Raw genomic sequence first — 288,358 nt, 5'->3', positions numbered from 1 at the left:
ACGCCCAATCTACTGCATAAGCCTGTCTTAATTCTTCAGGAGCAAGGACCAAGAAAGATGGCTTAGTGATGGCTTCCTCTAGTGCAGAGGTCTTCAATCTGGGGGTCGGGACCCCCAGGGGGGCCGTGGAGACCTGGAAAGGGGGTCGCACATTCCCCCAGCTGATCCTTAAAATGCCTCAGCTGAACTTTAATTTGAGTCTCCTTTGCTGTGAAAGCTGCACAGACAGCTAAGGAGACTTTCAGCCCAGGGCTTCTGCTTCCTGAATGAAAAGCAAATGTGCTCTACGAGCTGATCTGCAAATGTAAAGGGTGCTTGGGAGCAGCTTTAAATGATCAAAGCTTTGTGAGGACAAACATTTATTTTTTTGAGGGGTAGTGCGAAGAGTTAACAACTGAGCTGTAAAGTGCATGCTTTTAATTGTAATTGTATTTACACAGCGCTTACTTCACCTGGAGGGGTTCAAGGGACAGCTATTAAAAAAAATGGTATTGCATATGCTCTGATATTACTTAAATCCACATTCTGGAAGCACAGTTTTATAATAAACCTTTTTGTAGTGGCCTATATTATACTGCGTGCAATGCAAGTATAAAATAATGCCTTATTATATATTCACAGTGCTTTCTGTCACAGGCTGTGACCTCATGGCACAAAAAATACACAAGTCACTATTCTCAACTGTACTAACAAAGATTTAGTTCTGTTGCTCTCTGGTTAAACACAGACCTCTGCAGTGCATTAACTAATAGAGGTTTCATAATGCACTACAGTGCTTTTCCCAATGAGTAACAACTTTATTTTATTTATTTTTCATTTCAGCTGGCTATTATTTTATATGTAGCTACCTGGCGGTGAAAGACTTAAAAAAATTTAGAGAATATTTTGGGTTTATTTATGAGAGGCTCGTGCTGCTGGAGCATCACTTTTTTTGATGCTCCAGCATCACAAGCCTCTCAATCGTACCTATGAGCTGACTCAAAGCCAACCTGAGTGGATTGAATGGCCTTGTAGACATGGAGTAAGGCAAGGCAGTGCAAGTCGCTGCATTGCCTTACTTTGCGTCAAGGAGGTGTTCCACAGGTGTAGTGGTGGGTGTTCCTATGCAACACAGATGGATTTTGACGCTGCCCCAGATTTTCAAAATCACGTAAACTGGAGCAGTACCAAAACCTTACGTCTCCCCAGAGCACGCATAATGAGGAGAAATGTTTTAATTTCTCCTTGTTTTTTTCTCTTTCCATGTGTGCTGCTATCTGCCACACATGTAGAAAGAGGTACAATGCCTTTCTGGATTGTTTTTGTGCAGGAAGGTGCCCCTTCCTGCACAAATACAATCCTGCCTATGTTGGCACTAGGCAGCAATTGTGCGCCAGCGCAGGGGGAAAGGACAGAAATGTACTGTATTTCATAAATACGGTCCATTCCTGCCCTTTTGTATTGGAGTGTGGCAGTGTAGCAAAAAGACTTGCAGCTCTGCCCCATGTCAATTCCTAATAAATGAGGACCTTTGTTTTTAGCCACACCCTTGACTACGCCCCCACACTCACTGATCTTTGATTTGCTAAACACTGTTTAATATTATTTCCTCACAGTAAAAATGATTTGCTGTGTGAAATGGGGATGTTTATTATTGTTGATGATGAGGAGTACCAGGTTCTAGAAATTTTTATCAGGAGGGGGTCCTTACACCTAAAATGTTTTAAGAGGGGGTCCCGGCATCAAAAAGTTTGAAGACCTCTGCTCTAGTGGGAGTTTACGTAGAAATTCTGGTGGACAATCTTTTTCTGCCACTAAGATGTCATACCATAATTTGGAAACTATCTGGAGGGAAGACCTGCATGTCCGCGGTTTCAACTTCTGAAAAATTGTTTGTTGCTGTCACATCCAGAAGCTCTTGAAGATTCCGGCAAAATATTGGAACCTCTGCCACGCTGTCTAGCAGAGTCACTGCCCATGTCCTGTTCTTCAGTAAAGTGCTCATTATGTGTGGCATTTCTAGACGAAAATGCTACCACTTTTTTCTTTATAAATTGTAATTTCTGTTCAGGTAGTTTCTCTTCCTTTTTTATGGAAGGTTCAGATTAGCATTGTGAATCTTTTCTCGGTTTCACATACTCAATTGTTTTTTTGAAACGCCTGCCTCTCCCACTGCGTTTATCCGGTGAGTCCTGAAAGGAATGAGATTGGTGTGTATCAATATAATTGTATCTATCAGGAATTTTTAAACTAGCTCCATTTCTTAAGTTATAGTGTTTCTCAGAGATTCTCCTCTTTGCTTTGCATTATCTTTATTTTGTTTTTGTTTTTGTTTATCCCAGCGTTTTTTAGAACCCTCTGCAGCTTGCTTCGTAGAATCCTTATTGGATTTACCTTGTAGTTGTGGTTTACTTGGTCTGGCCCCCCAGACTATCCCGACCTAAAATAAAGAAGGTCTCACCGATAATCTTTGGCAGCTCACATTCTTGATCCTGTAAAGGAATATTTCAGAGCCGCTGGCGTACGGCCAATGCTACTGCTTCCTCTTTAGTTTCTTAATTTTATTGAGGATACTGTAGCAAAGTTGCCCATTAATTGCATCCCCAGATCAAGGGCCGTGGCAGCCCCATAATTTTCTTGAATTAGTTTTAACACAATCCGAAACATTCACAAGCGTCAGTGTACTGTGTGCGGTAGTGTAGAATGCAGCAAACACTGCACCCCAAGTGGCACAGTTGTCCACTGAGGGAACCATCCCAAATGGCAAGCACATGATGAGAAATCTATGTTGATCCCCGTATGGGGAAACACTGCTTCCAACACACTCATTTATTTCGTGCTAACCAAAACAGAATCTATTCACACTTGGTGGGTACTTTACCCATAATTGAATGCCCAGTCGCAGGATTAATTCCTACTATGGCCACATGTGGTTGCGCTGGAGCTACCCTTGCTGTGGCGGTGTTTAAGGTCTGCATTACAAATTGTATTAATCGTCTATATATTTCAACTAACTTAGTATATATGCAGCATATGTCTGCCATTGTACCTATATTAGGGTGCTGTCTATAGTGAGCCAATTTTGGCCATGTAGGTCCATCATTACATAAAGGACCCAGTCTAACATTCCGTGGAATGTGTGGTAGGGCGCTATCAAGCCACTTTTGGTGTCCTTGATAAGATAGTGGTATTTCTAAGTAAGCATAAGGTCTATATTGTGCAGGTGCATTTGCTGAAGTGTAATGATGAAATGCATGTGTGTGCCCATCTGCTGCTGGGTATGCCTCAACCACGAATGTAGCCTCTTCTCCCTCATCTGTGTAGTATTATTTTGCAAGTGTGTTGTGAGGGGGAGTCTCATGTTTGCTGCACTTACAACCCTGTTATGGCCTGCCATTTTTTTAAATGGAATTAAAATGTTCAAGAGATAGAAACACTAATTGGAAAATCCATTTAAGGGTTCAAGCTTGAACAACCTACAGCATCAAATAGGTACTACCTATCTAGCTGAGGAAATTCCCTAATACCACGGACGTCTCCATACACGATAATTAGGGTGCCTTTTGCACTTAATGAGACAAAAATATTTGGGAGATCTGTAAAGTCAGTGCCTAACCAACGTTAGCTGCGCCATCTTGTAGGACTCCTGTTGTAGTAACAAGATTGCTGGATTTTAGTAGCAGCACCACTGAGCATGGGGGACTGAGTCGGATTCCCACACCGTGTGACAACTGTCAGCCTAATGCTTTCTGACTAGCTAGCAGCTCTTCACAAGTACCAGAGGTAAAAGTGATTTCTGGCAGCCTATCATATGACACTCGGACCTCCTCAGGGAAGTCGTGGTGGAACAGATCTTACCCCTTTCTCTCAGTTACATATGTCTCATGCAGACAGTAATGCTCCGGAGGTGAAGATGGGCGTATCCATTCACTGCAGCAGGCTGTCACTCTGGCCCAGCGCAGACAGTTATGCTCCAGAGGTGAGGATGGACTTCTACATTCACAACAGCAGGCTGTCACTCAAGCCCGGCACAGACAGCAGTGCTCCGCAGGCGATGGATGTGTCCATTCACAGCAGCAGGCTGTCACTCAAGCCCGGCACAGACAGCAGTGCTCCACAGGCAATGGATGTGTCCATTCACAAAAGCAGGCTGTCACTCAAGCCACACACAGGCAGCAGTGCTCCACTGGCAATGGATGTGTCCATTCACAGCAGAGGGCTGTCACTCCGGCCCGCTCAGACATTAATGCTCTGTAGGTGAAGATGGACGTGTCCATTCACCGCAGCAGGCTGTCACTCAGGCCCCACACAGACAGCAGTGCTCCACAGGCAATGGATTTGTCCATTCAGAGTAGCAGGCCGGCACAGATAGTAATGCTCTGGAGGTGAGAATGTTTTATTTATTATTAAATACACAGTATTTTGAAATGGTTTATGTTTCACTCTTACCTCGTTTTACATCTACCTACCCCTAAACCCTAAAATCCTCTTCCTTTAGCTCTTTCCATCCCTAAATCCTAAAATCATTTTATAAATAACATAAAAAGTTTGTTATTAAGAAAAATACTTTCCTGTGTGGTATAGGTACAAACTCCTGCATGGCCAAGGCTGCGTGGTAGAGGCTGTTTCCCCTCAAGCAGGACACGTCCCTACCCCCTCCTTAACCCCTTCGCTCCTAGGCCTCTGACCCCATGCCACATCTAGCCTTCCCCCTCCCCCTCTGCCCCAAGGTGTGTTAAGCCTTTTATTGGCTATTTGGGGTCGTTCACGCTTAGGCACCCATAACCTTTTGTCCACATAAGCTCTCCACGCCACATTTGTGTCCTTTTTTTTTTAATCAACATCTGGAGAATTCTAAAGGTACTCAGGGTTTGTGTATTCCCCTGGAGAGGACCGAGAAAATAGCCAGACAACAGCTAAATTTGGGGAGTTTTGGGAAAAATGGGGAAAAGTGCTGCAGAAGAAAACGACGGTTTATTTTCCCTGTAAATGGCATCAACAAAGGGTTTGTGGTGCTAAAATTACCATCTTACCAGCTTTCAGGAGCAGGCAGACTTGAATCAGAAAACCACATTTGTCAACACAGTTTGGCATTTTACTGTGACATGGCCCATTTTCCTATTTTTGGTGCTTTCAATCGCCTTCCAGTTAGTGGTAGAAATGGATGTGAAACCAATGGTGAATCCCGGAAAGCTAAACATTTCCGAAAAGTAGACAAAATTCTGAATTCAGCAAGGGGTCGTTTGTGTAGATCCTTCAAGGTTTTCCTACAGAAAGTAACAGTTGAAACAAAAAAATATTGGCATTCTGTTAATAAAAAACAGCCATTTGTTTTTTCATCTGTAACTTTTTCTAACTATGGCAGATTTTTTAAAGCAATATACCATTACGTCTGCCGGACTCTTCTGGTTGCAGGGATCTATAGGGCTTGTAGGTTCATCAAGAACCCGAGGCAACCAGAGCCACTAATTGAGCTGCACCTTGCAATGGAAACCTTTGTATTTTCAAAATGGGCACAAGATATGGAGATTAGAAGAAGTGGTTATTTGCACATCTTCGAATTTGGAAGTCCCCATACTAGCATGTGAATTACAGGGCGTTTCTCAAAATTACTTATTTCTTACACACAGTCGTACTTTTTGGAAGACACAAATGCAGAGAAAATAGGTAATAACACTAGTTCTACTATTCTGTGTTCTACCAAGTCTATTGATACAAATGGTACCTCACTTGTGTGGGTAGGCCTAGTGGCCATGACAGGAAATGGCCCAAAACATAATGTGGACACAGCACAATTCTCTACTGAAAACTGACCATTATTTTTTGCAATGTGCTCTGCTGTGGATTTTGGGCCCTAGCTCAGCAGCCACTTAGGGAAACCTAGCAAACCTGTACATTTCTGAAAAATAGACACCGAAGGGAATTCAGGAGAGGGTGACTTGTGTGTCTCTGGCCAGATTCTGTCACCCGAATCCTTTGCAAACCTCAAAATCTGTCTAAGAACACATTTTCCTCACATTTCTCTGGTGGAAAGTTCTAGAATCTGAAGGGAGCCACAAATGTCCTACAGTCGTTCCCCTCGGTCTCCTGATAAAAATTACACCTCACTTGTGTGGGTGGGCTCAGAGCCTGCAACAGGGAACGGCCAAGCACGTGTTATGTTTGAGGGAGAACCAAAGGGGGTCCAAAAGGGCAGGGTTTTTTTAATATGTTTTTAGGCTGACTCTGCTTTGGGCAGCCACACAAGTGAGGTATAATTTTTATTGGGAGACCGTGTGGAACGCTTGGTTGTTGGACATTTGTGACTAAGTTCTGTTTCTGGAAGACTATGACATGGAAATGCAAGATTTTTTTTTAATTTTGGTCACATTTTTAGATTTTGAGGGCATTGTGGGTAAGAAAACTTGCTGGGATCCATGAGAGGCCCACCACCCTGTACTCCCCTGGATGTCTAGTTTTCAAACATATCTAGAGTTGTTGGATTCTCCTGTTGTAGGAAATGTAAAAAATAAGCGCAATACCATGAACATGAAATGTGAAAACACCACACAACTTCCAGCACCAGTAGAGGAATGTATGTCGGAACAACGCATGCTAGAACCACGCATGACTGAACAACGAGGTCAGAACAACGACCGCGTTGTTTCCACTAATGCCTTTCCCACAAATACCTTAACAATGATTTATCGCTGTAAATTCATACCTGGTAAAGGCATGCGTGGAATGGCATGCATGGTTCCAGCATGTGACTCTCCTGACCCCGCCTCTAAAACCACCCCAACCCCGCCCCTAAAATTACTGCAACCCCCACCACTAAAACCACCTCAACCCCCTAACCCCACCCCTAAAATGACTGTGACCCCACCCCTAAATCCACCCCAACCCCACCCCTAAAATTACTGCGACCACCCCACCCGTGCCCTTAAAACCTAAAACTACTCCCCACCCTCCCCTAAAACTTCCCCGACTGCACCCCTAAAACCACCCCAACCCCCCACCCTGCCCCTAAAATTACTGTGACCCACCACCCCGCCCTTGAAACCTAAAACCACCCCTGCCCCTAAAATTACCGTGACGCCACCACCCTGCCCCTAAAACCACTCCAACCCGCCCACCATGCCCTAAAATTACTGCGACCCCTGCCTCTAAAACTTAAAACAACCCCACCCTGCCCCTAAAATTACTACAACCCCCACACCCTGCTCCTAAAACCTATAACCACCCCAACCCCCCACCCCGACCCTAAAATGACCGCGACCCAGCCCCTAAAACCACCCCAAACCCCCACCCCGGGCCTAAAATTACCACGACCCCCCACCCCGCCCCTAAAACCACCTCAACCCCCCACCCATGCCCGTAAAACCTAAACTACCCCAGCCCCCACCCCTAAACCATAACTACCCCAATAACCCACTACCCCTGCACCTAAAATTACTGCGACCCACCACCCCACCCCTAAAATGACCCCCACCCCTGCCCCTAAAATTACTGCGACCCCACACCCCTGCCCCTAAAACCACCTCAACCCACCCATCCCCACCCCTAAAACCACCCCCACTCCCCACCCTGCCCCTAAAACCTAAACTACACCAAACCCCCTCCCCTGCCCCTAAAACTACCTCAACCCCCACCCCTAAAATTACCCTGAACCCCCCACCCCTGCCCATAAAAACTAAAATTACCCCCACGCCGTGCCTAAAACTAGCCCTCAACCCTACCCCAGCTCCACTTACCTGACCTGACTCCGAACCAGAGTCTGTTTTCCTCTGCCTTAACCACGCATATTTGTTGTTCCGGACATGCATGCTTAAGGCAGAGAAAAACAGGGTCGTTGTTCACGAAAGTGTTGTTCTGCTTTCATGGACAACGACCCTCGTTGATCCGGCATCGTTCTTCAGGCTGCTTCCCCCAGTAGAGGCAACACCACTGTTCACAATCAAAAACCAGTTTAGGCCAAACCCCCACACTGACAGGGGTATGGTGAAAGGTTCATGCAGGGATGTAGTGGAATGAAATAGGGAACACGAAAGGGTCACCTGTTAAAGGCCAACTCATGTCTGACCGACTTGCAGGTATTTACAACATAAGCACATGAGTCCCCGGCACACTGTACCTACAAACAGGATCGCGGACAGATTAGACACTAGGTGCATAATTGAATTAGCCCAAAGCACACAGGTGCGCAACTTACAATGGGAAAAGGGAAGATACCAAATTTTTAACACCCGGGAGTCTCGGACACACCATGCCGTCAGCACACACTTCAAACAAATTAGATTCACAAAAGAGCACATACACATTCGTAGGTCGAAGAATGCTCAGTCATAAACCTTTGTCAAATGTACAATAAGGAGCGAGTAATGTCTTAACCTAGGAATTCAGGGTTATGGGGTCACATGTTTTCGAGTGTTTTCGAGGGTAATCTGTAAATTGCAAGTTATTTATTGTTAATCGTGTAATAAAGTATTGTACAATTTCGTATAAAAGGGTCTGTCTGTGAACAGGCATTTGAGAAACTGTAGAGGCAGGTTGTGCAGGGCTGAGATGCAATCCGCATTTTTTTTCTTCCTGTTGCAACAGTTAGTAAATACTGTCTTTGGAGCATTAATGCGGGGAAATGAAACTCATTTTGAGTAAACAGTACAAAAAACGTTTTCTTACCAAACACATGCAACTACACAAATTGCAGAACAACCACAAGCAGGATTTGCAGCAAAGGAAATCAAAATCTCTGCACTGATATAAAAAGGAGAAATAAAACATTACACTCACAAATGCAAAGGCTGACAAGAAACAAAACTGTCAACATTATAAAACGCACAGAAACTTTCCCTGGTCTCTAGTGGATTTCTGCCCCCTTGGGAGCACATTGGCCTAAAAATATGGCCAATCTGCCCTGGGGGGGGGGGGGGGGGTAATGGGGGGCAGAAAACAGCCATAAGCATAACAATTCCCCACAAAAGGGTCCGATGGAGCCACCCCCTGACATATCAAAAAGAAAACCCCTGGTGTCCAGTGGGCTTGCCCCAGGGCTCACTCTGCACAAATTTACTTAATAAAGTCCCGGGCGTCTCGTGGGTTTCAACCCTCCAGGGCAGGGGGAGAACAGATCAGCCCACAAAATGGCTGAACTACACCCATGGAAAGGCAAAAATATGGATAAATGTTTCCCCCCAAAGGAGCAACCCTTGCATAAGAGGTCGATCCCATAAAAAAAATGCAGAAATCAATCCCTGGTGGTCTATTGGCTTTCAGCCCCAATGAGGGGCAGATCGGCTGGGGGGGAAAAAAAACCCAGCTGATCTGCCCCCCAGGGGGGCGAAACATGGATAGCATTATTGGCCCACTACGGGAGGGACCCTAGCTCAAGGAATCGCTCCCCACGCAAAACAAAAATCTCCTGGTGTCCCAGTGGGTGGATTCATGCTCTACAATTGTGGCCTCAAAGTGATCATGGAGCAGGAATCCACTCCAAACAGGCACGGGGGGAAGGAAATTATTGCCTTTCCCCCCCATCTGCTCCTCCCCCCTCCTCAACCAAACCCCCCTGGAGAAGGACTCACCTGAAATACTTCCTCTCCTGAAGACGCAATGAAAGCAAATGGCTTACAGTTCGCTGCGGCTGCATTTGATGACGTCGTGCACGCACCAACTTCATCAGCTCACTAACTGGGTTAGGTTGGCAGTGGAAATGCTTCCACTGCCATCTCCTTTGGTGGGGGCGGGGGGGGTTGAAATGGGCGGCCCATGGGGGAGTGCCAGCGCTTCCCCCGTGGGCAGGTGCGAGGGCGGAACGGTTTTGTCCTCAGCACACGCCCACCGCGGCTGAAGACAAAACATTTCCGTCCTCGGCACACACGGGGTTAAACACTCTCCTGCCTTCACTGTTGCTGCCCTAAATGTATATGGGACACAGCCTGTTGTTTTATACTCTTTCATAGGTTTGGTGGGCACCTTCACCTCTGACAGTTTGCTTCCTCACTTCCTCCCCATGCTTTGTACTTTAGGTATTGCCTGAGACAGTGCACTTTCTTGCAACACATTTTGTTTACAAACAGGAGGCTCAAAGCCCACCCACTGCTTACCTTTGGTTGGCTTCATTGTCACTCCCATTAACTTGTGGTGGTGGTGGTTATTGATTTTTTTTTTATTGCTTAATTTGTGTTTAGCCCAGCACTTTCAGCCATTGATTCAGCCATTGATTCATCTCTCCAGCCCACATTTAAATAAAAGATAGATGCATTAATGTGTAGTTTACTTTCTTGATGGTACACGTTTGCCAACAAGTTATTGACATTTTTTCATGAAAATGTTATTTTTGGGTGGGGTGAAGGCACAGAACAATCCACTACTTATAAAATAGATTGCTGCCCCTCGTGGTCAGTGCTGGCCATTTCATAGCAATTTTTATCTAACTTTCAGTCAGCTGCGTTGCTGTACAACATGGCTAAAAGACATTGACAAAGTCAGTATCTCTGGCATGGGTGAGACTGCTTGGCTTTGCCAATGCTTGTTTAAAAATACTTCTTGCTTTTGTGGCAAAGCTGAGGTTGTGCAATACTCTCCTGGGCCCATGGGAGCGCTCAGGTTCTTAAAAGGGAGAAGAATAAGGGTCAGTACTCAGTACCTGGGAGTACCAGGCCTTAACACTGCATTTTTCAGCTTCGTAAGTCAACTTCATTTATCATGTAATGTGTATTTATTTAATGCAATGCACTGATTTAGCACTTCAGTGAAGTAAGTGCAAAGCATTAATTATTAATATAAAAGGGGGCAAGAGATACCCATGTAGTGGCTGAATTGCACAATGTGAAACCAGAAAATCTGGCCCCAATCCCGGCTTCCCTATTTGTCCACATTGTGTGATCCTAGCCAATTACTTTACAGAGTGCCCCTTTCCTTCCTCGACATATCTGAGAGCATTTTGCAATTCACTTCCGGGTGTGTGCAGCACAAAAGCTCCACTAGCTCATGCTTTAGTTGACTGTAATGTTCCTTCCTGGAGACCCCCACTGGATCATTATTGGAATCTGGGAACACCCCGACTGACTTATTACTGAAACCCAGGAACCCCCACTGAACCATTACTGGAAGCCAGGGACTCCCCCACTGAAATATTATTAGAGCCCGGGGACCCCCCAACTGAACCATTACTGGAAGCCAGGGACTCCCCCACTGAAATATTATTAGAGCCCGGGGACCCCCCAACTGAACCATTACTGGAAGCCAGGGACCCCCCAGTGAAACATTATTAGAACCCAGGGACCCCCCACTGAACCATTACTAGAAGCCACGGACCCCCCCACCGCACCATTACTGGAAGCCACGGAACCCCACTGAAACAGTATTGGAACACAGGGACCCACCACTGAAACATTATTAGAACCCAGGGACCCCCCAACTGAACCATTACTGGAAGTAAGGGACCCCCCAGTGAAACATTATTAGAACCCAGGGACCCCCCAACTGAACCATTACTGGAAGCCAGGGACCCCCCCACTGAAACATTATTAGAACCCAGGGACCCCCCACTGAACCATTACTAAAAGCCAGGGACTCCCCCACTGAAACAGTATTGCAACACAGGGACCCACAACTAAAACATTATTAGAACCCGGGGACCCCGCTCCCTCCCCCCCCCCCCACTGAACCATTACTGGGAGCCCGGGAGCCCCCACAGAACCATTTCTAGAAGCCAGGGACCCCCACTGAAACATTTTTGGAACCCGGGGACCCACCACTGAAACATTATTAGAACCCGGGACTGCTTAATGGAAGCCAGGGACCCCCCCCACAGAAACATTATTAGAACCCGAGGACCCCCCACTAATTCATTACTGGAAGCCAGGGACCTCCCACTGAAGCATTATTAGAACCCAGGGACCCCCACTGAAACATTATTGGAACCCAGGAACCCCCACTGAACCATTACTGGAAGTCAGGGACCCCCACTGAAACATTATTAGAACCCAGGGACCCCCCACCGCACCATTACTGGAAGCCAGAGACCCCCACTGAAACATTATTAGAACCAAGGGACCCCCCCAACTGAACGCTTACTGGAAGCCAGGGACCCTCACTGAAACAGTATTGCAACACAGGGACCCACCACTGAAACATTATGAGAACCCGGGCCCCTCCCCCACTGAAGCATTACTGGAAGCCATGGACTCGCCCACTGAAACATTATTAGAACCACGGGACCCCCCACTGAACTCTTACTAGAAGCCAGGGACCCCCACTGAAACAGTATTGCAACACGGGGATCCACCACTGAAACATTATTAGAACCCAGGGACCCCCCCACAACCATTACTAGAAGCCAAGGACCACCACTGAAACATTATTAGAACCCGGGGACCCCCCCCCCATACTGAACTATTAGTGGAAGCCCGGGACCCCTCACTGAACCATTACTAGAAGTCAGGGACCCCCACTGAATCATTATTAGAACCCAGAGACCCCCCAACTGAACCATTATTAGAACCCCGGGACCCCCACTGAATCCTTATTAGAACCCAGGGACCCCCCCCAACTGAACCATTATTTAGAACCCAGGGACCACCCACTGAAACATTATTAGAACCCAGGGCCCCCCAACTGAACCATTACTGGAAGGCAAGGTCTCCACCACTGAAACATTATTAAAACCCAGGGACCCCCCACTGAACCATTACTAGAAGCCAGGGACCCCCACTGAAACATTATTGGAACCCGGGGACCCCCGACTGAAACATTATTAGAACCCGGGGACCCCCCCCCCCCACTGAACCATTAATGGCAGCCCGGAACACTCCCCCCACCACTGAAACTTTATTAGAACCCAGGGACCCCCCAACTGAACCATTACTGGAAGTCAGGGACCTCCCACTGAAACATTATTAGAACCCACGGACCCCCCAATGAACCATTACTGGAAGCCAGGGACCCCCCACTGAAACATTATTAGAACCCAGGGACCCCCCACTGAAACATGAATGGAAGCCAGGGACCCCCCTACTGAAACATTATTAGAACCCGGGCACCCCCCCAACTCCCCACCCCCAACTGAACCATTACTGGGAGCCCGGGACTCGACCACTGAAACATTATTATGGCGCTGGCCATCACAACATGACATTGCACAGCGTCACATAGCGTGTGTTAGTAAGGCGCACACTCAGGCGCTGGCAGGTGGACTGGCCATCACAATATGACATTGCACAGGTGGACTGGCCATCACAGCATGACATTGCACAGCGTCACATAGCGTGTGTTAGTAAGGCACACGCCCAGGCGCTAGCAGGTGGACTGGCCATCACAACACGACATTGCACAGCGTCACATACCGTGTTAGTAAGGCGCACCCTCAGGCGCTAGGAGGTGGACTGGCCATCACAACATGACATTGCACAGCGTCACATAGCGTGTTAGTAAGGCGCACGCCCAGGCGCTAGCAGGTGGACTGGCCATCACAGCATGACATTGCACAGCGTCACCTAGCGTGTGTTAGTAAGGCTCACGCTCAGACGCTGGCAGGTGGACTGGCCATCACATCATGACATTGCACAGCGTCACATAGCGAGTTAGTAAGGCGCACGCCCGGGCGCTGGCAGGTGGACTGGCCATCACAACACTACATTGCACAGCCTCACATAGCGTGTGTTAGTAAGGCGCTCACTCAGGCGCTGGCAGGTGGACTGGCCATCACATCATGACATTGCACAGCGTTACATAGCGTGTTAGTAAGGCGCACGCCCAGGCGCTAGCAGGTGGACTGGCCATCACAACATGACATTGCACAGCCTCACATAGCGTGTGTTAGTAAGGCGCACACTCAGGTGCTGGCAGGTGGACTGGCCATCACAACATGACATTGCACAGCGTCACATAGCGTGTGTTAGTAAGGTGCACGCCCAGCCGCTGGCAGGTGGACTGGCCATCACAACATGACATTGCAAAGCGTCACACAGCGTGTTAGTAAGGCGCACACTCAGGCGCTGGCAGGTGGACTGGCCATCAAAACATGACATTGCACAGCGTCACATAGCGTGTGTCAGTAAAGCGCATGCCCAGGCGCTGGCAGGTGGACTGGCCATCACAAAGTGACATTGCACAGCGTCACATAGCGTGTGTTAGTAAGGCGCACGCCCAGGCGCTAGCTGGTGGACTGGCCATGACAGCATGACATTGCACAGCGTCACATAGCTTGTTAGTAAGGCTCACACTCAGGCGCTGGCAGGTGGACTGCCATCACACCATGACATTGCACAGTGTCACATAGCGTGTGTTAGTAAGGCGCACGCTCGGGCGCTGGCAGGTGGACTGGCCATCACAACATGACATTGCACAGCGTCACCTAGCGTGTGTTAGTAAGGCGCACGCTCAGGCGCTAGCAGGTGAACTGGCCATCACACCATGACATTGTACAGCGCCACATAGCGTGTTAGTAAGGCGCACGCCCAGGCGCTGGTAGGTGGACTGGCCATCACAACATGACATTGGACAGCGTCACATAGCGTGTGTTAGTAAGGCGCACGCCCAGGCGCTGGCAGGTGGACTGGCCATCACAACCTGACATTGCACAGCGTCACACAGCGTGTGTTAGTAAGGCGCACGCTCAGGCGCTAGCTGGTGGACTGGCCATCACAGCATGACATTGCACAGCGTCACATAGCGTGTTAGTAAGGCGCACACTCAGGCGCTGGCAGGTGGACTGGCCATCACACCATGACATTGCACAGCGTCACATAGCGTGTGTTAGTAAGGCCCATGCTCAGACGCTAGCAGGTGGACTGTCCATCACAACATGACATTGCACAGCTTCACATAGCGTGTGTTAGTAAGGCACACGCACATGCGTTGGCAGGTGGACTGGCCATCACAACATGACATTGCACAGCGTCACATAGCGTGTGTTAGTAAGGCGCACGCTCAGGCGCTGGCAGGTGGACTGGCCATCACACCACTACATTGCACAGCGTCACATAGCGTGTGTTAGTAAGGAGCACGCTCGGGCGCCAGCAGGTAGACTGGCCATCACAACATGACATTGCACAGCGTCACATAGCGTGTGTTAGTAAGGCGCACGCTCAGGCGCCGGCAGGTGGACTGGCCATCACAACATGACATTGCACAGCGTCACAGAGCGTGCGTTAGTAAGGCGCACGCTCAGGCGCTGGCAGGTGGACTGGCCATCACACCACTACATTGCACAGCGTCACATAGCGTGTGTTAGTAAGGAGCACGCTCAGGCGCCAGCAGGTGGACTGACCATCACAACATGACATTGCACAGCATCACATAGCGTGTGTTAGTAAGGCGCACGCTCAGGCGCCGGCAGGTGGACTGGCCATCACAACATGACATTGCACAGCGTCACATAGCGTGTGTTAGTAAGGCGCTTGCTACGGGCGCGAGCAGGTGGACTGGCCATCACACCATGACATTGTACAGCGACACATAGCGTGTTAGTAAGGCGCACACCCAGGCGCTGACAGGTGGACTGGCCATCACAACATGACATTGGACAGCGTCACATAGCGTGTGTTAGTAAGGCGCACGCCCAGGCGCTGGCAGGTGGACTGGCCATCACACCATGACATTGGACAGCGTCACATAACGTGTGTTAGTAAGGCGCACACCCAGGCGCTGGCAGGTGGACTGGCCATCACAACATGACATTGCACAGTGTCACATAGCGTGTGTTAGTAAGGCGCACACTCAGGCGCTAGCTGGTGGACTGGCCATCACAGCATGACATTGCACAGCTTCACATAGCGTGTTAGTAAGGCGCACGCTCAGGCGCTGGCAGGTGGACTGTCCATCACAACATGACATTGCACAGCGTCACATAGCGTGTGTTAGTAAGGCGCACGCCCAGGCGCCGGCAGGTGGACTGGCCATCACACCATGACATTGCACAGCCTCACATAGCGTGTGTTAGTAAGGCGCACGCTCAGGCGCCGGCAGGTGGACTGGGCATCACAACATGACATTGCACAGCGTCACATAGCGTGTGTTAGTAAGGCGCACGGTCAGGCGCCAGCAGGTGGACTGGCCATCACACCATGACATTGGACAGAGCCACATAGCGTTTTAGTAAGGCGCACGCCCAGGCGCCGGCAGGTGGACTGGCCATCACAATATGACATTGCACAGCATCACATAGCGTGTGTTAGTAAGGCGCACGCCCAGGCGCTGGCAGGTGGACTGGCCATCACACCATGACATTGAACAGCGTCACATAGCGTGTGTTAGTAAGGCGCACGCTCAGGCGCTAGCTGGTGGACTGGCCATCACACCATGACATTGCACAGCGTCACATAGCGTGTTAGTAAGGCGCACGCCCAGGCGCTGGCAGGTGGACTGGCCATCACAACATGACATTGCACAGCGTCACATAGCGTGTTAGTAAGGCGCACGCCCAGGCAGGTGGACTGGCCATCACATGACATTGCATAGCGTCACATAGCGTGTGTTAGTAAGGCGCACGCTCAGGCGCTAGCTGGTGGACTGGCCATCACAGCATGACATTGCACAGTGTCACATAGCGTGTTAGTAAGGCGCACGCCCAGGCGCTAGCAGGTGGACTGGCCATCACAACATGACATTGCACAGCGTCACATAGCGTGTGTTAGTAAGGAGCACGCTCAGGCGCCGGCAGGTGGACTGGCCATCACACCATGACATTGTACAGTGACACATAGCGTGTGTTAGTAAGGCGCACGCCCAGGCGCCGGCAGGTGGACTGGCCATCACACCATGACATTGAACAGCGTCACATAGCGTGTGTTAGTAAGGCGCACGCCCAGGTGCCGGCAGGTGGACTGGCCATCACAACATGACATTGCACAGCGTCACATAGAGTGTTAGTAAGGCGCACGCCCAGGCGCAGGCAGGTGGACTGGCCATCACAACATGACATTGCACAACGTCACATAGTGTGTTAGTAAGGCGCACGCCCAGGCGCTAGCAGGTGGACTGGCCACCACAACGTGACATTGCACAGCGTCACATAGCGTGTGTTAGTAAGGCGCACGCTCAGGCGCCAGCAGGTGGACTGGCCATCACAACATGACATTGCACAGCATCACATAGCGTGTGTTAGTAAGGCGCACGCCCAGGCGCCGGCAGGTGGACTGGCCATCACACCATGACATTGCACAGCGTCACATAGCGGGTTAGTAAGGCGCACGCCCAGGCGCCGTCAGGTGGACTGTCCATCACAATATGACATTGCACAGCGTCACATAGCGTGTGTTAGTAAGTCGCACGCCCAGGCGCCGGCAAGTGGACTGGCCATCACAACATGACATTGCACAGCGTCACATAGCGTGTGTTAGTAAGGCGCACGCCCAGGCGCCAGCAGGTGGACTGGCCATCACAACATGACATTGCACAGCGTCACATAGCGAGTGTTAGTATGGCGCACGCCCAGGCGCCGGCAGGTGGACTGGCCATCACACCATGACATTGGACAGCGTCACATAACGTGTGTTAGTAAGGCGCACGCCCAGGCGCCGGCAGGTGGACTGTCCATCACAACATGACATTGCACAGCGTCACATAGCGTGTGCTAGTAAGGCGCACGCCCAGGCGCCGGCAGGTGGACTGACCATCACAACATGACATTGCACAGCGTCACATAGCGTGTGTTAGTAAGGAGCACGCTCAGGCGCCGGCAGGTGGACTGGCCATCACACCACTACATTGTACAGCGACACATAGCGTGTGTTAGTAAGGCGCACGCCCAGGCACCGGCAGGTGGACTGGCCATCACAGCATGACATTGCACAGCCTGACATAGCGTGTGTTAGTAAGGCGCACGCCCAGGCGCCGGCAGGTGGACTGTCCATCACAACATGACATTGTACAGCGTCCCATAGCGTGTGTTAGTAAGGCGCACGCCCAGGCGCCGGCAGGTGGACTGGCCATCACAGCATGACATTGCACAGCCTGACATAGCGTGTGTTAGTAAGGCGCACGCCCAGGCGCTAGCAGGTGGACTGTCCATCACAACATGACATTGCACAGCTTCACATAGCGTGTTAGTAAGGCGCACGCCCAGGCGCCGGCAGGTGGACTGGCCATCACACCATGACATTGTACAGCGACACATAGCGTGTGTTAGTAAGGCGCACGCCCAGGCGCCGGCAGGTGGACTGGCCATCACAACACGACATTGCACAGCGTCACATAGCGTGTGTTAGTAAAGCGCACGCCCAGGCGCCGGTAGGTGGACTGGTCATCACAACATGACATTGCTCAGCGTCACATAGCGGGTTAGTAAGGCGCACACCCAGGCGCTGACAGGTGGACTGGCCATCACAACATGACATTGTACAGCGTCACATAGCGTGTGTTAGTAAGGCGCACGCCCAGGCGCTGGCAGGTGGACTGGCCATCACAGCATGACATTGCACAGCCTGACATAGCGTGTGTTAGTAAGGCGCACGCCCAGGCGCTAGCAGGTGGACTGGCCATCACACCACTACATTGTACAGCGACACATAGCGTGTGTTAGTAAGGCGCACGCCCAGGCGCCGGCAGGTGGACTGGCCATCACAGCATGACATTGCACAGCCTGACATAGCGTGTGTTAGTAAGGCGCACGCCCAGGCGCCGGCAGGTGGACTGTCCATCACAACATGACATTGTACAGCGTCACATAGCGTGTGTTAGTAAGGCGCACGCCCAGGCGCCGGCAGGTGGACTGGCCATCACAGCATGACATTGCACAGCCTGACATAGCGTGTGTTAGTAAGGCGCACGCCCAGGCGCTAGCAGGTGGACTGTCCATCACAACATGACATTGCACAGCTTCACATAGCGTGTTAGTAAGGCGCACGCCCAGGCGCCGGCAGGTGGACTGTCCATCACAACATGACATTGTACAGCGTCACATAGCGTGTGTTAGTAAGGCGCACGCCCAGGCGCTGGCAGGTGGACTGGCCATCACAGCATGACATTGCACAGCCTGACATAGCGTGTGTTAGTAAGGCGCACGCCCAGGCGCTAGCAGGTGGACTGTCCATCACAGCATGTCATTGCACAGCCTGACATAGCGTGTGTTAGTAAGGCGCACGCCCAGGCGCTAGCAGGTGGACTGTCCATCACAGCATGTCATTGCACAGCCTGACATAGCGTGTGTTAGTAAGGCGCACGCCCAGGCGCTAGCAGGTGGACTGTCCATCACACCATGACATTGTACAGCGACACATAGCGTGTGTTAGTAAGGCGCACGCCCAGGCGCCGGCAGGTGGACTGGCCATCACACCATGACATTCTACAGGGACACATAGCGTGTGTTAGTAAGGCGCACGCCCAGGCGCCGGCAGGTGGACTGGCCATCACAACACGACATTGCACAGCGTCACATAGCGTGTGTTAGTAAAGCGCACGCCCAGGCGCCGGTAGGTGGACTGGCCATCACAACACGACATTGCACAGCGTCACATAGCGGGTTAGTAAGGCGCAAGCCCAGGCGCCGGCAGGTGGACTGTCCATCACAACATGACATTGTACAGCGTCACATAGCGTGTGTTAGTAAGGCGCACGCCCAGGCGCTCGCTGGTTTACTGGCCATCACAGCATGACATTGCACAGCCTGACATAGCGTGTGTTAGTAAGGCGCACGCCCAGGCGCTAGCAGGTGGACTGTCCATCACAGCATGTCATTGCACAGCCTGACATAGCGTGTGTTAGTAAGGCGCACGCCCAGGCGCTAGCAGGTGGACTGTCCATCACACCATGACATTGTAGAGCGACACATAGCGTGTGTTAGTAAGGCGCACGCCCAGGCGCCGGCAGGTGGACTGGCCATCACACCATGACATTGTACAGCGACACATAGCGTGTGTTAGTAAGGCGCACGCCCAGGCGCCGGCAGGTGGACTGGCCATCACAACACGACATTGCACAGCGTCACATAGCGTGTGTTAGTAAAGCGCACGCCCAGGCGCCGGTAGGTGAACTGGCCATCACAACATGACATTGCACAGCTTCACATAGCGTGTTAGTAAGGCGCACGCCCAGGCGCTGGCAGGTGGACTGGCCATCACACCACTATATTGCACAGCGTCACATAGCGTGTGTTAGTAAGGCGCACGCTCAGGCGCCGGCAGGTGGACTGGCCATCACAACATGACATTGCACAGCGTCACATAGCGTGCGTTAGTAAGGCGCACGCTCAGGTGCTGGCAGGTGGACTGGCCATCACACCACTACATTGCACAGCGTCACATAGCGTGTGTTAGTAAGGAGCACGCTCAGGCGCCAGCAGGTGGACTGACCATCACAACATGACATTGCACAGCATCACATAGCGTGTGTTAGTAAGGCGCACGCTCAGGCGCCGGCAGGTGGACTGGCCATCACAACATGACATTGCACAGCGTCACATAGCGTGTGTTAGTAAGGCACACGCTACGGGCGCGAGCAGGTGGACTGGCCATCACACCATGACATTGTACAGCGACACATAGCGTGTTAGTAAGGCGCACACCCAGGCGCTGACAGGTGGACTGGCCATCACAACATGACATTGGACAGCGTCACATAGCGTGTGTTAGTAAGGCGCACGCCCAGGCGCTGGCAGGTGGACTGGCCATCACACCATGACATTGGACAGCGTGACATAACGTGTGTTAGTAAGGCGCACACCCAGGCGCTGGCAGGTGGACTGGCCATCACAACATGACATTGCACAGTGTCACATAGCGTGTGTTAGTAAGGCGCACACTCAGGCGCTAGCTGGTGGACTGGCCATCACAGCATGACATTGCACAGCGTCACATAGCGTGTTAGTAAGGCGCACGCTCAGGCGCTGGCAGGTGGACTGTCCATCACAACATGACATTGCACAGCGTCACATAGCGTGTGTTAGTAAGGCGCACGCCCAGGTGCCGGCAGGTGGACTGGCCATCACACCATGACATTGCACAGCCTCACATAGCGTGTGTTAGTAAGGCGCACGCTCAGGCGCCGGCAGGTGGACTGGGCATCACAACATGACATTGCACAGCGTCACATAGCGTGTGTTAGTAAGGCGCACGCTCAGGCGCCAGCAGGTGGACTCGCCATCACACCATGACATTGGACAGCGCCACATAGCGTTTTAGTAAGGCGCACGCCCAGGCGCCGGCTGGTGGACTGGCCATCACAATATGACATTCCACAGCATCACATAGCGTGTGTTAGTAAGGCCCACGCCCAGGCGCTGGCAGGTGGCCTGGCCATCACACCATGACATTGAACAGCGTCACATAGCGTGTGTTAGTAAGGCGCACGCCCAGGCGCTGGCAGGTGGACTGGCCATCACAACATGACATTGCACAGCGTCACATAGCGTGTGTTAGTAAGGCGCACGCTCAGGCGCTAGCTGGTGGACTGGCCATCACACCATGACATTGCACAGCGTCACATAGCGTGTTAGTAAGGCGCACGCCCAGGCGCTGGCAGGTGGACTGGCCATCACAACATGACATTGCACAGCGTCACATAGCGTGTTAGTAAGGCGCACGCCCAGGCAGGTGGACTGGCCATCACATGACATTGCATAGCGTCACATAGCGTGTGTTAGTAAGGCGCACGCTCAGGCGCTAGCTGGTGGACTGGCCATCACAGCATGACATTGCACAGTGTCACATAGCGTGTTAGTAAGGCGCACGCCCAGGCGCTAGCAGGTGGACTGGCCATCACAACATGACATTGCACAGCGTCACATAGCGTGTGTTAGTAAGGAGCACGCTCAGGCGCCGGCAGGTGGACTGGCCATCAAACCATGACATTGTACAGTGACACATAGCGTGTGTTAGTAAGGCGCACGCCCAGGCGCCGGCAGGTGGACTGGCCATCACACCATGACATTGAACAGCGTCACATAGCGTGTGTTAGTAAGGCGCACGCCCAGGCGCCGGCAGGTGGACTGGCCATCACAACATGACATTGCACAGCGTCACATAGAGTGTTAGTAAGGCGCACGCCCAGGCGCGGGCAGGTGGACTGGCCATCACAACATGACATTGCACAACGTCACATAGTGTGTTAGTAAGGCGCACGCCCAGGCGCTAGCAGGTGGACTGGCCACCACAACATGACATTGCACAGCGTCACATAGCGTGTGTTAGTAAGGCGCACGCTCAGGCGCCAGCAGGTGGACTGGCCATCACAACATGACATTGCACAGCGTCACATAGCGTGTTAGTAAGGCGCACGCCCAGGCGCCGGCAGGTGGACTGGCCATCACACCATGACTTTGCACAGCGTCACATAGCGGGTTAGTAAGGCGCACGCCCAGGCGCCGGCAGGTGGACTGTCCATCACAATATGACATTGCACAGCGTCACATAGCGTGTGTTAGTAAGTCGCACGCCCAGGCGCCGGCAAGTGGACTGGCCATCACAACATGACATTGCACAGTGTCACATAGCGTGTGCTAGTAAGGCGCACGCCCAGGCGCCAGCAGGTGGACTGGCCATCACAACATGACATTGCACAGCGTCACATAGCGTGTGTTAGTATGGCGCACGCCCAGGCGCCGGCAGGTGGACTGGCCATCACACCATGACATTGGACAGCGTCACATAACGTGTGTTAGTAAGGCGCACGCCCAGGCGCCGGCAGGTGGACTGTCCATCACAACATGACATTGTACAGCGTCCCATAGCGTGTGTTAGTAAGGCGCACGCCCAGGCGCCGGCAGGTGGACTGGCCATCACAACATGACATTGCACAGCGTCACATAGCGTGTGTTAGTAAGGCGCACGCTCAGGCGCCGGCAGGTGGACTGACCATCACAACATGACATTGCACAGCATCACATAGCGTGTGTTAGTAAGGAGCATGCTCAGGCGCCGGCAGGTGGACTGGCCATCACACCACTACATTGTACAGCGACACATAGCGTGTGTTAGTAAGGCGCACGCCCAGGCGCCGGCAGGTGGACTGGCCATCACAGCATGACATTGCACAGCCTGACATAGCGTGTGTTAGTAAGGCGCACGCCCAGGCGCCGGCAGGTGGACTGTCCATCACAACATGACATTGTACAGCGTCCCATAGCGTGTGTTAGTAAGGCGCACGCCCAGGCGCCGGCAGGTGGACTGGCCATCACAGCATGACATTGCACAGCCTGACATAGCGTGTGTTAGTAAGGCGCACGCCCAGGCGCTAGCAGGTGGACTGTCCATCACAACATGACATTGCACAGCTTCACATAGCGTGTTAGTAAGGCGCACGCCCAGGCGCCGGCAGGTGGACTGGCCATCACACCATGACATTGTACAGAGACACATAGCGTGTGTTAGTATGGCGCACGCCCAGGCGCCGGCAGGTGGACTGCCCATCACAACACGACATTGCACAGCGTCACATAGCGTGTGTTAGTAAGGCGCACGCCCAGGCGCTGGCAGGTGGACTGGCCATCACAGCATGACATTGCACAGCCTGACATAGCGTGTGTTAGTAAGGCGCACGCCCAGGCGCTAGCAGGTGGACTGTCCATCACAGCATGTCATTGCACAGCCTGACATAGCGTGTGTTAGTAAGGCGCACGCCCAGGCGCTAGCAGGTGGACTGTCCATCACAGCATGTCATTGCACAGCCTGACATAGCGTGTGTTAGTAAGGCGCACGCCCAGGCGCTAGCATGTGGACTGGCCATCACACCACTACATTGTACAGCGACACATAGCGTGTGTTAGTAAGGCGCACGCCCAGGCGCCGGCAGGTGGACTGGCCATCACAGCATGACATTGCACAGCCTGACATAGCGTGTGTTAGTAAGGCGCACGCCCAGGCGCCGGCAGGTGGACTGTCCATCACAACATGACATTGTACAGCGTCACATAGCGTGTGTTAGTAAGGCGCACGCCCAGGCGCCGGCAGGTGGACTGGCCATCACAGCATGACATTGCACAGCCTGACATAGCGTGTGTTAGTAAGGCGCACGCCCAGGCGCTAGCAGGTGGACTGTCCATCACAACATGACATTGCACAGCGTCACATAGCGTGTTAGTAAGGCGCACGCCCAGGCGCCGGCAGGTGGACTGGCCATCACACCATGACATTGGACAGCGTCACATAACGTGTGTTAGTAAGGCGCACGCCGAGGCGCCGGCAGGTGGACTGTCCATCACAACATGACATTGCACAGCGTCACATAGCGTGTGCTAGTAAGGCGCACGCCCAGACGCCGGCAGGTGGACTGGCCATCACAACATGACATTGCACAGCGTCACATAGCGTGTGTTAGTAAGGCGCACGCTCAGGCGCCGGCAGGTGGACTGACCATCACAACATGACATTGCACAGCGTCACATAGCGTGTGTTAGTAAGGAGCACGCTCAGGCGCCGGCAGGTGGACTGGCCATCACACCACTACATTGTACAGCGACACATAGCGTGTGTTAGTAAGGCGCACGCCCAGGCGCCGGCAGGTGGACTGGCCATCACAGCATGACATTGCACAGCCTGACATAGCGTGTGTTAGTAAGGCGCACGCCCAGGCGCCGGCAGGTGGACTGTCCATCACAACATGACATTGTACAGCGTCCCATAGCGTGTGTTAGTAAGGCGCACGCCCAGGCGCCGGCAGGTGGACTGCCCATCACAGCATGACATTGCACAGCCTGACATAGCGTGTGTTAGTAAGGCGCACGCCCAGGCGCTAGCAGGTGGACTGTCCATCACAACATGACATTGCACAGCTTCACATAGCGTGTTAGTAAGGCGCACGCCCAGGCGCCGGCAGGTGGACTGGCCATCACACCATGACATTGTACAGCGACACATAGCGTGTGTTAGTAAGGCGCACGCCCATCTGCCGGCAGGTGGACTGGCCATCACAACACGACATTGCACAGCGTCACATAGCGTGTGTTAGTAAAGCGCACGCCCAGGCGCCGGTAGGTGGACTGGTCATCACAACATGACATTGCTCAGCGTCACATAGCGGGTTAGTAAGGCGCACACCCAGGCGCTGACAGGTGGACTGGCCATCACAACATGACATTGTACAGCGTCACATAGCGTGTGTTAGTAAGGCGCACGCCCAGGCGCTGGCAGGTGGACTGGCCATCACAGCATGACATTGCACAGCCTGACATAGCGTGTGTTAGTAAGGCGCACGCCCAGGCGCTAGCAGGTGGACTGTCCATCACAGCATGTCATTGCACAGCCTGACATAGCGTGTGTTAGTAAGGCGCACGCCCAGGCGCTAGCAGGTGGACTGTCCATCACAGCATGTCATTGCACAGCCTGACATAGCGTGTGTTAGTAAGGCGCACGCCCAGGCGCTAGCAGGTGGACTGGCCATCACACCACTACATTGTACAGCGACACATAGCGTGTGTTAGTAAGGCGCACGCCCAGGCGCCGGCAGGTGGACTGGCCATCACAGCATGACATTGCACAGCCTGACATAGCGTGTGTTAGTAAGGCGCACGCCCAGGCGCTGGCAGGTGGACTGTCCATCACAACATGACATTGTACAGCGTCACATAGCGTGTGTTAGTAAGGCGCACGCCCAGGCGCCGGCAGGTGGACTGGCCATCACAGCATGACATTGCACAGCCTGACATAGCGTGTGTTAGTAAGGCGCACGCCCAGGCGCTAGCAGGTGGACTGTCCATCACAACATGACATTGCACAGCTTCACATAGCGTGTTAGTAAGGCGCACGCCCAGGCGCCGGCAGGTGGACTGGCCATCACACCATGACATTGTACAGAGACACATAGCGTGTGTTAGTAAGGCGCACGCCCAGGCGCCGGCAGGTGGACTGGCCATCACAACACGACATTGCACAGCGTCACATAGCGTGTGTTAGTAAAGCGCACGCCCAGGCGCCGGTAGGTGGACTGGTCATCACAACATGACATTGCTCAGCGTCACATAGCGGGTTAGTAAGGCGCACACCCAGGCGCTGACAGGTGGACTGGCCATCACAACATGACATTGTACAGCGTCACATAGCATGTGTTAGTAAGGCGCACGCCCAGGCGCTGGCAGGTGGACTGGCCATCACAGCATGACATTGCACAGCCTGACATAGCGTGTGTTAGTAAGGCGCACGCCCAGGCGCTAGCAGGTGGACTGTCCATCACAGCATGTCATTGCACAGCCTGACATAGCGTGTGTTAGTAAGGCGCACGCCCAGGCGCTAGCAGGTGGACTGTCCATCACAGCATGTCATTGCACAGCCTGACATAGCGTGTGTTAGTAAGGCGCACGCCCAGGCGCTAGCAGGTGGACTGGCCATCACACCACTACATTGTACAGCGACACATAGCGTGTGTTAGTAAGGCGCACGCCCAGGCGCCGGCAGGTGGACTGGCCATCACAGCATGACATTGCACAGCCTGACATAGCGTGTGTTAGTAAGGCGCACGCCCAGGCGCCGGCAGGTGGACTGTCCATCACAACATGACATTGTACAGCGTCACATAGCGTGTGTTAGTAAGGCGCACGCCCAGGCGCCGGCAGGTGGACTGGCCATCACAGCATGACATTGCACAGCCTGACATAGCGTGTGTTAGTAAGGCGCACGCCCAGGCGCTAGCAGGTGGACTGTCCATCACAACATGACATTGCACAGCGTCACATAGCGTGTTAGTAAGGCGCACGCCCAGGCGCCGGCAGGTGGACTGGCCATCACACCATGACATTGGACAGCGTCACATAACGTGTGTTAGTAAGGCGCATGCCCAGGCGCCGGCAGGTGGACTGTCCATCACAACATGACATTGCACAGCGTCACATAGCGTGTGCTAGTAAGGCGCACGCCCAGGCGCCGGCAGGTGGACTGGCCATCACAACATGACATTGCACAGCGTCACATAGCTTGTGTTAGTAAGGCGCACGCTCAGGCGCCGGCAGGTGGACTGACCATCACAACATGACATTGCACAGCGTCACATAGCGTGTGTTAGTAAGGAGCACGCTCAGGCGCCGGCAGGTGGACTGGCCATCACACCACTACATTGTACAGCGACACATAGCGTGTGTTAGTAAGGCGCACGCCCAGGCGCCGGCAGGTGGACTGGCCATCACAGCATGACATTGCACAGCCTGACATAGCGTGTGTTAGTAAGGCGCACGCCCAGGCGCCGGCAGGTGGACTGTCCATCACAACATGACATTGTACAGCGTCCCATAGCGTGTGTTAGTAAGGCGCACGCCCAGGCGCCGGCAGGTGGACTGGCCATCACAGCATGACATTGCACAGCCTGACATAGCGTGTGTTAGTAAGGCGCACGCCCAGGCGCTAGCAGGTGGACTGTCCATCACAACATGACATTGCACAGCTTCACATAGCGTGTTAGTAAGGCGCACGCCCAGGCGCCGGCAGGTGGACTGGCCATCACACCATGACATTGTACAGCGACACATAGCGTGTGTTAGTAAGGCGCACGCCCAGGTGCCGGCAAGTGGACTGGCCATCACAACACGACATTGCACAGCGTCACATAGCGTGTGTTAGTAAAGCGCACGCCCAGGCGCCGGTAGGTGGACTGGTCATCACAACATGACATTGCTCAGCGTCACATAGCGGGTTAGTAAGGCGCACACCAAGGCTCTGACAGGTGGACTGGCCATCACAACATGACATTGTACAGCGTCACATAGCGTGTGTTAGTAAGGCGCACGCCCAGGCGCTGGCAGGTGGACTGGCCATCACAGCATGACATTGCACAGCCTGACATAGCGTGTGTTAGTAAGGCGCACGCCCAGGCGCTAGCAGGTGGACTGTCCATCACAGCATGTCATTGCACAGCCTGACATAGCGTGTGTTAGTAAGGCGCACGCCCAGGCGCTAGCAGGTGGACTGTCCATCACAGCATGTCATTGCACAGCCTGACATAGCGTGTGTTAGTAAGGCGCACGCCCAGGCGCTAGCAGGTGGACTGGCCATCACACCACTACATTGTACAGCGACACATAGCGTGTGTTAGTAAGGCGCACGCCCAGGCGCCGGCAGGTGGACTGGCCATCACAGCATGACATTGCACAGCCTGACATAGCGTGTGTTAGTAAGGCGCACGCCCAGGCGCCGGCAGGTGGACTGTCCATCACAACATGACATTGTACAGCGTCACATAGCGTGTGTTAGTAAGGCGCACGCCCAGGCGCCGGCAGGTGGACTGGCCATCACAGCATGACATTGCACAGCCTGACATAGCGTGTGTTAGTAAGGCGCACGCCCAGGCGCTAGCAGGTGGACTGTCCATCACAACATGACATTGCACAGCTTCACATAGCGTGTTAGTAAGGCGCACGCCCAGGCGCCGGCAGGTGGACTGGCCATCACACCATGACATTGTACAGCGACACATAGCGTGTGTTAGTAAGGCGCACGCCCAGGCGCCGGCAGGTGGACTGGCCATCACAACACGACATTGCACAGCGTCACATAGCGTGTGTTAGTAAAGCGCACGCCCAGGCGCCGGTAGGTGGACTGGTCATCACAACATGACATTGCTCAGCGTCACATAGCGGGTTAGTAAGGCGCACGCCCAGGCGCCGGCAGGTGGACTGTCCATCACAACATGACATTGTACAGCGTCACATAGCGTGTGTTAGTAAGGCGCACGCCCAGGCGCTGGCAGGTGGACTGGCCATCACAGCATGACATTGCACAGCCTGACATAGCGTGTGTTAGTAAGGCGCACGCCCAGGCGCTAGCAGGTGGACTGTCCATCACAGCATGTCATTGCACAGCCTGACATAGCGTGTGTTAGTAAGGCGCACGCTCAGGCGCTAGCAGGTGGACTGTCCATCACAGCATGTCATTGCACAGCCTGACATAGCGTGTGTTAGTAAGGCGCACGCCCAGGCGCTAGCAGGTGGACTGTCCATCACACCATGACATTGTACAGCGACACATAGCGTGTGTTAGTAAGGCGCACGCCCAGGCGCCGGCAGGTGGACTGGCCATCACACCATGACATTGTACAGCGACACATAGCGTGTGTTAGTAAGGCGCGCGCCCAGGCGCCGGCAGGTGGACTGGCCATCACAACACGACATTGCACAGCGTCACATAGCGTGTGTTAGTAAAGCGCACGCCCAGGCGCCGGTAGGTGGACTGGCCATCACAACACGACATTGCACAGCGTCACATAGCGGGTTAGTAAGGCGCACGCCCAGGCGCCGGCAGGTGGACTGTCCATCACAACATGACATTGTACAGCGTCACATAGCGTGTGTTAGTAAGGCGCACGCCCAGGCGCTGGCTGGTTTACTGGCCATCACAGCATGACATTGCACAGCCTGACATAGCGTGTGTTAGTAAGGCGCACGCCCAGGCGCTAGCAGGTGGACTGTCCATCACAGCATGTCATTGCACAGCCTGACATAGCGTGTGTTAGTAAGGCGCACGCCCAGCATGTCATTGCACAGCATGACATAGCGTGTGTTAGTTAGGCGCACGCCCAGGCGCTAGCAGGTGGACTGTTCATCACACCATGACATTGTACAGCGACACATAGCGTGTGTTAGTAAGGGGCACGCCCCGGCGCCGGCAGGTGGACTGGCCATCACACCATGACATTGTACAGCGACACATAGCGTGTGTTAGTAAGGCGCACGCCCAGGCGCCGGCAGGTGGACTGGCCATCACAACACGACATTGCACAGCGTCACATAGCGTGTGTTAGTAAAGCGCACGCCCAGGCGCCGGTAGGTGAACTGGCCATCACAACATGACATTGCACAGCTTCACATAGCGTGTTAGTAAGGCGCACGCCCAGGCGCTAGCAGGTGGACTGTCCATCACAGCATGTCATTGCACAGCCTGACATAGCGTGTGTTAGTAAGGCGCACACCCAGGCGCTAGCAGGTGGACTGTCCATCACAGCATGTCATTGCACAGCCTGACATAGCGTGTGTTAGTAAGGCGCACGCCCAGGCGCTAGCAGGTGGACTGTCCATCACACATGACATTGCACAGCGTCACATAGCGTGTGTTAGTAAGGCGCACGCCCAGGCGCTGGCAGGTGGACTGGCCATCACAACACGACATTGCACAGCGTCACATAGCGTGTTAGTAAGGCGCACGCTCAGGCGCTGGCAGGTGGACTGTCCATCACAACATGACATTGTACAGCGTCACATAGCGTGTGTTAGTAAGGCGCACGCCCAGGCGCCGGCAGGTGGACTGGCCATCACACCATGACTTTGTACAGCGACACATAGCGTGTGTTAGTGATGAAGCAGAAAATGAAGGTTTTGATTTATTAATGCATAAACGTAGTGTGAAACAATCATGTGCGATATTAACCGAACTAATAAAGATTGTACGGGGACAAAATGTGCCCTCAGAGTAGTTTGCCATCATTCATACGGGTGCTTTTTATAACGTGGTGTATTAGAATTGCACTAATCCGACATAATCATAAACGTGTGCTACGATTTGCTTATTTGAAATACCTTAGCTTAGCATTACTTTAGCGGAGGCTTTGGCCTAGTTGCCTGGTCTCACGGTTTAGATATTCGTACTTTTCCACTGTGCTATTAAACGTGTAGTTCTGCTTGAAGCTGTATTTTTCCACAGAGACTGTTCACATGCTTATCTTAAAGTTAGTGCCAGCATGGCATATTTTCTCTTTAATTCAAGGTCGACTTGCAGGTGCGGACAATGGAGGCTCTGAGAGTAAGCTAATCGAGAGACAATGTTGCAAATTACGTACCCATCCCCAAGGATAATGTATGCTTAAGTAAAAGCTTGAGAACTGTCGTTTTTGATTGGTCAATTTGAAGCTAACCTATGAACCCTCCAATGGAGACCCTACTGGACTTGAACTGTTGTCTATAAAACCCAGGTGCACGAGAGGGAAGCTCTCTCTCTATCTTCGGACATCCCGCCATTTTGACTTCGTAGCTACTATGACCCATTTTGCTGCGACGCCATTTTGAGAGACTTTGATGCTTTCTCTAATCGAGAGAAAGAGACCTTAATGATTCTTGCCCTAGAGACTTTAACTTTGATTTGCCCCTTTGCATGAAGTAGTAATCTTATCTTGCCGCCGTGAGGCAATTGCCCCGTTCACCCTGCCCCTTTGTCCCGGTCCCATGCTGATCGAGAAACGGTACCTGTGAGACGAAGAATTCATTGATTGCTGATCGGAATTGGTAATTATGAAAGGAAATTGTAAAATTGCATTGTGTTTCTTTTAGGTAACCAACTGCTGATTTTGATAAGGACCCTAGCTAGGAGTTTTCTAAATTGATGTTGCTAAATTGTTTTTTTGCATGAAGTCCCACATGCTGATGCTAATTTGAGGTTAGACGAGGATTCCATATGTCGCACGATGCAATTTGAGATCTTGTTATGCTGACTAAATGTACGCAATTAGCCCATTGCAGATTATCGTATTAGTGCTTGGCATTGCCATTATCGAATGCCTTGTGATTCAAATGCTACACAGATTACACTTGTTTCGACGATATGGGCAGCTATTAATGTTCATATATGTTTATCATTTGGTGTTGAGACACATCTATATCGTGCTAGCTTTGTTAATATAGGGAAATAAATTCACTAACTTTGCAATAAACTGGTGTGGTTATTCCTGGCTGAAAGGTCAGGGTTCGCCGAAACGTATTCTGGATTAATTGTTAAGTGTTATGTTGTTCAAGGTGTTGCTTATGTTCGTTATTGATTAGCGATATAAGGTGATTGATCGATTAAGAGTACAGAGAGTTCCCACTTAGTCAAAAGATTCATCGACCTAAAGAGCGTCCGAACGCTGGTAAATTGTTACCACGTGCCGCTCTATCAGTAGATGGTAGCAGAGGACGGTTTCGTCTTTTGGGGCCCTGTACCATTAGAGTACATGGTGTTGAAATAACAGTTACGCATTTTGAGGCCTCATTCGAACAGTTGAATTAGATTTTTGGGATGAAAATAATTGACAAGATGATGATGGGCTAGGTCCACCGCGACTTTCCCGGGATCTCGGAGCTTGCGAATGGAGAGAAAGGAGATGTGGAAACAGCGTTGGCGGTACTAGTGATGGTATGAGTGAAGTTAGGGTTTTGCGCTTGCACAGCTTATTGCCGCAGAGTGTGTGAAAAGGTTGTGAGGATTTTTCTTTTTTGGGATAGCGGAGGTGCGACTCCGAGTGTAGAAGTAGTGAAGTCGTCGAACTTCATAGAGATATCGGAGGTGCGGCTCCGAGTGTGAGAGTAGGGAAGTCGTCGAACTTCATGTGCGTCTGGCGCTTTGTGCAAAAAAAAAAGGTCCACGTGGTTGTTGTTGTTGAGACGGGCCCTGCGAGGTCAAGAGACTCCGGAGTATGTTGATCCATGTTGTGGTCTGGGCGGTTTAGTAGGTTGATCGGGCGTGGTCAACGAGTCGGTACGTGTGTTAAGGAGTGTAAGAAACTTCGACTTCGGGCTTTGACAAGATTCTAAGTGCACTAGAACAGATCATTGACAAGTTGAGAGTAAGTCTGCGGGTCAGATTTGCTTGCGAATGTGGGGACTGAGAAAGACCGAATAGCGGCCGAGGCTGGTGAAAGAGATCGAATAGTGGCCAAGGTTGGTGAAAAGTCCCTAAGGTCCTGAAGCGATTGTGTTACCCGTCCTGTAGTAAACCGACAGATCTGTTTTATTTTTTGGTAGCTCGCAATATATGCAAAAAGTTGTTACGAGAGGAGGTGAGTGAAGGAGGACTAGCCGCGAGGCTTTGTCAGCCGCAGTGTGTGTGAGTGTGACGTCACTAAGAGCCGCGCTGGGATAGGTTGGTTGAAGAGAAGGGTCGCGCACGGATTGGACGCAGTCCGTGGGACTCGATTGGAAGGGGAAAGGCAGGTGAAGAGTATTCCGGGAATTAAAGTCACCTATTGATTACAAATTTTGTGGAATAAAAGTGACCTATTGATTATAAACTTTGTGAATTAAAAGACGAGAAAATGAAATTCCTTAAAGCATTCAGGAGCGCGATGAAGGGAGAGTCTTACATTAAAGCGAGTGTAGGAGAAGAGACGCCGCCCGAGGGCACACCAGCTTACATTGTAATGGAGGAAAAAGGGGTAGCTCCGTGTCTTTCTCTAAAGCAATGGCACAAGTGGACAGAGAAACATGGGAGCGTAGCATTCCCGATACATGGGACATTCAATATAAGGGTCCTAGAGAATTTGAGATTTACGATGTATGACATGAAGGTGCCTCCAAGGCCAGCACAGTTTGAGGCTCTAGCAATCTGGGAACTCATGGCTAGACAGCAACAGAAGAACAAGTTTGAAACAAGGATGAGGAAGGTAGAAAAGACACTAGCGGATGCTAGGTGGGATAATGCGCAGAAGGTGTGGAGGTCAGATGTATTGCAGGGAATAAAATTGTTCCCCGCAATTACTAAGGATGAAGAGGAGACAGGTAAGAAAGCTACCTGTAAGACAGACAGGAAGTGTTCCAAGGACAGAGAGGACGAGGGAAAGTTGAGAAGAGAAGAGGAGTTAGAGGATGAGGAGTTGATAATGCAATTGCTGAACGACCGTCCACCGCCTTATGCAGAGAATGGACAAGGTCCAAGTACCAGTTCTGCCCCTCCGGCATCGGTACAGAACAGTGAAACGCAGAATCCAGGAGCACCATCGGGATCTAAGGACCCGAGTTTACTGCTCACCCCACAGATACCGCAGGTCAGGAGAATGTATCCAGATGTGCCCGTGTTGAAACCAGCAGAACATTATCAGCCGCAGATGCCAGGGTACTACAGCAGTGATAACAGTGGAGGAATGATTCTAGATCCGACCGTAAGGGGCGTACAGAATGGTTACAACCCAACAATGGCACAAGCTGAATCAACTCAGTTTATGATGCCTCAAAAGCAGATGCAGGGAGGAAACGCTCATGCTCAAATGACGGGGAGTCAGATGGGCATGCCGGCAATGATGGCCCATAATATGGGGATGAACATGCCTCAGAATATGGGAAATGGACAAAATCCAGATGCGATATCACTGCCCATTACCGTAGGTCCAGTGGTACCTCTGTATAGTCAGCCTAACTTAGGCATGAACAGTCAGGGACCAATGCTGCAAAATGGGACAGAAAGAAGGTGCATAGAAAACATTCCGGGAATAACTCCGATAGCGACTCAGCCCAATGGGTCTGGATCCTTGATGGAGTTTAGTCCCATATGTGCTCAGTCAACATTGGTGAGGTCGAGCCCCCCACTGATAATACCTCTCACATCGAACACTGAGAAGCTGCCGCAGCCATCGATGGCAGTCGATGTGAATGCTACACTGATGGGGGTAAATGCGCAACAGTTGACACAGTGGTTCAACAGTCTAAATTCCACACAGAGTTCAGACAGTGGGAAGGGAGACGATTACTTGAGCAGGATGAGGCTGAACATGGAAGCACAAGAATTGGTGGAAGGAAATATGGGTGTGAACAGGTTGGAGTCCTACACGGAAGAGGAGTTGAGGTATCTATGTCCAAAGATCACGAAAGAGGTAAACAAGGTACATAAAAGTTTGCAGGAAGTAGCAGACAGGAACGGGATTGACATAGGCAAGACGAAACACTTGAGCAGGAGCTATAGGTTGGATTTTGGGACCACAGATTTTGAACACATGAGATCAGCAGGCATGAAGGCACACCTTAGAGAATTGTTGCAGAGTGCCCAAGTGTGGAGGTGCTTAGACAAGTGGGAAAGCAGATGGGTAAAGAGGAAGGATAAGAGGAGGGACAGTGTTACAGAGCATAATGAGAAAAGACCGCAGAGCAGCGAAACAGTAACAATGTTACCAATGAGGGAGACAGCAGGGGGAAAATTAGTACATGTACCATGGCACAGGAGTGATATTCAGTCTTTTACGAATGATTTTCCCAAACTAAGAGAGAAGTCGATCGAATGGTATCAACAAACTGATAGGTTTGTGAAACTTGCCAAATGTCTCTGGGAAGACCTGAACACTTTATTCGAGATTGTGGTTCCGGCAGATTTGTGGGAGGATTGTAAAAGAGCTGTAGGTTGGCCGACAAGTGAACCAGAAAGAGACAGAGAGACGGGTGCACCATCACCTATGGTGATGTGTCTGTACTATAAGGTGATTGAGCATTTGAAGACGAAGGTTGCCGCGAAAAATGTGGATTGGCAGAAAATTGATCGAACTGCCCAAGAGGCTAAAGAATCGATTCATAGTTACTATGAGAGGTTGTTGAAGGCGTTCAAGAATTACAGTGGCACGGAAGCAATCGAGGCGAAAGATATGCTTCATTTTGTGTTCAGATTTGTGGAAGGGCTGAGACCAGAGATAAGTCAGATGATAAAATCGCATTTGATCTGCTGGCAGTCGAAACCGATTGATGAAGTCTTGACTTATGCGAAATACTGTAGCGACGAAATTGAGGTAAAACAGAAAAAGCTGAAAGAGAAGGTGATGATGATGCAGCTTAAGGCGGCTCAGACAGGCTTGCAAGGTCTGCAAGGACTGCAAGGGTTGCCAGGGATGCAAGGGTTCCAACAGCAGGTACCGCAACAGCAGCCGCAGTTGCAGGGAAACATGGCGTTTCAGCAACAGCAGCCGCAGTTGCAAGGAAACATGGCGTTTCAGCCACAGGGCAGAGGCAGAGGCAGAGGAGGTTTTGTGAATAATGGTCCGGATTTGAACACTGTTGTGACAGGTGTGCAGGCAATGAAGAAAGTGATGCCGTGTCACGCGTGCGGAAACGTAGGTCATTGGAAACGCGAGTGCCCGATGGTGGTGCAGGAAGGTGCAGGTGTAGGAGCAGGTGTAGGTGCAGGTGCAAATGTAGGTGTTGGTCAGCAAAACAATGATGTCAATGCTTTTCAGACAATGAGAGGACCAAAATTGAGAGGTCCAAACCCAAATTTTCAGACCATAAATCAATTGCAGGGATTACAACCTATGCAGCCGCAGCAGATGCAGATGCCCCGTGTGCAGATGACGCAGATGCAGCCGATGCAACAGCAGTTACCTATGGTGCCTAATCAACAAATGCAAATACCTTTGGCACCAATGAGTCAGCAGCAAGTGATGATTCCTCCACCGGTAACGGGTCAGGTAATGAGCACAAACGGCACAGTACAACAGTTCCCATTACACAGTGAGAGTGGAATAAACAACGTATGGGAGAGTGAAAGTTCAGGAGAAGAAAGAGACTGTGTGCTTGCGGCATCCTTGGAAGTCGATCAAAGGGGTCCGTACGTAGAGGGAAGAGTAATGGGTCATCGGGTCTCATTCTTGGTTGACACGGGAGCCACACGTTCAACAGTTAAGAGCAGTGAAGTTCCAAATTTGCCTCTCTCTGGGAGGACAGTTCAAGTGGTGGGAGTAGCAAACAGACACCTGACGAACCCAATTACAGACCCGGTTCCAGTCAACATTGGTAACTATCAAGGGGTACATCAGTTTGTGGTGTGTGACTCAAGCCCGATAGCACTGTTAGGAAGAGACCTATTGTGTAAATTGGGTTGCTCGATCACGTGTTCAAACGAAGGAATAACAATAGAGACGAGCAATGATGGGGAAGACGAGGACAGTGTAGAGGGGGATGAGATAGAAACAGTCGACGAAGAGTATCCTCTGATTTGTCTTTTACCGATGATAACTGAAGAAGATATCCCAGCAGAATTACGGGAGACAGTCGGAAAGGAAGTGTGGGACATGACAGGGAAAGAGGTGGGATTGATGAAAGGAGTGGAACCAGTAAAAGTGATGGTAAAGCCCAATGCGATCTTTCCCCAGACCCCACAATACCACATGCCACAAGATACTCTCATGAAAGTTGCCCAACTTATTGACGAATTCGTGAAGCAGGGCGTACTGAAAGAAGTATTAAGCAGCCCATGTAATTCACCGATAATGGGACTAATAAAGCCAAGTGGGAAAGTCCGACTTGTACAGGATTTGAGAAAAATAAATGACATCATAATCAAGTGCTGCCCTGTCGTACCGAATCCGGCTGTGATAATGTTTCAGATCCCTTGCGAAGCTGAGTGGTTCTCAGTCATCGATTTGTCACAAGCATTCTTTTCTGTGCCTCTTCATGAGGACAGCCAATTCCTCTTTTGTTTCAAATTCCTAGACAGAGTATACAGTTGGTGTCGAATTCCTCAAGGGTTCTCTGAGTCACCGTCGATATTCAATCAGGTTCTAAAGAAAGACTTGGAAGAGTTAGAGTTACCATTTGAGTCAACCTTAGTACAGTACATTGACGACTTACTGGTTGCATCAAAGACAGAAAGTGGCTGCACAGCCGATACCATTGCTCTGTTGAACCATTTGGGAGGGAATGGACACAAGGTGTCTCCTTCCAAACTGCAGTTCTGTCAGAAGAAAGTGAGATACTTGGGTCACCAGATAGAGAAAGGATCACGGAGAATAATGAAGGAAAGAATTACAAGTGTACTTCAAATGAGTCCACCAAAGACAAGGAAGGAGGTGAGGAAGTTTTTGGGAATGGTGGGATATTGTCGCCAGTGGATTCCCAACTTCTCGACTCTAGCGAAGCCTTTGCTGAAATTGACCCAGAAGGATGCCTTGGATCAGATCGAACTGAAAGGGGATGAGATGGATGCTTTTGTTGAATTGAAAGAGTGCATGTGCAGGGCTCCAGCTTTAGGTATGCCTGATTACACGAAGCATTTCACATTGTTTTGTCATGAACGTGATGCATGTTCTTTGTCTGTCTTGACTCAAGCCCATGGTGGCGTAAACAGACCAGTAGCGTATTTTTCAGCTACTCTGGATCCGGTTGCAGCAGCACTCCCAGGGTGTTTGCGCGCCGTAGCAGCAGTTGGTATCAGCCTCACTCAGAGTGAAGGAATAGTGATGGGACACCCAGTAACAGTCATGGTCCCTCACTCAGTTGAGATACTTTTGACCCGCTCCCGAACGCAGCACATGACTGGAGCAAGACTCACAAGGTATGAAACGACTATTCTGGGCTCACCGAATGTGCAGCTGAAAAGGTGCACTACGTTGAATCCAGCTACCTTGCTTCCTGGAGAAAATGCTGAAATTGAGAACGCTGAAGACGTCGAGCATGACTGCCTTCAGGTGACTGAATTTTGCACAAAACCCCGACCGGACATCAAGGATACAAAACTTGATGAAAATGACCAAATTCTTTTTGTTGATGGTTCATGTCTAAGAGATGGGGTGGGAATTTTGAAAGCAGGATATGCTGTATGTACTGTGACAGGGGTTTTGGAAGCGGGATGGCTCCAAGGAGTCTATTCTGCACAAGTAGCAGAACTTGTAGCCCTTACTAGAGCATGTCAATTGTCTGCATTGATGAAAGTCACCATTTACACTGATAGTCAATATGGGTTTGGGATTGTGCATGACTTCGGACAACTATGGTCACAGAGAGGTTTCCTGACTTCTTCAGGATCCCCAGTGAACAATGGGGAGAGAATAAGGGAATTGTTACATGCCATTCAAGTGACAGCTGAAGTTGCTGTGGTAAAGTGCAGTGCTCACACGAAAGGACAGGATTATGTGTCTCTGGGAAATGCATATGCAGATCAAGTCGCAAGATTTTGCGCTTTGAACTGTATATTGCTAAGGGATGATTGGAATACAATAAGTGAACCAGAACTCGAACCAGCTGAAGCATTTGCCTTGAAGGTCGTAGATACAATAGAAGAACTAAAAGCACTACAGAATAATGTCAGGGAGGATGAAAGAGATTCCTGGATTAAATCACAATGTATAAAGAGACAAGACGAGCTATGGGTTTCACATGAGGGAAAATTTGTTTTGCCAAATAGTCTCTTATCACAGCTTGCGCGGTTCTATCATGGGCAAGCTCACCTAGGGAGAGATGCCATGATAAGATTGTTCAAAACCGATTGGTTTAACCCCAGATTTCGTCAAGCTGCAGAAGCAGTTTGCCACCGATGTGTCACTTGCCAGCAGATGAACCCAGGAAAGGGAACAGTTGTGAACGCGAGTCACATTGGTAGGGCAAGCGGTCCTTTTAGTCGTATGCAGATGGACTTCATTGAGATGCCTGTGCATGGAGGTCTGAAATATGTGTTGGTGATTGTGTGTATTTTTAGTCATTGGATTGAGGCATACCCCACACGTAGAAACGACAGCCTTACAGTTGCCAAGCTATTATTGAGGGAGTTAATACCACGTTTCGGATTCCCGATCTCTTTAGAATCAGATAGGGGAAGTCACTTCAACAACGAGGTGATGAAGTTACTTTGCGAAGCACTGAACATTGAGCAAAAGCTGCACTGTAGCTATCGCCCTGAGGCATCAGGACTGGTGGAGCAGATGAATGGTACGCTGAAATCGAGAATGGCAAAAATATGTGCATCAACAAATTTGAAATGGCCTGACGCATTGCCCTTAGTGCTAATGTCAATGAGAAACACTCCGGATAGAAAAACTGGATTGTCTCCGCACGAAATTCTCATGGGCAGAGCTATGAGACTTCCTGCAGTTCCCGCAAACATGCTTTTGAATATTACAGATGATATGGTGTTAGACTACTGCAAAGGTCTGGCTGACGTGGTTCGCTCTTTCTCTCACCAGGTGGAAGCGACCACCTTGCCACCGATCCAAGGTCCAGGACACGCACTGAAAGCAGGTGACTGGGTCGTGATAAAGAAGCACGTGAGGAAGTCGTGTCTGGAACCCCGTTGGAAAGGCCCTTTCCAAGTGATCCTGACGACAACTACCGCTGTGAAGTGCGCGGGGGTTCCCAACTGGATTCACGCCAGTCATACAAAGAAGGTGTTGTGTCCCACAGATGAGGAAGTTGAAGCGCTGAAATTACCAGTGCCTGATAAAACAGTGCCGAGTGTTCAGACAGAACAAAAGCGAACTGAAAGCGAACAAGCAACAGCAGGAGAAAAAGAGATATTATTGGAGAACGAAGAGTCCGACTCACTTGGGGAAGACCAAGGAGAAAGTTCAGACAGCGACGACGAAGCTGCAGGTGACAAAGAACCTGAGGCAGCTGAGGGTAGCAAAAAGCCTGAAGCAGCTGAAGGTGACAAGGAACCTGAAGCAGCTGAAAGTGATACAGAGCCTGAAGAAAGTAACGGTGACGAAGGGCTCGAAGAAAGTGAGAAAGCAGGAGAGCCTGAGCAGAAGGGGGCTTTCCCAGAAACAGACGATACAGAAAAGGAAAAAGAGAACGTGACCGATTCCCCTGAAGGTGGGGACAAAGAAGAGCAGAACGAAAGAGTTCAAACCTCTACAGAAAAGATCGCAGGTCCATCAAACGGACACGGTGCAAAAAGAAGACTAAGGGCCTGATTCTAACTTTGGAGGACGGTGTTAAACCGTCCCAAAAGTGGCGGATATACCACCTACCGTATTACGAGTCCATTATATCCTATGGAACTCGTAATACGGTAGGTGGTATATCCGCCACTTTTGGGACGGTTTAACACCGTCCTCCAAAGTTAGAATCAGGCCCTAAGTATCTCACCGATAAAAGAAAAGGGTAAAGAAGGTTTGAACGAGGGAGGAAGGCCAAAAGTGAAAGAGAAAAGAAAGGAAGTCACTGTCGTGGAACAATCGTCAAGTGAAGAAAAGGACTTGGCGAAGGAGGAGAGTGCCAGCGAAGCAGAATCGAAAAGAGAAGCAAAATTGAAAAGGAAAAGGATACCAAACAGGAGGTATTCCGGTCCTGAATGGGCATATGCAGTAAACGATGATTGGACTGATGAGTTTGTATCTCTAAGCATCGAGAACGAAGAAGAAGAAGAGATACCAATAGAAAAGAAAAGTTTCATAGACTCTGTTGATTGAAAAGGTAGTGAATGGTATTGCTTGCTGCAATCTAACGTGAGACAAACAACCAGCTGAGACATTGCTAAACCGAATTGAGACAAATGCTGCTAACCGATAAGCGACTGGCCTTTTGAAGAAGACGGTGTGAACATTGTGCTCGTTCAAGCTTTGTAACTGAATTGCTAAGTAGTTTCATTTATAAGTGCTTCTAGCTTTCTGATTCTATACAGATCATGCCTGGGTACGCTATGCAGAATAATAGAAAGAAATATTGTAAATACGTGTGTATAGGCTTGGTACTAACATGTGTACTAATAATAATGGCAATTGTGTTTGGAATGCATGGAAAGGGTGAGAATGAGACTATTGCTGCTTCTACTATTGCTCCTGTTACTGTCACTGAACTAACCCCATTGAAAAGACTAGCACTGGATGAGAGGCTCTTGCATGATAAGAAAGAGCTTTCGTATAACGTTTTCTATCGCTTACTAACAGAGTATGTCGAGACTATGGATGCGAAGGATTGTTATGTGTGTACCCAGATACCGACATCAGTAAAGGAAGGGGTGACTTATCACCACATGCCTCTTACATATGGGATTACATGTAGTATAGTAATGTCTAGGTTTTATGGTCAATCTAACATACAGTATTTTTTCTCAAATTATGATGTTACCTTTGCTTATGTTCCTATAATAGCGCAGCTAAGCGAGACTGCAAAATATTGGGATTACAAAATTATGAGGGACTTTTTCGAGCCAATGCAACCTTTTGAAACGGCTCATGCTCATAGGGAGAACCTTACTTGCTCCGTCTCTGCTGTAGAAATAAGCTTTTTAGATCGCACAGATGATAGAAGGGCTCAAATGAAGGCGAAATTAGAAAAAGAACTACATAAGAGGACTTCAGTAGATAATTATGACTTTGCTGCTATAAAGACACAAGGGAAAATTGCTTTAGATGCTTGGCATGTAGGGAAGTTTTGTATATATCGAGGTGAATCTTACTATGACAATATTTTTGTAGGCGCGAGTGAATGCAAACATACGTTTATCTTTAAGGCCAAATGGACATTCATGATGGACGGACTTGACCCTGTCATTCCAGGGGTGTATTACATTTGTGGGCATAATGCCTATTATCGTCTTCCAAAGGGATGGTGGGGAAGATGTTATTTGGGTATAGTGTTTCCAAAGGTTTATCAACTGGATGACATATCGATGATTCAAAAGACATCTGGATCCCATCGTATCCAGAAGAGAGAGACCGCAGCTGCTGTGGTAGGTGATATATTTGGAGCCATGATTCCTTCATTGGGAGTTGTGCTGAATTCCATCAAAATAAGAAAGTTGTCTACTATAGTGGATAACATGTTGACAAAGTTTTCAGGTGCTATAATCCTGATAGATGCTGAACTTGCAGCGGAAAGAGCTATGACTCTTCAAAATAGGCTTGCTTTAGACATTCTTTTAGCAAAGGATGGAGGCGTTTGCAAAATGATTGGTGCACGTCACTGCTGTACCTATATACCGGATAATAGTGTGAAGATTAAAACTATGCTTGCTAATCTAACCAAAGAAAGTGCAGATTTGAAAGAACTGAAAGAACCAGGAGTGTGGGAGAAGGTTGGAAAGGGACTTGCTTCAGTGGGACATTGGATGGGGGGAATTTGGAATGGAATATTATTGAAAATAATAGAAGGGATATTAATAGTGATAATTTGTGTATTTGGAATTTGGGGAATAAAAAGGGGAATAATAATGATTATGGAAAGAATTAAAAGAAGAAAGGAGGAGAAAATAATGAAAAGAATGGCAGAAGAATATAAAGCGCAAACTAGGGGAACTAAAAGGAAAAGGGAGCTGACAGAATTTTAATGGGATAAAATTTGTGGGCTAAATTTGTGTGATGACAAGTAGTCATCAGAGGAGGGATTGATGAAGCAGAAAATGAAGGTTTTGATTTATTAATGCATAAACGTAGTGTGAAACAATCATGTGCGATATTAACCGAACTAATAAAGATTGTACGGGGACAAAATGTGCCCTCAGAGTAGTTTGCCATCATTCATACGCGTGCTTTATATAACGTGGTGTATTAGAATTGCACTAATCCGACATAATCATAAACGTGTGCTACGATTTGCTTATTTGAAATACCTTAGCTTAGCATTACTTTAGCGGAGGCTTTGGCCTAGTTGCCTGGTCTCACGGTTTAGATATTCGTACTTTTCCACTGTGCTATTAAACGTGTAGTTCTGCTTGAAGCTGTATTTTTCCACTGAGATCGTTCACATGCTTATCTTAAGGTTTCGTGCCAGCCTGGCATATTTTCTCTTTAATTCAAGGTCGACTTGCAGGTGCGGACAATGGAGGCTCTGAGAGTAAGCTAATTGAGAGACAATGTTGCAAATTACGTACCCATCCCCAAGGATAATGTATGCTTAAGTAAAAGCTTGAGAACTGTCGTTTTTGATTGGTCAATTTGAAGCTAACCTATGAACCCTCCAATGGAGACCCTACTGGACTTAAACTGTTGTCTATAAAACCCAGGTGCACGAGAGGGAAGCTCTCTCTCTATCTTCGGACATCCCGCCATTTTGACTTCGTAGCTACTATGACCCATTTTGCTGCGACGCCATTTTGAGAGACTTTGATGCTTTCTCTAATCGAGAGAAAGAGACCTTAATGATTCTTGCCCTAGAGACTTTAACTTTGATTTGCCTCTTTGCATGAAGTAGTAATCTTATCTTGCCGCCGTGAGGCAATTGCCCCGTTCACCCTGCCCCTTTGTCCCGGTCCCATGCTGATCGAGAAACGGTACCTGTGAGACGAAGAATTCATTGATTGCTGATCGGAATTGGTAATTATGAAAGGAAATTGTAAAATTGCATTGTGTTTCTTTTAGGTAACCAACTGCTGATTTTGATAAGGACCCTAGCTAGGAGTTTTCTAAATTGATGTTGCTAAATTGTTTTTTTGCATGAAGTCCCACATGCTGATGCTAATTTGAGGTTAGACGAGGATTCCATATGTCGCACGATGCAATTTGAGATCTTGTTATGCTGACTAAATGTACGCAATTAGCCCATTACAGATTATCGTATTAGTGCTTTGCATTGCTATCATCGAATGCCTTGTGATTCAAATGCTACATAGATTACACTTGTTTCGACGATATGGGCAGCTATTAATGTTCATTTATGTTTATCATTTGGTGTTGAGACACATTTACATTGTGCTAGCTTTGTTAATATAGGGAAATAAATTCACTAACTTTGCAATAAACTGGTGTGGTTATTCCTGGCTGAAAGGTCAGGGTTCGCCGAAACGTATTCTGGATTAATTGTTAAGTGTTATGTTGTTCAAGGTGTTGCTTATGTTCGTTATTGATTAGCGATATAAGGTGATTGATCGATTAAGAGTACAGAGAGTTCCCACTTAGTCAAAAGATTCATCGACCTAAAGAGCGTCCGAACGCTGGTAAATTGTTACCACGTGCCGCTCTATCATTAGTAAGGCGCACGCTCAGGCGCTAGCAGGTGGACTGTCCATCACAGCATGACATTGCACAGGTGGACTGGCCATCACAGCATGACATTGCACAGCGACACATAGCGTGTTAGTAAGGATCACGCTCAGGCGCTAGCAGGTGGACTGTCCATCTCAACATGACATTGCACAGCGCCACATAGCGTGTTAGTAAGGCGCAAACTTAGGCGCTGGCAGGTGGAATGGCCATCACACCATGACATTGCACAGGTGGACTGGCCATCACAGCATGACATTGCACAGGTGGACTGGCCATCACAGCATGACATTGCACAGGTGGACTGGCCATCACACCATGACATTGTACAGCGACACATAGCGTGTGTTAGTAAGGCGCACGCCCAGGCGCCGGCAGGTGGACTGGTCATCACAACATGACATTGCACAGCGTCACATAGCGTGTTAGTAAGGCGCACAGTCCCAGAAGCGTATCTCGGCGCTGAACGTCAGGTGTCTATTGTTACCCAACTCCGTGGTATTCATCTACCCCACCTCCCCCCCTGTCCCCCCTGGGGTGGGGTCTCAGAGCGGCGCTGTCCGGGGGGCTCTGCACACTGACCCTGATGCAGTCTGACAGCGCCGAAGCCCCTCCCCTGCGCTTCTGTGGGTCTGGATAGCGCTGCGATGCCCCCGGCGCTGCGACAAGGTCACCCTGGCCCTCCCGCTGCCATGAGTGTCAATACTCCTACTAGCAGGCCCTATTTATAGTGATGCACTCACTCATCCGTAATCCCTGCCTGAATGTCGTGCGTGGTGTCGCTCAGGGTTTTAGGCGCTTTACGTAAATTAAGGTTACTGCATTCTTGGAAGGCAGATCTGGGGCGTCACGATAGCACCATGTAGCGCTTCGTGTTAAATCTGGTTGTAAAACCGTGGGGCGCGGTGCCCTGCTGCGGTCTAGCGCTTTGAAGGCAGGACAGAAGCAAAACACGTCTCTGCAACTGGATTCGAGCTTTAAACTCTGGGTAAACCGGAGTGAACTCAAGGAGTGAGAACCGCCTGCGCTTTACTCACACTGAAGCGGGTTAAACATTATGCACAGCCGCCTCGAAGCCCGTGTCTGGGCGCCCCTCAGTGACACTCATGGGAACAGAGAGGACACATGGTGCACCTACAAACCTTCGTTGACTGTTTCGGGGGTTCTCACAAGTTAGGATGTATTCGGCTGAAGGCTTCTAGTGACGTCATATGACACGTACAGTCTCGAGAGGGCGTTTATGTGGTGAAGTCAGAGGAAAAGTCTGGCAGAAAGAACTTGTGCCTTTCAAAAAAGACTTTACACACCTACATTGTGCTTGGAGAGACATCAACCCTCTGAATTACTGTCACCGTGGAATAGCGTCCGCGTGGGACTGAGCTGAAGGCTTCAGCAGCACGAGGCCCGTACCTCATTCCCTGCTTCCAGTTCACCAGATTGTGTGATCTTGGGCCGACGTTTCATTCACTTTGCACCGTGTGCCACATAAGAACATTCACAAATGCACACTGATAGTACTGAGCATTATTAGCACTCCGTGCACGAAGGAGCTCAGCTGGACTCATTAGAGAATGAGTTGTCGATGCTCTTGTGGTATGCCACAGGACCTGTGCGATTATGTGGCCCCTGCGTTTTCTGCATAATTATGGATTTGCCACATGACACATAGGGCCTCATTACAACCCTGGCAGTCAAAGACCGCCAGGGCTGCTTTGGAGATTGTACCGCCAACAGGCTGGCGGTACAATCTTGCAGATTACGACCGCGGCGGAAGCACTGCGGTCGCACCACCGGGACCGGCGGTTTTAATCCGCCAGGGCAGCGCTGCTCAGGGGATTACGAGTCCCCTTCCTGCCAGCCTGTCCGTGGCGGTAGAGACTGCCATGGAAAGGCTGCGGGAAGGGGAGTCACGGGGCAGTGCAGGGGCCCCCAGATACAGCCCCACACTGCTTTTCACTGTCTGCACAGCTGACAGTGAAAAGCTCGACGGGTGCAGCTGCACCCATCGCACGGCCACAACACCGCCGGCTCCATTAGGAGCCGGCTCCCATGTTCCAGCCGACATCCCCGCTAGGCCGGCGGGCAGAAACTCTGTTTCCGCCCGCCGGCCCAGCGGGGATGTCAAAATGGGGCCGGCGGCAGTGCGGCCACATTGGCAGCCACACGGCGGTTAAACCACCGCCGCCTGCCAAGGTTGTAATGAGGCCCATAATCCACTATCGGATGCATTATCTTCAGATTTTAACAACAAAATTGTTTCTATTTCCAACAGATCAAAAGTTACTAAAAACACAGCGACATCTGTTGCCGGGCAGTGCAAAGCCCTCCCAAGGGTGAACTGCTCAATCCTTATTGCTGTATTTGGATATTAAATCGGTACTAGTATAGGTGAAACCTTCATTGTCCAGATAGTGTAACGTGTAAAAATGATACAATGACGGAGTACTGCTATCTCAAAATGTGCTCCATTACGCCGCATAATTTGCCTTTTCGTGCCCATAATTTAGTCCACCCTGCCACATAATTTCTTCCTCCCCTGCTGCATACTTCCAGTGACCCTGATTTACGGCCTCGCTAGTCCCACTTCCATGTGCAAATAAAAACCTCCTTGTATATGAAAACAACAGGTAGAAAATGTGTATATTTCTTCTCCTGCCATTGACATTACGATAAAATTGGGAGCATTTTTTGTTTATAAAATTCACGGGATTCTGCATTGTCTCTAATTTCTTTATAATCGATGAATTGTGATGCATGCGGTCGCCTATTGCAAAGAAATGATCAGAACTCAATTGTAATAATAATTGTTATTACAGTTCAGTTCTAAAGTCACAATACCACTGCCGGAACCAGCACCCGAGGGCAAGACAGGCCAGGACGTTGCTTTTCTTTCTTTTGATTGTAAGCAGAGGATCTGGACCTCACAGTGATCAAGGCAGTGAGCCTCAGACTTTTACCGCCCTTGATAGGCAATCTCTTGACCCCCCCCCCCCACTCGAGGACAAAGCCCTTCCCTCCCTGTCCAGGTTGACAGGCGGGAAAATTATTCAGGAGGCGTACACCCTCAAAAGACAAGTCACTCCTCTAGGGTGGGCTAGGCGGTCTGCACAGCCAAGGGCAGGTTCTGCCTGTTTTTGCAAACCTTAGGAATAGTGGGTTCTGGGTACAAAAGTGATGTCCTCCCACAGGAAGTCGCCACTTGAGGGGCAGACTAGCCGCAGGGACCAGTAACCGCTTGCCCACTGTCCCCCACACCTGTAATGCCCCCTAAACCCGAATTTAAGGGGCTCCCCTGGCACCAGAACCTCAGTTCTGACTCTGAATCCGAGAAGAGGCACAGAAAAGATGCTGTCACCAACAACAGGACTTTATGCTGGAACTGTGTGATTGAGGTGTGCCAGTGGTGAAAACTGGTTGCTCCCTGCAAGAGGGACCCCAGTAGAAGCCAAACGTAAAGCAGACTCCCCTGAATGTTGATACCAGTAACCTGCAACCAGCAGAAGAATCGTTGAACTGAAGGCCCAAGAAGTGCAACCCGTCCAGTCCCTCTTGAGTGAGCCCAAAGAAAGTCGATGACCTGCGTCCTAGGAATGGTAGTGAGGCTCTCACCAAGTTTTGAGTCGCTACCCCCTTCCGGACAACCTTCAGCCAACGAAGTAAACATAGACTACTTTTGCTGCTGCCAAATCTTGTCTGTCGCCAGACCAGTAACCGATTACTTCTCGGACATCACCAACTCCAGAGCAGTTCCCAGCATAGTGACTGCCGTCAGTGGTGACCATGCTCCTGAGATCCTGCATCCTGACAGAGGCGACGCTAGAGAAGTGTGGCACAATGGTTAGAGCGGCAGACCCTGATTCAAAGATCGTGCCTGGGACCAGGGTTCAATTCCCACCTCGGCGGGTCTTGAGCTCAATTCCCTTGGACCAGATAATTCTCACCTCGGTGCCTAATCTGATTAATGGGTCCCACTCTGTAACTCTGGGCAATAGCTTGCTTAATCTCCACAACGGCCCTCACAGCGCTTGGATGCCTGGCTTCACCCTAAGGTTGTCCAGGAGTGGGTGCCTCACAGGGAAAAGCCAGGAGGGGTTCCACAGCGGTATGCGTACAGCGCCTTGAGACCCTAATGGGTGTGTAGTGCGCTATACAAGTGCGAAGTTTACAGTTTTTTTACTTTGCGGGGAGCAGCAAAGCATCTTTGGCGCAACCAGCCCGTGATTGACAGCTGCAAGGCCACCTCTGACGTCGTGGCGAAGTTCCAGCTGTGGACTCCAGGTCCTGGTACCCCAAAAGCTTCTACTCTCTGAGGGTAGAGTGCGAGTCCACCCTGAAGTGTGCATTTGTCAGGTGCTGCAGTTTTGACAGCGCCCGCGGATTCCGTCAGCATCAAGGGCAGCCAGAGCGCCGGTGCGCCTGGACCCCCGGGCAAAGTAACTAGAGACTGACTGTTGAGGCCTGGTCTAGGGACCCGCACGACCTTAACTCCAAGTGGGGTCCGCGGAGCTCACTGCACAAGTGACCAATTGCACCCGGTGACTTTCCCCGTTGACTTCAATGATAGTCATTTGACCATTAAAAGTACTCTGTTTTTCAACGCTTTCAAAATTCACAATTCCTGTTGACATAAGATACAAACTTCGTTTTGGTGTCTAAATTAAGATGAAAATCTGCTTTATTTTTCTAAATTGGTGTTGGATTTCTTTTGATTCGTGTCATTTACTTATATTCCATGTTGGTACTGTGAAATGCTTTACGCATGTTCTTCTAAGTAGCCTGACTTCTCTTTGCCACTCTACCAGGACTGAGCTAAGGTTTACTACTGTGAACCCGAGGTCCACTTCTGGGCAACGTGTTAGTATTACATGGGAAGACTCCCCAGTCATACCACAAAATGCTACCACATTGCTACAGCATACGTTAATCAAATCGCTGCTAAACATGGCTCAAGGCCGTGCACGTGGAGGGTTGGCCGTGGGTCGTGGCCTATGGGCAGGCCCTGCAGCCATCCTTTGCATGCAGCCAACCCCACACTTTTCACGGCCTTTGGCTGTACGCAGTGGGGAGTTGGCTACAAGGCCTGAACAGATTCACACCACATTACAAAAAGAGATCTTCATGGACCAAGATCTGGATTTCTGCCAAATTTGGTGTAATTCCTTTCAGTGGTTTGGGCTGTAGTTGTGTCTAAAATCCCTATGTGAAATTGTGTGGGAAAAATGCGTTTAGGAACACCCCCCCTTTTTTGTCAACCCTCCCCCACAGTTGACAACTCACCCCAAAACGTTCCAAAAAGCAGTTGAGGTGGGTGGCAAACTAGTTTTGAAAAATGTTGTGAACCTTCGTCAAACGGCAGTAACATTATGCACAAAACAAAAAACGCTTTCCTATGGACACTAGATCCTAACTACCAACTGCGGACTGCCAGTAGGTACTAAATTTATTATATGTATATATGTGTATATATATATATATATATATATGTGCACTAAAAATCCAAAGGTTACAGTGACGTTATAGTTAGGATCACATTTCACACACACAAAACCATAGAAATTCCGCTGCTGTATTTAGGTTTACTTCAAGTAACTTTATCTCGTGCCCTAAGGTAACTATAACTCACACCTCCGCGTGCACTTCTACTTACCGCACAAATTACATCAGTCATCTCTATCACCATTGATAATATCACTGTAACATTTACAATTACATTATTTATGAGAAAACTGTGCACGACGGGAGTGCAAGTTATTGTTACCCTATGACTGTTCAATAAGTGCAAGAATGTGCCAAAGTCTCCCCACCCCTTCTCCTTTCGATAAGTTTCTCAGCAAGCAATGATCCCCAAAAGCTCATCCACAAAAGATAATACAAAAACCCTCTTCTTCCTCAAGAGAATCTCAGTGTCCTTCCTTGATGTCAGGCTTTTCCTCTCCATCAGAGCTGATCATGACATTGAAAAAGATGGGCTGTCACTGCACAGGCCGAGGCCTTGGGCCCAGCTATGTTGACTCTCTCCAGGATGGCTCCATCACTCCCGGGACACTCTCCAAGGGTCAACTCAGTCTTTTGTGTTTGATGACTCCGAGAGCACTGATGCCACCATACTCCGTTCCTCCACAGGCTGCAACCTCAGTGGCACAGCTCTCCACAACGCCCCATGGCAGAGGTACCATCTCTGCTGCCAATCTTGTGATGCCCTCCAACCCACTTTTGACAAACTCTTGAAAGCTCTTGAAAGTGTCTGAAACTATCCGAAAGCAAAAGAGAAATTTAAAGCAAGTCTTGATAACAAGCTATTTGCACATCTCCTTTGAGGGTGCTGAGACGCGCCCCGGTGCGTGTAGGCTTTGAGTCTGTCTCTGGTCCTCTTGTCATGCCTTATAAGGATTGTAGCTGTCCAGAAGATGATGACTTCTGTGGTTTGTAACCTTCTCCCATCGACCAACACTGGCATCCATCTGGATTCACAGAATGCAAGCCATTTGAAGACCTCTTTAGAAGGGGCTCTCTCCTAGCCCTGTGGCTCTCGGGGTTAGTCCCTCCGTTTACTTCAGTGGGTTTAGGAGGAGCTAAATCAATGAAGCTGATCTTGCCCTCTGCAGGGGCAAAAACTAAGGGGCATATTAATGAGAGGCTTGAGTTGCGGTTTAGTGGCACAGAGGGTGCACAAAGCTCTCAACCATATCTATGAGGCCACAGAAAGCCACTTTACTTGGCTTTTCATTGCCTCGTAGGTATTGTGTAAGGCAACACTATGCCAGGGAGGCATTCCACAGGTATTGCAGTGGGTGTTCCCACGCAACACCCATGGATTTTGACGCATCCCCAGATTTACAAGTGCAATGCGTCAGAAGCCTACACCTCCCCAGGGCAGGCATAAGGAGAAATATATTTTCCTTGTTGTTTCATCTTTCTTTGTGTCCTGCATTCTGCAGCACACATAGACAAAGAAAAATGTCTCACAGGATTGCTTTTGTGCAGGAAGGTGTCCTTTCCTGTACAAAACAATCCCGGATGCAATGCAGACACCCTTGCACCATGGTGCAGGGGTGCCTGTGTGGGCGATAAGCTGCTGAAACGGCGCCAGCGCAGTGGAAGGGACAGGAATGCGCTGGATGCCATAGATATGGCGCATTCCCGCCCTTTCACCTTGACGCAGGGCAGCACAGCAAGGTGACTTGCATCGCCCCGCACCAAATCCCCATAAATTTGGACCTAACATTTTAACAATAATGTTACAGCCCTCCTGTGGAGTTTGAGAACATCTGCTCCTACTTAACGAGGAGCTCTTCCAGACGCTACAGGCTGCCTGGGAAAAATCTTTCTCAAACCCACCACATAATTCGTGAGAGGCCACAAAACTGCCCAGTGTGATCAAAAAGTCTTGACCTCACATTGTGACCAGGAAGTCCTTTAGTCCAAGCTTACTCAGCAAAATTGATCTTTGCTACGGAGGGGCCTACAGACTAAGAGGTTGGCCTCAATGGACTATGAAATCTTTACCTCTGGCAGTCTTGCCCTCCGCCTGGCTAACACGTCGGGGCATATTGATAAAACTATGGCGAAGCAGGTCGTCTAGCTGGGCTGCACCATAGAGAAAGGGCAGGAATGCACGGTTCTTAAGGCAGTACGGCGCATTCCTGCCTTTTCGTCTGCATGGGTGCACTTTAGGCAGCCTAGCACCAACGCAGGCAAACGTATATCATCGTGCAAAAGCCACTCTTTGTCTGTACATTATGTATACATTTTGGGAAAAAGAATAGTTCTGCAAGATATCTAAAGCTGTCTCAAAGGCCAGACCTAAACAGTCATTGCAATCTTGCCAAGACCAGACCTATTGGTTTTGCCAGTGCTTGTTTTGCTGCTGGTGGTCCATGCTTGTTGTTTGGTGTGCCCTGGTGTCGGCTGTTTGCCCATATGAGGAGTAGATGCATATGGGCGTTTGTTTAATGTAAATATGTTGTTGCTGCTGAGGTGAAGGGTCAGTCTCTCATGTCACCAGGGCAGAGGTTACAAGATTCAATGCTCCCTGCTGTTGTCTGGGTTCCAAGGGGGCAGGAGGTGCAGGCAGTCTTGTGGGCAGGCCAGGGGGTGGGCAGTAAGCACAGTCCACGAGACCAAAGGGGACTAAACGCATCAGTAGGTAAAGGAGGGCCAGAGGAGGGCTGCTAGCTCCTAGCAGGGCAGAACGGCAGCAAGAATGTAGCTGAGAGTATTTAACAGGGCAGTAGGCAACACGAATGAGGACCAGTAGTATCTAACAGGGCAGTAAGTGGTAGTGTGATGTGGGACTAGTACTATGTAAGAGCCAGTAGGGCAGTATGAATGAAACTGGGAGTGTCTATCAGGGCAGTTGTCTAACATGAATGAGGACCGGTAGTACCTAACAGGGCAGTGAGGGGTAGTATAATGTAGGACTAGCACTTTGTAAGAGGCAGTAGGGCAGTGTGAATGAGAACTGGTAGTATCTGACAGGGCAGTAGGGTGCTATGAGGACTGGAAGTACCTAGCAGGGCAGTAGATTACTCTGAGGACTGGTAGTACATAACAGGGCAGTAGGGTACTAGAAGAACTGGTAGTACATAAGAGGCAGTAGGACAGAATGAATAAGGAGTTCCAGAGAGGGCAGTATGCAACAAGAATGAGGACCTGGTAGTACCTAGCAGGGCAGTAGAGCACTAGGAGGACTGGTAGTACCTAGCAGGGCAGTAGAAGGACTGGTGGTATGTAAGAGGCAGTACAACAGAATGAATGAGGAGTTCCAGAGAGGGCAGTATGCAACAAGAATGAGGACTGGAAGTACCTAGCAGGGTAGTAGGGCACTATGAGGACTGGTAGTACGTAAGAGGCAGTAGGACAGAATGAAGGAAGAGTTCCAGAGAGGGCAGTATGCAACAAGAATGAGGACTGGTAGTACCTAGCAGGGCAGTAGGGTACTAGAAGGACTGGTAGTACGTAAGAGGCAGTAGGACAGAATGAATGAGGAGTTCCAGAGAGGGCCGTATGCAACAAGAATGAGGACTAGTAGTACCTAGCAGGGCAGTAGGTCAGTAGGGCAGTAGGGCAGTAGGAGGACTGGTAGAACGTAAAAGGTAGTAGGACAGAATGAACGAGGAGATCCAGAGACGGCAGTATGCAACAAGAATGAGGACTGGTAGTACCTAGCAGGGCAGTAGGGCACTATGAGGACTGGTAGTACCTAGCAGGGCAGTAGGGCACTTGGAGGACTCGTAGTACGTAAGAGGCAGTAGGACAGAATGAATGAGGAGTTCCAGAGAGGGCCGTATGCAATAAGAATGAGGACTGGTAGAACCTAGCAGGGCAGTAGGGCACTTGGAGGACTCGTAGTACGTAAGAGGCAGTAGGACAGAATTAATAAGGAGTTCCAGAGAGGGCAGTATGCAACAAGAATGAGGACTGGAAGTACCTAGCAGGACAGTAGGGTACTAGGAGGACTAGTAGAACCTTACATGGCAGGAGGGCAGTCGGAGGACTGGTAGTACTAAGAGGCAGTAGGACAAAATTAATGAGGAGTTCCAGAGAGGGCAGTATGCAACAAGAATGAGGACTGGAAGTACCTAGCATGGCAGTAGGGTACTATGAGGACTGGTAGTACCTAGCAGGGCAGTAGGGTACTAGGAGGACTGGTAGTACCTAGCAGGGCAGTAGGAGGACTGGTAGTACGTAAGAGGCAGTAGGACAGAATGAATGAGGAGTTCAAGAGAGAATAGGGTCTGGTCGTTCTTTCATCAGGGCAGCAGGACTTTAAGAATAATCACTGATATTATCAGTGGGGTAGCAGGTTTAAGGACTGGTACTACCTAACAGGGCAGTAGGCGGTAGTATGATTTAGGACTAGCAGTACATAAGAGGCTGTATGGCAGTGTGAATGAGAACTGGTAGTTTCTGACGGGGCAGTAGGATGCTTTGAGGACTGGTAGTACCTAACAGGGCAGTAGGGTACTATGAGAACTGGTAGTGCCTAACAGGGCAATAGGGTACTATGTGGACTGGTAGTCCCTAACAGGGCAATAGGGTACTATGAGGACTGGTAGTACCTAATAGGGTAGTAGGGTACTACGAGGACTGCTAATACCTAACAGGGCAATAGGGTACTATGAGGACTGGTAGTACCTAACAGGGCAGTAGGGTACTATGAGGACTGGAAGTACATAACAGGGCAGTAGGGTACTAGAAGGACTGGTAGTACGTAAGAGGCAGACAGAATGAATGAGGAGTTCCAGAGAGGGCAGGATGCAACACAAATGAGGACTGGTAGTACCTAACAGGGCAGTAGGGTACTACGAGGACTGGTAGTACGTAAGAGGCAGAGGGACAGTATGAATGAGGACCGGTAGTTCCTAAGAGGGCAGTAGGAGTGTAAGAATGAGCACTGATAATATCTAACAAGTCAGTAGGGTAGATTGACTGAGAACTGCTACCATCCAACAGGGCAGTATGGGGCAGTATAATGTAGGACTAACAGTACATAAGAGGCTGTAGGGCAGCGTGAATGAGTACTGGTAGTATCTAACTGGGCAGCTGGGCAGTATGAATGAGGACTGAAAATAGGACAGGGCAGTTTGAATGAGGACTTGCAGCTCATGGAAGGGCAGTAGGACAATATAAACTGTAGCTCATAAGAGGGCAGTACAGCAGTATGAGTGAGGACTGGTAATTCCTGAGAGGGCATAAGGTCAGTAGCAACAAGGGCTTGTTGTTCGTAAGAGGACAGAATAAATAACAACTTGTAATTTGTAACTGGGCAGTAGGACAAAATGAATGAGTACTGGTATTATCTAAGAGGGTAGCAGAGGTAGTTTGTGAGAGAACAGTAGGGCAGAATAAATAATAGCTCTTAAGAAGGAAGTGGGACAGTATGAACGAGGACCAGTAGTCCCAAACAGAGCATTAGAGAAGTATGAATGATGGTTGATGATACCTAAGTGGGCAGCATGGCAGTATGAATGAGGGGCGGTAGCACCTAGGAGAGCAGTACAGCAGTATGAAAGAGGACCTAGGAGGGGTTTAACACAGTGTGAATGAGCACCGGTAATTCCTAGCAGGGCAGTAAGACAGCATATATGAGGACTGGTATTTCCTAGGAGGGCAGTATAGCAGTACGAATGAGGACTCGTAGCTCCTAAGACCGCAGTAAGACAGTACGACCAGTAGAACCTAAAAGGACAGGAAGACAGTATGAATGAGGACTGGGTGCTTCTAAGAGGGCAGTAAGAGAGTATGAATGAGACCAGTAGTTCCTAACAGGGCAGTAGGACAGTATGAGTTAGGACCGGTAGCACCTAAGAGGGCAGTAAAACAATATGAAAGAGGACCGGTGGTTGCTAACAGGGCAGAAAGACAGTATGAATTAGGACCGGTAGTACCAAAAGGGCAGTAAGACAGTACGAATGAGGATCGGTAGTATCTAAGAGGGCAGTAAGACAGCATGAATGAGAACCCGTAGTTCCTCCTAGTGCAATAAGACAGTATGAATGAGGACTGGTAGTTCCTAACAGGGCAGTAAGAGAGTATGAATGAGGACCTGTAGTACCTAAGAGGGCATTAAGACAGCATGAATGAGGACCCATAGAACCTAAGTGGGCAGTTTCTTAGTTACGGTCAAACGCGTACCTAAGAAAGCCAGCTGTTTCACCACCGAACTCCAAGAATCAAAGTGTGCCTGCAGACGTTTAGAGAAAAAATGGAGGGACAGCCAAACCAGCGAAGAACTCGCCTCATTCAGAGCTGCATCCGCCACCCACCGCCGAAAAATCTGTAACGCAAGGAAGGACGCACTCCGGGAGCGCATCAACTCCTCCGCACACAACTCCAAGGATCTCTTTTCAGTCAACGAGTTCACAGATCCCCCCTCCGAAGCCACCAGCATCCCCCGTCACAGGACCTCTGCGACAAACTCGCCTCCTTTTTCCACCACAAGATCCAGGACATCTACAACAGCTTCCTCCCAGAAAATCCTGGCACCGGAACCTGCCACCGATCCACCAGCCCCCCCAGACCTCGTCCAGACCATCTACGACTGGTCCACGCTCACCACAGAGGAAACAGTCAGCATCATGATCAGCACCCACTCCGGAGCCCCCACAGACCCCTGCCCGCACCACATATTCATTAGAGCCAGCGCATCCATCGCCCCCAAGCTCCGTAACACAATCAACTGCTCCATCAACACGAGCACCTCCCCCGAGGACTGGAAACACACCAAAATACGCCGTCTCCTGAAGAAACCTTTGGCCAACCCATAAGAACGAAAGAATTTCCGGCCCATAACGCTGCCACCCTACCCCGCCAAAGTACTGGAGAAACCAATAAACGTACAACTACGGAATTTCATCGAGGCCAACAACTCCCTGGACAGCTCCCAGTCCAGCTTCTGCAGCAACCACAGGATGGAGGCAGCCGTCCTGACAGCCACCGATGACATCCGATTACTCCTGGACCGCGGCTACACTGCAGCGCTCATACTCCTTGACCCCTCAGCAGCATTCAACACAGTCTCCCACAGCACTCTGAGCACCAGACTCCACGACATAGGAATCTGCAGAAGAGTCCTGGAATGAACCCACTCCTTCCTCTCCGGGAGGACGCAGAGGGTCAGGCTCCCACCCTACACTTCCAGACCAACAGAAGTCAACTGCAGAGTCCCCCAAGTATCCTCACTGAGTCCCACACTGTTCAACGTATACATGGCCCCTCTCGCTGCCATTGTCAGAAGCCACGGTATAAACATCGTGTAATATTCCGATAACACACAACTCATTTCCCTCACCGAAGATCCAGACACGGGCAAAAGGAATTTCCACTCAGGAATGGAAGTCGTCGCCACCTGGATGAGAGAAAGCTGCCTTAAGCTCAACTCCGACAAGACTGAGCTTATCATCTTTGGAACGCGACCTCAGCTAGGGATGGCTCCTGGTGGCCCACATCCCTCAGTGCCCCCCCTGCACTGACTGAGCATGCCCACAACCTAGGAATCATCCTCGACTCCTCCCTATCCATGACCCACCAGGTAAACTCTGTCGCCTCCTCCTGCTGGCACACACTCCGCAAACTTCGGAAGGTCTTCAGATGGATACCAGCAGACTGTCACAGGACAGTCACCCACGCCTTAGTCACTAGCAAGCTCGACTACGGCAACGCCCTGTACGCCGGCACCTCCACCAGGAAAATAAAAAAACTAAAACTCATCCAGAACACCGCCGCCAGACTCATTCTCGACCTCCCTCGCCGAGAACACATATCCCAACACCTGAGGACCCTCCACTGGCTACCAGTCGAAAAGCAAATCACCTTCAAGCTACTCACCCACACGTACAAGGCCATACACAACGGAGGACCAGCCTTATTAGTAGAATAGAGGTGTTTCTAGCAGCTTAGGCTGATAGAAGGTAGCTATGGCAAAGCAGCTTAGGCTGAACTAGGAGACATGCAAAGCTCATACTATACCACTTATATCATATAACACAATATCATAAGAAAACACAATACTTAGAGGTACTAAAAATAAAGGTACTTTATTTTTATGACAATATGCCAAAAGTATCTCAGTGAGTACCCTCAGTTAGAAGGTAAGTAATATACACAAGTCATATGTACACAAACCCAAAACAGGTAAGTAACAGTAAGAAAAGTAGTGCAAACAATGTAGAATTACAATAGGATGCAATAGGTGAACATAGGTCTAGGGGCAACACAAACCATATACTCCAAAAGTGGAATGCGAATCACAAATGGACCCCAGACCTATGGGAGCTTGTAGAGGGTCGCTGGGACTGTAAGAAAACAGTCAGGGTGTCCAAGATACCCCACCCCAAGACCCTGAAAAGTAGGAGTAAAAGGACACAAAAGGACACAATAGTCGTGATAGGGGGATTCTGCAAGAACCACAAACACCAGCAAGGCACTGAAGACGGATTCCTGGACCTGAGGACCTGCAAGGCAAGGGGACCAAGTCCAAGAGTCGCGATAGTGTCCAGGGGGGGAAGGAGCCCAGGAAACCCCGGATGAAGGTGCAAGGAAGCTGCCTCTGGATGGAAGAAGCTTAGGATTCTGCAACAACAAAGCAGACTAGGAACTTCTCCTTCAGGTGGAAGATGTCCTATGTCGTGTTGAAGATTGCAGAGGTGTTCCCACACAGAAATCCCCCAAACAAGCCTTGCTAGCTGCAAGGGTCCTGGTAGAGGTTTTTGGGTGCTGCTGGGGACCAGGAAGGACCAGGATGTCGCTCTTTGGAGGAGGAGCCAGAGGGGGCGCTCAGCAACTCAGAGAGCCCCCACAGAAGCAGGCAGCACCCGCAGAAGTACCAGAGCAGGCACTTAGAAGATTTGTGAACCAGAGCTGGCTCAGAGTCACAAAAGAGGGTCCCACGACGTAGGAGGCCACCTCAGAGGGTTGAGCACTGCAGAACAGAGTGCTGGGGACCCAGGCTAGGCTATGCATGAAGAAATCCTTGGAGGAGTGCACAGGAGCCGGAACAGCTGCAAATCACGTAGTACTCCGGTTTGCAGTCTAGCGTGGGGAGGCAAGAACTTACCTCCACCAAACTTGGACTGAAGGATCACCGGACTGTGGGAGTCCCTTGGATAGAGTTCCTGTGTTCCAGGGACCACGCTCGTCAGGATGAGAGGGGACCCAGAGGACCGGTGATGCACTGTTTTGGTGCCTGGTTAGCAGGGGGATGATTCCGTTGACCCACAGGAGATTTCTTCTTGGCTTCCAGTGCAGGGTGAAGGCAGACAGCCCCCAGAGCATGCACCACCAGGAAACAGTCGAGAAAGATGGCAGGATGAGGCGCTACAATGTTGCTGGTAGTCATCTTGCTACTTTGTTGCGGTTTTGAAGGCGTCCTGGAGCAGTCAGCGGTCGATCCTTGGCAGAAGTCGAAGAGGGAAGTGCAGAGGAACTCTGGTGAGCTCTTGCATTCGTTATCTGAGGAATACCCCAGAGGAGAGACCCTAAATAGCCAGAAAAGGAGGTTTGGCTACCAAGGAAGGAGGATTGGCTACCAAGAGAGGTAAGAGCCTATCAGAGGGGGTCTCTGACGTCACCTGCTGGCACTGGCCTCTCAGAGCAGTCCAGTGTGCCCCCAACACCTCTGAATCCAAGATGGCAGAGGTCTGGGACACACTGGAGGAGCTCTGGGCAGCTCCCCTGGGAGGTACTGGTCAGGGGAGTGGTCACTCCCCTTTTTTTGTCCAGTTTTGCACCAGAGCAGGGCTGGGGGATCCCTGAACCGGTGTAGACTGGCTTATGCAGAGATGGGCACCATCTGTGCCCATCAAAGCATTTCCAGAGGCTGGGGAGGCTACTCCTCCCCAGCCATTCACACCTATTTCCAAAGGGAGAGGGTGTAACACCCTCTCTCAGAGGAAATCGTTTCTTCTGCCTTCCTGGGCTGGGGCTGCCCAGACCCCAGGAGGGCAGAATCCTGTCTGAGGGGTTGGCAGCAGCAGCAGCTGCAGTGGAAACCCCAGAAAGGCAGTTTGGCAGCACCCGGGTTCTGTGCTAGAGACCTGGGGGATCATGTTACATGGCCATGTTCGGAGTTACCATTGTGACGCTATACATAGGTAGTAACCTATGTATAGTGCACGCGTGTAATGGTGTCCCCGCACTCACAAAGTCTGGGGAATTTGCCCTGAACGATGTGGGGGCACCTTGGCTAGTGCCAGGGTGCCCACACACTAAGTAACTTGGCACCCAACCTTCACTAAGTGAAGGTTAGACATATAGGTGACTTATAAGTTTCTTATGTGCAGTGAAAAATGGCTGTGAAATAACGTGGACGTTATTTCACTCAGGCTGCAGTGGCATGCCTGTGTAAGAATTGTCTGAGCTCCCTATTGGTGGCAAAAGAAATGCTGCAGCCCATAGGGATCTTCTGGAACCCCAATACCCTGGGTTCCTAAGTACCATATACAAGGGAATTATATGGGTGTACTGTAGTGTGGTTAGTTTTACGTATTCATTGCGCTTTAGCTTCAGGCTTTAGGCCTTTGTGCATTTTGCCCTGAATATATTTTATTCATTTGCTAATAGCTTAGAGCCTCTGTGCACTTTGCTCTACATGCTTTTTATTAGGCTTCGTACTGTTATTTTTCAAATAGCCAGTTCTACGGTGTTGTTTTTTTATTCATATCACACTGTTTTGCCTACTCTGCACTGGAGTTCTCCATAACATATTTACTCTGTGCTTCAGTCAAGGATACAGTCTGGTACATTGCCGATAGACGTGGTAAGAGTTTAGACTCGGCATTCCTGCGTAGGGACATTTTCTGATCTCGCTGACATGTTAGTTATAAAATCACTTCCTTGTCCCAGTACACGCAAGAGGGAGATTCCGACCAGGGAACCACAACTTGACGCTGACTGCCTCGTTGCAGATGCTGAACCAAGATCACAGGTCTTTGCTCAGGTATGAGGGCTGATATCCCCATAGTGATTCTAATAGGCAAGCTAGAAGCTTAACATGCTGTGCTCTAGATAGAACAAGCAGAGGGAGAGTAGAAACTGTTTGACAATATGATAGCTTTGTTTTTATTTTTTACTCTCCTGGTAACTATCACAATCCTACTGTGTTGTATCGTTCTGGTTATTGCGGCTCACGCCTTAATATCTAAAATACAGTCGTTTTATTAAAACATTATATAAAACTTATACTGTCTTTGTCATTTGTATATGAGATCATATTGGAAATAAGGGAGTTGGTTTGGATCTGAGTAACCACGACTTCCCTGAGAAGTTCCAAAGATGTCATGCGCTCGGCTGCCAAATCATTCCTTCCACATGGGAGAAATGAGGCACTGCTAGTTAGCCGGAGCAAAAACCGGATTTAGGGTGACAGAGTTCTTTACACGTGGGTCAGACTCAGTCCCCCACACCGTTATCGATCCTGCTACCTAGAAATCCAGTAGTCTCATTTAGAATAATGAGAGCCCACGCGACATGGCGCAGCCAACGTTTGGTCTGGCTCTAATGATTGGGTCCGACTGACTCTCTTGGTCTCATATATATTTTGACTCCTCGGTTCCGTATACGGAGACGTCCGTGGGGCTGAGGGTTTCCGCCGCCACGGCATAGGTGCTTCCTATTGCTTAGTGGTTGGTTGTTCAAGCTTGAACTTTGAAAGGAATAAAACCCCGATATTGGTGTGCCTTCTCTGACCTGTAGCTGTTTTTTATAAAATGGCGAATCCTAATGTAGTGAACATAGAAATTAATATGCGACATCCGCTCACGGGACATCTATTGACACATGGACTGACAGTCCAGGGGGGTCCGGTCACTTTTGTGGTGGACGCCCATGCAGCCTATAGAACGGAACTTTTTTATTCTTGGGTCGCTTTTCCAGCAGTGGATGGGGGAACAAATACTTTTCACGAATACACAGTTGCGAATGCCCCTGGACAATACAGGGCTTACGCTTATTTAGAAATACCTCTATCTTATCAAGAACACCATAATTGGCTTGATGGCGCCCTCCCACACACAATAGCACAAGTACGGTTAGGTCCACTGAGTAATGATGGTCCTACCTGGCCTTTATTGGCTACATATACACCACATCCTGCGGTTGCTCAATTGGCAGTGGTTGAAGTTCGTCGTTTATATACAGAATTAACGGCTACATATAGACGATTAGTTCAGTTTGTGATGCAGACATTGAACACGAATGCAGCGCGTGCTGCTCCAGCGCACCCACAGGCGGTGGTTCCGGGTCTTAATCCGGCCACTGTACACTCGGTTATGGGTAAAGTACCGGCTAAATGAGAGGAGACTCCGTTTTGGCTGGCGCAAAAAATTTATACGCTGGAAGCAGTATTTCCCCATACGGGACCTCAGGATAAACATAGAATTTTGACAATGTGTTTGCCGTACGGGATGGTTCCTCCGGTGGACCTTTGTAATACCTGGGGCACGGTGTTTGCCGCGCTCTACACTACGGCACATGGTACACCGACATTAGCTAATTTACCGGACGTACTTAAACAGATTCAGGATGAATATGGGGCTGCCCCTGCCTTGGATTTGGGCATGCAGTTGCTGGGCAATTTTGCCACAGTTTCTTCTATTATTTTGAGTAATCTCAAAGGAGAGGCGGTAGCACTAGCAGTGCGTATGCGTCTTCGGGATGTTCCGCTGCCTCAACAGGAACGGGAGCTTCCGAGAATAATAGCGGAAACATATTCTAGTATTGGTCGTGATAGCCTAGGGGCTAGACCACAAAAACCCCAGTTACAGGGTAAAAATAATAAAGATAATGCTAAACAGCAACAACCTGAGGGTTCGAAAAAGCGCTGGGAAAAGAAACACCAAACACCTAAGAAGGATGATGGGCAGTCTCCGCAACCGGAGACCCCACAGAATAAGTATAATCTCAGGAATAGGGATACTTTGAAGACGCCTGATAGATATCAATATACTGATACACGCCAATCTCGTTCCTTTCAGGACTCCTCGGAAAAGAGAAGTGAGAGAGGTGGGCGGTCAGAGCGGAGGACGGAGTACGTGAAACCGAGACAGGATTCACAACGCTCAGCGGAGGTTTCTATTAAACAAGAAGAGAAACCGCTGCAACAGAAACAGCAATTCAAAAAGAAGAAAGTGGCAGCTGTCTCAGTTAGACATGCCGCTCAAGAAGAGAGTTCTCTTGACGAACAAGACATGGGCGTTAGCACTGTTAGACAGCGCGGCAGAGGTCACAATAGTTCGCCGGAGTCATCTAGAGCATCTGGAGGTGAAAGCAACTGATGACTTCATACAAGTAGAAACTGCGGATATGCGAGTCTCTGATCCTGATAGAGTATATGAAGTAACTCTGCGATTGGAAGGGGACATTGACCGTGTTATAAACGCCATTTTTTGGGACCATGTGGTAAAATCATATGATGTTCTGTTGGCCGAACAAGATTGGCCACCTGACTTTGTTCGCGACTGTCCAGTTGGGGAGGAGGTTATTACACCTTCCTTCTCACTACTTGTTCCGAAAGAACTTGCGGAGTCCTATAGTAAATCATGGGCTCTAGCACAGGCTCCCGCCTTGTATAGAAATAACGTGGGGTGGGACAGACAATCACCTTATCATGTAATACCGATAAAAGGCGAACCTCAGCCACAACCGCAATATCCTATCAAATTTGAAGCTAGGGCATCGGTTAGGAAAATTCTTACACAATTGGAGTATCAGGGTGTAATTGAGCCCTGTGTCTCGCCGATGAATAATTCCTTGTTTCCGGTTGCTAAACCGGACCATTCATATAGGATAGTGGTGGATTACCGACATTTGAATAGTCATACACGCACATATGCAATACAGAATTCACATAGCGCAGCGCTTATGAATAATATAGTGCGTAAAAAATACAAAACAACATTAGATATCTCGAATGGATTTTTCTGCCAGAATATAGCGCCCGAGAGTCGGGACTATACCTGTTTCAGTGCGTTTGGCTCTCAGAATTTTTTTTGTCGTTTGCCTCAGGGGTATAAGAATAGCCCAGGACTATTTTCGGCTCGTGTAACTGAAATGCTGCATGAGCTCGACCCTGAAGCATTATCATATGTAGATGACATATATCTGACAGATGATGAGATTCTGCAACATCTAAGGCGTGTATCGCGCATTGTTGTGGGGTTTGCTGATATTGGCTATAAGTTTAATTTTAAGAAATCAAAGATTGCCTTCCTCAGCGTCATTTTCCTGGGATATGAGTTGTCGAGTGAGGGCAAGAGCTTAGCGCCACATTTTTTGGAGAAATGTGCTTTATTGCAGCCTCCTAATACGGTTCGGAAGCTCCAGTCATTGTTGGGGTTTCTGAATTTTGGCAGAACTTACATTCCTGATTATGCAACGCGTATAAAACCCTTATACGAGTTGATTAGCCCGAATTTTTCGAGTAAACTTTGGACGATTGAACATACACACATTCTGCGAGAATTGCAGAGTGATCTCTTAGCAGTTAAACACTTACACACACGGGACAATAAAACACATTTAGTGATCAGGGTGATACCTGGGGCTGTTGGGTTTACTTATGTCACCTTTAATGAAGGGGAGACTGTCCCGATTGCATACAAGTCTCACTTGTATTCAGCTGCAGAGCAACGTTTTGCACAAACTGAGAAGATTCTCACTGCAGTACAGATGGCTGTTATTAAAGAAAGACCGCTGGCCCAGGGTCAACGCATAGTTGTCGTTTCCCCGGTTCCGGCCTTAGAGGCTGTTACAAAAGCGAGTGTTCCTCATTCAAAAGCTTTACACCCGCGATGGATACAATGGGCTACGTCTTTGACAGCCACTGATGTAGATTATATATTTGACCTTAAACTGCAGACTCAAGAATTTCTTCAATACGAAATAGAATACCCTGTTCCTGCTGGTACATTGCCTATTGACCAATATGAAGTGGTCATGTATACAGATGGCTCTGCGCAACCGGCGGTTGGGACTAAACAACAGTATTCTGCTGCATGTGCGGTGGTGTGAGAAGGTAGCCTCTTTCTAGCCTTGTTACCCCCACTTTTGGCCTGTTTGTGAGTGTATGTCAGGGTGTTGTCACTGTCTCACTGGGATCCTGATAGCCAGGCCTCAGTGCTCATAGTGAAAACACTATTTTTTCAGTATGTTTGTTATGTGTCACTGGGATCCTGCTGGTCAGGACCCCAGTGCTCATAGGTTTGTGGCCTATATGTATGTGTCACTGGGACCCTGTCACACAGGGCCCCAGTGCTCATAGGTGTGCATGTATATGTTCCCTGTGTGGTGCCTAACTGTCTCACTGAGGCTCTGCTAACCAGAACCTCAGTGGTTATGCTCTCTCATTACTTTCAAATTGTCACTAACAGGCTAGTGACCAATTTTACCAATTTACATTGGCTTACTGGAACACCCTTATAATTCCCTAGTATATGGTACTGAGGTACCCAGGGTATTGGGGTTCCAGGAGATCCCTATGGGCTGCAGCATTTCTTTTGCCACCCATAGGGAGCTCTGACAATTCTTACACAGGCCTGCCACTGCAGCCTGAGTGAAATAACGTCCACGTTATTTCACAGCCATTTTACACTGCACTTAAGTAACTTATAAGTCACCTATATGTCTAACCTTTACCTGGTAAAGGTTGGGTGCAAAGTTACTTAGTGTGAGGGCACCCTGGCACTAGCCAAGGTGCCCCCACATTGTTCAGAGCCAATTCCCTGAACTTTGTGAGTGCGGGGACACCATTACACGTGTGCACTACATATAGGTCACTACCTATATGTAGCTTCACAATGGTAACTCCGAATATGGCCATGTAACATGTCTATGATCATGGAATTGCCCCCTCTATGCCATCCTAGCATAGTTGGCACAATCCCATGATCCCAGTGGTCTGTAGCACAGACCCTGGTACTGCCAAACTGCCCTTCCTGGGGTTTCACTGCAGCTGCTGCTGCTGCCAACCCCTCAGACAGGCATCTGCCCTCCTGGGGTCCAGCCAGGCCTGGCCCAGGATGGCAGAACAAAGAACTTCCTCTGAGAGAGGGTGTGACACCCTCTCCCTTTGGAAAATGGTGTGAAGGCAGGGGAGGAGTAGCCTCCCCCAGCCTCTGGAAATGCTTTCTTGGGCACAGATGTGCCCAATTCTGCATAAGCCAGTCTACACCGGTTCAGGGACCCCTTAGCCCCTGCTCTGGCGCGAAACTGGACAAAGGAAAGGGGAGTGACCACTCCCCTGACCTGCACCTCCCCTGGGAGGTGTCCAGAGCTCCTCCAGTGTGCTCCAGACCTCTGCCATCTTGGAAACCGAGGTGCTGCTAGCACACTGGACTGCTCTGAGTGGCCAGTGCCACCAGGTGACGTCAGAGACTCCTGCTGATAGGCTCCTTCAGGTGTTAGTAGCCTATCCTCTCTCCTAGGTAGCCAAACCCTCTTTTCTGGCTATTTAGGGTCTCTGTCTCTGGGGAAACTTTAGATAACGAATGCATGAGCTCAGCCGAGTTCCTCTGCATCTCTCTCTTCACCTTCTGATAAGGAATCGACCGCTGACCGCGCTGGAAGCCTGCAAACCTGCAACATAGTAGCAAAGACGACTACTGAAACTCTGTAACGCTGATCCTGCCGCCTTCTCGACTGTTTTCCTGCTTGTGCATGCTGTGGGGGTAGTCTGCCTCCTCTCTGCACCAGAAGCTCCGAAGAAATCTCCCGTGGGTCGACGGAATCTTCCCCCTGCAACCGCAGGCACCAAAAAGCTGCATTACCGGTCCCTTGGGTCTCCTCTCAGCATGACGAGCGAGGTCCCTCGAATCCAGTGACTCTGTCCAAGTGACCCCCACAGTCCAGTGACGCTTCAGTCCAAGTTTGGTGGAGGTAAGTCCTTGCCTCACCTCGCTGGGCTGCATTGCTGGGAACCGCGACTTTGCAGCTACTCCGGCCCCTGTGCACTCCCGGCGGAAATCCTTTGTGCACAGCCAAGCCTGGGTCCACGGCACTCTAACCTGCATTGCACGACTTTCTAAGTTGGTCTCCAGCGACGTGGGACTCCTTTGTGCAACTTCGGCGACTACCGTTTCACGCATCCTCGTAGTGCCTGTTTCTGGCACTTCTCTGGGTGCTACCTGCTTCAGTGAGGGCTCTTTGTCTTGCTCGACGTCCCCTCTCTCTTCAGGTCCAATTTGCGATCTCCTGGTCCCTTCTGGGCTCCAGCAGCGTCCAAAAATGCCAAACGCACGATTTGCGCCTAGCAAGGCTTGTTGGAGTCCTTTTGGCGGGAAAACACTTTTGCACGACTCTCCAAGGCAAGAGGGATCCGTCCACCAAAGAGGAAGTCTCTAACCCTTTTCGTTCCTGCAGAAACCTCAGCTTCTTCTGTCCAGTCGAAGCTTCTTTGCACCCGCAGCTGGCATTTCCTGGGCATCTGCCCATCTCCGACTTGCTTGTGACTTTTGGACTTGGTCCCCTTGTTCCACAGGTACCCTAGATTGGAAATCCACAGTTGTTGCATTGCTGGTTTGTGTCTTTCCTGCATTATTCCTCTAACACGACTACTTTGTCCTTAGGGGAACTTTAGTGCACTTTGCACTCACTTTTCAGGGTCTTGGGGAGGGTTATTTTTCTAACTCTCACTATTTTCGAATAGTCCCAGCGACCCTCTACAAGGTCACATAGGTTTGGGGTCCATTCGTGGTTCGCATTCCACTTTTGGAGTATATGGTTTGTGTTGCCCCTATCTCTATGTTTCCCCATTGCATCCTATTGTAACTATACATTGTTTGCACTGTTTTCTAAGACTATACTGCATATTTTTGCTATTGTGTATATATATCTTGTGTATATTTCCTATCCTCTCACTGAGGGTACACTCTAAGATACTTTGGCATATTGTCATAAAAATAAAGTACCTTTATTTTTAGTATAACTGTGTATTGTGTTTTCTTATGATATTGTGCATATGACACTAAGTGGTACTGTGGTAGCTTCACACGTCTCCTAGTTCAGCCTAAGCTGCTCTGCTAAGCTACCATTATCTATCAGCCTAAGCTGCTAGACACCCTATACACTAATAAGGGATAACTGGGCCTGGTGCAAGGTGCAAGTACCCCTTGGTACTCACTACAAGCCAGTCCAGCCTCCTACAGGTGGTGAGCGGCACTATGGAGGGGGAAGTGTTCTGCCCCCGACATACTTATACTAAAACCTTGGGAGATTGCACGGCACAGCTGGCTGAGCTCAAAGCTCTATTGTTAGCGTTGGAGCATGCGGATCCGGCACTTTTAACCTTGCTGGTCTGTGACTCCTACTACTTTGTGCAGTCTTTCAACAAATATTTACACTATTGGAAGATGAATGGGTTCAGAGATTCTAAAGGCAACACCATTAAGCATAAAATGTTGTGGGGTAAGGTTGCGGATCTAAAGGAAACGCTTCCTAATGTCCATGTTGTGCATACACTTGGACACCAGCGCGTTGGAATACACGTTGCTGGGAATACTTTGGCTGATGAAGCCGCGAAATCGGCAGTGGCTGTCGCCACTGTGGCCGCAGTGACTCGTTCGAGTTCAAAACCAGACACAGAAATATCAGCTGCCATAAAAGCTACTGCTGATGGCACGCCCTTTCCTAAAGGATTTCCTTCAAAATATAGTTACTGCTTGAATGGTGCGCTAAATGCTACTGTTACAATTCCAGGCATTGGTGTACGTGAAATTCCCAATAAAATTGAGAGACCTCGATTGATTTCTGCAGCACATGAGGGGGTGGCTTCTGCACATGCTGGGGTGGCTGCCACAATTTCACTTTTACAGGCCCGTTACTGGTGGCCTGGTCTCTATAAAGAGACGAAGCAGTATGTCCTTTGTTGTAACATTTGTCAACAAATTAAGGCATCGTCGGCTAGACGCCCGCAGCAGACGCCCCTTCTGATTTCAAACAAACCATTACAGTGTGTGTACTTGGATCATTGTGGTCCGCTGACGCCAGATAGTGCATACAAGTATATATTGGTTGCTGTAGATTCGTGCTCCAGATTTGTATGGGTATGGCCACAACGCTCGGCTGACGCTTGCACTGCTATTAAAGATTTGCGCATCTTTGTCGATATATTTGCAGTTGCGGCTTTTCATTCGGACCAGGGCCCTGCTTTTGCCTCTAAGGCATTCAGGGACACCATGGCTTCGTTGGGGGTCCAACTCCAATTCTCGTCTCCATTTCATCCCGAGGGAAATTCTGTCGTGGAGCGTTTAAATCGTGATTTAAAGCAGTCCTTAACGGCCAGAGTTATAGGTACGGGTCGTGGTTGGCTAGCCCACCTATATGGAGTACAGAGAGCACTTAATAACTTGCCTAGAAGGTCACTGGGGGGTCGTACTTCATATGAGTGCCTGTTTGGAACACGAATGTATGTTCCTGATCTAGATGGTCCTGGTGTGGAGGCGGCAGATACGCCCTTTGACATAAATGATCGTGTCACTGTTTTGCAGGATTTACAACAATTCCGTGAAGATAACTCTTCTGCCAATGCTGCCTCCTCAGGAATTAAGGATGAGCCAGTAACACCTACTGGTTGGATACCCAGGATTGGGGATCTGGTGCGTGAAAAGGTCGCAGTTAAAAAAGAATTTGGTCCTTCTTATCGAGAACCTGTCCCTGTGTTGGGGGTAAGCGGCTCAAGAACTGTGATTTTACCGCCGCTGCGAGGGGCCAAAGGAAATCGCTTTGTTTCCATTGATAATGTCAAGTTACAACATGTGGCCGATTCTGCACAGCAGACCAAGAGGGACACCCAGTAGTTCCGGAATCCCTCTCACTACTGGGGATGAGGTCCCGCTGAAGGTGATTTTCACCGACACTGTTTCCTCTCCGAGCTTGGGGAGGGTGGATGATGATCTTGCGATTGTTCCACCGACGGCGATTAATATGGAATCTTGTGATCAAATTGCTGTACGTTCTACTGACGTTTCTGAACATGTGGTTTATAGCGTGCCACGGCGAGAGCCTCCGTCTGCTTCTTCGTTCAGAGTTGCACCCTTTGCTAGAACTACTTCTGGCTGCTTCAACGACGCTGATAATGATGGGTCCGGCTCCTCGTCTTCGATGTCTTCTGTCCACGGTCCACGACGGCTGCTGGGATGGCTTAAACGAACATATTTTGTTTTTCCTTGGAACTATTTTTGGCTGTTTTTTGCCGTGATGACTATTTTATTATGGTTGGGATTTGTGGTTACTTTTTTTCTGATAATACATGGTCATTTTCTTCCTGATCATTCTGACATTGAGCACGTGGAGACTGTGTTGAAACCACATTTTTCGTCTCATATGGTTCGAAGAGACTTGTCCACAGTGAACATTTCTGCTATAACAGTTCCGGATGGAATTGTGTGGGATAAAGTAATGTTTGATATATATGGTCCCACTGAATTGATTCAAATACCGTATGTCCTCAAATTATCAATGAGTGATATTGTTATACCTGGCATTGTTTCTGATGATTGGGATGTGAAGACAGTAGATTCTATGCTAACGGATTTGCAATATTATACTGTCTATGACGATGAAGATGCTTACCAGTTTAGAGATAATCATGGTGACATGTTTTGTTACAACTATTATGGACACCACTTTATTCATAAAGCTAGTAGCCCTAAGTCCATGTTTAGTTATGTGCAATGGGAACATTGCTCGACTCCTCCACAAGGGAGTTCAAAAACGTATTATGACAAATTTGCATATTTTACTGGGCATGATCAGCGTAATGCTAGGTCCTACTATTTTAAAGTTACACCGTATTCTAATAAGCAAATGTTATTGACCGATACTAAATTACTGTATTCTAATTTGTTTGTATCTAAACTGTCGGTCGAAGGATATGAATACTGGTTGAAAACTGTTGACTTGAAAAGTGTTTGGGGTACGAAAAATTGGCAAATGCGAGACAGGGACACGTTATTTAGAGCATGTATTATCCCTGTGCAGATCATTTTCCTCAATGACACAGTACAACAGACTAGCTGTTTGGGCTTAGCGACGATTAAGGAGTTAACTTTGCCTAGTATACCTGTCCCTTCTAAATTAAAAAATTGGCAGCACTATGTGAATGCTACTTTCAGTGACTTTACACATTGGGTCCAGAATGGTACACTTAACACTTCATCGTTACATCCAGGCGGGTGGTTATTATGGCCTGTAGACACTAATATGTGTCATCAACGTTTTGTCACCTCTTCAGGGGGGTTCAGGACTAGTAGGGCAGACCCTTGTTACGTTTCACCAGAACATGCTGATATTATAACTACATACAGTGTGGGGAAGCTTTGTCAGCAATGGTTGAAGTCCTCCACGCTGGATGCAGTTAAGTCACATCTCATGTTACTGTCTAATAATACTGATTTACAAGATTTTTTGTCAGGTCCCAGAGTACCACGGAAGAAAAGGTTCTTATACGAGGTTTATAATGAGATTTGGAAGCTTTCACAACAAGAGGCTGCAGCCCGGTTGAGGCAGATTGATCAAGAAAATCTGATGCAGACTTTGTCTGTTGTTGATAATGGCATGCATACCCTTTCTGAACGTGTTTACACGATTGACAGCATTGTGTCCTCTGCTATTGACATTATTAAATCGGACATGTCTTCTTTATATCATGGGCAGAGTCAGACGCGATCCATCATGCAGCTGGGTTGGACTCTTCAGACCTTGAAGGCGGGTCGCGTTCCATGGCAGCACGTTCGTGCCAGGGAGATCTTTATCTCTTTTAATTTGACTCGTCAACAACAACTGATGGCTAAAAAGGAAGCGACATATGTTATGTTAAATATTGAAAAATTAGAGAAACTGCCTTTCACGGTAGCTGAGATTCCGTCAGCTAAATGGTTGATCCATGGGGTTATTAATTTGCCTATCTCTACTTTGCAATTTACTTCGTGTTTGAAGCATATTCCGGTGGGTAGATATGAACTATTGGGAGACAGTTACATACACGAGGTGTGGGACCTTCCCTTTCAGTACAGATGTGTTAATGGTTTGAAGGAGGTTTTTCTTAGCGGCAGCGAATGCGAAGCTTCTGTCAGCCATTCAATGGTTTGTAAACAGCTGTCCTTGCACGGGGCGTGTAATGCTTCGATTGCTAACTTAGCTTGTTATCTGAAGGGAGTTCCAGTCCCGGTTATTAAGAACACTTTCCAGGTGCTTTCTAACGGCAGTTACATTGTTCTTAACAGCGAACGCTGCTGTGGCATGCGTGCCGGAATAGTTTACATCGTCGTTGTCAACAAGGCCGTTACGTGCTGCGGGAATGTGTTGTTTCCCCCCACTCAAATTAGGGAGGTAGCGGACATCTGGCCTCATATTGCTACTTCCAAGGTTGATTTCGACAAGTTGAGTCGGCTAAAAGCTTTATTGTTTCAAAAGCATGTGGCCCTTACATCTGCTAGCGAGACCTACGCACTTCAGGTGGCAAGGTCATCGGCGGAGATACAGTCCCTTTTGAATACTAACTTTCCGACTCACTTCGGTGAACTTGTGGGACGTATATTTAATGCATCCAGCACTGCTGGTATTGCACATTTTTTCAAAGTCGTTGGTGTTGGTTTTGCTAATACCTTCTCTTCCATATTCGGTTTGATACCCTCGGCTATACATTCTATTTTCGGAAGCATTTTTGGGGGTTTCCCGATTACTTTGGCTTTATTGGCTGGAGTCTTGCTGTTATTGCTATTTTTTCGCAATGGCTGTCCCGTCACGACGAGATCCTGTACTGCTGCTCCCATCAGCGCAGCTGTGTCGTGAACGCATGATGCAGCATTTTGGAGCAACACTCCTGGGACATTTGGAGTGCGACTGGTCTCTGTCATTCAGACCGGTTTTGGATTGTGTGCAACCCTTTGTTTCGGTGCCTTTGGTGCTCGTTTGAACATGCACTGGCTCTCTGTCTCTCATTGCAGCGCCCTCCAATGGACGATGCTGATCTGTTGATGTTCCCGATGAGGGCTCATTCCCAGACTTGTGCACTACGGATGCGCTTGCTTCGTGAGGCAGTTTATGAGATTCCCTTCCTGGAGGAAGATGGTAGTGTCTCTTTCATAGGCCCTGCACGGGGTGCCGCCCTGAATGGTTTTGGGGCTTTGGATCACACCTGCTCCATGGTACTTTGTGGCGTGGATCTTCCGATATTGACATATATCGAAGTGGAGGAACTCCTACGTTCTATTACTTCTGTCTGATGATTGGATTTTTACAAAATTGACACTATATTGGATTTGGTTGTGCTCACATGTTACCTAAATTTATGACTTTGTTGTCTTCTCACCTTGTCGAAATACTTGTTTTAGATATTGTTTATATTTAGGGCATCCTTTTATGTTATTGGAACCACTTGCTACCGACAAGGGGAGGGTGTAGTGTGGTTAGTTTTATGTATTCATTGCGCTTTAGCTTCAGGCTTTAGGCCTTTGTGCATTTTGCCCTGAATATATTTTATTCATTTGCTAATAGCTTAGAGCCTCTGTGCACTTTGCTCTACATGCTTTTTATTAGGCTTCGTACTGTTATTTTTCAAATAGCCAGTTCTACGGTGTTGTTTTTTTATTCATATCACACTGTTTTGCCTACTCTGCACTGGAGTTCTCCATAACATATTTACTCTGTGCTTCAGTCAAGGATACAGTCTGGTACATTGCCGATAGACGTGGTAAGAGTTTAGACTCGGCATTCCTGCGTAGGGACATTTTGTGATCTCGCTGACATGTTAGTTATAAAATCACTTCCTTGTCCCAGTACACGCAAGAGGGAGATTCCGACCAGGGAACCACAACTTGACGCTGACTGCCTCGTTGCAGATGCTGAACCAAGATCACAGGTCTTTGCTCAGGTATGAGGGCTGATATCCCCATAGTGATTCTAATAGGCAAGCTAGAAGCTTAACATGCTGTGCTCTAGATAGAACAAGCAGAGGGAGAGTAGAAACTGTTTGACAATATGATAGCTTTGTTTTTATGTTTTACTCTCCTGGTAACTATCACAATCCTACTGTGTTGTATCGTTCTGGTTATTGCGGCTCATGCCTTAATATCTAAAATACAGTTGTTTTATTAAAACATTATATAAAACTTATACTGTCTTTGTCATTTGTATATGAGATCATATTGGAAATAAGAGAGTTGGTTTGGATCTGAGTAACCACGACTTCCCTGAGAAGTTCCAAAGATGTCATGCGCTCGGCTGCCAAATCATTCTTTCCACATGGGAGAAATGAGGCACTGCTAGTTAGCCGGAGCAAAAACCGGATTTAGAGTGACAGAGTTCTTTACACGTGGGTCAGACTCAGTCCCCCACACCGTTATCGATCCTGCTACCTAGAAATCCAGTAGTCTCATTTAGAATAATGAGAGCCCACGCGACAGTACCAGTGTGCCAATGAGAATTGGTACATTTAGTCACTAGCCTGCAGTGACAAATTTAGAAAGCAGAGAGAGCATAAACACTGAGGTTCTGGTTAGCAGAGCCTCAGTGAGACAGTTAGTCATCACATAGGGAACACATACAGGGCACATACTATGAGCACTGGGGTCCTGCCTAGCAAGACCTTTTGTCTTTCCATGACTTCCTCTTCAGGAAGGCTGATGACACCCAGTGCAGAGACTTCACATGTCACTGTGCTCATGTTTGGATACCTGCTCGGGCCTCCATCACCTCTAACTGCTGTGAGAGCCATCACCTTGCACCAGGGCTGTGTCTGAGCTACAACAAAGAATTACACTTGAAAGGAACCACCCTAAACTGGTTCCAGGGCCTAAGGACAATAGACTCACATGCCTTGGCTGTTAAATGAGCATAAAGATGGGATCAAAACCTTGTTCCAGTTTTAAATTATTCTTGATCAAGGAAGGAAGTGCTCCACGGAGTACTCAGAGAGCTGCTTCGGGGCCAGGGATGGTGGCTACATGACAGTCATTCACAGAGAGGTGAGGAGACATCACCTGAAGTCTGTGCAACTTGTTGGAGAAGCTGTGGCTTTGCCTCGCGCCTTGAAGCCTGTCTGCCTGCTCAGCGAGGGAAGTATAGTGCCAAGCTCTGGGGCGGGGAGACTGCCCACCAGGAGCAGCCCAGCTGTGTTCCAGGCATGTGAAGCACCTAGAAGAAGCCAACTGACGTCAGGAGTGAAACTGGTGCATCCCAATCCGTGTGATATCAGTCTCTCTGCACTGATCATGTAGTGAACAGCATGAAGAAATGGCAAGCCACCGCTAGAGTGTGCCTCCGGGCAGCATGGCTTTAAGATGGTGGTGCCATTGGCCAACATATCACGTATCCTGCTGGAGCCATCGTCATCGCCACAGCAGAGGACGTGCCCCACTGCCCAGAGACTGCAGATGCTGGAGACGTGCACCTTTCTGTGAGGCCTACTGCACTGTCCTCCCAGGAGCCTGAGGGAGGAGGGAGGCTGCAGACCTTGGTCACTGAAGAAGATGATGCTGGTGCGTACCGCCCAGTGTGCACAAAGACACGCCTCTGCTGGGCGGGTAACAGAGGGCCTGAGATCCAAAGACTGAGGGTCTTAGGGCCCGATTTAGCTCTCGACCGAAGGGTTACTCCATCATAACAGTAACGGATTTCCTGTGCGCCAAAATCTAAATCCCATGAAATAGAACGGGATTTAGAATTCGGCAAATGGGATATCTGTCACCGTTGTGACGGAGCAACCCGTCCACCTACTTCTAAATCAGGACCTGTGTGCTGAACAAACAAAGATAAACCTGCTGTTAGAACGCTACCATTTCACTCTGTGTACTTCATTCCCCAAGAACTGATTGCACTGACCTACGAATTACCTGACATGGTAATTGCTTAGTGAACTCGCACCTGTGCCAAATCTTTGCTGAAGCTTGCATCTGATACGTGACTGTAAATCCTCTGGAGGGGAGTGTAGGAAGCTGGCTCTGTACATACTATATCAAAATGAGTTATAGTGTGCAGAGTTCAGGGGTTCCCCAAGAGGCTTGACCGGGGCATTAATAGATAATACTAATGCTCTATTTGTGGTAGTGTGGTTGAGCAGTTAGGCTTATCAGAGGGGAGAGTTAAGCATTTGTTGTACACACACAAACAATAAATGAAAACACTCAATGACTTAACTCCAGGCCAATAGGCTTTTATATAGAAAAATATATTTTGTTAACTTATTTCTAGAACCACAAGATTCAGTTTGCAGATAAGTACATTTGCAAGTAAATAGCAAGCATATGTATCAACACCACTTTGTTTCAATTTGGCAAATCATACGGTTTTCAAATAAATAGCAATAATCTGTTTTTAAAGTTGACACTGCAATTTTCAAACACAGTTTGGGGGGTGGAAAGAAAAGTTAGTGCAGTTTTGAGGGAAGTACAAGACTCACAGTTCCAGTCTCTGGTGGTTAAGATGTCCACAGGTTGGAGTTCAAGTTAACTCCAAACACCCACCACCAGCAACACCGGGCCGGCCGGGTGCAGAGGTCAAAGGTGAGGTTGATTTAACATGGGCTCCTATGGAGACTGGGGCCACTCGGAATTGGATCTGCCTGCACGTAAGTACCAGCGTCTTTGGAGGGCAGACCTGGTTGGTTTAGGAGAGCACCGGGGGGGCACAGGTCAGCACCAAACACACAACATCAGAGGCCCAGTGGCGGCCGGGTGCAGGGTGCAAACACAGCGTTGGGCTTCTAATGCTTCTCAATAGGGGATCCCGGGGGACACAAAGATGCTGCAGGCTAGGTCCAGGGTGTCAGTTCTGGAAAAACCACAGACTAGACAAGGAGGAGGGCTGCCTGCTGAAAGTTGCTGGACCAGTGGTCGGATTCCCCAAAGCCAGGGGGCTGTGGGTGCAGGGGTAGTTTTAGGCGTTGGGAATATTTGTCTGATTCTCTTGCGGTCAGGGGGGTCCTCCGCATTTAGACTGCAGGTGTCATCGTGTTGGCCAGTAGGGGTCAACCCAGGGTGGACACTCAGTTGGAATCGCCTTGGGTCCTGCTCTGGACTGGTGGGCCACTTGGACACTGGCCATGGGAGTCGGGTGTAGAGTGGGCAGGACTCAGGGATCTGGGCCAGTTTTGGAGTCCTTTGCTGGAGTTTCTTTCTGGACAGGACCTCTGTCCACAGGAGATCTTAGTCCTCTGGGGTGCAGGCAGTCCTCTTGGGGCTCACTGGTCCTGCAGGATGCATTACCTTTTTATAGCAGGGGTTTCAGAAGCTGGAGAGAGGCCGGTAGGGCTGGGGCCAAATAAGTTGGTGTCTTCAGTCTTCTCTACTGGGGGTCAGCTTAGCAGTCCTTCCTCTTTTTTCTTGTCATCTTCTTGAGGTTGCCAGGAATCTGACGAGCTAGGCTCAGGGAAGCCTTTAAATCCTAGATTTAGGGGTATTACAGGGGTCAGAGGGCAGTAGCCAATGGCTACTGTCCCTGAGGGTGATTACTCCCTTCCGGTGCCCACTCCCTTTGGGGAATAAGACACATACCTAACCCTACTGGTCCCTGTCCTCCAGACCAAGATGGAGGATTCCGCAGGGAGTGGGTCACTTCAGCACTAGACACCTTAGGGGTGGCCCTAGCCGAAGTCGTCACTCCTTGTTTTTACTAATTTTCCTGCTGGACTTGCCGCCAAAATTGGGGCTTTGTCTGGGGGGCAGGCATCTGCACTAGCTGGAATGCCCTGGGGCACTGTAACAAGAGGCCTGAGACTCTGATGCTCACCGCCAGGTGTTACAGTTCCTGCAGCGGGGAGGTGTGAAGCACCTCCACCCTGTGCAGGCTTCGTTTCTGGCCACAGAGAGCACACAGGCTCCCGTGCAAGGTGGTCAGAAACTCATCTGAAAGTCGCAGGCTGGCACAGACTGGTCAGTCCTGCACCAGAAGTTTGGCTAAAATTACAAGGGACATCTTCCCTCTGGTTGCATTTTTCAATAAATCCCACACTGGCATCAGTGTGGGTTTATTGTGCTGATAAGTTTGATAACAAACTTCCCAGACTTCAGTGGAGCCATCATGGAGCTGTGGAGTTCGTGATGACAAACTCCCAGACCATATACTCAGTATGGCTACAAAGCACTTACAATGTCTAAGAATGGGCTTAAGCAACACAAAAGGATGATGGACGGAGTGCTGAAACTTTTCAGCCACTCACCCCCAGTCACAGATCTGGGTTTAATCCATCGTTCAACACTCCATCCATCATTTTATTTTGTTTTGTGATGTTGCTTTGTGCGCCCTAAGTGGCAGGGGAATGCCCAGACGTGGGTCCCTTGCTCGCTGCACCACTGGATTCAAGCTAGCCTGGCAGATGAAGGGTGATACCCTGAAACCAGTCCCAGGATGTTTGCTTTCTGTCCAGGGAGGACCTGATCTGGAAGTTTGGGCTGGACTGTTCCCATGGGGAACAGAGTCAAGACTGATTTGCATATGGCTAGGTCCAAACTAGGGTGATGTGGCGAGCAAAATAATGATGGATTAAACCCAGATCTGTGACTGGGGGGTGAGAGGTTGAAAAGTTTCAACACTCCGTCCATCATTTTATTTTGTTTTGTGATGTTGCTACGAATGGACTTAGACACTGTAGGGGCATATTTCTCATGCAGCTATGCCTTCACCTGCGGTGTAGTGCACCCTGCCTTAGGGCTGGAAGGCCTGCTAGAGGGGTGACTTACCTATGCCACAGTCAGTGTTTTGTAGGCATGGCACCCTGAGAGGGGTGCCATGTCGACTTTGTCTTTTTCTCCCCACCAGCCCACACAATCTGCAATGGTAGTGTGCATGTGTTGAGTGAGGGGTCCCCTGGGGTTGCATAATACATGCTGCAGCCCTTAGATACCTTCCTTGGGCACAGAGCCCTTTCTACCATGGGTACCTTTTACAAGGGACTTAGCTGTGTGCCAGGGGTGTGCCAATTGGGGAAACAATGGTACAGTTTTGGAAAGAACACTGGTGCTGGGGCCTGGTTAGCAGGGTCCGAGCACACTCTCAGTCAAGTCATCATCAATATCAGGCAAAAAGTTGGGAGGTAACCATGCCAATAGGGGCACTTTCCTATAGGGAGCACCCTCAAACTGGAACAGGACACTGTAGATGCCGTGGCGATGAACTGTAGGTGGGATCAGTGGGGTAATATGATCCCCTGCAGCCTCCGCGGTGCGGGGGAGCCTGAGCTCCAGGGGAGCCTCTCAGCAAAAGTGGTAGGTGGGTGATTGGAAAGAACCCCCCCTCCTTCATGTACTTTCCAAGGGGGGCCCTCAAGTTTCGTCACGCCCTTTGGTGGGTTGGTGGGATGGTAGAACCCTCTATCTTGACCAACCCTAACACTGGGAAAGATTTTATTTTGCTATGGCATTACAGAACTTTCTTTTTACTAAGATAAGCTCCGGGTTGGACAGCAGATCTTTGTGTCTGTTGTTTGAGTTCTGTCCCCCCTTCACGTCACACTCCCTTCCCGAGAAGCCTGTGACTGCCCACCTGCACCACCCTGAGAGTCAAGTGTCAACATGGGTAAACGTGGACTAGGTTGCAAAGCCATATGAAGATGGACTCCTGGGTTCCAGAGGCAAACAACCTTAATCCCTATGGTTATGGCCCACTTGCCCATAACTTCCCTGTGCCCCTCATCAAATACGGGGTCTGACAAGCGCTCTCTCTGCCCGCTTCTGCTAGCTCCCTCCAGTGTCTCTCAATGCACTGGACTAATGCTGCCTACGTTAGCACATTAAGCCCAGGCCTATTGGCTTTGCCAGTGCTTGTTTGGATATGTTGCCCTTAAGCAAGGCTACTGGAACTATGCAACAGGAGAGGACCAAATTATGCGTCTTAGCTGAGTAAATTACACTGCAAGAAAAGACAAATTATGCGGCACAATGCAGCACTTTTGGTAATAGTATTACTTCATTATTTCGACCATTTTTAGGTCAAGCCTAGACATCGCATGCGCAGTCTCTCAGCATGTAATCTATTCTGTGGACTTTAACCACGCCCATCTCATACCCATCACTTTCATTCGTTCCTTGGCCTGCCTTTCACAATTCCGTTAATGTCGTAGGTAAATGCTTTATGTTTGTCCCGCCTGGAGGCTGTTTTTTTACCACCTTGGACACTGACCCTGTTACATGGATTATTCCATGATCGACCATATACATTAGTGTTGGTGCACTACGTTTTTTCTTTTGCCTCTCCGCTTCGCGCTCCGTGTCCATATGTTGTTTCTTCCTCTTCCTTGTTTTTGGGCATGCCGCTGTTTCTTTGTGGTGCCTGCGCCCAAAGGCTGCAAGTTGGAGGGAAGGTCTTATTTATTTATTTATTTATATGTGTATTTATTTATTTTTGAAGTTTCATATAGCGCAAACTCGATCAGAAGAGCGCTTTACATGAGTACCACGTATGTACAAGTTTGCAATTGAAAAATATGCAAACTGGCGCATTTTAAATAGAAAAAACGTTGAAATCCTCAATGCGGCTCCCTCTGGCACAGCGGAGAGCCGATACTACAATAGCTACTGCACTCAGGAGACCCGCCCCGTAATGCTTTGCGGGGCATTCTTTTACAACTATTTTGGCCCATAATTCTGCCTGTGGTGGTCCTAGGACAATGGGTTCACCTTCAAACCATTCAGCATGACACGCTCTTTCTGTCTAGTTATCTCCGGGTCCCCACACTACGTTAGGTGGACCCCAAGATAGTAACCTCTCCCACCATTCAGTGTCTTTTTGAGTTCTCATGGCTGTAACTTTTGTTTTATGGCTTGGGGTAGTTTGTCTTTTTAAAGACTTTGGCCCATATTTATACTTTTTTTAGCTCTGCATTTGCGTTGTTTTTTGACGCAAAATCGATGCAAACTTACAAAATACAATTGTGTTTTGTAAGTTTGCGCTGATTTTGCGTCAAAAAATGACGCAAATGCGGTGCTAAAAAAGTATAAATATGGCTTTTGTTTGTAATAATATTGCAGTAGGCTTGCTAGGCCTGAAAATGTTTAAGGCACCATTCCCTCTAGAGGCTAAATATATGGTTACACTACATTACTTTCTGCTGTTCTGTTTTCGCCGTTAGGTCTTCTAGGGGCTGACTATATGGTTACATGACACTGTTTCTTCCAAATGCTATATTTATTGTGGTGCCCTCTAGGGGCTGTTCTTAGCATTACAATCAAGATACCACAATATTCGCTGCACTCGGAAACTCAACCCATAATGCTTTGCGGGGCATTCTTTTACAAAAGATGTTTTCCCATAACTCACAGTGTGGCGGTCCTGGGACAATGGGACTACCATCAAAACATTCAGTATGAGGCACTCTTTCTGTCTAGGTCATCTCTTGGTCCCCGCACTAGGTTGGGGGGGGGGGGATAATAACCCCTCTCACCATTCAATGTATTTTTTTAAGTTCTCTCATGGCTAAAACTTTTGTTTTACAGTGGAGAGTATTTTGTGTTTTAGGGTCCTTGTTTGTAATATTATTCTATTAGGCCTGAAAATGCGTATGGCACTATGCCCTCTAAGGGGGGTTACACTGCATTATGCTATCACGTTGTTATGCCCTCTAGGGGCTGGCTATATGGTTACATGACCATGTTTGTTATAAATGTTATTTTTATTGTGGTGCTCTCTAGGGGCTGTTCTGAGCATTACAATCAAGATACTACAATATTCACTTCCTCCATAATGCTTTGTGGGGCATTCCTTTTACAAAACAGTTTTGCCCATAACACACCGTGTGGTGGTCCTAGGATAATGGGACCACCATCAAAACGTTCAGCACACTGCTCTTTCTGTCTAGGTCATCTATGGGTCCCACTAGGTTGGGGGCAAAATAATAACAACCCCCCACCATTTTGTGTCTTTTTAAGTTCTCTCATGGCTGGAACTTTTGTTTTACAACTGGGAGTAGTTTTTGTTTTAAGGGCCTTGTTTGTAATAGTATCGCAATAGGCTTACTATGCCTGAACATATGTAAGGCACTATGCCCCATTACGTTCTGCCATTCTGTTTTCATGTGGGTATGCCCTCTAGGGGCTAACTATATGGTTACAAGACCAGGGGGCATATTTATACTCTGTTTGTGTCAAATTTGCGTCATTTTTTTACGCAAACTTAACTCCATATTTATGTTTTGATGCTAGACACATCTAAGTGGAGAAGTGTGGCTCAATGGTTAGAGCGGCAGACCCTGAAGCAGAGATCTGGCTCAAGACCAGGGTTCAAGTCCCGCTTCGGCAGGTCTTGGGCTCAATTCCCCTTGACCAGATAATTCTCGCCTCGGTGCCTAATCTAATTCATGGGTCCCACTCTGCAACTCTGGGCAATAGCTTGCTTAATCTCCACAACGGCCCCAACAGCTCTTGGATGCCTGGCTTCACCCTGGGGGTGCTCAGGAGTGGGCGCCTCACAGGGAAAAGCCAGGAGGGGTTCCATAGTGGTATGAGTACAGCGCCTTGAGACCCTAACGGGTGAGTAGTGCGCTATACAAGTGCTAATTTACATTTACATTTTAACATCAAAATATTGGAGTTTGCGCCATTTTTTGGATGCGTGCACGTACCTTGCGTCAATGAGATGCAAGGTAGGCGTTCCCATCTAAAAAATTGTGCTAACTCCATAGCCCCATATTTATCCCCGTGCTAAAATGACACACGGGTGGGAAGAGGGGCTAAATAATGCCATTAAGCTTGCTTTGTACCATTATTTAATGCAAGGTTCAGACTCGGCGTAAGGGTACCTGTAGACCCATTTCTATGGTTAAACACCATGGAATAGGTCCATAGGTGCCCACCCCAAGCCCAGGAACATCCCCACCCACACCAGAGGGACACCGGAGGATGGGGGACCCCATCCCAGATTAGTAGGGTAAGTATTGGTAAGTATGTGTTTTCTTTTTTTTTTTAAGTGCCATCGGGGGCCCTAACATGGGGCCCCTTGCATGGCACAGGGTGCAATGGCCATGCCCAGGGGACACTTGTCCCCTGTGCTGCCCATTGGGGTGGTGGTCGTGACTCCTGTCTTTCCTAAGACAGGAGTCATGTTCTTGGTTGTTGTGCTCCTGGAAATGGCACCAGTCTGGTTAGAGCCATTTTTTTGCCTCTAACCAGGCTAGCACCATTTTTTGAGGCAAAACCTCCTCCTTCCCTACCGCCACCCCCACCCCCACCTGGCTAGCATCATCTTAGTTGACGCTCGCCCAAGCTGAGCGCCGGCCTGTGCCATTCCATTAATTTGGTGCCCGGCTGGCGCAAGCCGGCGCTATACTTTTTGGTGCAATACTGCAGTTTTGCACCAAAAAGTATAAAATGTTCGCTGCACTCGGAAACATGCCCCATAACAGTTTGTGGGGCATTACTTTTACAAAACATTTTTGCCCATAACTCTTGCAGGATGTGCTCTTTGTGCCTATGTCATCTCTGGGTCCCCACACTAGGTTGGGGGGGGGGGGCTCAAAATAATAATGTAAATAAATATAATAAATAATAGCAATATTTTCATTTTTTGTAGGAAGAAGGTAAATGGAAGTTCTTTAGTTATATGCAGGTCCACTGGAATTATGTGGCAGGGTTGACCAATTTACGTGGCAAGAAAAGTCCAGTTATTAATTTACAGCTCCAGCAGCTCTAACTCAAGCAAATATGAGACCCATTGCATTACAAATGCTTGTTAAACTTGGTAACACTGTCTGGGCATTGGTTGCACTTCATTAGTACGAGTTTAATACCCAAATATATCAATAAGCAAAACAAAGGTGACCAGTCCAGCTTTGCAAAGGACCTTCCACTCCGTTGTAACACATGTCGCTGTATTTTGGCAACTTTTGAACCGTTTGGGTTAGAATTTTTTTTGCCAAACTCTGCAGATTATGTAGGAGGTGGTGGAATATGTGGCAAATGCGGCAAATCTATAATTCTTCAAAAAATCGCTGCAGCTGCACAATCGCATAATTCCAGTGGCCCTGCCCTTGAGTCCACGTGTGTGATCGCATGAGACGCACCTGACCTGTGTATCGCTGTACTCGGCTCCCAACCCCAGCTGGTGCTAGCATCAAACTCAGGATCATCCTATAGCGCCCAAAAAGCTCCTGGTGGGTCAGGGGTCTTGAGTAACTCCAAAATCTAGCGCCTCGTGCCGACCTTCTAAGACTCTGACCTTCCATTCCGGTCTTTACATGCCTCCTCGGTAACACCGCCCGCGCTGCAAAGCACCACAGTTAGGCCCATATTTATAATCAGTTTGCGCTGAATTAGCGTCTTTTTTTTTAACGCAAATTCAGCGCAAACCTAACTCCATATTTATACTTTGGCGCTAGACACGTCTAGCACCAAAGTTATGGAACTAACACCGTTTTCTGGAAGGGAAAACCTACCTTGCGTCAATGAGATGCAAGGTAGGCATTCCCATCCAGAAAAGGACGATATGGCTTGTGCGCCGTATTTATCCCCCCTGCTAAAATCCAGCACGGGGGAATAGGGGCCTTAAATAATGGCGCTAAGCCTGCTTACCGCCATTATTTAACGCTTGGGTATGGGCAGGCGTAAGGGGACCTGTAGGCATATTTCCATGAAGCAACATCACAAAACAAAATAAAATGATGGACGGAGTGTTTAAACTTTTCAAACACTCAACCCCAGTCACAGATCTGGGTTTAATCCATTGTTATTTTGCTCGCCCACGTCACCCCAGTTTAGACCCAGCCATATGCAAATCAGTCTTGACCCTGTTCCCATGGGAACAGACCAGCCCGAACTGCTAGGCCAGGTCCTCCCTGAACAGGACACAAGCATCCTGGGACCGGTTTCAGGGTTTCACCCTTCATCAGCCAGGCTAGCTTGAATCCAGTGGCGCAGTGAGCAAGGGACCTGATTTGCATATGGCTGGGTCCACACTGGGGTGACATGGTGAGCAAAAGAACAATGGATTAAACCCAGATCTGTGACTGGGGGTGAGTGTTTGCATTGTTCAGCACTCCGTACATCATCCTTTTGTGTTGCTAAAGTTGCCCTAAGTGGGAATGGTATGCTCAGACATGGGTCCCTTGCTCACTGTGCCACTTGATTCAAGCTAGCCTGGCTGACGAAGGGTGATACCCTGAAACCGGTCCCAGGATGCTTGTTTGGCAGTTTGGGCTGGACTGTTCCCATGAGGAACAGGGTCAAGACTGATTTGCACATGGCTGGGTCCAAACTGGGGTGGCATGGTGAGCAAAAGAACGATCGATTAAACCCAGATCTGTGACTGGGGGTGAGTGTTTGCATTGTTCAGCACTCCGTCCATCATCCTTTTGGGTATGCCCAGACGTGGGTCCCTTTCCCACTGTGCCTCTGGATTCAAGCTAGCCTGGCTGATGAAGGGTGATACCCTGAAACCGATCCCAGGATGCTTGTTTCCGGTCCAGGGACGATCTGGCTTGGCAGTTCAGGCTGGACTGTTCCCATGAGGATTTGCATATGGCTGGGTCCAAACTGGGGTGGCGTAGTGAGCAAAAGAACGATGGATTAAACCCAGATCTGTGACTGGGGCTGAGTGTTTGCATTGTCAGCACTCCGTCCATCATTTGTGTGGCATATTTCCACGGTCAGAGATCATGAAAAGAGCCCACAGGTGCCATTCTCTGTCCCCAGGGACACCCGCACCCACACTAGGAGGACACCTAAGGATGGGGGACCCATCCCAGGTAAGTCCCGGTAAGTATATATATTTTTTTAACTCCAACACCGCTCTACGACCCTGACTTGGGGCCCCCTGCACGGCGCTGGCCCCAATGGCCATGCCCAGGGGACATTGGTGCCCAGGGCATGGACATTGGGTTGGTGGGCATGGCTCCTGTCTTTTGTAAGACAGGAGCCATGTCCATGGGGGTTGTGCGCTTGAAAATGGTGCTACACTGCTTAGAGGCATTTTTCTGCCTCTAAACAGTGTAGCGCCATAATGCGGCACACAAGTCCCGGTTCTCCCTACGCCTCCCCTGCCCTGTTAGTATCCTTTCCAAGGACGCTCACAGGGCATTAGCACCGGCTAGCACCATTCCATACATATGGCGCCAGGCTGGCATCCTGGAATGACGCTATACTTTTTCAAGCAAAACTGCGCGTGAAAAAGTATAAATCTGCCTCTTAGTGCTTTAAAAAACTTGTAAATAAATAGATATTTTGTCCATACTTTTTGAATGTTTAAATCCATATTTATATTGTATGCACTTGCGTGAGGCTTTCCAAGTAGCCCCGTCTTACACTGTGGGGGTCACCAGAAGGAACTTATCTGACCAGGAAAACTGATATTCTTAAACTTAGGCCCATATTTATACATCTTTAGCGTCGCATTTGCGCCTCTTTTTGACGCAAAATTAGCATAAAAAATTTACGCAAATGCGGCGCTAAAAAAGTATAAATATGGGCCACAATTGTATTTTGCAAGTTTGCGCCGCTTCGGCGCTAAAGAAGTATAAATATGCCCTGGTTGTCAATGTTAGGGTGGGATCCGTGCGCGGGGCATGCTGGGACCCCCGCCGCCCCTCCGGGCTCAGTCCCGCGTGCGCTGGAGCAGAAGCGTCGGAGCCGATCGAAGCGATCGATCACCGGAGCCCCCGCTGCGAGGTCCGTCTGTGGCCTGTTTACTGTAAAGAGACAGGGTGAGCGCGTGTTTACTGCCAGCAGAGCCACCAGGGAGGGACGGGGTGAGAAAGGAAAGGAGAGCAGACAGAGAAGCAGAGGCAGACCGGAGAGAAGGGAGGGATACACGAATCAGAGAAAAGAAAGATAGATAAGCAACAGAATCCAAAAGAAAAGAGATTAAACACAGTGAAGGAAGAATACAAAAACAAAGGAGAGGAGGCAAAGACAGAGAAACAGAAACAGACAGGAGAGAAAGAAGGGATACAAGAACCAGAGAAAAGAAAGATAGATAAGCAACAGAATCCGAAAGAAAAGAGATTAAACAGAGTGAAAGAAGAATAAAAAAGGAAAGGAGGGGAGGCAAAGACAGAGAAACAGACAGGAGAGAAGGAAGGGATACAAGAACCAGAGAAAAGAAAGATAGATAAGCAACAGAATCCGAAAGAAAAGAGATTAAACAGAGTGAAAGAAGAATAAAAAAGGAAAGGAGGGGAGGCAAAGACAGAGAAACAGACAGGAGAGAAGGAAGGGATACAAGAACCAGAGAAAAGAAAGATAGATAAGCAACAGAATCCGAAAGTAAAGAGATTAAACACAGTGAAGGAAGAATACAAAAACAAAGGAGAGGAGGCAAAGACAGAGAACCAGACAGGAGAGAAGGAAGGGATACAAGAACCAGAGAAAAGAAAGATAGATAAGCAACAGAATCCGAAAGAAAAGAGATTAAACAGAGTGAAGGAAGAATAAAAAAGGAAAGGAGAGGAGGCAAAGACAGAGAAACAGAAACAGACAGGAGAGAAGGAAGGGATACAAGAACCAGAGAAAAGAAAGATAAAAACAGAAAGTGAACGAAAAAGATAAAGGACAGTGAAGGAAGAAAGGGGTGAAGAAAGTGAAAAAAGAACAAAAAGTCAGAGAGAAGTAATAAAGGAGAAAAAGAAAAAGGTTTGAAGAGAAACAAAGAAGGAAATAAGGAGAAAAAGACGGTCAAAGCGACGAAGACGGAAGGTCGGGAGAAGAGGAGGAGAGGTAAGTGGCATTGTGAGCAGGATTATGAAAATTATAGTTCAAAAGAGAAAAAGACAGAGAGAGAAAGGGGGAAGGAGAAGGAAGCACGGACAACGAAAGAAGAAAATATTAAAAAATAAAATAAGAAAAATACAGAAAAATAAGATGTCCCCAGAGCTAGAAAGAAAACATAAATAAGAGAAAACGAAAGGAGAGGACCACCAGGATAGAAAGAGAGGGAGAGAAACAAATAGAGGAAGAAAGAGAGGATTAAAGACAAAAGAGGGACAGAGAGCGTGAAAGAGAGAGAGAGACAGAGAGAGGGGGTAGAGAGAGGGAGGAGAGAGCCAGAGACAGAAAACAGTAGAGGGATGGGGAGAGGAGTGAGAGACAGAGGGAGAGCGCAGAGAAGGTGAGAGAGGAAGACAGAGGGGTGGAGACAGAGAGAGGAGGGAGAAAGAGAGAGAGATAGAAAACAGAAGAGAGATGGAGAAAGGAGTGAGAGACAGAGAGAGAGAACAGAGAAGGTGAGAGCGGAAGACAGCGAGGAGTAGAGAGAGAGAGACAAAGAGAGGAGGGGCAGACAGAGAGGGAGAGGCAGAGAGAGAGATAGAAAACAGAAGAGAGATGAGGAGCGGAGTGAGAGACAGAGAGAGAGAGCGCAGAGAAGGAACGAGAGGAAGACAGAGAGGGGTAAGAGAGAGACACACACAGAGAGGAGGGAGAAATAGAGGGACAGAGAGAGAGACAGAAAACAGAAGAGAGATGGGGAGAGGAGTGACAGACAGAGAGAGAACAGAGAAGGTGCGAGAGGAAGACGAGAGAGGGACAGAGATAGAGAGGGAGAGAGGGGCAGAGAGCGAGAGAGAGTGTGTGAGAGAGAGGGATAGAGAGAAGAGACAGTGTGTGTGAGAGAGAGGGATAGAGAGAAGAGACTGGGTGTGTGAGAGAGACAGAGGGATAGAGAGAAGAGACAGTGTGTGAGAGAGAGGGATAGAGAGAAGAGAGTGTGTGTGAGAGAGAGGGGGATAGAGAGAAGAGACAGTGTATGTGTGTGAGAGAGGGAGAGAGAGAAGAGACAGTGTATGTTTGTGAGAGAGGGATGGAGAGAAGAGACAGTGTGTGTGAGAGGCAGGGGGATAGAGAGAAGAGACAGTGTATGTGTGTGAGAGAGGGATAGAGAGAAGAGACAGTGTGTGTGAGAGAGAGGGGATAGAGAGAAGAGAGTGTGTGTGTATGTGTGAGAGAGGGGGATAGAGAGAAGAGACAGGGTGTGTGAGAGAGAGAGAGGAATAGAGAGAAGAGACAGTGCGTGAGAGAGAGAGGGATAGAGAGAAGATAGAGTGTGTGTGAGAGAGAGGGATAGAGAGAAGAGACTGTGTGAGAGAGAGAGGCATAGAGAGAAGAGACAGTGTGTGTGTGAGAGAGAGGGATAGAGAGAAGAGACAGTGTGTGTGAGAGAGAGGGAGGGATAGAGAGAAGAGACAGAGAGTGTGCATGAGAGAGAGGGGGAAAGAGAGAATAGACAGAGTGTGTGTGAGCGAGAGCGGGTAGAGAGAAGAGGCAGAGTGTGTGTGTGAGAGAGGGGGTAGAGAGAAGGGACAGTGTGTGAGAGAGAGGGATAGAGAAAAGAGACAGTATGTGTGTGTGAGAGAGAGGGATAGAGAGAAGAGACAGTGTGTGTGTGAGAGAGGGGGGTATAGAGGAGAGACAGAGTGTGTGTGTGAGAGAGAGAGAGAGGGATAGAGAGAAGAGACAGAGTGTGTGTGAGAGAGAGGGGGATAGCAGGAAGAGAGAGTGTGTGTGTGAGAGAGGGATAGAGAGAAGAGACAGTGGGTGTGTGAGAGAGAGGGGGATAGAGAGAAGAGACAGTGTGTGTGAGAGAGAGGGATAGAGAGAAGAGACAGAGTGTGTGTGAGAGAGAGGGGGATAGAGAGAAGAGACTGGGTGTGTGAGAGAGACAGAGGGATAGAGAGAAGAGACAGTGTGTGAGAGAGAGGGATAGAGAGAAGAGAGTGTGTGTGAGAGAGAGGGGGATAGAGAGAAGAGACAGTGTATGTGTGTGAGAGAGGGAGAGAGAAGAGACAGTGTATGTGTGTGAGAGAGGGATGGAGAGAAGAGACAGTGTGTGTGAGAGGCAGGGGGATAGAGAGAAGAGACAGTGTATGTGTGTGAGAGAGGGATAGAGAGAAGAGACAGTGTGTGTGTGAGAGAGAGGGATAGAGAGAAGAGACAGTGTGTGTGAGAGAGAGGGGATAGAGAGAAGAGACAGAGTGTGTGTGAGAGAGAGGGGGATAGCAGGAAGAGAGAGTGTGTGTGTGAGAGAGGGATAGAGAGAAGAGACAGTGGGTGTGTGAGAGAGAGGGGGATAGAGAGAAGAGACAGTGCATGTGTGTGAGAGAGGGATAGAGAGAAGAGACAGAGTGTGTGTGAGAGAGAGGGGGATAGAGAGAAGAGACTGGGTGTGTGAGAGAGACAGAGGGATAGAGAGAAGAGACAGTGTGTGAGAGAGAGGGATAGAGAGAAGAGAGTGTGTGTGAGAGAGAGGGGGATAGAGAGAAGAGACAGTGTATGTGTGTGAGAGAGGGAGAGAGAAGAGACAGTGTATGTGTGTGAGAGAGGGATGGAGAGAAGAGACAGTGTGTGTGAGAGGCAGGGGGATAGAGAGAAGAGACAGTGTATGTGTGTGAGAGAGGGATAGAGAGAAGAGACAGTGTGTGTGTGTGAGAGAGAGGGATAGAGAGAAGAGACAGTGTGTGTGAGAGAGAGGGGATAGAGAGAAGAGAGTGTGTGTGTGTGTGTGAGAGAGGGGGATAGAGAGAAGAGACAGGGTGTGTGAGAGAGGGAGAGAGGGGCAGAGAGCGAGAGAGAGTGTGTGAGAGAGAGGGATAGAGAGAAGAGACAGTGTGTGTGAGAGAGAGGGATAGAGAGAAGAGACAGAGTGTGTGTGAGAGAGAGGGGATAGAGAGAAGAGACTGGGTGTGTGAGAGAGACAGAGGGATAGAGAGAAGAGACAGTGTGTGAGAGAGAGGGATAGAGAGAAGAGAGTGTGTGTGAGGGAGAGGGGGATAGAGAGAAGAGACAGTGTATGTGTGTGAGAGAGGGAGAGAGAGAAGAGACAGTGTATGTGTGTGAGAGAGGGATGGAGAGAAGAGACAGTGTGTGTGAGAGGCAGGGGGATAGAGAGAAGAGACAGTGTATGTGTGTGAGAGAGGGATAGAGAGAAGAGACAGTGTGTGTGAGAGAGAGGGGATAGAGAGAAGAGAGTGTGTGTGTGTGTGTGAGAGGGGGATAGAGAGAAGAGACAGGGTGTGTGAGAGAGAGAGAGGAATAGAGAGAAGAGACAGTGCGTGAGAGAGAGAGGGATAGAGAGAAGAGACAGAGTGTGTGTGAGAGAGAGGGATAGAGAGAAGAGACAGTGTGTGTGAGAGAGAGAGGCATAGAGAGAAGAGACAGTGTGTGTGTGAGAGAGAGGGATAGAGAGAAGAGACAGTGTGTGTGAGAGAGAGGGAGGGATAGAGAGAAGAGACAGAGAGTGTGCATGAGAGAGAGGGGAAAAGAGAGAATAGACAGAGTGTGTGTGAGCGAGAGCGGGTAGAGAGAAGAGGCAGAGTGTGTGTGTGAGAGAGGGGGTAGAGAGAAGGGACAGTGTGTGAGAGAGAGGGATAGAGAAAAGAGACAGTATGTGTGTGTGAGAGAGAGGGATAGAGAGAAGAGACAGTGTGTGTGTGAGAGAGGGGGGTATAGAGGAGAGACAGAGTGTGTGTGTGTGAGAGAGAGAGAGAGAGAGAGGGATAGAGAGAAGAGACAGAGTGTGTGTGAGAGAGAGGGGGATAGCAGGAAGAGAGAGTGTGTGTGTGAGAGAGGGATAGAGAGAAGAGACAGTGGGTGTGTGAGAGAGAGGGGGATAGAGAGAAGAGACAGTGCATGTGTGTGAGAGAGGGATAGAGAGAAGAGACAGAGTGTGTGTGAGAGAGAGGGGGATAGAGAGAAGAGGCTGGGTGTGTGAGAGAGACAGAGGGATAGAGAGAAGAGACAGTGTGTGAGAGAGAGGGATAGAGAGAAGAGAGTGTGTGTGAGAGAGAGGGGGATAGAGAGAAGAGACAGTGTATGTGTGTGAGAGAGGGAGAGAGAAGAGACAGTGTATGTGTGTGAGAGAGGGATGGAGAGAAGAGACAGTGTGTGTGAGAGGCAGGGGGATAGAGAGAAGAGACAGTGTATGTGTGTGAGAGAGGGATAGAGAGAAGAGACAGTGTGTGTGTGTGAGAGAGAGGGATAGAGAGAAGAGACAGTGTGTGTGAGAGAGAGGGGATAGAGAGAAGAGAGTGTGTGTGTGTGTGTGAGAGAGGGGGATAGAGAGAAGAGACAGGGTGTGTGAGAGAGGGAGAGAGGGGCAGAGAGCGAGAGAGAGTGTGTGAGAGAGAGGGATAGAGAGAAGAGACAGTGTGTGTGAGAGAGAGGGATAGAGAGAAGAGACAGAGTGTGTGTGAGAGAGAGGGGATAGAGAGAAGAGACTGGGTGTGTGAGAGAGACAGAGGGATAGAGAGAAGAGACAGTGTGTGAGAGAGAGGGATAGAGAGAAGAGAGTGTGTGTGAGGGAGAGGGGGATAGAGAGAAGAGACAGTGTATGTGTGTGAGAGAGGGAGAGAGAGAAGAGACAGTGTATGTGTGTGAGAGAGGGATGGAGAGAAGAGACAGTGTGTGTGAGAGGCAGGGGGATAGAGAGAAGAGACAGTGTATGTGTGTGAGAGAGGGATAGAGAGAAGAGACAGTGTGTGTGTGTGAGAGAGAGGGATAGAGAGAAGAGACAGTGTGTGTGAGAGAGAGGGGATAGAGAGAAGAGAGTGTGTGTGTGTGTGTGAGAGAGGGGGATAGAGAGAAGAGACAGGGTGTGTGAGAGAGAGAGGAATAGAGAGAAGAGACAGTGCGTGAGAGAGAGAGGGATAGAGAGAAGATAGAGTGTGTGTGAGAGAGAGGGATAGAGAGAAGAGACAGAGTGTGTGAGAGAGAGAGGTGTAGAGAGAAGAGACAGTGTGTGTGAGAGAGAGGGATAGAGAGAAGAGACAGTGTGCGTAAGAGAGAGAGGCATAGAGAGAAGAGACAGTGTGTGTGTGAGAGAGAGGGATAGAGAGAAGAGACAGTGTGTGTGAGAGAGAGGGAGGGATAGAGAGAAGAGACAGAGAGTGTGCATGAGAGAGAGGGGGAAAGAGAGAATAGACAGAGTGTGTGTGAGCGAGAGGGGGTAGAGAGAAGAGGCAGCGTGTGTGTGTGAGAGAGGGGGTAGAGAGAAGGGACAGTGTGTGAGAGAGAGGGATAGAGAAAAGAGACAGTATGTGTGTGTGAGAGAGAGGGGTAGAGAGAAGAGACAGTGTGTGTGTGAGAGAGGGGGGGTATAGAGGAGAGACAGAGTGTGTGTGTGAGAGAGAGAGAGAGAGAGGGATAGAGAGAAGAGACAGAGTGTGTGTGAGAGAGAGGGGGATAGCAGGAAGAGAGAGTGTGTGTGTGAGAGAGGGATAGAGAGAAGAGACAGTGGGTGTGTGAGAGAGAGGGGGATAGAGAGAAGAGACAGTGCATGTGTGTGAGAGAGGGATAGAGAGAAGAGACAGTGCATGTGTGTGAGAGAGAGGGATAGAGAGACGAGATAGTGTGTGTGTGAGAGAGGGATAGAGAAAAGAGACAGAGTGTGTGTGAGAGAGAGAGGTAGAGAGAGAGAGAAGAGACAGAGTGTGTGTGAGAGAGAGGGGGATAGCAGGAAGAGAGTGTGTGTGTGTGTGAGAGGGATAGAGAGAAGAGACAGTGGGTGTGTGAGAGAGAGGGGGATAGAGAGAAGAGACAGTGCATGTGTGTGACAGAGGGATAGAGAGAAGAGACAGTGCATGTGTGTGAGAGAGAGGGATAGAGAGAAGAGACAGTGTGTGTGTGAGAGAGGGATAGAGAAAAGAGACAGAGTGTGTGTGAGAGAGAGAGGTAGAGAGAGAGAGAAGAGACAGAGTGTGTGTGAGCGAGAGGGCGTAGAGAGAAGAGACAGAGTGTGTGTGAGCAAGAGGGATAGAGAGAAGAGACAGTGTGTGAGAGAGAGAGGGGTAGAGAGAAGAGACAGAGTGTGTGTGTGAGAGAGGGGGTAGAGAGAAGAGACAGAGTGTGTGAGAGAGAGAGGGATAGAGAGAAGAGACAGAGTGTGTGTGAGAGAGAGGGATAGAGAGAAGAGAGAAGAGACGGAGTGTGTGTGAGAGAGAGAGGGATAGAGAGAAGAGACAGAGTGTGTGTGTGAGAGATGGGTAGAGAGAGAAGAGACAGAGTGTGGGTGAGAGAGAGAGGGATAGAGATAAGAGACAGAGTGTGTGTGGGAGAGAGGGGTAGAGAGAGAGAGAAGAGACAGAGTGTGTGTGTGTGAGAGAGAGAGAGAGAGGGATAGAGAGAAGAGAGAATGTGTGTGAGAGAGAGGGATGGAGAGAAGAGTCAGTGAGTGTGAGAGAGAGGGATAGAGAGAAGAGAGAGTGTGTGAGAGAGAGAGAGGGATAGAGAGAATAGAGAGAGTGTGAGAGAGGGGGATAGAGAGAAGAGAGAGTGTGTGAGAGAGGGGGATAGAGAGAAGAGACAGGGTGTGTGAGAGAGGGATAGAGAGAAGAGACAGTATGCGTGAGAGAGAGGGGGATAGAGAGAAGAGACAGTGTATGTGTGTGAGAGAGGGAGAGATAGAGAGAAGAGACAGAGAGTGTGCGTGAGAGAAGGATACAGAGATGAAACAGTGTGAGAGAGAGAGAGGGATAGAGAGAATAGACAGAGTGTGTGAGTGAAAGAGGGATATAGAAAAGAAACAGTGTATGTGAGAGAGGGGGGTATAGAGAAGAGACAGGGTGTGTGTGTGAGAGAGAGGGATAGAGAGAAGAGACAGTGTGTGTGTGAGAGAGAGGTATAGAGAGAAGAGAGAGAGTGTGTATGAGAGAGAGAGGGATAGAGAGGAGAGACAGATTGTGTGAGAGATATGGATGCAGAAAAGAGACAGAGTGTGTGTGCGAGAGAGAAAGACGGGTAGAGAGAAGAGACAGAGTGTGTGAGAGAGAGAGGGATAGAGAGAAGAGACAGTGTATGTGAGAGAGAAAGGGGTAGAGAGAAGAGACAGAGTGTGTGAGAGAGAGGGATAGAGAGAAGAGACAGTGTGTGTGTGTGAGAGAGAGGGATAGAGAGGAGAGACAGATTGAGAGATATGGATACAGAAAAGAGACAGAGTGTGTGTACGAGAGAGAAAGAGGGGTAGAGAGAAGAGACAGAGTGTGTGAGAGAGAGAGGGATAGAGAGAAGAGACAGTGTATGTGAGAGAGGGGGGTATAGAGAAGAGACAGGGTGTGTGTGTGTGAGAGAGGGATAGAGAGAAGAGACAGTGTGTGTGTGAGAGAGAGGGATAGAGAGAAGAGAGAGAGAGTGTGTGTGAGAGAGAGAGAGGGATAGAGAGGAGAGACAGATTGTGTGAGAGGTATGGATTCAGAAAAGAGACAGAATGTGTATGTGAGAGAGACAGAGGGGTAGAGAGAAGAGACAGTGTGTGTGAGAGAGAGAGGGATAGAGAGAAGTGAAAGTGTATGTGAGAGAGGGGGGTATAGAGAAGAGACAGGGTGTGTGTGTGTGTGTGTGTGAGAGAGAGGGATAGAGAGAAGAGACAGTGTGTGTGTGAGAGAGAGGGATAGAGAGAAGAAAGAGAGAGTGTGTGTGAGAGGGAGAGGGATAGAGAGGAGAGACAGATTGTGTGAGAGATATGGATACAGAAAAGAGACAGAGTGTGTGTGCGAGAGAGAAAGAGGTATAGAGAGAAGAGACAGTGTGTGCGAGAGAGAAAGAGGGGTAGAGAGAAGAGACAGGGTGTGTGTGAAAGAGAGAGGGATAGAGAGAAGAGACAGTGTGTGTGAAAGAGGGAGGGGGATAGAGAGAAGAGACAGTGTGTGTTTGTGTGAGAGAGAGATGGATTGAGGGATGAGTGTGTGTGTGAGGGAGAGAGGGATAGAAAGAAGAGACAGAGTGTGTGTGAGAGAGGGATAGAGAGAAGAGAGAGTGTGAGAGAGATTGATAGAGAGAAGAGACAGAGTGTGTGTGAGAGAGAGGGGGATAGAGAGAAGAAACAGGCTGTGTGTGTGTGTGAGAGCGAGGGATAGAGAGAAGAAACAGGGTGTGTGAGAGAGAGAGGGGGATAGAAAGAGGAGACAGTGTGAGTGACAGGGAGGGATAAAGAGGAGGGACACAGTGTGTGTGAGAGAGAGCGGGATAGAGAGAACAGAGAGTGTGTGTGTGAGAGAGGGATAGAGAGAAGAGACAGTGTGTGTGAAAGAGGGAGGGGGCTAGAGAGAAGAGACACAGTGTGTGTGTGAGAGAGAGAGGGATGGAGAGATGAGTGTGTGTGTGACGGAGAGAGGGATAGAGAGAAGAGAGTGTGTGGGGGAGGGATAGAGAGAAGCAAGACAGAGTGTGTGTGAGAGAGAGGGATAGAGTGAACAGACAGGCTGTGTGTGTGAGAGAGAGGGGCTAGAGAGAAGAGACTGGGTGTGTGAGAGAGAGGGAGATAGAGAGAAGAGACAGTGTGTGTGTGAGAGAGGGATAGAGAAAAGAGACAGAGTGTGTGTGAGAGAGAGAGGTAGAGAGAGAGAGAAGAGACAGAGTGTGTGTGAGCGAGAAGGGGTAGAGAGAAGAGACAGAGTGTGTGTGAGCAAGAGGGATAGAGAGAAGAGACAGTGTGTGAGAGAGAGAGGGGTAGAGAGAAGAGACAGAGTGTGTGTGTGAGAGAGGGGGTAGAGAGAAGAGACAGAGTGTGTGAGAGAGAGAGGGATAGAGAGAAGAGACAGAGTGTGTGTGAGAGAGAGGGATAGAGAGAAGAGAGAAGAGACGGAGTGTGTGTGAGAGAGAGAGGGATAGAGAGAAGAGACAGAGTGTGTGTGTGAGAGATGGGTAGAGAGAGAAGAGACAGAGTGTGGGTGAGAGAGAGAGGGATAGAGAGAAGAGACAGAGTGTGTGTGGGAGAGAGGGGTAGAGAGAGAGAGAAGAGACAGAGTGTGTGTGTGAGAGAGAGAGAGACAGAGAGAGAGAGAGAGAGAGAGAGAGGGATAGAGAGAAGAGAGAATGTGTGTGAGAGAGAGGGATGGAGAGAAGAGTCAGTGAGTGTGAGAGAGAGGGATAGAGAGAAGAGAGAGTGTGTGAGAGAGAGAGAGGGATAGAGAGAATAGAGAGAGTGTGAGAGAGGGGGATAGAGAGAAGAGAGAGTGTGTGAGAGAGGGGGATAGAGAGAAGAGACAGGGTGTGTGAGAGAGGGATAGAGAGAAGAGACAGTATGCGTGAGAGAGAGGGGGATAGAGAGAAGAGACAGTGTATGTGTGTGAGAGAGGGAGAGATAGAGAGAAGAGACGGAGAGTGTGCGTGAGAGAAGGATACAGAGATGAAACAGTGTGAGAGAGAGAGAGGGATAGAGAGAATAGACAGAGTGTGTGAGTGAAAGAGGGATATAGAAAAGAGACAGTGTATGTGAGAGAGGGGGGTATAGAGAAGAGACAGGGTGTGTGTGAGAGAGAGGGATAGAGAGAAGAGACAGTGTGTGTGTGAGAGAGAGGTATAGAGAGAAGAGAGAGAGTGTGTATGAGAGAGAGAGGGATAGAGAGGAGAGACAGATTGTGTGAGAGATATGGATGCAGAAAAGAGACAGAGTGTGTGTGCGAGAGAGAAAGAGGGGTAGAGAGAAGAGACAGAGTGTGTGAGAGAGAGAGGGATAGAGAGAAGAGACAGTGTATGTGAGAGAGAAAGGGGTAGAGAGAAGAGACAGAGTGTGTGAGAGAGAGAGGGATAGAGAGAAGAGACAGTGTGTGTGTGTGAGAGAGAGGGATAGAGAGGAGAGACAGATTGAGAGATATGGATACAGAAAAGAGACAGAGTGTGTGTACGAGAGAGAAAGAGGGGTAGAGAGAAGAGACAGAGTGTGTGAGAGAGAGAGGGATAGAGAGAAGAGACAGTGTGTGTGTGAGAGAGAGGGATAGAGAGAAGAGAGAGAGAGTGTGTGTGAGAGAGAGAGAGGGATAGAGAGGAGAGACAGATTGTGTGAGAGATATGGATACAGAAAAGAGACAGAATGTGTGTGTGAGAGAGAAAGAGGGGTAGAGAGAAGAGACAGTGTGTGTGAGAGAGAGAGGGATAGAGAGAAGAGAAAGTGTATGTGAGAGAGGGGGGTATAGAGAAGAGACAGGGTGTGTGTGTGTGTGTGTGTGAGAGAGAGGGATAGAGAGAAGAGACAGTGTGTGTGTGAGAGAGAGGGATAGAGAGAAGAAAGAGAGAGTGTGTGTGAGAGGGAGAGGGATAGAGAGGAGAGACAGATTGTGTGAGAGATATGGATACAGAAAAGAGACAGAGTGTGTGTGCGAGAGAGAAAGAGGTATAGAGAGAAGAGACAGTGTGTGCGAGAGAGAAAGAGGGGTAGAGAGAAGAGACAGGGTGTGCGAGAGAGAAAGAGGGGTAGAGAGAAGAGACAGGGTGTGTGTGAAAGAGAGAGGGATAGAGAGAAGAGACAGTGTGTGTGAAAGAGGGAGGGGGATAGAGAGAAGAGACAGTGTGTGTTTGTGTGAGAGAGAGATGGATTGAGGGATGATTGTGTGTGTGAGGGAGAGAGGGATAGAAAGAAGAGACAGAGTGTGTGTGAGAGAGGGATAGAGAGAAGAGAGAGTGTGAGAGAGATGGATAGAGAGAAGAGACAGAGTGTGTGTGAGAGAGAGGGGGATAGAGAGAAGAAACAGGCTGTGTGTGTGTGTGAGAGCGAGGGATAGAGAGAAGAAACAGGGTGTGTGAGAGAGAGAGGGGGATAGAAAGAGGAGACAGTGTGAGTGACAGGGAGGGATAAAGAGGAGGGACACAGTGTGTGTGAGAGAGAGCGGGATAGAGAGAACAGAGAGTGTGTGTGTGAGAGAGGGATAGAGAGAAGAGACAGTGTGTGTGAAAGAGGGAGGGGGCTAGAGAGAAGAGACACAGTGTGTGTGTGAGAGAGAGAGGGATGGAGAGATGAGTGTGTGTGTGACGGAGAGAGGGATAGAGAGAAGAGAGTGTGTGGGGGAGGGATAGAGAGAAGCAAGACAGAGTGTGTGTGAGAGAGAGGGATAGAGTGAACAGACAGGCTGTGTGTGTGACAGAGAGGGATAGAGAGAAGAGACTGGGTGTGTGAGAGAGAGGGAGATAGAAAGAAGAGACAGTGTGAGTGACAGGTAGGGATAAAGAGAAGAGACAGAGTATGTGTGATAGAGAGAGAGAGGGATAGAGAGAAGAGAGAGTGTGTGTGAGGTGAGAGGGGGATAGCGGGAAGAGACAGTGTGTGTGTGAGAGAGAGAGAGAGAGAATGAAAGAGAAGAGACAGTGTGTGTGTGAGAGAGAGGGATAGAGAGAAGAGACAGAGGCCCTCATTTTAACCCTGGCGGTCTTTTGAGCCAACAGGCTGGCGGGACGTACCGCCACATTATGAGTGTGGCGGGTTGGATGCAGCCAACTCGCCACTTCACCACTCATACGATGATGGCGGTATGAGCAGCCAGGCCGGAGATGTCAATCTCCGACCAGGTGGCCCACGGAGTACCGCTGGCGGCATTATGAGCCTTCCTTTCGCCATGGTTTCAGTGGCAATAGCAATGCCATGATAACCATGGCGGTAGGCCCTACCGGTGACAGGGATTCCTTCCCTGTCACCAGTAGTCGGCTCCCCCACCCCGCCAACACTCACCTAAAAATCCTCCACCCCCCTCCATTGAAACACGTCCCCAACTCCCCCCTGATTCGAATACCCACACCCCTCCGATACACGCATTCACTCCCCCATCCCCCATAAACGCACACATCACCCTCCCACCCCCACTACAGTCAGAGCACCCTTGATCCCCCACCCCGCATACACGCACACATACACCCACACACACCATGCATACACCCATTCACGTACGCTGGCATACACGTATTCACTCATTCACTGGCAGACACGCATTCACATACACATTCGTCCAGACATACTCACAGACATTCTTACACACAGGCACACTGACATGCGGACACGCACTCACTCCACCATTCTTAAACGCATTCACTCACACGCATACAACACAACACACAGACGCATTCACACACGCACTCAGACACACACACAAAATCCCCCCCTCCCCCTCCACTGTCGGACGCCCGACTTACCTTAGGCGAGGAGGTCGTCCGGCAGGGAACAGGAAGGGGCGCTGCTACCTCCAGCAACGCCCGCTAGCAGAACACCGCCCGGCCGTATTGCAGCTCAAAATACGGCTAACAGCGCTTCTACTGGCGGGCGGTGCTGGTGTTAGCAGCGCCAGGTCACCACCGTCTACAAGTATGAACACTGCCGGATTTCCGCCCTTATTGTGGTGGAAGTCAGACAGTGGTCATAATCTGGCGGATGGGTAGTTACCTCCAGAGTGTGTGTGAGAGAGAGGGGGATAGAGAGAAGAGACAGAGTGTGTGTGTGTGAGAGAGAGGGATAGAGAGGAGCGACAGATTGTGTGAGAAAGGAATAGAGAGAAGAAACAGAGTGTGTGTGAAAGAGGGGGGATAGAGAGAAGAGACGGAGAGTGAGAGAGAGGGGGTGGAGAGAAGAGACAGAGAGAGAGAAGGGGGATAGAGAGAAGAGACAGAGAGTGAGAGAGGGGGGAGGAGAGAAGAGACAGAGTGTGAGAGAGAAGGGGGATAGAGAGAGAGTGAGTGAGAGGAGGTGGAGAGACGAGACAGTGTGTGAGAGAGAGGTGGATAGAGAGAAGAGACAGAGACAGCTCTGGGATGCCTCGGCCCTCACAGCCTGGGGTGAGAGAATCCTAGAAGTGGAGCATCCTCAAACCCTCAAGTGGGCCTTTTATGTCTTCTCTGCTAGAAGCCTCTGAGTGTCGATCAAGGCACTAGGGCTGTGTGTCCGGCTCTTCCCAGGCCCCAGCTCCGATGTTTGGGAGGGAGGAGCGCCAGGCCATGAGAGGCATCACTGAGGAGGACCTGGAGAGCTTCCTCCACAACAAGGTGAGGAGAGGGGGGGGAGAAGCCTGTCTGTGGGGCTGCGTCTGTCTGTCCTCTCAGCGCCTCCTGAGCCTTTGCCTAGCGGTCTGTCTCTCTGACTACCCTTTGGCCCCTTTCTCACTCTTTGTTTTTCCCTATTTGTCTCTCCCTTTTTGTCCCTGTCTTTCTATCTCATTTTGTCCCAGTCTGTTTGTCTCTGTTTGATCCAGTCTCTTTGTTCCTTTATTTCTGCCTTAATTTGTTTGTGGCTTTCTGCCTCAGTTTGTCCTAGTTTGTTCTTATCTTTCTGTCTCAGTTTGTCCTAGTTTTTTCCCTATCTTTCTGCCTCAGTTTGTCCCTATCTTTCTGCCTCAGTTTGTCCTAGTTTGTCCCTATCTTTCTGCCTCAGTTTGTCCCTATCTTTCTGCCCCAGTTTGTCCTAGTTTGTCACTATCTTTCTGCCTCAGCTTGTCCTAGTTTGTCCCTATCCTTCTGCCTCAGTTTGTCATAGTTTGTCCCTATCTTTCTGCCTCAGTTTGTCATAGTTTGTCCCTATTCTTCTGCCTCAGTTTGTCATAGTTTGTCCCTATCTTTCTGCCTCAGTTTGTCCCTATCTTTCTGGCTCAGTTTGTCCTAGTTTGTCCCTATCTTTCTGCCTCAGTTTGTCCCTATCTTTCTGCCTCAGTTTGTCCTAGTTTGTCCCTATCTTTCTGCCTCAGTTTGTCCCTATCTTTCTGCCCCAGTTTGTCCCAGTTTGTCCCTATCTTTCTGTCTCAGTTTGTCCTAGTTTGTCCCTATCCTTCTGCCTCAGTTTGTCCTAGTTTGTCCCTATCCTTCTGCCTCAGTTTGTCATAGTTTGTCCCTATCTTTCTGCCTCAGTTTGTCATAGTTTGTCCCTATCCTTCTGCCTCAGTTTGTCATAGTTTGTCCCTATCTTTCTGCCTCAGTTTGTCCCTATCTTTCTGGCTCAGTTTGTCCTAGTTTGTCCCTATCTTTCTGCCTCAGTTTGTCCCTATCTTTCTGCCTCAGTTTGTCCTAGTTTCCACCTATCTTTCTGCCTCAGTTTGTCCCTATCTTTCTGCCTCAGTTTGTCCTAGTTTCCACCTATCTTTCTGCCTCAGTTTGTCCCTATCTTTCTGCCTCAGTTTGTCCTAGTTTGTCCTTATCTTTCTGTCTCAGTTTGTCCTAGTTTGTTCCTATCTTTCTGCCTCAGTTTGTCCTAGTTTGTCCCCATCTTTCTGCCTCAGTTTGTCCCTATCTTTCTGCCTCAGTTTGTCCTAGTTTGTCCCTGTCATTCTGCCTCAGTTTGTCCCTATCTTTCTGCCTCAGTTTGTCCTAGTTTGTCCCTATCTTGCTGCCTCAGTTTGTCCTAGTTTGTCCCTATCTTTCTGCCTCAGTTTGTCCTAGTTTGTCCCTATCCTTCTGCCTCAGTTTGTCATAGTTTGTCCCTATCTTTCTGCCTCAGTTTGTCCCTATCTTTCTGCCTCAGTTGTTCCCTATCTTTCTGCCTCAGTTGTCCTAGTGTGTCCCTATCTTTCTGCCTCAGTTTGTCCTAGTTTGTTCCCATCTTTCTGCCTCAGTTTGTCCTAGTTTGTCCCCATCTTTCTGCCTCAGTTTGTCCCTATCTTTCTGCCTCAGTTTGTCCTAGTTTGTCCCTGTCATTCTGCCTCAGTTTGTCCCTATCTTTCTGCCTCAGTTTGTCCTAGTTTGTCCCTATCTTGCTGCCTCAGTTTGTCCTAGTTTGTCCCTATCGTTCTGCCTCAGTTTGTCCTAGTTTGTCCCTATCCTTCTGCCTCAGTTTGTCATAGTTTGTCCCTGTCTTTCTGCCTCAGTTTGTCCCTATCTTTCTGCCTCAGTTTGTCCTATTTTGTCCCTATCTTTCTGCCTCAGTTTGTCCCTATCTTTCTGCCTCAGTTTGTCCTAGTTTGTCCCTGTCTTTCTGCCTCAGTTTGTCCCTATCTTTCTGCCTCAGTTTGTCCTAGTTTGTCCCTATCTTTCTGCCTCAGTTTGTCCTAGTTTGTTCCTATCTTTCTGCCTCAGTTTGTCCTAGTTGTCCCCATCTTTCTGCCTCAGTTTGTCCCTATCTTTCTGCCTCAGTTTGTCCTAGTTTGTCCCTATCATTCTGCCTCAGTTTGTCAGTTTGTACCTGTCATTCTGCCTCAGTTTGTCCCTATCTTTCTGCCTCAGTTTGTCCCTATCTTGCTGCCTCAGTTTGTCCTAGTTTTTCCCTATCTTTCTGCCTCAGTTTGTCCTAGTTTGTCCCTATCCTTCTGCCTCAGTATGTCATAGTTTGTCCCTATCTTTCTGCCTCAGTTTGTCCTAGTTTGTCCCTGTCTTTCTGCCTCAGTTTGTCCCTATCTTTCTGCCTCAGTTGTCCTAGTTTGTCCCTATCCTTCTGCCTCAGTTTGTCCTAGTTTGTCCCTACCTTTCTGCCTCAGTTTGTCCTAGTTTGTCCCTATCCTTCTGCCTCAGTTTGTCTAGTTTGTCGCTATCCTTCTGCCTCAGTTTGTCATAGTTTGTCCCTATCCTTCTGCCTCAGTTTGTCCTAGTTTGTCCCTGTCTTTCTGCCTCAGTTTGTCCCTATCTTTCTGCCTCAGTTGTCCTAGTTTGTCCCTATCCTTCTGCATCAGTTTGTCCTAGTTTGTCCCTATCTTTCTGCCTCAGTTTGTCATAGTTTGTCCCTATCTTTCTGCCTCAGTTTGTCTAGTTTGTCGCTATCCTTCTGCCTCAGTTTGTCCCTATCCTTCTGCCTCAGTTTGTCCTAGTTTGTCCCTATCTTTCTGCCTCAGTTGCCCTAGTTTGTCCCTATCCGTCTGCCTCAGTTTGTCATAGTTTGGCCCTATCTTTCTGCCTCAGTTTGTCCTAGTTTGTCTCTATCCTTCTGCCTCAGTTTGTCCTAGTTTGTCCCTATCTTTCTGCCCCAGTTTGTCCCTATCTTTCTGTGGCAGTTTGACATAGTCTGCCTTTGGTTTTCCCTATCTTTCTACCTCAGCTTGACCCAAGCTGGACCAGTTTGTTGCTGCCTTTCTACCCTGTTCTCCCAGACTGACCCTGTTTGTCCCTATCTTTCTGCCTCAGTTTGGGCCAGTCTGCCTCCTTTGTCCCTATCTTTCTGCCTCAACTTGACCCAATCTGGACCCGTTTGCCGCTGTCTTTTTTTCCCCTGTTGTCCCAGTCTGGCCCTGTTTGTCCCATCATTCTGCCTCAGTTTGTCTCATTCTGCCCCTGTTTGTCCCTATCTCTCTTCTTCAGTTTATCTCAGTCTCGCCCTGTTTATCCCTATCTTTCTGCCTCAGTTTGTCTCAGTCTGTTTGTCCCTCTTTGTCCCTATCCTTCTGAATTAGTTTCTCCCAACCTGCCCCTGTTTGTCCCTATCTTTCTGGATCCGTTTGCCCCAGTCTTGCCCTTTCTGCCCGTATCTTTCTGCATCAGTTTGTCCCACTCTGCCACTGTTTGTCCCTATCTTTCTGTCTTAGTTTGTCCCAATCTGCACCTGTTTGTCACTCTTTTTGTGTCTTAGTTTGTCCCAGTCTGCCCCTGTTTGTCGCTGTCTTTCGGCCCCGTTTATCCCAGTCTGTCTCTGTTTGTTCCAGTCTGTTTGTCCCATCTTTCTGCCCCTGTTTGTCCCAGTCTACCCCTGTATGTCCCTATCTTTATGCCTCAGATTTTCCCTTCTCTGTTTGTTTCTGTTTGTTCCAGTCTTTGACTCTAATTTTCTGCTTCAGTTTGTCTGTCTGCCCCTATCTTTCTACCTCTGTTTGTTCCAGTCTGCCTCTGTTTGTTGCTGTCGTCCTGCCTCTGTTTGTTGCAGTCTGTTTGTCTCATCTTCCTGCCCCATGTTGTCCCCATCTGCCCTTCTTTGTCCCTAAGTTTCTGCCTCAGATTTTCTCAGTCTGTTTGTTTCTGTTTGTTCTAGTCTTTGTTGCTATCTTTCTGTCCCAGTTTGTCCCTGTCTGTCTCTGTTTGTTCCAGTCTGTTTGTCTCTATCTTTCTGCCTCAGTTTGTCCCAGTTTGCTGGTCTCTTGTTGTTCTAGTCGGTTTGTCCCTGTTTATTTCTATCTTTTTGCCTTTGTTTGTTCCAGTCTGCCTCATTTGTTGCTGTCTTTGCGTCTCAGATTTCCGTCTGTCTCTGTTTGTTCCAGTCTGTTTGTCCCTGCTTGTCCCATCTTTCTGCCTCAGTTTGTGCCAGTCTGCCCCTGTTTGTCTCCATCTTTCTGCCTTGGATTTTCCCAGTCTGCTGGTCTATTGTGGTTCCAGTCTGTTTGTCCCTGTTTGTTCCTATCTTTCTGCCTCAGATTTCCCCAGTCTGTTCCTATTTTTCTGCCTCATTTTGTCTCAGACTGCTCCTGTTTGTCCTGATCTTTCTGCCTCAATGTATCCCAGTTTACCTCTGTTTATTGCTGTCTTTCTGCCTCAGTTTGTCCCACTCTATCTGTGTTTGCTCCAGTTTGTTTGTCCCTTTTTGTCCCATCTTTCTGCCTCGGTTTGTCCAGTCTGCCCCTGATTGCTCCTATCTTTCTGCCTCGGTTTGTCCCAGTCTGCCCTGTTTGTAGCTGTCTTTCTGTCTTGGTTTATGGCAGTCTGCCACTCTTTCTCCCGATCTTTCTGCGGCAGTTTATCCCTATCTGCCTCTGTTTATCACTGTCTTTCTGCCTCAGTTTGTCCCTCTCTATATATGTAGGTTCCAATCTGTTTGCCCCTGTTTGTCCCTATCTTCCTGCCTCAGTTTGCCCCAGTCTGCTGGTTGTTACATACACACACTCACATTCTTGTGGCGGAAATCTGGCTGTGGTCATAATACAGCGGACGGCTGGTAGCCGCGGCAATGGTCTTTTGGCGGCCGTTGCCGCGGCAGTAGGCGGTTTTTACCACCGATGTCCAAATGAGGGCCTAAGTGATTTGCCTAGGATCACAGGATGTTGAGCCGACGCTGAGACTCAAACCTGGTGCCCCAGCTCCAAAGTCGGCAGCTCTGACTGTTACGCCTCATCCTTACTTCAAAGGGTATTAAATATGAGTCATAAAATCGGCGTGCTCATGCAGTCTGGGCAGAGCGTTTTTTGTGGTCATTTTAGGGCCGTGCAGCTTGCAGTTGTGGCTGTGTTTTGCATGGCATTGGTGCCTTGTAGCAGCTACTCTAACAGAGTCATCTCTCACTGTGACCCTCCCAGGGTTTTGCCAGTTGCCTTGCTCCCCAGTCAGGCCATGCTGCCCATGTTTGTACTAGAAGTGGGCAAGCCACTGAAAGCTCGAGTGAGGCATCTGAGAACCCCGAGCCCAGGACGAGGCGAGCTCTCAGTGAGGTGATGTGGCCAAGCGGCCACACCTGACACCCATGTATCGTCAGGAGCCGGGACTGAGCCAGGCTTTGGCTGACCATCTTGCGAATCCCACCAAATCTCTGTGTGCGTAAAACAAACATGTAACGTAGTCTGTGTCTGTTGTGAAGCTCTGCTAGGTCCGTGGGCAAGGTTTGCACTATGTAAAACTGACTGCAACGTAATGTGGATTCTGCCTGTCACCCATGCTCTAAGCTGATCAGACAAAATGTTAACCTTTGAGGTCAGAAATAGACACCCATCTACTGGCTGAACTGCAGTGTGAAATTGGAAAATCTGGGATCAATCCCAGCTTCCCTGCTGGACCAAATGTTGTGATCTTAGACAAATGTTTTATTTCACAGATCCTTCTATTTGTTCATTATCACTTATGCGAGCATCTTCAAATATGTGACTGCGGGATGTGTGCTGTACAAAAAACATGTTCTGAGTTAGATTTAATAGCCTAGCAAATGCTGCCATCTATAATAACAATCGAGGCAACATTTAAGGTTTACATGAAAATTGCTTAGCCTTCTGATTCTCCAATAGTATTGTCATTAGAGCGGGCAGGAATGTGGGCCGGTTCAGCTTTAAAAAGTCACTGTTTCAATAACTACTTTTCAAACAATCTAGGCCCGTATTAGGGATTAGTCGCACTTTCCATGTTTGCGCCACGGCGCACCTTAAAGCAGGTTTACCCGACTCGGAGTTCCATAGCGCTGGGTAGAAGAGGTGACTTTGCCCCCTGGAACCAGAAAGACTCCAAATGTCAAAAATATCACTAAAACAGTTGCTGGGGGCTAGAAATGGGCCAGAGGCACTGCTGACTCGGAACTGACACTGGGAATGAGTTTGGAGCCTTTTGGAGTATGGGAAGCTGTCTTTTGTTTGCCTGTATCCAAGAGAAGATCCTGGAATCTTACTCGACTCGGAGTTCCATAGTCCTGGGTAGAAGGAGTGACGTTGTCCCCTTGAACTCAAAATGTGGCAAATGATACTAAAACAGGTGCCTGTGGGCTAGAAATGGGCCAGAGGGACTCCTGGCTCAGTACTGACAATGGGAGGAAGTTTGGGAGCCTTTTGGACTATGTGCAGGCACCCTTGCACCATGGTGGAAGGGTGCCTGCGTTGCAAGGAAAATACCTTCCTGCACAAAAACAATCTCCCAAGATATTTCCTTCTTTCTATGAGTGCTGCAGTTTGCAGCACACATAGAAAGAGGAAATAATGAGGAGAAAAACATATTTTTCTCCTTGTTACGCCATGCTCTGGGAGGCGTCGCAATTTCACACAATCCCAGGTTGACAAACCTTTGTAAATCTGGGAATGAGTGAAACCATGGGTGGATGCATGGGAGCGCCAATGTACCACCCATGGGACGCCTCCCAGAATCCAGCCGCTGCAATACGTTACATTTTTTTCATATAGCCAGGCAAGGTGGCGCAAATAGCCCCTTGCATGTCTTTGTATATATCTACTGGCATTTTGCGTAATGGATGCGTCACAACAGGGGTGCAACCATGACGCAAAATGATAGCAAATATGGCCCTTGTCTTCTTTCCTGCTCAGCACAGGCTGAAGCTCTGGGATCTCAGGGCAAAGCTTGTATGTGTTGGGAGGATAAATTATGAGCTGTTCTTTCTGATGAACAATGACTCTACTGCTGTTTACAGACAGGTTGCATATCTGCCAGTACTAGGCTCAGAATTATCCATTATAAGCTCCTTCAGTTGGCGTACTATACCCATATCAAACTGCCTAGATTCAGTCTTTAACCGGATGACCGTGTGACAGATGTGGTTTAAATGACACAGATGTTTCACACCTGGCATGGCCATGCTGGCCGGTATACTCTTACTGGTTGCAGCTACAGGAGGCCTGTTCTCTTACAACAGAGGAAAGGATATTACTGGCTTCCCTTTTGGCTGTTCTGGGATATATTAAAGATTTATCTGCTTCCTTCAGGAAATATGTTGCGCTAGCCTTACATCTTGCCAAGATATGGATTGCTTGCCGCTGTGGATGTGGGCGGGCACCTATCTTCAAAGACTGAATCGGAGATCTCATATTTTGTTTATAATTGTATTGATATAGCGCTTACTACCCCAGACGAGGTGTTGAAGCTCTTTTCGGCGAGTAGCACACTACTCCGTAACCCAGAAGGATTAGTGGTGGATTAGTATGGGGAAATGTTAGTTAATTTGAGCGGTGGACATCTGAGTCTGTCAGTTGGATTGAATTGAGCAGTTATCGGTGTATGCTGAGCGTCTACCTATTTCTTCATGTCCCAGAGATATTTGGCGCCCCCTCCACACCCCGTTGACTCCGCCCTAACGGCATGGCGTCCCCTGAGCACACACTTCTACCATTCGGTGCTGCAGTCTGTCTATGGGCGTTCTGACTCCTGATGTACCTGGAGTTTATACCTTTGTTAATGTTGTGGCCATTTGCCGCCGTGCATTGATTGTACCCGCCTGCTTCGTATGTGAGGGTTGTAGCAGAATATGGTTCTGTATGAGATGCTTTGTTGTACGTGGGGATGGGCAGCACAGTTCGATGGAACTCTGTCGCCACTCTTGTTTGCTTTCACTTGTCATAATTAAAGCTAATTAAAAAAGTAGTACACTTTCTGCAATTCTAAACACACCTTATCATATTCTAATGCGATGTTTGTTGCATGAGTTATATGCAAAATATTTTCAGGGCTGGGTTCGTGCACAGGCTCTTAGAGCCAGAGCCGACCCTTGGCTGGGGTCTGGCACGGTTTTCGCTGTTAAATTGTTGGCTGGCCCACCTCTAGTTTGCACCTGCCATTGTGCCTGTGTGTGTCTGCCTCGTTCGTCTGTCTCTGCCTGTTGGTCCAAGTATCTCTGTTTATCCCCATCGGTCTCTGTTGCCCCTGTGTTCCCTAACTGATCTTCACTGACTCTCTATTACCATTTGCCTGTCTGCCACTATCTTATCAATCAATCAATCAATCAGTAATTTGTTAAGCGCGCTACTCACCAGGAAGGGTCTCAAGGCGCTGGAGGGGGGGGGGGTGCTCCTGCTCGAAGATCCTGCCTGTGGGTCTCACAGTGCTTGTGTGTTTTTCATCTGTTTATCTCTCCCTATTTCTGTTTGTTCCACTTTCCCTCTCTGTCTGCATTTGCCCCACTCCTTCCATTTCTCTTTGTCCCTGTCTGTCACTTGGGAACAGTAGCCAGACTGGCAAAGTCCCTTGATGCCAGCCCACATGGTAACAACCGACTCAACAATTAATACCCCAGTTTCGAGGATAAGAAGCATAGGCACCAGAAGCAGGAATGTGGGGGTGCTGCAGCTCCCCCAGAATAACCACAACAGCATTCAGAATGAGCAACAAAGATACCCTTAAAGTTTACCTTGTCACAGAGGTCAAAGGTCAGGCTCTGTCTTCTGACAACTGCTGCTTATTCTTTTAACATGTAGACTGGTGTTTACTTTTCTTTCTCTGACTGCAAAGTGAGAGTATTTTATGATACAAAGCGTGTAACCAACTTGCTGAGTGTAAAAGGAAAGGCTGTATGATGTTATTTGTTTCTAACAGAACAAAACTTGACCTGTACAATTATTTCAAAATATATAAACTGTTTGGAAAACACAAATGAAGAGATTTCTTTTGTAATTCTGAAGTGTGATGGAAACAAACATTGTGAGAGGATTAAAACAATGCAAGACACTTCATTTGGTGATGCACAAATCACAGCTGTTCCCTGAAGTCCTATTTCCACACATTATCAGTTGTGCAATTGCATGTTGCAAATTTAGTAGCCATTTCAATGGAAAATGTGTTGTCTATAAATGATAATGGCTACCACGTGGTGCGTTGGTAATATTTTTGCGACAGCGTGTCCCAAAATGCACCACCGGCTACATTCCACACCCTTACCTCTCCTGACGAATGGGTACGGCTCATCGGCTACAGTGGTTCTTTGAGTGATGCTTAGAGTTTTCACAATCCCTTCATCTTCAGTGATGGAACTGATAGCACCCTCCCACTTCGAGGATTGTTCCAGCTCCACTGCTAAAAGACACAAGCTTTGCAGGCAGTTCCGAAGGAAGACTGGGCCAGTACCAAGATTTCTCTCCAGCAGCAACTCATGTATGTGCCTCTGAGGCAGATGAGTGTCCAAAGCACTGGGCACACAGCAGGAGTTCAGTGTGGCTGTACTCTTCTTAGAGTAGCTCCTTCAGAACAGGGAGAATACTGACTGATCTACTCAAGAGGCACCTTGCTATCAGTGGGAGCCTGCAGAACAGAACTGGCCACATAATGCTTTTTGAGGTGATCGACTAACACCTTTCTGTTTTTCTTTGGATCAGGCAACAACAGCAAAATGACTGAGTGCCTTCTGCCCCAAGAACTGGAACACGTGGTCTGTAGGGCAGTCTGAATACTTGTTCGCCAAGGATGCTCTCCTGAACTAGCTCTCATACTTTGGAGAGACACCCACCAGCAGCTTTAGGAATCTCATCTGTGTTGGTGGCAGTCAGAGTTCTTCATGTTAGACAATTTAGTTCTAGTTTATTGAACAATTTGCCACACAGGGAATCGTGTTAAAGAGGTGGGTGTTTTCCTTTTCAGGGACCTCAAGATCAGGCACATACATGGGTACTCCAAAGAGTAATTCATAAGGAGTGTAAACACTTAACATTGCTCGGGGTCATTTATATGGTGCAAATGATTTGGTGCTCTCTGAACAGGTTATGCAGCCAGCTCAGTCCTGCATCCAACACCCCAGCAGCCAGGGCTCAAGCAGACTATGGATGCTGTACCTATTGTTTTCTAAGCTTTGGTAAGTGTTGCAACCAGTATTATTGCTGTCACATTGATCCCCACCAATCTTAGGTTGAGACCGAGTTCCAGGAGCCACTTTAAAGGTCCGCACCACTGCTTTTGGAGCCACGTCTGCTGCGCAGTTTTCTTTAGCATCAATGTCTGCACTTCTATGCGCTATGATATGCGAACAATGGCTAAAGGGAGTTTGTTCTGGGAAAAGCTACCTTTCCCCAGAGTTGCTTCCTTTTTGTTCACTCCCTTTGAATCTCTGAATTAGTTCAGCCACTAGTGCATTGTGTCCTTGGACACAGTGTGCTGAATCCAACACAATCCAAGAACTGCCTTCTATTGTGCACCTAACAGTGCATGTATTTCTGTGCACAGTAGAATCTTTTGTTTCTGTGGTGCCTTGAAGTCACAGGGTATTTCTGTTTAGTGCCAACCACTGACTGTGCAGAACTATCCATGGAAAACACACACACATACTCGTGCTTGGGTAGATCATTCAGGGTTTGTGAATATTTTGTGTGTATCGAAAAAATTATTGCATGAGAAATGTATGGACATCTTCAAACTTTGTCATTAAAAAAAAAACTGTACCAAACAGAGGTGTAGAATAGAGTCACTAGTAATACTAGCTTTGTTGCTGCTTTTAGAGTAGTATGGGAGAAACTATGGTGATTTGTTTTCCCTGCACCGGCCGCTCTTTTAGTATAGGTGTGTGTACGGAGGTGAGAATTTTCTAAGCAGGAGTAAAGTATTTCTTGGCAGAAGAATAGAAGTGAGATCTGAAAGCTATTGGAGTTGCCCGTCCTGCATTGTACACTGGGTACGTGTAGCCCTAAGTGCTGGCAACAACCCTGATTACTAGGTTAGTTCTGTTGTGCCATTCCTCTAAATGTTTAATCCTTAACATCTCCGTTTGCAGTCCATGTACGATAGCTGTGTGCTTTTTTCTGATGTTTATCAGAAAACATGAGCCACTACATTATACTAGGACCTAACTTGCTTTGCCTAATTTGTTAGGAAGCCCCATTAGGGCTTGGAGCATTGTGTTCATGAGTTCTACGGCAGCACACTCAAGGATGTCAGATCTAAAGCCTTAACCCTCCCTGGATAGCTCACATCACAGACAAATCACATTAACATATGCAATTCTGTATTTCCTAAAATTGATTTTAGTCCCATGTTGGGCCAAAAGTGTCACTATTTTGTCAACCCTAGCCAGGTGTTTAGTCGAGTCATTACCTGTAATTTGTGTATCATCATTGTATGACAGCGCCTTTAGATCCTCTTGTAAGATGTTTTTGTAGTTGTTAGAACTGGGGTCTCTGGTTGGCAGCCAGTTTACACCCTGTCCAAGTTGGGACCATCACTCTACTCAGGGTAAGGGAGTCACATACCTAAAATAACCCCTGCTCACCCCCTTGGTAGCTTTGCACAAGCAGTCAGGCTTATCTTAGAGGCAATGTGTAAAGTATTTGTAACTCCAAACACAGTGAAAACACAACAAAAGTACTCCACAGTACTCCACACCAGTTTAGAAAAACAGCCAATATTTATCTAAGTTAAACAGGACCTAAATGACAAAAATCCAACATTCACAAGAAAAGATATACATTTTAAAAGTTAAAAGTCTTACTCTGCAGGACTCAATGGATGTGCTGTTTTAGCACAAAGTACCGTGTATGCATCAAAATAAAGCCATAGGAGTGGTGATGCATCAAAAAAGCAAATGATGCATCAGTTCCTTACTCGCAAGTGAGGCAGTGCGTTGAGTTGACGATGCATCGATTTCCTGCTGTGCAGCCTCGGTTGCTTGCGCTGATGTTGAAGCTTTGATGCCCAGAGACGATGGATGGAAAATCCAGATGCGCAGCAATGATGGATCCGTGCTGAAGCAGGCGATGCATCGATTTTTCTGCAGCAACTGCCACAAAAACTGCAGATTTTTCTTTGGGTCACCAGCTTCCACTTCCAAGGGCACAGTGACTGGATTTGGCGCCACTTGGCAAGTCAGGGCTCTCAGCAGAAGAGCCCAGGCTTTCGCAGATGAAGTCTTTGATGCCCCTAAGAATTCACAACAGGAGACAAGGTCAGTTCAAGCCCTTGGAGAACCTTGGAAAACAGGATGTAGAAAGCAACGTCCAGTCCTTTCACTCCCAGGGCAGACGTAGCAGCAGCAGGCCAGCACAGCAAAGCAACAGGCAGAATGGCAGGTCCTCCTCAAGCATCCAGCTGTTCTCCCTGGCAGAACGGCCTCAGTCCAAAATGCTCTGAGGTTGTGGGTTCAGCAGTCCAATACTTATACGCATTTCTGCCTTTGAAATAGGTAAACTTCAAAGGAAAGTCTTTGTAGTGCACACAGCCCTGCCTCTCCCGGTCCTGGCCCCAGACGCACTCCAGGGGGTTGAATACTATTGTGTAAGGACAGGCATACCCCTATTAAGGTGCAAGTGTCAGTTCCTCCCTCCACTCTAGCCCAGGAGGACCCATCAGGATATACAGGAGACACAGCTCATCCCCCTTTGTGTGACTCTCTAGAGTGAATTCACAAACAACCCAAATGTCAGCCTGATCCAGATGTGAATTCCATAGCCAGACAGAGGCACAGAATGGTCAAGCAAGAAAATGCCTACTTTCTAAAAATGGCGTTTTCAAACTTCAATCTAAAAACCATCTTCACAATAAGATGTATTTTTAAATTGTGAGTTCAGAGAACCCAAACCTACACTTCTAGCTGCTCCAAATGGGAAACTGCACTTAAAAGATATTTCAAGGAAATCCCCATATTACCCTATGGGAGAGCTAGGCCATGCAATAGTGAAAAACAAATTTAGCAGTATTTCACTATCAGGACATGCAAAACACACTACTACATGTCCCACGTTTTAAATACACTGCACCCTGCCCATGGGGCTGCCTTGGGCATTCCTTAGGGGTGACTTGCATGTAGCAAAAGGGACGGTTTGGGCCTGGCAAGTGGGTGCACTTGCCAGGTCGAACTGGCAGTTTACAACTGCACACACAGACACTGCAGTCCCATGTCTGATACATTTTAACAGGGCTACTTATGTGGGTGACACAATCAGTGCTGCAGGCCCACTAGTAGCATTTGATTTACAGGCCCTAGGCACCTCTAGTGCCCTTTTACTAGGGACTTACTAGTAAATCAAATATGCCAGTCATGGAGAAAACCAATCTCCAACCCAATTTAGACAGAGAGAACTTGCACTGTAGCACTGGTCAGCAGTGGTAAAGTGCCCAGAGTCCTAAAGCCAGCAAAAATGAAGTTCAGCACAGGATCATAACAGGAGGTCAGAAGACAAAAAGACAGGGGAAACCACACCAAGAGCTGACAGTCTAACAGTAAGTCCTGCTGCAAAACCCAGGAGCTATTCTTATACCATTGTGGCAATCAAGTATATGTGTAGCTTAGCTTCTCACTTCAAATGAGACTGAGCTTGTACTTGGGACTCACTCCTTAAGTTAATCACATGTGGAACACATTCTTTGTCCCACCCCATTCGGTTTCTATACAATGCAAGAGCCTATTCACACACATATTTTTACCTGACTTCTTCAGGTACTAAGGAGAACACTTGCATTATAGCCTCCTCACCTCGAGGAGTGTCCCTCACAAAAACTGAAGGCCAATAATTTGCTGCAAGAATGATGTCTGATAAATTAAGCCAGAACATTGCTTTTGTTTTGTGCAGTATGTCACCCTCAATTATATTTATACATGATGAACCCTGTCTGGAGGGTTTACATGTCCGTTCAATGTCTCAACCTGAATGTACTCTTTAGTTGAAGTCGCCACCAGACGCTCCTTGAGAGTCCGGCGAACTATCGTCCCTTCTGCTGCGCTGTCTAGAAGTGCTACTGCCCAAATTGTGTTCCGCTGAAATATCTGTAGATTGCAGTGCATGCTTTTTTTGATAGACCAGCCACTTTCTTTTTCTTAAAGTGAGTCTTTGAGTCCAACCTTTACTCGTCCTTCTCTACACTATCTTCAGCGTCACGTCCTGACTCACTTTTCCCTTGATGTACTCATCTTTTCTGCGTTATTCATTCTGCCCAGTCCTTTCTGCCCTTTTACTGTCCCCAGATTCCTGCAAGACATGGAGAACGGCTGTCAGAATTTTGATGGTGATCTGACTTTTTTTATTTTATCTCAGCCTCCCAAATTCTAGCCACCCTTACTGGGTTCCTGCATTGAAGGAGATCACACCCTTGTTTTTTGTTTTACTTTCAGCTTCTTTTTAGTCTCTTAGCAGCCTTCTGCTTTCTGGAACCCTCATTCTTTGTTTTGAGATGGATTTTTTTTAGCCCATGAACATAAAGTATAACAGCCCTCAGAGGTGAAGACTTCTGAAATAATGTTTGGAAGTTCCTGTTCATGATCTTGAAGGGCAACCTCTGCCAGCCGCTAGCCTCCTCCCTGAGCTGCAGCTTCTCTGCAAATGTTAATCAGAGCTATCGTTAAGACTACTTCAAAATGACCCACTAAATTCATCCCTGAGTCTAGAGTCAGCTCAGGCTCATTCTGTCTCTGCTTTAACACCTCTGTGTTGGAAATGGCCCTTTTTGCAGGGTTATCCCCAAACCTTTTGCCTTCTTCCTCCTATTTTTTCAGGTCTGTTTTGCTGGTTTATTGTCTCTGCGCACTTTACCACTGCTACTCAGTGCTAAAGTCCAAGTGCTCCCTATAGAAATTGTACTGTTGGCATATTTGATTTACTAGTAAAGTGCACTAGAGGTGCCCAGGGCCTGTGAATCAAATGCTACTAGTGGGCCTGCAGCACTGGTTGTGCCACCCACATTAGTAGCCCTGTAAACATGGCTCAGACCTGCCACTACAGTGTCTGTGTGTGTAGTTTTAAACTGCCAATTCAACTTGGCAAGTGTACCCACTTGCCAGGCCTCAACCTTCCCTTTTACTACATGTCAGGCACCCCTAAGGTAGGCCCTAGGTAGCCCAGGAGCAGGGTGCAGTATATGTTTAAGGTAGGACATATACTAGTGTGTTTTATATGTCCTAACAGTGAAATACTGCCAAATTCGGTTTTCACTGTGCAAGGCCTATCTCTCTCATAGGATAACATGGGGACTGCCTTTAAATATCCTTAAAGCGGAGATTCCCTTTGAGAGTAGATACAAATGTGGAGTTTAGGGTCTCTGAATTCACAATTTAAAAATACACCTTTTAGTGAAGTTGTTTTTTAAATTGTCTGTTTGAAAATACCACTTTTAGAAACTAGGCATTTTCTTGCTTATACCATTCTGTGACTCTGCCTGTTTGTGGATTGTCTGTCGGGGTCAGTTTGACAGTTGGACTGTTTTGCACCTCTCTAGACAGTGACACAAAAGGGAGCTGAGGTGTAACCTGCATATCCTGATGAGCCATCTGCGCTGGAGGGCAGGGGAGGAGTGGTCACTCTCACCTGAAAGGACTGTGCCTGCCCTCACACAATGCTGTCTCCAACCCCCTGGAGTGTGTCTGGGGCCTGGTCTGGGCAGGGCAGGATCTCACAAACAAGAGAGACTTTCCTTTGAAGTTTGCCAACCTCAAAGGCAGAACTGGCTATAAGTAGTGGACCCAAAACCCCAGACTTTTAGAATCTTTCTTGAATCAAGAGGAACCTCAGCCCAGGTGAAGAGCTGAACAGCTGGAGGAGGAGTACTGTACCTTTGCTGTGTTGCTTTGCTGGACTGCAGTTGCTGCTTCTGCCTGAAAAGAGTGCAAAGGGTGAACTTTGCTGTGTCCTGCTTGAGAAAATTCTCCAAGGGCTTGGAGTAGAGCTTGCCTCCTGTTGGAAGTCTCAGGGACACCAAAGACCTGGGCCTACCGACGACAGCCCTTCAGCAATGACGATGCCGCTGCCTGCACTGTGACCTGTGGACACTGCACGTTGCACCGCCCCGCTTCACACCGTAGCCCTGGTCTCACCGACGCTGCTGTACGCCGTCACCAAGCCACTGCCTGCACCGGGACTTGTGGGCACAGCACTTTGCATCGTACCGCTTCTCAACGCAGCCCTGACGCCATCCACGCCGGGGCACCTGACTTCATCAGCCTCGAGTTCGATCTGCAACGCGTGTGACCTCAAGGGCCCGACAACTCCTGCACCGACTCCGGAACTGACACCGCGACGTCAGCGATGCCACTCTCTGGAGCTCAGCGCGAGGATCACGACGCCCTGCAAATCCAAGGTACTGTTCGCTGGTCTTCCCGACACCGTAGATGGCCCGCAACATCGCGGCTGGCCTGAACTGTTGGTTTTGTTGATCACAACGCTGTGATAGCCCCAGGTGGAGCTATCGACTTCAAGGAATTCAAATTTTTATCACTGTATGTTGGATTTTTATCGTATTCGGTCTTGTTTTATATAGATAAATATTGGCTATTTTTCTAAAACCGGTGTGGTGTCCGTTTGTAGTGTTTTCACTTATTACTGTGTGTTATCTGCAAATGCTTTATACATTGCTTCTGAGATAAGCCTGACTGCTCGTGCCAAGCTTCCAAGGGGGTGAGCAGGGGTTATCTGAGTGGGTATCTCCCTTATCCTGCCTAGAGTGAGGGTCCCTACTTGGACAGGGTGCAAACCGACTGCCAACTAGAGACCCCATTTCTAACACTCTGGTAATGGTGCTAATGAGGATGTGCCATATGTAGTAGTATATGCATTTACAAAGATTGTTTCCCAAGAGGTACGCTCTTTCACAGGCAGAACTATCCCAAGTAGAACACACATAGTTACAATCTTGTCCCTATCCTGGGTTGTCATGTGAGGAAAGACCACTCCTGATTAGCTGTTCAAGCAATCCAGAATGGAATTTTGTCTCCCTCTGTGGAACCCCATAATGGGATCTATTGCTGGGGGCTAATCGCTTGCACTGTGGGGTGCATATGTTGTGACCTGGAGCAAATGCTGCCGTAGCAGTTGATTGTATGACGTACTTTCAACGTTGCCTGTGAATAAGCATTACCTGATTTATTAGTTGTCTTACTTCTCAAATCAGCATATTTGCTGTGTAAGGATATGGTGTATACCCAGCCAATACAGGCCAGGCACCCTGCCAGTATATAAGGGACCCACTCTAATGTTTTGAAGCGCTCAGGGCAACTGACCACCAAACCATGCTTGATGTTCTAGATATCTTAGTGGGACTTCTGGGTTATGATAGGGCGTATAACTAGCTGGTGGTGAAGGTGCTCTGTTTGTGTAAAGTTTCCAGCATTGGTATCTGCAGCATCAAACTCCACCCAGCAGTAGAACATTTCAGAAGTGTATGAAGCATGTGCTTTAAAGCAAAAGTAACCCCATCACTGTATTAGTGACAACCCTAGCAAGGAGATGTTGTGTGAGTGTTGCCCTGAAATGTAGCCCTTTTCACAACTCAGAAATAATTGTTTTAGAACAGGACACAGATCTGAGAATACATTCTGTGAATACATTCGAGAAGACTTGATTATCACTTTGCAAGGAAAAGTGATATTAAACAAACATTCATTCTATATTTATCATTTATAAGTAAATGAATAGCTGTTGTATCCTAAAAGTAGTGATCCCTAGAAAAGAAAATGCATGTGGAGTTTAACAGGAGCACTGCAAACGAAACACCCTTTCTTGATGGTATCTTTTGATGTTCCGCCTTCTTGATGGCAAGATTCTGCGAAGGGTTGACACGTGCATCAACGAGATCCTATTAGAGAGTTGAGTTGCTGCCATTAAAATGGGAGACATTGATGACCGCCATGGTAAACAGAAGGGCAAGTAGACACAGGCTGAGACTTCCAAGGGGTTGACATCAACATGCAGCAGGACCAGGTTAATGGCCCTTTTACTGATTAGGCCACCTCAGATTATGGTGCATATTTAGCACCCCCTGGCGCCTCCTCGTGCCACATTAGTGTCATGTTTTTTATGCTAATGCGGCCCAATGAGGCCAAAATTGCCTCCTACATTGCACCACTTTGTAACCCTTTGCGCTACATTATTCCTGCACCAGGCATAATGTATGCAAAGGGGGTGTTTCCCCAATTAGGGAGGGCAGACAAAATAGAGCAAAGAACTCTTAGAAATTGGTTTGCATTCTTTTTTTCAGCACTTTTAACGCCTGCTTAAAGGAGGCACACCATTGTTTTCAATGGGCCTCAATGGGCTTTGCAGGATTAGCATAATTTTTTTTTACGCTAATCCTGCAAAGGGCCGAACTAGCATAACAAATTCTGACACTAGTTCCCTAACTACTGCCATGGTTCGCCACACATGGTGGCATTAGGAGGGCGCTAAGGGGTGCAAGAAACGTGGCGTTGTACCAGGTGCAGTGCCACTTTTCATAAATCTGCCCCTATGTGTGTTGTTCTATCGGATGCTGTGCTCGCTACTTCTGGCATTCCCTTAGTCTGCTTATCTCTTCCTTTTCTGTTCAGATTGCCCTTACAATGTTTTTCTTTTGTCTGCGTCTCCTTTGATTCTCAAGGTCCTTAGGTCCCTCCTGAGGGTATAGTCCTTTCTAAATCACAAATTTGCTCATTGGTTTTTAGCACTTCTACTGTCCTTTGGTCTACTTTGCACCTGATACCACTATTGAGGAAGATTGTCTGGCCTCCACGTGTCAGGCCTGTCTCATGGAATCGAAGCATTTCAGCTTCTCTGGACCTTCAAATTAACCTGTGTTGTTCCCATGAACTACAGTCATAAACAAGACAGCCAGTCCCTAGATTTTTCATACTTAGGCCCATATTTATACTTTTTGACGCTAAACTGCGCTAACGCAGTTTAGCGTCAAAAAATTTTGCGCCGTCTAACGCCATTCTGAAGCGCCATGCGGGCGCCGTATTTATGGAATGGCGTTAGCCGGCGCAAGCAGACCGGCGCTGCCTGGTTTGCGTGGAAAAAAGCCACGTACACCAGACAGCGCCGGCGTAGGGGGAAAATGGCGTATGGGCGTCTTAAATTGGGGCAAGTCAGGTTACGTCGAAAAAATCGTCGTAACCCGACTTGCGCCATTTTTTTTCGACGCCCATCCCCCATCAACATGACTCCTATCATTGTAAAGATAGGAGTCATGCCCCCTTGCCCAATGGCCATGCCCAGGGGACTTCTGTCCCCTGGGCATGGTCATTGGGCATAGTGGCATGTAGGGGGGCACAAATCAGGCCCCCCTATGCCACAAAAAATAAAAAAAATAAAACTTACCTGAACTTACCTTAATGTCCATGGGATGGGTCCCTCCATCCTTGGGTGTCCTCCTGGGGTGGCCAAGGGTGGCAGGGGGGGTCCCTGGGGGCAGGGGAGGGCACTCTGGGCTCATTTTGAGCCCACTTGTCCCTTAACGCCATGCCTGACCCAGGCGTTAAAAAGCGGCGCAAATGCGCCGTTTTTGGCCACGCCCACTCCTGGGCGTCATTTTTGCCCGGGAGTATAAATACCACGTAAAGGCCTGGGAGTCATTTTTTAAGACGGGAACGCCTCCCTTGCATATCATTAACGCAAGGAAGGGGTTCACGCTAAAAAATGACGCACACTCCGGGCACTTTGGCGCCCGAAGCGTCTAACGCCATAGTATAAATATGGCGTTAGTTGGCGTTAGTTTAGCGTCTAATTTGCGTCGAAAAAAACGACGCAAATTCGGCGCAACCAGAGTATAAATACGGCCCTTAGCGTCCAACCTCTTCGTTGAACCCTTTAAATTGCCAATGAGGGCATTTTGGATGGAAGAGTGGCTGTCCTTAGTGTTATGTTCCAGTCAGCCTACTCTACCCTTAGCACTGATGAACACTCCACCCTCTATGGGCAGGGATGTGGTCATCTTTATTTCTCAAATATTGTGGTGCTCTCTAACAAACTTTGTCACTGGTACCTAAGGGATCCTGGAATTGCAGAACTGCATCTCTGTGGTCCCATCTGTGCCCTTAGCTACAGCTACCTGGACCTCCATCCGTAGACCTTTTCTTCCCCTTCCTTTCGACAGGACTGGAAGTGTGCAAGGCAATGGTTGGTGGTTGCAGCTTTGAAGTAGTGAAAGGGGTGAGGGACCAGCTCTGGCTGGCTGTGAGGGTTGAGATTATTCCCCTTGTGTTAGTTGCTCATGAGACCTTGTGTTTTGTCAACAACATCCAGGAGCCAGGAGTATATTACAAGTTTAATAGCCTTGTGTGCTCCTTGTTTAGTTTAGCATTAGTTCTGGAGTGTCTGCACACAGGGCACAGGGCCTCTCCTCTCCCCACAGATTATTGCATCTCAGAGCTATACAAAGTCTCTCCCTCCTCTTTCGCCATAGTTCAGCCATGCTTCTCTCCTCCTCTCCTTGTATGCTTGGCAGTGTCTCTCATCATACATCTGGGCAGTGACCTCGCTTTATGTTGCTTCATCTCTGGACAATGACCATCATGTCTTCTGTGGTTAATCACTCTCTTCCACACATGTGGCAGTGAGGTCACCTTCACTCCTCTCACGGCTTCTAGTGAATCCTTCTAGACTCCTCCCTGACACCCAGCAGCTCCAGTTGGTTCATCACCTGTCGCTGACATCTACTTCTTCTGTCCGCAGGTTGATTTAAGACAGCGGGTGGTTTCCAAGATGGTGGAGGAGGTGCAGAAGATTATCCAGCAGCTGACCATGGAGATCAGTGTAAAAGATTCCCGCTTCCAATCCATCTCCAACTCCGGAATCCACAACGACAATATCAAGGTAGGGGCAGAGGCACAGGAAAGCGGAGCATCCGAAGCTTGGATCTAGACAGCTTCCCTCGTCCAGATCTGGTTCTTTGGGTGGCCTCCTATTGGATCTCCCTGAAGCCTCACCTACCAGAGCAATCAATCAATCAGGATTTATAAAGCATGGCTAATCACCCAATGGGTTATCCAGGAGCACAGAGGTGAATGGCTGGGCAGTCTGTCCAAACCTACTCGGATTCACCCATCCGTCTCCAGTGCCAGACTCATGCTCCCCGTCTTCGGGTGGGCTGCCCCTTCTGCCGGAGGCCGCCGTGAACTGCTGGCCAGAACTAGCTCAGATCGGATAAGGGGATCATTGCACCCCATAAATGTGCTGATACATAGTGGCTCTTTAGTGGTGTCCCCAAGGGCCAGATGTATATGAAGGCCATGAAAGAGTGGGATGTGTGATGGAACAATGCATGCGCCAACCATGCATGCCTGAACAACGCTGTTGCCATTACCACGCATGCCTTTACAACGATTTAAGGCATGTGTGGAACGGCATGCGTGGTTTTCTCATGCCACCCCGCCCGCCCTATAAACACAAATACTCAACCCCACCACTTACCCTAAACACAACTACCCCGATCCCCCCACCTGCCCCTAAAAACTACCCCCATGCCCTAAAACCTACCCCAACTCCCTACCCGCCCTAAAAACAACCAACCCCACCCCCAAAAATTAAACTATCCCGCCCCTAAAAATAAAATGACCCCAGCCCCCCCACCCCGCCCCTAAAAACCTGACCCCCCCACCTGCCCTAAATACAAAATTACCCTGACCCCACCACCCCGCTCCTAAAAACACACCCGCCCTTAATACAAAATTATCCCAACCCCCTGCCCCTAAAACAAAATTACCCCGACCCACCTGTCCTAAAAACCATAGTACCCGACCCCCCACCCTAAAAACAAAACTACCCCGACCCTCCACCCCACCCCTTAAAATAAAATAGACCAACCACCCTTAACCCCTAAAAACTACCCCAATCCTATCCCAGCTCCACTTACCTGACCATGTCCTACCCTGACCCCCGACCACATGTGCTAGAGCTGGCGAGCCAGTGGCAGAAGCGGGAAAAAGGGGAAGCGATGAGGAGCGAGTTAGAGAGACCCCGAGCTTCACTTCTGCGGTCGAGGAGGTCTCAATGATTATAATACAGTTAGCCAGAGACACCACAAACTGGTATCCACAACATTCATCAGTCCATTGAAGATTAACAATTGCTTACTACAGATATTCACATATAAACATTCATACATGATTTCATAGTGCATAAACAGTCTAAAATGTGTTGAAATGTTATATTGCATAAACTAGCAACTGATTTTAACTGATATCAACTGTCTAAAATGAGTTGCAAGTCTATACTGGCTGATATTCACTGATATAATTCGGCTAAGATCAGTTATTGGTCTATACTAGCTGATATAAGCCGCCTAAGATCAGTTGTTGGTTTATACTACCTCATGTACACTGATATAAGCTGGTTAAAATCAGTGCCTAGTCTACCCTAGCTGATGTACACTGATATAAGCTGTCTAAAATCAAATCATTTACCTAGCTGGTATGCACTGATATAGGCTGTCTAAGATCAGTTGCTAGTCTATAGTAGCTGACATACACTGATATAAGCCATCTGAGATCAGTTACGGGTCTCTACTAGCTGATATACACTGATATAGGCTGTCTAAGATCAGTTGCTAGTCTATAGTAGCTGACATAAACTGATATAGGCTGACCAAGGTCAGTTGTTAGTCTATACTAACTGATATACACTGATGTAAGCCGTCTTAGATCAATTGCTGGTCTGTACTAGCTGATAAACACTGATTTAGGCCATCTAAGGTGCGTTGTTAGTCTATACTAGCTGATATACACTGATATAAGCGGTCTAGAATAACCTGTTGGTCTATACTAGCTGATACACACTGTTATAAGATGCCTAATATCAGTTTCTAGTCTATAGTAGCTGATATACGCTGTGTATGATCAGTTGCTTGTCAATACTAGCTGATATACACTGATACTAAAATCAGTTGCTGGTCTACACTAGCTGATATACACTGGTTAAAGCTGTCTAGAATCAGCTGTTATTCTGTACTAGCTGATATACACTGATATAAGCTGTTTAGAATCAGTTGTTAGTCTGTACTAGCTGATGATATACACTGATATAAGTTGTCTAAGATCAGTTGCAAGTCTATAATATCTGATATACAATGATATAAGCCATCTAAGATCAGTTGCTAGTTTATGCTAGCTGATATGCAGTCACATAAGCTGTCTAGAGTCAGTGGTTAGTCTATACTAGCTGATATACACTGATATAGGCTGTCTAAGATCAATTGTTAGTCTACGCCTACTTATATACACTGATATGAGCCATCGAACATCAGTTGCTGGTCTACACTAGCTGTTATACACTGATATAAGCGGTCTAAGATCAGTTGCTGTTCTACACTAGCTGATATACACTGATATAAGCGGTCTAAGATCAGTTGCTGGTCTACACTAGCTGATATACATTGATATAAGCCATCTAAGATCTGTTGCTAGTATATACTAGCTGATATACACTGAAATAAGCCATCAAAGATCAGTTGCTGGTCTGTGCTAGCTAATATACATTGATATAAGCCATCTAAGATCAGTTGCTAGCCTCCACTAGCTGATATAAAAGCCGTCTAAGACCAGTTCCTAGTCTATGGTAGCTGATATACGGTGATATGAGCTATCTAAGATCAGTTGCTAGTCTCCACTAGCTGATATACACTGATATAAGCCATTGAAGATCAGATGTTAGTCCATACTAGCTGATTATCACTGATATAAGCTGTCTAAGATCAGTTTCTAGTCTACACTAGCTGATATACAGATATAAGCTGTCTAAGATATTTTGCTGGCCTACACTAGCTGATATACACTGAAATAAGCCATCTAAGATCAGTTGCTGGTCTGTATTAGGTGATATACACTGATATAAGCCGTCTAAGATCAGTTGCTAGTCTATAGTAGCTGATATACGGTGATATGAGCTATCTAAGATCAGTTGCAAGTACACACTAGCTGCTATTTACTGATATAAGCCATTGAAGGTCAGTTGTTAGTCCATACTAGCTGATTATCACTGATATAAGCTGTCTAAGATCAGTTGCTAGTCTACACTAGCTGATATATAGATATACATTGTCTAAGATATTTTGCTGGCCTACACTAGCTGATATACACTGAAATAAGCCATCTAAGATCAGTTGCTGGTCTGTACTAGCTGATATACAGTGATATAAGTCATCTAAGATCAGTTTCTAGTCTATACTGTTTGAGATGCACTGATATAAGCTGTCTAAGATCAGTTGCTATTCTACATTAGCTGGCATACAATGATATAAACCAGCTAAGATCTTTTGCTGGTCTACACTAGCTGATATACACTGATATAAGCTGTCTAAGATCAGTTCCTGGTCTACACTAACTGATATACACTGAAATAAGCCATCTAAGATCAGTGCTGGTCTGTACTAGCTGATATACACTGATATAAGAAATCTATGATCAGTTGCTAGCCTCCACTAGCTGATTTACACTGATATAAGCCATTTAAGATCAGTTGCTAGTCTGTACTAGTTGGTGTACAGTTATATAAGCCATCTAAGACCAGTTGTTAGTCTGTGCTAGCTGATATACAGTGATGTAAGCCGTCTAAGATCAGTTGCTATTCCATGCTAGTTGATTACCACCGATATAAGCTAAGATCAGTTGCTAGTCTATTCTAGCTGATATCCACTAATATAAGCTGTCTAAGATCTGTTGCTGGTCCACACTAGTTGATATACACTGAGATAACCTATCTAAATTCAGTTATTAGTCTCAACTAGCTGATTACCACTGATATAAGCTGTCTAAACCCAGTTGCTAGTCTATACTAGCTGATATACACTGATATAAGCTGTCTAAGATCAGTTGCTAGTCTATACTAGCTGGCATAGAATGATATAAGCCATCTAAGATCAGTTATTAGTCTATACTACCTGATTAGCACTGATTTAAATTGTCTAAAATCAGTTGCTAGTCTATACTAGCTGATTACCAGTGATATAAGCTGTCTAATATCAATTCCAATATCAATCATTCAATATCAATTACTAGTCTATACTAGCCTAGCTGATTACCACTGTTTTATATAAGGCACACATCCAATATTAAGTCCATTTTGAATCAATGTTCAAACCTTTATTCTCCAAATTTCAGAAACGAATATTCATATCTTCAGTTCTTCAATTTTCCAGCTGTTTGTTGTCAAAAGCCATAAGAACTCACCGTGTCGTGGTCGTGTTTCGTCCGGGGTGTACCCCAAGACTTCATCAGGGCTGTAATGATATGTATATGGCATGTTGTCTAAACAGTATTTTTACACTCAAAGATATTTCATAACAAAATAATTTTAAACATTTCTCTCAAAGAGTGGGATCATCCTGTGTAAATGTTAAGTGCCTATTATCATGATAAGTGAAAATAAAGTGAGTTTTTCATTCTGACTGTTATATACAATTAATTATTTGCGGTAATTAGAGACCATGCACATGTGTAACAAAATAGGAGAAGAACAATCACGTATAAGATACTTGATAATCCAACATTATTATGAATTACTCATTAGCGGTGATCTAATTATGTGAAAAAAGAAAAATCATGCACAAAAAATGTTGCATTACGGAAATATCAATTCAAATCACAGCCACCAATGTGCAAGCATACATGTTTGTAACCATGCCCTTGATTAGTTGTAGAGAAAATGGTAGGGAGCGCTAGCAGTAAAACTACAATGAATAACAAAGTCAAAGTAAGAATAGGAGCGGACCCTCCACCTAACAGATGGAACCTGTTTGTTCATAGTTTAGATTGTGAAAGCTTCCTCATGAATGAATTATAACTAGTATTGGCTCCTGTGATGAGACCAATAAAGAAAATAACATACAAGTATTGTAAAAATTAATGTAACAATTGAAGGTACAGAGTAGATACCTAATTCTACTATCACTACATGAACCCACTTATCACAATAATATTCAATTAGAGATTCTACCATCATTTGAACAAAGTCCCACCATGTAAATATTGGCAAAAAGGTATAACTGATGTCCGTAGTTGTTTACATTCACATTCTAACCATAAACACCTCGGTAAATTGTAAATCCCGATATCAGTAAAGAGTGTACACAACGTAATAGGCAACACGTGTTTTGCCTAAAATAGTAACCGACAGATTAGTTAACCAATTTCTATGCATGTTCCTCCTGCGTGCGGCGAAAGGCACAATGCAGAAATAACTGTTTGTGGCAGGAGGATCATGCATAGAAATTGGTTAACTAAGCTGTCGGTTACTATTTTAGGCAAAACACGTGTTGCCTATTACGTTGTTTACACTATTTACTGATATCGGGATTTACAATTTACTGAGGTGTTTATGGTTAGAATGTGAATGTAAACAACTACACTCACTTTATTTTCACTTATTATGATAATAGGCACTTAACGTTTACACAGGATGATCCCACTCTTTGAGAGAAATGTATAAAATTATTTTGTTATGAAATATCTTTGAGTCTAAAAATACTGTTTAGACAACATGCCATATACATATCATTACAGCCCTGATGAAGTCTTGGGGTACACCCCTGACGAAACACGTGTTGGTGAGTTCTTATGGCTTTTGACAACAAACAGCTGGAAAATTGAGGAACTGAAGATATGAATATTTGTTTCTTAGATTTGGAGAATAAAGATTTGAACATTGATTCAAAATGGACTTAATATTGGGTGTGTGCCTTATATAAAACAAAAATTTTATCAGTGACTTATCACTGAATGTAAGGAGTTTAGGATGACCTCCTTTTAAGTGCACCACCAGAACTAATTGATACACAACGATTCTTGACAAGCAGCGCCATACACTCCCCTTCTTTGGTCATCCCCTGTTATTATCTGATTACCACTGATTTAAGCTGTCTAAGTTCAGTTGCTAGTATATATTAGCTGATGTACAGTGGTGTAAGCTGTCTAAGATCAGTTGCGTGTCTATACTGGTTGAAATGCACTGATATCAGCTATCTAAGATCAGTTGCTAGTCTATAATAGCTGACATCAATCAATCAATCAATCACAGGATTTATAAAGCGCACTAATCACCCGTTAGGGTCCCAAGGCGCTGGGAGGGGAAGCTACTGGTCGTAAAGCCATGTCTTTAGGCTTTTCCTGAATGTCAAGAGGTATTGGGTCTGGCGAAGGTGGAGCGGTAGGAAGTTCCAGGTCTTGGCGGCCAGGTGGGAGAAGAATCTTCCTCCGGCGGTGGTGCGGCTGATGCGGGGAACGGAGGCGAGGGCGAGGGTGGTGGAGCGGAGGTTGCGGGTGGGGGTGTGGAAGGTGAGTCTGTCGTTGAGGTAAGCTGGACCTGTGTTTTGGAGGGCCTTGTGTGCGTGGATGAGGAGTTTGAAGGTGGTCCTCTTTGGTATTGGTAGCCAGTGTAAGTCTCTGAGGTGGGGGCTGTTGTGTTTGCGGCGTGGGACGTCAAGAATGAGTCGGGCGGATGCGTTCTGGATTCTTTGCAGCTTTGTTTGGAGTTTGGTTGTTGTTCCTACATATAAGGCGTTTCCGTAGTCCAGTCGGCTGCTGACCAGGGCGTGGGTGACAGTTTTCCTGGTTTCGACGGGAATCCACTTGAAGATTTTGCGGAGCATGCGGAGGGTGTTGTAGCAAGAAGAGGAGATGGCGTTGACCTGCTGAGTCATGCTGAGTGTGGAATCCAAGATGAATCCCAGGTTACGTGCATGGGTGGTGGGAGATGGTGCAGATCCTAGGGAGGTGGGTCACCAGGAGTCGTTCCATGCTGAGGGGTTGGCTCCGAAGATGAGGATCTCTGTCTTGTCTGTGTTTAATTTGAGGCGGCTTGATTCCATCCAGCTGGCGATGGCTTGAAGTCCATTGTGGAGGTTGTTTTTTGCAGCTGTAGGGTCTTTCGTGAGGGAGAGGATTAGCTGAGTGTCGTCTGCATAGGAAATTATGTTGATGTGGTGTGTTCGTGCGATGTTGGCGAGTGGGGCCATGTACACGTTGAAGAGCATGGGGCTGAGTGACGAGCATTGGGGGACGCCACAAATGATTCTGGAGGCTTCTGATAGGAATGGTGGAAGGCGGACTCTCTGGGTTCTGCCTGAAAGAAATGATGACATCCAGTCGAGTGCTTTATCGCGGATTCCGGCATTATGGAGGCGTGTGCGGAGAGTGTGATGACATACCGTGACGAAGGCTGCGGAGAGGTCTCGGAGGATGAGTGCTGCTGTTTTTCCTTTGTCGAGCATGGTCCTGATGTCGTCTGTGGCAGCAATGAGTGCGGTCTCGGTGCTCTGGTGTTTGCGGAATCCGGATTGGGAGGTGTTGAGTGCCTTGCTGTCTTCCAGGAATCGGGATAATTGGCTGTCCACAATCTTTTCGATGACTTTGGCTGGGAATGGGAGGAGGGAGATCAGTCGGTTGTTCTTAGGGTTGTCTTGGTCTTCCTTGGGTTTCTTCAGCAGGGCGCTGACTTCTGGGTGCTTCCAGCTTTCTGGGAAGGTGGCTGACTTGAAGGAACTGTTGATGGTGTTGCAGAGGTGGGGAGCGATGATGATATTTGCTTTATTGAAGACATGGTGTGGGAAGGGGTTCGATGGTGATCCGGAGTGGATGGAGGCCATGGTGCTGGCGGTGTCTACTTTGTTGACGGGGGTCCAGGAGTGGAGGAGGTGGGTGTTGCTTGGGGTGTTGGGTTTGTGGGTGTTTGTAGTCAGCTGGTGGGTCTGGGGGTTGAAGTTGTTGTGGATTTCTTCTATCTTTCAACGGAAGTGGGTTGCGAGTGAGTTGCAGAACTCCTGTGATGGCGGGGGTTTGTTGGAGCAGGTCTTGGGAGTTGAGAGCTCTTTGATGATGCCGAAGAGCTCTTTACTGTTGTGAGCGTTGGTGTCAGTGCGGTTTTTGAAGTGGGTCCTTTTGGTGGTACGGATCAGTTGGTGATGTTTGCGTATGGCATCCTTGAACGCAATGTGGTTGGTTGGTGGGTTCACGGTGCCAAGTTTTTTCCATTCTGCGGCATAGCCGTTTGGATTCCTGTAGGTCTGGGGTGAACCAGCTTGCCTTGATTCTGTGGAGGGTGTTTGGGGGGTTTTTGAGCGGTGCGAGGATGTTGGCGCAGTCCTCTATCCAGTGATTCAGGTTGGTGGCGGCTGTGTTGGGGTCCGTGGTCTCAGGGGGTGGGTCCTGGGCGAGTGTGGAAATCAGTTGATCCGTTGATATTTTGCTCCAGTTGCGTCGGGGGGTTGTGTGCGGTGGTGGTGGGTGACTGGTTTCTGGTAGGAGAAGAGGATGCAGCGGTGGTCTGTCCAGCTGAGTTCGATGGTGTGGCTGATATAGACGTGGTTGCTGGCTGAGAAGACGGGATCGAGTGTGTGGCCTGCGGAGTGGGTGGGTGAGCTTACGAGTTGTTTGAGGCCGAGGTTGGCGAGGTTGTCTAGCAGGTTGGTGGTGTTTGCGTCGTTGTTGTTTTCTAGGTGAAAGTTCTGATCGCCGAGGAGGATGTACTCTGTGGAGTCGAGGGCGTTGGTACTGATGATGTCGGCGATGGCTTCGCAGAATTGAGAGCAGGGGCCTGGGGGTCTATAGATCAGAGTTTCTTTGAGGGTGGTGTTTGCGTTGATGTGGATTCTGAAGTGGAGGTGCTCGGCGAGGTTGAGGGTGTCATGGGTGCTGCTCGAGACTTTGATGGTGCTTTTGTAGACTATGGCGATTCCTCCTCCTGGTTTGTTGGTGCGGTCTCTTCTGGTGATTTTGTAGCCTTCAGGGATGGCTATGGCTATGTCGGGTTCAGAGGCCGAGTGTGTCCAGGTTTCGGTTAGGAAGGCGATGTCCGGCGAGGTTGAGGTCAGTAGGTCCCACAGTTCAATTGCGTGTTTGTGGATGGAGCGGGTGTTGAGTAGGATGCAGCTGAGGTGGTTGTCAGCAGGTTTGTCGTGGTGCTTTAGGGTACAGGTGAAGCGACAGACTTGGCAGGAGAAACGTCCCTTGGTGTTCTTTGGGGAGGACAGGAAGCAGGTGGAGGGGCGTCCTGGATTGAGGGCGTGGAGATCACTGGCAGTATAGTGGCGTGGGGAGGTGTGGGGGCCTTGCGGGCCAGGGGGAGTGGTGCTGGGCACGGTCCAGGCGCAGACGGGCTTGCCTTTGACGCGCCAACGACGCGTCCGCACCACGGCTGCCATAAGAGGGGCGCTAGGAGGTGGTGGCAGCTGGGTGGAGGGAGGGCTGGGTGAATGGGAAGGCTGGGGGAGTGGGGCCGCAGGGTTCAGCGGTGGGAAAGGAGATGGAGAAGAGGTGGGGGGAAGAGGGTGGGGATGCAGCTGCAGGGTTTGGGAAAAATGGACGAAGCCCAGGAAGCTAAAATAAAGTAAGCTAAAATAAAACAAATAAAACAATAAGAAACAAAACGGCAGAGTGGAGGCGGCACGGGCGGCGGTGAGAGGAGCTACTGATATAAGCTGTCTAAGATCAGGTGCTAGTCTATACTAGCTGACATACAATTATATAAGCCGTCTAAAATCTTTTGCTAGTCTACACCAGGTGATATACACTGATATAAGCCATCTAAGGTTAGTTGTTAGTCTATACTAGTGGATTACCAGTGATATAAATTGTCTAGGATCAGTTGCTAGTCTATACTAGTTGATGTATAGTGATATTATATGCAGTCGAAGATCAGTTGTTAGTCTATACTAGCTGATTACCACGGATATAAGTTGTCTAAGATCAGTTGCTAGTCTATACTAGCTGATTACCAGTGATATAAACTGTCTGCATTCAGTTGCTACTCTATACTGGTTGAAATGGGCTGATACCGGCTGTATAAGAACAGTTACTATTATATGACTGTTTCATATGGCTGCAGAGCAGGGGGCCCTTTTGCTATTTTTTGTGTATTTAATGTTGGGGGGAGGTTTGTGTCCCTACTTAGTGTAGGAGGCTGGCCTGGCTTATAGTGGGTACCTGATGGTACTTACACCTTGTGCCAGGTCCAGTTATCCCTTATTAGTAGATTAGTAGTGTTCTAGCACGTTAGGCTGATAGAGGTAGCTATAGCAGAGCAGCCAAGGCTGAACTAGGAGACATGCAAAGCTCCTACTATACCACTTATATCATATAGCACTATATCATAAGAAAACACAATACTCAGAGTTACTAAAAATAAAGGTACTTTATTTTAGTGACAATATGCCAAAAGTATCTCAGAGGATATACTCCCTTAGGAGGTAAGTAATATACACAAAATATACACACAAACCAAAACCAGGTAAGTAGACAGTTAGAAAAGTAGTGCAAACACTGTAGAACACAATAGAATGCAATAGGAGACAATAGGCCTAGGGGCAACACAAACCATATACTCCAAAAGTGGAATGCGAACCACGAATGGACCCCAGGCCTAGTGTAATGTGTAGAGGGTCATTGGTAGTGTAAGAAAACACTAAGGGTGTCCAAGATACTCCACCCCAAGACCCTGAAAAGTAGGAGTAAAGTTACCCTACCACCCCAGAAAAACAGTAAAGTCGAGATAGGGGATTCTGCAAAGACAACCACTGACTGCAAAGCAATGAAGACGGATTCCTGGACCTGCAAAGGAAGGGGCCCAAGTCCCAGAGTCACGCAAGTGTCCAGGGGGGAAGGAGCCCACTAACCCCGGATGAAGGTGCAAAAGGGCTGCCTCCGGGTGGAAGAAGCCAAATATTTTGCAACAACGGAAGGAGCCAGGAACTTCTTGTTTGGTCAGAAGATGTCCCATGGCGTGCTGGAGGATGCAGAGTTGTTTCCACGCAGAAATACCACAAACAAGCCTTGCTAGCTGCAAGAGTCGTGGTTAAAGGCTTTGGATGCTGCCAGGGCCCAGAAAGGACCAGGAGGTTGCCCCTTAGAGGAGGAGACAGTGGCTGGGAGAGCCAGTGCCTGGGAGAGCCCACGCAGAAGCAGGGTGCACCCGCAGAAGCACCTGAACAGGTGCACTAGAAATCTGAGCAGGCGGTCATCTGTGCACAACAAAAGAGGGTCCCACGAAGTCAGAGGTCAACTCTGCGAGTTGGGCAATGCAGGACGGAATGCTGGGGACCTGGGCTGTGCTATGCATGAAGGAAGTCTTGTGAAAGTGTACAGAAGCCCTAGCAGCTGCAGATCACCCAGTACACAGGATTACTGTCTGGCGTGGGGAGGCAAGGACTTACCTCCACGAAATTTGGACAGAAGGACCACTGGACTGTCGGGGTCACTTGAATCCAGCTTCTGTGTAACAGGGGCCATGCTCGTCAAGATGAGAGGGGGCCCAGAGGACTGGTGATGCAGAAGTTTGGTGCCTGCGTCAGCAGTGAGAAGATTCCGTCGACCCACAGGAGATTTCTTCTTGGCTTCCAGTGCAGGGTGAAGGCAGACAGCCCTCAGAGCATGTACCACCAGGAAACAGTCGTGCCAGAGCAGGGGCTGGGGAATCCCTGAACCGGTGTAGACTGGTTTATGCAAAGAGGGCACCATCTGTGGTTTCCATTTCCAGAGGCTGGGGGAGGCTACTCCTCCCCCGCCCTTCACACCTATTTCCAAAAGTGTAACACCCTCTCTCAGAGGAAATCCTTTGTTCTGCCTTCCTGGGACTGGGCTGCCCAGCCCCCAGGTGGGGCAGAAACCTGTATGAGGGGTTGGCAGCAGCGGTAGCTGCAGTGAAAACCCCAGAGAGCTAGTTTGGCAGTTCTCAGGGTCCATGCTGGAGCGCCGGGGATGCATGGGATTGGCACCCAACTTCCAGATTGATATTGGGGGGACAATTCCATGATGTTAGACATGTTACATGGCCATGTTCGGAGTTACCATTGTGAAGCTCCACATAGGTATTGACCTATATGTAGTTCACGTGTGTAATGGTGTCCCCGCACTCACAAAGTCCAGGGAAATTGCCCTGAACAATGTGGGGGCACCTTGACCTGTTGCCAGGGTGCCCTCACACTTAGTAACTTTGCACCTAACCTTCACTAAGTGAGAGTTAGACAAATAGGTGACTTATAAGTTACTTAAGTGCAGTGTAAAATGGCTGTGAAATAACGTGGACGTTATTTCACTCAGGCTGCAGTGGCAGTCCTGTGTAAGAATTGTCTGAGCTCCCTATGGGTGGCAAATGAAATGCTGCAGCCCATAGGGATCTCCCGGAACCCCAATACCCTGGGTACCTAGGTACCATATACTAGGGAATTATAAGGGCGTTCCAGTGTGCCAATCAGAATTGGTAAAATTAGTCACTAGCCTGCAGTGACAATTTTAAAAGCAGAGAGAGCATAACCACTGAGGTTCTGATTAGCAGAGCCTCAGTGAGACAGTTAGGCACCACACAGGGAACACATACAGGGCATATATTATGAGCACTGGTGTCCTAGCTAGCAGGATCCCAGTGACACAGGCAAAAACAAACATACACACAAGTAAACATTGGGGGTAACATGCCGGGCAAGATGGTACTTTCCTACACCTAGGGCTGCTGTTTCTCTCTTAGGGCTGCTGGTTCTGTCTTTCAGGGTGCTAGCAAACTCTTAAGGGGTGAGGATGGTGTTTTAAGGGGAAGGGTGAGGCGGGGCGTCCGCTGTTTCCTAGATCGCCTTGCTTCGTTGGCTCCAGTATTCCCCTTCGCCACTCGAACCAAACTTGCCACCAGCTGTTCCCCTATTAGCTCACTTCCAGGACTTGCTTCCAGGCTCATCTTAACCTTTTCTCGTTCTGCCTCTGTCTTACCTTTGCTTTCTCTCCTCCTTTGCTGCTTGCAGGATTCTCCAGACCTAGTGGCCAAGTGGACTTCGCTCCTGCGTGGGAAGCGCATTCTGCACCCCTCCATCCAGGTACTGAGCGGAAGCCATCACGGGATTGACTATCCTTCTCCCGTAGTTGCCAGCCCTATATGTTCAATCCAAGTCATGCTTACCTTCCTCCACACCATCCAACCTCACCCTTAAAAAACTATCCCTTTAACTAGATCCCTGCCTGAGTCCCACCCCCTTACCGCCGACTACACCCAGACCGCTGACATACCACCCCTCCCCCACCCTCTTTACGGTCCTTATCACTGTTCCTATACTGTCACACACTGCTTCACGATTACTGTTCTGTCTTAACCCGGACAGAAAAATAGTATCTTCATAAAAATAGTAGAATTAATTTGTGATCCAAATATTGTAGTTAAAATATAGACGTCCACATTGTTACGAAGGTGAGTGTATATATAGGTTCGCATAGGTTTGCTATTTTAACTCCACATCTGCATATCTTGAGGATATATATATATATATATTTATATATATATATATCTCAAGGGTCCTACATCTGGATGTATGTACAGTAAACCCACACTTACCTACATATATTTACCTTCACAACACTGTGGCAGTAGATACTCGGGTGACAACATTTTGGTGGTGCAATATGAAAACTAGGGCTCACGGATTTTATGGTATTTATTTTTTTAACATTTCCGTCTGTATTTCTCTACATTTATTTTTGGCCATACTTATTAGTATTTATCCAGATTTTCTTTGTGGTTTGTGAATAAGTGGAATCAAAAATTGTACATTTCCACATTTATTGAAGTGATAAACATGCACTCATACTTTGATACCTGTCACGTTTTAGCAAATTCAGCAGCCAAATATAGCAGAACACTACACCCACAGGTAAATGTTAGCATTATATACAAATATATTTTAACCTATGGCTGTATTTAAAGATATCTTACCCTGTTTTTAACTCCCCGTGCAGTCTATTTGCTCACCTGTTGTCTTGGAATTTACAACAGACAGCATGGAAATTCACTCATTGGAAGGACAATTTTCAGTATTTTTTTTATTTTAAAAATAAACACAGACGGGAAAGACATAGGACCTGGTTTAGATCTTGGCGGAGGGGAATACTCTGTCACAAACGTGAAGGATAGCTCGTCTGCTGTATTTAGCCCCATTACAGCCCACAGGATAGGTCGTCTGCTGTATTAAGCCCCATTACAGCCTACGGGATCGCTCGTCTACTGTATTAAGACCCCATTACATCCTACGGGATAGCTCGTCTGTTGTGTTAAGACCCCATTACATCCTACGGGATAGCTCATCTGCTGTATTAAGCCCCATTACATCCTACGGGATAGCTCGTCTACTGTATTAAGACCCCATTACATCCTATGGGATAGCTCGTCTGCTGTATTAAGCCCCATTACATTCTACGGGATAGCTCGTCTGATGTGTTAAGGCCCCATTACATCCTTCGGGATAGCTCGTCTGCTATATTATGACCCCATTACTTCCTACGGGATAGCTTGTCTGCTGTATTAAGACCCCATTGCATCCTACGGGATAGCTCGTCTGCTGTATTAAGACCCCATTACATCCTACGGGATAGCTTGTCTGCTGTGTTAAGACCCCATTACATCCTACGGAATAGCTCGTCTGCTATATTATGACCCCATTACATCCTACGGGATAGCTCATCTGCTGTATTAAACCCCATTACATCCTACGGGATAGCTTGTCTGCTGTATTAAGACCCCATTGCATCCTACGGGATAGCTCGTCTCCTGTATTAAGCCCCATTACATCCTACGGGATAGCTCGTCTGCTGTATTAAGACCCCATTACATCCTACGGGATAGCTTGTCTGCTGTTTTAAGATGCCATTACATCCTACGGGATAGCTCGTCTGCTATATTATGACCCCATTACATCCTACGGGATAGCTCGTCTGCTATATTATGACCCCATTACATCCTACGGGATAGCTCATCTGCTGTATTAAGCCCCATTACATCCTACGGGATAGCTCGTCTGCTGTGTTAAGACCCCATTACATCCTACGGGATAGCTCGTCGGTTGTATTAAGACCCCATTACATCCTACGGGATAGCTCGTCTGTTGTATTAAGACCCCATTACAACCTGCGGGATAGCGCGTCTGCTATATTAAGACCCCATTACATCCTACGGGATAGCTCGTCTGTTGTATTAAGACCCCATTACATCCTACGGGATAGCTTGTCTGCTGTATTAAGACCCCATTACATCCTACAGGATAGCTCGTCTGTTGTATTAAGCCCCATTACAGCCTACATGATAGCTCGTCTGTTGTATTAAGACCCCGTTACAACCTACGGGATCGCTCGTCTGCTGTATTAAGCCCCATTACAGCCTACGGGATAGCTCGTCTGCTGTATTAAGCCCCATTACAGCCTACGGAGACCGTAATACGGTGAATAGATATCCGTCAGGTATGTGACAGAATATTCCCCTCTGCTAAGCTCTAAAGCAGGCCCATTATTTTCTGGCTGTATTTATCTGTAAAAACGGAAAACCGGGAGCCTTATTTAAAACTGTGTATTCTGGCAGTGTAGGTTAGCGCTCTGTGTGCGCTGGTTCACCTGGACAAGCTTCAGGGGCGTGTGATGGCAAGAAGGAGGGGCCTGTGGCCTGTACCTGCATCTTCTGAACACCTGTAGAGGATGACGACAATGACTCGTGTTGTGGCTGGGAGGAGAGAGCAGGCGAGACACACTCAGGTTATTCAAGCCTCTCGATAGCTATCTGCTACCTACATAAAATAAAAGCCAGATCTATGAACAGCTAATTCAGTAACACTGTACAAAATTAGCAAATTCTCAAAATAAGGAATTTAATAAACACGTGTGTGAAACAGCTCATCCTAAAGGTACTTGGCTAAATATAGCTTGCTCGAGGCACTCTGTTAAACACCATCATACGTTTACCAAAATGTAAACACATTTCTGTTCCATACTCGGATCTCTAAACCTGGTATTATTTTGAGAGACTGCAAAACCTCACATTCCTACATAAATTAAAGAACAGATTCGTTTAACATTTGCAAATCCAAATGCGCCTATTTCTGTGTGAGAAACAAACTTCACACTCTGTACACTGTAAAGTATTTGAGAAAGTAAACTGAAATTGATTTTTGTAGAAACCAAAAAATGCAATTTATGTATTAATTATATATATTACTAATGATATATAGTATGAATTATAACAACATTTTGAGACGTTAATATCTCTATTTTGAAGGGCAAAAGAGGCCTCAAGTTGCTATGAACTGTAAAGTGAGTTAGTTTCATTTTCCCGTTTATAACCCGCTGTGTTTTGGATGAAACGCTAAAATACTCATTAGTAAATGGATCATGCAAAAAAACAAACAAGTATTTGTTTTACAAACGAAAGTGTGTTTTAGTTTTACGATATTTATAACCCGCGTGCATGTACCCAATATTGTATGAATCGGGGTGGCTGCCAGGACCTGCGGTGTTTGAGGGATTAACTGTTTTGTGTAAACTATTTTCGATTTGAATTTCGAGTGTGACCTATTATGCATTGTTGAATAATGATTTGTTTTTTTCGTGTTAGCTATTTTTGTTATATACACTAGCAGGGACTTGGCAGACACACCAAAGCATTGGGTGTGTTTGTGTCTGGGGCTGAACCTTGGGAATTCCCCCTCTCCAGTGGAAGGTTGTGAAATGTGTGATTGAGTGTGAGTCTGCCAGAGCTGGGTTGTGAATATAAACACGGTTTTAGTGTAGGGAACACAGCTCAATATTTAAGTCAATCTGACGAAAATGTTAAAAACATTACCCACGCACGCACTGCAGCTCACCCCAAATGTGTGGCAGTGCCAGTCATGGTGCCCTGTGGACTCCCAGATGGAACCCTGAGAGTCAGTGCAATGAGGAATAACATATCCTAGGTGACCCCCAGTCAGTTCAGTGTACCATCAGTCTCTGAGCCCAGGTGGCACCGAGCACCCCTGAACTACCCAGAATCCCATGCTCCTGTGTCCTACCCTAGCACTGTGGACTTCAGTGAGTCACAAACACTCCACTGCATGAGGAATAACATATCCCAGGTGACACCTAGACAGTCAGTGTACCATCAGACTCTGAGCCCAGGTGGCACTGAGCATGTCTGAACTACCCAGAATCCTATGCTCCTGTGCCCTACCCTAGCAGTGTGGACTTCAGTGAGTCACAAACACTGTACTGCACGAGGAATAACATATCACAGGTAACACCCAGACAGTCAGTGTGCCATCAGTCTCTGAGCCCAGGTGGCACTCAGCATGTCTGAACTACCCAGAATCCTATGCTCCTGTGCCCTACCCTAGCACTGTGGACTTCAGTGAGTCACAAACACTCCATTGCATGAGGAATAACATATCCCAGGTGACACCTAGACAGTCAGTGTACCATCAGACTCTGAGCCCAGGTGGCACTGAGCATGTCTGAACTACCCAGAATCCTATGCTCCTGTGCCCTACCCTAGCAGTGTGGACTTCAGTGAGTCACAAACACTGTACTGCACGAGGAATAACATATCCCAGGTAACACCCAGACAGTCAGTGTGCCATCAGTCTCTGAGCCCAGGTGGCACTCAGCATGTCTGAACTACCCAGAATCCTATGCTCCTGTGCCCTACCCTAGCACTGTGGACTTCAGTGAGTCACAAAAACTCCACTGCATGAGGAATAACATATCCCAGGTGACACCTAGACAGTCAGTGTACCATCAGACTCTGAGCCCAGGTGGTACTGAGCATGTCTGAACTACCCAGAATCCTATGCTCCTGTGCCCTACCCTAGCAGTGTGGACTTCAGTGAGTCACAAACACTGTACTGCACGAGGAATAACATATCCCAGATAACACCCAGACAGTCAGTGTGCCATCAGTCTCTGAGCCCAGGTGGCACTCAGCATGTCTAAACTACCCAGAATCCTATGCTCCTGTGCCCTACCCTAGCACTGTGGACTTCAGTGAGTCACAAACACTCCATTGCATGAGGAATAACATATCCCAGGTGACACCTAGACAGTCAGTGTGCCATCAGACTCTGAGCCCAGGTGGCACTGAGCATGTCTGAACTACCCAGAATCCTATGCTCCTGTGCCCTGCCCTAGCAGTGTGGACTTCAGTGAGTCACAAACACTATACTGCACGAGGAATAACATATCCCAGGTAACACCCAGACAGTCAGTGTGCCATCAGTCTCTGAGCCCAGGTGGCACTCTGCATGTCTGAACTACCCAGAATCCTATGCTCCTGTGCCCTACCCTAGCACTGTGGACTTCAGTGGGTCACACACACTCCGTCAGTGTGAGGAATAACATACCCCAGATGAATAACATATCCCAGGTGACCCCCAATGAGTCAGTGTGCCATCAGTCTGTGAGCCCAGGAGGCACTGAGCATGTCTGAGCTACCCAGAATCCTATGCTCCTGTGCCCTACCTTAGCAGTGTGGACTTCAGTGAGTGCCAAACTCTCCACTGCATGAGGAATAACATATCCCAGGTGACACCCAGACAGTCAGTGTGGCCATCAGTCTCTGAGCCCAGGTGGCACTCAGCATGTCTGAACTACCCAGCATCCTATGCTCCTGTGCCCTACCCTAGCGCTGTGGATTTCAGTGAGTCACAAACACTTCACTGCATGAGGAATAACATATCCCAGGTAACACCCAGACAGTCAGTGTGCCATCAGTCTCTGAGCCCAAGTGACACTGAGCATGTCTGAACTACCCAGAATCCTATGCTCCTGTGCCCTACCCTAGCACTGTGGACTTCAGTGAGTCACAAACACTCCATTGCATGAGGAATAACATATCCCAGGTGACCCCCAGACAGTCAGTGTGCCATCAGTCTCTGAGCCCAGGTGCACTGAGCATGTCTGAACTACCCAGAATCCTATGCTCCTGTGCTCGACCCTAGCAGTGTGGACTTCAGTGAGTCACAAACACTCCACTGCATGAGGAATAACATATCCCAGGTGACACCCAGTCAGTCAGTGTACCATCGGTCTCTGAGCCCAGGTGACACTGAGCATGTCTGAACTTCCCAGAATCCTATGCTCCCGTTCCCTACCCTAGCACTGTGGACTTCAGTGAGTCACAAACACTCCGTCAGTATGAGGAATCACATACCCCAGATGAATAACATATCCCAGGTGACCCACAGAGAGTCAGTGTACCGTCAGTCTGGAATCCCGGGTGGCACTGAGCATGTCTGTACTACCCACAATCCTATGCTCCTGTGCCCTACCCTAGCAGTGTGGACTCCAGTGAGTCACAAACACTCCACTGCTTGAGGAATAACATATCACAGGTGACCCCCAGACAGTCAGTGTGCCATCAGTCTATTTTTATTTTTATTTCCGGAACTTGCGCTTATGGCTCAGCGCTGAACGTGGAACGGGGGTTCACTACAACAGAAGTGTGAATGTAATCCATTCTAGCGCTTGGAAGCCGCGGGAGAAAGCCTTGAGGGAGGCGCTGGACATGGGCCAGGCGGCAGTGGGGGCGGGATGTGGGTGGAGAGCATCATACCTGCATCTCAGGTGGCGTGTGCACAAGTATCTGCACATTAGTATCTGTTAGTCTCTGTGCATGATACCTGCATCTCAGGTGACGTGTGCTCTAGTATCTGAACATTAGTATCTGTTAGTCTCTGTGCATGATACCTGCATCTCAGGTGACGCGTGCACGAGTATCTGAACATTAGTATCTGTTAGCCTCTGTGGATGATACCTGCATCACAGGTAGATGTGTGCACGAGTATCTGCACATTAGTGTCTGTTAGCCTCTGTGCATAATACCTGCATCTCAGGTGATGTGTGCATGACTATCTGGACATTAGTATCTGTTGGTCTGCATGCATGATACCTGCTTCTCAGGTGCTGTGTGCATGAGTATCTGAACATTACTACCTGTTAGTCTCTGTGCATGATACCTGCATCTCAGGTGACGTGTGCATGAGTATCTGCACATTAGTATCTGTTAGCCTTTGTGCATGATACCTGCATGTCTGGTAGCTGTGTGCATGAGTATCTGAACATTAGTATCTGTTCGTCTCTGTGCATGATACCTACATGTCTGGAGGCTGTGTGCACGAGTATCTGCACATTAGTATCTGTTAGTCTCTGTGCATGCTACCTGCATCACAGGGAGATGTGTGCACTAGTATCTGAACATTAGTATCTGTTAGTCTCTGTGCGTGATACCTGCATGTCTGGTAGTTGTGTGAACGAGTATCTGAACATTAGTATCTGTTAGTCTCTGTGCATGCTACCTGCATCTCAGGTAGATGTGTGCACGAGTATCTGAACATTAGTGTCTGTTAGCCTCTGTGCATGATACCTGCATCTCAGGTGACGTGTGCATGAGTATCTGCACATTAGTATCTGTTAGCCTTTGTGCATGATACCTGCATGTCTGGTAGCTGTGTGCATGAGTATCTGAACATTAGTATCTGTTCGTCTCTGTGCATGATACCTACATGTCTGGAGGCTGTGTGCACGAGTATCTGCACATTAGTATCTGTTAGTCTCTGTGCATGATACCTGCATCACAGGGAGATGTGTGCACTAGTATCTGAACATTAGTATCTGTTAGTCTCTGTGCATGCTACCTGCATCTCAGGTAGATGTGTGCACGAGTATCTGAACATTAGTGTCTGTTAGCCTCTGTGCATGATACCTGCATCTCAGGTGACGTGTGCACTAGTATCTGAACATTAGTATCTGTTAGTCTCTGTGCATGATACCTGCATCTCAGGTGATGTGTGCATGAGTATCTGAACATTAGTATCTGTTAGTCTCTGTGCATGATACCTACATGTCTGGAGGCTGTGTGCACGAGTATCTGCACATTAGTATCTGTTAGTCTCTGTGCATGCTACCTGCATCTCAGGTAGATGTGTGCACGAGTATCTGAACATTAGTGTCTGTTAGCCTCTGTGCATGATACCTGCATCTCAGGTAGATGTGTGCACTAGTATCTGAACATTAGTATCTGTTAGTCTCTGTGCATGATACCTGCATCTCAGGTGATGTGTGCATGAGTATCTGAACATTAGTATCTGTTAGTCTCTGTGCATGATACCTGCATGTCTGGAGGCTGTGTGCATGAGTATCTGAACATTAGTATCTGTTAGTCTCTGTGCATGATACCTGCATCTCAGGTGATGTGTGCATGAGTATCTGAACATTAGTATCTGTTAGTCTCTGTGCATGATACCTACATGTCTGGAGGCTGTGTGCACGAGTATCTGCACATTAGTATCTGTTAGTCTCTGTGCATGATACCTGCATCACAGGGAGATGTGTGCACTAGTATCTGAACATTAGTATCTGTTAGTCTCTGTGCATGCTACCTGCATCTCAGGTAGATGTGTGCACGAGTATCTGAACATTAGTGTCTGTTAGCCTCTGTGCATGATACCTGCATCTCAGGTGACGTGTGCACTAGTATCTGAACATTAGTATCTGTTAGTCTCTGTGCATGATACCTGCATCTCAGGTGATGTGTGCATGAGTATCTGAACATTAGTATCTGTTAGTCTCTGTGCATGATACCTACATGTCTGGAGGCTGTGTGCACGAGTATCTGCACATTAGTATCTGTTAGTCTCTGTGCATGCTACCTGCATCTCAGGTAGATGTGTGCACGAGTATCTGAACATTAGTGTCTGTTAGCCTCTGTGCATGATACCTGCATCTCAGGTAGATGTGTGCACTAGTATCTGAACATTAGTATCTGTTAGTCTCTGTGCATGATACCTGCATCTCAGGTGATGTGTGCATGAGTATCTGAACATTAGTATCTGTTAGTCTCTGTGCATGCTACCTGCATCTCAGGTGATGTGTGCATGACTATCTGGACATTAGTATCTGTTGGTCTGCATGCATGATACCTGCTTCTCAGGTGCTGTGTGCATGAGTATCTGAACATTACTACCTGTTAGTCTCTGTGCATGATACCTGCATCTCAGGTGACGTGTGCATGAGTATCTGCACATTAGTATCTGTTAGCCTTTGTGCATGATACCTGCATGTCTGGTAGCTGTGTGCATGAGTATCTGAACATTAGTATCTGTTCGTCTCTGTGCATGATACCTACATGTCTGGAGGCTGTGTGCACGAGTATCTGCACATTAGTATCTGTTAGTCTCTGTGCATGCTACCTGCATCACAGGGAGATGTGTGCACTAGTATCTGAACATTAGTATCTGTTAGTCTCTGTGCGTGATACCTGCATGTCTGGTAGTTGTGTGAACGAGTATCTGAACATTAGTATCTGTTAGTCTCTGTGCATGCTACCTGCATCTCAGGTAGATGTGTGCACGAGTATCTGAACATTAGTGTCTGTTAGCCTCTGTGCATGATACCTGCATCTCAGGTGACGTGCGCATGAGTATCTGCACATTAGTATCTGTTAGCCTTTGTGCATGATACCTGCATGTCTGGTAGCTGTGTGCATGAGTATCTGAACATTAGTATCTGTTCGTCTCTGTGCATGATACCTACATGTCTGGAGGCTGTGTGCACGAGTATCTGCACATTAGTATCTGTTAGTCTCTGTGCATGATACCTGCATCACAGGGAGATGTGTGCACTAGTATCTGAACATTAGTATCTGTTAGTCTCTGTGCATGCTACCTGCATCTCAGGTAGATGTGTGCACGAGTATCTGAACATTAGTGTCTGTTAGCCTCTGTGCATGATACCTGCATCTCAGGTGACGTGTGCACTAGTATCTGAACATTAGTATCTGTTAGTCTCTGTGCATGATACCTGCATCTCAGGTGATGTGTGCATGAGTATCTGAACATTAGTATCTGTTAGTCTCTGTGCATGATACCTACATGTCTGGAGGCTGTGTGCACGAGTATCTGCACATTAGTATCTGTTAGTCTCTGTGCATGCTACCTGCATCTCAGGTAGATGTGTGCACGAGTATCTGAACATTAGTGTCTGTTAGCCTCTGTGCATGATACCTGCATCTCAGGTAGATGTGTGCACTAGTATCTGAACATTAGTATCTGTTAGTCTCTGTGCATGATACCTGCATCTCAGGTGATGTGTGCATGAGTATCTGAACATTAGTATCTGTTAGTCTCTGTGCATGATACCTGCATGTCTGGAGGCTGTGTGCATGAGTATCTGAACATTAGTATCTGTTAGTCTCTGTGCATGATACCTGCATCTCAGGTGATGTGTGCATGAGTATCTGAACATTAGTATCTGTTAGTCTCTGTGCATGATACCTACATGTCTGGAGGCTGTGTGCACGAGTATCTGCACATTAGTATCTGTTAGTCTCTGTGCATGATACCTGCATCACAGGGAGATGTGTGCACTAGTATCTGAACATTAGTATCTGTTAGTCTCTGTGCATGCTACCTGCATCTCAGGTAGATGTGTGCACGAGTATCTGAACATTAGTGTCTGTTAGCCTCTGTGCATGATACCTGCATCTCAGGTGACGTGTGCACTAGTATCTGAACATTTGTATCTGTTAGTCTCTGTGCATGATACCTGCATCTCAGGTGATGTGTGCATGAGTATCTGAACATTAGTATCTGTTAGTCTCTGTGCATGATACCTACATGTCTGGAGGCTGTGTGCACGAGTATCTGCACATTAGTATCTGTTAGTCTCTGTGCATGCTACCTGCATCTCAGGTAGATGTGTGCACGAGTATCTGAACATTAGTGTCTGTTAGCCTCTGTGCATGATACCTGCATCTCAGGTAGATGTGTGCACTAGTATCTGAACATTAGTATCTGTTAGTCTCTGTGCATGATACCTGCATCTCAGGTGATGTGTGCATGAGTATCTGAACATTTGTATCTGTTAGTCTCTGTGCATGCTACCTGCATCTCAGGTGATGTGTGCATGACTATCTGGACATTAGTATCTGTTGGTCTGCATGCATGATACCTGCTTCTCAGGTGCTGTGTGCATGAGTATCTGAACATTACTACCTGTTAGTCTCTGTGCATGATACCTGCATCTCAGGTGACGTGTGCATGAGTATCTGCACATTAGTATCTGTTAGCCTTTGTGCATGATACCTGCATGTCTGGTAGCTGTGTGCATGAGTATCTGAACATTAGTATCTGTTCGTCTCTGTGCATGATACCTACATGTCTGGTGGCTGTGTGCACGAGTATCTGCACATTAGTATCTGTTAGTCTCTGTGCATGCTACCTGCATCACAGGGAGATGTGTGCACTAGTATCTGAACATTAGTATCTGTTAGTCTCTGTGCGTGATACCTGCATGTCTGGTAGTTGTGTGAACGAGTATCTGAACATTAGTATCTGTTAGTCTCTGTGCATGCTACCTGCATCTCAGGTAGATGTGTGCACGAGTATCTGAACATTAGTGTCTGTTAGCCTCTGTGCATGATACCTGCATCTCAGGTGACGTGTGCATGAGTATCTGCACATTAGTATCTGTTAGCCTTTGTGCATGATACCTGCATGTCTGGTAGCTGTGTGCATGAGTATCTGAACATTAGTATCTGTTCGTCTCTGTGCATGATACCTACATGTCTGGAGGCTGTGTGCACGAGTATCTGCACATTAGTATCTGTTAGTCTCTGTGCATGATACCTGCATCACAGGGAGATGTGTGCACTAGTATCTGAACATTAGTATCTGTTAGTCTCTGTGCATGCTACCTGCATCTCAGGTAGATGTGTGCACGAGTATCTGAACATTAGTGTCTGTTAGCCTCTGTGCATGATACCTGCATCTCAGGTGACGTGTGCACTAGTATCTGAACATTAGTATCTGTTAGTCTCTGTGCATGATACCTGCATCTCAGGTGATGTGTGCATGAGTATCTGAACATTAGTATCTGTTAGTCTCTGTGCATGATACCTACATGTCTGGAGGCTGTGTGCACGAGTATCTGCACATTAGTATCTGTTAGTCTCTGTGCATGCTACCTGCATCTCAGGTAGATGTGTGCACGAGTATCTGAACATTAGTGTCTGTTAGCCTCTGTGCATGATACCTGCATCTCAGGTAGATGTGTGCACTAGTATCTGAACATTAGTATCTGTTAGTCTCTGTGCATGATACCTGCATCTCAGGTGATGTGTGCATGAGTATCTGAACATTAGTATCTGTTAGTCTCTGTGCATGATACCTGCATGTCTGGAGGCTGTGTGCATGAGTATCTGAACATTAGTATCTGTTAGTCTCTGTGCATGATACCTGCATCTCAGGTGATGTGTGCATGAGTATCTGAACATTAGTATCTGTTAGTCTCTGTGCATGATACCTACATGTCTGGAGGCTGTGTGCACGAGTATCTGCACATTAGTATCTGTTAGTCTCTGTGCATGATACCTGCATCACAGGGAGATGTGTGCACTAGGATCTGAACATTAGTATCTGTTAGTCTCTGTGCATGCTACCTGCATCTCAGGTAGATGTGTGCACGAGTATCTGAACATTAGTGTCTGTTAGCCTCTGTGCATGATACCTGCATCTCAGGTGACGTGTGCACTAGTATCTGAACATTAGTATCTGTTAGTCTCTGTGCATGATACCTGCATCTCAGGTGATGTGTGCATGAGTATCTGAACATTAGTATCTGTTAGTCTCTGTGCATGATACCTACATGTCTGGAGGCTGTGTGCACGAGTATCTGCACATTAGTATCTGTTAGTCTCTGTGCATGCTACCTGCATCTCAGGTAGATGTGTGCACGAGTATCTGAACATTAGTGTCTGTTAGCCTCTGTGCATGATACCTGCATCTCAGGTGACGTGTGCACTAGTATCTGAACATTAGTATCTGTTAGTCTCTGTGCATGATACCTGCATCTCAGGTGATGTGTGCATGAGTATCTGAACATTAGTATCTGTTAGTCTCTGTGCATGATACCTACATGTCTGGAGGCTGTGTGCACGAGTATCTGCACATTAGTATCTGTTAGTCTCTGTGCATGCTACCTGCATCTCAGGTAGATGTGTGCACGAGTATCTGAACATTAGTGTCTGTTAGCCTCTGTGCATGATACCTGCATCTCAGGTAGATGTGTGCACTAGTATCTGAACATTAGTATCTGTTAGTCTCTGTGCATGATACCTGCATCTCAGGTGATGTGTGCATGAGTATCTGAACATTAGTATCTGTTAGTCTCTGTGCATGCTACCTGCATCTCATGTGATGTGTGCATGACTATCTGGACATTAGTATCTGTTGGTCTGCATGCATGATACCTGCTTCTCAGGTGCTGTGTGCATGAGTATCTGAACATTACTACCTGTTAGTCTCTGTGCATGATACCTGCATCTCAGGTGACGTGTGCATGAGTATCTGCACATTAGTATCTGTTAGCCTTTGTGCATGATACCTGCATGTCTGGTAGCTGTGTGCATGAGTATCTGAACATTAGTATCTGTTCGTCTCTGTGCATGATACCTACATGTCTGGAGGCTGTGTGCACGAGTATCTGCACATTAGTATCTGTTAGTCTCTGTGCATGCTACCTGCATCACAGGGAGATGTGTGCACTAGTATCTGAACATTAGTATCTGTTAGTCTCTGTGCGTGATACCTGCATGTCTGGTAGTTGTGTGAACGAGTATCTGAACATTAGTATCTGTTAGTCTCTGTGCATGCTACCTGCATCTCAGGTAGATGTGTGCACGAGTATCTGAACATTAGTGTCTGTTAGCCTCTGTGCATGATACCTGCATCTCAGGTGACGTGTGCATGAGTATCTGCACATTAGTATCTGTTAGCCTTTGTGCATGATACCTGCATGTCTGGTAGCTGTGTGCATGAGTATCTGAACATTAGTATCTGTTCGTCTCTGTGCATGATACCTACATGTCTGGAGGCTGTGTGCACGAGTATCTGCACATTAGTATCTGTTAGTCTCTGTGCATGATACCTGCATCACAGGGAGATGTGTGCACTAGTATCTGAACATTAGTATCTGTTAGTCTCTGTGCATGCTACCTGCATCTCAGGTAGATGTGTGCACGAGTATCTGAACATTAGTGTCTGTTAGCCTCTGTGCATGATACCTGCATCTCAGGTGACGTGTGCACTAGTATCTGAACATTAGTATCTGTTAGTCTCTGTGCATGATACCTGCATCTCAGGTGATGTGTGCATGAGTATCTGAACATTAGTATCTGTTAGTCTCTGTGCATGATACGTACATGTCTGGAGGCTGTGTGCACGAGTATCTGCACATTAGTATCTGTTAGTCTCTGTGCATGCTACCTGCATCTCAGGTAGATGTGTGCACGAGTATCTGAACATTAGTGTCTGTTAGCCTCTGTGCATGATACCTGCATCTCAGGTGATGTGTGCATGAGTATCTGAACATTAGTATCTGTTAGTCTCTGTGCATGATACCTGCATGTCTGGAGGCTGTGTGCATGAGTATCTGAACATTAGTATCTGTTAGTCTCTGTGCATGATACCTGCATCTCAGGTGATGTGTGCATGAGTATCTGAACATTAGTATCTGTTAGTCTCTGTGCATGATACCTACATGTCTGGAGGCTGTGTGCACGAGTATCTGCACATTAGTATCTGTTAGTCTCTGTGCATGATACCTGCATCACAGGGAGATGTGTGCACTAGTATCTGAACATTAGTATCTGTTAGTCTCTGTGCATGCTACCTGCATCTCAGGTAGATGTGTGCATGAGTATCTGAACATTAGTGTCTGTTAGCCTCTGTGCATGATACCTGCATCTCAGGTGACGTGTGCACTAGTATCTGAACATTAGTATCTGTTAGTCTCTGTGCATGATACCTGCATCTCAGGTGATGTGTGCATGAGTATCTGAACATTAGTATCTGTTAGTCTCTGTGCATGATACCTACATGTCTGGAGGCTGTGTGCACGAGTATCTGCACATTAGTATCTGTTAGTCTCTGTGCATGCTACCTGCATCTCAGGTAGATGTGTGCACGAGTATCTGAACATTAGTGTCTGTTAGCCTCTGTGCATGATACCTGCATCTCAGGTGACGTGTGCACTAGTATCTGAACATTAGTATCTGTTAGTCTCTGTGCATGATACCTGCATCTCAGGTGATGTGTGCATGAGTATCTGAACATTAGTATCTGTTAGTCTCTGTGCATGATACCTACATGTCTGGAGGCTGTGTGCACGAGTATCTGCACATTAGTATCTGTTAGTCTCTGTGCATGCTACCTGCATCTCAGGTAGATGTGTGCACGAGTATCTGAACATTAGTGTCTGTTAGCCTCTGTGCATGATACCTGCATCTCAGGTAGATGTGTGCACTAGTATCTGAACATTAGTATCTGTTAGTCTCTGTGCATGATACCTGCATCTCAGGTGATGTGTGCATGAGTATCTGAACATTAGTATCTGTTAGTCTCTGTGCATGCTACCTGCATCTCAGGTGATGTGTGCATGACTATCTGGACATTAGTATCTGTTGGTCTGCATGCATGATACCTGCTTCTCAGGTGCTGTGTGCATGAGTATCTGAACATTACTACCTGTTAGTCTCTGTGCATGATACCTGCATCTCAGGTGACGTGTGCATGAGTATCTGCACATTAGTATCTGTTAGCCTTTGTGCATGATACCTGCATGTCTGGTAGCTGTGTGCATGAGTATCTGAACATTAGTATCTGTTCGTCTCTGTGCATGATACCTACATGTCTGGAGGCTGTGTGCACGAGTATCTGCACATTAGTATCTGTTAGTCTCTGTGCATGCTACCTGCATCTCAGGTAGATGTGTGCACGAGTATCTGAACATTAGTGTCTGTTAGCCTCTGTGCATGATACCTGCATCTCAGGTAGATGTGTGCATGAGTATCTGAACATTAGTATCTGTTAGTCTCTGTGCATGATACCTGCATCTCAGGTGATGTGTGCATGAGTATCTGCACATTAGTATCTGTTAGCCTTTGTGCATGATACCTGCATGTCTGGAGGCTGTGTGCATGAGTATCTGCACATTAGTATCTGTTAGTCTCTGTGCATGATACCTGCATCTCAGGTGATGTGTGCATGAGTATCTGAACATTAGTATCTGTTAGTCTCTGTGCATGATAAAATGTAAAAATGTAAATGTAAATGTAAATTATCACTTGTATAGCGCACTACTCACCCGTTAGGGTCTCAAGGCGCTGTACTCATACCGCTATGGAACCCCTCCTGGCTTTTCCCTGTGAGGCGCCCACTCCTGAGCACCCCCAGGGTGAAGCCAGGCATCCAAGCGCTGTTGGGGCCGTTGTGGAGATTAAGCAAGCTATTGCCCAGAGTTGCAGAGTGGGACCCATGAATTAGATTAGGCACGAGGCGAGAATTATCTGGTCAAGGGGAATTGAGCCCAAGACCTGCCGAAGCGGGACTTGAACGCTGGTCTTGAGCCAGATCTCTGCTTCAGGGTCTGCCCCTCTAACCATTGTGCCACACTTCTCCACATACTTGCATGTCTAGTAGCTGTGTGCACGAGTATCTGAACATTAGTATCTGTTAGACTCTGTGCATGATACCTGCATCTCAGGTGTCATGTGCACAAGTATCTGCACATTAGTATCCGTTCGTCTCTGTGCATGATACCTGCATCTCAGGTGACGTATGCACAAGTATATGAACATTAGTATCTGTTAGCCTCTGTGCGTGATACCTGCATATAAGGTAGATGTCTGCACAAGTATCTGCACATTAGTATCCGTTCGTCTCTGTGCATGATACCTGTATCTCAGGTGCTGTCTGCACTAGTATCTGAACATTAGTACCTGGTAGTGTCTGTGCATGATACCTGCATCTCAGTTGGATGTGTGCACGCGTATCTGAACATTAGTATCTGTTAGTCTCTGTGAATGATGTAGGAGGCTGGACTGGCTTGTAGTGAGTACCAAGGGGTACTTACACCTTGCACCAGGCCCAGGTATCCCTTATTAGTGTATAGGGTGTCTAGCAGCTTAGGCTGATAGATAATGGTAGCTTAGCAGAGCAGCTTAGGCTGAACTAGGAGACGAGTGAAGCTCCTACAGTACCACTAGTGTCACTTGCACAATATCATAAGAAAACACAATACACAGATATACTAAAAATAAAGGTACTTTATTTTTATGACAATATGCCAAAGTATCTCAGAGTGTACCCTCAGTATGAGGATAACAAATATACACAAGATATATGTACACAATACCAAAAATATGCAGTGTAGTCTTAGAAAACAGTGCAAACCATGTATAGTTACAATAGGATGCAATGGGGACACATAGGGATAGGGGCAACACAAACCATATACTCCAAAAGTGGAATGCGAACCACGAATGGACCCCAAACCTATGTGACCTTGTAGAGGGTCGCTGGGACTATTAGAAAATAGTTAGGGTTAGAAAAATAGCCCACCCCAAGACCCTGAAAAGTGAGTGCAAAGTGCACTAAAGTTCCCCAAAGAGCACAGACGTCGTGATAGGGGAATTCTGCAGGAAAGACACAAACCAGCAATGCAACAACGATGGATTTCCAGTCGAGGGTACCTGTGGAACAAGGGGACCAAGTCCAAAAGTCACAAGCAAGTCGGAGATGGGCAGATGCCCAGGAAATGCCAGCTGTGGGTGCAAAGAAGCTGCTTCTGGACAGTAGAAGCTGAAGATTCTGCAGGAACGACAAGGGCTAGGAACTTCCCCTTTGGAGGACGGATTCCTCACGTCGTGGAGAGTCGTGCAGAAGTATTTTCCTGAAGAAAGACCACCAACAAGCCTTGCTAGCTGCAAATCGTGCGGTTAGGGTTTTTGGATGCTGCTGTGGCCCAGGAGGGACCAGGATGTCACCAATTGCGTCTGGGGACAGAGGGGGCGTCGAGCAAGACAAGGAGCCCTCTCAGAAGCAGGCAGCACCCGCAGAAGTGCCGGAACAGGCACTACAAAGTGGAGTGAAACGGTGCTCACCTGAAGTCGCACAAAGGAGTTCCACGTCGCCGGAGGACAACTTAGAAGGTCGTGCAATGCAGGTTCGAGTGCCGTGGACCCAGGCTGGACTGTGCACAAAGTATTTCAACCGGAAGTGCACGGAGGCCAGAGTAGCTGCAAAAGTTGCGGTTCCCAGCAATGCAGTCTGGTGTGGGGAGACAAGGACTTACCGCCACCAAACTTGGACTGAAGAGTCACTGGACTGTGGGAGTCACTTGGACAGAGTTGCTGGATTCAAGGGACCTCGCTCGTCGTGCTGAGAGGAGACCCAGAGGACCGGTGATGCAGTCTTTTGTTGCCTGCGGTTGCAGGGGGAAGATTCCATCGACCCACGGGAGATTTCTTAAGAGCTCCTGGTGCAGAGAGGAGGCAGGCTACCCCCAGAGCATGCACCACCTGGAAACAGTCGGGATAGCTGCCAGTATGAAGCGATACAAGGTTGCTAGTAGTCGTCTTGCTACTTTGTGGCGGTTTTGCAGGCATCCTGAGCAGTCAGCGGTCGATCATTTGGCAGAAGGTGAAGAGGGAGATGCAAAAGAGCTCTGATGAGCTCTTGCATTTGTTATCTGGTGAGATCCCCAAAGCAGAGACCCTAAATAGCCAGAAAAGGAGGTTTGGCTACCTAGGAAGGAGGATTGGCTACCAAGAGAGGTAAGAGCCTATCAGAAGGAGCCTCTGAAGTCACCTGCTGGCACTGGCCACTCAGAGCAGTCCAGTGTGCCACAAACACCTCTGTTTCCAAGATGGCAGAGGTCTGGGACACACTGGAGGAGCTCTGGGCACCTCCCCTGGATATGTTTGTTTTAAATGATGTTTGTTTTGGATGGGGTTTATGAACCCTGGTCTTAACTGGACTTGAAGCTTGTAGGTGGGAATTGTGACACTCGATCCCTCCATGGCTTACCCATGCCAACTTTGTTGAAGTATTCTTTTTATTTTCACAAATGGTGGAGGATATTAAGTTCCAGGATCCAAGCTGCTCCCTCACCGATCTTCTATGTGGTTTTATTTCTCTTGTCCAAGACCAGTGATGTTTGTGAACATTTAGGATAGATGCCATGCTTGTAAAATGTCATGAACATTTCTTCTGCTTTTTAAATTCATCACACAGGAACTCACCTAGAGAGCTTTCAATTTAATTTCAGCCCTTTGACTAATCTGCACCATGCTTGGCATACCATAAGGTTGCATTTTGAAGCCTGTTTCACCCACTTTCAGTGCCAGGTGGTATAGTGGGGCGAGGGAAACGTATTATGGGTACAGAATTGGAATATCGTTTGGCAACAGGTTTCTGCCCTCCTGGGGTCCAGGCAGCCCTGGTCCAGGAAGGCAGAACAAAGGACTTCCTCTGAGAGAGGGTGTTACACCCTCTCCCTTTGGAAAATGGTGTGAAGGCAGGGGAGGAGTAGCCTCCCCCAGCCTCTGGAAATGCTTTCATGGGCACAGATGGTGCCCATTTCTGCATAAGCCAGTCTACACCGGTTCAGGGACCCCTCAGCCCTGCTCTGGCACGAAACTGGACAAAGGAAAGGGGAGTGACCACTCCCCTGACCTGCACCTCCCCTGGGAGGTGCCCAGAGCTCCTCCAGTGTGCTCCAGACCTCTGCCATCTTGGAAACAGAGGTGCTGCTGGCACACTGGACTGCTCTGAGTGGCCAGGGCCAGCAGGTGACGTCAGAGACTCCTTCTGATAGGCTCCTTCAGGTGTTGCTAGCCTATCTTCTCTCCTAAGTAGCCAAACCCTCTTTTCTGGCTATTTAGGGTCTCTGCTTTGGGGATTTCCTGAGATAACGAATGCAAGAGCTCATCCGAGTTCCTCTGCATCTCTCTCTTCACCTTCTGCCAAGGAATCGACTGCTGGCCGTGCTGGAAGCCTGCAAAACTGCAACAAAGTAGCAAAGACGACTACTGCAACTCTGTAACGCTGATCCTGCCGCCTTCTCGACTGCTTTCCTGGTGGTGCATGCTGTGGGGGTAGTCTGCCTCCTCTCTGCACTAGAAGCTCCGAAGAAATCTCCCGTGGGTCGACGGAATCGTCCCCCTGCAACCGCAGGCAACAAAAGACTGCATCACCGGTCCCCTGGGTCTCCTCTCAGCACGACGAGCGAGGTCCCTTGAATCCAGCAACTCTGTCCAAGTGACTCCCACAGTCCAGTGACTCTTCAGTCCAAGTTTGGTGGCGGTAAGTCCTTGTCTCCCCACGCCAGACTGCATTGCTGGGTACCGCGTGATTTGCAGCTGCTCCGGCTCCTGTGCACTCTTCCAGGATTTCCTTCATGCACAGCCAAGCCTGGGTCCCCGACACTCTAATCTGCAGTGCACAACCTTCTGAGTTGTCCTCCGGCATCGTGGGACTCCCTTTTGTGACTTTGGGTGGACTCTTGTTCACTTTTCTCCTAAGCGCCTGTTCAGGTACTTCTGCGGGTGCTGCCTGCTTCTGTGAGGGCTCGCTGACTTGCTGGGCGCCCCCTCTGTCTCCTCATCCAAGTGGCGACATCCTGGTCCCTCCTGGGCCACAGAAGCATCCAAAAATCCTAACCGCGACCCTTGCAGCTAGCAAGGCTTGTTTGCAGTCTTTCTGCGTGGGAACACCTCTGCAAGCTTCTTCACGACGTGGGACATCCATTCTACAAAGGGGAAGTTCCTAGTCCTCTTCGTTCTTGCAGAACACCAAGCTTCTTCCACCCAGTGGCAGCTTCCTTGCACCCTCAGCTGGCATTTCTTGGGCTCCTGCCCGCTCTCTACACTGTTGCGACTGTTGGACTTGGTCCCCTTGTCTTACAGGTACTCGGGTCCAGAAATCCACTGTTGCTGCATTGCTGGTGTTTGTTCTTCCTGCAGAATCCCCCTATCACAACTTCTGTGCTCTCTGTGGGTAGTAGGTGCACTTTACACCTACTTTTCAGGGTCTTGGGGTGGGCTATTTTTCTAACCCTCACTGTTTTCTTACAGCCCCAGCGACCCTCTACAAGCTCACGTAGGTTTGGGGTCCATTCGTGGTTCGCATTCCACTTTTGGAGTATATGGTTTGTGGTGCCCCTATACCTATGTGGTCCTATTGCAATCTACTGTAACTTTACATTGCTTGCATTACTTTTCTTGCTATTACCTGCATAATTTTGGTTTGTGTACATCTATCTTGTGTATATATCTTATCCTCATACTGAGGGTACTCACTGAGATACTTTTGGCATATTGTCATAAAAATAAAGTATCTTTATTTTTAGTACTTCTGTGTATTGTGTTTTCTTATGATATTGTGCATATGACACCAGTGGTATAGTAGGAGCTTTGCATGTCTCCTAGTTCAGCCTAAGCTGCTTTGCCATAGCTACCTTCTATCAGCCTAAGCTGCTAGAAACACCTCTTCTACACTAATAAGGGATAACTGGACCTGGCACAAGGTGTAAGTACCTCTGGTACCCACTACAAGCCAGGCCAGCCTCCTACACCTATGTGCTAGGAGATAGCACTTGGCTCCTTCAAGGGTATGTGTGCTATCTTGTAGCACTGTCCCCACCAGTCAGACCAACGGGAACTCTCTATTTCAAGGTTTCTGCCAGTCAGCCAGGTCAGAGCGGCGGAAAACTTGTAATTGGGGGGACGAGGGGAACCTCACCTCCATGGCGGTGGGGTCCTTCCCTTGATTTGGCGGTCCTGCCAAACTCGTAGTCAGGCCCATAGTTACTGCCAAAGTATCGTGGGACAGACTATTATTGGCAAGAAAATTGCATTCGTTGGTAAATAATATAATTTTCAACAATGTTGCTGTTTTTAATTTTTTTTCCTGAATATAGTTGTAAAAGTATTGTTTTTTAATAAATGTAATACTTTTTAGTTAATGTATTAATTTTAGGTGCTAGTATTGATAAAATATTTACTAATATTTTTTTATAACATAGTTTCCAATTTTAAGTGTTTTAGTGATTTATTTGTATAATGTAATTAGTAATTTACAGTATAAAAGTGGGTTATTGTCTTTATAGTGGAAGGGGAGGTAATGAATTTATAAAGAATTTAAATTTGAGGATAATCAGTTTTTGATTGTAAATGAACTATTTAATGGATGAGTAACGATGTTTGTTGTTTATATTGTTGTTATATTTTTCAGTGTAAATTGTTAAGTTTAATGTATATGTCAATTGTATTATTAACGACAACAAGTGAAATTTTATTAGTGCCTTGTTGAATTTGTAGGAAAAAACAGTGGAAAGCTAATTAAGGTATATTGTATTTACATTTAATATACATTTATTTTATGTTAGTTAAACATTTAATTGAATATTAATGATGTAAATTAATAATTTTTTTATTTGTTGTTTTTTATAGTGTTTTATTTATTTTTATGTGCATTTTAATTTTTATATATCTTTATAATGCATGTATTTTTAATACCGTGGGCACGATTTCATTCTTGGTGGTAAGGATAATGCATTGCAATGGCAACGGAGTATCCTTGTTGCCAAGAATGCGGCCTACCCGCCAAATTTATATGCGGGTGACCTTAGTATTAATCACAGCGGAGACTACTCTGTCTCCACTGTGAATCATCCTTTCGGACAGCCCTGCGGAGTAAAAGCCGATGGAAACTGACCTGTCATTCCACCCACCTCACTTCGATGGGTGGAATGCAGCACAGTTTTCACTGCCCGTCACCGCTACGGAAACTCTGGTGGTAAGGGCCCGTGAAAACTGCTAAATGCTCCCACCGCCATGAGAGTGGACTCCCAAGGCGAGAGGAACATTTATTTTCTACTTTTGGGATTTTCTTTTTGAAAATGAAGAAAGTATATTGTTTGGTGCCGGGCTCTGTATCGCTGACGGAGCCATTCACCAAACAGGAGAATACATGACAGGAGCTGCTATGACGGTGGCCCCTGCCAATTCTTTATAAATGACTACCAGCTTGGCGGTCATTTATAAATTTGGCGGGTGGACTCTGTGTGGTGGATGAATAGTCCTCTCCCAGGGTAACGAAGATTACTCCGTTCACCAATATCAAAATTGGGCCCTGTGTTTTGTTTTGCAGGTGAATAGTGTACAAAAGTTATAATATTTTTTATAAAAATTGTTAGTTAAATGTAATTGATTAATTGAAAATTACTTATGTATAATTTTACTGTTGTACCTATTATATTAGTTATTTGTTTCGTTTACATTCTTAGTTAATTAAATGGTAGGTGTTTTTGAAATGTTGTCCGCATACTGATTTTTGTTTTTAAATGTTAATTGTGTTTTGAAGTATTAATTTATTTTAAATTATTTGGTACATATTTGAAAATTTGTTTTTTGTAGTTATGCAAGTGAATGTTATTGTAAGCAATATTTTTTGTTGTTTTTAATTTTTATTTTATAGTTTAAATTTTTTCATATTTTTCTTAATGTAATATTTATTTTTTCTATGCACTATAATTTTTTTTTTTTTAGGTATTTAAATATTTTTAGTAAATGAATGAGACTTGTATTCTTGTATGCAATCCCTTTGAAGTCCAACACTTTACCTACTGTGGCTTAGACTGGAAATGAAATAGTGAATCTACTGCCTCTGAAGTTCAGCAGTTTCCGTACTGTTGGTGAAACTGGATTTATATAATTAATTATTTTTTCATTTTTTGTATGCTTTGTTTTTGTTATTTTTTTTTATGTTTATATTATTTTAAGTTAATTAGATTTTGAGGGTTTTCCTATTTTACTATTTACTACATTGTTCAAAACAATTATTTTTTAATAAAGCAGTTTACAGTTTTTTCTGTTTATATTTTATTTTAGTTCATTTAATTTTCTATATATTGTGTATATTTTATACTATACAGTGAAAAAAAATAAAACCCACAATGAAAAACAATACGGACAGAGGCAAGATACAATTGTATGTTCACACCTGACAACTCTTCGATATTAAAAGTCTCTCCCGTTCAGTTCAGGCTTCTTGTTGTTTGTCGGTTGCTAGATGGTGTTTTTTTCATTGGGAACAAATTGCAATTTTCACTGTAGTTTGTTTCTGTCAAAATTGTCAAAGAATGAATTAAAAGTAAAAACTGCAATCATAAAATAATGTTGGTCTTGTATTACAGTCAAAGCATTGATGACCTATTTGTTTAACTGAGTTTAATGAACCCATTGTTTTCCTAAAATAATTGGGGCCTGAAGAAGGGAACAGGGGCCTCTGTCTGGGCACTAAGGCTGGGTGAAGCCTGAAGAAGGGCACAGGGGCATCTGTCTGGGCACTAGGGCTGGATGAAGCATGAAGAAGGGCACAGGGGCCTCTGTGTGGGCACTAGGGCTGGATAAAGCATGGAGAAGGGCCAGGGGCATCTGCCGGGTACTGGGGCTGGGTGAAGCATGAAGAAGGGCACATGGGCCCCTGTCTGTGCACTAGGGCTGGGTGAAGCATGAAGAAGGGCACAGGGGCCTCAGTCCGGGCACTAGGGCTGGCTGAAGCATGCGGAAGGGCACATGGGCCTCTGTCCGGTCACTAGGGCTGGATGAAGCATGCGGAAGGGCACAGGGCCCTCTGACTGGGCACTAGGGCTGGATAATGCCTGAAGAAGGGTACCTGGACCTCTGTCTGGGCACTAGGGCTGGATGAAGCATGCAGTAGGGCACAGGGCCCTCTGTCTGGGCACTAGTGCTGGATGAAGCATGAAGAAGGGCACAGGGGCCTCTGCCTGGGCACTAGAGCTGGATGAAGCCTGAAGAAAGGCACAGGGGCATCTGTCAGGGCACTAGGGCTGGATGAAGCTTGAAGAAGGGCACAGGGGCCCCTGTCAGGGCACTGGGGCTGAGTGAAGGATAAAGAACGGCACAGGGCCTCTGTCTGGGCACTAGGGCTGGATGAAGCATGCAGAAGGGCACAGGGCCGTCTGTCCGGGTACTGGGGCTGGATGAGGCCTGAAGAAGGGCACGGGGGCCTCTGTATGGGCACTAGGGCTGGATGAAGCATGAAGAAGGGCACAGGGCCTCTGTCCGGGCACTAGCGCTGGATGAAGCTTGAAGAAGGGCACAGGGGCCTCTGTCCGGGCACTAGGGCTGGATGAAGCATGAAGAAGGGCACAGGGGCATCTGTCAGGGCACTAGGGCTGGATGAAGCATGAAGAAGGGCACAGGGGCCCCTGTCAGGGCACTAGGGCTGGATAAAGCATGCGGAAGGGCACAGGGCCCTCTGTCTGGGCACTAGGGCTGGATGAAGCATGAAGAAGGGCGCAGGGGCTTCTGTCTGGGCACTAGGGCTGGATGAAGCATGAAGAAGGGCACAGGGGCTTCTGTCTGGGCATTAGGGCTGGATGAAGCATGAAGAAGGGCACAGGGGCCTCTGTCCGGGCACTAGAGCTGGGTGAAGCATGAAGAAGGGCACAGGGGCCCCTGTCTGGGCACTAGGGCTGGATGAAGCATGAAGAAGGGCACAGGGGCCCCTGTCAGGGCACTAGGGCTGGATGAAGCTTGAAGAAGGGCACAGGGGTCCCTGTCAGGGCACTAGAGCTGGGTGAAGCATAAAGAAGGGCACAAGGGCGTCTGTCCGGGCACTGGTGCTGGGTGAAGCTTGAAGAATGGCACAGGGGCCTCTGTCCGAGCACTAGGGCTGCATGAAGCCTGAAGAAGGGCACAGGGGCCTCTGTCTGGGCACTAGGGCTGGGTGAAGCATGAAGAAGGGCACAGGGGCCTCTGTCCGGGCACTAGGGCTGGGTGAGGCATGAAGAAGGGCACTGGGGCCTCTGTCCGGGCACTAGGGCTGGATAAAACATGCGGAAGGGCACATGGGCCTCTGTCCGGGCACTAGGGCTGAATGAAGCATGCGGAAGGGCACATGGCCCTCTGTCTGGGTACTAGGGCTGTATAAAGCCTGAAGAAGGGCACATGGGCTTCTGTCTGGGCACTAGGGCTGGATGCAGCATGCGGAAGGGCACAGGGCACTCTGTCTGGGCACTAGGGTTGGATGAAGCATGAAGAAGGGCACAGGGGCCCCTGTCAGGGCACTAGGGCTGGATGAAGCTTGAAGAAGGGCACATGGGCCCCTGTCAGGGCACTAGGGCTGGGTGAAGCATGATGAAGGGTGCAGGGGCCTCTGTCCGGGCACTAGAGCTGGATGAAGCATGAAGAAGGGCACAGGGGCCTCTGTCCGGGCACTAGAGCTGGATGAAGCATGAAGAAGGGCACAGGTGCCTCTGTCTGGGCACTAGGGCTGGATGAAGCATGAAGAAGGGCACAGGCGCCCCTGTCCGGGAACTAGGGCTGGATGAAGCTTGAAGAAGGGCACAGGGGCCCATGTCAGGGCACTAGGGATGGGTGAAGCATGAAGAAGGGTGCAGGGGCCTCTGTCCGGGCACTAGAGCTGGATGAAGCATGAAGAAGGGCACAGAGGCCTCTGTCCGGGCACTAGAGCTGGATGAAGCATGAAGAAGGGCACAGGGGCCTCTGTCTGGCCTCTAGGGCTGGATGAAGCATGAAGAAGGGCACAGGGGCCTCTGTCCGGGCACTAGAGCTGGGTGAAGCATGAAGAAGGGCACAGGGGCCTCGGTCCGGGCACTAGGGCTGGGTGAAGCAAGAAGAAGGAAGCAGGGGCCTCTGTCCGGGCACAAGAGCTGGATAAAGCATGAAGAAGGGCACAGGGGCCCCTGTCTGGGCACTAGGGCTGGATGAAGCATGAAGAAGGGCACAGGGGCCCCTGTCAGGGCACTAGGGCTGGATGAAGCATGAAGAAGGGCACAGGGGCCTCTCTCTGGGCACTAGAGCTGGGCGAAGCATGAAGAAGGGCACAGGGGCGTCTGTCCGGGCACTAGGGCTGGGTGAAGCTTGAAGAAGGGCACAGGGGCCTCTGTCCAGGCACTAGGGCTGCATGAAGCCTGAAGAAGGGCACAGAGGCCTCTGTCTGGGCACCAGGGCTGGATGAAGCATGAAGAAGGGCACAGGGGCCTCAGTCTGGGCACTAGGGCTGGATGAAGCATGGAGAAGGGCACAGGGGCCCCTGTCAGGGCACTAGGGCTGGATGAAGCATGAAAAAGGGCACAGGGCCCTCTGTCTGGGCACCAGGGCTGCATGAAGCCTGAAGAAGGGCACAGGGGCCTCAGTCTGGGCACTAGGGCTGGATGAAGCATGGAGAAGGGCACAGGGGCCCCTGTCAGGGCACTAGGGCTGGATGAAGCATGAAAAAGGGCACAGGGCCCTCTGTCTGGGCACTAGGGCTGGATGAAGCCTGAAGAAGGGCACCGGGGCATCTGTCTGGGTACTAGGGCTGGGTGAAGCATGAGGAAGGGCACAGGGGCCCCTGCCTGGGCACTACGGCTGGATGAAGCAAGGAGAAGGACACAGGGGCCTCTGCCCGGGTACTGGGGCAGGGTGAAGCATGAAGAAGGGCACAGGGGCCTCTGTCCGGGCACTTGGGCTGGATGAAGCATGAAGAAGGGCACAGGAGCCCTCTGTCCGGGCACTAGGGCTGGATGAAGCATGAAGAAGGGCACAGGGGCCCCTGTCCCGGCACTAGGGCTGGATGAAGCATGGAGAACGGCACAGGGGCCTTTGCCCGGGTACTGGGGCTGGGTGAAGCATGAAGAAGGGCACAGGGGCCTCTGCCCGGGCACTAGGGCTGGATGAAGCATGAAGAAGGGCACAGGGGCCTCTGTTCGGGCACTAGGGCTGGTTGAATCATTTAGAAGGGCACAGGGGCCCCTGTCAGGTCACTAGGGCTGGATGAAGCTTGAAGAAGGGCACAGGGGCCCCTGTCAGGGCACTAGGGCTGGATGAAGCTTGAAGAAGGACACAGGAGCTTCTGACCGGGTACTGGGGCTGGATGAAGCACGGAGAAGGGCACTGGGGCCTCTGTCCAGGCACTAGGGCTGGATGAAGCATGAAGAAGGGCACAAGGGCCTCTGCCTGGGTACTAGGGCTGTGTGAAGCATGGAGAAGGGCACAGGGGCCCCTTGCAGGGCACTAGGGCTGGATGAAGCCTGAAAAAGGGCACAGGGGCCTCTGTCTGGGTACTGAGGCTGGGTGAAGCATGAGGAAGGGCACAGGGGCCCCTGTCTGGGCACTAGGGCTGGATGAAGCATGGAGAAGGGCACAGGGTCCCCTGTCAGGGCACTAGGGCTGGATGAAGCCTGAAGAAGGGCACAGGGGCATCTGTCCGGGTACTGGGGCTGGGTGAAGCATGAAGAAGGGCACAAGGGCCTCTGTTTGGGTACTAGGGCTGGGTGAAGCATGAAGAAGAGCACAGGGGCCCCTGTCTGGCACTAGGGCTGGATGAAGCTTGAAGAAGGGCACAGGGGCCCCTGTCAGGGCACTAGGGCTGGATGAAGCATGAAGAAGGGCACAGGGGCCTCTCTCTGGGCACTAGAGCTGGGTGAAGCATGAAGAATGGCACAAGGGCGTCTGTCCGGGTACTAGGGCTGGGTGAAGCTTGAAGAAGAACACAGGGGCCTCTGTCCGAGCACTAGGGCTGCATGAAGCCTGAAGAAGGGCACAGGGGCCTCAGTCTTGGCGCTTGGGCTGGATGAAGGATGAAGAATGGCACAGGGGCCTCAGTCTGGGCACTAGGGCTGGATGAAGCATGGAGAAGGGCACAGGGGCCCCTGTCAGGGCACTAGGGCTGGATGAAGCATGAAGAAGGGCACAGGGCCCTCTGTCTGGGCACTAAGGCTGGATGAAGCCTGAAGAAGGGCACAGGGGCATCTGTCCGGGTACTGGGGCTGGGTGAAGCATGAAGAAGGGCACAAGGGTCTCTGTCCGGGTACTAGGGTGGGTGAAGCATGAAGAAGGGCACAGGGGCCCCTGTCAGGGCCCTAGGGCTGGATGAAGCATGAAGAAGGGCACAGGGGCCTCTCTCTGGGCACTAGAGCTGGGTGAAGCATGAAGAAAGGCACGAGTGCGTCTTTCTGGGCACTAGGGCTGGGTGAAGCCTGAAGAAGGGCACAGGGGAGTCTGTCTGGGCACTAGGGCTGGATGAAGCATGAAGAAGGGCACAGGGGCATCTGTCGGCACTAGGGCTGGATGAAGCTTGAAGAAGGGCACAGGGGCATCTGTCTGGGCAGTAGGGGTGGATGAAGCTTGAAGAAAGACACAGGGGCATCTTTCTGGAACTAGGGCTGGGTGAAGCATGAAGAAGGGGACGGGGCCTCTGTCTGGGCACTAGCTCTGGTTAAAGCATGAAGAAGTGCACAGGGGCCTTTGTCTGGGCACTAGAGCTGGATGAAGCATGAAGAAGGGCACAGGGGTGTCCATCAGTGCACTAGGGCTCGGTGAAGCATGAAGAAGGGCACAGGGGCCTCTGTCTGGGCACTAGGGCTGGGTGAAGCATGAAGAAGGGCACAGGGCCCTCTGTCCGAGCACTAGGGCTGGATGAAGCATGCAGAAAGGCACATGGGCTTCTGTGCGGGCACTAGGGCTGGATGTAGCATGCAGAAGGGCACAGGGGCCTCTCTCTGGGCACTAGGGCTGTATGAAGCTTGAAGAAGAGCACAGTGGCTTCTGTCTGGGCACTAGGGCTGGATGAAGCATGAAGAACGTCGCAGGGGCGTCTGTCAAGGCACTAGGGCTGGGTGAAGCATGAAGAAGGGCACTAGGTCCTCTGTCTGGGAACTGGGGCTAGACGAGGACTGAAGAAGGGTGCAAAGGTCTCTGTCTGGGCACTGGGGCTAGACGAGGCCTGAAGAAGGGTGCACGGGTCACTTCCTGAGCACTGGGGCTGGACGAGGCCTGAAGAAGGGTGCAAAGGTCTCTGCCTGGGCACTGGGGCTAGACGAGGCCTGAAGAAGGGGGCAGGGGTCTCTGCCAGGGCACTGGGGCTAGACGAGGCCTGAAGAAGGGTGCAAGGGTCTCTGACTGGGCACTGGGGCTGGATGTGACCTGAGGAAGGGTGCAAGGGTCTCTGCCTGGGCACTGGGGCTAGAAGAGGCCTGAAGAAGGGTGCAGGGGTCTCTGCCTGGGCACTGGGGCTAGATGAGGCCTGAGGAAGGGTACAAAGGTCTCTGCCTGGGCACTGGGGCTAGATGAGGCCTGAGGAAGGGTGCAGGGGTCTCTGCCAGGGCACTGGGGCTAGACGAGGCCTGAAGAAGGGTGCAGGGGTCTCTGCCATGCCACTGGGGCTAGACAAGGCCTGAAGCAGGGTGCAGGGGTCTCTGCCAGGGCACTGTGGCTGGACGAGGCCTGAAGAAGGGTGCAAGGGTCTCTGCCTGGGCACTGGGGCTAGACAAGGCCTGAGGAAGGGTGCAAAGGTCTCTGCCTGGGCACTGGGGCTAGACGAGGCCTGAGGAAGGGTGCAAGGGTCTCTACCTGGGCACTGGGGCTGGACGAGGCCTGAAGAAGGGTGCCAGGGTCTCTGCCTGGGCAATGGGGCTAGAAGAGGCCTGAAGAAGGGTGCAGGGGTCTCAGCCTGAGCACTGGGCTAGACGAGGCCTGAGGAAGGGTGCAGGGGTCTCTGCCTGGGCACTGGGGCTAGACAAGGCCTGAGGAAGGATGCAAAGGTCTCTGCCTGGGCACTGGGGCTAGACGAGGCCTGAGAAAGGACACAGGGGTCTCTGTCTGGGCACTGGGGCTGGACAGGGCCAGAGGAAGGGGTGAGTAAGGGTACACTCAGGTCCTCATAACGTGGTGGTTGGACCACCGCACTCCTGTCGGTTGGACCACCAGATTACGACCCTGGCGGTTGGACCACCAGGATCATGGATCCCGATGGGTTGGCGGTGGTTGAAGTGCTCTCCTCCCCATGGGTCTTGCGGTCTGTCCGCCAAACTTGTAATGAGCTCACCAATAGAGATTTTGATGCCGCTATGGAATGTTCTGAGGTCTTGTACCTTTGTCACAGCCACAAGCTTGCCTGCTTCACTCATCTGTTATTCTCTGTGTTGGTCTAGGTCTTGGCCCCATCGCACTTCTTCATCACTGTCCCCCTGCGTGGCCTGGGTGGGTTCCGGCAGCGCAAGGCCCGGCACTGGCGTTACTACACCCTCAGCGGCACCAAGCTGCTGTCACCTGTGATGGAGCCGGAGAAACTGCACCAGTGGCTGGAGATCGAACAGTTCCCCAAGACCACCCGGCTCTGGCATGAGACCGATGTGAACGTGGAGGGTGACCTCATCCCTGCCAAGATCATTGGTATATTCCGGAACCTGCTGGAGAGGTCCATTGCATCCTGCAAACTTTCCGGTGAGTGACTAGGCAGCTGGTGATGGTGTGTTTGCCCATGTGAGACGGACATCATAGATTAGCACATGGTGTGGAATTTAGGACAATGTCCCCAAGAGGAGCCACTTGCCCAGAGAAGGTTTCGTCTGTCTTCTGCAAATACATGCTCTGTTACTATAGTGAAAATGAGAAAATTCTCTGGTGGTGAAGCTGAAATGGGCTCCGGGGGGTGAAGTTTAAATGTGCTCCAGGGGTAAAATTGAAATATGTGTCGTAGATAAAGCTGAAATGTGCGCAAACAGTGATTTTGAAAGGTATATTGTGGAACACTGGTACCCTGTTGCAGTACCCCACCCCAAACACACTTTTTGCCTGGTTTCTGGATGCAACTGGATGCAACTTGGACTGGAGTGCATTGGGGTTCTGCTGCACAGGTCACCAGTGCCAATGTTCTTTCTCTACAAATTGCAAAGATATTGATACAATTGCCAACACCTTTAGCCGCCACTATATGTACCTAGAAAATGGTACTTAAGTACCCAGGGCACGGGGTACTAAGGTGAACCCCTGAGGGCAGCAGCACTGATTGTGCCATCCTCAAGGGCCATGGATCCAGATGCACTCAGCACTGCCATTGCAGGCTGTGTCCTGGTGCAGACCTAGAAAGCAAACTTGACATGGCACACAGCTTGTGTGCCCTGTCCACTACACACAGCATACAATTCCGGAACCTGCTGGAGAGGTCCATCGCATTCTGTAAACTTTCCAGTAAGTGACTAGGCAGCCAAAGCACCCCTGTGGCAGGCCTTCCCGCCCTAATGCAGGGTGCACTATACTGTATGTGAGGGCATTGCTGCATGAGCAATATGCCCCCACAGTGTCCTTGCCACACCTGGGACACAGTAAGTGACCAGAGCAGCCATTTTAAATACATTTGCGGGACACTGGTCAGTACGGGTTTCCCAGCTACATAACGGGCACTCTAAACTCTGTGTTGTTTGGTATCAAACAACTCAGAATGATAAAAAACAAACTGGTACCTGAATAGGATTTATTACAAAATGTACCCAGGGGCCCCTTAAAGGTCCCCCTGCAAAAGCTAACTATCCTGGCATGGTTTCTGGCTGGTCACAACCAGCCATCCACCATCAGACAAAATTCTGATCCCCTGCGGTGAGAGAGCCATTGCTCTCTGGGACTCTGAACAACGCTAGTGAGCTTCAAAGGGTTTACCACCCTTGAAACCTGACCCCCAGGCCTGCTGCAAGCAGCAGATGGCTGCCCCAGTTCCAAACCCCCACTTTTCGCCAGGAGCAACAGCGGGAAACCAGGCAAAGGACAGCTGGAGTGGTCAGTCCTGACTTGCACCTCCCCCAAGGTATTGCATGCGAGGTGACCCCTCCATTTAATTTTCCTCCATCTTGCATGGAAGGAAAATAGCCAGTCAGGTGTAGGGAAGTGACCTCTGCCCACAGAAAGTGGTCACTTAGTGGGTGTAGCCACCCTAAGGTAGATGCCCCATTGGTCACTACTAGGTACCCCCTAAAACTCCCACTAAATATAGTATTTAGTGGGCACCCCTAGACCAGGAAATCAGATTCAACAGACAAAAGAAAACCAGCACGAAGAAGATCCAAAGCACAAGACCTGTGGACCTGCTGCACCAAAGAAAAGGTGCCAAACCCTGCCTGCTGCACCCAGGACCCGACAATCGCTGCTGAAGTGCTGCTGGACAACTGAACAACTCTACAAAAACCTCAGAGGACCTCCAGGCTTCACAGATCACAGGAGAACTCCCTCCAGAGTGGAGGTACCACTCTAAAACTGCAAGAAACCAACAAGCCTTTGTAGGTCATTTCACTGACCGGCCACTAACTCCAGAACTGGATGTCACAGCTGGACCAAACCACACCTTGATGATTGTGAAGACAACCCCTGCCAGTGTGCCAAGTTTGGTGGCACTGTACCCTCTAACAGCCAAACCATGCCAATACCCTGGTTATTGGTCAGCTAACATTGGACATCTAGAAAAACAGCCTGCTTGGGGCTGCAAAAGGATCAGGTGGAAGCCCCAGCCAAGGTGTGAGAAGGTAGCCTCTTTCTAGCCTTGTTACCCCCACTTTTGGCCTGTTTGTGAGTGTATGTCAGGGTGTTTGTCACTGTTTTCACTGTCTCACTGGGATCCTGATAGCCAGGCCTCAGTGCTCATAGTGAAAACACTAGGTTTTCAGTATGTTTGTTATGTGTCACTGGGGTCCTGCTGGTCAGGACCCCAGTGCTCATAGGTTTGTGGCCTATATGTATGTGTCACTGGGACCCTGTCACACAGGGCCCCAGTGCTCATAGGTGTGCATGTATATGTTCCCTGTGTGGTGCCTAACTGTCTCACTGAGGCTCTGCTAACCAGAACCTCAGTGGTTATGCTATCTCATTACTTTCAAATTGTCACTAACAGGCTAGTGACCATTTTTACCAATTTACATTGGCTTACTGGAACACCCTTATAATTCCCTAGTATATGGTACTGAGGTACCCAGGGTATTGGGGTTCCAGGAGATCCCTATGGGCTGCAGCATTTCTTTTGCCACCCATAGGGAGCTCTGACAATTCTTACACAGGCCTGCCACTGCAGCCTGAGTGAAATAACGTCCACGTTATTTCACAGCCATTTTACACTGCACTTAAGTAACTTATAAGTCACCTATATGTCTAACCTTTACCTGGTAAATGTTAGGTGCAATGTTACTTAGTGTGAGGGCACCCTGGCACTAGCCAAGGTGCCCCCACATTGTTCAGAGCCAATTCCCTGAACTTTGTGAGTGCGGGGACACCATTACACGCGTGCACTACATATAGGTCACTACCTATATGTAGCTTCACAATGGTAACTCCGAATATGGCCATGTAACATGTCTATGATCATGGAATTGCCCCCTCTATGCCATCCTGGCATAGTTGGCACAATCCCATGATCCCAGTGGTCTGTAGCACAGACCCTGGTACTGCCAAACTGCCCTTCCTGGGGTTTCACTGCAGCTGCTGCTGCTGCCAACCCCTCAGACAGGCATCTGCCCCCCTGGGGTCCAGCCAGGCCTGGCCCAGGATGGCAGAACAAAGAACTTCCTCTGAGAGAGGGTGTGACACCCTCTCCCTTTGGAAAATGGTGTGAAGGCAGGGGAGGAGTAGCCTCCCCCAGCCTCTGGAAATGCTTTGTTGGGAACAGAGGTGCCCAATTCTGCATAAGCCAGTCTACACCGGTTCAGGGACCCCTTAGCCCCTGCTCTGGCGCGAAACTGGACAAAGGAAAGGGGAGTGACCACTCCCCTGACCTGCACCTCCCCTGGGAGGTGTCCAGAGCTCCTCCAGTGTGCTCCAGACCTCTGCCATCTTGGAAACAGAGGTGCTGCTGGCACACTGGACTGCTCTGAGTGGCCAGTGCCACCAGGTGACGTCAGAGACTCCTGCTGATAGGCTCCTTCAGGTGTTAGTAGCCTTTCCTCTCTCCTAGGTAGCCAAACCCTCTTTTCTGGCTATTTAGGGTCTCTGTCTCTGGGGAAACTTTAGATAACGAATGCATGAGCTCAGCCGAGTTCCTCTGCATCTCCCTCTTCACCTTCTGATAAGGAATCGACCGCTGACCGCGCTGGAAGCCTGCAAACCTGCAACATAGTAGCAAAGACGACTACTGCAACTCTGTAACGCTGATCCTGCCGCCTTCTCGACTGTTTTCCTGCTTGTGCATGCTGTGGGGGTAGTCCGCCTCCTCTCTGCACCAGAAGCTCCGAAGAAATCTCCCGTGGGTCGACGGAATCTTCCCCCTGCAACCGCAGGCACCAAAAAGCTGCATCTCCGGTCCCTTGGGTCTCCTCTCAGCACGACGAGCGAGGTCCCTCGAATCCAGCGACACCGTCCAAGTGACCGGCACAGTCCAGTGACTCTTCAGCCCAAGTTTGGTGGAGGTAAGTCCTTGCCTCACCTCGCTGGGCTGCATTGCTGGGAACCGCGACTTTGCAAGCTACTCCGGCCCCTGTGCACTTCCGGCGGAAATCCTTTGTGCACACCCAAGCCTGGGTCCACGGCACTCTAACCTGCATTGCACGACTTTCTAAGTTGGTCTCCGGCGACGTGGGACTCCTTTGTGCAACTTCGGCGAGCACCGTTTCACGCATCCTCGTAGTGCCTGTTTCTGGCACTTCTCCGGGTGCTACCTGCTTCAGTGAGGGCTCTTTGTCTTGCTCGACGTCCCCTCTCTCTGCAGGTCCAATTTGCGACCTTCTGGTCCCTCCTGGGCCCCAGCAGCGTCCAAAAACGCCAAACGCACGATTTGCGTGTAGCAAGGCTAGTTGGCGTCCATCCGGCGGGAAAACACTTCTGCACGACTCTCCAAGGCGTGGGGGATCCATCCTCCAAAGGGGAAGTCTCTAGCCCTTGTCGTTCCTGCAGTATTCACAGTTCTTCAGCCTAGTAAGAGCTTCTTTGCACCAACCGCTGGCATTTCTTGGGCATCTGCCCATCTCCGAGCTGCTTGTGACTTTTGGACTTGGTCCCCTTGTTCCACAGGTACCTTCAGACAGGAATCCATCGTTGTTGCATTGCTGATTTGTGTTTTCCTTGCATTCTCCCTCTAACACGACTATTTTGTCTTTAGGGGAACTTTGGTGCACTTTGCACTCACTTTTCAGGGTCTTGGGGTGGGTTATTTTGCTAACTCTCACTATTTTCTAATAGTCCCAGCGACCCTCTACAAGGTCACATAGGTTTGGGGTCCATTCGTGGTTCGCATTCCACTTCTGGAGTATATGGTTTGTGTTGCCCCTATCCCTATGTTTCCCCATTGCATCCTATTGTAACTATACATTGTTTGCACTGTTTTCTAAGACTATACTGCATATTTTTGCTATTGTGTATATATATCTTGTGTATATTTCCTATCCTCTCACTGAGGGTACACTCTAAGATACTTTGGCATATTGTCATAAAAATAAAGTACCTTTATTTTTAGTATAACTGTGTATTGTGTTTTCTTATGATATTGTGCATATGACACTAAGTGGTACTGTAGTAGCTTCACACGTCTCCTAGTTCAGCCTAAGCTGCTCTGCTAAGCTACCATTATCTATCAGCCTAAGCTGCTAGACACCCTATACACTAATAAGGGATAACTGGGCCTGGTGCAAGGTGCAAGTACCCCTTGGTACTCACTACAAGCCAGTCCAGCCTCCTACATTGGTTGTGCAGCGGTGGGATAAGTGCTTTGAGACTACTTACCACTCTTGTCATTGTACTTTTCATAAGAGAAAAATATACAAAACAAGGTCAGTGTATATACACATAGCCAAAAAGTTTTGCATTTCCTCTTTTCACTCTTTTCTAAGTGCTGAAAAGTACTTCTAAACTTTCAAAAAGTTCTTAAAAGTTTAAAAAGTTTTTTTCTGTCTTTCCAAAAAGTTCTGAAAACTTTTTTCTCTTTTTCTATCACTTTAACTCTCTCTAAAAAATGTCTGGCACAGGAAAAAATGTTGAACTGTCCAAACTTGCATATGATCACCTTAGCTGGAAAGGAGCAAGGAGTCTCTGCATAGAGAGAGGTTTGAGTGTAGGGAAGAATCCTTCCTTAGAACTGTTAATTAATATGCTTAGAGTACAGGATAAGGCCATAAGTGCCCAATCTGTAGAAAAAGTAGCTAATGGTTCTCAATCTGATCCAGGGACTCCCCCAGGAAAAGGTTCAGGAAAGAAACTTCTCAGCCTGCCCATTACTAGACAGTCTAGCATAGTTGGTACAGAGGTTGAATCACACCATACTGATGATGTGATCTCACATTATGCTGGTAGCCAAGCTGTTAGGGTGCCCTCTGTAAGGGACAGGTCTCCTTCTGTTCATTCCCATCATACCTCTGTATCTAGAAATGTCCCTCCCACCCACCCTGATGACAGATTGTTAGAAAGGGAGCTCAATAGATTGAGAGTGGAACAAACCAGACTGAAGCTCAAGAAGCAACAGCTGGATTTGGATAGACAGTCTTTAGAATTAGAGAAGGAAAGACAGAAGTTGGGTTTAGATACCCATGGTGGCAGCAGCAGTATTCCCCATAGTCATCCTGCAAAAGAGCATGATTCCAGGAATCTGCACAAGATAGTTCCCCCTTATAAGGAGGGGGATGACATTAACAAGTGGTTTGCTGCACTTGAGAGGGCCTGTGCTGTACAGGATGTCCCTCAAAAGCAGTGGGCTGCTATCCTATGGCTATCATTTAGTGGAAAGGGTAGGGATAGACTCCTTACTGTGAAAGAAAGTGATGCCAATAATTTTACAGTTCTTAAGAATGCACTCCTGGATGGTTATGGCTTAACCACTGAACAGTACAGGATAAAGTTCAGAGAGACCAAAAAGGAGTCTTCACAAGACTGGGTTGATTTCATTGACCATTCAGTGAAGGCCTTGGAGGGGTGGTTACATGGCAGTAAAGTTACTGATTATGAAAGCCTGTATAACACAATCCTGAGAGAGCATATACTTAATAATTGTGTGTCTGATTTGTTGCACCAGTACCTGGTAGACTCTGATCTGACCTCTCCCCAAGAATTGGGAAAGAAGGCAGACAAATGGGTCAGAACAAGGGTGAACAGAAAAGTTCATACAGGGGGTGACAAAGATGGCAATAAGAAGAAAGATGGTGAAAAATCTCAAGATAAGCATGGGGATAAGGGTAAAACCAAAGATCCCACTTCAAATCTTAAACACTCTTCAGAGGGTGGGGATAAAACAAATTCTTCCTCTTCTTCCCAACCTGCACACATTAAAAAGCCTTGGTGCTTTGTGTGTAAAAATAGAGGCCATAGGCCAGGGGATAAGTCCTGTCCAGGTAAACCCCCTGAGCCTACCACCACTAATACATCAAGCTCTAGTGCCCCTAGCAGTAGTGGTACTAGTGGTGGGACTGCTGGCAACAGTCAAGCAAAGGGTGTAGTTGGGTTCACTTATGGGTCCATAGTGGAAACTGATGTAATCAGTCCCAAGACAGTTTCTGTCACACCTAGTGGCATTGGCCTTGCCACACTGGCTGCTTGTCCCCTTACAATGGATAAGTACAGGCAGACAGTTTCAATAAATGGTGTTGAGGCCTTGGCCTACAGGGACACAGGTGCCAGTTTCACTTTGGTGACTGAAAACCTAGTGCCTCCTGAACAACACATCATTGGACAACAGTATAAGATTATTGATGTCCATAACTCCACTAAGTTTCTTCCCTTAGCTATAATTCAGTTTAGTTGGGGTGGAGTTACTGGCCCTAAGCAGGTGGTGGTATCACCTAGCTTACCTGTAGACTGTCTCTTAGGTAATGACCTAGAGGCCTCAGGTTGGGCTGATGTAGAGTTTTATGCCCATGCAGCCATGCTGGGCATCCCTGAGGAATTGTTCCCTCTCATTTCAAGTGAAATGAAAAAGCAAAGGAGAGAAGGCCTGAAAACTCAGGATCCCTCTCCATCAACAGGTAAAAAGGGTATCACAGTATCCCCTAACCACCCCACCATTCAGGATACTATTCCTGTGGTGGGAGAAACCTCTCCTGGGGTGGCACCTGTTCCAAGGGAATCATCAGCTGGCAAAGCTGGACTCCCTGAGGTGGAAGTACCTCTCTGTGGGATAACTAACATTGGTGAGAAAAAGAGCACCATTTTAGTTAACATGGAGCATCCCTCCAACCCTCCCAGAGAAACTTTAGTGCAGAAACTCTGCACTGCCTCACAACACTTAGGACAGCATCCCTGCCCTAGTGTGGAGCTGATAGGACAGCATCCCTGCCCTGCTCCAACTCAAGAGAAACAGCATCCCTGTTCTCTCTTCCAGCCAGATGGACAAAGTTTTTGCCCAGCTATGGCTTTTCTGAGACAGCATCCCTGTCTGGCATTTCCATCACTACAAATAGGTTCAGTGGACAATTCCCACTGCTCTAAACTAAAACTTACTGATAGAAACTCTGAAAATACATCTTCACATTGTTGCTTAGCTAAAAAACTTCAAACAGGGTGGTTTACATCCCCACAGGGAAGTAACCATATAGTGGATGATAAAGGGAGTAACCAGTCTATTGCAGAGCTACTCTCTACTTATCACCACTTAGACAATAAAGTCTCAACTGGCCAAGGTTAGCCTTATTGTCCTTCGTTTGGGGGGGGGTTGTGTGAGAAGGTAGCCTCTTTCTAGCCTTGTTACCCCCACTTTTGGCCTGTTTGTGAGTGTATGTCAGGGTGTTTGTCACTGTTTTCACTGTCTCACTGGGATCCTGATAGCCAGGCCTCAGTGCTCATAGTGAAAACACTAGGTTTTCAGTATGTTTGTTATGTGTCACTGGGGTCCTGCTGGTCAGGACCCCAGTGCTCATAGGTTTGTGGCCTATATGTATGTGTCACTGGGACCCTGTCACACAGGGCCCCAGTGCTCATAGGTGTGCATGTATATGTTCCCTGTGTGGTGCCTAACTGTCTCACTGAGGCTCTGCTAACCAGAACCTCAGTGGTTATGCTATCTCATTACTTTCAAATTGTCACTAACAGGCTAGTGACCATTTTTACCAATTTACATTGGCTTACTGGAACACCCTTATAATTCCCTAGTATATGGTACTGAGGTACCCAGGGTATTGGGGTTCCAGGAGATCCCTATGGGCTGCAGCATTTCTTTTGCCACCCATAGGGAGCTCTGACAATTCTTACACAGGCCTGCCACTGCAGCCTGAGTGAAATAACGTCCACGTTATTTCACAGCCATTTTACACTGCACTTAAGTAACTTATAAGTCACCTATATGTCTAACCTTTACCTGGTAAATGTTAGGTGCAATGTTACTTAGTGTGAGGGCACCCTGGCACTAGCCAAGGTGCCCCCACATTGTTCAGAGCCAATTCCCTGAACTTTGTGAGTGCGGGGACACCATTACACGCGTGCACTACATATAGGTCACTACCTATATGTAGCTTCACAATGGTAACTCCGAATATGGCCATGTAACATGTCTATGATCATGGAATTGCCCCCTCTATGCCATCCTGGCATAGTTGGCACAATCCCATGATCCCAGTGGTCTGTAGCACAGACCCTGGTACTGCCAAACTGCCCTTCCTGGGGTTTCACTGCAGCTGCTGCTGCTGCCAACCCCTCAGACAGGCATCTGCCCCCCTGGGGTCCAGCCAGGCCTGGCCCAGGATGGCAGAACAAAGAACTTCCTCTGAGAGAGGGTGTGACACCCTCTCCCTTTGGAAAATGGTGTGAAGGCAGAGGAGGAGTAGCCTCCCCCAGCCTCTGGAAATGCTTTGTTGGGCACAGAGGTGCCCAATTCTGCATAAGCCAGTCTACACCGGTTCAGGGACCCCTTAGCCCCTGCTCTGGCGCGAAACTGGACAAAGGAAAGGGGAGTGACCACTCCCCTGACCTGCACCTCCCCTGGGAGGTGTCCAGAGCTCCTCCAGTGTGCTCCAGACCTCTGCCATCTTGGAAACAGAGGTGCTGCTGGCACACTGGACTGCTCTGAGTGGCCAGTGCCACCAGGTGACGTCAGAGACTCCTGCTGATAGGCTCCTTCAGGTGTTAGTAGCCTTTCCTCTCTCCTAGGTAGCCAAACCCTCTTTTCTGGCTATTTAGGGTCTCTGTCTCTGGGGAAACTTTAGATAACGAATGCATGAGCTCAGCCGAGTTCCTCTGCATCTCCCTCTTCACCTTCTGATAAGGAATCGACCGCTGACCGCGCTGGAAGCCTGCAAACCTGCAACATAGTAGCAAAGACGACTACTGCAACTCTGTAACGCTGATCCTGCCGCCTTCTCGACTGTTTTCCTGCTTGTGCATGCTGTGGGGGTAGTCCGCCTCCTCTCTGCACCAGAAGCTCCGAAGAAATCTCCCGTGGGTCGACGGAATCTTCCCCCTGCAACCGCAGGCACCAAAAAGCTGCATCTCCGGTCCCTTGGGTCTCCTCTCAGCACGACGAGCGAGGTCCCTCGAATCCAGCGACACCGTCCAAGTGACCGGCACAGTCCAGTGACTCTTCAGCCCAAGTTTGGTGGAGGTAAGTCCTTGCCTCACCTCGCTGGGCTGCATTGCTGGGAACCGCGACTTTGCAAGCTACTCCGGCTCCTGTGCACTTCCGGCGGAAATCCTTTGTGCACACCCAAGCCTGGGTCCACGGCACTCTAACCTGCATTGCACGACTTTCTAAGTTGGTCTCCGGCGACGTGGGACTCCTTTGTGCAACTTCGGCGAGCACCGTTTCACGCATCCTCGTAGTGCCTGTTTCTGGCACTTCTCCGGGTGCTACCTGCTTCAGTGAGGGCTCTTTGTCTTGCTCGACGTCCCCTCTCTCTGCAGGTCCAATTTGCGACCTTCTGGTCCCTCCTGGGCCCCAGCAGCGTCCAAAAACGCCAAACGCACGATTTGCGTGTAGCAAGGCTAGTTGGCGTCCATCCGGCGGGAAAACACTTCTGCACGACTCTCCAAGGCGTGGGGGATCCATCCTCCAAAGGGGAAGTCTCTAGCCCTTGTCGTTCCTGCAGTATTCACAGTTCTTCAGCCTAGTAAGAGCTTCTTTGCACCAACCGCTGGCATTTCTTGGGCATCTGCCCATCTCCGAGCTGCTTGTGACTTTTGGACTTGGTCCCCTTGTTCCACAGGTACCTTCAGACAGGAATCCATCGTTGTTGCATTGCTGATTTGTGTTTTCCTTGCATTCTCCCTCTAACACGACTATTTTGTCTTTAGGGGAACTTTGGTGCACTTTGCACTCACTTTTCAGGGTCTTGGGGTGGGTTATTTTGCTAACTCTCACTATTTTCTAATAGTCCCAGCGACCCTCTACAAGGTCACATAGGTTTGGGGTCCATTCGTGGTTCGCATTCCACTTCTGGAGTATATGGTTTGTGTTGCCCCTATCCCTATGTTTCCCCATTGCATCCTATTGTAACTATACATTGTTTGCACTGTTTTCTAAGACTATACTGCATATTTTTGCTATTGTGTATATATATCTTGTGTATATTTCCTATCCTCTCACTGAGGGTACACTCTAAGATACTTTGGCATATTGTCATAAAAATAAAGTACCTTTATTTTTAGTATAACTGTGTATTGTGTTTTCTTATGATATTGTGCATATGACACTAAGTGGTACTGTAGTAGCTTCACACGTCTCCTAGTTCAGCCTAAGCTGCTCTGCTAAGCTACCATTATCTATCAGCCTAAGCTGCTAGACACCCTATACACTAATAAGGGATAACTGGGCCTGGTGCAAGGTGCAAGTACCCCTTGGTACTCACTACAAGCCAGTCCAGCCTCCTACACAAGGGACTTCAGGAACACCATGGATCTATCACCACACTGCCCCCGTTGTCCTGTAAACAAACTGTGAACCAACTTACCTCCTGCTCCTGAGGGCATCCTTGTACACAGCTTCTGGCTCATAGATTAGCTCTGCACCTCATCGCCCTGTGCCCTGCACCGAAGAACCTGCAGTGCCCTAAGTGTCCCCCACCCCTTGCGACCTTGATACTCCAAGGGGTACCGAAGGATCCATCTTTAAACTTACCTGTGCAATGCTTTTCCAAGTGGTTCCCCGTGGTGGCCCTGCACCAGCTCCTGAGACATTCTCCAACTGCTTCCGCCGGAACCGGGAGCCACGCGAACTTCTCTAGTTGGCAAAGTGTGCCCACCAACGACCTCGACCAACCTGCAAAAGATGAGCTTGGTAACCCAACTGTACAATTTTATATGTATTTTTAAAGGGGATCCTCTGTTGAATCCTATGGTGTGTAATTAAACATAAAAACACTCTTTTTATTAAACTTCAAAAATCCATATCTCAAAAAGTACTAACCCAATTCCAATGATTTCGGTCTTAAAATTTATATAAAAAATTGAAGTATTTTTTATAAATTGGTCTCAAGGTATTCCTTTGTTTGTGTGAGTTGCAAGATTGATGCTACGAGTACAACAAATACCTTGCACTTCTCCAAGACAGACCTAACTGCTCAACCAATCTATTTTAAAAATTAGAGCATTAGGTGATCTAGTTTTCACCCCTGTTAACCAATGTGTGGTTGCCTGGACCCCCTGCACAGTGTGCCTAGCTTTGCACGCTACATAGAGGGCCAGCCTCCTACAAGGTGGCCTAGTGCTTCATTAGAGACATGGTCTAGTGGTTCAGTAGAGATGTGATCTAGTGCTTCAATAGAGACATGATCTAGTGGTTCAGTAGAGATGTGATCTAGTGCTTTAGTAGAGACATGGTCTAGTGGTTCAGTACATATGTGGTCTAGTGGTTCAGTAGAGAAGTGGCCCAGTGCTTTATTAGTGATGTGGTCCAGTGGTTCAATAGAGACGTGGTATAGTGGTTCAGTAGGGATATGGTCTACGGTTCATTAGAGATGTGGTCTAGTGGTTTGTTAGAGACGTGGTCTAGGGTTCATTAGAAATGTGGTCTAGGGTGCATTAGAGACATGTTCTAGGATTCATTAAAAGACATTGCCTAGTGGTTCATTAGAGATGTGATCTAGTGGTTCAGTAAAGATGTGCTCTAGTGGTTCATGAGAGACGTGTTCGAGTGGTTCAGTAGAGACATGGTCTAGTGGCTGAGTAGAGATGTGGTCTAGTGGTTCAGTAGAGACATGGCCCAGTGCTTTATTAGTGATGTGGTCTAGTGGTTCAGTAGAGACGTGGTCTATTGGTTCAGTAGAGACATGGTCTAGTGGTTCAGTAGAGATATGGTCTAGTGGTTCAGTAGAGACGTGGACTAGTGGTTCAGTAGAGATGTGGTCTAGTGGTTGTGAGAGGAGGCCTCTTTGTGCATGGCTAGCCCCCACTTTTTGCCTGATGTTGATGTGTTCTAAACGTTGGTAGTGCCCAGGGCCCCCCCTAAACAGGTTCCCTGGACCAGAGCTCTTTCCCTAAAACTGTTATGATGCTTGGCACAATTGGTTAAACTCTTAAATATCCCTGTAAGTCCCTAGTAAATGGGTACCCCAGTACCCAGGGCAGGAGATATTAAGAGTAGGCCCCTGAGGACAGCGGCACTGATTGTGCCACTCCCAAGGGCCCTGCACCCAGATGCACCAAGCACCGCTATTGCAGGCTGAGTGTACTGGGGCAACCCTAATAGGGCACATTCGACATGGCACACCCTCTGTGTGCCCTGCCCCCCTTACACTGGGTACGTCACCCCTCTAGCAGGCCTTCCAGTCCTAAAGGCAGGGTGCACCATACCATATGTGAGGGCATAGCTGCATGAGCAATATGCCCCCACTGTGTCCTTGCTAAACCTAGGACATAGTGAGTGAACAGAGCAGCCATTTTAATGTATGCTCTGGGCACTGGTCAAACACAAGTTCCTCAGCTACATAATGGCCACTCTGCACCCTGGGTTATTTGGTATCAAACAACTCAGAATGTTATATGATACCAGTATTGGATTTACCCCTAAATGTACCCAGTGTCCCCTGCAAAAGCTAACCCTAACTGGCAGAGTTGCTGGCTGGTTCCATCCAGCTGCCACTCCAGACAGCTAGTATACAAACCTGGGAGAGAGCCCTGGCTCTCTGGTTTGTAAGACAATGCCCTTCCTGGGTGGAGGAGCTAACCCCCCTCCCTCAGGAATGTGCACTCCCCTGGCGCTGAGCTTGAAAGGGATACTGCCCCTGAAACTCGAGCCCCCCGGCCTGCTGCTAGCAGCAGAGGGCGTCCCCCTTTGCAAACCCCCACGTTTGGCGGGAGCAAAGGTGGGAAACCAGACAAAGGGTAGGAGGAGTGGCCTCACTGAGCATGCACCACCCCTAAAGGCTTGCATGCGAAGTAGACCCTCTGATTCAGTTTTCTCCATCTTGGAACGGAGGAAAACAGCCAATGAGGTTTAGGGAAGTGGCCCTTCCAACAGGAAGCGGTCACTATAGTAGGTGTAGCCATCCAAGGGTAAGTACCCCATTGGACACTACCAGGTTCCACCTAAAACGCCCACTAAATTCAGTATTTTAGATTTCAAAAAGGATTCCAAGAAGGCAAGAAGGCCAGCACCAGAGAAACCGCCAGGACGAGAACTTAGAACCTGCTGCACCAGAAGAGGCGCCAAGACCCCTGCTTGATGCACCAGAGTCCGACAATCGCCGCTGCGGAGGAGCTGACCACTGGACCAACCCCAAGAAACCCACGGGACCTCCAAGCTTCAAGGATCACCCCAGATCTCCCTCCTGAGTGGAGGCATCACTCAAGAAAAGCAAGTAAACTGGAAAGGACCAAAAAAACAGTGAGGGACACGTCACTGAATCGCCGATATCTCCGTGACCGGAAGTCACAGCTGGACCCAACGACACACAGACGACAGTCCGGAAGTACAAAAAACATAAACAGGTGGTTATGCATAAGGGTCACACTTCCTCTATGTACGCATAGTATGTCAAGAAAGATCAATATCAAATTTCACAGAAGTTGCTGGTATTGGTGCCAAGGTGGCAGGCACCCAACCACCTAGGGTTGTGTAGATTAGGGAGAAAAACTAACACATGAAAGTCAAAAATTCATATGCCAAGGCACTCAACAGCAGTGATAGAAAGTCCATTCCTCATAGTATTGAAGCAATCAAAGTCCGACTGCAACTGAGTAAATATCCGAAGGTTTTATTCATCCGATGCAAATCCAAAAGATGCAACAGCCAACACATGTTTTGTCAACAATACTTCCTCAAGGCAAAGGCATATGTATATTAGAAAGTCCAAAAGATGTTATGAAAAAACTAATATGGTGAATCGGCATGAATCTTAGGTTGTCATCCCAGATCATTGAAGAGAAATACACTCCGTCAGTGTCTATGACCTTGATAAGTCGTGTAATCTTCGTTTCCCATATGAGGTGAGTTGGTTGATTGTTCCGGAGGCACCCCCCAAACTGAACCAAGTTTGGTGGCACTGTGACCCTCAGTGGCCGAGATAGAGCAATACCCTTGGTCCTGGTCAGCTGAGGTTAGACCAGGAGAAAACCAGCTCCCCCGGAGCTGACAAAGGATCAGGAGGAAGCCCCAGTCAAGGGACTTCAGGAACACCCTGGACCTCCGACCAGAGTGCCCCCATTGTCCTGTAAGCGGCCCTCAAAGAAGCTTACCTCCAGCTCCAGTGGACTTTGTTGTGCACAGCCTCCAAGACCTCTAAAACGCCCTGAACCTGGCCGCCTTAGGCCTTGCATCGCGGGATCTGCTGTGTGCCCCGGGTCCCCAACCCCTTATGACCTCGACAGCCCAAGGGGACCCCAGGCACCACTTTGAATTTGCAATCCAGCTCCATTTCCAAGTGGCCCATCCAGGTGGCCTTGTGCCAATAACTTTTCCAACGCTGCTCCCGCCGGAACCAGGAGCTACCCAAAGCTCTCCAGCTGGCACGAGGTGCCCACCGACCACTTCGACCATCCTGCAGAGGAAGAGACTGGTAACTCAAATGTGCGATTTTTAATGCATTTTTTAAAAGTGACTGCCTATTGATTCCAATGGTGCGTAATTACGCACAGAAAGACTAACTTTGCTAAAACTTTTAAAAGTCATAACAAGAAAAGTACTTAATGTATTCCAAAGATTTTGGTCTTAAAAATTATATAAAAGTCTGAAGTATTTTTATAAATTCTGGTCTCGAGTTATTCATTGAGTGTGTGTGCTGCATGATTGGATTTGTGAGTAGACCAAATACTTAGCACATCTCCTGGATTAGCCTAACTGCTTGACCACCTACATTAAAAATTAGAGCATTAGGTGGTCTGCTTTTTACCCCTGAAAACTAACATGTGGTTGTCCAGACCCTCTGCATGGTGTACTTGGTTTTGTACACTACATAGAGGGCCAGCCTCCATCAGTGGTTCGTTCGAGACATGGTCTAGGATTCATTAGAGACATTGGGGGTCATTATGACCCTGGCGGAAGGCGGAGAACCGGCGGTAAGACCGCCAACAGGCTGGCGGTCTTACTTTGTGGAATTATGACCATGGCGGTTACCGCCATGGTCATCCGCTGGTTCTCTGTTCCGCCCGCCGGGCTGGAGACGACCGCCGGGCTGGAGACCTAGGTCTCCAGCCCGGCGGCCGTCACTATACCGCCGGCAGTATTTGGACCCTGCTTACCGCCGTGGATTTCCAGCGGTTTGAACCGCCATGAAATCCATGGCGGTAAGCACTATCAGTGCCAGGGAATTCCTTCCCTGGCACTGACAGGGGTCTCCCCCACCCCCCCCACCCGACTCCTTCCCCTACCCCCCACCACCCCTGCCACCCCCCAAAGGTGGCAGGCCCCCCTACCCACCCCGACCCCCAACATCACTTCGCCCATACCCACATGACACGCACGCAGGCACCACCTACATACTTACACGCACACACGCCGACAGACATGCCTACATCCACACACACAGTCATACACGCACACCCACATTCAAACATACACGCACACATCCATACAGACATACCCACAGACATACATGCACTCATTCCCATACACACAGCACCCTGCAGGCATACACGCACTCACACACCCCCTCTACATACACACATGCACACCCCCATGCACGCACACAACACACAACACCCCCCAACCCCCCTCCCCTCACGGACGATCGACTTACCTGGTCCGACGATCCTCCGGGAGGGGGCGGGAGCCATGGGAGCAGCTCTGCCGACACCACACTGCCAACAGAACACCGCCACGGCGAATCACAGGACGTGATTCACTGGGCGGTGTTCTGTTGGCGTGGCGGTGGAGGTGGAGCAACCTCCACTTCCCCGCCTCCCGCCAGTATGGCTGTTGGCGGCTCTCCGTCCGTAAAAGGACGGAGAGCTGCCAACGGTCATAATAGGCCGAGCGGCAAACCGCCACCACGGGCGGTCTTCCGCACGGCGGTCCCTCGGCGGTCTTTAAAAAAGACCGCCGAGGTCAAAATGACCCCCATTGTCTATTTCTTCAGTAGAGCCGTGGTCTAGTGGTTCAATAAAGATTTGGTCTAGTGGTTCAGTAGTGACGAGGCCTATTGCTTCAGTAGACACGTGGTCTAGTGGTTTAGTAGAGATGTGGTCTAGTGCTTCAGTAGAGACGTTGTCTAGTGATTCAGCAGAGATGTGATACAGTGGTTCAGTAGAGATGTGGCCTAGTACTTAATTAGAGATGTGGTCTAGTGGTTCAGTAGACACATAGGCGGTCATTCCAACCGCGCCGCCCGCCATGCGGTTACCGCCGAATGACCGCACCGCGGTCAAAAGACCGCGGCGGCCATTCTGGCTTTCCCGCTGGGCCGGCGGGCGACCGCCAAAAGGCCGCCCGCCGGCCCAGCGGGAAAGCCCCAGCAACGATGAAGCCAGCTCCGAATGGAGCCGGCGGAGTTGCTGGTGTGCGACGGGTGCAGTGGCACCCGTCTCGATTTTCAGTGTCTGCTTTGTAGACACTGAAAATCATTATGGGGCCCTGTGAGGGGGCCCCACGACACCCGTTCCCGCCATCCTGTTCCTGGCGGTATTTACCGCCAGGACCAGGATGGCGGGAAGGGGGTCGGAATCCCCATGGTGGTGCCGCGGTCAGGATGGCCCTGGAAGCACCGCCAGCCTGTTGGCGGTGCTTCCGCGGTCCCCGGCCCTGGCGTCCATAGTTTGTGGTTCAGTAGAGATGTTGTCTAGTGGTTCAGTAGAGACGTAGTCTAGTGCTTCAAGAAAGACGTGGTCTAGGGTTCATTAGAGATGTGGTAGTGCGAAAGTGTTCCCAGTGTGCAAAAAGCAGATGCAAACAAATGTTGCGCCCCCCCAGGGAACTTCACTAATATGGCTTCTGGGCTTATATCCCAGCTCCCTTGCTTGGTCACATCACTGCACCTTCCTGTGCCTCAGTTAGTTACCTTTCCTACAAGTTTTTATTGTAGAAATGGGATAAGCACTGTTATTTAACATAAGGATAACTTGACTTTTACATCTTAGCGACACCAGCCACTAGAAAACACTATTTATGAAAAATGAAGCACAACTTACAGTTGTGCGTCATTTTTTTTTACGCAAGGTAAAGTCATTCCCTAGTGCTATCCGTCCGTCATATTTAAAAAATGACGCACGACGGTGCTAAGGAATTGTTAGTGTGAAAAGAAATTACTCTAACCGTTGCGACATGCCTTAAAGAACAATGACACTAATGCTGAAAAAGTGGCACTAGACCGTTTTGCGTATTTATCACACAAAATGGGTTAGCGCCATTTTTTACCGCATTGGCGTAAAAAAAAACGCACAAGCAAAAAAAAACATTTGGAAAGACCAGACTGAGAATGCAGGCCAGGAGAGATCCAAGGGAGAGCCCGGTCACCCAAGTACCAGCCAGGAGGGTCCAGCAAAGTCCCAGGAGAAGGAGAAGAGGAAGCGTAAGTGTTGCTTTAATGAGGAGGAGCATGAAATCCTGGTGAGAGAGGTGACGGAGCCACAACACCAGCTCTTCGTCACCTCCAAATTGCCAGTCGGTCCGCCTTCTGCGCTGCCTTTGTGGCTGCTGTGGTGGTGTTTGGGGTTGCTGCGGTGGTGGTGGAGTGACCTGTTGTCATCGCTGACGACCGCGGTGTGTGTCAAGCTGGAGCAGTAACACTTCCATGATGTCCTGAAGGTTACAAATGTTCCTTCTGTGTGTTTTCCTTAAGTGGAGGTCTGTGGGCCTCTTTTTAATGCCTGGTCTTCTTTGTTACGTTGAGTCCTCCTCCTCGTGATCATGCTGAAGAATCTACCCACTGACTGAGAATCAATGAGAAGGACAATTCAGGACAATTTACATGTTGGTCAGGGGATGGCTATCATTTAAGGTGCCTTGATCTAAGAGCTGACCCATCTTGATTGTTAATGTGACATCTCTCATTGGTCCTTGCAGATAAGGTGGCCATTATTGAGACCTTGGGACCGGTGGTCCGGGTCACTGTGGAAACGTCAGAGCATCAAGTCGAAGTGGAGCTAGTCCCCACGGTGGAGGTCCCCACCTGCTGGTCCAGGAAGGCCCGCTGGCCGCGCTTCCTGAAACGTTGGCCATCCAATGACAAAGTACGGTGTGTCAAGGTAGGAGGGGACAGGTGAAAATGGAAATTACTCTGGGCCACTGGGGTTGTAAACACTTCTGTATGATCCAGGGGAGGGCTTCCCATCCTTGTGCCTTAGCTGCTCCTCTGGTTTCTACTGACTCTAAGGGCCTGACTTAGACATTTGCGGAGAGGTTACTGTGAGGGCTGAGAATGTATTCACTATTGTGTCACATCCCTGAGAGGGCGGAGGTTTTATTTACCCTTGGGCACATCCCAGAAAGGGCTAAACGTCCTATTCACCTATGTGTCACATCCCTGAGAGGGCTCAGGTTTTATTTACCCCTGTGTACCATCCCTGAGAGGGCTCAGGTTTTATTTAACCTTGTGCCACATCTCTGAGAGGGCTCAGGTTTTATTTACCCTTGTGTCACATCTCTGAGAGGGCTCAGGGTTTATTTACCCCTGTGTCATATCCCTGAGGACTGAGATTTTATTTAACCTTGTGTCTCATGTAGGAGGCTGGCCTGGCTTGTAGTGGGTACCAAGGGGTACTTACACTTTGTACCAGGTCCAGTTATCCCTTATTAGTGTAGAAGAGGTGTCTAGCAGCTTAGGCTGATAGAAAAGGGTAGCTTAGCAGAGCAGCTTAGGCTGAACTAGGAGACATGCAAAGCTCCCACTATACCACTGGTGTCATATGCACAATATCATAAGAAAACACAATACACAGATATACTAAAAATAAAGGTACTTTATTTTTATGACAATATGCCAAAAGTATCTCAGTGAGTACCCTCAATATGAGGATAGCAAATATACACAAGATATATGTACACAATACCAAAAATATGCAGTAATAGCAATAGAAAACAGTGCAAGCAATGTATAGTCACAATAGATTGCAATGGGAGCACATAGGTATAGGGGCAACACAAACCATATACTCCAAAAGTGGAATGCGAATAACGTATGGACCTCAAAGCTATGTGAGCTTGTAGAGGGTCGCTGGGACTGTAAGAAAACAGTGAGGGTTAGAAAAATAGCCCACCCCAAGACCCTGAAAAGTAGGTGTAAAGTGCACCTAAGTTCCCCAGAGAGCACAGAAGTCGTGATAGGGGAATTCTGCAAGGAAGACCAACACCAGCAATGCAACAACGATGGATTTCCTGACGAGAGTACCTGTGGAACAAGGGGACCAAGCCCAAGAGTCACGATCAAGTCGGGAGTGGGCAGATGCCCAGGAAATGCCAGCTGAGGGTGCAAGAAGCTGCCACCGGATGGTAGAAGCTGTGGATTCTGCAAGAACGAAGAGGACTAGGAACTTCCCCTTTGGAGGATGGATGTTCCACGTCGTGAAGAAGCTTGCAGATGTGTTCCCACGCAGAAAGACCGCAAACAAGCCTTGCTAGCTGCAAGGGTCATGGTTAGGGTTTTTGGATGCTGCTGTGGCCCAGGAGAGACCAGGATGTCGCCAATTGCGTGAGGAGACAGAGGGGGTGCCCAGCAAGACAAGGAGCCCTCTCAGAAGCAGGCAGCACCCGCAGAAGTGCCAGAACAGGCACTACGAAGAAGAGTGAACCGGAGCTCACCCGAAGTCACAAAAGAAGGTCCCACGACGCCGGAGGACAACTCAGGAGGTCGTGCACTACAGGTTAGAGTGTCGGGGACCCAGGCTTAGCTGTGCACAAAGGAAATCCTGGAAGAGTGTACAGGAGCCGGAGCAGCTGCAAATCACGCGGTACCCAGCAATACAGTCTAGCGTGGTGAGGCAAGGACTTACCTCCGCCAAACTTGGACTGAAAAGTCACTGGACTGTGGGAGTCACTTGGACAGAGTTGCTGAGTTCCAGGGACCACGCTCGTCATGCTGAGAGAGGACCCAGAGGACCGGTGATGCAGTCTTTTGTTGCCTGTGGTTGTAGGGGGAAGATTCCGTCGACCCACAGGAGATTTCTTCGGAGCTTCTAGTGCAGAGAGGAGGCAGACTACCCCCACAGCATGCACCACCAGGAAAACAGTCGAGAAGGCGGCAGGATCAGCGATACAAGGTTGCAGTAGTCATCTTTGCTACTTTGTTGCGGTTTTGCAGGCTTCCAGCGCGGTCAGCGGTCGATTCCTTGGCAGAAGGTGAAGAGAGATGCAGAGGAACTCTGATGAGCTCTTGCATTCGTTATCTAAAGAATTCCCCAAAGCAGAGACCCTAAATAGCCAGAAAAGGAGGTTTGGCTACTTAGGAAGGAGGATAGGCTAGCAACACAGGTAAGAGCCTATCAGAAGGAGTCTCTGACGTCACCTGCTGGCCCTGGCCACTCAGAGCAGTCCAGTGTGCCAGCAGCACCTCTGTTTCCAAGATGGCAGAGGTCTGGAGCACACTGGAGGAGCTCTGGGCACCTCCCAGGGGAGGTGCAGGTCAGGGGAGTGGTCACTCCCCTTTCCTTTGTCCAGTTTCGCGCCAGAGCAGGGCTGGGGGATCCCTGAACCGGTGTAGACTGGCTTATGCAGAGATGGGCACCATATGTGCCCATCAAAGCATTTCCAGAGGCTGGGGGAGGCTACTCCTCCCCAGCCCTGACACCTTTTTCCAAAGGGAGAGGGTGTAACACCCTCTCTCTGAGGAAGTTCTTTGTTCTGCCTTCCTGGGCCAAGCCTGGCTGGACCCCAGGAGGGCAGAAACCTGTCTGAGGGGTTGGCAGCAGCAGCAGCTGCAGTGAAACCCCGGGAAAGGTAGTTTGGCAGTACCCTGGTCTGTGCTAGAGACCCGGGGGATCATGGAATTGTCTCCCTAATGCCAGGATGGCATTGGGGTGGCAATTCCATGATCTTAGACATGTTACATGGCCATGTTCGGAGTTACCATTGTGAAGCTATACATAGGTAGTGACCTATGTATAGTGCACGCGTGAAATGGGGTCCCCGCACTCACAAAGTCCGGGGAATTTGCCCTGAACAATGTGGGGGCACCTTGGCTAGTGCCAGGGTGCCCACACACTAAGTAACTTAGCACCCAACCTTTACCAGGTAAAGGTTAGACATATAGGTGACTTATAAGTTACTTAAGTGCAGTGGTAAATGGCTGTGAAATAACGTGGACGTCATTTCACTCAGGCTGCAGTGGCAGGCCTGTGTAAGAATTGTCAGAGCTCCCTATGGGTGGCAAAAGAAATGCTGCAGCCCATAGGGATCTCCTGGAACCCCAATACCCTGGGTACCTCAGTACCATTTACTAGGGAATTATAAGGGTGTTCCAGTATGCCAATGTAAATTGGTGAAATTGGTCACTAGCCTGTTAGTGACAATTTGGAAAGAAATGAGAGAGTATAACCACTGAGGTTCTGGTTAGCAGAGCCTCAGTGAGACAGTTAGGCATCACACAGGGAACACATACATATAGGTCACAAACTTATGAGCACTGGGGTCCTGGCTAACAGGGTCCCAGTGACACATAACAAACATACTGAAACATAGGGTTTTCACTATGAGCGCTGGGCCCTGGCTAGCAGGATCCCAGTGAGACAGTGAAAACACCCTGACATATACTCACAAACAGGCCAAAAGTGGGGGTAACAAGGCTAGAAAGAGGCTACCTTCTCACATCACATCCCTTAGAGGGCTGAGGTTTTATTTACCCTTGTGTCGCATCCCTTAGAGGGCTCAGGTTTTATTTACCCTTGTGACACAACCCTGAGAGGGCTGAGGTTTTATTTACCCTTGTGTCACATCCCTGAGAAGGCTCAGTTTTTGTTACCCTTGTGCCACAACCCTGAGAAGGCTGAGTTTTTTTTTTACCCTTGTGTCACATCCCCGAGAGGGCTCAGGTTTTATTTACCCTTGTGTCACATCCCTGAGAGGGTTCAGGTTTTATTTACCCTTGTGCTACTTCCCTGAGAGGGCTCAGGTTTTATTTACCCTTGAGTCACATCCCTGAGGGCTGAAGTTTTATTTTACCTTGTGTCACATCCCCGAGAGGGCTCAGGTTTTATTTACCCTTGTGTCACATCCCTTAGAGGGCTGATGTTTTATTTACCCTTGGGCACATCCCTGAGAGGGCTCCGGTTTTCTTTACCGTTGTGTCACATCCCTGAGAGGGCTGCGGTTTTATTTACCCTTGTGTCACATCCCTGAGAGAGCTCAGGTTTTATTTACCCTTGTTTCACATCCCTGAGAGGGCTCAGGTTTTATTTACCCCTGTGTACCATCCCAGAGAGGGCTCAGGTTTTATTCACCCTTGTGCCACAACCCTGAGAGGGTTGAGTTTTTTTTACCCTTGTGTCACATCCCGAGATGGTCAGTTTTTATTTACCCTTGTGCTACTTCCCTGAGAGGGCTCAGGTTTTATTTACCCTTGTGCCACATCCCTGAGAGGGCTCAGGTTTTATTTACTCTTGTGTCACATCCCTGAGAGGGCTGAGGTTTTATTTACACCTTTTATCACATCCCTGAGAGGGCTGAGGTTTTATTTACCGTTGTAAAAAGAACAGATGATGGACGGAATACAGAGCAAATCAAACATTCACCCCCAGTCACAAAGATCTGGGTTTAATCCATCGTTTTTTTGCTCACCACGCCACCCCAGGTTGGACACAGCCATATGCAAATCAGTCTTGACCCAGATCTCTGTACTGGGGGTGAATGTTTTACGTTGTTCAGCATTCCGTCCATCACTTGTTCTTTTTGCATTTGTCGCCCTAAGTGGGAAGGGTATGCCCAGGCGTGGGACCCGTGCTTCCCATGCCACTGGATTCAAGCTAGCCTGGCAGATGAAGGGTGAAACCCTGAAACCGGTCCCAGGATGCTTGTTTCCAGTCCAGAGAAGACCTGGCCTGGCAGTTCGGGCTGGACTGTTCCCATGTGGAACAGGGTCAAGACTGATTTGCATATGGCTGGGTCCAATATGGGTTTATTTACCCCTGTTTACCATCCCTGAGGGCTGAGGTTTTATTTACCCTTGTGTCGCATTCCCGAGAGGGCTCAGGTTTTATTTACCCTTGTGCCACATCCCTGAGAGGGCTGAGCTTTTGGGCTCAGGTTTTATTTACCCTTGTGTCACATCCCTGAGAGGGCTCAGGTTTTATTTACCCTTGTGCCACATCCCTGAGAAGGCTCAGGTTTTATTTACCATCCCTGAGAGGGCTGAGGTTTTATTTACTCTTGTGGCACATCCCTGAGAGGGCTTAGGTTGTATTTACCCCTGTGTATCATCCCTTAGAGGGCTCAGGTTGTATTTACCCTTGTGTCACATCCCTGAGAGGGCTCAGGTTTTATTTACCCTTGTGTCACACCCGAGAGGTCTCAGGTCTTTCTTTACCTCTGTGTCACATCCCAGAGAGGGCTCAGGTTTTATTTACCCTTGTGTCACACCCCGAGAGGTCTCAGGTCTTTCTTTACCTCTGTGTCACATCCCAGAGAGGGCTCAGGTTTTATTTACCCTTGTGCCACATCCCTGAGAGGGCTGAGGTTTTATTTACCATCCCAGAGAGGGCTCAGGTTTTATTTACCCTTGTGCCACATCCCTGAGAGGGCTGAGGTTTTATTTACTCTTGTGGCACATCCCTGAGAGGGCTCAGGTTGTATTTACCTCTGTGTCACATCCCAGAGAGGGCTCAGGTTGTATTTACCCTTGTGTCACACCCCGAGAGGTCTCAGGTTTTATTTACCCTTGTGCCACATCCCTGAGAGGGCTCAGGTTTTATTTACCCTTGTGTCTGATCCCTGAGACGGCTCAGGTTTTATTTACCCTTGTTTCACATCCCTGAGAGAACTGAGATTGTATCTAACCTTTTGTCACATGTGTGAGAGGGCTAAGGTTTTATTTACCCTTGTTTCAAATCCCTGAGAAGGCTGAGCTTTTATTTACCTTTCTGTCTCATCCCTGAGGGGGCTCAGGCTTTATTTAGCATTTTATCACATGTCTGAGAGGGCTCAGGTTTTATTTACCCCTGTGTACCATCCCTGAGAGGGCTCAGGTTTTATTTACCTTTGTGTCACATCCCTGAGAGGGCTCAGGTTTTATTTACCCTTGTGCCACAACCCTGAGAGGGTTGAGTTTTTTTTTACCCTTGTGTCACATCCCGAGATGGTCAGTTTTTATTTACCCTTGTGCTACTTCCCTGAGAGGGCTCAGGTTTTATTTACCCTTGTGCCACATCCCTGAGAGGGCTCAGGTTTTATTTACCTTTGTGTCACATCCCTGAGAGGGCTCAGGTTTTATTTACCTTTGTGTCACACCCCCAAGAGGGCTCAGGCTCTATTTACCCTTGTGTCACATCCCTGAGAGCGCTTAGGCCCATATTTATACTTTTTGACGCAAACCAGTCAAAAAGTTTACCACCAGCTAACGCTATTTCTACGCGCCTTGTTTAAAGAATGATGTTAGCCAGCGCTGCGGACTGGTCTGAGTAAAAAAAAATGACTCAAACCAGGCAGCGCCGACGTAGGGGAAAATGGGGGTTGTGCGCCAAAAAATGGTGCAAGTCAGGTTTGAGGCAAAAATCATGCCTCAAACCGGACTTGCGCCATTTTTTGACACACAACCCCCATTGAAATGACTCCTGTCTTAGCAAAGACAGGAGTCATGCCCCCTTGCCCAAAGGCCATGCCCAGGGGACTTATGTCCCATGGAAATGAGCCCACAGGCCCCTTAACGCCTGCCCTGACACAGACGTTAAAAAACGGCGCACATCAGGCTGTGCGCCGTTTTTTAAGGCCCGCCCTCTCCTGTGCATCAAAATGACGCAGGAGTATAAATAAGGCGCACAGGCCTTAAAGTCATTTTTTGGGCGGGAACGCCTACCTTGCATGTCATTAACGCAAGGCAGTTTCCCGCATCCAAAAAATGACTCACACAGAGGAATTTTGATGTCCGCGGGCTTGGGGGTCAAAGTTTAAATATGGTGCACGGTTTGGGCAGAATGTGCGTCAAAACTTTTGACGCACATTCGGTGCAAACAGAGTATAAATATGCCCCTTCGTTTTTTTTACCCCTGTGTCACATCCCTGAGAGGGCTGAGGTTTTATTTACCCTTGTGTCACATCCCTGAGAGGGCTGAGCTTTTATTGACCTACTTGTCACATCCCTGAGAAGGCTGAAAATGTATTTATACCTTATCCTAGGGCCTCTTCCGCTCAGTCATAATCTTTCTCCCCTCCCTCTAGTCCTTCGGGTTCAACTTGTTGGCCCGCTCCAACTACCACTGGCAGCTGTCCTTCACGCGGGCTGAGCGGGTGCTCATTGAGGGCATCGATGAGGATGGCGGCTGTCGGCTCAAGTGCTTCCGGGTAATTCGCCAGCTGAAGGAGGACTTCTGGTGCACTGGCTGCAAGCCAGTCATCACAGCCTATCACCTTCAGGTGAGTGGTAGGTCCAGTCATCCAGGGCATGTGGGCCCCTGGTGGGATTAGCAAGGAGAGAAGACAAAGTTCCTCTTTATACTACAAGGAGTTAATCTGAATCTCATGTTTGTTTTTTCCAGCCATGACCCTGCTCAGTGGTGCCTTACTGAGTGGGTTACTTTGGAGCAGTTTCTCACCTGCTGGATGGGCTCCACTGTCATGTGTGACACTGTGCCAGTCCCATACTTGTCATCTGACCTTAGTCTCTAACTAACATGCAGTTAATCTTTTACAATCAATGTCCCCTATAACTGGGTCAGAACTACTAACCTGCCAACACAGCTTACTACAAGTAATTATAACCATATATGTTTACATGACTATCTACAAATATTGAAACGCAAGTTCTGCACTAAACCAACCAAACTAAAGCATTATAAAGTCAGCTGAGTGACTACTGTACATCACGCACCAAACCACACGAAGACTTGTATCCAGGCTTCAGAACTAAGAAATTACAGCGATCCTCACTGTGGGAAGATCTACCCAGCTACTTTATTAAGGTGACAAACGCACCATTCTGGGTCAGACAGTGATACCAATATTCAACATCCAGCTGGGGCTTTAATAATTCCAGCCTTTCACCATTCCCCAGGTCACTTTTTGTCCTGATGAGACCCTAGTATCCAGCATGAGGGTCGAAACGCCGTCGACACATTAATCAGACAAGACCTCTTCGATTATGTTTTGAATTATCAATCAATGTATTGACAAGCATACTTTATAACTTAATAAGAGGCTGTCTTTGTGACATACACCAAAGATCACAGAACTATAAGCAATTTCGTTAATGCTTTATGGTGTGGTGTCTCTTTTCTCACTTGGGGATCACCTTTCTCAACTATCACTGTTTGTTTATTTTACTAAAGTATGATTATAAAAATGATTCACCATTATATGCTGATGCAGCTCCAAAACATTTTTAAAACATGTTTTTATCATATGTGCTGGTACTGGAGTCAGTGGAGCTTTTTTGAAAGATTATAGACAGTTGATTTTCATCTTCATTTAAGACTTTTTTGTATGAGTTAACCAGAGCAATATTTTTTCTGCTATAATATTTACATTGATTGCAAATGAGTTTCATGTGGATATGTGTTTTGTGCTAATTTTTGGAGTAGCTTCATCAAGCAGTTAGACCAATCTTGGAGAAGTGCAAAGCATTTGTTGTGCTCCCAGTATCAATCTTGCAACCCACACACTCAAATGAATAACTCAAGACCAATTTATAAAACTACTTCAGATTTGTATGTGTTTTTTAAGACCAAGTTTATCAGAACTGGTCAAGTACTTTTTGAGATATGAATTTTTGAAGCATAATAAAATAGTATTTTTGTGTGAAATCACGCACCATAGGAATCAATGAAAAGTCACATTTAAAAATACATATAAAATCTCACAGTTGGTTTACCAAGTTCTTCTTTAGCAGGTTGGTCGAGGTCATCGGTGGGCATGCTGTGCCAGCTGGAGATGTTTGGGTGGCACCTGGTTCTGGCGGGATCAGAGATAAAAGGTCTCTGGAGCTAGTGCAGATCCACTGAGAAGGACCACTTGGAAGAACACTGTACAGATAAGTTGAGAGGTGGTTCCTTGGGGTCCTTTTGGAGTGTCAAGGCCGCAAGGGGTGGAGGACCCTTAGGGCACAAAAGGTTCTTTCATTGCAGGACACAGGGCGGCCTCATGCAGAGCGAATTGGTGAGCCAGAAGCTGTGTGCAAGGATGCCCTTTGGAGCTGGAGGTGGGCTGGTTCAAGGATCGCTTGCAGGGTAACGGAGCACATCTGGCGGGAGTTCCAGGGTGTTCCTAAAGTTCCTCAACTGGCACTTCCTCCTGGTCCTTTTTCAGCCCCAAGCTGTTTTTTCTGGTGTCCGACATTAGCTGACCAATACCCAGTGTATTAGTACGATTTGACCCCTGAAGGGCGCAGTGCCACCAAACTTGGAACATTTACAGGGTTTGTCCTCCTCGTGGTAGTTTGCGTGTTGTTGGGTCCAGCTGCAACTTCTAGTTCGGGAGTAAGCAGCTGGTCAGTGAAGTGCCCCCAGTGGTTTACTGGTTTCTTCTTGTTGCAGAGTGGTATCTCCACTCTGGAGGGAGTTCTTGGGTGATTTTTGAAGCCTGGAGATCCTTTGTTGTTCTTCAGAGTTTTTCAGTTGTCTAGCAGCTCTTCGGTGGCGATTGTCGGGTCCTTGGGTGGAGCCGGCAGGGTTTGGTGCCTTTTCTTTGTTGCAGCAGGTCCACAGATCTCGTACTTTTGATCTTCTTGGTGCTGGTCTTCTTTTGTCCATCAAATCTGATTACCTGGTCTAAGGATGCCCACTAAATACTGAATTTAGGGCCAGATGTAGGAAGATTCCAAATTGCGAGTTGCAATTTGCGAGTCCCAGCGACTCGCAAATTGCAACTTGCAATTTGGAATGCAGAAAGGTGTCTCAGACACCTTCTGCGACTCGCTATGGGGTCGCAAAGACCCACCTCATTAATATTAATGAGGTGGGTCGCAATTTGCGACCCCATAGAGAGTCAGGGCACTCACGGGGATGGTGGCCTGCTGGAGACAGCAGACCACCATGTCCGTGACTGCTTTTAAATAAAGCAGTTTTTTTTTTTCAAAGTGCAACCTGTTTTCCTTAAAGGACCTTCCCCTTTAGTTTCGGTATTTTTCAGGGCAGGTAGTGGTCCATTGGACCACTGCCTGCCCTGAAAATCTTTTTTTTTTTCCAGACACAAAGGGGAAGGGGTCCCATAGGGACCGCTTCCCCTTTGTGTCTGGGTTACCATCCACTTCAAGTGGATGGTAACTGCGCTTTCATTTGCGACCGCAATCGCGGTCGCAAATGAAAATGCATAGCATTGCGAGTCGCAAATAGGAAGGGAACACCCCTTCCTATTTTCGAGTCGGAAATGCATTTTGAGAGTCGGATCCGACTCGCAAAATGCATTTCTACATAGCAAAGAGGCTATTGCGACTCGCAAACGGCAATTTTCGCCGTTTGTGACTCGCAAAACCCTTGCTACATCTGTCCCTTAGTGTTTTTTGGAGGAGAACCCTGGTAGTGTCCAATCGAACACCTATCTTTGGGTGGCTACACCCATTATAGTGACCACTTCCTGTGGTAGATGTGACTGCCCCATCCCTAATTGGCTATTTTCCTTCCATCTAAGATGGAGGAAAATGAAATGGAGTGCCCACCTCGCAGGCAACACCTTAGGGGTGGTGCAAACCAGGTGGGGCAACTCCCCCTACTCATTGTGTAGTTTCTCACCTTTGCTCCCACCAAAAGTGGGGGTTTGCAAAGGGGGTGACCATCTCCTGCTAGCAGCAGGCCTGGGGGTCGAGGTTCAAAGGCGGTAAGCCCTTCCCCTCCCATCCTGAGGGAGGGGGTATTAGCACCTCCACCCAGGAAGATCATTGTTCTACAAACCAGAGAGACGGATTTCTCCCCCAAGGTTTGTAGATTGGGTGTCTGGAGGTGGCAGGCTAGATAGGACCAGTCAGCAACCATGCTAGGGTGGTTAGCTTTTGCAGGGGGCACCTCCCATGTGACCCCCAGGGTACATTTATGGATAAATCCAATACTGGTACCAGTTTGGATTTATCATTCTGAGTTGTTTGATAGTAAAAAAAACAGGGTTCAGAGTGGCCATCATGTCGCTGGGAAACTCGTGTTGGCCAGTGTCCAGCACGTGTATTAAAATAGCTGCTCTGTTCACTCACTATGTCCCAGGTTTGGCAAGGACACAGTGGGGGCATATTGCTTATACAGCTATGCCCTCACATATAATACGGTCCACCCTGCCTTAGGACTGGAAGGCCTGCCAGAGGGGTGTCTTATCCATAGTGTATGCAGTGTGCCATGTCGAATTTGTGTTTTAGGTTTGCACCAGGGCACCCAGCCTGCATTGACAGTGCTGGGGGCATCTTGATGCATGGCCCTAGAGGGTGGCACAATCAGTGCTGCTGCCCTCAGGGGCCTACCCTTAGTACCCCATGCCTTGGGTACCTAAGTACCTTTTGCTGGGGACTTATAGTGGTAGCTAAAGGTGTTTCTAATTGTGCCAATGCATCACAACAGTTTTAGGGAAAGAGCTCTGGCCTAGGGAACCTGGTTAGCAGGGGCCCTGAGTACTACAACGTCTGGGACAGATCAACATCAGGCAAAACGTGGGGGCTAACCATGCAAAAAGAGGCCTCCTCTCACAGTTGACCCCTCCCTTCACTGAAGGGGCTGATGTAGTCAAATAGTTTTCTGCCTTTGAAAAAGCCTTTATTGAGTGGGAAATTGAGATAAAACATTGGGGCACACTGTTGTGGGAGTTATTCTCAATAAAGTGCAAGGATAGGCTCCTGACACTGAATGAGGCACATTCTAAATCCTATGACCTCATGAAGGGTACCCAGACTGAGGGTTTTGGATTCATAACTGAAGAGTACAGGATAAAGTTCTGGGAGGCTCGAAAATCCCAGAGCCACGCCTGGGTTGCCTTTTGGACTATTCAGTAAAAATGCTGATTGGTTGGTTAGCTGGAAACAAGGTACAAAACTATGATGGGCTGTATAACCTGTTCATGAAAGATCATCTGTGGAGTAATTGTTCCAATGATAGGCTACATCAACATCTGGTAGACCTGGGTCCACCTTCCCCTCAAGAGTTGGGGAGGAAGGCAGACCAGTGGGTCACAACAAGGGTTACAAAAACTACCACTGGTGGGGGAGACCAATGGAAAGAGGCTAAAAAGCCCCCCTAAGGGAAAGATGGGAGCCAGGGTAAAATCAACAAAGAGTCTTCTCAAGGCCCCCAAAAATCTGCACAGGAGGGTGGGCCCAGAGACTACTCACAGTCCAGGGGTGGGTACAAAGGGAAATACTTTGACACCAGCAAGGTTTGGTGCCAAGATTGTAAAACCAAAGGGCACCAAACTGGAGACTCTGGCTGTAAGAACAAACATAATGCCTCTAGTTAACCTGCAGTAAATGCAATTGCCAATATCCAGATAGGGGCAGAGGTGTGGCCTGACCACGTCAGTGTCCCCACAGAGGTAATATTAGTCTCTGAGGGTGGGGTAAATGTATCCTGTGCTGCCTGCCCAAGTAACATGAACAGATACAGGCAGCACCCTGTGATTAATGGGGAGAAAACAGAAGCCGCGAGGGATACAGGGGCTAGTATCACCATGGTATCTCAGCACCTGATTCCCTCACTCAGTTCCTGGTAGGGAGGTCTTATCCTGTCACCAATGCTGACAATGAGACCAAGTTCCACCCTATTGCTATGGTAAACTTTGAATGGGGAGGAGTAGCAGGGCAGAAAGAAGTGGTTGTGTCCTCATCCATCCCTATAGGTTGCCTACTTAGTAATGATCTGGAGCATTCCCCCTGGGCTGAGGTAGAGCTAAAAACACATGCAGCAATGATTGGGATCCCTGAGTGGGCTTGTGTCAAGACTAGATCACAGAGCAAACTTCAGGGAGAAAAAGGAGAGCTGGATCCTGAAATAGTGGACCAGCCTTCCAAGAGAAAAGGCAAGAAGACTGGGGGACCAGCTTTAAAACAGATCCCAAGACAGGACACCTCTTCTCAGGAGGAGGAGTCTCCTGCCTGCAGAGAACACTTTATTGAAATGTTCAAACACAGGTTCTGCTAATGAATTAACTCTATGTGAATGTCGTCTTTATTAATTTAAGTATAAGTATAGAAGCGCTGAACATAAACTACACGGAGACTGTTCTGACCTCTCATAGTTTGTTTACTTGTGAAAGAAGCAGAACACAAATATTCATTAGTAACATTTAAAGAAGGACCCTGAAAGTGGCACTTTTGAACTATAACTCCCAGAATGCCCCTGTGCCTATAAAAGGCAGGTAAATGAGAACCATGTGTGCCTACAAACTAAAACCACCTGAGGAACACAAAATGTTGAAACGCGTAGTGGTGTTTGAAGTGCTGCTCTGTCAATAAATGGAATCTTCTAATCTTTACCTCTGGGAGTGCAACAAATATTGTTGGTATATGTATATATATATACTCCACTCCCACTGATATATATATATATATATATATATATATATATATATATATATATATATATATATATATATATATATCAGTGGGAGTGGAGTATATATATATACATATACCAATTTATAAGTCACTCCACATTCCTGCCACATGTGTTTTAAGTATGCAGACATAAAGTTTGACCACCTGTCTGATACTACCTCCTTAGAGAACCCAACCATGGTAAAGATACCTAGGAGGGCTTTGGCAACTGCAGGTACAGTGCTTGTCCTAAGGGGAATAGTCTCAGGATACCTAATGCATGATCCACTCCCACTGATATATCTATGATCATAGATATATCAGTGGGAGTGGATCATGCATTAGGTATCCTGAGACTATTCCCCTTAGGACAAGCACTGTACCTGCAGTTGCCAAAGCCCTCCTAGGTATCTTTACCATGGTTGGGTTCTCTAAGGAGGTAGTATCAGACAGGTGGTCAAACTTTATGTCTGCATACTTAAAACACATGTGGCAGGAATGTGGAGTGACTTATAAATTCACTACCCCATACCATCCACAAACCAATGGGCTGGAAGAAAGATTCAATCAGACCCTAAAAGGCATGATTGGAGGGCTCCCTGAAAAACTCAGAAGGAGATGGGATGTCCTACTTCCATGTCTGCTGTTTGCCTACAGGGAAGTGCCACAAAAGGGAGTTGGTTTTTCTCCTTTTGAACTTTTGTTTGGGCACAGTGTTAGGGGACCACTATGTCTTGAAAGGGAAGGCTGGGAGAGACCTCTCAAAGAGCCCAGGAAGGATATTGTGGACTACGTGCTAGGCCTACGTTCTAGAATGGCTGAGTACATGGAGAAAGCCAGCAAAAATCTTTACGCCAGCCAAGAACTTTGGTATGACCAAAAAGCTGCTATGGTGGAGTTCCAACCAGGGCATAAAGTTTGGGTGTTGGAGCCTATTGCTCCAAGGGCCCTCTAGGATAAATGGTCTTGGCCCTATCCCATTCTTGAAAGGGAAGGGGAGGCCACTTATCTAGTGGACCTAGGCGGTTGCAGGAACCCCAAGATAATCATACATGTCAACTGCCTAAAACCCTTTTATGACAGAGCTGATGTGATTATGCTTATGGTTACAGATGAGGGACAGGAGGAGGAGAGTGAACCTTTCCCTGATCTAGTCTCCAGCAATCCTCAAGATGGTTCTGTAGATGGAGTGGTCTTATCAGACACCCTCTCAGGACAACAGCAGACTGATTGCAGCCAAGTCCTTAACCAGTATGCTGGGCTACTTTCTCTGACCCCTGGGAAGACAAACTGGTTTACCCATAGTGTGGACACTGGTGACAGCCTACCCGTGAAAAACAACATTTATAGACAATCTGGCCATGTCAGAGAAAGCATAGAAGTCAAGCAAATGTTGGATTTGGGTGTTATTGAACCTTCAGAGAGCCACTGTGCTAGCCCAGTAGTGTTAGTCCCCAAACCTCCCTCCAAGGGTGACAAGAAAGAAATGAGGTTTTCTGTTCACTCACTATGTCCCAGGTTTGGCAAGGACACAGTGGGTAAATAATGCTCATGCAGCTATGCCCTCACATATAACATGGTGCACCCTACCTTAGGCCTGGAAGGCCTGCCAGAGGGGTGTCTTATCCATTATGTATGCAGTGCATGGTGGGCAGGGCACACTGGCAGCGTGCCATGTCGAGTTTGTGTTTGAGGTTTACCCCAGGACACACAGCCTGCATTGGCAGTGCTGGGGGCATTTGGATGCATGGCCCTAGAGGGTGGCACAATCAGTTCTGCTGCCCTCAGGGGTCTACCCTTAGTACCTCATGCCCTGGGTACCTAAGTACCTTTTACTGGGGACTTATAGTGGTAGCTGTGAGAGACTGGCTCTTTGTTGCAGTACCCCCCACTTTTTGCCTGGATTCTGAATACAGCTTGGACTGGAGTGCACTGGGATCCTGCTAACCGGGTTCTCAGTGCCAGTGTTCTTTCCCTAAAACATGGTAAAAGTAATTGGATACACCTTTAGCTACCACTATAAGTCCCTAGTAAAAGGTACTTAGGTACCCAGGGCATGGGGTACCTTGGGTAAGCCCCTGAGGGCAGCAGCGCTGACTGTGCCACCCTCAAGAGCTATGCATCCAGATGCACCCAGCACTGCCATAGCAGGCTGAGTGTCCTGGTGCAAACCTAAAATACAAACTTGACATGGCACACTTTCTGTGTGCCCTGTCCACCCTGCACTGCATATGTTATGGGTAAGTCACCCCTCTAAAAGGCCTTCCAGCCCTATGGCAGGGTGCACCATACTATATGTGTGGGCATACTTGCTTGAGCAATATGCCCCCACTGTGTCCTTGCCAAACCTGGGACATCGTGAGTGATCAGGGCAGCCATTTTAATATATGTGCCGGACACTGGTCAATACGAGTTTCCCAGCTACATAATGGCTACTCTGAACCCTGGGTTGTTTTGATATCAAACAACTCAGAATAATAAATCCAAACTGGTACCAGTACTGGTTTTATTATAAAATGTACCCAGAGGTCACCTTAGACGACCCCCCTGAAGAAGCTAACTATCCTGGAATGGTTGCTGACTGGTTCTATCCAGCCTGCTGCCTCCAGCCAGCCAATCCACAAACCTTGGGGGAGAGCCCTGCCTCTCTGGTTTGTGAAACAAAGCCTTTTCTCGGTGGAGGAGCTAACTCCCCCTCCCTCAGGAATGTGCACTGCCCTGGCAGTGAGCTTCAAAGGGCTACTGCCCTTGTATCTTGACCCCCAGGCCTGCTGCTAGCAGCAGATGGCCTCCCCCTTTGGAAATCCCCATTCTTGGAGGGAGCAAAGGCGGGAAGCCACACAAAGGGTAGAAGGAGTGGCCTCACCTCGCCTGCACCACCCCTAAGAGGCTTGCAGGCGAAGTGGACCCTTAATTTCATTTTTCTCCATCGTGGAATGGAGAAAAATAGCCAATCAGGTTTAGGGAAGTGACCCTTCCCACAGGAAGAGTTCGCTGTAGTGGGTGTAGCCACCCAAGGGTAAGCGTCCCATTGGACACTACCAGGTTCCCCCTAAAATGTCCACTAAATTCAGTATTTAGTGGGCTCCCCTAGACCAAGAATTTAGATTTTAAAAGGATTTGAAAAGGATTCCAAGAAGACAACAAGACCAGCACCAGAGAAACCGGCAGGACGAGAACTGAGGACCTGCTGCACCGGAAGAGGCGCCAAGACCCCTGCTTGCTGCACCAGAGTCCGACAATCGCAACAGCAGAGGAGCTCAACACTGGACCAACCCCAAGAAACCCACAGGACCTCCAAGCTTCAAGGATCACCCCAGATCTCCCTCCTGAGTGGAGGCACCACTCAAGAAAAGTAAGAAAACTGCAAAGGACCAAGAAACCAGTGAAGCACACTTTCACTGAATTGCCTAAATCTTCGCGACCGGAAGTCACAGCCGGACCCAACGACACACAGACAACAGTCCAGAAGTGCCCCCCAGCTGTTCCAATTTGGCGGTGCTGTGACCCCCAGTGGCCGAGATAGAGCAATAGCATGGCTCCTGGTCAGCTGACATCGGACCAGGAGAAAACCAGCTCCCCTAGAGCTAACAAAGAATCAGGATGAAGCCCCAGTTGAGGGACTTCATGAACACGCCGGACCTCCGACCAGAGTTCCCCCGTTGTCCTGCAAGCGTCTTCCAAAGAGACTTACCTCCAGCTCCAGTGGACTCCGCTGCGCACAGTGTAGGAAGTTGGCTCTGTATATACTATCTCAAAGTGAGAGATAGTGTGCACAGAGTCCGAGGGTTCCCCTTAGAGGTTAATAGTGGCAACATTAGATAATACTAATGCTCTATTTTGTGGTAGTGTGGTCGAGCAGTAGGCTTATCAGAGGGGAGTGTTAAGCATTTGTTGTACACACACAGGCAATAAATGAGGAACACACACTCAAAGACTTAACTCCAGGCCAATAGTTTTTATGTAGAAATATATATTTTCTTAATTTATTTTAGAACCACAAGATTCAAGATTTGAGGTAAGTACATAAAATGCAAGGTACTTCACACAGGTAAGTACAGAACTTTGATTTAAAACAGTAGTACACTCAGTTTAGGTTAAAATGGCAATAAGCTATTTTAAAAGTCGACACTGCAAAAATCAACAGCTCCTGGGGGAGGTAAGTTTGGTTAGTTTTTGAAGGTACAGTCAGTCTCCTGGGCATAGGCAGCCCACCGTTGGGGGTTCAAGGCAATCCCAAAGCCACAGCACCAGCAACACAGGGCCGGTCAGGTGCAGAGGTCAAAGGAGGGCCTAAAACACATAGGCGCCTATGAAGAACAGGGGTGCTCCGGTCCTAGTCTGCTTACAGGTAAAGTACCTGCGTCCTCGGGGAGCAGACCAGGGGGGTTTTGTAGAGCACTGGGGGGGACAAACACAAGCTCACAAAACACACCCTCAGCGGCACAGGGGAGGCCAGGTGCAGTGGGCAAAGTAGGCGTCGGGTTTGCTATAGAAAGCAATGGAGGGACATGGGGGTCACTTAGGTGATGCAGGCAGGGCACAGGGGGGCTTCTCGGGCCAACCACCGACTGAGCTAGGATGAGGGCCGACGCTGGTCACTCCTGCACTGGTAGGTGGTTCCTCTCGGTCCTGGGGGCTGCGGGTGCAGTGCTTGGTCCAGGTGTCGGGTTCCTTTGTTACCAGGCAGTTGCAGTCAGGGGGAGCCTCTGGATCCTCTATGCAGGCGTCGCTGTGGGGGTGCAGGGCGGTCGCTCAGGGTGTCCACGTCGTTGGAGTCGCCTAGGAGTCCTCTCTGCAGTGTTGGTTCTCTTGAACTCGAGCCGGGGGCATCGGGTGCAGAGTGTGAAGTCTCACACTTCCGACGGGAAGGAAGAGCCTCTTTAAAAGTTGCTTTGAAGTTGCAAAGTTGTTGCAGTTTCTGAACAGTGCTGCTTTTATCTGGAGTTTCTTGGTCCTTTAGGTGCAGGGCAGTCTTCTGAGTCCTCAGAGGTCACTGGTCCCGTCAGATGCGTCGCTGTGTAGGTTCTTTGAGTCTGGAGACAGGCCGGTAGTGCTGGGGCTAAGTCAGTTGGTGTCTCCGTCGTCTCTGTGGGGATTTAAGGTCAGCAGTCCTTCTTCTTTCTCAAGGTTGCAGGAATCTGATTTCCTGGGTTCAGGGTCTCCCCTAAATACTAAATTTAGGGGTGTGTTTAGGTTGGGGGGCACTAGCCAATGGCTACTGTCCTTGAGGGTGGCTACACCCTCTTTGTGCCTCCTCCCAGAGGGGGAAGGGGGCACATCCGCATTCCTATTGGGTGAAACCTCCAAACTCAAGATGGAGGATTTCTAAAGGCAGGGATCACCTCAGCTCAGGGCACCTTAGGGGCTGTCCTGACTGGTAGGTGACTCCTCCTTGTTTTTCTCATTATCTCCTCCGGCCTTGCTGCCAAAAGTGGGGGCTGTGGCCGGAGGGGCAGGCATCTCCACTAGCTGGGATGCCCTGGGGTGCTGTAACAAAAGGCATGAGCCTTTGAGGCTTACCACCAGGTGTTACAGTTCCTGCAGGGGGAGGTGAGAAGCACCTCCACCCAGTACAGGCTTTGTTCCTGGCCACAGGGTGACAAAGGCACTCTCCCCATGTGGCCAGAAACTCGTCCGGTTGTGGCAGGCTGGCAGAAACTGGTCAGCCTAGCACTAGGAGTCGGACTGGTATTCAGGGGGCATCTCTAAAATGCCCTCTGGGTGTATTTTACAATAAATCCCACACTGGCATCAGTGTGCATTTATTGTGCTGAGAAGTTTGATAACAAACTTCCCAGATTTCAGTGTAGCCATTATGGAAGTATGGAGTTTGTAATTGACAGACACCCAGACCATATACTCTTTATGGCTACCCTGCACTTACAATGTCTAAGGTTTTGCTTAGACACTATATTGACATAGTGCTCATACAACTATGCCCTCACCTGTGGTATAGTGCACCCTGCCTTAGGGCTGTAAGGCCTGCTAGAGGGGTGACTTACCTACGCCACAGGCAGTGAGAGGTGGACATGGTACCCTGTGGGGAGTGCCATGTCGGCTTAGTCATATTCTCCCCACCAGCACACACAAGCTGTGAGGCAGTGTGCATGTGCTGAGTGAGAGGTCCCCAGAGTGGCATAATATATGCTGCAGCCCTTAGAGAACTTCCCTGGCCACAGGGCCCTTGGTACCAGGGGTACCATTTACAAGGGACTTATTTGTGTGCCAGGGCTGTGCCAATTGTGGGAACAAATGTACAGTTTAGGGAAAGAAAACTGGTGCTGGGGCCTTGTTAGCAGGGTCCCAGCACACTTTCAGTCATAACTGGCATCAGCAAAAGGTTAGGGGGTAACCATGCCAAGGAAGGCATTTTCTTACACACAGCATCCAAGAGGTCCAAAACGCTCTTCACCTGGCCACCCAGGGCCTTGCATTGCAGGTTCTGCTGTGTGCTCCGGGTCCCCAGCCCCTTGTGACCTCGACAGCCAAAGGGGACCCCCAGGCACCACTTTGAATTTGCAAACCAGCTCCTTTTCCAAGTGACCCATCCAGGTGGCCCTGTGCCTGTGCCAAGAACTTTTCCAACGCTGCTCCCGCCGGAACCGGGAGCTGCCTGACGCTCTCCAGCTGGCACATGGTGCCCACTGACCACTGCAACCACCCTGCAAAAGAAGAGACTGGTAACTCAACCGTACGATTTTAAATGCATTTTTAAAAACTGACTGCCTATTGATTCCAATGGTGCGTAATTACGCACAGAAAGACTAACTTTGCTAATAATTGAAAAAGTCATAACAAGAAAAGTACTTAGCCTATTCTAAAGATTTTGGTCTTAAAAATTATATAAACGTCTGAAGTATTTTTATAAATTCTGGTCTTGAGTTATTCATTGAGTATGTGTGGTGCACAATTGGACTTGTGAGTACAGCAAATACTTAGCACATCTCCTGGATTAGCCTAACTGCTTGACCAACTACCTTAAAAATTAGAGCATTAGGTGGTCTGCTTTTCATCCCTGAAAACTAACATGTGGCTGCCCGGACCCCCTGCATAGTGTACTTGGTTTTGTGCACTACATAGAGGGCTGGCCTCCAACTGTAGCTAAAGGCATTTCCAATTGTACCAACACATCACAACAGTTTTAGGGAAAGAGATCTGGCCCAGGGGACCTGATTAGCAGGGGTCTTGGGCACTACAATTTCTAGGCTACATCATACATCAGGTAAAAAGTGGGGGCTAATCATGCCAAAAAGAGGCCTTTTGTCACAGCTCTCTTAAAGAATACATGGTCTAATGGGGTACACAGTTCCCTTAGAGTGAAACAGAAGAAAAACAAAAGGAGGTTGGTGGGGAACTGAGAAAGCAGATCAGTGGATCTGCTTACTCAGAAGCAAGAGCCCTCATACACCCAGATGTATGTCATGCTTCATCATCGGACAGCTCCTCGTTGGGCAGGCGCATCAATGCCCACCGGGCCCCGCCAGGGCTTTTGGACTAATATGCCATTGTAAAGTGTCGGAGGGGTGCTCTAGGTGTAGATTGGTGTAAAGTGAGTTAAAAATAGCTAAGAGATATTCTCGCAATTTTAATATGGGGTCCTTTTGTTATGATCAAAATCGTGGGTGGCTGAATGTGGTGGCAATGATCCAATACAGCTCACTAAATGGTGTTGATATAGGTTGACATGTTTCTTGCCAATGGTTGTCACTATCGATCAGGGCAATTCTTCCGGACCAGAAACCTCATCTACCCGTGACTGGGTAAGTGTGAATTAATTATTACCTAAAGTTCTCAATCACATAAAACACTAACATATCCGTCAATGTATGTAGTATTCGTGGGGATGTCTAAAAAAAAAAAACTGAAATTTGGTGAGATACTGACCCCTTAGATGGTGGCAGAAGCTGTGCTAGCTGCGGAGTAAGAGGAGACCTGCACGCTTAATAGGCGGTGACCTACTCCTCTCTGCCACCCTGTTTTCCCACCAACCTCCTTTCCCTTTTTTTTCTTCCCTTTGACTCTAGAGGAACTGCATACCCTCTAGGACCATCCTGTAAGAATGCCAGCAGGACTGACAATATCCACCTTGGCATTCTCCCTTGTGGCCAGAGACTAGGGTATCCATGGTGATCATACAAGGGATTACTCCATCCACTGAATTCGTTGAGATACTTTTTGTTTCTGAAATGTTAGCATCCTTTAGAATGAGGCTAGTAGGTCTGAGGCCATCCTGTCACAATCTACAACTTGAACATCACTTATTGTAGGTTTCTCAGTGAATATTCTGTATCTAAGATGGACGTGGCCCCTAGGTCCATTGTAAAGCCCGAAACAAAGAAGTGGCAGAACTCTAAAGTGAGACAATGGGGATGTGATGCCTTCTCTTTCCATCATCCTCGAGGCCATATCTGGCACACGTTCATGGGCCCCGCACACAGCGGGAGTCTGTGAATGCTTTAGGAGACTATGCATGCGCCCTACAACATATCTCACCCTCTGCCCCAGTGTTATCTAGTTACGTAAATTAATGAAAATCTATGAACATATTGCTGACATGTTTCAGCAAGACTCAAGAGATGCCCAACAAACAACATTCAGTAGCTGCCTGTCCCATTTACAGACCCCTGAATAGTACTGACCAATCACCTGCCAGCGAACCACTGGTCACCTGAGTCTCTTATCTGCAAACTGCATCTGGTCTCAAAATGTACTGAATTAGAATAAGCCTGTCAACTGATTTTTTGTACAAGCAGCACATTGAATCACATCTACACCTGCCAGCTGACCCCATGTCTTACATTGAGCTAGGTCCACAAATATCAGCTGATCCAAGGTACCATGTGTCATACAGGACTGGGCCCATACATGTCAATTGATCTCATACCATAAGTGTTATATATTGGACAAGGGTCATGCATGTCAATAGACTTGTGTCTCAAATGCTATATTGGACCTGTCCCATACATGTCAATTGACCATAGGTTTATTAAAAAACCAAAACATGTGCTACATAATGGATCATTCCAATACATGTCGACCGATTCCTGGCCCCCAGTGTTATCCTGGACTGGGTCCATTCACGTCAACTGCTGCCCATTACGTGCCATGTCATATGTTGGATCATTCCCATACATGTCAGCTAACCTGTTCCTCCTGTGCTGTATTGGAACAGTCCTACATCTGTCGGCTCTATCCAGGTCCTTTGTGTTATACTCCAGCAGGCATGTTTTAAAACTTCCATGCTTTGAACCAGTCTCAAAGTTACCTGTTGCCTCCAGGGCACGTGTGATATTCACCTGGTCCCTTAACTGTGGGCTAACAAGCTTGTGTAAGTACTGCTAGGGGAGTTACTTACCCACTAACTGGCCCCTTCCAAGTCTGTGATACTGGAGCAGACTGACCCTATCAAGTGATCTGAAGAGTGCCAGTGATGTTGAACTAGCTGACATTGGGCAGGCTTGACATGTTAGGATATTCCATCATTGCTCATCCTTGAGGGCACTCAAAACTGAAAGCAGTTAGTTTTCCCTCTCCTTAAAATGTTTTTTTCCTCTTGTCTCCTGCAGACACTGCTGCTTTGGTCCTGCGAGAAATACCCATGTGCAAAGGACTGGAAGAACTTTAAGAAGAGCTTCCTGCGCTTGTTCGTGAAGCTGCGCAAGTGTGTGAGCCAACACTTCCTCAAACACTACTTTGTCCGGGGCACCAACTTGCTCAAGTACACAAACACCACCGACTTGGACCTCATGGTCCTCAAGATGGACGAATTCATAAAGAACCCCACAAAATACATCCGATGAGCATCATCAGGTCCACTTCTTCCAATCTTTAAAATGTGGATGGAAGAACATCACTGTGACTCTGGCCAGTCCGGCTATCCATGCCGTGAGCCAGTGGGAGCTCATTATGTTGGTGACCTGTAGTTAGGTACCATGACCTTCAGCATCCTTAGACCACACACTGAGATCCAACATTGCAGATTCCAAAACGTGAAAACAAAAACATCTGTGTGCCTACCTCAGAAATTTACCTGAGCATTGTGCTTTTGATACTGGATCAGTGGCCATCACTGCAGACCCACAAATAATGCCACCCTGAACCTCAGTGTAACCACGTCAGCCCTGAAGTAATATCTACTAAGCAGCATCAGTTCACAAGTTCAGACCCAGGACTTTTGTCAAGTAGCAGCATACCTTACCCCACATCCACTAAGATCCAACTGTCCGCCATGGAAAACCCCAAAAACATTTGTACCATTAGGAGAGACTTCTAGGGACAACATCCCTAAAATACAGCAAATAAATGCTAACAAGAACCACCATATGACAGCTTCAAACCTTTTACTGCTGAGCGCCAGCTTTCTGCCCATGGAGATGGCAAAATATGCTTTCAAGAGCTTGAGTAGAACCATGTGGCACATTAAGCTATTATCACTGAGAGACAGTAGTTCTACGAAGACAGACCCAGAAGATTTAACGCCAGAAATCTCTGCATGGGAATAGCAGACCTTAAGCTAGACTTGCCAAGAGACAATAATCTAGTGCCACACATCTAGGAATCTATATGTAAGTATTGTGAACATTTAGCAATATGTACTGACCCACAGCATCCAACACAGAAAGCAAGAGAATGTCTCTTACAAATCACTGATTTTAGGTGTGCTAGTCTAAGTAGCTCATTGAAAGCAAAACAAGGACACAACACCCATGAGGAGTTGGTTATCAGATGGATTTCCAGGACTGGAAACAGTGTCTGTAATAAGCTGGAGGGAGGAGGCCACCCTACCACCTTCTGCTCTATCAGCTGAACAGTGGCTTTGTTACTGCACCAAGGGTGTGGAGGTAAAGAATGGAACCAAAGATGAAGAGCTAAATCTGCGAACAATGGTGTGAAGCTAAAGTCGGAACCAGGAGTGTGGAGCTAAAAGAGATGACCAGGGTTTAGCGCTAATGTCTCCGCCCATGTGTAGAGTGCTAAAGTCTGTGATCAAGAGTGTAGAGTTAAAGAATGCAACTAAAGGTGTGGGGCTAAAGTCTACGACCAAGAGTGTGGAGCTAATGAGTACAACCAAGATAGTAGAACTAAAGCCTGTGACCAAGGGTGTAGAGCTAAAGAAAGCAACAAGATGTGTAGAGTTAAAGAAAGCATCCAAGGGAGTGGAGCTAAAGAAAACAACCATAGGTGTAGAGTTAAAGTAAACAACTAAAGGTGCAGAGCTAAAGAAAGCATCCAAAGGCATAGAGTTAAAGAAAGCAGCCAAGGGTGTAGAGCTAAAGAGAGCATCCAAGGGTGTAGAGCTAAAGAAAGGATCCGAAGGTATAGAACTAAAGAAAGCATCCAAAGGCATCGAGTTAAAGAAAGCAGCCAAGGGTGTAGAGCTAAAGAAAGCATCCAAGGGTGTAGAGCTAAAGAAATGATCCAAAGGTGTAGAGCTAAAGAAAGCAACCAAAGGTGTAGAGCTAAAGAAAGCAACCAAGGGTGTAGAGCTAAAGAAAGCAACCAAAGGTGTAGAGTTAAAGAAAGCAACCAAAGGTGTAATGCTAAAGAAAGCAACCAAAGGTGTAGAGCTAAAGAGAGCATCCAAGGGTGTAGAGCTAAAGAAAGGATCCGAAGGTGTGGAGCTGAAGAAAGAAACCAAAGGTGTAGAGCTAAAGAAAGCAACCATAGGTGAAGAGTTAAAGAAAGCAACCAAAGGTGTAGAACTACAGAAAGCAACCATAGGTGTAGAGATAAAGAAAGCAACCATAGGTGTAGACTTAAAGAAAGCAACCTGGTGTAGACTTAAAGAAAGCAACCAAAGGTGTAGCGCTATAGAAAGCAATCATAGGTGTAGAGTTAAAGAAAACAACCAAAGGTTGAGCTACAGAAAGCATCCAAGGGTGTAGAGCTAAATAAAGCAACCAAATGTGTAGAGCTAAAGAAAGCAACCACAGGTGAGGAGCCAAAGTCTGGACTAAGTATGTGTAGCTAAAGAAAGCAACCAAAGGTTTACAGCTAAGGTCTGGCCCAAGAGTGTGGAGCTAAAGAAAGCAACCAACAGTGTAGAGGTAAAGTCTAGACCAAGAGTGTAGAGCTAACACCTGGACGACTAAGAGTGTGGAGCTAAAGCCTGGACTGAGAGTGTGGAGCTAAAGAAAGTACCCAAAGGTGTAGAGCTAATGTCTGGACCAACGGTGTGAAGCTAAAGCCTGGGCTAGGGGTGTAGAGTGAAAGTCTGTGTCAAAATCTTTAGTGTAAAAAATTTATGTACTATCCAATCCACATGTAGAGATCCATAGCCTGAAAACTGTATATCATGCATGTTATTTTTAAACAAATCAAATCCTGGCCTTAAAGGGAGCACAGAAAGCCCTGCACTGTCTGGAGGAAGTGTAATAAACCTGACTAGCAGCAAGGCCCAGCTCTATCACCCTCCTACGTTGTGGGAATCATTGCGTAAAGACTGATCAGAGCCTACCCTGCATACGATGAGATTGAGGTGCTCATCAGTGATAGTCCCAAGGACAGCATCACTTTATTTTCAACAGTTTTAATTGGTTGACCAGTGATTTTCAGCAACTATCCTTTCTCCTCACTCCCTCAGCCCTGTACTCCACCCCAGCTCTTGAGCCGACCGGTATGAGCATTAGAGCCATGATGCAGAGAACATCCCACCACCTTCCATGTATGTCCCCCTGGGCCCCCCATAATCAGATCCTGAATGTGGACATATATTGGCACTTATCATGTACTCCAGTGTGTTAAGCGCAGGGCAGTGATGCCTTTTGTTAGAATCACATGATTTTTAGTGAAGTTTCAAAGCTGAATTAGAGCCCAGATCTCAAGGTTTTAAGATCAGACACCACCTCCTGCCTGGTGCTATGCTACCCCGGAGCAGTTACAAGTGCCATTCAGTATTGACTAGACCCGTTCTGCTTGCCGGATTTGAGGAATTTGGCAATTCTGCATTACTCTTTCAACACAGAGCTCTTGCCAAGTTCCACCAGTAGCCGCGTGCTGGAATTTTTCCCCCACTTGACCAAAGCAATGACAACCCGAGGCTCCGGCAAATGAGCTGACTTGTGATCTCCTAGTGCAATTTCTGGTGGCTCTTAAACCTTCTGGAGTCATTTTTTACTGCGAGCGGTCATGGGAGCGCTCGCAGTCAGAGGGCTGCTTATTGAGTAGATTCATACTAGAGCAGCAGCAAAATCAACTTGACTGGCCACTCTCTCTTGCACACTGTGTGATGCCATTTGTGCTGAATTTTCAGTGTGTAATGCGCTACTGGCGCAAAACTGCAGTGCGTGCAGTCCAACATGCATTTTTTCCTCCAGTTGGTGCATCTCCGCAGAATGTGTTGGAGTTTTTATGTAAATCTGTTGAACTTGGCAGAGTGAGACCCTGCGAGTTCTGCCCACCCCTACTATTGATTTCAGATGCCCTTAGCCTCTTCGGACGTGTGGTTTCTCCTACCCCAAGACAGATGATCAATGCTTGGTGCCTACATTATAAGAATCCCATGAAATGTGTCCAACTTTATGTACAATATTTTTTCCTCCCAAGCAAATCCAAAGGTTTGTTATCCAGTCCACAGGTGTGGAGTTTACTCCCCTATCCATTGATGTACTAATGTTCACCAGCTTCAGGCATCTGTGATTTGATTGTGCCTTTAGTGGGAGTAACTTGTGTGTTTTCACTGGAAACCCTAACATTGTGTACCCGTGACCTTTGGTGGTGTCAAAGTTCAGTGCTGACTGCATGGCTGTTGTTATATCTTCTCAAAGGTGTGTGAGTTTAGAGTCTAGGTATGAAGGATTCTCGTGGTGACCCGCTACCCCACATTTCTTCCCATGCTTGCCCCTTACTTTCCGCCTAATACATGCATAAACCCACATGTACAATTTTTTAAATAATAGATTGTACCTATTATCAAGAATTGGTAGCGTAGTCCATAAGGTCTTGGCACTCATCTTCTTCTGAAGCCGAAACCGGTTGAATTTCCCAAAACGGTTATCATTTCCTCTTAGTACCATATATTATGAAGAGCAGATTCTCATGTAAATTGTTATTTCAGTGATAGATCATTAGGTTTCATACATAAAAACACATGAATTGTTTCTTTAAATTAATAATTTTATAAAAGTTTACAAAATGTATTAAAAGACCTATAAAAACACAAAGTGAGTGAATTAAGTACAGGTCAATGACAAGAAATTATAAGTAATAGTTGAATTGTGGGAGCACCACAATGATGAGGTGACAATGGAACACAGAACTCAACCAGCGTCACTTCCTGCCTTGACCATGTCTTCATCTGGAAGAAGGAGATATCTCACATGGGTAGCGCCCAAAATGGGATCCTTGTAACTGGAGACACCATGTCCGTCTCACTAACAATCGGCTTGCCTTCAAGTCTCAGCATCATGCTTGACCTGGTGTGAATCCATTACCTTGACTTGTCCAGACCTCCCAAAAACACTTATTTCCTTGGTCCAAAGGATTCAGAACCCAGTAGCTGGAGTGTGCCTTCTCTTCCGCAAGCGACACCACATCAAACCTGCGATTAAAGCACTCCACTGGCTCCCAGTCAATGATCAAATCAAAGGTCTTCTGCAACATTCACAAAGAAACCCTGTCTACCTGCGGGAACTGGCCATTTGTTACACCCCAAGGACAGCCAATCATGCCATGTCCACCAGTAGGATCAGCCAAGGACCATTCAAAAGAGTGAAACACAGAAGATCACTGGACATAGAAGGACATGACACTCAGCCCCAACCTGAGATCAGAACCCAACCAGATGTGGTTTAGGAAACTTTTGAAACTGATCTATTTAGAGTTCCCTTTACACAAAATAAATGCAGAAAGAGGGTCACTGTCAGGGAACTTCAAAATGTGGCTCATTACTTGTCCCACTGGATTCTAACCTCCAGAAACTGCCTGACTGCATGCTTAGTCAACCCTTTGCCGAGAAACCACCAAGGGTTCGATTTAGGTGTTGTCGGACAAGCAACTCCATCACTATAGTCACAGATATCCCGTCCTCTTAAATCTAAATCCCTTAGGATATAATTGGTTTTAAAATTCTGTGGACAGGATATCCGCCACCATTGTGACGGAGTAACTGGTCCGCCAATATCTAAATCAGGCCCCAAGTGTAAATAAACACAAACACAAGGTGTAATGCACTCCTATAGTGGCAGAGATTCACAAGTATTAAGATACAGGCATCACCCAGGTGGATACACATCCCTTGCCTAAGTCCACAGGTGAGTTCCCCTGTTGGCTCCTTCAAGTCTCTCAGGTGCACCATTGCATCCACAGGCTCCAGCAAGGGCACTTTGTCTAGGATTATCCAATAGATTGTCTAGGAGAGGTAGGCGTCTGCTCACTACAGCATGAGGTCATAGCGTGATACCACAGAGAAAGTCTAGTAGAAGTGAACATTTTCTAATACCAATAGGGTTCCCTGAATCAGATCACCTTATCCCTGTGGAGGTGCATCACACAGCCAGGTTTTCAGCTGTTTGTTACAAGTATGTGGAGGTAAAGGAAGGTGATTTACGCATTTTAGGATGAACTAGTAAGTCAGGAGAAGTAAAGCGTGGATGTCGTGCAGGAGCATCATAGCTCTTGCTCTCTGATGGGCACAGTTTGTAACAGTGGGAGCCAATGGACCTTTGCTGGGTGGGTCAATATGCAGACATGGTGGGTAAGTCATGAAGTGTGGTGATGGTCCACATTCAGGATCATTTCCAGCCCACAGCGTACGCACTTGGAAAGTCCCCAGGTATGAAGAGCTGGCATAGTCAAGGTGTGAATAAAAGATGCTCTGAAACCAACATCCTCCGGCATGATTAAGGCAATGGTTTAAGGATGGCAAAGCAACTGGGTGCAGCTGTGTAAACCTGTCCAGAAGCGAATGTTTTGTATCGAGGACTGACTGAGGTGGAGTAGAGATGGTGGACCCCTAATAGCTGCCAATAATGCTCTGCTGTCCAGCTAGTTGAAGGACCCTTAGCAACTGAACCCTCCGTTTGGACTGAGTTAGATTTAGTAAATTCCATCTCCTCTAAAGCACACTGAGGCCTTCGCTGATAGTCAGCTCCAGGCTCTTGTATGACCATGTATTGATGCGCCTAAGAGGTCCAGTGCTAGGACATTGGGTCATGTCCATATTAATTTTGGGAGGGAGTGTATCTGTTTTACCTGGTTTTGTGACCAACCTACTGGATTCACTGCAACCTGAGCTCCAGTCCATCGAGTTACCTATCCTACCACCCATTGCACCTGAGAAACCAGGGCACAGGCCAGCATAGCCACCCTTATGTATTGTAATGTTTTGCCTGGCTCCTCGTCTCCAGTGGCACAATAAACAATGGGGCATATTTACTAATCTTTCACACAGTGTGGGGCAGGAAGCAAAGATGTTGTGTTGCATGAATGGGAGAGAGCAGAAATGCTCCCTATTTACAAAGATATGGAGCATTTCTGCTCTCTCCTTGCCCTGGAGCTCTGTTCACTGCCAAGCGCCAATGCAGGCTCCCTTGCATCAGAGCGCAAGGGTGCCTGCATTAAGGGCAGCATTGTTTTCTGCAGGAAGGAACACTTCCCTGCACAAAAACAATCTTTAGAGGCATTTTCCTGTTTCAGCTCGTGCTGCAGAATGCAGCACACGTGGAAATGAAAAGGAGAAATACAGATATTTCGCCTCGCTGGGCCTCACTGGGGAAGGCGCAGGGTTTTGATGCAATCCCAGGTTTACTAGCTTTAGGAGATTTTGGAGTGCACGTCTGTGGAACGCCTCCCAGCTTGAAATGTAACTGAATGTAACGTGAGCCTCTGCATTGTTGCATTTCTTTACAAAGTCAAGCAAAACATTGATAATCCCCCTTGCTTGGCCTTGTGAATATAACTGTAGACTTTGGGTCATCCTTAGGTCGTCTTGCGTGACGCAAGGACCACACAAATGGTTGATAAATCTGGGCGAGAGCCTATAGTAAAAGCATGAGTCCAGAAAGACAGCTGAGGGTACCTTAAGCTATCAGCAAAGGATAAAATTGGCAATAGTGCTCCATAGTCTTGTAAATGTAGTGCCTTAAAGTGTGTAACTGCTGAGTTTGTGTTTGAGGTTATTTCACAGCCTGGTGAGACATTATTTTTAGTCATACGCCTGTTTGATGACCCACCTGTAAATATATTTTATTTTCTTGTAGATACTTCTGCTATATTCCATCTATAATTACTTAAGCTGTTCTTCAACATTAAGTACTCTAGCTGCACTCTATTCTTTAACTTGCGCTGTACTCATTCTTAACTAGGCTGCACTTGACCCATAATTACTTGTGCTATATTCCACCCTTAAGTACTTGTGCTGTAGTCCATCCTGTACTAGCTCTTGGAGTGAAGCCTTGGCTACTCGACTCGCTACTCATGAGAGTCAAGTGCTGAAGGGAGTAGCTTGGATATTCCATTGGAGGTGAATAGTAACTGAGGCCCTGGGACAGCAGAAACCTTGGTTACATCCTTGTGATTAATGACTGTTCCAGCTCTAAGAGGCAAGGTGCCACAGGAACCCCCTGGGGGTAGGCGTTTGTGAGACATAATATATGCTTCATTATCATAGTCACTGTGGTGTGCACGCACTGCTGGTTCCCACGGCCCAAGGTGGCCCCCTCTCCTTGCCCAACTGGTCATCATGATGGGTGGATGCTGGTAGCGTGGAGTGGGGGGGCAGAGGTGGGATCTGGCTGCCTGCCCTCTGTCCGCCTCCATTCCTGTAACAAGGAGCTGTCAGTGTTCACGGATACAGTGACCAAAAGTGACTATGTCTTCCATAAACAAGTAGTCCGGCGTGGGGTCAAGATAGGTGGGTAGACGATCCTTCCATGGTGTGGGTAGACCTTGGGTGATCGAGGTACGATGACTGGACGATATGTGGGCATATCAGCTTAGTGGGGCTTTTTCCAGCCTTACAACTCCTCTGCTGAGCAGTCTACAAGTGCACAGATGTAACTGAAGGTTCAGCACCCTGTAGCAGATCTCTTCATGGCTGTGGCAGGATATTCAGAACCCCAAAGGGGATCTCTTTGCAGACACGGCTGAAGGTTGAGAAGCTAATAATAGATCTCTGTGTACTTGTGCTGAAGATTCAGAATCCAATAGGTGGTCTCTTTGTGGAAGAGGTAGAATATTTAGAACACCGGGGATCTCTTTGCAGATCTTCCATATTCCCATCTGTCTTTTCACTGCTCGAGGGGTGGATTCTGTGCTATACGTCCCAGTCTGTAAGGAGGAGACAATATGACTGTGTGGTGGTTCCCTTGTGGTAGTGTCTCCCACTCCTCTGTCATCCAGCTGTAGGAAATGAGGGGTTTCTGCCCATGAGCCCACACTCGCTTTAAAGTCTGATCCTTTGAACCTTCCCCTTCAGCGGCACTGGCTGTCACAGTTGAGGTTGAGAGGACCAGTCTGTGGTCCTTAGGCATCTTTTGATGTCTGATCCTTGCAGCCCTCTTATTCCACTGGCTGCCACAGTGGAGGTAGAGCGAGGCTACAGTCCTAAGGCATCTCGCCATAGCTAGTCCTGTCAGCTCTCTCCTTCCACCAGCTGCCACGGTGGAGGTAGAGCGGGGCTGCCCTCCTAAGGCTTCTCATCATAGCTAGTCCTGTAAGCTCTCTCCTTCCACCAGCTGCCACGGTGGAGGTAGAGCGGGGCTGCAGTCCTAAGGCTTCTCATCATAGCTAGTCCTGTAAGCTCTCTCCTTCCACCGGCTGCCACAGTGGAGGTAGAGCGGGCTGCAGTCCTAAGGCTTCTCATCATAGCTAGTCCTGTCAGCTCTCTCCTTCCACCGGCTGCCACGGTGGAGGTAGAGCGGGGCTGCAGTCCTAAGGGTTCTCATCATAGCTAGTCCTGTAAGCTCTCTCCTTCCACCGGATGCCACGGTGGAGGTAGAGCGGGGCTGCAGTCCTAAGGCTTCTCATCATAGCTAGTCCTGTAAGCTCTCTCCTTCCACCGGATGCCAGGGTGGAGGTAGAGCGGGGCTGCAGTCCTAAGGCTTCTCATCATAGCTAGTCCTGTAAGCTCTCTCCTTCCACCGGCTGCCACGGTGGAGGTAGAGCGGGGCTGCAGTCCTAAGGCTTCTCATCATAGCTAATCCTGTAAGCTCTCTCCTTCCACCGGCTGCCACGGTGGAGGTAGAGCGGGGCTGCAGTCCTAAGGCTTCTCATCATAGCTAGTCCTGTAAGCTCTCTCCTTCCACCGGCTGCCACGGTGGAGGTAGAGCGGGGCTGCAGTCCTAAAGCTTCTCATCATAGCTAGTCCTATAAGCTCTCTCCTTCCACCGGATGCCACGGTGGAGGTAGAGCGGGGCTGCAGTCCTAAGGCTTCTCATCATAGCTAGTCCTGTCAGCTCTCTCCTTCCACCAGCTGCCACGGTGGAGGTAGAGCGGGGCTACCCTCCTAAGGCTTCTCATCATAGCTAGTCCTGTAAGCTCTCTCCTTCCACCGGATGCCACAGTGGAGGTAGAGCGGGGCTGCAGTCCTAAGGCTTCTCATCATAGCTAGTCCTGTCAGCTCTCTCCTTCCACCGGCTGTCACGGTGGAGGTAGAGTGGGGCTGCTGTCCTAAGGCTTCTCATCATAGCTAGTCCTGTCAGCTCTCTCCTTCCACTGGCTGCCACGGTGGAGGTAGAGCGGGGCTGCTGTCCTAAGGCATCTCGCCATAGCTTGTCCTGTAACCTGTCTCCTTCCACCGGCTGCCACGGTGGAGGTTGAGAGGGCCGGACTGCAGTCCAAAGGTTTGGGAAAGGAAAAGCCCTCTGCATGGTAAGATACATGTAAATGGGTCCTGAGTGCCCAACTGTGTTATTGTCTGGATCCTGAATGGTGAGTTTTTGTCACAGGCGAACACGGATTGTGCATGTGCACCATGACATAGGCCTTTCCCTCAGATTGTGGTGTTGTTGCACCGGGAGGTGCACCCAAAGTGCTGCCCTTCACCAGGAGTAAAACAGCATGAGCGCAGTGATGGCTGCATATGTGTAGCGATCAGTAGTAGTGAACAGATCCATTGTACCCTGCGTCACTGGAGTGAGGCCCTCCGGCTCACTCACCTTCTTAAAAGTTCTGCTGCTGTGTGCCTAACTCACCTCCAGCCTACTTCAGGTCGACGTGGAAGTGTGTGCGTGATGAAAACATGCTGCATGCATGTGCACTCGCAATAAATACACCACACACAGTGAAGTGTGGGATAGAGCGCACATGGTAAATGTGTGTGCTGGCAGGGTGTGCTTTAAAAAACACAGACTCTGGTACAGTACAGAGAGACTTCAGTACTGAGCAGTGTGCACAGACTGAATGTGTGTGCTGCTGTGGGTATGGTGGTGGTAGCATGATGCATGAGGATAGCAGTACTAGGCAGTGAGTGTGCTGTGGATGTACACTGAGTGCAGAAGGGCCTGCACTGGTACATTACATGGAGGACCTTGGGTTCCATTCTGGGAAGCCCATGACTGCCTGGTGAAAACATGAGCAGTAGAGGAATCCCCCAGACAGATGTGTGTATAGCCGCATTCCTGTGAGCTGGGTAGGACATGCACTGGAGGATGGGAGAGTCAGGCGCTCTCTCTGCATTTCAAAGGGCTCTTTGATTCAGTGACAGATCACAAGGAAGGGGCCTGGGCACATCTCAGGAAAGGAGAGATGGGACTGATAATGAAATCATAAAGAATAGGGCTGAGGGCCCAAAATTAACCTTTTGATGTCCATATCACTTTGGCTGACCTCTAGGTGTGACCTCTGGCCACTCCCATGACTCTGGTGGGTTAATCAGCTTCAGAGTCCTGCCTACTGTGACGGGCATCCTTCAGGAGGAAGAAAAAAGTGGGTAGATGTCCATTTCAAAGAAGCAGAGCCCAGCTTAAAAGTTCAGAGACCCTGACGCTAAATTGCATTTTGTGTCTGGAGAGGACTATACATAGGGGAGTTTGAAGCCCCAAACTTTGTCATCTGCCGAGCAGCCAGGCTGTGTGAGGAGAGGAAGTTCTGCAAGACTTCTGCGTGTGACCAGGACTAGATGCCAAGCCTGCTAGTCTCCCTGCTGGGTGAGGGGACATCACCCAGGGAAACCAAGACCACCTGGAGCTCTAGCACCAGCCTGCTCTCCAAGACCGGTGTGCATTGTGAGAGAGAGGAGAGGGTTGGAGGGAACTTGGACTGATTCGGTGACCCCATATGCCAGGAGGGGCTGCCATGAACTGAGCCAAAGAGCAAGGTGTGAGAAACCTCCTCCGCGCCGATCGGGCTGTACCCCATGTGCCAGATTTTTTTGGGTGACCCAATTTGCATCAGTGCTACAATAAGTGCCGTTTTTTTCTCTTCTACAGACATAGGGACATGCACAAGCAATGGGAAAACACAGGTTTGGAATAGACCTCAGTACCATGTCCAAGGATCAAATTAAGGATTTGTGTAGGGACAGAGAGTGGAGGAGTCCCAGGAGTAGGGACAGAGAAGTCCTTGCTAATTTCATTAGGGTCCAGTTTGAGATACTGGGCGAGAGGGATGAGCCTGTATTTGACTCTGGGGAGGGAACCATGTTAGGAACCCAAGAAAAGAGCACTGTGGATTCAGGCTCTTGGATGCTCTTAGCACAGATCTATCCCAGACAAATGCAGAGTGTGTCCCCTAATTCATTTTCCTGAGTTTCACCAAGACACGAGCCACCTTTAGTTTCTAGAATACCTCAGGTGTGTACCCTACCTCGAATTTCTACGGTATAACTGTCATCACTTCCAGGAATAACCCCCTTGGGTGGGTTGAGTCTTACAGAGACAGTGAGTTTGCAGTTGTCACTTCAGAAAACTAAGGCTGAGGAAGACAAGAAAGCCAGAGAGTTTGAAAGAGAGAAGCTCAGACTAGCTCACCAGGAACAAGAGGAGAGGAGGCAGGAGGAACAGGAGGAGTGGGGCGGGGGAAGAGAGGATGTGAGAGAGGGAGGAGAAATAGAGAGAAATGGAGCTACAATGGAGGAAAGCGATTTGGAAAGGGAAAGGATACACCTTGAGTGAGAGAAACTTAGGAAGGCAGCAATGACTACTACATCTTGGATAATTGATGGCCAGTTGTGGCCAAGGTTCCAAAAGATCTTGTGCATGTGAATGTGGAAGGTCAGGATAGTTTGTAATTGTTTGTTAACTTTGAGGTTGCTTGTAAGGCACATGCCTTAAATGAGGTGTCTAAGGCAGCTGCCTTAATGGGGTGCATGCCATTGGAATGGACAGCCGTAATTGGGAGGATGGCTGTGCTGGGCCAGATAGTCTATCAGCGAATGAAGGAAGCTCTCATTCAGTGGTTTGGGCTGAAATCAGCTCAATATCTTCAAAGATTCCGTGTCTGCAAGAGAGTGTATGGTGTTCCTGCAAGAGAGTGCATGGTGTTCCATCTGAGACTTGGACACATGGTGTCTGGCATGATTGGAATGAGTGGGTAAGAGGGATGGAGGCCAAGGTTTTTCAGTCCTTTAACCAGGTAATGGTGACAGTGTGACTCAAGGAGGTGTGCTCCATGTAGGCAGTACCTTTCTGATTTGACAGAGAAGGATCCATAGAAACATGCAGTGTTGACTGGCAAGAGGTTAGCTAACAGAGTTCACAAAGGGTTGGAGCAGCACGGTTCTAAGCCAAAGGGGGATAAGAACTCTACAACAGACTCTCATGGGACTCGAGGAGGGCCCAGAAAACATGGGAACGGTAATGGTGCCCGGGAAGGAGCATCATGAAAGGGGAAGGCAAGGAAGCCCTTTTAAGTCCAAAGTGGTGACCTGTTTCAAGTGCCTCAAGGTGGGACATTGCAAGAGAGAGTGTCAAGAGACGGAACTTGACACAGCCACACCCATGATAGAAAGTACGTTACACATGGGTGAAGGTACCTGAGAGGGACCGGTTGCACTTAACCCAGTAGCTATGGACATTTGGGAAAGCGACACAGATGCTCCGAAGCACATCGGTCCTAACACGCTAGGATTTGTGCAAGAATTTAGTATCAATGGGAGGAAGGTGTCTGCCCTGAGGGGTACTGGACCCTTCCTCACTATGGTTGAGAGGAAGTACGTTAAGACTGCGGATGTACTCCCTGGAACCAAGAATACAGGATCGCTACCCAGTGGAGAGGGCCGGGAGTATCTGCTTGCCAGGGTTGAGTTTGGGCTCAATGGCAAGGTGGCTATGACTAATGTTTGGGTACGGGAAAGGCAAGGAGCTCAATGTCTCTTTGGCAGTCATCTCATTGCCCCTGGCTTGGTGCCAGAACCAGAAGCCTTTGTGGCTTGGACAACGTCAGCTCTATTAACCAAAGCACAGACTGCACATCAGTCTCAGGGTGAGGTTGGGATCGTCTATGATTTGCAGAGACCAGGGCGAGGTAGTTTGCAGGAAAGGGCAGACTCTGAGACCACAGTGGCCGTGGAGACCATCGCTACTGCGCCACAGGGAGAGGATGATGAGGCCCCCGAAGCGGACGATGTGCTGGAGTCTGGGTTGCTTTCAGAGCTGCAAGGGTTATTAGCTGCTGGAGGGCCTACCTGGGAAGATTTCCGCAAGGCGCAAGAAGAGCGCCCTAGCCTTGAGGGACTTTGGAAGGAGTCCCAGGAGCAGGTCAGCAGAGGGGTGGTCGGAAAACACTATGGCTCATATTTACGAAAAAGTGGCGCATCAGCCATGATGCACCACTTTTTCTGGGCCTCCTACTGGCTTCTAACGACACCAGGGTATCCCCATATTTACAATACGGTGCACCATGGCAGTCGTTAGTACATTAGCTTCAACATTTTCGATGCTATTGAGGTGCTTTGCTACGTAGCGTCAAAGATTTTGACTCTAGTATAGCAAAGTGCAAGGAGGCCCATAGGTTCTATGGGAACATCATTTTAACACCTGCTATGATCAGGCAGTAAAAATGATGCCACAAATGTCGCAGTGAAATCTGTTAAATTTCACTGCGCTCTTTTTGCAGGCCTCCTAGCTCCAGAATGCCCCCCTTTCATACATTATGTTTGGCGCAGGCATATTTTGGCGCAAGGGTTTACAAAGTGGCACAACGCATGCATTGCACCACCTTGTAAATACGGCCCAGAAAAGCCAAATTACCGCTGCCTTGGCGTAAAAAAAAGAATGCTATAGTGTCGCTAAGGTGGCACTAGGGGCTCCTAACCATGCCCCAAAGTTGGCTGGGGGAATGGTCTACTTTACAGTGAACCGGTAAATCCTACACCAGGTATTAGCAAGAGGCCAGTGGATCCATTAGTGCACAGGAAGTTCCTGTTGTCACTGGCCCATGAAGTGTCCTAAGCAGGACACTTAAGGATTGGAAAGGCCTAGGTAGGTTAGACCCTCTGTTCTCCTGGCCGGGGATGCGCAGAGACACAAATCTCTTCTGTAGAACCTGTCCAGCTTGCCAGCTGAGTGGTAAGACAGGAGGGAAGACTAAGGCACGTTTTGAGCCTCTACCAGTTGTAGATGTACCATTTGAGAGGGTGGGAACAGACATACTTGGTCCATTGGACCCCCCTCTCAGTAATGCAACAAATATATCTTGGTTGTGATGGGTCGTGCCACCAGGTACCCTGAAGCTGTACCTCTGAGGAGCATGACTGCAAAGGTGGTCGGAAGAGCTCTCCTAGGGATTTTTTCTAGGGTCATATTTCCAAGGACGGTCATTTCTGAGTGAGTAACAAACTTTGGGGGTCATTCCGACCCCGGCGGGCGGCGGGCACCGCCCGCCGGGCGGAAACCGCCCAAACACCGCCCCGCGGTCAGATGACCGCGGGGGACATTCCGACTTTCCCGCTGGGCCGGCGGGCGATCTGCAAAAGATCGCCCGCCAGCCCAGCGGGAAAGCCCCAGCAAAAATGAAGCCGGCTCCGAATGGAGCCGGCGGATTTGCTGCGGTGCGACGGGTGCAGTAGCACCCGTCGCGATTTTCAGTGTCTGCCAAGCAGACACTGAAAATCTTTATGGGGCCCTGTTAGGGGGCCCCTGCACTGCCCATGCCAGTGGCATGGGCAGTGCAGGGGCCCCCAGGGGCCCCACGACACCCGTTCCCGCCAGCCTCTTCCTGGCGGTGTAAACCGCCAGGAACAGGCTGGCGGGAAGGGGGTCGGAATCCCCATGGCGGCGCTGCTTGCAGCGCCGCCATGGAGGATTCCTTTGGCCAGGGGAAAACCGGCGGGAAACCGCCGGTTCCCCTTTTCTGACCGCGGCTTTACCGTCGTGGTCAGAATTGGCCAGGAAGCACCGCCAGCCTGTTGGCGGTGCTTCCACGGTCCCCGGCCCTGGCGGTCATGGACCGCCAGGGTCGGAATGACCCCCTTTATCTCTTCTTACAAGAGAGAGGTGTGGCAGCAAGCTGATGTGACATACCACTTCTCAATGGCATACCACCCACAAACAAATGGTTTGTTGGAGATGTTTGACAAAAAATGAGCATGATGAGATCTCTACCAGAGAACCTCAGGAGGAAGTCGGATCTTCTCCTGCCTGCCTCTTGTTTGCCTAACAAGAGAATCCACGGAATGGAATAGAGTTTAGTCCCTTTGAACTTCTTTATGGACACCGGGTGAGGGGTCCACTTGCCATAGTAAGAGAAGGGTGGGAAGGAACCTCGGAGACTCCACAGAAGGATGTGGTAGACTATGTGATTGGCCTCAGGAAGTTGATGGTGCAATACATAAGTCAGGCAAAAGAAAACCTTCAGGTTAGCCAAGCGCTGATAAAGAAATGGTAGGGCCTGAATGTTACACTGACTGGGTGTCAAGAAGGTCATGAGGTGTTGGTGCAGAAGCCTATTTGTCCCAGGGCCTTGGGGGACAATTTGTGAGCCAGACAAGGCATCTCACAAAGTGTCTGAGGTAAAATACTTGTTGGACACAAGAGCCACAGGGGAACCCAAGAAAGTGTTCCATATGAACAGGCTCAAGTCTTACCCCTGTAAAGACTAAACACTGAGGGGGTCATTCTAACCCTGGCAGTCGGCGACCGCCAGGGCTAAAATGACGGAAGCACCGCCAACAGGCTGGCGGTGCTTCCTTGGCCATTCTGACCGCGGCGGTAAAGCCGCGGTCAGAAAAGGGCAACCGGCGGTTTCCCGCCGGTTTACCCCTGGCCCAGGGAATCCTCCATGGCGGCGCTGCTTGCAGTGCCGCCATGGGGATTCCGACCCCCTTACCGCCATCCTGTTCCTGGCGGTTTTCACTGCCAGGAACAGGATGGCGGTAACGGGTGTCGTGGGGCCCCTGGGGGCTCCTGCAGTGCCCATGCCACTGGCATGGGCACTGCAGGGGCCCTCTAACAGGGCCCCACTAAGATTTTCAGTGTCTGCAAAGCAGACACTGAAAATCGCGACGGGTGCCACTGCACACGTCGCACCCCTTCGACTCCACCGGCTCCGTTCGGAGTCGGCATCCTCGTAGAAGGGGGTTTCCCGCTGGGCCGGCGGGCGGCCTTCTGGCGGTCGCCCGCCGGCCCAGCGGGAAAGCCAGAATGGCCGCCGCGGTCTTTTGACCGCCGCCCGCCAATGTAGGAATGACCCCCTGAATGTCATGGCTATGGCAGAGGAAGTGGAGAAAGACAGTGAACCTCTTCCTGACTTGCTGTCTAGTGACATGAAGGATGGTGCAGTTCTGTATGGACTACTGAGTCCTCAATGAAATAACCAAAGTCAATGCCCATCCAATCCCTAGAGGGAATGAGCTAGTGGATAGATTAAGTGCTGCTAAATACTTGAGCACCTTTGATCTGACCAGTAGTTATTGGCAGATTGCATTAGCAAAAAGTGTAAAGGAGAAGACTGCATTTTCTATGCCAGAGGGTGATGCCCTTTGGGTTGAAAAATGCTCCTGCCACTTTTCAGCACCTGGTGAGCCATATTCTTGCAGGGTTAGAAAACGTCTGTGTGGCCTATTTAGATGACATTGCGGTATTCAGCAGTTCATGGGAAGACCACCTGAGGCACCTGTACCAGGTGTTGGCTAGGATACAGGAGGTGAAACTTACCTACGAGGCAGGTGAGGTAGTCCTCTGAAGTACACCATGGGCATCAGGCAGATGTGTGTGTGTCTGTGTGCTTGCATGTGTATGTGCGTGTGTCTGTGTGCTTGCATGTGTATGTGTGCTTGCATGTGTGTGTGTGTATGTGTGTGTGTATGTGTGCTTGCATGTGTGTGTGGGTTGAGACTGAGGTATGAAGATTCACCCATTGGATGAAAAACTTCAGTCTGTAATGGAGTGGGAGGTACCTTCTACCCAAACTGACGTGAGGACCTTTGCAGGACTCGCCCGGTATTACAGAAACTTTGTGGAGACTGTGGAAGTATAGTTGCCCCACTGACTACTCTGACCTCTAGGAAGCAGGACTGAGAGTGTCAAAATTCATTTGAAGAACTGAAGAAGGCACTATGCACTGCACCAGTACTGAAAGCGCCTGACGACAGTCATTGTATTGGTGGGTGCCTCAGACGAGGTAGTTGAAGCAGTGTTACCTTAACTGGATGATCAAGGTAGAGAGAATCTGGTAACCTTAAAATAGGCACCATTCCTAATATATTCTTATAAATTTACATGAAATCTAATCAACAACATAATCTTATATATTAACATAAGCGCTAGCTCCTGACAAAAATGTATACATTGACCTAAGCACTAACCGCTAAAATAATCTTATGCATTAACATAAGCAGTAGATGCCCAATTCACGAAGGAAAACTTAGACTTTTGGTCTAAACTTAGGCCCAGTGTCTATATTTACATACAAACTTGGTAATTCACAAAGGGCATTTACGAGTACTATCTTTACATCCGCACTTGTGTTGGAGATCCACCTGAGTGCAGGTGTAAAAACAGTACTCGTAAATGCCCTTTGTGAATTCCTAAAGTCGCAAACTTAGGGCCCGATTCACAAAGGTAAACTTATACTTTTGATCTAAACCTATTGCTGCAGGCCGTCTAGTCCATACTGCTTGGTCTGAAGAGGATCTCCTCCACTTCTGCACTGCTTGCTATTACCAGCAGCTGGGACAGAAAGCTCTCTCCGCAGTACATCCCTGTGTCTAGTTGCCACACTGATGGGGTACCTGGTGCAGCGTCTAGGACCCCTCCTGCACCTTGAATGAAAGCATTGTGATGAGCAAACATTATTTGTCTGGCCAGGGGTTCCGAGAGCGAGGACCCAGCTCCACAGGGATGGTCTGGACCTTAAGAGATATAGGGCCTGATTTTGACCCTGGCGGACGGCGGAGGCCGTCCGCCAAGGTACCGCCGCTGAATGACCGCACCGCGGTCAAAAGACCGCGGCGGCCATTTAGACATTTCCTCTGGGCCGGCGGGCGCTCTCCAAAAGAGCGCCCGCCGGCCCAGAGGAAATGCCCCTGCAACGAGGACGCCGGCTCAGAATTGAGCCGGCGTAGTTGCAGGGGTGCGATGGGTGCAGTTTGCACCCGTCGCGTATTTCAGTGTCTGCTTAGCAGACACTGAAATACTTTGCGGGGCCCTCTTACGGGGTCCCCTGCCGTGCCCATGCCATTGGCATGGGCACGGCAGGGGCCCCCAGGGGCCCCGCGGCACCCCCTACCGCCATCCTGTTCCTGGCAGGCGAACCGCCAGGAACAGGATGGCAGTAGGGGGTGTCAGAATCCCCCATGGCGGCGCAGCAAGCTGTGCCGCCATGGGGAATTCTTAGGGCAGCGGTAAACCGGCGGAAGACCGCCGGTTTGCCTCTTCTGACTGCGGCTGAACCGCCGCCGTCAGAATGCCCTGCAGGGCACCGCCGGCCTGTCGGCGGTGCTCCCGCCGACCCTGGCCCCGGCGGTCTTGTACCGCCGGGGTCAGAATCACCCCCATAAGTTCCCTCAGTTAACGCTGGGAGACAAAATGCCGGAAGGGACATGATATTAAAGACCTTCAAGTGTGCAGCATGTGTGGGACGCAGTACATGGCTGGGCAACGAGGCAGCGTAATAATATAATGCAAGAAGACAGATAAGGAGTTCAGGCTAACCCACTAGGGATGTGTGATAACTAAGGAGTGTGGGGTTCATTGTATTCATTCACATAACATCCATTGTTGTTGAGTTAGATATCACCATGGCGATGATTATAATAAATGTGATATACATTGGAATCAATACACAATAACCACTGATGATCATAAATGAAAGGTGAGTGTGCAGTGGTCTGGGAGCTGAGACACAGCTTCTTACTTCTGCCTGGCAGGAGATTCCCTGACATGTCTGACATATTCATGACATGCACACTTTCCTATGAGTCTATCCCAGTGGAGGGGTTGGGAAGTAGCTGTCTCTTGTCCTTGTCTCTGCATCTGCCAAAGCTATGTATACACTTCTGGGGGCAGAGAAATCTAATTAGGTGTAACTCTCAAAAAGAGGGGGTTCACGTCAGAGCTGACACCCAGGATACAATGGGGACCCAAGATATTGGTGCATGAGGGTTTTGCCATGAGAAGCTTTCATGGCAACAAAGAAATGCAGCCAAGAAGGGGCCGTCATTTCCTCAAACCTTAAAAGAAGCAGTGAAAAAACAGAACAAAAGTGGCAGGAGGGTAGGAGATGAGTGCAAGAAGAGTCATAGCTTAGATGAACAATGGACAAAGAGAATATGAAGAGTAGAAGAGTAACAGACGAGTAGAAGAGGAGTGCAAGAAGAGTAAAGGAGTAGATGAACAATGGAAGAAGAGAATATGAAGAGTAGAAGAAGAGTAGAAGAGTAGATGAACAATGGAAGAAGAGAATATGAAGAGTAGAAGAGTAGATGAACAATGGAAGAAGAGAATATGAAGAGTAGAAGAGTAAGAGATGAGTAGAAGAAGAGTGAAAGAAGAGTAGAAGAGCAGATGAACAATGGAAGAAGAGAATATGAAAAGCAGAAGCGTAACAGATGAGTATAAGAATGAAAGAAGAGTGGAAAAGTAGAAGAACATTTGAAGAAGAGAATATGAAGAGTAGAAGAGTAACAGATGAGTAGAAGAGTGAAAGAAGAGAAGAGCAGATGAACAATAGACAAAGAGATTATGAAAAGTAGAACAGCAACAGACAAGTCGAAGAAAAGTGAAAGAAGAGTAGATGAACAATGGAAGAAGAGAATATGAAGAGTAGAAGAGTAACAGATGAGTAGAAGAAGAGTGAAAGAAGAGTAGAAGAGTAGATGAACAATGGACGAAGAGAATATGAAGAGTAGAAGAGTAGCAGATGAGTAGAAGAAGAGTGAAACAAGAGTAGAAGAGTAGATGAACAATGGACGAAGAGAATATCAAGAGTAAAAGAGTAACAGACAAGTAGAAGATGAGTGCAAGAAGAATAATAGAATAGATGAGCAATGGACGAAGAGAATATGAAGAGTAGAAAAGTAACAGACAAGTAGAAGAAGAATGAAAGAAGAGTAGAAGAGTAGATGAATAATGGAAGAAGAGAATATGAAGAGTAGAAGAGTAACAGACAAGTAGAAGATGAGTGAAAGAAGAGTAGATGAACAATGTATGAAGAAAATATGAAGAGCAGAAAAGTAACAGGCGAGTGGAAGAAGAGTGACAGAAGAGTAGATGAATAATGGAAGAAGAGAATATGAAGACTAGAAGAGTAACAGACGAGTAGAAGAAGAATGAAAGAAGAGTGGAAGAGTAGATGAACAATGGACGAAAAGAATATGAAAAGTAGAAGAGTAACATGAGTAGAAGAAGAGCGAAAGAAGAGTAGATGAACATTTGAAGAAGAGAATATGAAGAGTAGAAGACTAACAGACAAGTAGAAGAAGAGTGAAAGAAGAGTAGATAAACAATGGACGTAGAGAATATGAAGAGTAGAAGAGTAGATGAACAATAGATGAAGAGAATATGAAGCGTAGAAAAGTAACAGATGAGTAGAAAAGAGTGAAAGAGTAGATGAACAGTGGAAGAAGAGAATATGAAGAGTAACAGACAAGTAGAAGAGTAGCAGAAGAGTAGAAAATGGGTAGGAGAACAGTAGCAGAAGAATAAAAGAATAGACGAAGGTTAGCAGAAGAGTAGAAGAAGAATAGAACAAAAGTAGAAGAGTGGCAGTAGAATACAAGAAGAATAGTAGAAGAGCAGCAGAAGAATATAACAAGAGTAGAAGGACAGGGGAAGAACAGTTGAAGAAGACCAGCAGAAGAGTGCACAAAGAGTGGAAGAAACTGATGAAGAATAGAAGTGTAGAACAAACATAGAAGAAGAGTAGCAGAAGAGTAGAAAATTAGTAGAGGAATAATAAAAGAGTCACAGAAGAATACCAAGAAGAATAGTAGAAGAGTAGCACAAGGATAGAACAAGCGTAGAAGAAGATTGGAAGAACAATTGAAGAAGAGCAGCTGAAGGGTACACAAAAAGTGGAAGAAGACGAAGAGTAGTAGAAGAATAGACCAAGAGTAGCATAAAAGTGGAAAAGGAGTAGAAAATGAATAGAAGAATAGTTGCATAAGAGTAAAAAAAATACACAAAAGGTAGTAGAAGACGAGTGAAAGAAATTAGCAGAACATTAGAACAAGAGTAGGATAGAGAAGAGTAGAAGAAGACTGGAATAAGAGTAGAAGAAGAGTGGAAGAACAGTTAAAGAAGAGCAGCAGAATAGATAGAGAGTGGAATAAACTGAAGAAGAGTAGAAGAAGTGTAGAACAAACGTAGCAGAAGAGCTGAAGAAGAGTGTCAGAAGAATAGAACAGAAGTTGAAGAAGAAGAGTGGAAGAACAGTTGAAAAAGAGCTGGAGAACAGTAGGCAAATGGTGGAAGAAGAGTATGAAAAGTGAAGAAAAAACATAGAAGAGTAGCAGAAGAGTAGCAGAAGAATAGAACAAGAGTAGAAACCCATTTTCTAGAAGAAGAGTAGCAGAAGAGTAGAAAATGGGTAGAAAAATAGTACCAGAAGCATAGAAGACAATTAGTAGACTAGAGCAAGACTAGAAGAAGAGTAGCAGAAGAATACAAGAAGAATATCAGAAGAGTAGCAAATGAATAGAAGAAGAGTAGAAGTAGAGTGGAAGAACAGTTGAAAAAGAGCAACAAGGAGTAGACAATGAGTAGAAGAAACTGAAGAACAGTAGAAGTGTAGAACAAAGTAAAAGAAGAGTAGCAGAATAATAGAACAAGAGTAGAAGAAGAGTGGAAGAACAATTGAAGAAGAGCAGCGGGAGACTACACAAAGAGTGGAAGAAGACAAAGAAGAGTAGACGAAGTGGAGAACAAATGCAAGAAGAAGAGTAGCAGAAGAAAAGAACAAGAGTGGAAGAAGAGTGGAAGAAGAGTGGAAAAGTTGAAAAATAGAATAGTAGCAAAACAGTAGGAGAGAGTAGTAGACGAGCAGTTGAAGATAGGCAGAAATGTAGCAAAAAGTGGTGTAACAGTACAATCAAGAAGAGGAACAGAAGAAGAGTAGTTCTAGATGGATAGATGATTGTTAGAAAAGTAGTGGAAGAGTATCAGTTGAGCGGTAGAAGAGGCATGGGGAGTAGCAGAAAAGTGATAGAAAGAAGAGAAGAAGAAGGTTAGAAGAGTAGATGAAGAGTGGAAGAATATTAGCAGAAGAGTAGATCAGTGGAAGAAGAGTAGCAAAAGGGTAGAAGAAGAATGGAAGAATACTAGCAGAAGAGTAGATAGTGGGGAGAAGAGTAACAGAAGAGTAGAAGAAAGGTGGAAGATTATTAGAAGAAGAGTAGATGAGTGGGAGAAGAGTAGCAGAAGAGTAAAACAAGAGTGGAAGAAGATTAGCAGAAGAGTAGATGAGTAGAAGAAGAGTAGTATACAAGTGGAATTATATTAGCAGAAGAGTAGATGAGTAGAAGAAGATTAGCAGGAGAGTAGATGAGTAGAAGAAGAGTAGCAGAAGAGTAGATGAGTAGAAGAAGATTAACAGGAGAGTAGATGAGTTGAAGAAGAGTAGCAGAAGAGTAGATGAGTAGAAGAAGATTAACAGGAGAGTAGATGAGTAGAAGAAGAATAGCAGAAGAGTAGATGAGTAGAAGAAGATTGACAGGAGATTAGATGAGTAGAAGAAGAGTAGCAGAAGAGTAGTATGGGAGTGGAAGAATGTTAGTAGAAGAGTAGATGAGTGGAGGTTAGCAGAAGAGTAGATGAGTGGAAGAAGAGTAGCAGAAGAGTGAAAGAAGGAGAGAATAGCAGCAAAGTGGAATAGAAAAGCAGTGGAAGAGTAGTGGAAGAGTAGTAATAGAGCTGTAGAATATTAGCAAGGGAGTAGTAAAGGAGTAGTAGAAAGGTAATGAGTAGGCCTGATGAGACAGCTCTGCCACTGATGTTGGATGGCTGGATAGACTCCAATGTCAAGGATATTTGATGTTTGCACAGTAACAAAGACCCTGACATTTGGAAAAAGGATTTTGCAACTGAATTTTCATAGGGAAGTGATTTTATCCGATGTATGGGTGTGTATATTTTCCATATTGTATGTGCTGTGGTATTGTAGAAACTTGAACTATGTATTTTTTTTTTTTAAATTTAAAATAGATGGTCATCATAGGCTCCAGTGAGCATGGAAAGGAGGGTTTTGAATGGTGGATGGATGGCTGGATGGATGAATAAATGGATGATGGATGGATGGATTGATGGATTAATGGATATATGGGTGATGGAAGGATGGATGGGTGGGTGGGGGGTGAATAAATGGATGATGGATGGATGGATTGATGGACTGATGAATTGATAGATGGATGTATTGATGGATTAAGGATAGATGGAAGGATGGATAGATGGATGGGTGGGTGGATGAATAAATGGATGATGGGTGGATGGATGCATGGATGGATGGATGCATGGATGGATGGATGGATTGATGGCTAGATGGGTGATGGATGGATGGGTGGGTGGATGGATGGATGCATGGAGGGATGGATGGATGCATGGAGGGATGGAAGGATGGGTGGGTGAATGGATGGATTGATGGATAGTTGGGTGATGGAAGGATGGATGGGTATGTGGATGGATGGATGGATGGATGCAAGGAGGGATGGATGGATGGGTGGGTGGATGATGGATAGATGTGCGATGAAAGGATGGATGGATGGGTGGGTGGGTGGATGGGTGCAAGGAGGGATGAATGGATGGATGGGTGGGTCGATGGATGGATGGATGCATGGAGGGATGGATGGATGGATGGGTGGGTGGGTGAGTGAGTGGATGGATGGATGCATGGAGGGATGGATTGATGGATGATGGATGGATGGATTGATGGATAGATGGATGGAAGGGTGGGTGGATGGATGGATGGATTGATGGATAGGTGGGTGATGGAAGGATGGATGGGTGGGTGGATGGCTGCATGGAGGGAGGGATGGATGGATGGGTGGGTGGATGGATGGATGTATGGAGGGATGGATGGATGGGTGGGTGGATGGATGGATGCATGGAGGGATGAATGGATGGATGGATGGGTGGGTGGGTGGATGGATGGATGCAAGGAGGGATGGATGGATTGATGGATAGATGGGTGATGGATGGATGGATGGATGGGTGGGTGGATGGATCCATGGTGGGATGGATGGATGGATGGGTGGGTGGATGGATGGATTGATGGATAGCTGGGTGATGGAAGGATGGATGGGTGGGTGGTTGGATGCATGGAGGGAGGGATGGATGGATGGGTGAGTGGATGGATGGTTGCATGGAGGGATGAATGGATAGATGGGTGGGTGGATGGATGGATGGATGGATGCAAGGAGGGATGGATGGATGCAAGGAGGGATGGATGGATGGATTGATGGATAGATGGGTGATGGATGGATGGATGGGTGGGTGGATGAATCCATGGTGGGATGGATGGATGGGCGGATGGATGGATGGGTGTGTGGACGGATGGATTGATGGATTGATGGATAGATGGGTGATGGAAGGATAGATGGGTGGGTGGATGGATGCATGGAGGGAGGGATGGATGGATGGATGGGTGGGTGGATGGATGGATTGATGGATTGATGAATGGATAGATGGATGGATGGATGGATGGATTGGTGGATGGATGGATGCATGGACGGATGGATGGATGGGTGGGTGGATGGGTGGGTGGATGGATGGATGGATGGATGCAAGGAGGGATGGATGGGTGGATAGATGGATGCATGGAGGGGTGGATGGGTGAGTGGATGGATGGATACAAGGAGGGATGGATGGGTGGGTGGATGGATGCATGGGTGGATGGAGGGATGGATGGATGCATCGAGTGATGGATGGGTGGGTGGATGGATGCATTGATGGATAGATGGGTGATGGAATGATGGATGGATGGGGGATGGATGGATGGATGCATGGAGGGATGGATTGATGGGTGGATGGATGGATGCAAGGAGGGATGGATGGATGCATGGAGGGATGGATGCATGGAGGGATGGATGGCTGGGTGGGTAGGTGGATGGATGGATACATGGAGAGAGGGGTGGATGGATAGGTGGGTGGGTGGATGGATGGATGCAAGGAGGGATGGATGGATGTATGGGTGGATGGATGGATGCATGGAGGAATGGGTGGGTAGGTGGATGGATGGATACATGGAGGGAGGGGTGGATGGGTGGGTGGATGGATGGATGCAAGGAGGGATGGATGGATGGATGGGTGGATGGATGGATGCATTGAGGGATGGATGGGTGGATGGGTGGATGGATGCAAGGAGGGATGGATGGATAGATAGATGGGTGGGTGGATGGATGGATGCATGGAGGGATGGAAGGATGGATAGGAGGGTGGATGGATGGATGGATGGATGCAAGGAGGGATGGATGGATGGGTGGGTGGATGGATGGATGCATGGAGGGATGGTTGGATGGGTGGGTGGATGGATGGATTGATGGATAGATGGGTGATGGAAGGACGGATGGATGGGTGGGTGGGTGGATGGATGGCCGGAGGGATGGGTGAATGGATGCATGGATGCATGGAGGGATGGATGGATGGGTGGGTGGAGGGATGGATGCAAGGAGGGGTGGGTGGATGGGTGGGTGGATGGATGGATGCATGGAGGGATGGAACGATGGATGGGAGGGTGGATGGATGGATGGATGCAAGGAGGGATGGATGGAAGGATGGATGGATGGAAGGGTGGATGGATGGGTGGATGGATGGATGCATGGAGGGATGGATAGATGGGTGGGTGGAGGGATGGATGTAAGGAGTGATGGATGGATGGGTGGGTGGGTGGTTGGATGGATGGATAGATGGATGCATGGAGGGATGGATGGGTGGGTGGGTGGATGGATGCATGGATGGATTGATGGATAGATGGGTGGAAGGATGGATGGATGGGTGGGTGGATGTATGGAGGGATAGATGGATGGATGCCTGGGTGGGTGGATGGATGGATGGATGGATGCACGGACAGACGGATGGATGGATGGATGGGTGGGTGGATGGATGGATTGATGAATGGATAGATGGATGGATGGATGGATGGATGGATGGATCGATTGATGGATTAATGGATAGTTGGGTGATGGAAGGATGGATGGATGGATGGGTGGGTGGATGGATGCATGGATGGATGGATGGATGGTTGGGTGGATGGATGGATGCATGGAGGGATGGATGGATGAGTGAGTGGATGGATGGATTGATGGATAGATGGGTGATAGGTAGATGGAAGGATGGGTGGGTGGATGGATGCATGGAGGGATGGATGGATGGGTGGGTGGATGGATGGATGCAGGGAGGGATGGATGGATGGATGGATGGATGGATGGATGGATGGATTGATGGATTTATGAATGGATAGATGGATGGATGGATTGATGAATTGATGGATAGATGGGTGATGGAAGGATGGATGGATGGGTGGGTGGATGGATGATGCATGGATGGATGGATGGTTGGATGGTTGGGTGGATGGATGCATGGAGGGATGGATGGATGGATGGGTGGATGGATGGATTGATGGACTGATGAATCGATGGATGGATTGATGAATTGATGGATAACTGGGTGATGGAAGGATGGACGATGGATGGGTGGACGGATGGCTGCATGGAGGGATGGATGGTTTGATAGATGGGTGGATGGATGGATGGATGCAGGGATGGATGGATGGATGGGTTGATGGATGGAAGGAGGGATGAGTGGATGGATGGGTGGGTGGATGGATGCATGGAGGGATGGATGGGTGGGTGGGTGGATTGATTAATGGATAGATGGGTGATGGAAGGATGGATGGATGGATGGGTGGGTGGATGGATGGATGCATGGAGGGATGGATGGGTGGGTGGGTGGATGGATTGATGGATTGATGAATGGATAGATGGATGATGGACTGATGGACTGATGGATTGATGGATAGATGGGTGATGGAAGGATGGATGGATAGGTGGGTGGATGGATGCATGGAGGGATGGATGGATGGGTGGGTGGGTGGATGGATGGTGTCCCTTCCAGGAGGTGGGAAGACAGTTACTCCTTTGCACACACATCATCCATGCTCTCCTCTCTATTTTGGGCCCTTACATCACAGAAACCTAAACATGCGAAAGGCACAGCACACCAGATGAAAAGCTGGCTTCTCACACACAGTTCTTTGATTTGAAAACAATAGCTTTCGTTTCCCCATTCTTGCATTTCTACACCATGCAGGTGCCCCAGGTGTGTTTGCTGGCAGGGGTCAACAAGTTGATGCCCTTCATAGGAGGCGGCCTGTTTGTGAGCTTAAACAGGCTGTCCTGTAGGTAAAGAGGAACGCTCTGGTGCCATCTTGTGCACGTAGTCCTGCTGGCTGCCTCACCAGTAGAGGAGAGGAACATCTGTAGATAAATGATTGCACACAATCAAAGGGCCCTCAGAAAGGGAGTGACGCTGGGGCCAGGGCCGGACTGTTCAAGGTTCTGCTTTTGTTGCTATCAGGCAGCAGAGATCATCAGTGTCAGCCTGACTGGTAATGGGTGTAGGAAAGTACACACTTTTTGGCATGGTTACCCCTCTTTTTGCCTGCTGTCAGTGTGTTTTGACTGTGTTCACTGGGATCCTGCTAATCGGGACCCCAGTGATTGTGCTCTCTCCCTCCAAATTTGGTTGTCCCTAACTTTGTACACCCCACAATAGGCATACTGGTGCCCCCATGTAAGTCACTAGTATATGGTACTTAGGTACCCAGGGCATTGAGGAACCAGCGGTTCTCTATGGGCTGCAGCATGTATTATGTCACCCATGTGAGCCCATGCAAATTGTGTCTGCAGGCCTGCCGTTGCAGCCTGCGTGAAAGGGTGCATGCATCCTTTCACTGCAGGTCACTGCACCAGGCCACTGTAAGTCACCCCTATGGCAGGCCCTCTCAGCCCAGAGGGCAGGGTGCAGGTCCTTGTGTGTGAGGGCACCGCTGCGCTAGCAGATGAACCCTCATGAACTCCAGTTCCATTTCCCTGGACTTGGTGAGTGCAGGGACGCCATTTTATGCGTATAATGGACACAGGTCACTACCTATGTCCAGCTTCATGATGGTAACTCTGAACTGGGCATGTTTGGTAACAAACATGTCGGAATCATACGCCAATACTGTTGCAAGTATTGGAAGTATTATTCCATGCACTGCGGGCTCCTTAGAGGACCCCCAGCATTGCTCCTACCAGCCTTCTGGGGTTTCTGGGCAGCCCAAGCTGCTGCCACCCCTCAGACAGATTTCTGCCCTCCTGCTGCTTGAACAGCTCAGGCAGAGGAAGGCAGAACAAAGGATTTCCTTTGTGAGAGGGAGGTATCACCCTCTCCCTATGGAAATAGGTGTTACAAAGATTGGTAGGGGTAGCCTCTTCAAGCCACTGGTATGCTTTGAAAGGCACATTTGGTGCCCTTCTTGCATAAACCATTTTGCACCAGTCCAGGGACCCCCAGTCCCTGCTCTGACGCAAAACTGGACAATGAAAAGGGAATTGCCCGCTCCTCTGCCCATCACCACCACAGGGGTGGTGCCAGAGCTCCTCCAAGTGGCCACTTGATTCTGCCATCTTGAATCCAAGGTGGACAGAGGACCTTGGGAGCATCTGAGTGGCCAGGTCTGGCAGGTGACATCACAGCCCCCTCTTGATAGGTGGTCACCCTGGTAGGTGACCAATTTCCCTTTCTGGGCTCTTTAGGGTCTCCCTCTTGGGTGGGTCCTCAGATCTCCTCTGCATCATTTAATTCATCTTCCGGCCACCGGTACTACAACTGGACCCTCCAGGAACTGTCAATCTGCAACTCCAGCAATGACTCCGCTTTGCAACATTGTTTCTCCGGCTCCTTCCAGCAACTGCAACATTTCCCCGGCTGTGCATCCTCTGAGGATGATGACTCTTCAGCCCGCACAAGAAGCAAGAAGGAATCTCCCTTGGAGTGAAGGAGTCACTCCCCTGCATCCACAGGCACCAACTGCAACGACAACCCCGCGTAGATCCTCTCTCCTCTCCTCCAGAACTGCATGGATCTTGCATCACAGGTGGTGGTGTGGAGTAGTCATCTTGGTCCCCTCTACCAGTTGTCCAATGTGGGAGATGGTGAGCTCTTGCCTCTCCTTGCAAGACAGTACCACTATGCACCACGACTCTTGCAGCTACCAAGGCTAGTTGGCTCTTCTTCCAAGGGATCTTCATGCTCCCTGTAGCCTCGACCTCCAGCACTCTTCCCTGCAAAGCACAGTCTCCTGCCTGCTGCTCCGGCGACGTGGGACTCCTCTCCATGTGTGCTGAGTGTGCCTCACTGCAACTCCTGTGCCTGCTGCCTGTGAGCTGCCTGTGGGGGCTGCATCCTCGACTTCTGCCTCTCCTCACTGCTGAGGGTTGCCTGGGAGTTTCCTCCTTGTGTTGATTCCCCCCAGACCTTCCTGTTTACTCACCTGCTATAAGAGTATTGCCTATACAGTATTTTAGTATTCCTGTTACCATAATAAAGTACCTTTATTTCTTTAACACTGTGTGGTTCTTTCCTGTGTGTAAGTGCTGCGTGACTACAGTGGTATTGCAAGAGCTTTGCATGTCTCCTAGGTAACCCCTGGCTGCTCATCTACAGCTATCTCTAGAGATCCTGGCTTCTAGACACTGCCTACACCTCACTAATAGGGGATACCTGGACCTGGTGTAAGGTGATAATACCTTAGGTACTCACCACACACCAGCCCAGCTTCCTACACTGGGCCTGCAGTGGAGAGCAGAGCCGGTCTCGCGCTGGTGGCGCCCAGAGAGACAATCATTTTTGGCACTGCATGACCACCTCCTCGGATTCCCTCACTACCACTGGGCAAAAAGTGCCCATCATCTCTATAGCCCCCCTCTCACAAACATTTCATTTGTTTCAAAGCGCTGGTAAAGGCTGGTGTTAGTAATACAAATGTTTCTCTACCCAAACTAACCCTTGTTGGCAACATTCGGGATAGATCATAAAAGACTGGGGAAGAAGCATAACCTCCTAGCCTACTTTATGCATTTTGCATACATCTCTTTGATGACAGTTCGAACAGTCGCTGTTCTATACTAGGGTTGTATCTTAAGAACTGAGGGAGCAGACGAATGTCTGTGACAAAGGCAGTATCCCACTGAGTTGTCCACATAAAATACAGATCTGTCATCTGCGTGTTACGTATTCTTTGCAGAAGACATATTGACCCTCTGTGCTACTTTATGACGTCAAAACTTCCACTAAACAAAACTCCAACCTTTCTCTGGCAGCAATTAATCACAAGAGTTATCTTAAAATTTTTATTGCTGCCTGAAAGCTGGATGTATAAGGAACTCTGCATCAGGTGTGTTTAAATTGTAAGTTATTGCTAAACACAGCACCTCCATAGAGCCCCCTCTCACCCAACAGCTCAGCACCTAGTGTGGCCACACCAGTCTCACGGCCCTAAAGCCAGCCCTGGAGGAGGGACCATGGACCATATTTATACTTTATTTGCACCACATTTGTGTCATTTATTTTAACGCAAATGTGGCGCAAACTTAAGTCCATATTTATATTTTGATGGCTAGACATCTCCATGAGATGCAAGGTAGGTGTTCACATTCAGAAAATGGTGCTATCCCCATAGCGCCATATTTATCCCCCTGTGCTAAAATGACGCATGGGTGGGAGGCGGGATAAATAATGGTGCTAAGCTTGCCTTGCACCATTATTTAATGCCTGGGTCAGACCCGGTGTTAGGGGACCTGAGGACCCATTTCCATGCTTAAGCATCATTGAATGGTTCCACAGGTGCCCTTCCTAAGCCCTAGGAACACCCCCCCCCCACCAGACGGACACCGGAGGATGGTGGACCCTTACAAGGTAAGTAGCGTAAGTATTGGTAAGTATGTTTTTATTTTTTGTTAAAGTGCCATCTGGGCCCTAACTTGGGGCCCCCTTGGCATGGCACAAGGTGCAATGGCAAGGTGCAATGGCCATGCCAAGGGGACACGTGTCCCCTGTGCTGGCCATTGGGGTGGTGCTCATGACTCCTGTCTTTGCTAAGACAGGAGTCATGTTTTTGGTAGTTGTGTGCCAGGAAATGGCACTAGTCAGGTTAGAGGCATTTTTTTTGTCTCTAACCAGGCTAGCATCATTTTTTGGAGCACAACCCCCTCCTTCCCAACCCCCACCCCCACCCAGGCTAGCATATTTTTTTAAGATGCTAGCCCAAGTTTAGCACCGGCTTGCGCCATACAATAAATAAGGTGCCCGGCTGGCATTGTGAAATGACGCAAGCCGGCACTAAACTTTTTGCTGCAAAACTGCGTTAGTGCAGTTTTGCAGCAAAAAGTATAAATATGGGCCGATGTGTCTTGGGTTCTTCTAACTCACCACTAGTTGACGTTGAAGGAACAGATAAGGTTAAAACCCCTCTGCTTTACCCACTGGCCTGGTATTCAACATTTTTGGATGATTTGGGACAAACACGGTTGTCACGGACCAGGGAGGCCTCTAAGATAGCACATTTAGAGCTAGATGTATGACCATTAGAGACTGTGACTCACAATCTGCGAATTATAGTGTAGGAAAGTACCATCTTGCCTGGCATGTTACCCCCATATTTCACTGTATATATGTTGTTTTAGTTGTATGTGTCACTGGGACCCTGCCAGTCAGGGCCCCAGTGCTCATAAGTGTGCCCTGTATGTGTTCCCTGTGTGATGACTAACTGTCTCACTGAGGCTCTGCTAACCAGAACCTCAGTGGTTATGCTCTCTCATTTCTTTCTAAATTGTCACTAACAGGCTAGTGACCAATTTCACCAATTTACATTGGCATACTGGAACACCCTTATAATTCCCTAGTATATGGTACTGAGGTACCCAGGGTATTGGGGTTCCAGGAGATCCCTATGGGCTGCAGCATTTCTTTTGCCACCCATAGGGAGCTCTGACAATTCTCACACAGGCCTGCCACTGCAGCCTGAGTGAAATAACGTCCACGTTATTTCACAGCCATTTACCACTGCACTTAAGTAACTTAGAAGTCACCTATATGTCTAACCTTTACCTGGTAAAGGTTGGGTGCTAAGTTACTTAGTGTGTGGGCACCCTGGCACTAGCCAAGGTGCCCCCACATTGTTCAGGGCAAATTCCCCGGACTTTGTGAGTGCGGGGACACCATTACACGCGTGCACTATACATATGTCACTACATATGTATAGCGTCACAATGGTAACTCCGAACATGGCCATGTAACATGTCTAAGATCATGGAATTGTCACCCCAATGCCATTCTGGCATTGGGGAGACAATTCCATGATTCCCCGGGTCTCTAGCACAGACCCGGGTACTGCCAAACTACCTTTCCCGGGGTTTCACTGCAGCTGCTGCTGCTGCCAACCCCTCAGACAGGTTTCTGCCCTCCTGGGGTCCAGCCAGGCTTGGCCCAGGAAGGCAGAACAAAGGACTTCCTCAGAGAGAGGGTATTACACCCTCTCCCTTTGGAAAAAGGTGTCAGGGCTGGGGAGGAGTAGCCTCCCCCAGCCTCTGGAAATGGTTTGATAGGCACAGATGGTGCCCATCTCTGCATAAGCCAGTCTACACCGGTTCAGGGATCCCCCAGCCCTGCTCTGGTGCGAAACTGGACAAAGGAAAGGGGAGTGACCACTCCCCTGACCTGCACCTCCCCTGGGAGGTGCCCAGAGCTCCTCCAGTGTGCTCCAGACCTCTGCCATCTTGGAAACAGAGGTGCTGCTGGCACACTGGACTGCTCTGAGTGGCCAGGGCCAGCAGGTGGCGTCAGAGACTCCTTTTGATAGGCTCTTACCTGTGTTGCTAGCCTATCCTCCTTCCTAAGTAGCCAAACCTCCTTTTCTGGCTATTTAGGGTCTCTGCTTTGGGGAATTCTTCAGATAACGAATTCAAGAGCTCATCAGAGTTCCTCTGCATCTCTCTCTTCACCTTCTGCCAAGGAATCGACCGCTGACTGCTCTGGACGCCTGCAAAACCGCAACAAAGTAGCAAAGACGACTACTGCAACCTTGTAACGCTGATCCGGCCGCCTTCTCAACTGTTTTCCTGGTGGTGCATGCTGTGGGGGTAGCCTGCCTCCTCTCTGCACTAGAAGCTCCGAAGAAATCTCCTGTGGGTCGACGGAATGTTCCCCCTGCAACCGCAGGCACCAAAACACCGCATCACCGGTCCTCTGGGTCCCCTCTCAGCACGACGAGCGTGGCCCCTGGAACTCAGCAACTCTGTCCAAGTGACTCCCACAGTCCAGTGACTCTACAGTGCAAGTTTGGTGGAGGTAAGTCCTTGCCTCCCCACGCTAGACTGCATTGCTGGGTACCGCGTGATTTACAGCTGCTCCGGCTCCTGTGCACTCTTCCAGGATTTCCTTTGTGCACAGCCAAGCCTGGGTCCCTGACACTCTAACCTGCAGTGCACGACCTTCTGAGTTGTCCTCTGGGGTTGTGGGACCTTCCTTTGTGACTTCGGGTGAGCTCCGGTTCACTCTTCTTCGTAGTGCCTGTTCCGGCACTTCTGCGGGTGCTGCTTGCTTTTGAGTGGGCTCCTTGTCTTGCTGGGCGCCCCCTCTGTCTCCTCACGCAATTGGCGACATCCACAGCAGCATCCAAAAACCCTAACCCCGACCCTTGCAGCTATCAAGGTTTGTTTGCGGTCTTTCTGCACGGAAACACCTCTGCAAGCTTCTTCCCGACGTGGGACATCCATCCTCCAAAAGGTAATTTCCTAGTCCTCTTCGTTCTTGCAGAATCCACAGCTTCTACCATCCGGTGGCAGCTTCTTTGCACCCTCAGCTGGCATTTCTTGGGCATCTGCCCACTCACAACTTGAGTGTGACTCTTGAACTTGGTCCCCTTGTTCCACAGGTACTCTTGTCTGGAAATCCATCGTTGTTGCATTGCTGGTTTTGGTCTTCCTTGCAGAATTCCCCTATCACGACTTCTGTTCTCTCTGGGGAACTTAGGTACACTTTGCACCCACTTTTCAGGGTCTTGGGGTGGGCTATTTCTCTAACCCTCACTGTTTTCTTACAGTCCCAGCGACCCTCTACAAGGTCACATAGGTTTGGGGTCCATTCGTGATTCGCATTCCACTTTTGGAGTATATGGTTTGTGTTGCCCCTATACCTTTGTGCTCTTATTGCAATATATTGTGACTGTACATTGCTTGCATTGCTTTCTATTGCTATTACTGCATATTTTTGGTATTGTGTACATATATCTTGTGTATATTTGCTATCCTCATACTGAGGGTACTCACTGAGATACTTTTGGCATATTGTCATAAAAATAAAGTACCTTTATTTTTAGTATATCTGTGTATTGTGTTTTCTTATGATATTGTGCATATGACACTAAGTGGTACTGTAGTAGCTTCACACGTCTCCTAGTTCAGCCTAAGCTGCTCTGCTAAGCTACCCTTTTCTATCAGCCTAAGCTGCTAGAAACACCTCTTCTACACTAATAAGGGATAACTGGACCTGGTGCAGAGTGTAAGTACCCATTGGTACCCACTACAAGCCAGGCCAGCCTCCTACATATAGTGATTCTCAAATTGTGAGCCTCAATTTCTAACGTACAGCAGTGCCTGAGACAGTATTTGCAATTAACTAATGGGTCACAAGGGACCAGCCTCATAAATATTCACAAGGAAGGTGGCAATTTGCGACCAGTTGAGAATGGCCAGCACTCCCAGGGATGGTGGCCCTTTGGGCTCAGTGGACCACCATGTCCTTGACTGATTTTTAAATAAAGCAGTTTTTTTTAATGCAGCCTGTTTTCCTTAAAGGAAAATGGGATGCATTACAAAACGAAAATGAAAAGTTCATGAGACCACTACTTGCTCTGAAATAATGCTGGTGCCCCTTTCACAAAGGGGAAAAGGTCCTATGGGGACCCTTCCCGTTTATAAATGGCTTGCCACCAATTTGAAATTGGGGGTAACTGTCATGGTTTTGCAGTCACAATCATGGTTGTGAAACAATTGAACATCCCCCTGCGACTCGCTATTAGGAAAGGGACGCCCTGGGCACGCCCCTTCTTAATTGTGACTCACAAACTCTATTTGTGAGTCTGTAGTGGGTAACTAACTCACAAAATAGGGTTGGTACATGGCACAAGGCCATTTAGCGGTCACAATAGAGCAAATTCGCCATTTGTGATTGCTAAATAGCTTTGTACGTGTAGCCCTGTGATCTGTAAATTATTAGCAACTCTGCTTCATATGCATTAACCTTTTGAACTATTTTTTGAGCATTCAAGGCTTTGCTTGGATTACTCCTGGATCGCGCCAGAAAGCACACTTAAAAAATTGGGGGATCCTCCCGTACTGGGATAGGAGACCTACTAAGTCTATGTATCAGGCACCTTAACCCACCGAGTTGTACTACCAATGGATACACTTAGCCAGTAGGCAAAGGTGGTCGTATATGTGAGTGTGCTCATATTCATACTGAGGCAAGCCTTGGGCAGCTTCAAGGTCCGAGGAAGGAGCTTTGTGGTGGCCAGCTCCGCTTTTTATCCTTCTAAGGTCAATAAAAGGAGTACTACAGCTTTCTAACTTGGAAGAGAGACGGGGGTAGAGAGACAGAGAGTGTGTGTGCCTGTGTGTATGCATGCATGTGTGTATGCGTGGCTGTCTGTGTGCATGCATGTGTGTATGTGTGGGTGTCTGTGTGCATGCATGTGTGTGTCTGTGTGCATGCATGCACGTATGCGTGGGTGTCTGTGTGCCTACATGTGTGTATGCGTGGGTGTCTGTGTGCATGCATGTGTGTATGTGTGGGTTTCTGTGTGCATGCATGTGTGTATGCGTGGGTGTCCATGTGTATGCATGCGTGTATGCGTGGGTGTCTGTGTGCATGCATATTTGTATGGCTTTGTCTGTGCACGTGCATGCATGTGTGTATGCGTGGGTTTCTGTGGGCATGCATGTGTGCCGCTTTTCGCCGTATCTGTAAGTGTTTTTTCCACTTTTCAGCGCCTTGCCTCCTTGCGCTCTTGCCCCCATTTGTGCCCCTTCTGATTGCTGTATTCCTTTTGTATTTTGTGCCATTTATCGTATTTTGTGACTGTTTTTGACTTGTGCCTTACTTTTGTTATTGTGCCTTGTTTTTCCTGGTTTTGGCCCCTTGTGCGCTCCCCCTTGCCGTTTTCTCCCTGCCGCTGCCTCCCCGCGGCCCCGCCCCCCTCGCGCCCCCATTCGCCGCTCCCTTCCGCCTCCCAGCAGCTCCTCCCTCCCCCCTCCCTTCTTAATGGCTGGCGCTGCGCGTCCGCGCAGCGGGCACACCGCTGGCGCACCGGAGGCAAGCCCGTCTGCGCCCAGCGCCACCCCCCTGGTCCGCACGCCCGCGCACCACCAGCCTTCGCTACTCGGCCAGCGAACTCCTCGCCCTTAACCCTGGCTCCTCCACAGCCTGCTTCCAGGCTACTCCGAAGCACACCAAAGGACCCTTCTCCTGCCGCACCTGCAACTTCTCCTGTAACAGAACAAGGAAGCCTGCAACAACCAACACCAACCACCTCCACTGCATCCTCCTCAACACACGCTCCGCACGAAAGCACGCCATCGAGCTCTGGGACCTGCTCGACACCACCGCCCCAGACGTAGCCTTCCTGACCGAAACCTGGTGGAACGACTCCTCGGCCCCTGACATCGCCATCCCTGACGGCTACAAGATCACCAGAAGAGATCACACCAACGGAATCGGTGGAGGAATAGCCATCGTCCACAAATCCACCCTCAAGATCCACACCCACACGGACAACACCCTCAAGACAGCTGAACACCTTCACTTCCAGATCCACACGGACCCCAACACTACCCTCAGAGGAACTCTCATATACCGACCTCCAGGACCAAGACCCCCCTTCAGTGACACCATTTCCGACCTCGCCAGCACCCACGCCCTCGCCTCAATGGACTACATCCTCCTTGGAGACCTCTATTTCCACCTGGAGAACAACAACGACGCCAACACCGCATCACTGACCACCAACCTCTCCAACCTCGGACTCAGACAACTGGTCAACACACCCACCCACATCGCCGGTCACACCCTAGACCCACTCTTCACTGCAAGCAACCACATCTCATTCAGCCACACCACCGAACTCCATTGGACCGACCACCACTGCGTCCACTTCACATTCAAGAAAAACACCGAACACCACCGCACCCCACTACCGCCGCACCGCCGCTGGGGAAAAGTCACCAAAGACCAACTAACCAGCACCCTCGCCAAGAACCCACCGACCGACCCCACCGACCCGGACTCCGCCGCCATCAACCTCCAACAATGGATCCTCAACTGCGCCAACACCCTCGCACCACTCAAGAGGCCCACCGTCAACCAAGAAAAGAAAAAAGCAGCCTGGTTCACAGACGAACTGATCACCTCCAAACGCACCTGCCAGAAACTCAAGAAAAAATGGCTGCTTGAGCGCACACCGACAGCCCAGCAACCCACAAGGAAGCCACCCGCAAGCACCACCGACTTATCCGACTCGCCAAATGCTCCCACTTCACAGAACGCCTAAACAACAATGCACACGACAGCAAGGAACTCTTCTGCATCGTGAAGGAGCTCTCCAACCCCAACGCCAACGTCAACGACGTCCCACCATCCCAGAAACTCTGCGACGCACTCTCCACCTTTTTCTACCAGAAAATCGCCGCCATCCACGACAGCCTCAACACCACACCTCCGCCAGACCCCACCCCCGACAACTCCTTCTACGCCGACCGCCTCACCACCTGGACCCACGTAGATGATGCCGAAACCCGAAAGACCATGAACTCCATCCACTCAGGATCCCCATCAGACCCCTGCCCACACCACGTCTACAACAAAGCCGACTCCACCATCACCCCCCAACTTCGTAAGATCATCAACCTATCCTTCGACACCGCAACCTTTCCAGACAGCTGGAAGAACGCCGATATCCAAGCCCTCCTCAAGAAACCCAAGGCTGACCTCAACGACCTCAAAAACTTCCGCCCGATCTCCCTCCTCCCCTTCCCAGCGAAGGTCATCGAGAAGATCGTCAACGCCCAGCTCTCCCACTACCTCGAAGACAACTCCATCCTAGACCCCTCCCAATCCGGATTCAGATGCAATCACAGCACAGAGACTGCACTCCTCGCTGCCACAGACGACATCAGACAGCAAATGGACAACGGCGAAACTTCAGCCCTCATCCTCCTAGACCTATCCGCCGCCTTCGATACGGTCTGCCACCGCACCCTACTAACTCGTCTCCATGAAGCCGGAATACAAGACAAAGCCCTCAACTGGATCTCCTCTTTCCTCTCCGGCAGAACCCAGAGAGTCCGACTCTCACCCTTCCGCTCCCAAGCCACCAACCTCATCTGCGGCGTCCCCCAAGGCTCCTCGCTAAGCCCAACGCTGTTCAACGTCTACATGGCACCCCTCGCACAACTGGCCCGTCAGCACAACCTCAGCATCCTCTCCTACGCCGACGACACCCAGCTCATCCTCTCCCTTACTATGTTATGCCGTGGCACTCGCTGCGGCGCCCGCCGCAGCCGCGGGCTCAGGTTGCCACGGTGCGGCACGTTAAATCTGCCACGGCCGGCGCCCGGGTCGCGGTGGACGCCGCGGCGGACGCCCAGGTCGCGGGGGTTGCCGCGGCTCCGGCGAGAGCCATGGAGGCTCCAGAGAGCCGGTCTGGGGGCCGCGGCGCTCGCCGCTTTCCTTTTTTCAAGTTCTGCCATAAAGGCAGACGCGGCAGAGCCTGAAACCCCGAGGGGGTTTCAGGCATGGCCGCACACAGCGCATCATGCGCTTAACATTTATTTTCTTGCATGTCATTTCCTGCCCACCACTTACCGATGTTCCTAGGACAAACCGAACCCTTACACTTGGGGTTCTTTATACTCGCCTTTTTCTCTTCCCAGCATGCTTACCACTTCCTCTCTGCCCAGCATGCATTTCTAAACACACATATCTAATTCATTATTGTTTTATTTTTCCCAATCCAAGATGGTGGTGTTCTACTTCCTGTTTTCTATTTCCTGTCCAGAGGTATATAAGGGGATTCCAACTGCTTGTCCATTGCGTTGCAACACTCCTTGGTGGTAGTCACGCTCCGATTGATCTCCTCCTGCGAATCCTGTCTGTTCCTGTCCTGCCTTGTTTTCCAGTCTTCCTGATCCTTGGTCCTAACGCCCTGGTGTCCTCCTTTCATTTCAGGGAGTTCCTGTGGAGGTTTTTTACCCTACGGGGTTTTTCCTCTGGGACTCCTTCTGGAGGGCACGGACTGTAGTGGTTTGCTCATACCCAACAGCACCGTGGCTACTGGAAAGGGTCGCCCCTACCTCGGCCAGAGCAGAACCTGCCGGAACAAGGGTCGTTCCCCTACGCCTCTCAGCTTCGACGGTAAGACCATTGAAAACCGCGACATACTAAAGATCCACACACCGCCAAAGCCAAAATCCACGAGGGACTGAAATCCATCGCCGAATGGATGAGAAACAGCCGCCTGATATTAAACTCTGATAAGACGGAAGTCCTCATCCTCGGAGGCTCACCCTCGGCCTGGGACGACTCCTGGTGGCCCACCGCACTGGGACCCCCACCTACTCCAGGCAACCACGCATGCAACCTCGGCTTCATCCTCGACTCCGCCCTCACCATGTCCAAACAGGTCAACGTAGTCTCCTCCTCCTGCTTCAACACCCTCTGCATGCTCCATAGAATCTACAAGTGGATCCCGATTGAAACCAGAAAAACTGTGACCCAGGCCCTCGTCAGTAGCAGACTTGACTACGGCAACGCACTCTACACAGGCATCCCAGCAAAAGACATCCAACGACTCCAACGCATCCAGAACGCATCCGCCCGCCTGATCCTCGACATACCCCGCCGATGCCACATCTCCCACCACCTGAAGGACCTCCACTGGCTCCCCGTGGACAAGAGGATCACCTTTAAACTTCTCACCCACGCACACAAAGCACTACACGACGCCGGACCCGCCTACCTGAACAACAGACTCAACTTCTACGTCCCCTCCCGCCAACTCCGCTCTGCCGACCTCTCCCTCGCCATTGTTCCCCGAATTCAACGCAAGACCTCCGGCGGCAGATCCTTCTCCTACCTCGCCGCCAAGACCTGGAACTCACTCCCGACCTCCCTGCGCCAGACCCAGGACCTCCTCACCTTCAGGAGACTCCTCAAGACATGGCTCTTCGACCGATAGCAGCTGCCCCCCTCCCCCCTCAGCACCTTGAAACCCTAACGGGTACATAGCGCGCTTTATAAATGTAAGGATTTATTGATTGATTGATATGCGTGGGTGTCTGTGTGCATGCATGTGTGTATGTGTGGGTGTCTGTGCATGCATGCGTGTGTGCGTGGGTGTCTGTGTGCATGCTTGGGTGTCTGTGTGCATGCATATTTGTATGGCTTTGTCTGTGCTTGTGCATGCGTCGGTGTCTATGTGCATGCATGTGTGCATGCGTGGGTGTCTGTGTGCATGCATATGTGTGTGTTGAGACAGAAGTTCATGTGCAGAGCTCTGTTCAGATCCAGTACTAGAGAAGCTGAAGGAGCTTTACTGGTCTGCAGTGAAAGAATGAGGCGCATTGGGGGAGTTACATGTCGATCTCAGCACTGATACAGCGAGGGGATGAAGGTAAAGAGAGGTCAGAAATGAGAGTTAGTGAATGAATGGCTGAGTGACTGAACGAGTGCATGGGTGAATGAATGAACGAATGACACTCACCAGGCGACATATATGGTAACACTTCTTTCTCTTATGTGAATTTTAAAGGACCTCCAGTTCTACTGAATCACCCCCACAACTATTTAACTGCCACTCTGGGAGAAGTTTGTTTTATTGTAAGAGGAGAGTGTTATCTGCAGCAGTCCTAGATAATCACTCAAACTGCAGCAGTCTATTCTCTCAGTCGGTGGGTCTGACTTGGGGGCCTGAGGTGGTCCAGCTTCCGGGTAGACCCTTGTTTAAAACACCTGCTGGGGTTGAGCTGAGTGGAAGAGAGCAGAGGGTCATAGAGGCGCTGTGAGAGAGCGGTGGATACAAAGACTGAGGTATTCACCTTGAACCGCGATGAACCAATCAGTGTCCTTGCTTCTTCTGTGCAGTTAGGACAGCAAGGGAGCAATGCCACTGTCCCAAGATGCTTCTTTTCAATTTAATCAGCTTGTCTGCCCCTGTAGACTGCCGCAATTAATGAATTAGTCATTTTTACATGTAATGTGACAATGCAGCACTTAGACACTAGATGGCAGCATTAACTCGCTATTTCTCAGCTTTTCATTTATAATCAGCTTGTCCTCCACCGTAGGCTGCAGCAAGCGAGAGGGTCATTTATTTACATGTAATGTGACCATGCAGCACTTCGACACTAGATGGCAGCATTGACTCGTGTTATTTCTCACCTTTCCTGGTTCCGTTTAGCACAAGGATTCCAGAACATTTTGTGGCAGCCAAGCACCTGCGCTCTTGCTAAATCTGTCCTTCCTTAGATGTCACTGCAAAGTGTGTGCAAATGCTCTATAAAAAAACAAAACAAAAAAACAAAACAAAAAAACAAAAAACAAATCTGTACCGCCCCGAAAAGCATTACATATTATTTTATACTCTGTGACATCTAAATAAATGTTTATGTTGTGCGGCAACCCAATAAATGCCTTTTTCTTCCCCAAAAAATGCTGACCCTTTTGGGCACAGCGTTTTTGTTAAATCAGTGGTTCACTTTTGCTTGCTGTGCAGATAGGGCTCTGCATTCTAGCCGGGACTGTAAAAAACATTCAGGGAAAGGTCAAAATTCAAGACAAAAATTCAGGACTTAAGGTCAATCAATCAATCAACATTTATGAAGCCTGCTTTTTGCCCACGGGTCTCAAGGCGCTAGCTAGGGGATGCGGGTCAGTCAAAGAGCCAGGACTTGAGGTCCTTCCTGAACCGAGCCAGCAATGGGGACTCCCTGAGGTGGAGCGGCAGCGTGCTCCAGGTCTGCGCGGCGGGTAGGACCTTCCTCCAGCCGTGTTCTTCTGGATCCTGGGGACGGAAGCGAGGGCCAGTTGTGCTGAGCAGAGTTGCCTGGAGGGGTTGCAGAAGGAGAGGTGGTGGTTGAGGTAGGCAGGTCCGAGGTTGTGGAGGGCCCTGTATGCGTGGGTCAGGAGATTGAAGGTGATGCGTTTGTTGAAGGGGAGCCCGTGTAGGTCTCTCAGGTGGGGGAGGAGAGGAACATCTACAGAACACATGGAATAGAACCCACACCTCTAGGTAGAGAGTCTGTAACCGTGACTGTAGGAGGCTGGCCAGGTTTGTAGTGGGACACCAGTGACTGGGAACGAGTAAGACTCCATTGAAGTGCTGTAGGAGGCTGGCCTGGTTTGCAGTGGGTACCTTGGGTTCTAACACCTTATACCAGGTCCAGTTATCCCTTATTAGTGAAATGTAGGCAGTGTTCTAGCAGCTTAGGCTCTCCAGAGGTAGCTGTGGATGAGCAGCCAAGGCTTATCTAGGAGATATGCAAAGCTCTTGCAATACCAATGTAGTCACACAGCACTTACACACATGAAGGAAAACACAGTACTACAGAAATAAAGTGACACACAATGCCAAATATATCATAGAGGCAATACTCCCTTAGGAGGTAAGTGAATTACACAATATATACACTAGTAACCAGAAACAGGTAAGTACACAGTAGGAAAACAGTGCAAATAGTGAAAAACACATTGGTTGCAATGGGCCTGGGGGAACACAAACCATATACTAAAATAGTGGAATGCGAAAGTTGGTTTCCAACCTAGACAAGAATAGTGTGTATAGGGGCGCTGGGAGTGTAAGAAAACACCAAAGGTAAGTAATGTACCTCACCCCAGAGCCCAGGAAAGCAGGAGTAAAACACAGCAAGTTTCCTAAAACACACTGGAAGTCATGATAAAGGATAATGCAAGAACCAGAATAGACGGCAAGACACCAACGATGGATTCCTGGACCTGAAGACCTGTGGAAGAAGGGGACCAAGTCTAAGAAGCCCTGAAGAGTCCAGGGATAACAGGAGCCCCTGCTAACCCGGATAAAGGTGCAAAAGTGGAACCCCCGGTGAGAAGACAAAGTCAGTATTGCACCAAAGAAAACAGATGCGGGTTCCTGGTTGGTGCAGAAAATGTCCCTCGCCGGATGGATGAATGCAGTCTTGTTTGCGCCACTGGATTCTGCCAACAAGCCTTGACACACCCAAAGCTCATGGTTAGCAGAAAATGACACTGCCCGGGACCAGGAGGGACCTGGTGGCTTCAACCCAGGAAGGGGAGACAGAGGGGGCTCTCAGCAACTCAGAGAGCCCTGAGAAGACCAGGCAGTGCGCACATGAGTCCCACAGCATAGGGGACAAAGAAGGTGCAAAGGGAGGCCCATGCAGCACGACAAAGGATACCCACGCTGCCAGAGAACCACTCAGGAAGCTGTGCATCGCAGGATGGAGGGCTGGGGGCTTAAGCTGTGCTGTGCACGAAGAACTTCTTGGAATGTTGCACACAAGCCTTAGCAAGTGCAAGGCACACTGTGCACAGGGGTACTGCCTTGCTTGGGAGGCAAGCCGTTACCTCCACCAAAGTTAGACAGCTGGACAGTGGGACTGCCAGAGTCACTTTAGTCCACCACCCGTGTTGCTGGATCCACACCTGTCATCTGGAGAGGGGATCCAAGCCACTGGTCGTTGCTGCAGAGAGGCGCCTGCTTAAGAAGGTAAGTGACTCCATCACACCACTGGAGATTGCTTTGGTTCTTCTGGTGTAGTCTGAAGACAGGCAGCCCTCAGAGGATGCACAACCTGGAAACTGTTGCAGTTGCTGGCAGGAGCTGAAGATACAATGTTGCAGAACTTGTCTTTGCTTCTTTGTTGGCGTTTTGTAGAGTTCCTGGAGAAGTCAGCGATTGATCCGTCGGTAGAAGATGAAGTAAATGATGCAAAGGGTTCCTGCTGGAGTCTTGCAATCTGAATCTAAAGAAACACCGAGAGGAGAGACCCTAAATCACCCTGAGAGGGGGATTGGTCACCTAACCAGGTAAGCACCTATCAGGAGAGGTCTCTGACATCACCTGCTGCACTGGCCACTCAGATGCTCCCAGAGTGCCCCACCACCTTGGAATCCAAGATGGCTAACGTTAGGGACACTCTGGAGGAGCACTGGGCACCACCCCTGGGGTAGTGATGGACAGGGGAGTAGTCACTCCCCTTTCCTTTGTCCAGTTTCGTGCCAGAGCGTGGACTGGGGGTCCCTGAACCAGTGTAGACTGGATTCTGCAAGGAGAGCACCATCTGTGCCCTTCAAATCACTTCCAGAGGCTCTAGGGGGAAACCCATCCCATGCCTGTAACACCTATTTCCCTCTCCTAAAGTAAATGCATTGTTCTGCCTTCCTGGGATTGAGCTGCTCAAGCCCCAGGAGGGCAGGATCCTGTCTGTGAGGTGGCAGCAGCTGGGATGCAGTGAAAACCTCAGAAGGCTGGTATGGCAGTACTGGGGGGTTAATGGTGGAACCCCCACAGTACATGGGATTGTGCAACCAATACCAGTATCATTATTGGGGTGCAATTCCCAGTTGTTAGACACATTACTTGGCCATTTTCGGAGTTACCATTTTAAAGCTGTGCATAGGTATTGACCTATGTACAGTGCACACTTAGAATGGTGTCCCCGCACTCACGAAGTCTAGGAAAATGTGCCTGGATGACATGGGGGTACCTCTGCTAGTGCAGGGGTGCCCTCACACACAGGTACTTAGCACCTAGCCTTCAGGGTTGGAAGACCGGACATATAGGTGACTTATAAGTGACCTGGTGCAGTGATAATGGCTGTGAAATGGTGCATGCACTATTTACACACAGGCTGCAGTGGCAGTCCCGAAGAAGCCTTTGTATGATCTCCTTATAGGTGGCAAAAGAAATGCTCCAGCCCATAAGGATCCCCTGGAACCCCAATGCCCTGGGTACCTCAGTACCATATACTAGGGACTTATAAGGGGGGTCCAGTGGGCCAATTTGGAGTGAAATACTGAGTCACTAGACTGTAGTGACAAATTTAGAAAGAGAGAGATTATGAGCACTGAGGTTCTGATTAGCAGGACTCCGGTGACAATTTAGAAAACAGTGAAACACACTGACAAGCAAACCATAAACCATAAGCACTGGGGTCCTGACTAGCAGGATCCCAGTTACACAGTCAAAAACACACTGACATCAGGCAGAAATTGGGGGTAACATGCCAAAAAGAGGGTACTTTCCTACAGTAACAATTAGACCACGGAGGATTCTGGTCAGCTTTATGGACTCATCCAAGGAAAGGCCACACCCCACTACTTTATCAGTGGCTGTATTTACTATTTTCAATGTAGCATTATTTATTCACAATGGTCTTTATGCCTCTGCCAGCACGCTGGAGGATTTGTATGTTGGTGGCGACCTACTACATTTCCAAACTGTAATGGCAGACTGCAGTCTTCACCTGGGTTAATTCCTGTCTTAGAACACCTTAAACAATCATTTAATGTCCTATTTCATGTTCAGCACCTTGCACCAACCCCACACGGTTGTACCAAACACTCTATATGATGGGAACCACCCCAGGGCTTCTCTCCATACTACAGGGTAGACCCCCATGGCCAAACCTATGCACAATGAGGACTGGGTGAAAATATAGAAATGTCCCCACAAAGTATTCTGTGACTTCCGTTTTACATATGTTCAATTTAACTTTACGAACTGAGCCTACCTTACACCTCCGAGAAAAAACAAAATATCCCTGGAAGGTGCAGCTGCATGTCCTCACTGTATACGATTTATTTTTTCATGTGCTTTTCTCATGCCCCACACTCTTTTCATACGGCAGAGAGTTCTCAAGGTGCTGTTGACTACGATGGGCCGTGTACTAAAGTATTCCCCAGAAGTGGTCCTATCTGGTACATTCCCACACCCAAAGTTCGAGAAACCCTCACAGAGTTCCTCGACCTGGCTCGTCTTCTAGCAAAACACAATATTACACTGCACTGGAAGGATTCACTTCCTCCGACTATCGTAAGTTTGACCAAGTTTTCGCTCTCTTTTGTTTTGATCAGGAATGGGCGGGGTTCACAGAATTCTACTCCATGGAATTCCACAGAATTGGTTTAAAACTCAGTTGAATTCCACGGAGTTCCGCAAGCGGTGGAGTGCCGCCTACCCTATTGGCACCCTGGCCTGAATGCGCCCGATCTCTGAAGCACTAAGCAGGGTCGGGCTTGGTTAGCCAGGCCCGACCCTGCTTAGCTCTTTCTGAGATCGGGCACCTTCAGGCCTTGCTGTAGACAGTGGAAGCTGCCATTTCAGGCCTTTTGTGCACCAGTGTGCACAGAACAAAAAAACAAGGACTCACCTGGGTACTTCCGGGGTGCTCGTTGCCAGCGGACCGGCTCTCTGCCCCTGCTCCCGGGCTGCTGGCGGAGGGAGGCCTGGCTGGCACTGGCTGCAGCTCCATGCTGCCAATGTCAGGCCGAGTGCGCACTGCAGCCCAGCTGCGCACCACACTTTGCAAGCGCAGACTGTCTGCGCTTGTGCTGTGTGGCCCATAACTGGGCTGCAGTGTGCATGCAGTGAGATCTGCTCCGTTACCGGGGCTAGCAGAGTTTTTGGTCGAACCCTACACTCCAAGTGGAGCACGGAGTGACAAACACTCCGTTAGCTCCCCAGTGGAGCAGAACTCCCATCCCACCCCTAATTGCGATCTGAGAACACCCTGTTACACAGGGAGGAATGAGTGGTCTGAGAAAATATTTTATTGCTCAGGTGATGGATAGTTTGGTGGAGGGCTTTAAAGACTGCATCAAGGCTGATACTCTCCCCCCGTAATCCACCCGCAACCCATGCACTCCTGGTTTCTACGTGCTACTTGTTCTTGCCACTTCTAGGCCACTACATAAGGCAGTGGACTAAGGGTGCTTCTCACACTGTCATGATTTTCCAGCTAGAACACTTTCTTCTAAGCATGACAGGGTTCATTGCTCTGCTTCCCTATGCTGATAGTTAAAGCAGCGGCAATTGGGCGGGTGGGTGTGAAGGAACAGTTTATTATAGGTCAGGTTATTTCACAGACGTTTTTAAAAATTGTGTGCTAACTCTTCATAAATAGCCCAGCACTGTTCTTCTTTACATATATGATGGAATCTATTGTTACATACAACAGTATAACCTATAAAAACACACAAATGGTTCCATTTCAATTTCGTACATTAGATCACAACATTGCATTGACATTTAGGACAGTTTACAAACATGGCACTTAAAGCTTTCGTTAACACTCCCTCCTGACAATCCTTCGAGTGAACAATGTGAACCAACTCTCTCTTTTCCTTACATCATGGCAAATAATATTGTTATGGATGGTGGAATATTCCAGGTTAATAAAACATACAAATGATTTTTTTATACACAGTCCATCTTAAACTAAATTACTTGAAAGTGCTCTCAAATGTCACTATCAGGTCAGACACATGAAGTACATTGATTTAATTTATATCACATAATTTAGTAATTTAGAGAATATGGGATTTGAACCCAGGCTTCCCGGGCACACGTAGTGCTCTGAAGCTACTGATGAAATTATTTTATTTTCCTCAATCTCCTTTAAAACCAGAAGACAGTGTTGTTGTACAATTCTGTAAGATGGATAGTACACTGTGTTAAATAAATATAGATTACGGGTTAATCTGATACAATATCTAAAAATAAGGTCCATAAGGAAGGTGAGGGAATGCTAATCTCACTGATTTATTAAACATTATGTAGATATTCCAGAGGTGGACTAGCCACTGAAAGCTTCAGCCAAGCTGGAGACTGAAGCCTGGCTCTGGCTCGAGGTCCTGTTGAAACCTTGAGCCCAAAACAAGCCAAACTTTAATGTGGCTTCTGTGTGCCTCCCTCCCTCTACTGGGTTGTGGGGTTAGGGCCTGGGCTGGAGACTTTGCAACTAGGGAAACAAGGGCCAGATTTAAAAGGCACCGGCGTAGTGCTGCGCCAAAATGAGCAGCGCCGCGCTGCACCAGTTTTGAAATGCAGGGGCGCACCATATTTACAAGAGTACGGCGCAGCCCTGCGTTTCCCCCTGGGTTGGCGCAAAATTAAGCTGCCTGCACCAACGTTGGCATCCTTGCAGCATAGTGCAAGGGTGCCTGCATTGAGGGAAGTGATTGTTTATGTGCAGGAAGGTGCCCCTAAAAACTTAAACATTCACAGTGCTTTCAGGGGCCTCCTAACATTTGAAATACATGTCACTTGTCCCTGCTGCTCCAAACAGGATTCGACTCTACAGGACTCTTGTTTCACATGTATACATCTGTAGTGATCACATTAACCAACAGAGATCTCATAACTTCATAACATTAAATAATGTATTTCCCACTGATTAGTTTAACTTTTATTTATTTTCCTTTTAATTTGTATTTATTTTCCTTTTCCTGTTACTTTATATCTATATCTAGTTAAAGATCAGCAAAATAGTTCTGCCACACACATAGAAGAAGCAAAATGCCATTATGATTGTTTATGTGCAGGAAGGTGCACATAAGTAATCTATAATGGCGTTTTGCTCTTTCTATGTGTGCTGCAGAATGCAGCACACACAGAAGTGCCAAAGCATCATTTTTGAATGGTTGTTTACAACATTATCCCAACCAAGACCCTGCTTCTTTTGCGGACAAGCTGACCATTTTTGGTAGTTCTCGGCTCACCATCTCACTGCAGACACAGAAGTGTAAAAAAGAAAAAATAAGGCACCAGGCACTTTCCATCTATGTCTGCAGGATCTGCCATAATATCACTGTATTCATCAGCCCCCCTAAAGCTGCTCCAGCTTATGAAAGAGTTGAAGACTCACTTCTTTTAACAGCACTGTGTCACAGTGTCTTAGCCAACAAACTATCTACTTCTTCTATCACTTGTTGACTTTATGCTTTTCTCTGATCGCCTGCTGCCTTTTGGCTAGGTTTTCACAATAGAAATACCATTTGTATACGTGCATCAGTATGGACCACAAAGGCTGTCCTGCAGCCTTTGCGTTCCGCAGCTTCTGCAGGGTACCCACCACTTGCAGACATTCCTTTCTTATTTTGTGTGAAGCTACTTGCAGGTCAGCTATTTCCCCCTCGGCTTGATGTAACGCACACCTTTGGCGATTTGATTCAAACTCCTATAGTCTATACAGAGCCTCAGGGTTCCATCTGCCTTGTCAACCATGATTGTAGGAGGAAGGGTATTGCTTGAGATAATGAAGAATACTGGTAAGTAATCAGTAACCTTCTTTCTTGCATGAAGTTAGGAATAGGGGTGGTGATTTGATTATTTTTCAATCCATGGCAAGCGGTTTTGAAACTTCAGGCAGGTCCAGCCATTTCCGCTGGCTTTACATCCAACTCTCCTTGATCAGACAATGACGATCATTAAATTAATTACACTGTCCAGTCCCTGACAGTGCATTTTAGAAACTTCCCAGCAGGGCAGCGTGTGTGTTGTGCTTGCCTCCCACAGAGCCAAGAGGACCCAGCAGGCACGCGCTGCACACAGGATGTCCTGCTGGTGAAGGTGGGCTATCAGCAGTCCGTTAAAACAAGCACATGCCTGGCCCCTCATAGTGCTCCTAAAAGCTATGCTTTGAACCGTTTTTTACGCCTGCAGACTAGCAGAGCAACTCTGATTCCTCCCCGCAAGCATTAAAAAAACAGCCAATAAAAGAACTTTCCTTGTCTGGCATATCTGACCTTGTAGCCGTAGCAGTAATCTGCTCAGCATATACATCTGATGTCAGGGACCCACTGGTGACACTAGATGGCAGCAGAAACCCATAGAAGGTCAGAGCTTCTTTGCTGCAGCTTGGCTGGGGGGCTGTAGACATTCTAAGCGGCAAAGCACATGCTCCCCTGCAAAAGGTGTCCTCCCTTAAATACCGCCCCCCCAAACAAGATGAAAAGTCATTTTTTTAAATCTCTGCCTCCATGAAAAACGCTCAGCACCGTTTTATACGGTGCACCATCTTAAAACCCTAAGCCCTTGTTAATGTGATGTGCCACATACACGGGCTGCCTCTTATGGAGATGTGAACTCCTTCTATGCTTCGCTGCGCCCTGCTGAAAGGAAGCGCTGTGCATTCCGATTAAAATGCACCGCAGCCTGGAAGTATGTGGTGCATCTTTTATGCGGTAAGTAATGTGGCACCGCAACCCCCGTGTGTTGGTTCTTTGGAGATGGAATTACCTGGAGGTCACAGAGCGGCCGGAATGGAAGGGACCCGGATGGAAAGCAAACACCGCCCAGTGGGGTTTAAATACACACAGAGGCTTTCTGCAGCAGTAGTCCCTGTGTGACCCAGCCGGGTGCGCACCAATCTAAAGACACACGGTAGTGAATACTAAACAAGACGCGCACACACACATCCAGACACACACACACATACACAATCACGTGCAAATACACACACACATCCAGAGACACACTGACACACATACACAGACACACAATCACGTGTAAATACACACACACATCCAGAGACACACTGACACACATACACAAATACACAATCACGTGCAAATACACACACACACACACACATCCAGAGACACACTGACACACATACACAAATACACATTCATGTGCAAATACACACACAATGACACACATACACAAATACACAATCACGTGCAAATACACACACACACATCCAGAGACACACTGACACACATACACAAATACACAATCACGTGCAAATACACACACACACACACATCCAGACGCACACACACATTTGCAAATACACACACAGACATACACATAAACAGACACACTGAAACTCAGACGCACAGACTCAAACACAAACACACAGACACAACCATACACATGCAACCACACACATAAACAAGCACAGACTCAGACCCACGAACACATACATAAACAGAGACACTGAAATACAAACACACAGGCTCAGACACACAATCACACCCAGACACACCCACACAGGCACACACACATAAAATGACACTGAAGCACAGACACTGACACACACAGACACACCACTCACAACACTGACATACTGAAGCACAATGGCACTCAGACACTGACACACACAGACACACCACACACATAAACTGACATACTGAAGCACAGAGGCACTCAGACACTGACACACACATACACACCACACACATAAACTGACATACTGAAGCACAGAGGCACTCAGACACTGACACACACAAACACACCACACCACACACATAAACTGACACACTGAAGCACAGAGGCACTCAGACACTGACACACACATACACACCACACACATAAACTGACATACTGAAGCACAGAGGCACTCAGACACTGACACACACAAACACACCACACACATAAACTGACATACTGAAGCACAGAGGCACTCAGACACTGACACACACAGACACACCACACACATAAACTGACATACTGAATCACAGAGGCACTCAGACACTGACACACACAAACACACCACACCACACACATAAACTGACATACTGAAGCACAGAGGCACTCAGACACTGACACACACAGACACACCACACACATAAACTGACATACTGAAGCACAGAGACACTCAGTCACGAGCACACAGACACACCACACACATAAACTGACATACTGAAGCACAGAGACACTCAGACACTGACACACACAGACACACCACACACATAAACTGACATTCTGAAGCACAGAGACACTCAGACACCGACACACACATACACACCACACACATAAACTGACATACTGAAGCACAGAGGCACTCAGACACTGACACACACAAACACACCACACACATAAACTGACATACTGAAGCACAGAGACACTCAGTCACGAGCACACAGACAGACCACACACATGAACTGACATACTGAACCACAGAGACACTCAGTCACGAGCACACAGACACACCACACACATAAACTGACATACTGAAGCACAGAGACACTCAGTCACGAGCACACAGACACACCACACACATAAACTGACATACTGAAGCACAGAGACACTCAGTCACGAGCACACAGACACACCACACACATAAACTGAAATACTGAAGCACAGAGACACTCAGTCACGAGCACACAGACACACCACACACATAAACATGCACAGACACAGACAAGCAAACACACAGATTCAGACACACACTCTCACTAACATACACAGATGATAAATGTAGAAGGAAGCAGGGCCTCTCCCCTGGCTTGTACGTGGGATGAGTTGGGCCCCCTAGCAGCCTGACCTCCACTCCACAGCCCTCCCGCCACAGCCCAGACCAAGGCATGTTTACAGCTCCTCACTGGTCAGAAGAGTAAAATTTCTGTTATTAATCTCTTTCTGTGCACTTCATTTTTAAGCAAGAGAGTGCCTCTCTAAGTGTCGCACATTTGGTGTTGAATGAATGTCACTCATAAGTGCCCTGAAGCCATGGAAATGTCACACATAGGTAGTCTGAAAACTTGGCAGCTCTGGACCACCATTTTTTTCTAGTGGTGCAGAAGGTGTGTGTGTGGGGGGGGGGGGGGTGGGGGGGGGTCTGGGTCTTTCCTGCCCCTGCTCAGCACCACCTGGCATACTCAACTGTAGATTAGATACTTCACAGACACTCACCACTGCACATTTGAACAAGACCGGAAGTGCCCGCCCACCTCATATGACACCCATTCTGTCCCTTCATTGAGTCTTCACTTCCGGGGGAGAGCCAGAAGCAGGAAGATGGATGAGAACAGCAGCTCACGAGGGAGACTCAAGGACTCAGTCACAAGATCAGTTTTGCATTTAATTATTATTTTTATTTTGGGCCTATTTTATTTGTCAGGCAGCTTGACATGTTTATCACAAACGTACACAAGGGCACAAGTGCTACATAGCATGGCAGGCAGACAGGCACAGGCAGAGAGGGACAGGAAGACAGGCACAGGCATACAGGTACAGATAGACAGCCACAGAGGGACAGGCAGATAGAGACAGACAGGAACAGGCAGACAGGCACAGACAGGTACAGGCAAACAGGTGCAAACAAGTACAGACAGGCATGGGTTGACAGGGACAAGCAGGCAGGTACAGGCAGACAGACAAAAGCAGACAGGCACATGTAGACAGGCACAGCCATACAGGCACAAACTGACAGGTACAGGCAGGCAGGCAGGCACAGAGGGACGGGCAGACAGGGACAGGCAGAGAGGGAGAGGCAGACAGGGACAGGCAGAGAGGGAGAGGCAGACAGAGACAGGCAGGCAGGGTCAGACAGACAGTTACAGGCAGGCACAGAGGGACGGGCAGACAGGGACAGGCAGAGAGGGAGAGGCAGACAGAGACAGGCAGAGAGGGAGAGGCAGACAGAGACAGGCAGAGAGGGAGAGGCAGACAGGGACAGGCAGAGAGGGACAGGCAGACAGAGACAGGCAGGCACAGAGGGACGGGCAGACAGGGACAGGCAGAGAGGGAGAGGCAGACAGAGACAGGCAGAGAGGGAGAGGCAGACAGAGACAGGCAGAGAGGGAGAGGCAGGCAGGCAGGCACAGAGGGACGGGCAGACAGGGACAGGCAGAGAGGGAGAGGCAGACAGAGACAGGCAGAGAGGGAGAGGCAGACAGAGACAGGCAGAGAGGGAGAGGCAGACAGAGACAGGCAGGGAGGGAGAGGCAGACAGGGACAGGCAGGGAGGGAGAGGCAGACAGGGACAGGCAGAGAGGGAGAGGCAGACAGAGACAGGCAGAGAGGGAGAGGCAGACAGAGACAGGCAGAGAGGGAGAGGCAGACAGAGACAGGCAGAGAGGGAGAGGCAGACAGAGACAGGCAGAGAGGGAGAGGCAGACAGAGACAGGCAGAGAGGGAGAGGCAGACAGAGACAGGCAGGCAGGGTCAGACAGAGACAGGCAGAGAGGGAGAGGCAGACAGAGACAGGCAGAGAGGGAGAGGCAGACAGAGACAGGCAGGCAGGGTCAGACAGACAGTTACAGGCAGGCACAGAGGGACGGGCAGACAGGGACAGGCAGAGAGGGAGAGGCAGACAGAGACAGGCAGAGAGGGAGAGGCAGACAGGGACAGGCAGAGAGGGACAGGCAGACAGAGACAGGCAGGCAGGCAGGCACAGAGGGACGGGCAGACAGGGACAGGCAGAGAGGGAGAGGCAGACAGGGACAGGCAGAGAGGGAGAGGCAGACAGAGACAGGCAGAGAGGGAGAGGCAGACAGAGACAGGCAGGCAGGGTCAGGCAGACACGGTGAATAACACACAGCACAGCAGATGCGTTAGGTGTTGTACAAGATGAACAGACGGGAAACAAGTACTGCCATGTGACATCCATGCATGAACATGATGGATGACACATGTTTAACACATACCAAGGGAGGACCCAGGACATTCCAGTTAAATGAGAACAGAAAAAGTCCCTTGGGACAGAGAGACCATAGACACCTGCAGAAACACGACAGAGCCAATCTCTCCAAACCCTACATCTGATGTGTCCATTTGTTTGGCCACAGGCTGATTTAAGAGTGTCTTGTGGTGGATTAAGGAGGAATGGGGAAGATTTAAGAGTGTTTGGTGATGGGTTAAAGGCGCTGCCCTAATATTCGGCGTGTTGATACTGAACAGTGGCGGCCTCTGAGCAGAGCTCTGGGCACCGGCACTCTTTGCTTGGCTAGTTTGGCACTGGCTGGGCAGCAGAGGAGGCGCTCGGACCTCGGGTGACCCTGTTCCATGGTGGCATCAGCCCTGCAGCATGGATCACCTTCCAGCTAGGGCAGGTGGGCTCTCAGCAGGGTCTGGGGTCACAGGGCACTTTAACCTCTAGCAGCAGTTTTTCCGCATTACCATCTCCCCCTTGGATCAGCCAAAAGCACTTCAAGAGGATGAAAAAACAAGGGAGCAGACCCTGGAATTCCAAGACCTATAACGTGACTGACTGGCCTCAGCGCCAACCTGAGATCTATTCTGAACACACTCACAGATGGTTCAGGAAACTTCAGGATGGTGAGATGTTCAAACTTGCTCTTGAGTGAACTTTACATGGTCTCAGGGGTCACAACTGGAGAACCTGTGGGATGGCTACTGATGTGACCACCTGAATCCCAACAACCCCTTCTCCTTCCTTCACCAGTAATCATTCTCAGTGTCCCGAGGTAACTGAACAGTTATTTGTAGCACTTGACACAATTCCTATAACACTACTTCAGAGGGAGCAGCCACATCTCCTGTCCCTGGTCCAGTGCATTTCTGTCTACTGGTGACCAGAGGTCCTTGGTGTAGAAAGAACACCTTGACCAGCTGCCTCCCAGTGCACCTTATTTATTTAGGAACAGTGGCTGTTGGGCAGTTTTGGGTACAGGGTGTCAGGACTCTCCTCTGTGAAGGTGGGTTGCAGCTCCCCTACCCCTGGTTCATTGTCACAGCCTTCAGTCTGTCCTGCTGGAAGGAGTATGATCCAGGGAAGGTGGACACAAACAAGCCTGGCTGCTTTATTGGAAAGGATTTGAGTACCACGCTGGAAGCGTACCCTACGCTTACGGTGGATGAAGCAGGGAGGGTGAGTGGAACTGAGGGGTTGAGAAATGCAGGGAATGGGATTCATTTATTTCACCAAATGTATGAATCACCCTATAGATTTGAAGCTACCTACACACATCTGGACATCCAAAGCAGTGCAGAGGTTTTCGTCTTGGTGGTGCCACTGCTGGTGCTTGTTGTGGTGGTTGTGGTGGTGGCTGTGGTGCCACTGTTGATGCTTGCGGTGGTGGTTGTGGTACCATTCATGAAACTGGTGGTGGTAGCAGTGGTGATGGTGGAAGTGGCAGTGGCGGCACTGTTGATGCTTGCGGTGGTGGTTGTGGTCCTGGTGGTCCTGATGGAAGTGGCGGTGGCGGCACTGTTAATGCTTGCGGTGGCGGTTGTGGTACTGGTGGTGGCGATGGTGGCACTGTTGATGCTTGTGGTGGTGGTTGTGGTACCAGTCACAAAACTGGTGGTGGTGGCAGTGGTGCTGGTGGAAGTTGCGGTGGCGACACTGTTGATGCTTGCGATGGTGGTTGTGGTACTGGTGGTGGTGGTGCTGGTGGAAGTGGAGGCACTGTTGATACTTGCGGTGGTGGTTGTGGTACTGGTGGTGGTGGTCCTGGTGGAAGTGTCGGTGGCAGCACTGTTAATGCTTGCAGTGGTGGTTGTGGTACTGGTGGTGGCGATGGTGGCACTGTTGATGCTTGCGGTGGTGATTGTGGTACTGGTGGTGGTGGTGCTGGTGGAAGTGGTGGCACTGTTGATGCTTGCGGTGGTGGTTGTGGTACTGGTGGTGGTGGTGCTGGTGGAAGTGGAGGCACTGTTGATGCTTGCGGTGGTGGTTGTGGTACTGGTGGTGGTGCTGGTGGAAGTGGTGGCACTGTTGATGCTTGCGGTGGTGGTTGTGGTACTGGTGGTGGTGGTGCTGGTGGAAGTGGCGCACTGTTGGTGCTTGCGGTGGTGGTTCTGGTACTGGTGGCTGTGGTGGCGCTGTTGATGCTTGCGATGGTGGTTGTGGTACTGGTGGTGGTGGTGCTGGTGGAAGTGGAGGCACTGTTGATGCTTGCGGTGGTGGTTGTGGTACTGGTGGTGGTGGTGCTGGTGGAAGTGGTGGCACTGTTGATGCTTGCAGTGGTGGTTGTGGGACTGGTGGTGGTGGTGCTGGTGGAAGTGGAGGCACTGTTGATGCTTGCGATGGTGGTTGTGGTACTGGTGGTGGTGGTGCTGGTGGAAGTGGTGGCACTGTTGATGCTTGCGGTGGTGGTTGTGGTACTGGTGGTGGTGCTGGTGGAATTGGCACACTGTTGGTGCTTGCGGTGGTGGTTCTGGTACTGGTGGCTGTGGTGGCACTGTTGATGCTTGCGGTAGTGGTTGTGGTACCAGTCATGAAACTGGTGGTGGTGGCAGTGGTGATGGTGGCAGAGGTAGTGGTGGTGGAAATGGCAGTGGTGATAGTGCTGGTTGTGGTGGAGACAGTGGTGGTGGCTGCGACAGTGGTGGTCACCATGGAAGCCATCTTCTGCCTTGATTCATGCAATGCCCTCTATACCAAACCACCAGCTTCCAAGCAGCACCACCTCCCTAGAGTCCAGAATGCTGTATCCGTGCAATAGCCGCGCCTGGTAGAAGAGGCCTTTGGCTTCCTGTGAGAGACATAATTCTACTGAGAGTGGGCTGTCTTATTTCAGATGCATTAACCACTTGGGCCCACTTACGTGTCCAACAATGTTTCATTGTGCGGCCCAGGTAGTGATCCTAGCCATTAGGATAAGCACGAAAATCAATCCTAACTCAGATCCCACATTCTGGAACTCTCTATCTCACCAGCCACAGCTCTTAACCACCTTCTCCGCCTTAAAAATGTATTAAAGCACACATGTGGCCTGATTACGAGTTGGTCGGTGTTTTTCCGGCCCGTGCCTATGTGTGCACGAGTCAGAATTAATATTGAGTGTTATTTAATGCATATGATAATTATCGGATGAGTTAAATACCTCAGTCTTTGGCAGGTGAAACCTTTAACAAGGGGAAAGCATTCAGTATTTACAGTATTTACTGCATCATGCAGATTTTGATGCGTTAAACACCAAAACCTGCATGTTATTCCCCAGAAACTCGTAATAGGTGATATTTATCACACCCGATAAATAAGGTGTTGTTATTGGTCAGATGCAATAGTTAGCACCTATGCTCGTAATCAGGTCTTTATTCTACATAAACGCTGAGACCCTCCAGCGTTACCTCGTGGCAGTGAGTCCATTACAGGTATCATTAACCAACCGGACCTCCACTCACGTCTCGAAGAGCATCTGTCCACGTCCTGGGTGGACCAGAATGGGGAGAAGGATGGCACATGACGATTGCATTAGGAACTCTCTGCCCTCAATACGACTTCCACCTTTGCCTGCAGAGTTTTGGGGTATCCCGTACCCACCGATTGACCAAGATAGGTCTCTGCATCTAGTGTGAACTGGCCCTTCTCTGCTTTCGAAGTTACTTCTGATCGTCAAGTATGGTCCAGATGTATCCAGAAGTGTCTTCCAGTCATCAATAAAAGCAGATTGGCACCGTTTGATGGTTTGTTAAGCTGTTTCTTGGTATTGTCATCATCCGTGAAGGTGCCAGCAGTTGTTCTAATGGCAAATAAAAATTGTCCCCAGACAATCACTTCTTGTGCTATGTCAATGTCACGATTAAATATTCATAATTCGGGCTGATTTGGGGCTGATAAGAGCACCCAACACTGATTATTATAGACATCACAGTCCCCTTCACAGGAATGTTGTAGAAAAATATATGGGATAAAGTACTCTCTGCTGTACATTTTAAGTATATTGGAAGTCACCGAGGAGTTCTGTGACCATGTAGAGGAACAAGGTTGAAGAGTATAGGAGAGCCCTTTGGGGTGAGTGGGTGCCTTGGTGTGTGTGTACGTCTGTATTGGTCTGGGTGTCTAGATCTGAATGTGTGTCTGAGCGCCTCTTGGTGTTTGATGGAGAGTACAGATTTTTGTTAGATTGCACTGGTGCTTAAGCACGTGGGTGAACATGATTGATGCCTGATTGTGTACATGGTTTCATGGGTATATGATCAAGGGTGTTAGTGTATGCTGTCATTTAAGAGTTTTTATGGTTTGATGATGTTCTGGGTGTCTGATCACGAGTGCTTGTGTCTGCTGGTGTGTAAGAGGACCTGTTGTCATGTGTAAGTATCTTATGTTCATGCTTTCTCATTGTCTACTTAGATGTTTGATAATGTTTCTGGGAGTTTGAGAGTGTCAGTGTTTGGTACCATGCCTGGATATGAGACAGTGTGCATGGGTGCCTGACAGACTCCTGTGGTGTCTGGTTTTGTACACAAGTTTTAGTCATGTGACTAGATGTCTGGATATGTGTTTAGGTATCTGGGTGTGTGTTAGTATCCGATGACATTTGTGGTTATCTGTTGATGTACATGCCTCTCAACAGTGTGCATAGGTGCCTGAACACATGTGTGGGCAGCGGATATTGTGTATGTGAGCCTCTGATGTTGCGTGGGTGTCTGAAAGTGTGCAGTTTTTGTTTGGGTATGGGTGACAGATTGTGTTCGTGGGTGTGTGAAGGTGTATGGGTGTCTGACTATGTTCATTGTTGTCTGATGATGTGCGTATGTGTCTGTGCACAGAGTATGAAAAACACTATGGACCTCATTTACTACTTTTTGGCACAGGGCGGTGCCGCAAGTCTCCTTGCTGCGCTGTCCTGCGTCAAAAGGAAAGGGCAGGAGTGTGCTGTATTGATGACATTTGGTGCATTCCTGTCCCTTCTGCCTGCGCATAAACTGGTGCCTAGAGTGAACACAGGCACCCTGGCACCATGGCACCATGGCACCATGGTGGAAGGGTGTCTGTGTTGTAGGCACATTTAGTTTTGTGCAGGAATGAACAGTTGACTGCACAACAACAATCCCCTGAGGAGTTTCCCTCTTTCTGCATGTGCTGCGGAATGCAGCCCACATGGAAAGAGGAAAAAACGAATAGAAATGAAAACAGTTCTCCTCCTTACACCGCTCCTGGGAGGCGTAAGGTTTTGGCGCTGCTCCAGGTGTAAAAGCTCTTGTAAACTGAGGCATCGTCAAAATCCAAGGGTGTTGTGTGGGAACACCCACCGCTAAGCCTGTGGCACGCCCCCTCATGTAGAGTAAGGCAACGCAGCGACCTGCGCTGGCTTGTCTTACACCATGTCTACGAGGCAGTGAAAAAGGCACGCAGGGTGGCTTTGCATTGCCTGATAGATATGGTTGAGAGGCCTGACGCACTGGAGCATCCAAAGGAACATGACAACGCCATCATCTGCGGGTTTCATGGGTGCTCTTTGATTCACTCTTTTATTCATGCACTCAGCAATCTACACAACCCACACAACAAAAGTCACCAGTGCACTTTTATTAAAACACACTCCTATTGGCTTTGCCAACTCCTGTTGCATGAGCAATGCAAAGGAGAAAGCAGGTAGAAAAGCCATGAACTACCTGGAAAGTGAAGGACTGAAAAGCAGGAGCTAAATAAATGTAATCATTTGTGTTGCAGAAATGGTGAGAAAGCTAAGAGACAGTGGTGATGCCAGGCTTGTGTGGTGCACAAAGGGGCACAGGGGCACTGCCCACAGAGTGCTACAAGTAAAGAATACCAAAGTGCCTCAGGATGAGTCAAGGAGAACAGATCTAAAAGTGCAAGTTCAACTTCCTTAATGACTGTTAATTATTCAGAGAAACCAAGAAAGGGCCTCAGCCTTCCTTGTGCACCACAGAGACAACATAAACAGGAAGCCGGATTGTGTGGTCAGTTCCTGGCTCCGAGCTGGAGAAAGGAAACAGCTCCTCTTCAGCCCTCAAGACTTCCAGTGGAAGCAAACCTTGCAGGGCTGCCACTGTAGGGGGGATACAAGGACCCCCTGAGACACATTAAAGACATTAGAAGCTAACCACTGCTCGGTCTCCTATCAGGGGAGGGCGGATAGGAGAGAGGATGCATTGGCAAAGCCAATAGATCTGGGTTTATTATGCTAATACAAGTACGCACAGTGTGTTAGCACATTAAAGCCAGATAAATCGAAGAAATTAGAACTATGTTGAAAGCTCAGTTACTTTCATTAGAGTTCTGTTTTTGTTTCAATGTGAAAAGAAGGCTGGATGTCCTTCTTTTATTTCTATGACGTAGAAAGGGACAGAGCCCTACAATGAAGGGTTGTGAAGGCAGCACTGTAATGAAGGCAATGGGGTTGGGCTCAACAGTCTGTGATTCTGGGCAAATCGCTTAACCCCCCTGGGCCTGCAAACACAAGTGCTCATGTAAAGCGCTCCAGTAACTTCGGGTCCAGTTAGCGCTACATAAAACTGCAAAAAAAAGATAGGGGGTTGGGGTGGAGTAATGAGTGCATACAAAGGAGCAAAGTGGAAGGGGATTGAAGAAGGGGCGAGGAGTGCAAAGAGGGAGAGGCCAGTAGTTTTTAAGTAGGTACTCATGCTTTGCAATGTGAGCATTCCATTCAAGGCGGGTGATACACCCAGCAGCCAATAGCATGAGCTGAGAGAGAAGAACTCCTATGGACTGAGCCAAGGTGTGATTGACAAAGCTTCAAGCCAATGGCTGAAAGAGGCTGAGCCAAGGTCCTCTGTTTTGCAAGCAGTATCTTTAGTTGAGAGCCGCATTCTCAAACCTAGATGTAACAATAAAGATTTAGGGGCATATTTATACTCTATTTGCGCTGAATGTGCATAAAATTTTTTGACTCACATTCAGCGCAAACCTTGCCCCATATTTAAACTATGACACCCGTCCCGCGGATGTCAAAAAACCTCAGTGTGCGTAATTTTTGGGATGCGGGAAACAGCCTTGCATTAAGGACATGCAAGGTAGGCGCTCCCGTCCAAAAAATGACTTTAAGGCCTGTGTGCCTTATTTATACTCCTGCATCATTTTGACGCACAGGAGGGGGCAGGCCTTAAAAAACAGCACACAGCCTGATGTGCACCATTTTTAATGCCTGGGTGAGGGCAGGCGTTAAGGGACCTGTGGTCTCACTTCCATGGTCTCAGACCATGGAAGCAGTGCAGAGGTGCCCTTCCTTGCCCCCAGGGACACCCCAAGCCACCCTTGCCCACCCCAGGAGGACACCCATGGATGGGGGGACCCTTCCCAGGTAAGTTGAGGTAAGTATTATTTTTTTATTTTTTAAAGTGGCATAGGGGGCCTAATTTGGGCCCTCCTACATGCCACTGTGCCCAATGACCATGCCCAGGGGATAGAAGTCCCCTGGGCATGGCCATTGGGCAAGGTGGCATAACTCCTGTCTTTGCTAAGACAGGAGTCATTTCAATGGGGGTTGTGCGTCTGCTTTGAGCCATGATTTTTGCCTCAAACCTGACTTGCACCATTTTTTGACGCACAGCCCCCATTCTTCCCTACGCCGGCGCTGCCTGGTTTGAGGCATTTTTTTTTTTACTCTGACCAGTCCGCTGCGCCGGCTAACGTTAATCCTTAAATAAGGCGCACGCCTGGCGCGTAGGAATGGCGTGAGCCGGCGGTACATTTTTTTACGCAAAGCAGCGCCGGCGCTGGTTTGCGTCAAAAAGTATAAATATGGGCCTTAGACTTACTAAACATCGAACAGCAATAAGAAACACACATTAGATTCATATTTTGTAACTATGTGTAAATAATAAATGTATGTATTTTCCTTTTATTTTTCAACATCCAGCTTCCACCTAAGCCCATTGCATGATGATCAGGTCTAGCTGACTGTCTGCCCGTTTAGGTGGTATTTTCAGACTGCAAGAAGATCTACTGTGGGATTAGAAATCTCTTTGGCCTTGTTTCTTTTCATAGTTTGTTTGTCCTCTGCAGCACAGTGATGTCTCCTCACAGAAGGCTGAGACAATACTAGCTTCAAGCAGGAATACTCACAACATGTGGACAAGAAGTGTGGAGCTCTGCATCAGCCCTCCAGGGTGGGTCACTCCCATGAAAACAAACACAGCAGGCTCTCACCAGAAACCTCTCTTTTATGAGCAACTGTATTTGTTGCTCACCCCCAATCTCCCAGCAGTAACCGAGTGACCCCGGGGAGCTGTTTCACAACCACTCTCTGGTGCCATGTTTGGATCATGGGGATTTATTCCTCTGCAATATAGTATTAACGTTTGCACATACCATCAAGAATATACCAGTGTTTGGAATCGGACATGGATGCTGTTTCACAGTGGTTTGGAGCTCTCAGTAGCTTGGAATATGCTTTCGAATGCTCATGGTTCTCATAAGCCTAGAAGCCCTATTAGTCAAGGTTGCACATTTGCACATTTCCAAGAAGCCAAGAAGTGCCACCTTGTTTCCAAACCTGGCAAGTTGAAGCAGGATTATAGGAGAATAATGAGACCAATGTTGTATTCATGAATGATTTCTCCTCTTCAAGGATTTTATACACTTTCTCAGGAAGAAGATTGTCCTTGCTGCGCTGTCCTGCGTCAAAAGGAAAGGGCAGGAGTGTGCTGTATTGATGACATTTGGTGCATTCCTGTCCCTTCTGCCTGCGCATAAACTGGTGCCTAGAGTGAACACAGGCACCCTGGCACCATGGCACCATGGTGGAAGGGTGTCTGTGTTGTAGGCACATTTAGTTTTGTGCAGGAATGAACAGTTGACTGCACAACAACAATCCCCTGAGGAGTTTCCCTCTTTCTGCATGTGCTGCGGAATGCAGCCCACATGGAAAGAGGAAAAAACGAATAGAAATGAAAACAGTTCCCCTCCTTACACCGCTCCTGGGAGGTGTAAGGTTTTGGCGCTGCTCCAGGTGTAAAAGCTCTTGTAAACTGAGGCATCGTCAAAATCCAAGGGTGTTGTGTGGGAACACCCACCGCTAAGCCTGTGGCACGCCCCCTCATGTAGAGTAAGGCAACGCAGCGACCTGCGCTGGCTTGTCTTACACCATGTCTACGAGGCCGTGAAAAAGGCACGCAGGGTGGCTTTGCGTTGCCTGATAGATATGGTTGAGAGGCCTGACGCACTGGAGCATCCAAAGGAACATGACAACGCCATCATCTGCGGGTTTCATGGGTGCTCTTTGATTCACTCTTTTATTCATGCACTCAGCAATCTACACAACCCACACAACAAAAGTCACCAGTGCACTTTTATTAAAACACACTCCTATTGGCTTTGCCAACTCCTGTTGCATGAGCAATGCAAAGGAGAAAGCAGGTAGAAAAGCCATGAACTACCTGGAAAGTGAAGGACTGAAAAGCAGGAGCTAAATAAATGTAATCATTTGTGTTGCAGAAATGGTGAGAAAGCTAAGAGACAGTGGTGATGCCAGGCTTGTGTGGTGCACAAAGGGGCACAGGGGCAATGTAGGAAAGTACCATCTTGCCTGGCATGTTACCCCCATTTTTCACTGTATATATGTTGTTTTAGTTGTATGTGTCACTGGGACCCTGGTAACCCAGGGCCCCAGTGCTCATAAGTGTGCCTGAATGTGTTACCTGTGTAGTGACTAACTGTCTCACTGAGGCTCTGCTAATCAGAACCTCAGTGGTTATGCTCTCTCATTTCTTTCCAAATTGTCACTGACAGGCTAGTGACCATTTTTACCAATTTACATTGGCTTACTGGAACACCCTTATAATTCCCTAGTATATGGTACTGAGGTACCCAGGGTATTGGGGTTCCAGGAGATACCTATGGGCTGCAGCATTTCTTTTGCCACCCATAGGGAGCTCTGACAATTCTTACACAGGCCTGCCACTGCAGCCTGAGTGAAATAACGTCCACGTTATTTCACAGCCATTTTACACTGCACTTAAGTAACTTATAAGTCACCTATATGTCTAACCTTTACCTGGTAAAGGTTAGGTGCAAAGTTACTTAGTGTGAGGGCACCCTGGCACTAGCCAAGGTGCCCCCACATTGTTCAGAGCCAATTCCCTGAACTTTGTGAGTGCGGGGACACCATTACACGCGTGCACTACATATAGGTCACTACCTATATGTAGCTTCACCATGGTAACTCCGAATATGGCCATGTAACATGTCTATGATCATGGAATTGCCCCCTCTATGCCATCCTGGCATTGTTGGTACAATTCCATGATCCCAGTGGTCTGTAGCACAGACCCTGGTACTGCCAGACTGCCCTTCCTGGGGTTTCACTGCAGCTGCTGCTGCTGCCAACCCCTCAGACAGGCAGCTGCCCTCCTGGGGTCCAGCCAGGCCTGGCCCAGGATGGCAGAACAAAGAACTTCCTCTGAGAGAGGGTGTGACACCCTCTCCCTTTGGAAAATGGTGTGAAGGCAGGGGAGGAGTAGCCTCCCCCAGCCTCTGGAAATGCTTTGTTGGGCACAGATGTGCCCAATTCTGCATAAGCCAGTCTACACCGGTTCAGGGACCCCTTAGCCCCTGCTCTGGCGCGAAACTGGACAAAGGAAAGGGGAGTGACCACTCCCCTGACCTGCACCTCCCCTGGGAGGTGTCCAGAGCTCCTCCAGTGTGCTCCAGACCTCTGCCATCTTGGAAACAGAGGTGCTGCTGGCACACTGGACTGCTCTGAGTGGCCAGTGCCACCAGGTGACGTCAGAGACTCCTGCTGATAGGCTCCTTCAGGTGTTAGTAGCCTTTCCTCTCTCCTAGGTAGCCAAACCCTCTTTTCTGGCTATTTAGGGTCTCTGTCTCTGGGGAAACTTTAGATAACGAATGCATGAGCTCAGCCGAGTTCCTCTGCATCTCTCTCTTCACCTTCTGATAAGGAATCGACCGCTGACCGCGCTGGAAGCCTACAAACCTGCAACATAGTAGCAAAGACGACTACTGCAACTCTGTAACGCTGATCCTGCCGCCTTCTCGACTGTTTTCCTGCTTGTGCATGCTGTGGGGGTAGTCTGCCTCCTCTCTGCACCAGAAGCTCCGAAGAAATCTCCCGTGGGTCGACGGAATCTTCCCCCTGCAACCGCAGGCACCAAAAAGCTGCATTACCGGTCCCTTGGGTCTCCTCTCAGCACGACGAGCGAGGTCCCTCGAATCCAGCGACACCGTCCAAGTGACCCCCACAGTCCAGTGACTCTTCAGCCCAAGTTTGGTGGAGGTAAGTCCTTGCCTCACCTCGCTGGGCTGCATTGCTGGGAACCGCGACTTTGCAAGCTACTCCGGCCCCTGTGCACTTCCGGCGGAAATCCTTCGTGCACAGCCAAGCCTGGGTCCACGGCACTCTAACCGGCATTGCACGACTTTCTAAGTTGGTCTCCGGCGACGTGGGACTCCTTTGTGCAACTTCGGCGAGCACCATTTCACGCATCCTCGTAGTGCCTGTTTCTGGCACTTCTCTAGGAGCTACCTGCTTCAGTCAGGGCTCTTTGTCTTGCTCGACGTCCCCTCTCTCTGCAGGTCCAATTTGCGACCTCCTGGTCCCTCCTGGGCCCCAGCAGCGTCCAAAAACGCCAAATGCACGATTTGCGTGTAGCAAGGCTTGTTGGCGTCTTTCCGGCGGGAAAACACTTCTGCACGACTCTCCAAAGCGAGAGGGATCCGTCCACCAAAGGGGAAGTCTCTAGCCCTTTTCGTTCCTGCAGAAACCTCAGCTTCTTCTGTCCAGTCGAAGCTTCTTTGCACCCGCAGCTGGCATTTCCTGGGCATCTGCCCATCTCCGACTTGCTTGTGACTTTTGGACTTGGTCCCCTTGTTCCACATGTACCCTAGATTGGAAATCCACAGTTGTTGCATTGCTGGTTTGTGTCTTTCCTGCATTATTCCTCTAACACGACTCTTTTGTCCTTAGGGGAACTTTGGTGCACTTTGCACTCACTTTTCAGGGTCTTGGGGAGGGTTATTTTTCTAACTCTCACTATTTTCTAATAGTCCCAGCGACCCTCTACAAGGTCACATAGGTTTGGGGTCCATTCGTGGTTCACATTCCACTTTTGGAGTATATGGTTTGTGTTGCCCCTATCCCTATGTTTCCCCATTGCATCCTATTGGAACTATACATTGTTTGCACTGTTTTCTAAGACTATACTGCATATTTTTGCTATTGTGTATATATATCTTGTGTATATTTCCTATCCTCTCACTGAGGGTACACTCTAAGATACTTTGGCATATTGTCATAAAAATAAAGTAACTTTATTTTTAGTATAACTGTGTATTGTGTTTTCTTATGATATTGTGCATATGACACTAAGTGGTACTGTAGTAGCTTCACACGTCTCCTAGTTCAGCCTAAGCTGCTCTGCTAAGCTACCATTATCTATCAGCCTAAGCTGCTTCCTATGCCACTGGATTCAAGCTAGCCTGGCTGATGAGGGGTGAAACCCCGAAACCGGTCCCAGGATGCTTGTTTCCGGTCCAGTGAGGACCCGGCTTGGCAGTTCGGTCTGGACTGTTCCCATGAGGAACAGGGTCAAGACTGATTTGCATATGGCTGGGTCCAAACTGGGGTGGCATGGTGAGCAAAAGAACGATGGATTAAACCCAGATCTATGACTGGGGGTGAGTGTTTGACATTGTTCAGCATTCCGTCCATCACTTGTTGTTTTTGCTTTGTCGCCCTAAGTGGGAAGGGTATGCCCAGACGTGGGTCCCGTGCTTCCTATGCCACTGGATTCAAGCTAGCCTGGCTGATGAGGGGTGAAACCCCGAAACCGGTCCCAGGATGCTTGTTTCCGGTCCAGTGAGGACCCGGCTTGGCAGTTCGGTCTGGACTGTTCCCATGAGGAACAGGGTCAAGACTGATTTGCATATGGCTGGGTCCAAACTGGGGTGGCATGGTGAGCAAAAGAACGATGGATTAAACCCAGATCTATGACTGGGGGTGAGTGTTTGACATTGTTCAGCATTCCGTCCATCACTTGTTGTTTTTGCTTTGTCGCCCTAAGTGGGAAGGGTATGCCCAGACGTGGGTCCCGTGCTTCCTATGCCACTGGATTCAAGCTAGCCTAGCTGATGAGGGGTGAAACCCCGAAACCGGTCCCAGGATGCTTGTTTCCGGTCCAGTGAGGACCCGGCTTGGCAGTTCGGTCTGGACTGTTCCCATGAGGAACAGGGTCAAGACTGATTTGCATATGGCTGGGTCCAAACTGGGGTGGCATGGTGAGCAAAAGAACGATGGATTAAACCCAGATCTATGACTGGGGGTGAGTGTTTGACATTGTTCAGCATTCCGTCCATCACTTGTTGTTTTTGCTTTGTCGCCCTAAGTGGGAAGGGTATGCCCAGACGTGGGTCCCGTGCTTCCTATGCCACTGGATTCAAGCTAGCCTGGCTGATGAGGGGTGAAACCCCGAAACCGGTCCCAGGATGCTTGTTTCCGGTCCAGTGAGGACCCGGCTTGGCAGTTTGGTCTGGACTGTTCCCATGAGGAACAGGGTCAAGACTGATTTGCATATGGCTGGGTCCAAACTGGGGTGGCATGGTGAGCAAAAGAACGATGGATTAAACCCAGATCTATGACTGGGGGTGAGTGTTTGACATTGTTCAGCATTCCGTCCATCACTTGTTGTTTTTGCTTTGTCGCCCTAAGTGGGAAGGGTATGCCCAGACGTGGGTCCCGTGCTTCCTATGCCACTGGATTCAAGCTAGCCTGGCTGATGAGGGGTGAAACCCCGAAACCGGTCCCAGGATGCTTGTTTCCGGTCCAGTGAGGACCCGGCTTGGCAGTTCGGTCTGGACTGTTCCCATGAGGAACAGGGTCAAGACTGATTTGCATATGGCTGGGTCCAAACTGGGGTGGCATGGTGAGCAAAAGAACGATGGATTAAACCCAGATCTATGACTGGGGGTGAGTGTTTGACATTGTTCAGCATTCCGTCCATCACTTGTTGTTTTTGCTTTGTCGCCCTAAGTGGGAAGGGTATGCCCAGACGTGGGTCCCGTGCTTCCTATGCCACTGGATTCAAGCTAGCCTGGCTGATGAGGGGTGAAACCCCGAAACCGGTCCCAGGATGCTTGTTTCCGGTCCAGTGAGGACCCGGCTTGGCAGTTCGGTCTGGACTGTTCCCATGAGGAACAGGGTCAAGACTGATTTGCATATGGCTGGGTCCAAACTGGGGTGGCATGGTGAGCAAAAGAACGATGGATTAAACCCAGATCTATGACTGGGGGTGAGTGTTTGACATTGTTCAGCATTCCGTCCATCACTTGTTGTTTTTGCTTTGTCGCCCTAAGTGGGAAGGGTATGCCCAGACGTGGGTCCCGTGCTTCCTATGCCACTGGATTCAAGCTAGCCTAGCTGATGAGGGGTGAAACCCCGAAACCGGTCCCAGGATGCTTGTTTCCGGTCCAGTGAGGACCCGGCTTGGCAGTTCGGTCTGGACTGTTCCCATGAGGAACAGGGTCAAGACTGATTTGCATATGGCTGGGTCCAAACTGGGGTGGCATGGTGAGCAAAAGAACGATGGATTAAACCCAGATCTATGACTGGGGGTGAGTGTTTGACATTGTTCAGCATTCCGTCCATCACTTGTTGTTTTTGCTTTGTCGCCCTAAGTGGGAAGGGTATGCCCAGACGTGGGTCCCGTGCTTCCTATGCCACTGGATTCAAGCTAGCCTGGCTGATGAGGGGTGAAACCCCGAAACCGGTCCCAGGATGCTTGTTTCCGGTCCAGTGAGGACCCGGCTTGGCAGTTTGGTCTGGACTGTTCCCATGAGGAACAGGGTCAAGACTGATTTGCATATGGCTGGGTCCAAACTGGGGTGGCATGGTGAGCAAAAGAACGATGGATTAAACCCAGATCTATGACTGGGGGTGAGTGTTTGACATTGTTCAGCATTCCGTCCATCACTTGTTGTTTTTGCTTTGTCGCCCTAAGTGGGAAGGGTATGCCCAGACGTGGGTCCCGTGCTTCCTATGCCACTGGATTCAAGCTAGCCTGGCTGATGAGGGGTGAAACCCCGAAACCGGTCCCAGGATGCTTGTTTCCGGTCCAGTGAGGACCCGGCTTGGCAGTTCGGTCTGGACTGTTCCCATGAGGAACAGGGTCAAGACTGATTTGCATATGGCTGGGTCCAAACTGGGGTGGCATGGTGAGCAAAAGAACGATGGATTAAACCCAGATCTATGACTGGGGGTGAGTGTTTGACATTGTTCAGCATTCCGTCCATCACTTGTTGTTTTTGCTTTGTCGCCCTAAGTGGGAAGGGTATGCCCAGACGTGGGTCCCGTGCTTCCTATGCCACTGGATTCAAGCTAGCCTGGCTGATGAGGGGTGAAACCCCGAAACCGGTCCCAGGATGCTTGTTTCCGGTCCAGTGAGGACCCAGCTTGGCAGTTCGGTCTGGACTGTTCCCATGAGGAACAGGGTCAAGACTGATTTGCATATGGCTGGGTCCAAACTGGGGTGGCATGGTGAGCAAAAGAACGATGGATTAAACCCAGATCTATGACTGGGGGTGAGTGTTTGACATTGTTCAGCATTCCGTCCATCACTTGTTGTTTTTGCTTTGTCGCCCTAAGTGGGAAGGGTATGCCCAGACGTGGGTCCCGTGCTTCCTATGCCACTGGATTCAAGCTAGCCTGGCTGATGAGGGGTGAAACCCCGAAACCGGTCCCAGGATGCTTGTTTCCGGTCCAGTGAGGACCCGGCTTGGCAGTTCGGTCTGGACTGTTCCCATGAGGAACAGGGTCAAGACTGATTTGCATATGGCTGGGTCCAAACTGGGGTGGCATGGTGAGCAAAAGAACGATGGATTAAACCCAGATCTATGACTGGGGGTGAGTGTTTGACATTGTTCAGCATTCCGTCCATCACTTGTTGTTTTTGCTTTGTCGCCCTAAGTGGGAAGGGTATGCCCAGACGTGGGTCCCGTGCTTCCTATGCCACTGGATTCAAGCTAGCCTGGCTGATGAGGGGTGAAACCCCGAAACCGGTCCCAGGATGCTTGTTTCCGGTCCAGTGAGGACCCGGCTTGGCAGTTCGGTCTGGACTGTTCCCATGAGGAACAGGGTCAAGACTGATTTGCATATGGCTGGGTCCAAACTGGGGTGGCATGGTGAGCAAGAGAACGATGGATTAAACCCAGATCTATGACTGGGGGTGAGTGTTTGACATTGTTCAGCATTCCGTCCATCACTTGTTGTTTTTGCCTAAGCTGCTAGACACCCTATACACTAATAAGGGATAACTGGGCCTGGTGCAAGGTGCAAGTACCCCTTGGTACTCACTACAAGCCAGTCCAGCCTCCTACATTGGTTGTGCAGTGGTGGGATAAGTGCTTGAGACTACTTACCACTCTTGTCATTGTACTTTTCATAAGAGAAAAATATACAAAACAAGGTCAGTGTATATACACATAGCCAAAAAGTTTTGCATTTCCTCTTTTCACTCTTTTCTAAGTGCTGAAAAGTACTTCTAAACTTTCAAAAAGTTCTTAAAAGTTTAAAAAGTTTTTTCTGTCTTTCCAAAAAGTTCTGAAAACTTTTTTCTCTTTTTCTATCACTTTAACTCTCTAAAAAAAAAAAAAATGTCTGGCACAGGAAAAAATGTTGAACTGTCCAAACTTGCATATGATCACCTTAGCTGGAAAGGAGCAAGGAGTCTCTGCATAGAGAGAGGTTTGAGTGTAGGGAAGAATCCTTCTTTAGAACTGTTAATTAATATGCTTAGAGTACAGGATAAGGCCATAAGTGCCCAATCTGTGGAAAAAGTAGCTAATGGTTCTCAATCTGATCCAGGGACTCCCCCAGGAAAAGGTTCAGGAAAGAAACTTCTCAGCCTGCCCATTACTAGACAGTCTAGCATAGTTGGTACAGAGGTTGAATCACACCATACTAATGGTGTGCTCTCACATTATACTGGTAGCCAAGCTGTTAGGGTGCCCTCTGTAAGGGACAGGTCTCCTTCTGTTCATTCCCATCATACCTCTGTATCTAGAAATGTCCCTCCCACCCACCCTGATGACAGATTGTTAGAAAGGGAGCTCAATAGATTGAGAGTGGAACAAACCAGACTGAAGCTCAAGAAGCAACAGCTGGATTTGGATAGACAGTCTTTAGAAGTAGAGAGGGAAAGACAGAAGTTGGGTTTAGAAACCCATGGTGGCAGCAGCAGTATTCCCCATAGTCATCCTGCAAAAGAGCATGATTCCAGGAATCTGCACAAGATAGTTCCCCCTTATAAGGAGGGGGGTGACATTAACAAGTGGTTTGCTGCACTTGAGAGGGCCTGTGCTGTACAGGATGTCCCTCAAAAGCAGTGGGCTGCTATCCTATGGCTATCATTTACTGGAAAAGGTAGGGATAGGCTCCTTACTGTAAAAGAAAATGATGCTAATAATTTCCAAGTTCTTAAGAATGCACTCCTGGATGGTTATGGCTTAACCACTGAACAGTACAGGATAAAGTTCAGAGAGACCAAAAAGGAGTCTTCACAAGACTGGGTTGATTTCATTGACCAGGCAGTGAAGGCCTTGGAGGGGTGGTTACATGGCAGTAAAGTTACTGATTATGACAGCCTGTATAACTTGATCCTGAGAGAGCATATTCTTAATAATTGTGTGTCTGATTTGTTGCACCAGTACTTGGTGGACTCTGATCTGACCTCTCCCCAAGAATTGGGAAAGAAGGCAGACAAATGGGTCAGAACAAGAGTGAACAGAAAAGTTCATACAGGGGGTGACAAAGATGGCAACAAAAAGAAGGATGGTAAGTCTTCTGACAAGGGTGGGGACAAATCTAAAAATGAGTCTTCATCAGGCCCACAAAAACACTCTGGTGGGGGTGGTGGGTCCAAATCCTCCTTTAATCAGAACAAGGAAAAGAAACCATGGTGCTATTTATGTAAAATAAAAGGCCATTGGACAACAGATCCCAGTTGTCCAAAGAAAGGCACCACAGCTCCTACCACTACAACCCCTACTGCTACACCTAGTGTCCCTACTAATAGCAGTGGTGGTGGGAGCAAACCTACTAATAGCCAATCCAAGGGAGTAGCTGGGCTCACTTTTGGTAATTTAGTTGGGGTTGGTCTGATTAGGGAGACCACAGAGGCTACTTTAGTCTCTGAAGGGGCTATTGATTTAGCCACTTTGGTTGCTTGCCCCCATAACTTGGAGAAGTACAAGCAACTAACCCTAATAAATGGTGTTGAGGTCCAGGCCTACAGGGACACAGGTGCCAGTGTCACAATGGTGATTGAGAAACTGGTGCACCCTGAACAACACATACTTGGACACCAGTACCAAGTAACCGATGCTCACAACATAACACAAAGCCACCCCATGGCTGTTGTAAATCTCAACTGGGGGGGGGTATCTGGTCCAAAGAAAGTTGTGGTAGCTTCAGATTTACCTGTAGACTGTCTATTAGGGAATGATTTGGAGACATCAGCTTGGTCAGATGTGGAGTTGGAGGCCCATGCAGCAATGCTGGGCATCCCAGGGCATATTTTTGCTTTGACAAGGGCTCAGGCCAAAAAGCAAAAAGGACAGGGAAGCTTGGATCCTGGAACAATGGACCAAGTGCTCCCTAAAACTAGGGCTAGTAGAAGCAAACCACTTCCTACTATCCCTCCCTCTACAGTGGATTCTACTTCTGAGGAAGAAGAATTCCCTCCCTGTGCAGAACCTACACCAGAGGAGCTGGAAGCAGACACTGCTGAGCTTTTGGGTGAAGGGGGGCCTGCCAGGGAGGAGCTGAGTGTGGCACAGCAAACCTGTCCCACATTAGAGGGTCTCAGGCAGCAAGCTGTCAAACAGGCTAATGGGGATGTCAGTGACTCTCACAGAGTTTACTGGGAGGACAACCTCTTGTACACTGAGCATAGGGATCCTAAACCTGGAGCTGCCAGGAGATTAGTGATTCCTCAGGAGTACAGAAAGTTCCTCCTAACACTGGCACATGACATTCCCTTAGCTGGGCACCTGGGTCAAATGAAAACTTGGGACAGATTGGTACCATTGTTTCATTGGCATAGGATGTCTGAGGACACAAAAGAATTTTGTAAGTCCTGTGAAACCTGTCAAGCCAGTGGCAAGACAGGTGGCACTCCAAAGGCACCCCTTATCCCACTGCCTGTGGTTGGGGTTCCCTTTGAAAGGGTAGGGGTTGACATAGTTGGCCCCCTTGACCCTCCTACTGCTTCAGGCAATAGGTTTATCTTGGTGGTAGTGGACCATGCCACAAGATATCCTGAAGCTATTCCTTTAAGGACCACTACAGCTCCTGCAGTGGCAAAGGCCCTCCTGGGAATATTTTCCAGAGTGGGCTTCCCAAAGGAAGTAGTATCAGACAGGGGAAGCAATTTCATGTCTGCATACTTAAAGGCCATGTGGAAGGAGTGTGGTGTAACTTACAAGTTCACAACACCCTATCATCCACAAACAAATGGACTGGTGGAGAGATTTAATAAAACTCTCAAAGGCATGATTATGGGACTCCCTGAAAAACTCCGCAGGAGATGGGATATCCTTCTACCATGCCTCCTTTTTGCCTACAGGGAGGTACCCCAGAAAGGAGTGGGCTTCAGCCCCTTTGAACTTCTTTTTGGACACCCTGTTAGGGGTCCACTCACACTTGTAAAGGAGGGTTGGGAACAACCTTTTAAAGCTCCTAAGCAGGATATTGTGGATTATGTACTTGGCCTCAGATCAAGGATGGCTGAGTACATGAAAAAGGCCAGTAAAAACCTTCAGGCCAGCCAAGAGCTCCAGAAGCAATGGCATGATCAGAAGGCTGTTTTGGTTCAGTACCAACCAGGGCAGAAAGTGTGGGTCTTGGAGCCTGTGGCCCCAAGAGCACTCCAAGATAAATGGAGTGGACCCCACACAATTGTTGAAAAGAAGGGTGAAGTCACCTACTTGGTTGACTTAGGCACTGCCAGGAGTCCCCTTAGGGTGCTCCATGTCAACCGCCTGAAACCCTACTATGACAGGGCTGATCTCACCCTGCTCATGGCAACAGATGAGGGACAGGAAGAAGACAGTGATCCTCTACCTGATCTCTTCTCTTCCACAGAACAAGATGCTCTTGTGGAAGGTGTAGTTTTGGCTGATTGTCTTACTGCTGAGCAGAAAGATAATTGCATAAATCTCCTAGGACAATTTTCAGAACTCTTCTCCATTGTGCCAGGCACCACTTCTTGGTGTGAGCACACTATAGATACTGGTGACAGTTTACCTGTCAAAAGTAAGACCTATAGGCAGCCTGACCATGTCAGGGACTGCATAAAGCAAGAAGTTCAGAAAATGTTGGAACTAGGAGTGGTTGAGCACTCTGACAGTCCATGGGCTTCTCCTGTGGTACTGGTACCAAAACCCAATTCTAAAGATGGAAAGAAGGAAATGAGGTTTTGTGTAGACTATAGAGGTCTCAACTTGGTAACCAAAACTGATGCTCACCCTATACCCAGGGCAGATGAGCTCATAGATACACTGGCATCTGCCAAGTATCTAAGCACTTTTGATTTGACTGCAGGGTATTGGCAGATCAAATTGTCAGAAGATGCTAAACCTAAGACTGCATTTTCCACCATTGGAGGACATTACCAGTTTACTGTAATGCCTTTTGGTTTGAAAAATGCACCTGCCACTTTTCAGAGGTTGGTGAACACAGTCCTGCAAGGGCTGGAAGCTTTCAGTGCAGCATATTTGGATGATATAGCTGTCTTTAGCTCCAGCTGGGATGATCACCTGGTCCACCTATGGAAAGTTTTGGAGGCCCTGCAAAAGGCAGGCCTCACTATCAAGGCTTCAAAGTGCCAGATAGGGCAGGGTAAGGTGGTTTATCTGGGACACCTTGTTGGTGGGGAACAGATTGCACCACTTCAGGGGAAAATCCAAACAATTATTGATTGGGTTCCCCCTACCACTCAGACTCAGGTGAGAGCCTTCCTAGGCCTCACTGGGTATTACAGGAGGTTCATTAAGAACTATGGCTCCATTGCAGCCCCTCTTAATGACCTCACTTCCAAGAAAATGCCTAAAAAGGTATTATGGACAGCAAGCTGTCAGAAAGCTTTTGAGGAGCTGAAGCAGGCCATGTGCTCTGCACCTGTCCTGAAAAGCCCTTGTTACTCTAAAAAATTATATGTCCAAACTGATGCATCTGAATTAGGAGTAGGGGCAGTCCTATCACAACTTAATTCTGAGGGCCAGGATCAACCTGTTGCTTTTATTAGTAGAAGGTTGACCCCTAGAGAAAAGCGTTGGTCTGCCATTGAGAGGGAGGCCTTTGCTGTGGTCTGGGCTCTGAAGAAGTTGAGGCCATACCTGTTTGGCACTCACTTCATTGTTCAGACAGACCACAAACCTCTACTTTGGCTAAAACAAATGAAAGGTGAAAATCCAAAATTGTTGAGGTGGTCCATATCCCTACAGGGAATGGACTATACAGTGGAACATAGACCTGGGAGTAGCCACTCCAATGCAGATGGACTCTCCAGATATTTCCACTTAGACAATGAAGACTCATCAGGTAATGGCTAGTCTTATTGTCCTTCGTTTGGGGGGGGGTTGTGTAGGAAAGTACCATCTTGCCTGGCATGTTACCCCCATTTTTCACTGTATATATGTTGTTTTAGTTGTATGTGTCACTGGGACCCTGGTAACCCAGGGCCCCAGTGCTCATAAGTGTGCCTGAATGTGTTACCTGTGTAGTGACTAACTGTCTCACTGAGGCTCTGCTAATCAGAACCTCAGTGGTTATGCTCTCTCATTTCTTTCCAAATTGTCACTGACAGGCTAGTGACCATTTTTACCAATTTACATTGGCTTACTGGAACACCCTTATAATTCCCTAGTATATGGTACTGAGGTACCCAGGGTATTGGGGTTCCAGGAGATCCCTATGGGCTGTAGCATTTCTTTTGCCACCCATAGGGAGCTCTGACAATTCTTACACAGGCCTGCCACTGCAGCCTGAGTGAAATAACATCCACATTATTTCACAGCCATTTTACACTGCACTTAAGTAACTTATAAGTCACCTATATGTCTAACCTTTACCTGGTAAAGGTTAGGTGCAAAGTTACTTAGTGTGAGGGCACCCTGGCACTAGCCAAGGTGCCCCCACATTGTTCAGAGCCAATTCACTGAACTTTGTGAGTGCGGGGACACCATTACACGCGTGCACTACATATAGGTCACTACCTATATGTAGCTTCACCATGGTAACTCCGAATATGGCCATGTAACATGTCTATGATCATGGAATTGCCCCCTCTATGCCATCCTGGCATTGTTGGTACAATTCCATGATCCCAGTGGTCTGTAGCACAGACCCTGGTACTGCCAGACTGCCCTTCCTGGGGTTTCACTGCAGCTGCTGCTGCTGCCAACCCCTCAGACAGGCAGCTGCCCTCCTGGGGTCCAGCCAGGCCTGGCCCAGGATGGCAGAACAAAGAACTTCCTCTGAGAGAGGGTGTGACACCCTCTCCCTTTGGAAAATGGTGTGAAGGCAGGGGAGGAGTAGCCTCCCCCAGCCTCTGGAAATGCTTTGTTGGGCACAGATGTGCCCAATTCTGCATAAGCCAGTCTACACCGGTTCAGGGACCCCTTAGCCCCTGCTCTGGCGCGAAACTGGACAAAGGAAAGGGGAGTGACCACTCCCCTGACCTGCACCTCCCCTGGGAGGTGTCCAGAGCTCCTCCAGTGTGCTCCAGACCTCTGCCATCTTGGAAACAGAGGTGCTGCTGGCACACTGGACTGCTCTGAGTGGCCAGTGCCACCAGGTGACGTCAGAGACTCCTGCTGATAGGCTCCTTCAGGTGTTAGTAGCCTTTCCTCTCTCCTAGGTAGCCAAACCCTCTTTTCTGGCTATTTAGGGTCTCTGTCTCTGGGGAAACTTTAGATAACGAATGCATGAGCTCAGCCGAGTTCCTCTGCATCTCTCTCTTCACCTTCTGATAAGGAATCGACCGCTGACCGCGCTGGAAGCCTGCAAACCTGCAACATAGTAGCAAAGACGACTACTGCAACTCTGTAACGCTGATCCTGCCGCCTTCTCGACTGTTTTCCTGCTTGTGCATGCTGTGGGGGTAGTCTGCCTCCTCTCTGCACCAGAAGCTCCGAAGAAATCTCCCGTGGGTCGACGGAATCTTCCCCCTGCAACCGCAGGCACCAAAAAGCTGCATTACCGGTCCCTTGGGTCTCCTCTCAGCACGACGAGCGAGGTCCCTCGAATCCAGCGACACCGTCCAAGTGACCCCCACAGTCCAGTGACTCTTCAGCCCAAGTTTGGTGGAGGTAAGTCCTTGCCTCACCTCGCTGGGCTGCATTGCTGGGAACCGCGACTTTGCAAGCTACTCCGGCCCCTGTGCACTTCCGGCGGAAATCCTTCGTGCACAGCCAAGCCTGGGTCCACGGCACTCTAACCGGCATTGCACGACTTTCTAAGTTGGTCTCCGGCGACGTGGGACTCCTTTGTGCAACTTCAGCGAGCACCGTTTCACGCATCCTCGTAGTGCCTGTTTCTGGCACTTCTCCGGGTGCTACCTGCTTCAGTGAGGGCTCTTTGTCTTGCTCGACGTCCCCTCTCTCTGCAGGTCCAATTTGCGACCTCCTGGTCCCTCCTGGGCCCCAGCAGCGTCCAAAAACGCCAAACGCACGATTTGCGTGTAGCAAGGCTTGTTGGCGTCTTTCCGGCGGGAAAACACTTCTGCACGACTCTCCAAGGCGAGGGGGATCCGTCCACCAAAGGGGAAGTCTCTAGCCCTTTTTGTTCCTGCAGAAACCTCAGCTTCTTCTGTCCAGTCGAAGCTTCTTTGCACCCGCAGCTGGCATTTCCTGGGCATCTGCCCATCTCGGACTTGCTTGTGACTTTTGGACTTGGTCCCCTTGTTCCACAGGTACCCTAGATTGGAAATCCACAGTTGTTGCATTGCTGGTTTGTGTCTTTCCTGCATTATTCCTCTAACACGACTCTTTTGTCCTTAGGGGAACTTTGGTGCACTTTGCACTCACTTTTCAGGGTCTTGGGGAGGGTTATTTTTCTAACTCTCACTATTTTCTAATAGTCCCAGCGACCCTCTACAAGGTCACATAGGTTTGGGGTCCATTCGTGGTTCACATTCCACTTTTGGAGTATATGGTTTGTGTTGCCCCTATCCCTATGTTTCCCCATTGCATCCTATTGTAACTATACATTGTTTGCACTGTTTTCTAAGACTATACTGCATATTTTTGCTATTGTGTATATATATCTTGTGTATATTTCCTATCCTCTCACTGAGGGTACACTCTAAGATACTTTGGCATATTGTCATAAAAATAAAGTACCTTTATTTTTAGTATAACTGTGTATTGTGTTTTCTTATGATATTGTGCATACGACACTAAGTGGTACTGTAGTAGCTTCACACGTCTCCTAGTTCAGCCTAAGCTGCTCTGCTAAGCTACCATTATCTATCAGCCTAAGCTGCTAGACACCCTATACACTAATAAGGGATAACTGGGCCTGGTGCAAGGTGCAAGTACCCCTTGGTACTCACTACAAGCCAGTCCAGCCTCCTACAGGCACTGCCCACAGAGTGCTACAAGTAAAGAATACCAAAGTGCCTCAGGATGAGTCAAGGAGAACAGATCTAAAAGTGCAAGTTCAACTTCCTTAATGACTGTTAATTATTCAGAGAAACCAAGAAAGGGCCTCAGCCTTCCTTGTGCACCACAGAGACAACATAAACAGGAAGCCGGATTGTGTGGTCAGTTCCTGGCTCCGAGCTGGAGAAAGGAAACAGCTCCTCTTCAGCCCTCAAGACTTCCAGTGGAAGCAAACCTTGCAGGGCTGCCACTGTAGGGGGCATACAAGGACCCCCTGAGACACAATAAAGACATTAGAAGCTAACCACTGCTCGGTCTCCTATCAGGGGAGGGCGGATAGGAGAGAGGATGCATTGGCAAAGCCAATAGATCTGGGTTTATTATGCTAATACAAGCACGCACAGTGTGTTAGCACATTAAAGCCAGATAAATCGAAGACATTAGAACTATGTTGAAAGCTCAGTTACTTTCATTAGAGTTCTGTTTTTGTTTCAATGTGAAAAGAAGGCTGGATGTCCTTCTTTTATTTCTATGACGTAGAAAGGGACAGAGCCCTACAAAGAAGGGTTGTGAAGGCAGCACTGTAATGAAGGCAATGGGGTTGGGCTCAACAGTCTGTGATTCTGGGCAAATCGCTTAACCCCCCTGGGCCTGCAAACACAAGTGCTCATGTAAAGCGCTCCAGTAACTTCGGGTCCAGTTAGCGCTACATAAAACTGCAAAAAAAAGATAGGGGGTTGGGGTGGAGTAATGAGTGCATACAAAGGAGCAAAGTGGAAGGGGATTGAAGAAGGGGCGAGGAGTGCAAAGAGGGAGAGGCCAGTAGTTTTTAAGTAGGTACTCATGCTTTGCAATGTGAGCATTCCATTCAAGGCGGGTGATACACCCAGCAGCCAATAGCATGAGCTGAGAGAGAAGAACTCCTATGGACTGAGCCAAGGTGTGATTGACAAAGCTTCAAGCCAATGGCTGAAAGAGGCTGAGCCAAGGTCCTCTGTTTTGCAAGCAGTATCTTTAGTTGAGAGCCGCATTCTCAAACCTAGATGTAACAATAAAGATTTAGGGGCATATTTATACTCTATTTGCGCTGAATGTGCATAACATTTTTTGACTCACATTCAGCGCAAACCTTGCCCCATATTTAAACTATGACACCCGTCCCGCGGATGTCAAAAAACCTCAGTGTGCGTAATTTTTGGGATGCGGGAAACAGCCTTGCATTAAGGACATGCAAGG

General features: G+C 48.6%; 1 protein-coding gene across 1 annotated transcript; it reads left to right on the top strand.

Annotated features, from left to right (window-relative positions):
* Positions 1–86,357: 86,357 nt before the first annotated feature.
* Positions 86,358–212,957, top strand: MAB21L3 (mab-21 like 3). Its single transcript, XM_069202975.1, has 8 exons — positions 86,358–87,353; positions 100,225–100,364; positions 121,025–121,165; positions 134,067–134,138; positions 164,908–165,199; positions 184,071–184,252; positions 191,367–191,561; positions 207,213–212,957. Exons 2-8 carry the CDS (start codon positions 100,290–100,292, stop codon positions 207,444–207,446), a joined length of 1,191 nt encoding a protein of 396 aa, XP_069059076.1. The 5' UTR covers positions 86,358–87,353; positions 100,225–100,289; the 3' UTR covers positions 207,447–212,957.
* The last annotated feature ends 75,401 nt before the right edge of the window (positions 212,958–288,358 follow it).

This window comes from Pleurodeles waltl, chromosome 8 (genome assembly GCF_031143425.1).
Source record: "Pleurodeles waltl isolate 20211129_DDA chromosome 8, aPleWal1.hap1.20221129, whole genome shotgun sequence".
Taxonomy (NCBI): domain Eukaryota; kingdom Metazoa; phylum Chordata; class Amphibia; order Caudata; family Salamandridae; genus Pleurodeles; species Pleurodeles waltl.
The sequence above is the reverse complement of the archived record's forward strand: the minus strand, read 5'-3'. Positions and strand labels throughout refer to the sequence as shown.

Bases quoted from the DNA above. Each gene is read 5' to 3' on its own strand.
- MAB21L3 (XM_069202975.1), top strand. From the start codon at position 100,290: ATGTTTGGGAGGGAGGAGCGCCAGGCCATGAGAGGCATCACTGAGGAG. The intron at 134,139-164,907 runs GTACTGAGCGGA...GTGTTGGTCTAG, and splicing joins TTCTGCACCCCTCCATCCAG to GTCTTGGCCCCATCGCACTT. The intron at 191,562-207,212 runs GTGAGTGGTAGG...TGTCTCCTGCAG, and splicing joins TCACAGCCTATCACCTTCAG to ACACTGCTGCTTTGGTCCTG.